Source organism: Chelonoidis abingdonii, chromosome 3, assembly GCF_003597395.2.
Source record: "Chelonoidis abingdonii isolate Lonesome George chromosome 3, CheloAbing_2.0, whole genome shotgun sequence".
In the NCBI taxonomy this organism is placed as follows: domain Eukaryota; kingdom Metazoa; phylum Chordata; order Testudines; family Testudinidae; genus Chelonoidis; species Chelonoidis abingdonii.
Window position 1 is genome coordinate 83691861 of NC_133771.1, and position 288358 is coordinate 83980218.

The window sequence follows — 288358 nt, forward strand, 5'->3', positions numbered from 1 at the left end:
GAAGTGTACTACAGCAAGGACAGACAGAATAATTTAGATAGTCATACAAGTTCCTAAACAAACATGTGTAGGTGTTTGTTTAGGAACAAATTTAGGTGTACTCTGACTCAGGACTCTCAATTCACTGAGCTTAGTTGAATTTGTATACGCAACAAGGTCAAGGATACTATTTTTAATTGTATCATTCCTTTTCTAACTTGTTAAATGGCCACAGCATTTAAAAAAATGGATAGAATAATTTATTTAACGTTTATCAAAAGTGTCATCATGTACAGTGAAAACTTTTGATATTACAAATATTTTTGCCTTTGATATTTTAACAATTTACTGTAGTTTAACATTTAGGTAAGTTACAATAATTGCTTCTTTATTACTGTAAAACATACCAGATAATAGCCCATATTGGCGATATCTAAATATTTTATTTTAAAAACCATTACAGTTTCTTTTCCAATTTGGATGGGGACTAATAACCCGTACAAAGCACATAGTTCTCTTGCAGAAATCTGAGTTATAGACAATAGGCTAGTTGGCATCTTTTCTTTAGTTCTTTCAGATCCGGGGAACACTGTGCATGAAGCCTATTGATACAGAATGAAGCAATCCAGATCTTTTATTTTCAAGTAGGGTGGATTACTTGCACTTGGGGAAGCTTGAATAAAATTCACATATGTTAAACATGATTAATACTGTGTTGGTCAAACAATGTAATGATTTGGATTTATTGCATTTTGCAAAGAAAACAGTAATGTGAAATCAAATGTCATTCCTGTTTGCACATTACAGATTTTAAACTGTTTTAAAAGAATCTACTAAGCAGTGACAGTGCATATTTTAAAAGCTGTTTTACCACTCCGTTAATGAATGCACCTGAACCTTGCAAACACAGTTCAGTTTAAAATTAAATTAGTTTGTATGTTGCATAACCATATGAGCTCCTCTTGGCAATCCTACAATTCGTGCATCAACAAATTAAGTGCATGCAGCATGGTTGGTTATTACCAAACCAAGAAGCAAACACTGAGATTTGGTTCATCACAATGCACCAATATGAAAGCCAGACTACAAAAGAGGAAAAATAGTTAGATACCAGTTCAAATGGATAAACGTGATAAAACATGGGATACCACTTTACCTATCCCATGTGTTCCAAAACATATTCCAGTATGGTAACAAGGATACTTTAGTGCAGTGGTCACCAATCGGTTGATCATGATTGACAGGTCAATCCAAGAGGTTCTCCCAGTCAATCGCGATCTCCAGTGGTGCAGTGTGGCTGCCGCTAAGCCAGACTCCCTGCCTACCCCAGCCCCATGCCGCTCCCAGAAGTGGCCAGTGCAGCCCCATGGGCAGGGGTCTCCCTCAGCGTGCTGCTCCGGCCTGCAAGCACTGCCCCCGCAGCTCCCATTGGCTGGGAGAGCTGCAGGGGTGGTGCTTGCAGAGAGGGCAGTGCATTCAGCCACATACCCCCAGCCCTCTCCCAGGGCATGCAGGGGCATGTCGGCCCCTTCTGGGAGCAGTGTGGGGCTGGGGTAGGCAGGGAGCCTGCCTTAGCCTCGCCACTGACCAGGAGGCACTGGAGATAAGTGCTTCCTGGCGGAAGGCTGCACTCCAGTCCTGAGCTGCCTCCCAGAGCCAGCACCCCTTGCTCCCTTCTGCACCCCAAACCCCCTCCTATACTCCAAACCCCAGCCCTGAACCCCTCCCAGAGCCATCACCCTGTACCCCCTCCTGCACCCCAACACTCTGTCCCAGCCCTGATCTCCCTCCTAGAGCTTGCACCCCTCACCACCTACTGCACCCCAACCCCCTGCCCCAGCCCAAATCCCCCTCCCACACTGTGAACCCCTTAGTCCCAGCCCAGAGCCCACACCCCCTCTCAAACCTCAACCCCCTATCCCAGCATGGTGAAAGTGAGTGAGGGTTGGGGAGAGTGAGCAATGGAGAGTTGAAGTGAGTGGGGCGGGGCCTCAAGGAAAGGGTGAGATAGAGCCTGGATTGCCCTTGGATTCAAAAAGTTATCTTGGGAGTAAAAAGGTTGGAGACCACTGCTTTAGTGGTTACTAAAATAATTTAATTTGACTTGGGCATTCAGGTTTGAAAATACATCTTTAATTTCTGCTCAACTGGGACAGGGGGTCAGGTTTTTTTGGACAAGTGTCATATGGACTATCACACAAGCAATGCCATACAGAAGCATGCACACCCAGAGAGAGAGATCATTTAGTATCACTGTCAAGTACGTTAATAGATTAATTTCTGCCTACCATTGTCAGAAGAGGCTTATAAATTTTTTATCCCAATACAATCAAACTACCAGGCTATTATTATTTATTATTTGTACTGTGGTAGCCTCTAGACACCATACACATTACAAAACAGTGGTCTCTGCCCCAAGAACTTACAATCTAAACAAATAGACTAAAATTAGTTTCAGCTAACAGTCCTTTTCTCCTACTCCAATAAACTTCCTGCTGATCAAATTTTATCTTAGAGATTTTCCTACAACAAAACTTGTAAGAGAAGGGAAAAACTTGCCTTCTCCCTCAAAATTAAAAATGTTGTATTATGCTTCCCTCTTTAATAGCATCTATCCTCCTTACTATTGGCACACACAACTCAGGTGATACTGCACGAGTCAGTGGCATACTTCATAAAGTATCTGCCTGAAGATTGTCTATACTACTTTCAGATCTGGCATCACACACAGTATGGTGTCATGCCTAGATAGCAACAACTCTACACAGCTGAAAGCCCTTTCTTTTGGTCACTAGTCATTTTCATAAGAACATGGCCATACTGGGTCAGAGCAAAGGTTCACTTAGCCCAGTATCCTGTCTTCCAACAGTGGTCAATACCAGGTGACCCAGAGGGAATGAACAGAACAGATAATCATCAAGTGATTCATCCCTTGTCACTCATGCCCAGCTTCTGGCAAACTAAGGCTAAGAACACCATCCCTGTCCATCCTGGCTAATAGCCATTGATGGACCTATCCTCCATGAACTTATCTAGTTCTTTTTTTGAACCTGTTATAGTCTTGGCCTTCACAACATCCTCTGGCAAGGAGTTCCACAGGTTGACTTGTGCATTGCATGGAACTTCCTTTTGTTTGTCTTAAACCTGCTGCCTATTCATTTAATTTGGTAACCCCTAGTTCTTGTGTTATGAGAAGAATAGGAAATAAGGAAGTGTTATTTACTCCTTCTCAGAACATGACTGGTGTGGAGAAAATGCTTGCTTATTTACTTTCTCCATACCAGTCATGATTTTATAGACCTCTATCATATTGCCCCTTAGTCGTCTCTTTTCCAAGCTGAAAAGTTCCAATCTTATTAATTGCTCCTCATATGGCAGCTGTTCCATTCCCCTAATCATTTTTGTTGCCCGTTTCTGAATCTTCCAATTCCAATATATCATTTTTGAAATGAGGTGACCATCATGGATTTATATAGAGGCAATATGATATTTTATTTCATATTATCTATCCCTTTCTTAATGATTCCCAACATTCTGTTCACTTTTTTGACTGCTGCATATGTTTCCCTTGGATGTATGCAGCTAAACTCCCATGAATCCACAGAATGGCAAGAAAACTAATTTCTGGAAGCCAGATTTCATCAATGACATCTTTATGACATTACCAGGTGGTTCTATGATTCAATATTATAAGAGAGCAACTAAATAAAATATTTGCCTAGAAAGTGATTGGCAGGTTAAATGTAAACAAAGCTTTAAGGAACAGCTGGTGGCTTGTGGAAGATTTTGTAAAACAGCTTCTTTAGAAAAAAGGCTCACGTTTTGTGTTACTCTCCCTTTGTTTCTTTGCAAAAAAGCAAATATAAAGACCAGGTCTTAATGTAAGAGCTGAATTGCTCTTGCTGTTTCTTACTCAATTAAGATATAATTCTTTAGTGGTGGCAAGGGAAGGTCAAATCAGTGAAGTCAATGGGACTACTTACCAGAGTAAAGGGAGAAGGATTTGGCTCCAGTTGGTTCTTGTGAAAAGATTATTACACAGAAAACCTATTCCTCTATGTGCTCCATGTGCAAAAGGAGTTCTACGCATGGAAAACTTGTAGGATCAGGTACAGAGATTATTTTCCAGCTGGGAAAATAAACTCTGAATTCTTACAAAACAAAGATTTTCGTTTTGCATGCATAGCTTTACTAATCAAGGAGGAAAGGTAGCTACAGAGCAAGTGTCATGCAAGCAATATTGTCTAAAGGGAACATTTTATGAGGCAGCACAAAGCTGTTCAACCTTTAAGTGTTCTCAAAACATTTCAGACAAAATTACTACATTTCACTACTGTACTACTTTTAAAGTGAAGCCTTTTACAGAGGAATGTAGATCTAATGTGGAAAGCACCTGTTCCAATGAAATCCGTTATTTCAACAATTAATATGGACTGTTTACATTTGTCCTTAGTTCCTAACAAAGCATTTCCCGCGGATAATGTTTAATATCTGTGATACCACAACTTGATTTTCCATTTGGAATGCGGTCCTCGTTCTGGATTCGTGTATCCCAGCCAATATTGCAAAGTTACTTTGTACCACGCCTAAAGACAGCCACAAACACAACACTACCGCTTCCCGTTCACAGGGGCTGCCACGAGCAGCCGACTGAGTGCCGGGAGGAGAAAGGACCTTCGGGGCCAGGACACCACCACGGGCGGGGTGCGGGTGCTGGGAGCGCGGAACCCGGCGGGGAGAAGAGCAGCGCTCCGCTCAGTCCGGCTCTCCGCGCGGCGGGACCCCGCAGCTGGCAGGGGGCTCGGGGCGGGCGGTGACCCCGGGAGCCGCAGCCGCCCCCGACACAGCCCCGCTCTGGCGGGCTCCGGGGGCAGCGAGCAGCTGAGGGTTATGGAGCTGGGCCCCCTGGGGCTCGGGGCCGCTGGGAGCGAAGGGCCGGGCGCGGGCTGCACCCAGCTGACCCGGCCCGGGCGCATGCTCCGGGAAGTTCTTGTCGCTTGGGAGCGCGCCTCCGGTCTGATTTCAGAAGCTACCTGGGACGCCCCAGAGCAGCTGCCCGGGGCGGGGGGGGTATCCGTGCGCCGGGAGGCTGCCCACCCAGCACCACTTCTGCCCTCTGCCCCTGCCGGGCGCTCAGGAAAAGTTCCCGGCTCAGGGCTGAGGCGCGGGACGTCTTGCCGCTTCCTCGGGCAGCGCGCCAGCGAGCTGCGCTTGACTACATAGGGCGGAGTCGCCAGGGGCTGCGGGGCGCAGCTCCGGCAGGCAGCGGGCGGCCGCAGCGCGCAGGCGCTGCCCGGCGGAGAGACCGACGGGCCGGCCACTGCCGCTCTCCGCAGCGGCCGGGGGACGAGCAGTGCTCGTCCCCTGCCCTCCAGCTGGCAGCAGGCCAGGCCTGAGCAGGCTCCTGCGCCTGGTGAGCTGGAGCGGAGCTGTGCTGCGGTTCTAACGGGAAGGGAAATGCTCCTTCTGTTCCGCCCTAGCGAGCGCTTGCAGGTCTTAATAGATGCGAGCCAGCCAGGAGATAGTAGATCCGTGGCCCCCAGCCGTGCTCCCCGGCGTTGACTTTTTTGCATTTGTCTTCTGCTGTGGACCAAAAAACAACCCCCTCCCCCCAGCAAATACAAGCCTGCAGCGAATGGAATGTGAGGAGCAAAGCTTCGTGTCCTGGGATCGTCCCAGGTTAGCTTAGGCTGGGTGCATGAGCTATACCTCATATGCCCCCATTGCGGCTGGTGCTGTATTAATGGAGAATAAGCAAGTCTTTAAAAATAAATAAATGTGACTGAATTTTTTTGTTAACATGAAGAGGCGCTTGTCCCCTTACTCACCTAGAGTAGAACCAATAGAAAACACAGGTATTTGCAGACCAAGGTATTACCACATCCGTGGAGCCGAATCTGCCCCCCAGTTACTAGGTATACCTTGGGATACATCAATAGTCTTACCTAGCCCCAGTATTCTATAATCAGGAGCTGGGTTCCCCAAGAAAATAATGAGATATTTTAAACTAATACATTTTATGGATTCTTCTGATTTGCCTACTGCTGTTGGACCACCTCGGGTTCACATTTTCAAGCTTTTCTCTGCATTCATGAGGGTGTTTTTCTTTTTAAAGAAAAGCTTAGATACGAACATAATTCCTGCAGGTGAGGCTTTAAGAAAAAGAGCAAATATCACAAGATTCAGGATAAAATCATGAGAATTAGCAATTGCATCACAGAGGTAGCTAAAATCAGATAATTAAAACAATGACAATACACATTGCCTACCATTTGTTAACTTCTCTATTTTCCCCTCGCCATTTTATGATTCTTCTTAATAGGTTAAGAGAACTGTAATAATACCTTATGTTCATCACACCATGCGAGGCTCATTGTTGTCTACCACTTCTTCTGTGGCACTATTGTGGAGGGAAGATAGTAGCCTCCCCTGGGGACAGAGTTCAGTTTCTTTTGGGAGCATCAGCAAGGAATTGCCCCTATTTAACAGCCAAAACCACAGTTCAGAATAAATAAGCAGTTAACTTTTATTGCCAAAATACAGAACAGAGGGAAGAAATAAAAACAATCTTTAGAAAATGTATACCTGTTATGGATTCGGGGCTAGATCCTGAACATCTTACCTTGGCAAACTCCTTATTCAGGCCCAATGTGAAAAGCACTTACAGACTACCCCTGAAGTGGAAGAGCCAGAATATTGCAGATTTTACTATGGTTTTGGCAGTTCAGAACTCTGTCATGTTTTTTCCTGACCTGACATAGCTGCAGCACTGCCAGCTGTGACAGATCGCTTCAGAGCCTGCTTAGCCAAAGAGCTCCTTTTATAAACTCCTCTATCTTAAAAGTGATGTAACGTGTCATCTATCTATCTCCTCACTGGACAATCTAGGTACTTATATGCAGCTTCTCTCACAGACTGCTGCTCAGGTGTTTAAAAACAGAACAACAATAGAACCAACTAGAATTGCATCTTCCTTTAAACCATTACCTTAGAAATGAATAGTTCTAGAGGACATAGTCTATCTAAACAAAAATCTAATTTCCTTCTGTTTTTCTAGTTACCCAGCATATATTGCTCTATGAAATGCATTATGAAAATTATACTTCATTACATGATTGTAATGTTTCTGTTTGTACCATCTTCAGTTGTGACACATCTGTTTATTCTAAAACAAGACAAGATCTAATGTATATCTCTTTTAGTATGTTAATTGCAAATTCTAGTGGCCACTTTGTGGAAATATAGTTTAGGGATTGACATAGACAGTCTTGTAATTCCAAGTTAATACATAAAAATTTCAGATATAAAATGCACAGTTCCAGTTGTTACAGAAGCCAACCCTCAGAGGTAATCAATTATTATTTTTTTGTCAAGGTCCAGATTTCTTGGTCAAGATATAGTCAAGGTCCAAACTCCAGAGAAAATAATAATGATAATACATAAATAAAAAGATTTCACAGCCCATTCAAAAGGGTCTGGCAGTCCGGATTTGGCCCATGGTCCACCTATTGACTACTCCGAACTAGAGTTTGAGCTATGCACATTTTAAACACTAAGTGTGGGAAGCCTCAGTTGTGATTTCCAGTGATATAATATTATAGTGGTCAGCTGTGAGGACTAAGGCCCAATTCTGCAAATTAAAATATACAGTCAAACTGCTGTGCCCACATGGAGTCCTGGTGAAAATGGATGCAGCAATCTACCTATGCATTTTAAATTGCAGAATTGGGACCTATTGCAACAACTTTCAGATCCACTTTCCATGGCTTCTCTCTCCATGTTTTTAGATATGAGCTCCAAATTTGTCAGGGAAGAAGACACATGCTTCCTCATTAATTTGTTCTCCTAATACTTGAAAAATAGACCATCAGAATGATTATCTCCAACAGCAGCCCTACCTTACATAGATCTAAAATGCTGTGGTCTGGCTACAGTCTACCCTTTTCAGGGAAAAACATACCTATCTAATAGGGTAATATGAAGTCTATTAACCTAAAATTTTAATGATAGAGGCCTTTACAGCATCTTTCTGAACACCCGCCTTTTAGGTGTTGTGAACACAACTTTCAGGTAATTTTTTTTTAAAAGTTTCAGCTATATTTTTGCAGTGTTTCCATTTCTGGACTCAATCCTGCGCTCCCTCTGAAGCCAATAGCACAACATAAATAGGAGGAGGATAGGCTTGGAAGGACTAGATTTTTATTATCAGTACACATCGATTTCACCACACACATACAATCCAACAAAAATATTTCCATCAATAATAGAAATTTACTGCTAGGCAAGATGGGAAAAATGCTGCTTGAGAACTTATTAGAGAGCTTGATTTAAGGATGTTTACTTTGTATATTGTGACATATGATGTTGACAATTTGTGTTTTACCAGTTGTAAAGCTTTAACTTTTTGAATCTGTACATCTGCTGTTGTTAAATAATTGTTGTCTGACTCCACCCACATAATTTCTCACAACTGAGAAAATGTAAATAGATAAAAATTTTAAAAATGCTTAAAAATAAACATCAATATTATCCCTCAAATTATAAAGAAAATACAAAATCGAATTCAGCCAAGCTTGCTTTTGTGCCTGGAAGATAAAAGAGTTGACTTCAGTGGGACTTCTCAAATCCTTAGAATGAAGAAGATATTTAAATGTTTTGTGCTGGAATAGGTCCAAAGTGAATCTATTGTGTTTATTGTCTTGCAGACACAAACTGAATTCAATGAGATGTCTCACATGCTTTAAGTTAAGCACGTGATTAAATGGTTTGCTGGTTCTGGGCCTAAGCTTCCTTAGCAAAATGTACGCTGAAGTAAAGCATCTGGGATCTTGACTGGAAAGTAGTTACCAAGCTCTATATTTGTCACTGTATGGTATAGCTAATCTCTCCGTTCTCCTCTTCACCCTAAGGATATGTCTATGCTACAGCTGTGTAGCAGTGCTGCTGTAGCGTAGACTCTTCCTACAGTGATGGAAAAGGTTTTTCTGTTGATGTAGATAATCACCGCCTCTCTGAGACATGGTTGCTAGGTCTACGGAAGAAGCCTTCTGTTGACCTAGTCATATTTACATGGGGAGTTAGGTCCACTTAATTGCGTTGCTCAGGGCACACCATTTTTCACATCGCTGATCAATATAGCTAGGTCAAGTTATAGGTATAGACTAGGCCTAAAGGCCTAAAGCAGCTTGGGTGAAATCCTGGCCCCGCAGAAGTCAGTGGTAAAGTTCCTATTGAATTCAGTTGAGCTAGGATTTCCCACAGACAGGGCGGTGCCAATGTTCCTCGGATGGGTGACCTGTGCGACATGCTGGTGATGACCCACACCTTCTGCCTCCTGATGGGCCCGGACCCAACAATGAGGAGCATCGCACGGGAGTCCGTAAGGGGTGTGGTCAGGAAACGCATCGCCAGGGCCCCCTCCGAGCGGGATGTTGCCACTTACCTCAGCGGCTCCCTGGAGGCTGAGTTCGGGAGAGAGGGGAGAGATCTATCCTCTCTCTGGACCCGCGCCCACAACTCCTCAAGACGCCTGAGTAAGAGGATCGGCTGCTACTGGAAGTGGTGCGAGGAACGCCGGGAGCTGGGAATACTGGTGCCACACGTAAAGACCCCGGACCACACCATTATCACCCCGACCGCCAGAGCCATGCTAGAAAGGTCCCTGAAAGACGCCATGCGCTACCACTATGCCGAGAACCTCAAGCAGAAGCCAGACCAGGGCAAGGTGTTTGAGGTGTCCAGCAAGTGGGATGCCAGTAACCACTTCCTCCCCGGGGGCAGCTTCACCAGGTTTGCAAACTGGCGGTTCATCCACCGGGCCCGACTCAACTGCGTTCCCCTCAACGGACCCATCTGCCACGGCAGCCGGGACAAGCACTGCAGGAAGTGCGGCTACGTGAACGAGACCCTGCCGCACGTTCTGTGTGGATGCAAGCAGCACTCCGTAGCCTGGCGGCACCGCCACAATGCCATCCAGAACCGACTAGTGAAAGCCATCCCACCTTCCCTGATCACCGTCGACTCCACCACCCCTTGGAACAGACAGCTGACTGCGACCCGACATCGTCGTGATGGACGCAGAAAAGAAGAAGGTCCTCCTGGTAGACGTCACGGTGCCTTTCGAAAACCGGTCACCTGCCTTCCACGAGGCCCAAGCACATAAGGAATCGAAGTATGCCTCACTGGCTTACCCTGAGAGCCCAGGGCTATGAAGTCCAGGTGCACGCCCTGATCGTGGGAGCCCTGGGCTCATGGCACCCTCGCATGAGCTGGTTCTGAGAGCATGTGGGGTCGGTCGACGCTTCACCCATCTCATGAGACAGCTCATGATGTCCAACGCCATCAGGTGGTCCAGAAACATTTATATTGAACACATCACCGGACACCGCCAATACCACACTGAGTAATTGAGACAGCCGACCAGGGAAATAACCCACTTCCTTCCCTGAGGAACCAAGGGACGCACCCCACCCATGTACTTATCCGCTTCACACATACTGACTTGGACCCCTTATTCATTCCATGGGGGGCGAACCCAAGCCCACTTATTCACTGACACTTAAAAAAAACCCTTGCACCCTAATCTGGGTCTATGTGGGTTATGCGATACGTATGTATTTTTTCGTCCTTGCAAACGGTATCTGTAACCCCCAATAACCCAAGCCTGACTCCAGATGTACAGTACCTTCCCTCTCAACCTGTGTATATTTCATTTCAAGCATTTACTGTAATAAAATTTTTAAATCTGACATACTCCCCTCTTTTCCTAGAAGTAGCACAAAATTCTAACATTTAATAAAAAAGTACTCCTTTCTGAGAGTGTGAAGTAGTATTCACTAGTTTTTTCTCAATCCTGATTTGTATATTAGGTCGTGAAAATTCTTAATTCTAGCAACACCATTTATTTGAGATTTCTACACTACTAAATCAGTGGTTATGTAGGCTTACATTTCCCATGATTATTCGTATTTTTCCTTGCATTGTTGTGATCTTTGTCTCACGTATACAAGGTTCAGATATAAGGATAGAGTTGAAGGTTTCTGATCACTGGTTCATATTCATTCCCAGTTGCTTTAAGGATGTTCCTGATCCATTATGTTTATTTTTCATTGGGCTAATAACAGATGGGATAGAGATGAAGAGAAGAGAACTTCTGAAGTTTCTATTTTTGTCTAATTAAAGTATCTACAAAGATCCAATCATTCATATAAATCAGTATAACTGATGTGGGGAATTGACCTTGGGAAATTAGATTAATTAATATATTGGTTGATGAATTCTTACTGGTGATTCTTAATGATTAATGGTTTACTCATTAATTAAAAATGCTCTTCATTATTGGAGAAAGGAGAAATTCTAATGCTTTTTGGTAACTTATCTGCGAGGTACTTTTTCTAATTGTTCTTGATCTCAAGCAATGACCAAGAAACCTAAATTCTTCCACAGCATGGATCATCCAGGCACAGTTAATGTACCATAATGCTGCCTATTTTAATCCACTCAGATCTATATCACATATTTTCTAGCCATTGAAATTTGGGACTGAGTTTACAAATATCCTTCTAAATTTAGTCTCAGTGCAGTACACTGGGATGCATGTGTATAAAAAGTGCACATTTGGTGGAATTAGTGTGGAAAAGGGCAATAGTCAGTACTGATTTACTAACAAAACCATTACTGCTTTCAAATAGTTTATCAGGGCATCACAAAATAGGGAGAGAAGACAGAAGATCTAGGTAAAGATTTTCAAAAGAGACCTGTCATTCTGTGAGCCTTAATTTTTGAGTCCCAAACTGAGACACCTGGTTTTCATAATGCATTGGGCATTTATTCACTGAAGCTCAAGCTCTTATGAGAGGTCCCAAGCTCAAAACCTGAGGACCTAAAAATCACATTTGAAAATCTTCGTCTTAGATCCCATCTTCCTGTAGGATAATTTCTCTCATGACTGATCCATATTAGAAATATGAGTACCTACAAGATGAGTGGGAAAATAACAGAATGGATATAAAATTGCATAATGAGGATATATTTTCCTTGTCTATCATGCTTTGAATCAGCCAGCTGAGTAATTAATCTCCTCTTGGATTCATTTCAAAAGTCTTGTATTTTTTATCTGCCTAAAATGATTCATTCTGAGATCAAATGAAATAAATACAAAAGCAAATTACAACAGGCGTTGTCCCATGCAACAGTCATGCAAAATATCAAGTACACATTTTTAACTGTAAAAATTTCATGCACTTGTAAAAAAGTGTACAAAGGAAAGTCAGATGAATGACATCAAGGGTCTAATTGTTGGTTCCAAACTGCTGCCTTTGCACAGTTCTGGCAACATAAAGCAGCAGTAATGCATTGCTGACAACCATCTACCCAGGAATTCCCATAGTGTAGGGGGATTCCTTACCTGGCATAGAGCCAGTACAGCAGCTATATTTTATCCTCCCCCTTCCCAACTGCTGGTGTAGTGGCATGACCTTGTGCTTTGGCAATTCCCAGCTGCAGGAACAACTCCTTGGCAGCCAAGAGTAAGTTGGAACTCCGTGGTATCAAAGACTTTTGTTAGAGCTAACAGAATCATCATGGACATATGAAAGTGAGGATTAGTATCAACTCATGAGACAAAACCCATCTATGACAGAGAAGGCATAAGGCTACATAAGAGAAGTAGAGACTCACCACCATGACTCATCTTACCAGGATCATGGAAATCTGATTACTCCATAAAATACCAAGGTTGTCTTGCTATCTCCTTCTCAACAGCCCTGCCTCCAAACTAAAAAGCAGTAATTAGGTGACATCATTATGGTCAAGAGATGGTTTCTTGAGCAAGCACCTAAACATTGCTCATTTAAGGGATACTGACATCCTATCTTCCCTTGGAGAAGAATTAGTTATTTCCTCATGATGGGGTCAATAACATAAGATTTGATTTAATTTTTTAGAAGGTAGTACCCCTGAGTTCCTCAGATTTATATCCACTAACTGGTTCCTCACAACTCTATTTCTCTTCCTTTACCACTGTCAAGTCGCTCCATTTCCTGTATCTCTGACATAATTTAGTGAGAGGTTATATTTTATTTTCTTAGAATATCTTGGATGTTCACTAAATCTTCAGTGCACATGCTTTTTTTCTTTTCTGCATTCTTTTGTCTTCTCTGTCAATAAAGATAACTTAAACAGCAAGAGAGACAGCTATGGTAACATAATAAAATATTTCTTTATAGGCTACAGATTTCCCTCCACCCCCTCTAATACTTCATTTTTTCAGGTCATCTGAAGAGGCCAATATGGAGGGAATATTAGTCACTTGGAATCCAAGTCTTTATAAATTTTTGAAAAGCCATATCAGAAGACTGACTTTTCCTAAAGAAAAAGCCAAAATTATTTAGCATTCAGTATAATTCAAGACAGAGGATTTATGACTCCATTTGTGTTATTAACTAAATTCTACTTTTTACTACAGACTAATAAAAGCAGGAAATAAAAAAATAAAATAAACAAAACCCAGGTCATATCTCAACATAATACAATTCTGTCGTTCATATATTGCACTACCAAAGAAACCAAAATTCAAATTATGGAGCAGTATTCATTCTCTGTTCCAGATCTAACAGGCTTAATTTACGCAAAAGTTTCATATGTCATTCAAAATGTTAAAGCTTAAAGTTCATTAATAGTTTTTCTCTTTTCTCCTGCAGGGACTTTCAGATGACCACTGTAGTATTTGTGTACTTTATAGGATCCTTAGCTGAAAATAAGGTGTAAAGCATTAGACAGTATTCTAGATAGGCTTTAACATTTAAAAGTGCCAGGGGTAGTACTTAGCCTCTGTCCAGGTGTAGTTCCAGATACAAGGTGCAGCAACTTGCTGGAGATGTAGGATGGAACCCTCTGCTTCTTAAATTTGGCTTGACTTAATTCTTCCTTCCTGGCCTATTCTCAGCTACTAGGTCCCAGACCCACAAAAGGATGTAGATGCCTAATTTCCACTTTTGAAAATCTCTTCTCAGCTGCCTAACTTTGGAGGCACCTAAAGCCCTTAGCACCTAAATGTTCACTGTAGAAGTCCCTTAGGCGCCTAAATTTCTGCCACTGGGCATGTGCACAATGCATCAGTGCAGCTACTTGAGTGCCTATCTTACACCCAAACCTGAATGGAATCCTCAAACCAGAAGATAGTCATTGCCTACCTAACGTGTCTGCAGAGGCTGATCTGGTAGGTGTTCTCAAAGCATGCCCAACTCCACACAAAACAGCTAGGGGAGATGGCTTCTCTTACAATCTTTAGCCCACTGGTTAGGGCACTAACCTAGAATGTAGGAGATCCCAGTTCAATCCTTCTCTCTGCCTGATAGAGAAAAGACATTTGGACATGGATTTCCTACCTCCAGGCTGAGCACAATAACCACTAGACTATGGGGTATGCTGATGAGTCATCTCTCTCTATCTTGCCTGTTGCAGTTCTTCCATGTGTATAAATATACAATGAGCTAGAGTGAGAGAATGACTCTACCTTGCCAGGTTTATCATATCCCTAGAGAAATTAAAGAAATGTATTCCAATAACTTTCTTATAATGTTCACAAGGCATCCCCTGCAAAGCCAAGTCTTGTCATCCTGTATTATCTGTCCTGGCTCTGATACTATTCAATATTTTCACTAATGACTTGGACAATGGAGTGTAGAGTACGCTTATACAATTTGCAGATGACATCAAATTGGGTGGGGTTGCAAGCACTTCAGAAGACAGGATTAGAATTCAAATCAACTTCAAGAAATTGGAGAATTGGTCTGAAATTAACACGATACGATTCAATAAAGACAAGTGCAAAATACTACAATTAGAAAGGAAAAATCACATGAATGAGTACAAAATGGGGAATAACTGACTAAGTAGTAGTTCTCCAGAAAAGGATCTGGGGGTGATAGTGGATCACAAATTGAATATGAGCCAACAATATGATTCAGTTGCAAAAAAAGCTTATATTCTCAAGTGAATTGACAGGAGTGTCTTACATAAGATATGGGAGGTCATTGTCCTGCTTTACCTGGCCCAGTGAGGTCTCAGCTAATACCAATTCTGAGCACCACACTTTAGGAAAGATGTGAACAAACAGAGGAGAGCTCAGAGGAGAGCATCAAAAATGATAAAGGTTTAGAAAAGACAACAAGGGGGGACCTAATAGCTGTCTTCAAATAGGTTAAGGGCTGTTACAAAGAGGACAGAGATCAATCATTCTCCATGTCCACTGAAGGTAGGACAATAAGTAATAGGTTTAATCTGCAGCAAGAGAAATTTAGGTTAGATGTTAGGAAAAACTTTCTAACTGTAAAGATAGTTAAGCTCTGGACTAGACTTCCAAGGGAGTTTGTAGAATCCCCATCACTGGAACATGCTACATCATCCCTGTCAGGTGTTTGTCCAGGTTTAGTTGGTGCTGCCACAGCATAGGGGGCTGCACTAGTGGACCTTTTGAGGTCCAGATTCCAGGTAGAGTGACTGGCACTGTTTGGGACAGAGCCACCGCTCCGCCCTGTCTTTGTCACCTCAGAGTGATCACTCAGGCTCCAATTCTGGTTCAGAGCAAAGTTCCCTGATGGTGGGGCAAGCCCCAGTACCAGAGGTGCCGGCTACATTATTGGTATCAAAACTGGCCTTGTGACCTCAGGCTCAATGTCTGGTGCTGTGGTACCCATGGAACCCGTGGGGCTTCACCCAGCCCTCCCAAGTCGCCCACTTGGTGTCCAGATCCTCAGAGAGACCAGCTGCCTCTCTTTCCCACCGTCCCCTGGTGTACAAAGCCTCAGAGACAAGGATCCTGAAGGTCCACAGGGAAGTAGGGTAGCAAGCCACTGGGCCACTGATGGTCACGGAGGACCCTATGGCACCAGCAACTTCCTTGTCGTTACCAGATGAGGCCATAATGGGGATCCCTCCCCCATTTCCTCAGGATGATGCTAAGGCACACCAGGAACTATTGAAGACGGTTGCCACCAACCTGAGTCTTCAGGCAGAGGAGTTAGAGGAGCCCTTGGAGACTCTCTTTGATTCCCTGTGCTCCATAGCACCGGCCAGGGTGGCTCTGCCCCTTCATGAAACGGTCTCAAAGATCACCAAGGCCCTGTGGCAAACTCCTTCCTCCTTGCCCCCCATCTTCAAGAGGGCTGAGCGCAAGTACTTTGTGCCATCCAAGGGCCATGAGTTTCTGTACACCTACCCTGCCCCAAATTTCCTAGTGGTAGAGGTGGTTAACCACAGGGAGCGAAAGGGTCAACCCAGAGCTACCCCTAAGAATAAAGATTCCAAGAGACTAGACTTGTTTGGGCATAATGTTTATTTGTCCTCTAGTCTCCAGTTGATGGTAGCCAACCATCAGACCATCCTGGGATGCTATGACTAACTTGTGGCAAGCCATGGCCAAGTTCGAGGGATCCCTTCCTGAGGCTTCTAGGAAGGAGTTCCGGGTGATCATGGAGGAGGGCAGGAGTGCGGCCAGGGCAACACTCCAGGCGTCATTGGATGCAGCAGACACCGTCGTCCAAACCACAGCCTCGGCTGTCGTTTTGCGGTGGACTTCCTGGCTACTCCTCTCCGGTTTGTCCACGGAGGCTCAGCAGTCAATGCAAGACCTCCCCTTCGATGGGCAAGCCCTGTTCGCAGAACAGACGGACAATAAGCTCCGTGGCCTCAAGGACTCCTGCACGACCCTGAAAATATTGGGCCTGTATGTTCCCGGCCCTGTCCACAAATGGTTTAAGCCTCAGCAGCCTCAGGGTCAGGAGAGTCACTCTTGCCAGGAGCATCCCCATAAGAAATCCAGAGGCTACAAGCGGCATTCTAGCCACCAGCCTTCATAGGCTTCTCAGTCCAGCTCAATCCACAATAAGCAGATGGGCAAGCATCCATTTTGAGGGTACTTGGTCTTTTATAAGGACAGCTTCCCAAGGTGGTGTCTACTTTCCACGTGAGCCAGGACATCATCTTCCTTCCGGTTTTCTGCCCTAAGCCCCATGAGACTTAGGAAGAGAGGTGCCGCCACGCTTTGGACATAAGAAGGGCCCTAGCTTTCTACATAGATCTGACAAAGCCTTTCTGTTGACTCAGCTTTTCATCCCTACAGTTGGTAGGATGAACGGCCTCCCAGTGTCCATGCAGAGGATTTCTAACTGGATCACATCTTGCTTTCGAACCTGCTACAAGTTAGCAGGAATCCCTCTGCTGCCGATCGTCAGAGCCCACTCCACCAGAACACAGGCATCTTCGGCGGCCTTCCTGGCACACTTCCCGATCCAAGACATCTGTCGAGCCATGACGTGGTCCTCTGTGCACACGTTCACAGCCTAATATGCCATCACTCAGCAGGCCAGGGAAAATGCTGGGTTCGGCCGAGTTGTGTTGCAATTTACACATCCATGAACTCCTACCCACCTCCAAGGGGTACTGCTTGGGAGTCACCTAATATGGAATGGACATGAACAAGCACTCAAAGAAGAAAAGACAGTTAACTTTGTCCATAACTGGTGTTCTTCGAGAGGCGTTGGTCAAGTCCATTCCACAACTCACCCTCCTTCCCCACTATCAGCATTTCCGGCAAGAAGGAACTGAGGGTGGGGGGAGCCAGCGGCCCCTTATATACCGCAGCATGTGCACACGACTTCAGGGAGTGCCAGAGCTAGATACTGCTGAGGGAAAAACTTCTGGCACTGGTGCATATGGCCAGCACACACATCTAAGTTGAATAGACATGAGCAACACATCTCAAAGAACACCAGTTAGAGGAAAAGGTTACTGTCTTTTCAGTATTCACAAACATTCAGTTATTAGTCTCTTTGAGTTGCGATGTTGGATTTTGTGTGTCAGACTCCTGGCTTGATTGGTAGTTATGAGTACAACAAGGTCTCCTGTCAATACAAGGCTCCCTGTTGCATTAATTGCATCCACCATGATTGCTGCCCTTACCATTTACTGCAGAGACTCCCAGTGTTTCCAGAACAGTTGCAGGTAACTGGGGCATTGTAATATTTAATTCAGAGGTATAAAAATAGGAGTGCAATCATATGAGTGTCTTCATTTTATTATGCTGCTAATTAATTATATAAAGAGTATATCAAAATAAATATTCTTGAAACTACTTCCTAATGAATCACTTAGACAGTATTCCTATTCAGTTGCGTCGTTCATTAATTATATTTTTTGCTTCCTTTCTGGAATACAGATGCTTTTCATTAAAGTAATCCAAAGACAGTAAGAAAGACAGACTCATTGTTATGATCTTTCATTCAGCTGTGATTTGATAGAGCTGGGATTGACAGCCTTTCAGAAGTGCTGTGCCGAGTCTTCATTTATTCACTCTGATTTAAGGTTTCGCATGCCAGTAATAGTTTTCACATTTTTAGAAGGTCTCTTTCTAGAAGTTTATAATATATAACTAAACTATAGTTGTATGTAAAGTAAATAAGGTTTTTAAAATGTTCAAGAAGCTTCATTTTAAATTAAATTAAAATCCAGAGCCCCGCAGACCAGTGGCCAGGACCCAGGCAGTGTGAGTGCCACTGAAAATCAGCTCATGTGCTGCCTTTGGCACACGTGCTATAGGTTGCCTACCCCTGTGACAGAGTATCCCTTTCAGCATTTCTGGAGTACATTTGAATGGCTGCAAGTGGCTATGATACAAATGAAAGTTGATGTTACCCTAAGTACAACTAGATGGAAGAAATTCTGTTATCCAGTTTCAGATTTATCAGAGCACAGTCATTAAATACTAATATTGTCTGGAGCACTATGATAAATGCACAGCAAGCCATGCCAGCCACAGGCAGTATCACAGGGGATCCTTTTTACTAGATTCTGGTGCAGGTAGGTGAATTATTCCAGAATATTAAACATGTCATTAGTTCTGAGCTTTAAGATATAGCTTTAAAAGTGGTCAGCATCACATTAAAAAAAATAATGGCCAGTTTCAGTGATTACAATTTAGTGTTTATGAAGTTCAGTGACTGCCACTGTTACAAGGCATCATCATCTGCAATCTTTCTATAGATGACACCATTTTTTGCAAGTCTCAATGACAATCATTTATTTGCACAATGAGATTCAGAGCATTCTTGGAGAGGTAGCAGAGTTGATGAAAGGCCATAAGCAAGGAGAATGCTATTGGCCAGGATTTTTAAAAGTGGCCAATAATTTTAGATGCCTCAAGTTACAGGGGTCCAAACTGAGACACCTTAGAGGGGCCTGATTTTCAGAAAGTGCTGAGCATCAACCCATTTTCTGACAGCAAGAAAAGCAGTTTGGGGCTTAAGTTAATGCAGGTATTTAAAGTTCAATATTTAAAGTTTCGTGGTCCGCATTGTTTTGTTGATTTTAGAGTGTCCTTCAGATTCAAAGAAAGGATCATCTTCAGAGCAAATGACCATTGTTACCAGGTGGCTCCTAAAACCCTTTTAAATTTTTCAAAAGTTGTTCCTTACCTCCTGAGAAATAAATGAGGAACCATATGTTATGCAATATGGAAGCATTATCCACAGTGCTCACCCTTAAAAACTTTTGCCATAGAGTAATAGGGATGCTTACTTCAATATTTGCAGTACCCCTTATGCTGCTGTAGGAAATACAGCTATTTCTTTAGTAATAACCTTATTTAGTGATATAATGCAACTGGTAAGCTTTTAAGAGTGACCACTGAATAACTGATCTAAAGGAGCAGAAGAATTTGATTTCTGTTATTTAGTCATGGTTGTAAAAAAGGTATCGTAATAACGATGAGTGAATCTCAAAAGGTTCATTGTTTGGGCGGTCAAGTAATCCAAGGGTTAGATTCTCAGTTGGTATAAATTGGCACAGCTCATTGACCTCAATGGAGGTGCAATGATTTACACCTTGAACACTCTGAAATAAATAATACTGATTAGTTTAGTATATTCCAGTTCGTAAAACCATGTAGAGGATCAGTTTAAAGCAACAGAAAAAGATGAGACATTATAGGAGAGTAGAGAGATCTGTAACATTCCAGCTATCTTAATGCCACCTTCTTAAAGAGTGTAGAGTTTAGTGAAAGTGGATGCAGTATGGTTTAAAAGAAAAAAAAATGTACACGATAGCACTAGTTTCCACCATGAAGCACAGCACCAATCTCCTGTGTATACTTCCTTTATTAAAAAAGTATATTATAATGAATATTCAGTAAAAAGTAATATAAAGAGGCATCCTGTCTGAAGAGTGAGATATGGCAAAAACAATAACAAAAATATCATAATGATTGTTTCCTGAGCATTAACATCTATGCCTGTTTTAACAAACACCAGAAAGAAGATACAAAATTTCCCCCTGAAGTCAATGGGAGTTTTGGATGACAAAAAAATTCACAGAGGGCTTGATCCAAAGCCCACTGAAATCAATGGGAGTCTTTTTCCCTTGAAATTTGACTTTTGCCTAGGGAGTGGGAAGGGCAAGAAATGTTTATAGACAAGGACATTTCTTTCACCTAGAATGTGGTCCTCTTTCTGAGCCATATCCAACACCTTCACAGAGGTGCATCTTCTCCTGAACTTAATCCGTAATGCACCTCTATGTGGCCCAATTCAAAGCCCATGAAAGTCAATGGACAGACTCCCATTGACTTTGGATTAGGCCCTACTTGAGAGGAGAATGAAGGTTGCCATTACCAGTACTAGCACCTGAAAATATATTTGTCTACAAACTTTTCTCCTCATGGTTCACTTCTTATTTTGTAGACAAGGTAGGTGGGGTAATTTGTCTCAACATGCAAAGGAGTCCTTTACACACAAGGTTATAACAGTGACTAATCTTCAGTTCATATTTGATTTGTGAATGAATGCTGGCAATTTGGTGGTACTCGCATTCAAGTAAGTACAGAATACAAAAGTTATTCTTTGTTCTTAGCTAGTGAACTTTGTGTTTGGTGTGGTGTCGCAATGGCTGCTATTTTACCTCTGAAATGCCTCTTTGTGGCTTGCCTAGAAATTAGGCATCAGAGTGCACCTCGTTTCTGAAAATGTCAGAAGGGATTCTCTCCAGCTTCCAGATGTCCTCTAGTCTACTTCCTCCTGCCACCTAACATTTTCTGCCCCTACCTGGTACTTCGATTCACTAACTTGCTGATTTCTACTTCATTTTGCTATTCATTATTGCAAATGCCTCTGATGAACAAATGTCTCAGAACAGCATGTACATAAGCAGCTTCTCTAGTATCAATAAAATAGCCAATTAATAATGGGGGTGGGAGGGAAAAATTATCAATAGAATAAGCCATAATGATATTTATATAAAGAATCAGATGACCAGGATAACAGATTTATGATGTTCCAGATACCTTAGGTTTGTTGTGATAATTGGGCCTACCAATTTACCCTGTTTGTGAATTCAACTGTAAAAAGTGTGTGTAAGTTCATAAGACATCACAGTAACCTATAACAGGGATCATCAACCTGTGTCATGCAGCTTTCCAGGGTAAGCACTGGGCTACTGTGCCTGCAGGTTTGGCTGATTGCAGCTCCCACTGGCCACGGTTAGCTGTCCCAGGCCAATGGGAGCTGCAGGAACCAGTGTGGGCCAAGGGATGTGCTGGCCACCACTCCCGCCACCCCCATAGGCCTGGGACAGCGAACCATGGCCAGTGAAAGTTGCGATGGGCCAAACCTGCGGACGCAGCAGGTAAACAAACCTGCCTGGCCTGCCATGGTACTTACCCTGGCAGGCTGCGTGCCAGAGGTTGCCAATCCCTGACCTATAACAACAAATGTTGATGGGAAAAGGACTGAAAGGGACACAATGACTGAATTAGTCCAGGCAAAAAGGCCTGCTGATGTAACTCAGGAGCTGTGGTAAGATCATGCCTGGTAAACAAGAAAAGCATGGAACCAGAAATCAGTGAACTAAAATTAGTGTGTCAGAAATTAAGTCCAATTGGTGGACAAATAATGAGATGGACTATTGCATCCATTATTCCCTTTGTGGGCCTTTAAAGAAAGACCCTGGGGAGAAATATGGACTAGGTGAGGGAGCTTCACCATCCTGGCTGCCACCCCCCACCATCTCCTGGGATGCAAGGTCTTCGCTGTCCTGATTCTGAGACATGTCGTGACCAGAATGGGCCAGACAGAAGGATCTAGATGACACTGTCACCTCCACTGGCCTCAGCTAAATCATCACCACCTTGGATGAAACAGGATTGGACTTAAACAACAGCAGCAGCAACAAGAGCTTTAGCCCATCTTAACTAACTTAACTGTCCTTTTGGGGAAAGAGAATCTTTGATGTCATCTACAGCTGTCGCAAAGGAGGTTTTCCTTCCAAAAATTCCCTGCAGCTAAATGGAAAGGAACAAGAGATGTTGTTAAAATGCAGGCCTTATTTATTACCTGGCATTTCAAATGCTTTAACTGTTTTTCCTTCCTTTCTTTATCTTTTTAAAAAAAGTTTACAGTGGATTTGTAATGGTGTGTTTACCATGGTTCTAAGCAGGCTGAGGTCTCTGTATACTGAACCCTGACTTTGTTTAACACTGTTTAATTTTGGACACTGCGTCATGTTAACACCTTTGCCCCATTTATTTCATCTTAATTAATACAACAGGTTATACATACACACACCAATGCTTAGAGAGAGATGAACAATAAACTATACCAAAGATTACTGGAACATCAAGAATATCAGTTATCCTGCCTGGCTCATTCTTTTTGACAAGTTAATTCATGTTAACATAGTCCTTTCCTTTGTTATGGGATTGACAAGGAGATTATCTTTCAACAGAACTGATTTCCCCCCCACACATTTAGTTGTTTACTTAAGAAAAAAAAAAGCTGAAATACTACTTTTAGGAACATTTTTCTGAGTTTGATGCATTGATTTATAGACTCAAAGATGTTTTTTATTTCTAGTCTTTTCTGGCATGAACATCATCATTTATGGCATGCATTTTTGCTAAAACCATTCATAGGAAAAATATCAGTGGCCAGATTCCAATGTCAGTTACATAGATTTAAGTAATTGGCCGAACCTGTGGACGCAGCAGGTAAACAAACCGGTCGTCCGCCAGGGTGCTTACCCTGGCGGTCCACATGCCAAACTTTGCCAATCCCTGCTTTAAAGGGATAAGACAAATGCTCTCTTTTCCATCAGACAGTTGGGCAACAAAAACATTATGATTAACAGCTGTTGTCAGCTCTGTTAACAATAAATCTTTTATGGGTCTGAGTGATTATTTAATGTATTTTAAGCATAATTTATTACCTATGGTGCCCTGTTCACCTCCCTCATCAAAATTAAAATTTGCTTTTCCTTCACAACATGCTGTAGCTGGAAGCAAATTTGCCCTACATAATTCTAGTCAGATTTTAATATACTTTAAGAGGAAGGTCATCTTGGGTTTTACTTACTCTCTCCCGCACATCCACTCCTCCAAAAAAACCAAAACACATCTGTCACATGGAAGAAATGGTGTACTCCATTTCACTACAGTTTCTGTTAGAGAATGTTAACTATCTCTTGCTGGCTCTTTCGTTTTGTGTTTTGTAAAATAAAGGCACACGCTGACTTTCATGCTGTTTCAGAGTTAATCAAAAATACCATAGACAGTGTAAAAAGAATTCTTTTGACCAATTGGTTAAACATAAGAAATTTCAGCAGAAGCCCTACCTTATAAATAGATTGATCCTTCCTAAATTTACATAAATTAAATGATATTCATTCAGTATATAGTTCTGCTTCTGTGACATGCCGGAGCTGCCCTGTGCCCGCTATACAGGGGAGCTGCCAGACGTGCTGACCAACCCCTGCCCCAGCGAATCCATGCTCCTGGACCCCCCAGAGGCCAATGACAGGACCGAGGTCGGGCCCGAGGGGGAGTGTGGAAGTAGCCCGGGGGCAGCCAACCCCAGCCTGGCTGCAGCACGACCAGAGCCTATGTCAGTGTGTTATGGCTAGGATTCCCACTGACTAAGCAGCGGATTGTCAGCTGCTGTTAGGGCCCTGGGCTGGGACACAGTGGAGTGGGAGGGTCTGTGCCCCCCCTTCCACCCAACTCCTGGGTGGCAGACTCCCCCTCTCCCTGGCCTGAGGAGACTGGAGCCTATTATTACTGCTCAGCTCTGCCTGAGGGCCTGAGCACCCTCACTCAGCATTTGTTGCCCCACCCTGACCTAGGGCCGGGGCTTAGAACTGTTGTTATGGCCCAGCCCTACCTGAGGGCCTGAGCCTTCTGCCTCAGTGGCTGTTGCTCCGCCCTGACCTAGGGCCTAGCTTATCTCTGTTGTTATGGCCCAGCTCTACCTGAGGGCATGAGCCTCCTGCCTCAGTGGCTGTTTCCCGCCCTGACCTAGGGCTGAGCTTATGACTGTTGTTACTGCTCAGCCCTGCCTGAGGGCCTGGGCCCCCTGACTCAGCAGTTGTTGCCTCACCTGAGCCAGGGTCAAACCAACCACATTTTCAGCTGGCTACCACAAGGGCTACCGAGGGAGACCTCTAGGCCGGACTAATTCCCCAGACCCATTGGCGTGTAGTGAGCTGGCATGGCTCCCCTCCACCCCGGAGAGGGTCGAGCCCCAGTGAACTCTTGTACACTTGGGCCCATGTTTCCTCTTGGTCAACAGGGGTTTCCAAACAGCATTGCTGGTTGTCTGATGAGGGGACCTAACAAAGATGTCAATGGCTGGAAATAGTCTGAGGCACATATTAGCAAAATATAGATTAAAAATTTAGGAACAGCTCTTCAAGGCACAGTTCTTCAAAGGTATTTAGGTACCCAACTCTTAACAATAGGAGTTAGGCATCTAAATACTTTGAGAATCTGGGTCCAAGTTGATTGCTGAAATTTGGCCAGCTCTAGTCATCCATTTTAGAGGAAAGGCTAGTCAGTCTCTTGCTAGATTCCTGCTAGGACTGCCTACCTTGCAAATTCCTTTTGCTATTTGGAAGGTACACAATACATTCACCTGATTGTGAATTAATTTCTGTCATTTGAAGGGCATGGGAGAAGAGGTGATATATTACAGAGCAAGCTGTTCATCACAAGAAATACACTTGCCCTTTAGATAAGTTTTGGTTGTCTTTCATAAAAAGAGAAAGAGCTACAATTCTTCCTTCAGGCGGGACAGAAATAAAGGATCTGAGTCAACAGTGTAAATAGGAGTAAATCCACTAAAGTCAATGGAGTAAAACTGACAAGGGAGAAAAATATGGCCTGAAGAGACCAGAACAGATTATGAAAAGTTTTGGGTTAACGTAGACCACATTTTAATACAGAACTTGTCTCTGGATCAGGTCTACTCCCCATTGGTGACTGCAGAACATCATTGTGGAAACTATAGCGATTGCTTACAAGGAAAAGTAGTATTAAGAAATTTTTCGTATAGTAGCTGACTTTTAATGCAGCTGAGCATCTGGAAGTAAGAGAGAGTGAGTGCCGCGTGATCAGCCAGCTCTTCGTGGACCACCAAAGGTCCATCAACCAGAGCATGACAATCTTTGGTCTATAAGAAATGTTTCAATGAAATGTTCTTTAGCGAGGTACCTACCACCCATGGATTCAAAGTAATTACAGATGGAAAAGAATTGTTAGGTAATTTAGGTCTGGCCTACACTACAGGTAGGTTGACATAAGGCAGCTTATGTTGACCTAACTCTGTAAGCATCTACCCTGCAACATTGCTTCTTCCATGTAAATCACCCATTACACGACATCATACCACCACCTCCACGAGAGGTGCAGTGCTTAGGTCAATGTAGTTAGGTGGATGAAGTGTTTATGTAGACACTGTTACTTGCATCGCTTGTTGGTTGTCAGCCCTGCTCGGGACTCACAGCTGGAGCCTTGCCACCAGAGCCCTGAGCTGACAGTCTTATGTGGGTTTCATAGCTCAAGCTGTCAGTCTCCCACCATGCCCACTGCCCCACTTAAGTCAGTGCAAGCGCTCCTAGCAAGGAGGAGCACCACCAGCAGAAGGAGGGTAGTGTGGACATGAAAAACAGCAGCAATTACTGCAGTGGCTGTAGATCAGTCCAATTTAGGTCAACTTAATTTTGCAATGTAGACAAGGTCTTAGTCCTCACCTTGCCAGTGAAATATTGTAAAGATGCAAATTGGAAGTCCAAAGGCATAAGGGCATGGCCTGAGAATGCACTGGTATCAATGTTAGCATTGACAGTGCAGTTAATTAAGTTGAGAGAAAAAATTCTAAGGCAGTTAGGCTAATTAGGTGGCAATTACCAAATGGGCCTGTATCAATAATAAGTGCCAGCAGAGCAAAGGATCTGCAAAGGTTTAAGCTATGTCTACACTGCAGACCTTACAGCGGCACAGTATACCGCTGCAACTGAACCACTATAAGGTGTCCTGCATGGCTGTTCTATGCTGGTGGGAAAGAGCTCTCCTGCCAGCAAAATTAAACCACCCCTAATGAGCAATGGTAGCTATGTTGGTAGAAGCATCTTCTAGAGACATAGCGCTGTCCTCACTGGCACTTTTGTCGGTGAAACTTATGTTGCTCGGAGATGTGGTTTTTTCACACCCCTCACAGGCAAAAGTTATAATGACAAAAGTACTAGTGTAGACATAGCCTTATATACTTGCAGTAACAAATGTTGGCATCAAAAGCTTCTCTCTGAACAAAAGAGAACTGGAAGAACTCAGGAGAATCCTTGATGGAGCCATACATCACCACCATAATAATACTTAGCACTTACATAGCTTTTTATATTCCAAGATCACAAAGCTCTGTACAAAAGAGGGTAAGTTTTATCTGTAATTTACAGTTAGCTTGTTAACTGTTTCCAACTTCTTGGAATAGTCTGTGTTAGAGATTCAAAATGAATCTAAATGCTGGTTTTTTAACTACCCCAGTGACTATACACATATATATTGATCCTATATAAGAGAGAGAAACTGAAGCATTGGGTGGTTATAGTGATAAAAAACTTATCAAGGGTGGAATATAATGTTTAAGGCAAAACTGGAGATGATACCTTTTGAAATATAGATTTACCTAAATGTAGATGGCATCAGTTATCCTTTGCTATGGCTTAAATTCGGCTCAAAATGTAGCACCAGCATTAAGAGGGACAGGCAACTTGAATGACTAAGTGAAAATATTTCCTCTGTTTTTACACTGTTTCTCACATTTGAGTTCCCCCTCACACTCTGAATATTCTTGGCCACCCCTTCAGAGCTCAAAGCTCAGTTCTACTCTGAAAAGTAACTATCAGTGCAAAAGATCTGCTCCCTCTTTGCATTTAGAGATGATGCTGATTAAAGTAGTATAGACCTATCCTTAGTTCCAGCACAGCCAACCACACCCTTAAGATGGCAATCTGAATTCTATCCCTTCCTTTGCATCATCAACAGAGCTGGTTTCTAAATTCCAGTGATTATACTGCAGCAAGAAAATTGAAACCTTTGAATGTTTTCATTAACCATGCAAACGTCCTATCAATTTTAAAAAAACAGGCCAAGCACTCAGCCTCAACTTCTTGTGATAATGAATTCCACACTTAATTATGTGTTGTATTAAACTAATTCCCTTTATCTGTTTTAAAATTCTTGCGTTTTACTTCATTGGATGCCCCCTTCTTGTATTATGAGACAACACAGATAGTAGTACCTGATTTACCTCCTCTAGACCCATTCATCGTCACATGCTCCCATCCATCTCTCCCCTCTGAATACAGTATTCCTAATCTCAGCTCTCTCCCCTCATCTGAAAATCTTTTCATTCATCCAATCATCTTTGTTACCAGTCTTTAAAGCTTTCCATTTCTGTTATAGATTTTTTTTGGATATTTGATGTACAGAACTGGTGACAGTATTCTGGAGGACTGTTTATTACAGATTTATATATCGACATAATATGTTCAGAATTCTCTCTCAATCCTTACATATCCCTACATTTTGTTTGCTTTTTTCACCACCATTAAGAATTGAGGAGATGTTTTACTTAGCTGCCCACAAATAACGCCACAGTCTTTCCCCCCTCCGAATGATGATGGCTGAGAACCCAACAGCTCACCTTCTTCCTTTTAATGTGCATTATCTTTCATTCGCTAATACTCAGTTTCATGTGCCACACTGCATAGATTTGCTATATGTCTTGAAGTTTTCTCTAGTCTTGAAGAAACTAGATAATACCCCCAGTATCTTTGTATCTTCTGAAAACTTTGTCACCTCACTGTTCACTCCTTTTTCAGATAATTGATGACTATATTTAATGCCCAGCATTCTGGAGGTCACCCCATCGTGCTATATTGAAAACTGTCCATTTATTCCTACTCTTAGCCAGCTGTCTCTTAGCCAGTTTATAATCCATGACAGACCACTTCCTCTCATCACTGCTTAGTTTCCTTAATAGCTTCTTGAGATGGACTTTGTCAGAGGGTTCTTGAAAGCTGAGGCATGCTGCTTCAGTGATTCTCCCTTTGTCAACAAAAGAGTAGCTAGGTCAAAGAATGCTAGTAGATTGGAGAGGCAAAATTTTCCTTTACAGAAGCTAAATAAATTTATCTGCACATATTCATCTAGCTGTTTTAAAATTATCTCTTTATCAACAAGTTTGTTTGGAATGATAATTAATGAACTAAGGCTCACTGGTCCATACTTCCCAGGATCTTCTATGGTTTGTATAAAGATCGATATGAAAGAGCAACAGAAGAGCTGTTGCATTATGTGAAAGTCTCAAATAGAGAGTCCTTTTGCCCTATACATTCTGCAGCATCAGAAGGACTCTGCTGAGGTTTCTCTATTAAGATCTGTCACAGGGTTTACTACTTGCTGTTATAGCACCTCCTTATGGTGGTGCTACAACATCCTTACATCTGGAGGTTGGCTCTCAACCAGTCTGACTCTCCCTCCTTTGTTTGCACACCATGGGGGGGGGGGTGTCTTTCTATCTCTGGACTCAGTTGCTCCCTCTTTGTGGCTTGGCCCTCTGGACAGATCACTACAATTTTCTCCTTTCAGGGTATCAAAGTCCCACTGGAAAATCTGTTTCCGGCAGTCCTCTGCTCCATTGCCTGGACTGTGCCACTTCCCCAGTGGCTGGTAGGGGAACCCAGGCTCACCCACTACTCTGGGTTCCAGCCCAGGGACCCTATGATTAGGAACCATGGTCTAAACAATCTCAGATCCTGTTGCTGTTTCCTCAGCCTCCTTCCTACTTTTCCTATCTTCTGGCCCCCTGGATTGCCACTAAAGCTTCCTCTGCTCCCCATGACTTCTTCACTCCCTCTCAGGTTTTTGCAAGAGTCTGTAGTCCAAGGCAGGATCCCAGGACTTACTCCCTGCTAGGATTCCTCCTTGTCTCTTGCCAACTCCCCTTCTCTCTCAGGAGTGACTTCAAAGATCTTCCCACAGCCCTCTTGCTCGCTACTTCCTGATTTTATACTAGCTCAGCCTGCCTCTGCCCAGCTGGGCTTCATCATCAATCAGAGTTTATTAGGCCTGACCTGACTCCAGGTGCAGCCTGTTGCAGGGTTAACCGGCCCTTTTTACATCCTCAGGTCTTGTGTGCGGGTAGACACCCAATCATAGGGTCTGATTCATAGCTCACTGAAGCTGCTTATTGACTTCAGTTAGGGCAATTTTATAGGGACAGTCCCAATATTCAAGGTTTTGTCTTATATAGGCGCCTATTACCCCCCACCTGCTGTCCCAATTTTTCACACTTGCGGTCTGGTCACCCTAACTTCAATAGGCTTTGGATCAACTACACAGTGGGTCAAGTTATCCTGTTTCAACAGTTGCCTGTTAATCAGCTTCCAACACCCAAAATCACTGGCTAGATAGAACCGTACAACATTTTTAGGGCACATGACTCCATCAGTCAATTGGATTGTATTTGACTATTAAACTTTATTAGCTATATACACTTTAAATGGGAAAAGGGAAATGTAAAAGCCAGGCCAATTAATTCTCTTTGCAGCTACAAAGAATGCGATAATGAAAACTACACAAAGCTTGTAGGAGGAGGATAACAAAGCAGTCTCTAGAGCTTATACATTTGAAACAATTATAATGACAAGTAACAGATGTAAAGGCTAAATCTCTGTTAGTTCCAAACTTATTAGCCCTATATCCTTTAAGCATGCAAAGGAAAAGGTAAAGTCATGTGAAGTGATTTTGCTTGCAGCTCCAGTTAATATGATAATGAAGGAGTATACACGGGATGGGAGCGTAAAGTAGTCTGTAGGGATGGCCTACACTAATGAAATAATGACAAAAATCCCATAGTAATGCCAGTTAAATCAGATAGTTCCAATTAGAGGAGTTAATCAAGCAGGCCAGGATGACATTCATAGAAGCAAAATGTGAGTATCTGGTAGTGCTGAATGGAAAATATGAGCATGGAATACCAGCTGGACATCTAAAGAGGAGACTCATCAAAACTTGTGAGACTCCTTAGTTGGGAAAGTCTCCCATTAAGATGATGACTGGTAGAGTTAACATCAAAGAGCTGAAAATACAATGCAAGTAAGGATAAGAACAGATGGAAAAACAGGAACTGTCACACTGGTACCAAGCATTCTCAATGAAAGAAATTCATCTCTGTGATGATGTACAATGTCTGGACATCACTTACAATTCAGAAATAGGACTCAAAAGGAGCATATTCCTTCATCCACAGTGAGCTGCTTTCCTTGAAGTGATTGCTATTAGCGATACATGGAGTGCTAAGTTGTGGTCTGCAACAGAGCAGAGACAGAATTGTGCAAAATACAAGTTTCCTTGCATTTGGGGTTGTATAAAAATCCTGCAGACCAAAGCTCCAGATCATGCAAGGTGTAGTCAAGGTTAAAACAGCAGGAGAGCCAAAGGATGAAAAATGACCAGAGGTAATGTTATTAGTACAACTGAGGAGTAGTAAATGAGGACTATTTGTGGAGCTAAAAGTAGCTAAAAAAAATAGGATGTAGTTGTCACATTTAATACAAGGAGAAAACTGCACTGCAGAGAGAGAGCAATGGGATAAGGCTCATGAGAGCATGAGACACAATCTCAGCTGAGGGCAGGAAAACACACATGACCTGACAGCATAGATGAAGGAACATGGTTGTAAATAGAGCTTTTGGGAAGGACAGTCCCTAGAAAAGAGCTATACAAATGGAGACAGAGACTGAATCTTCTGACTTGTTCCAGCATGCAAATTGCAGGGCACTGTGACAAGGACACATCTTTGAAGGTGGCCCATCTTCCTTCCCTTCCTTTCATGCCCTCATTCTTTGAGAAATACCATGGCCAACAAAAAGAAAATTTAACTCTTGACCTGATCAGTGCTGCACAGAATAGCTCTTCAGGGTATTTTCTGCAGATATGTTAGTAAGATTTCCCCCCACCTCCCACTGACTCTTTGTTTCTGTCACAGTGAAAGAGCTTTTCATGAATGCAAACAGCATTTACAGCACATTGCCTGCTAGAAATACAGGAGACATGACCTCACAAAAGGCTTGTACAGACTTCAAAGACTTGAATAATTACATTTGAACATAAGATGTCAGATTTTTACTCAGACAACTCTTTTTTGACATCTTCTTGTGGGGTAGGTGCATCTCATCATGGGGAGTTGGATTTTGAGGGTTATCCAAGTGGGTATTTGATAGCCCAAGTGGCCAGAGTCTATGTAGTGGCCCTGCAGCCCAGGGTAGAATGTCCCAATAGCCAGAGTCTGTAAGCTGTTCTTCTATGGCAAAGTCAGGGCGGGTGCAAGGATGTTTCATGCCCTAGGCGAAACTTCCCCCTTGGGCCCCCCCTGAGCCCTGTGGCAATTCTCCACTCCCCTCCTGCCCTAAGGCACCCCCCCCAGCAGCTCCCTATTTCCCTGAGCCCCCCCCACAGCAGGTCCCCCCAGCCCAGGGAGCCATGTGGCAGCTCCCCACCCCAGCTCACCTCTGCTCTGCCTCCTCCTCAAGCACACCATTGCTGCTCCACTTCTCTTGCCTCCAAGACTTGCAGTGCCAATCAGCTGTTTGGTGCCACAGGCCTGGGAGGGAGAGAAGCAGAGCAGGGTGGCGTGCTCGGGGGAGAAGCAGAGGTGAGCTGGGGTGGGGAGTTCCCCTGTGTGCCATCCCCTGCCACTTGTTGCGGGCAGCCCTCCCCGCACCCTCTTGCCCCAGCTCCCTCCGCCTAAATGGCAACGATGATCGGGGAGGCTGAAGAGTCAGCCACCACAGTCGCCGCCGAAGGACCCAAAATGCTGCCCCCCAAATGCTAGTGCCCTAGGTGACCGCCTAGGTTGCCTAATGGGTTGCACCAGCCCTGGGCAATGTTCACCCCTTCAGGTGTTAACTGCCTCTGGCAGCAGGACAGCTGAGTTAGGGGGACCTAGGCCCACCCCTCTCCATTGGGTCCTGACGCAGGGCCTTAGGGAACCAGTAATTCTATGATCAGTTTCAGTCACCCATAACTACAGTCCCACTCCCTGGGCTGCTTCCTTCTTTCCAATGCTGGTAGTCTAGTGGCGTCTGCTGTCTCTCCTTCATTGGAATCAGTGGTTGGTCTACTGGAGTCTCAGCCCAGGGAGTTTCTGTAGCCCAGAGCTCCAGTAGCTTCCCAGCAGGAGCCTGCAACACATCTGCTCTCATTAGTGGCCAGCCCAGACTGAGCTGAGCTACTCTCTTTTATCCTCTGGTTCTACTTGGAGCATGCCCAGCAGGGATGACAAGGTGTGGCTTCCTCTGCCACCACATGCAATTAACCCCTGCTGAACCGGTGTGGGTAGGTACATCCCATCAGACATTTCATGTCATTTTGCATAGAGGAGAAAACTCAGAAAAATTGACAAACACAGCAATAATTCTGAACAGAAAATAGACTTTAATGGGTATGTTTGCAAACATCAAACTTAAGGGTATCACATATGTGTTTAAATGTTTGCCGTGTTGTTGTAGCTGTGTTGTTCTCAGGATATTAGAGAGATAAGGTGGTCTGGGTAATATCTTTTATTGGCCCAATTTCTGTTGGTGAAAGAGACAAGCTTTTGAGCTTACACAGAGCTCTTCTTCAGGTCTGGGAAAGGTACCCAGAGTGTCACAGATAAATACAAGATGGAACAGATTGTTAAACAAAGAAGTTTTCACATGTTGAAAGACACCTTTGAGGTGAAGTGGACAGCTAACACCTAACCATCATAGAACACAGGAGGGTTGGTGGGTTACAGATTGTTGCAATGTAGCCACAAATCCAGTGTCTTTACTGAGACCATGATTTTTAGTGTGTACCAAAGTTATGAATTTATGCTCCCAGGCTCGTCTTTTGAAGATTTGTACAGGTTTCTTTTGAGGATCAGATATGGGATGACCTTTATGTGAAAGGTAGTCACTCATGGGTAATATGCTTTTATCATTTTTCTTCGTGAATTTGTTTGAGAGCATAGTGACTAGTTTCACCCACATAGTTGTATTTGATGCACTGGATTAGATTCACCACATGTTGTGATAGGCATGAGTTGGACCCACAGATCATAAAAGGTGTATTGAGGGACTATTGATCATTGTAGCGGTGGAGATATGTCTGCAGGTTTTGCATCTGTTGTTCTGGCAGGCAGCAATGCCATCATGAAAGAAAGAGAGAGAGAGATCACTATAGTAATTTGACAAGATACAGGCCTTCAGTTGAGGAAAAACAACTGGGAGCATAGTTCTTAAGGTGAAAATACATTGTCCTGGTTGCAAAGAACCCCATTTCCATCAACAGCAAAGAGCTATGTCAAGCTATGTGCTCTGGCATTCGTACAGAAAGCAAGTACCCTTCTATGAGCTGGTGCATTAGTCACTATAAAAGCTGGGACAATGACTGAGGTACTAACTGTACTAGTTTTATGCCTGCCAGCAGCAAGTGGGTATCTAGACTTGGCAACTGAGGCTGCAATGCCAAAAGCTCTTTTCTTTTGCACTCTACAGTAGGGTTGAGAATATACTTTTTTGCCAACTGTATCAACACATCCCAAAATTTTGAGTTTCATGAAACAAGCACACCTGGCATGTGCACCATACACCACACAACAATTTTCATTATACATGTGTCTTCCAGGCTACTTTCAGTTGTTTTTCCTTCTACCCATGTTTGATTAAATGAGATGCATGCAGGGTCATGTCTGCACTTTATGTTAGAAAATCTCAGTTAACCTTCCCAGATGGGTTAGCGGAGACAAAAAGCCTCTTGGCCAAAATCTGCTGTCAGTTACATCCCAATAACCCGACTGTAGCCATTAACTGTGGGCATAATTTGAATTTAAAGCCTCAGATAAATTCTATCTGAATAATATCCTAGCAGGGGACCTTTTAAATGATCCACTTCATCACGTCTCTCCTCCAGTCATCTGTTTTATCCCAAACTCCCAAACCAATAGCAAAGCAACATACAGATACAGCGCATTCTAAGGCCAGGTCTACACTGCGACTTTAAATCGGTTTAATGGCCGATATACCGATTTAACGCTGTACCCGTTCACACGACGTCGTCATTAATATCGAGTTAAACGGCTCCTTAAATCGATTCGGAACCCTCCAGACGAGAGGATAAGCGCAACATCGAACGTGATAACTCGGATTAGTTTCGTGTGGACGAAATCGACATTATTGCTTCCTAGAATATCCCACAGGCACCACTGACCGAACTGGTCCGCAACCGAACTCAGATGCGGATGCCGGTAAAACGGAAACCCGAGACTTAAGAAGGAACATTTCCTGCTCACGTGTCCAGCTCTGATCACACGGTGGCGATGCAGTCAAAATTCAAAGTTAGCTGCTGCATGAAACCTTACGGGAGAAATAGATCGATCGGCTGTACTGTGAGACAAATCTGTTTATAAGCTCCGTAAAGGAACAGAAATGCCACAGCGTTGAAAATAACTCCAGATAACACAGCGGTGCTGACAGACCGTAACGGAAACCAGAGACCAAACGGATCTCATACGGAGGGTAATGAGACTACAGCACCATCTCACAACAGCTCTGAAAACATTTGCATTCTTGGCTTGAACGCCCAAGTGTTGTACTAATACACGGTGTCTGCGTGTCACGAACACAGCTCGCAGTTCTCCCCCCCCCCCCCACACGGAAAGAGAAGTAAAAAAATAATTCTTGAGTATGTAATGTCACCCCTGTGACTAGAAATCTGCTGCAGAGAGAACGCGAGCTTGACAATGGTCAGATAACCGTTGTGATCTCAAGGGTCCATAGCTTGCTATGCGTTGCTCAATCTAACCCGCGGAAAAGGCACCAAGAAGGTGTCTGCTGCCTTCAGCAAAGGAGGTAGGCTTGTACCCAGTCACCACCCGGCATTTCGCCCCATCAGACACTGTGCTCCAACCCGGAATGGGAACATGGACAGCTTGAGAACAGCTACCCACAGTGCACCGCTCCTGAAATCGATGGTAGCTTTGGACCATGGACGCAAACAATCGATTTCGTGATCCCACTGTGGACGCGCTAAACCGATTTTATTAGATCTGTTTTGTAATATCGGTTTAAGCTAATTCGAAATAATCATGCAGTGTAGACGTACCCTCAGTTATGAGGCTTCAAAGCCAATAGTTAACCACCAAAGCTAGTACAATGGTTGGTCTGGGTACTTGGGATCAGCTACAGTTGACTGGCTACAATAGATCAGCTTATATAACAGTAGCCTCTGACAGCTAGGGGACAGCTCTTAGTTTCATGATCTGCATTTCTGGTCACAGAGGCACAAATCTCTAATTCTATTATCCCTTTATCCCCATCCTTGATCTTATATGCTTATGTTTGGCCAGTGACTACATTTTATGTATGTATATGGCTATGTACTGTTGCAAACAGATGCCTCGTTCAGGTACCAAATGTTCATTTTCTGGATCAAATAGGATTATGCTTCTCTCTTCAATCAAATTTATGGCACAACCTCCTTTGAAATGATCTAATCTAACTTGATAAATAAGGCAAAAGTAAATGTATTTTGGTATTAAAAACAAGTTCATTTAAAATGTGGTTTGTTTGTTTTTTCTGAATCTCTCTAAATGTGATGTGAACCATGTAACAATGGAATAATTCCCGTGTTCTCTCTACCACAGCAGAGCTGTGACTAGCATGCTAAAGAACAGGCTGCCTAAATCCTAATGAAAGGAACAACTATAAAAATTAACAAATACTGCCAGAAAAGTCTAATGAACTAGTTTCATCTCAGTGGAATTTCTGATTCATTGGTTAGAAACAACTTTGCTAACTTTGAAACAGAAAATTCTTATTCTAAGAAACCCCTCCCCCAATCTATTTTCTTTAGCAAATGCTAGAAGGACTCAGGAAGGCTGGAAAGCTCTACCATGCAGGAAGAATGGGCAGCAGGCCTAGGGCAGCAAACTGTTTAATGGCTGGGTAGTTGTGCGAATGATTGTCATCTGTGAGAGGAGTATGTTTTCCAGTTTGTCCTTGGCTGCCAAAGCTCTAGAAGTCTGTTCTGCAGGATAATCACACTGCAAATAAAAACCAATTCTCAAAAGTTGTATTTTAAGAGATGGACCAGAACATGAAGCTAAGGTATAGATCTGAACTTCAATGCTCAAGGAGATTTGAACCTCTTTAATTATTAACTCCCTATTTTAATTCCCCCTAGAAGCAAGCAGGGTGTTTGTCAAGGTTCCTTCCCCACTCTGAACTTTAGGGTACAGATGTGAGGACCTGCATGGACACTTCTAAGCTTAACTACTAGCTTAGATCTGGTATACTGCCACCACCCAGAATTCCAGTGTCTGGAGCACTCTCTGTCCCCCCAAAACTTTCCCCTCCCTGGGTTGCCTTTAGGGACGTCACCAATTCCCTGGTGAACACAGATCCAAATCCCTTGGATCTTAAAACAAGGAGAAATTAACCATCCCCCTCCTTTTCCCCCACCAATCCCTGGTGAGTCCAGATCCAATCCCCTTGGATCTTAAAACAAGGAAAAATCAATCAGGTTCTTAAAAAAGAAAGCTTTAATAAAGAAAGAAAAGATAAATCATCTCTGTAAAATCAGGATGGAAAATACTACAGGGTACTCAGGTTCATATAGCCCAGAGGAACCCCTCTAGCCTTAGTTCAAAGTTACAGCAGAGGTAAAATCCTCCTCAGCAAAAAAGGAACATTTACAAGTTGGGAAAACAAAAAAAGACTAACACGCCTTGCTGGCTATTACTTACAAGTTTGAAACATGAAAGACTGATTCAGAAGGTTTGGAGAGCCTGGATTGACGTCTGGTCCCTCTTTAGTCCAGAAGCGAACCACCCCCAAAACAAAGAGCACAAAACAAAAGATTCCCCCACCAAGATTTTAAAAGTATCTTGTCCCCTTATTGGTCCTCTGGTCAGGTGTCAGCCAGGTTTACTGAGCTTCTTAACCCTTTACAGGTAAAAGAGACATTAACCCTTAACTATCTGTTTATGACAGTGTTTATACATGTATGAAGTAACAATATATTTCCCAGATACCACACTGATTGCAAATGCTTATTTCCCCTTTTTTGTACTAAAAGGAAGGTTCTGCAGACTACCAGGTCAAGCTGGAGAGAGACTATCTGTTAAACAATATGGACAAGAAAGACACTGATTTACACCAGCTGAGGTTGTGGCTCATATCAGCAGCTACAATTTTATGCCCATTGCATTTTCATGGTTCTAGGTTGTTGCCTTCTCTATAGAGAAGAATCCAACCACAACAATATTTTCTGTAGGATACACATTTTTTAAAAAATTGCAAGGTGAATTTCATTTTTCAATATAACCCAGAAAAATTATAAATGTCAACATTCAATGTGTAAGTTATGTTGGCCAAGCTGTAGGCACATCTGGTGCTTTAACATTAATAGCCAATCTGGACTTCATTTCTAATCATATATAAACTTTAATGCAGTCAATCCCAGACCAGATTTCTCTCTTTGAGGATGTAGTTCTTTGCCCTGTGCCAGTACTTTGTAAGCATTATCACATTTTTGAGGTGACTGCAGCTCTGGCCACCCTTGTCTGCTCGAGAAATGTCCTCTCAGGTCATTCCTCTAGCCATCACTTTTCTCTCAGAAGGGACATGTGCCCACGCAGCTGTCTGCAGTTGCACTATGATTATCTAAGGAAGGTCTCACTAAAGATCAGTCCCTGCACTTTGTTTTCTCTCCAAAGGCCAGGATCAAGGAATGCCAGCAGTTCTGAAGGACCACACAGCTCTTTCAAAGCAGAGAACATTTATTTAAGGACAAAATTATACAGAGAAAACAAACAATAACATGATCTAAATGTTTCACCAATAGTTCCATTAGTCCTACAGAGACTTGGGCAAGTTCCAGTCTTTCCAATCCTTCTGAGGTTTGGATCCTTCCTTGGACAAAAAGTCACACTCATTTGTGGAATTGGTCAGTTCAAGCAGGTCCTTGAGACCCCATGTTCTTGTTTTATCTCCCGCCTCTCTCGGAAACCTAGCTTGAAGCAGTATATGCAAACAGTCCCAGGTTTACAGATCCTGGGATTGCAGTAATTACTCCCCACTGTTTATAGTTCCTGGAGGGACTGTGGTAACCCTCCCTCATGGTGCAGAATACAATCCTTTCCCACAAAAACAATACAGATAAACCATAAAATTAATACAATTGTCCCCAAAAGTATTGCACCTGGTTGCACTATCTGTCACAAGAATCAGATTCTGGTAAGAGAATTGTACTATTTAGACTGAAAGAAGCAGGAGACATTCTCTCTTCTTGTCACAACTCCAAGGATTTTTAAATAGTAAAATAATTGAACTCTTTATTCAACTTCTTTACCTGGAAGGAAAAAGAAAGCCAGCCCACACCACTGCACTTTGTCATTTGCTGTCAAAATGACAGGTTGCTGCCTCATGCTAGGAAGTAGCCTAAAAGCTTAATGAAGCAGAGAAATTCTTTATCTGTTAAGTATTCCCACCAGAATTTCTGAAAAATTGCATCAATTTGTGTTAAACTAAGGGATAAATTGCTAAGTTATTTTATAAACATGCTGTTGGTCCATGACTACTGGATGCCAAAGCTAGCAATATTTTTGGATACTTGCTGCAGTCCTGTGACACTTTGATTCCCACAGGGCTAGTGTTAGTGTCAGATGTTACAGAAAGTAGCATGGCATCATTGAAATGCAGTATATCTTGATAAAACCATTTGTCTGCTTCTGTAGTGAGGAGATTTTATAGGTTAGGCATAGGCATAGTCCTTCGCAGAGAAAAGAAAGCAGCTTTATGTGTGCATGAGAAAGATTATGTCACTAAATAAAAGAAACAATCACCTCTAATCCTTTTTGCCTTTGTGCTGGAGTGAGAAGATATTTCATTCAACTCAGTGTGTGGAATTTGTAGCATTGCCGTATTTCCCATTTTATAAGTGTTATAAGTATTTCCCCTGTGGTTTCTTTTGTGCGAGATGAGGCTGAATAGGATGTTCATTTTAGGGTCCTTATGACTGTGCACCCTAAAATATTGAAGAGGTTAGATAATACAGTGAATGACAGGGGTTAAACAGTTCTGAAATTGTTTCTTTTCATTGCTATCCTTTTAATAATTTTCCCTTTGTATATTTCGAAAACAATGCTGAGATATAATGTAGTCTAGTTTCTGATGATATTTTTGCTTCCAAACTACTGACATGGTCTTGTTAAGGTTACGCAGTGATTGTAGAGTTTAGTATTTCAGGTAGCACTGTCTGCAGGCTACAGAATTATAGACATTTAAATGATCCTTTTCTTTGTATGCATGATTTAAAAAAAAACAGCAAAAAAGCAACAGTTCAGTGTGGTAAGGACAAAGCCCTACCACTTCCTTGGGCATAGAAGACCCAATAAGCAGTGAAAGTGGTGCACCTGGAATCAGGTGGAATGAGTAGAACACATGCAGAGTGTCCACAGATCCTAGGTGCTTCCAAGCAGTACTCTACATGGCTTCCTGCTATGGGGGGCCATTGGGTCTGCAGCTATATGGACCTATTAGCTAAACTTCTCAAGGGTGCAGCAACTGTGGAAGTTACAATAACCTTCAAGCTGTAATAGTGGCCTTGTGGTGGCTCTGTTGCCAATAAGTAGCTTCAGAATTGTCCTTACTTTACAGATGAAGAGACTGAAACAAAGAGCAAGAGCATGAAGCAAGTTCTGTGTGGTTAAGAGGCTTTATACTGCTCACAGCAGTGTAGAGGGGTTGTGGGAGAGGGGAGAATCCATCTGATAAGTTCCCTCTCACCTTTTGGCTGAGCTGAACACAATTTTTAAACTTCAGCTTTACAGTTTACCCTTAACTTTCATATGAACAGCAAGGAAGAATGGGAAATAGGGCTTTAAGAACTAACTCATTTATCTGACTAGCACTCCTCTGGTATTTGTCTGATTGTGAGTAATTAACCCTGGTTCTACTATGGGACTTCAACCCAATATACCTTCTGTTTCAGATGCAAGAGTAACTCATCCAATATCAATACTTCTCAGAGGCAGACCCATTGTGGGTTGTCAACAAAAACAGAAGACTGGAAAAATATCCAACAGTAACAGAGGCAAAACAAGAATCCCTCTCTCCCCACCACAGAAACCAAGAACCCATCTCCAAAACAACAGGAAAGAAAGTATTTTGAGGAAAAAGTAGAGAGATGAAGACACTGGGAAGGACCGCTAAGAAAGCAGTGGCCTAGCCTAGCATACTTGTGGCATATCTCAATAATAATAATAATGGTTGGCTGAATGAAGAGACTGTGCGTAAGTATCAGGAGAAGCTGTGTCTATTAAACAATTTCAGAGCAGAAGAGCTTGGTAAGAGATGGGGCAGTTGCTTATCAGGATGGTTTCCAGCTGCAAATAGAAAATCCTACCCAAACAACTCAGAAAGCCCTCTGAAAACAGAGGTTGTCAGAAAGTGTCCACAATCAGGCTCTTCTGAAGTCAGTAGGTGCACCTGTGCCTAAAAATAAACAAATGAGCTCAAGAAACAGATGTTTTAAAGCTGTGGAGAGCTTTAAAAGCAGTCATCCTTACACAGACTTGAGCTTTCCTGCAGGAAAAGGAGGAGGTGGATTCAGTCAAGGGCCATGTTAAAGGAAATCCTGGTGCTGCAGAATAAATCCCAGTTGTCAGTAATACACCTGGTGCAGATCCTACTTGTATTTAGAATTTCTTTCATCTTCTCACACCCACAAGCCAACTCCCCTACTCCCTCAGTTTGCTATACCTGTATATTTGTGTTGTTGGGGAGCAAAGGGCACCTGTAAGTTGATATTTATACTGTGTAATGAAAAATTTAAATTAACTCCATTTAAAAAACAACTTAAAACCACTGAGATGCTATTTTAACTGCTTTATGTAATTTATTTTGTCTTCCTGTCTTCAAAAAAACCCAACACTTTTGACTTTTCTCACACAGAAACCAATTCTATCAATAACACGTTCTCACTGGAAAAGTGTCTAATTTATTATATCTATCCATTAGTTGTGAAGAATGTTAAAAAGGACAGAAATGCAGAAAGACAAATTTTAACTTTAAAAAAAAGATTGAAGTTGCACATGTTTAATAAAAATAATACAAACAAAGCAATATATTCAGTCTATGCAAATAAAACTTTACTTTAGTTGTTGCAAAGAACAAATTCCCTTTTTTAAAAGTAGCTTTTTGGTACAGATCAGGTTAACTTCCTCACTGCAGAAGAATTTATTTCATCCTCCAGAATCAGTAGGCACAAGCCAACCAGAAGAGCATATAAAGTTTGTCCATACAGAAATTAGCACTTCCACTTTAAAAACCAACCAACCTACCCACAGAGGGCCTGAGATCTTGTTTTAGTTTTATGTAGTTAGGGACGACTTGGTTCCAGGTCTGCTTAAGCCAAACCATCAACATTCAGGTTTAAATACTATACTATGATGAGAGCATAACTAGTACCTGATAAATCGCAGAGGTTCTCTCAATGTCTATGATTACTTCAAGAGAACAGATGCAGCATCTTTGTATTAAGCTGAATCTAAAGCAGCACTTCTAATCCACATACGGGTCCACAAAAGAACATCCACATTTGTTCTATACTGCTATATGGAGTCTATTCAGTCTACATAGCAAATGAAACTCTCAAATTCAGCCACTTCCAAAAGGCTGCAATACCAGTGTATTTCTAAAGATATGGCACTTCTTCCATATAGAATTGAGTGACTCACTAAGGGTTAACCCTACTGACCAAGGTTCTCTACAAGGGCTGGAAAAGTGGAGACTGAAAAATTCTCAGCAGAACAAAAAATAATCCCCATTCCCTCCACTGCCTCCCACCCCCACCAAAAAACCCAACCCAACCCAATCTGAGTGGTAATAGTGGGATACATAAACTTGAAGGAGACACACACACAGATATGCAGGAAGCTTTGGGCAGGAGAGACTAGCATGTTTTTATACACAGGGGTGTTCTGTTTAACAGTGGGACCTGCCAAAGGCAAAGGAAGGTAGCTGCAGTAGAAAGGGTGATGCCATGATTCTTAGAAGCTACGTGCAGCAGACTATACCTGGACTACAGAGAGAACTCTGCTCAAGCCCTAAGAACTCCTCAGAGTGGCAAGGAAACCGAGTCAGGAAAAATGCATAACAAGTGTGTTCATTATTTTGTCTAGATTTGTGTATTTCTCATGCTACCTAAGTAAAGAGTCTTACTCCTGAGGACATTCTGCACCAAAACATTAAAAGTTCTATGCCAAAAAAATAAAAATTCTGAGCACAGTATTTTGAAATTCTGCAAATTTTGTCAAATAAATGTGGAGGTGCCAGCATGGCATTGGGGAGCACAGGCCACTGGCTTCACAGAGGTGGGAGATCAGTGTGCAGCAGCCTCCCCCCGCCACCCGCCACGGACTCAGCAGTGAGGCTGCACCCACGCTGACATAGCTTAAAGACAGGTTCTGCCTCAGAAACACGCCAGGGCCCTGTCCCTCCATGCCAGATGCACCAGGTATGTGCAGGCAGGCTCAGCAAGGCAGGATCCAAGGTGGAGGATCTTAGTGTGTGTGGGGGATTCAGGTGTGGGTTGAGAGGGGTCTGTGTGGGGCAATCTGGGTGTGGGCGGCTCAGTACGGGATCCGGGTGCAGGGGCTTGTTGGGGGGTTGTGGCTGCAAAGGTAGTGAGACTCTGCAGAGGGGTCCAGGTGATGGTGGTTGGGACTCAGCAGGGAGGGGTTTGGGTGTGCGGGGATTGGAGCATGGCAGGAGGTTCTGGGTATGGGGAGCTGAGTGAGGGGTCAAGATGCTGGGGGGAGTGGGGCTCAGTGTGGTGGGGATCAAGCTGCAGTTGGCTGAGGTTTGGTAGGGGGGATCTGGGTGCAGATGGCTCATTGAGGTGGTCGAGGTACAGGGGGAGTGGGGCTTGTCAGTGTGGGGGTTCTGGGTGTGTAGGGGGGTGAGGATTGGTGGGAAGGTCTGGGTGTTAGGGAGTCTGGATGCATGGGGGTTGGGTGGAAAGGGGAGCAGCTCTCCATACAGTGATCCCTCCCCCTGCAGCTGTGGAGTGACGGGTTGCAGGAAGCGCAATGGGGGTGGGGGGTTGGGCAGGGGAGTTTGCAGGGTTTCCTACAGACGGGGAGAAATCTGGGGGTGGGTCTGACACGGCCCTGGGTGCCATGCAGTGATTTACTTCTCTGCTGGCTACCCTCGTCACTCAGAACTGCTGGGGAGGGTCGCATAACTGCTCTTGTGGCTTCCTTTTGCTTCCCTATCAGAAAGTCCTTTTTCTGCAGGTAAGCACAAAAATCTGCGAGAGACATAAATTCTGCATATGCATGGTGGTCCAGAATTCCCCCAAGAGTAAAAGAGTAATGCTATTTTAGAATCCTATGCAAAGTTAATGGGTCTGTTTGCTTTCACCATTGAATGACCATATGGAGCTAAACTGTAAACCCTGAATGCTCACATGGCTGGAGCTCTGGGAGAGTATGTATTTAAGCTACAGATGAGCATGAGGCATCAGCACTAGTCTGAAGGGCTGGGCAGTTGGACTGCAGGGTCTCATCTCTCATGAGGGAGTGCCAGACAAGAGAACCTTCACCCTGAGTATGCATAGGTACTGTACGCCAGTAGTAGTACCTGGATTCTGTTCAGACTCAGGACGGCTTAAAGACCACACAGTACCACACAGTGAGGTGGGCCCCAAACACAACAGTCTGGTGAGCGTCCAATTTGGGGGGAGCTCTATCAGGGCTCTGTGTGCAACACTGGTAATAGCCAGTCTGTTGTTCAGAAGTAGTTAAAGATGCAGGGAGCAATGAGACAACATTGTCAAGATTATCTGTGCAATTTGAAAAGAAAAGAGCAAAAATCTAGAGATAATCAAAGTTCTCCAGCTTGAGTTTCTATTACATGTGGAAATAAATTACCTGATACTAAGCTGGTGAAGTATTGGATAGCTAAAATAAACTGATTAAATTAAGCAACAGAAGTATGATGGACTGTAATACATTGTTACAGCAATATTTGACTTCAAATGACCCAACGTATTTGTACTTCAGCATTTTAATTGAAAAGATTTCGTAATAACCATAACATTCTTAAATAACAGATATTATTCTCCAAGTGTTTGTACAGGATCAGTACTTACATTTAATTACAGGTGAATTGGTTATGTTTATAGGTGCAAAATACATTAAAATTGATTGATATGAAATAAGCTCAACTACCACCAACTCGGGAATCTAAATCTTCACAACAGCAGTGCCAGCAATTCAGCTATCTATTCAAAGGTGCTATTTAAAACATATACCTGAACCTAGTAGAAAAGAAACCCCAGTAAATATTAAAAAGAAGGAAGCTTAAAAGACCAAAACTCCACAGCAGATTGGATCAATAAAATATTAAACTGCAGTTCTTAAATGTAAGTACTACACCAACTGGTTGGTTGTTTTCAAATAGTGTAAAAGCCCTTGATTTCTAATTGAGACAGTAATATGTACTCTACCTATTCAATCCAATCAAGATTTAGGCATCGTGCTATAAAGGCAAACATATCAGACACTTCTTCTATAACTTTAGCTGTTGGTTTTCCTGCTCCATGCCCAGACTTGGTATCAACATGAATGAAAAGTGGGTTGGCTTGTTTACGGCTTCGGCCCACCACGTACTGCAGAGTAGCAATAAATTTCAGTGAGTGCAAAGGGACCACACGATCATCATGGTCTGCCGTGAGAAGTAACGTGGAGGGATACTGGATTCCGTCCTCTTCTGGTATTTTGATATTATGAAGTGGAGAGTACCTGAAAAGAGGACACAAGGCTATTTAATATTCAAGCCATCAGAGTGGTGTCTGACAGCACTCAGAGTCAGTCCCCTATTTGTATAAAATCAATTTTATGTGATTTAGGTAGTGATTCTCTATCACTTGTGTGCTATTAAGGTAGAACAACGACCACTTATCTCTCTGTTTGAATATTCTGGCTCTCAGCCCTGTAGAAGCCCTTAGTAAACTCTTTCTATTTTGGAAGTAAACATGCAAACATTTTAGACAGACATCAGACTCATCAGCAACTGCAATAGTACTCGTGAAACTGGGAAGCCTAATAGGCTGGAGCATCCACTCCACATCCATTCCAGGTGCTTTGCTGCTGGGAATCAGCCAAGTACTGTGCAGAAGCAACTGACCTGTCCATAGGGATGGCTCCTGGCCTTTATGGATCCGGGAATGATTATCTCCAGGGAACAAGGAGTTAAAAGGCTGCGCCCCTCCAATCTTTGGACCCCTTTTCAGCCCCCATTTTCCTTCAGGGGACACTGTGCAGGAAACGGAGGGGAATGTGATGGGGTTTTCCTGCCTCTTTAACCAACCCCTTCGTGGGTAATTCTCTGAGCAAGGGATGGCCTGGCTTCCAATAATTTGTTTCACTCCCAGTGGGCACCATATAGCCCGAAACACTAACATACCATAAACTCTCTCAAGACTCCTTTTATATTAGAAATTAACATCACAGCAATACTAAAACACAGGGGATTATAATATAAGAACATAAGAACAGCCATACTGGATCAGACCTATGGTCCATCTAGCTCAGTATCCTGTCTTCCAACAGTGGCTGGTGCCAGAGGTTTCAGAGGGAGTGAACAGAACAGGGCACTTTATTGAGTGAACCCTGTCATCCAGTCACAGCTTCTAGCAGTCAGATGTTTAGGGAGAGACAAGAGCATGGGGTTGTGTCCCTGACCATCTTGCCTAACAGCCACTGATGGACCTATTCTCCATGAACTTATCTAGTTCTTTTATACTTTTGGCCTTCTCACAACATTCCATGGCAATGAGTTTCACAGGTTGACTGCACATTGTATGAAGTACGTCTTTATGTTTGTTTTAAACCTGCTGCCTACTAATTGGGTGAACTTTTTGTGTGTCATGAGAAGGGGTAGACAACACTGCCTTATTTACTTTCTCCACACCATTCATGATTTTATAGACCTCTATCACATCTCCCCTTAGTCATCTCTTTTCCAAACTGAACAGTCCCAGTCTTTTTAATTTCTCCTCATAGGAAAGCTGTTCCATACCCATAATAATTTTTGTTGCCGTTCCCTGTACTTTTTCCAATTCTAATAAATCTTTTTTGAGATGAGGCAACCAGAACTGCATTCAGTATTCAAGGTGTGAGCATACCAGGGATTTATATAGTGGCATTATGATATTTTATGTCTTATTAACTATCCCTTTCCTAATGGTTCCTAACATTGTTAGGACTACCCCTGAACACTGAGCAGATTTTTTCAGAGAACTATCCACAATGACTCCAAGATCTCTTTCTTATGCGGTAACAGCTAATTTAGACCTCATCATTTTATATGTATAGTTGGGGTAATGTTTTCCAATGTGCATTATTTTGCATTTATCAACACTGAATTTTATTTGTCATTTTGTTGCCCCTGGTGGGTGAGATAATATCTTTTATTGGTCCAACGTCTGTTGGTGAGAGAGACAAGCTTACAAGCTCTGTGAAAGCTTGTCTCTCTCACCAACAGAAGTTGGTTCAGTAAAAGATATTGCCTCACCCACTCCCTCTCTCTAATATCCTGGGACCAACACGGCTACAACTACACACTTTGTTACCTAGTGACCCAGTTTTGTGAGATCACAGTCTGCTTTGGACCTATTTGGCATACTTTTGTATTGTTTGCAAACTATGCCACCTCATTGCTTACCCCTTTTTCCAGATCATTTACAAATATGTCAAACAGCCCTGGTCCTAGTACAGATCCTGTGGGACCCTGCAGTTTACCTCTTTCCACTGTGAAAAATGATACTTTATTTCTACCCTTTCCTATCTTTCAACCAGTTATTGATCCACAAGAGGACCTTCCCTCTTATCCCATGACAGCTTACTTTGCTTTAAGAGCCTTTGGTGAGGGACCTTGACAAAGGCTTTCTGAAAGTTCAAGGACATTGTCTACGTTTACTGACCCCTCGCCCCCAAAGAATTATAATAGATTAGCAAGGCATGATTTTCCTTTACAAAAGCCATGTTGACTTTTCCCCAATATATCACGTTCATCTATGTGTCTGATAATTCTGTTCTTTACTATAGTTTCAACCAGTTTGCATGATACTGAAGTTAGGCTTCCTGGCCTGTAATATGGACCTCCCTTTGTAACGCATACTTCGTTTAGAGAGAAGAAAACCTTTAGAAGAGTTAGCTTCCTTATTTCAAAATGTTATTTTTATTTTTTCCTGTTTTTACTGATAACAAATACACAGGCCAACTGAGTTCATTTGGTATTTGTGCTTTAATTTTGTTTTAATTTCACATTAGTTAAACAAGCTTCAGATTACTTACTGAAGGAGTAAGTAACAGAGGCATACAAGTTATCTCATGATATCTGAAATTCCCTTATTTTTGTCTGGGTTTAGCAGCGCCTAACACAGCTTACTAGAAGGAATTTTTTCTCATAGAGTCACAGAACTAGATTTTGTATTGAGAAGTTAAATATTGGACAATAAAGAGCATTATATTTGTTTGAGGTATTTCTAGGATGCCCATAATGGTAGTTTCTAAGCACAATTACACAAAATTATCAAATATCTTGTTTTTTTGGTAAGAGATTACCAGTTGTTTGACAGTTGATTAGATTGCTCTGGATATAATATGATGGTACAGCAGATTAAGCTAGTTTGTCTGTCTTAAAAAATACTAACTTTTCAGATTAACATCAGATAAAATGGTTTCTAAAACACCTGTTTTGATTTTGAGAGGCCTACAATGGACATATGTACAACAGACTACACAGGAACCTTCTTACTATGTGTATTTCGCCCCCGCCCTGAGCAAATTTAAGATTCTCCTTCTCATTCTCTATACTTCAAATTTCATCATCTCTGAATTCGCAGTATATAAACAAGTTTTATTGCACACAAATGTTTGTATCATATCTACAGCAGATGTATTTTATGGGAAAAATCCTCTGACAAAATTCAAAATATGAACTTGGCAATTAACAAATTTTATCATGCACTATAATACTGTAAAAATGTCTTACCATTAATATCACCATATGAACGTTTATACTGTCTTGATAAAATGGAAATCAAGGGGCAATTGATTTACAATAGGCCTAATAGATCATAAAGTATTTTCACTTTGCATTAATTTTCTTTTGAACTCTATGATATTTTAAATAAATGCTTTAGCTCACAAATGAGAGTTAGATTATCTATTCAGTTACATTTAATGGGGCTATTATTTTAGTATCTAGACACTACATCTAAAGGGGCTATTATTTTAGTATCTAATATCTAGATTTAGTATTAAATCTTACATCGTAGTTTAATATTTGTGAGAAATCCTCATTCTTAGTCTTCACTGTTAAAGAAATGAAAATTCAGCATTAGAAGAGCAAGTGTTACAGAAGTACTTTTTAAATTATGTTACATATTGTAACAGACTCTTTATTATCCATTATCAATTTGCAGCACATTAAAAAAAAATACCTGGTCTGTGAAAATACAGAATTTTTTCAGGCTTCTGAGCAAGAAGTTAAAACCTGAATTAATTTCCTTTTGTGCCCCACTCCCAATCAATTTACACAAATAAACTCTATCTACATTCAAAATATAACTTAGAAAAGCAATCTGCTCTCCCATATAATTAAAATCAATCTTTGTTTAGCTGTTGGGCTGAGTGCCCTGTTCGGATAGCCTACCAGAAAAAGTAGTCATTATCTAAAAAAGCCAACTTTGCATGGTATGTAACCTTTGAAAATATGTTCCATTGGCTTTACAGAATTTTTCCAAAAAGCAGAAAGGTACAAACGTACTTTTTATAAAAGTGACTTAAAAGTTAATTTTGAACTTTCAGTGTCCAGTATATTTATCAACTTCCTGGACACCACTATCAGTTTCAGCAATGGATTATATACAGAGGATTATATACAAGAAACTCACGGATCCCCACACTGACCTCCACAGATCTATCAACCACTCTGGACACACCAAGAAAGCTGTTATCTACAGCCAGGCACTCAGATACCAGAATTTTCTCTGAAAAGAAAGTCCAGGCTACATACCTTAACACCGCCTTCACTAAACAAGGACACTCCACCAGAGAAGTAGCTCTGTTCCCTGACATGACCACCCAAATACCCCAGGAGAACCTGCTTCAACACAGAATCCCGCCCCCTGCCCCACTGACTGCACACCCCTGTCAGCTACCACTCTACACTAGAACCCATATGGGGGAACATCAAACAATTACAATCCACATTTGATGGGGACCAAATACCGAAAGAAAACTTTCCCAAATCCCCTCTTCTGGTCTTTAAATAACACCCGAACCTTTCCCAGCTCATCATCAGAAGGAAGCTCCCCAAACACCAGGACACACCCACCCAAAGCAGCACCGGACCCTGCCAGAACAACAGATGCAAAACCTATAGACTTATCTCCACTGCTATGATGATCAACACCCCCCACAACACACCTTTCAAGATCCCTAGGTCCTACACATGCCTATTACAATATGTGGTGTACCTCACCCAATGCACTAAATGCACCAATGACAACTATGTGGGTAAAACCAGACAACTACTAAGCTCTGGAATGAACTCATACAGAAAAAATGATGAAAGTCAAAAACATTCTATCACCCACGGGTGAACACTTTTCACAAAGCAATCATTCCATATCTGACCTCTCAGTCCTTGTCCTCAGAGGAAATCTGCAAAACACCCTCAAAAAGTCAAGCATGGGAATTTAGGGTGTTCCCCTACATGAGAATAAAAAACTCACGGCTAGCGTGGGTCAGCCCACTTGGGCTCACAGTGCTTGGACTCCAGGATTGAAAAACTACTGCGTAGACATTTGGGGACTTGGGCAGAAGCTCGAGCTCTAAGATCCTGTGAAGGTGGCGGGTCCCAGAGTTTGGGCTCCAGCCCAAGCCCGAACATCTACACAGCAGTGTTTAGCCCTGCAGCCTGAGCCCAAGTCAGCTGACCCAGGCCAGCCATGGCCATGACGTAGGGTTCTTATCCCTGTGTGGACATACCCTAAGAATAAGTCTACACTGCAATATAAGCCCAAGATTAGTAGAACATTAGATAGCAGACCTGGGTTTGTTAACCTAAGGCTTGAGCATCTATACTCATTTGAAATACCAAGTTAGAAATTGTTGAACTGTGGGTCCCAACCAGGGGCTGCAGTGTCTGCACTGCATTATGTGGGACCAAGTCCAACCATCCATATCCCAGACTTCCTTGCACTCTCCCAAAATGTGGCTGGCTCTAGTGTTTTGTTCATGGTGCAGTGTGGGAAAACTTGAGTGTCCACCAAACTTGATTGTCTAGAGGACACAGAAAGTCAGCCTGTGGGATTGTGGTCTACTTTGGCAGACTCCCAGAACACAAATCCAGTGGGACTACATCTACACTGGAAAGCAACAGGGTTTGAATCCCTGGTCCCAGTTTGACTTACACTCAGACTCTCCACCCCTGTGGGGTCTGGAGACCCTAGGTTCAAGCCCTGGGTTAGTGCGATTTGTACACAGGCAGAGGGGGTGTGGTAGGTTTGAGTGCGAGTTCAAACCCTGTGGACATACCCTCAAATTCATAACTTTGCTGGACACTAAAAATCAAGGACTTAACAGACACAATGGTTTTATGGCTCATTACCACAATTTGTAACACATCCTACTGCTTGCTAACCCTGTGTTGTCATACAACTAAGTGGTCACTGCTTACTTCATTTTAAGTGATCTCTTATAGCATGTGTGAACTCCTTATGCTTAACAGTCTGTTCCACTTTGTATTTAGTTTGGATACTCTGGGTACTGTCCCCAGATCTGAAGGAGAACTCAAAAGCTTCTCCCTTCCACCAACAGAAGTTGGCCAATAAAATGTATTATCTCACCTACTTTGTCTCTTTCATTTAATAAACTCATTTTGATCCATAGCATTACACAGTTCACATGGGTGAGGTAGAAATTAATTTGTACAATACTTAGTTATTGTTGACTGCCAACTGCCATTTAAAATAGTCAGACTTCACTCAGTAATTACCAGTCAGCTACAGCACAATATAACATTCACACCAGTCAGTTCAATAAAAACACCAAAAGGCACTTACTTGATGAGCCATTCAAATTGTTCTTTATAGTCAGAGCAGCCATAATCAGTTGTCCAGGCGTGACCAATGGTGTATTTGTGGAACTTAAGCATGTCCATTACTCCAACTTGAGCAATCACACAACCAAACAGGTCAGGGCGTTGATTAGCACAAGCAGCTTAAAAACAGCAAGACAATTCTATTAACACTGAAGTCTAAAGGAGAAATCAAGGGCAGTAATAAAAGGTACGGTCAACATAAATTTAGCTCAAAGTTAAATTTTGTGGTGTCAGCTTTTGTAAAACTCAAGGATGGGAATTTTACACATTTGGGAAAAATCCATTTAAAACGATTGTTTTAAAAAATAAATACCCCCATGCAGTGCTTGAAACACAACCATTGATTAAAAATGCCTGACAATAGCCACTGAAGTCATAGGGAAGATTTCCAATGGCTTTAATGGGTTTTGGTTTAGGTGCAAAGAATGTCAAGGGAAACTGACTTAAAAACACATGTGTAACTGAATTCACTAATTCTCATTGTCCAAACTGAGGCAAATGAACAGTGTAAACAAAGAATGGGGATTTAAAAACAGTCTAAGGGAGTTAGGTGCCCACATACCACTGAAATAGAGATGGTCACCTGTAAAGTTGCTCCTTTGTAAATTCCAGCCCAAAAGTGTAATTACTGACAAACTGGATTCAAAGAAGAAATTCACTTGAAACAATCAACAGTGTTATCAGTAACATAAGTAAAGATCTTGGTTTATTGAATTACAGCTTGGCACTCTCCAGTGTTCTGCTATCACTGTCAGGAAAAAGAAACTGAAAGCACACATCTGTGTTTATTGCTCTCCATGGGTGAAATGGCACCACAAAGCTCTTTTATTGCTACATGAACACAGAAGTTCCTTCATTTTTCATCTATATGCAAGCCAAAAAACTCTGATAAATAATCATTTCTGACTTACACCTGGTCTACACTTGAACTTTAGGCTGACATAGCTATAGCGCTCAGATGTGTGAAAAATCCACATCCCTGAGTGTTGTAGCTATGCCGACCTAACCCCTCATGGAGATGTACCTAGGCCGATGGAAAAATGCTTCTGTTGACCTAGCTACTATTACTTGGGGAGGTGGCATTCCCACAGCAGTGGGAAAAAAACCTTCCCTTGCTTTAGGCTGCACTTACACTACAGCAGGGGTAGGCAACCTATGGTACATGAGCTGATTTTCAGTGGCACTCACACTGCCCAGATTCTGGCCACCAGTCTGGTGGGGGGGCTCTGCATTTTAATTTAATTTTAAATGAAGCTTCTTAAACATTTAAAAAACCTTATTTACTTTACATACAACAATAGTTTAATTATATATTATAGATTTATAGAAAGAGACCTTCTAAAAAGGTTAAAATGTATTACTGGCATGCGAAACCTTAAATGAAGACTCGGCACACCACTTCTGTAAGGCTGCCGACTCCTGAACAACAGGGTTACGCTGGCACTGTAGCTATGATGCAATTGTCCCCATAGTGCAGAGATGGCCTCAGTTGTAATCGCAGAGGGAGGAGCTCATTTTTTATAGAATATTTGCATTTTGTTTCCTTATGCTTTCAATCTGCCTATTACTATAGGGCATTTTTAAAGAATAATGGCTGCCCCTTTTTAAGGACTGCACATGACTAATCACTAGAGCTAAAGCACACTGGTTTCTGACACTACAGCTTTCTCTACAGGCTTTTCCCTTTCCACAGAACCTTAAGAGTTTTTCGCTAACAAATTCCTGAATTGCAAGTACAGATGCCAAAGACCACAAAATCCCGTAACTGTTTATTAAAGCTAGTACAAGAGGTCAAACAGTACAGGGATCCTCCTTGTCTGAAGAGGCCTTTTTAGTCCACAGTTGTGCTGCCAACTAAGCCTTTGCCTCACACTATGATTCCATCGTGCAGGACAAGGAAATCTTGTTTTGCAGTTGAATGAGCCAGAAACTATGGCTTCAGCCTATTCAGAGTCACCTCTTAGTAATTAGACTAAAAGGGAACACTATTCTGGAGCGACGCCAACATTTTTTTCTTCAATGAATGCAAACTGAGGAAATAGGGCATTGGGCCCTTGCATCTGAGCTATTAGTAGCACATGATAGCTGATGTACAAGGACATGAATAGCTATTTTGAAATCCCTTGGGTAACAAGAGAGAAAAAATTCAGTTCTGCTTTGAAGAAAGAGCACAGGTAAGAATTTTAAAATAAAGGAGCAACAAAAACATAGCAGTTTGATTCTGCTGAAGGAGAGGAAAAACCCTTCTTGTTCCTTATGCATCGAAGAAATCAAACTGGAGAACTCTGATTATAGGCCTTTAAAGCTCTATTTTGATAGAATATAGTTTAAATGCTCACTAACGTTCAGTCAGGCATAAAACAAAGTAATATTTTCATAAGCAGTTAAACCACCAAATTCAAATAAAAACCAGAAAAGGTGGATGGCCAGTAAAATGTTAAACTGAGCTCTCAGTTAGGTGCTCAATGCACCTGTAAAATGGACTTTCTTGTGCTTGAACTGCAGAGAGATCAATGCCCAACAGCTCTTTGCCATGAACATCCCTTTCTATTTATGCTCTCATTTGCAATACTTTCTTTTTGCTAGAAGATATTGTGTAAGTTGAACGTAAAAGTCTAATTTTACTGTTGCTGAAACCGAAACATTAATTCTATATAAAAAAAAAAAACTTTAAATCCCTGTGTGTTTTTATTTCAGTAGCCTTAGGCTGGCAAACTGCAACATGCTCCTCTCAAAGTTATCCTCTCTCTCCCCCGCCCCAACTATTCCTTTGTCGTATCCCCATTTAGGGTGGGGGTAAAAAGTCCTTTCCCTTTGTTTCCTCTGATACCGAGGATGAGCGCAGAGTAAGGATTTATTTAGGGACAAATCTGGCTATGTGAGAATTTTTTCTTTGAGATGGACTTTCTATATTTAAGATCAAATTGTTTTGAGTAAAGATGAGTTAGAGAATTATACATTAATAAGGTGTACTTATAAATGGTGTGTTAGATTTATATTGTTTCTGAGAATCAAAATTTGCCCATTATTTATACTTATTTTTTCTTCTATGTATTTTTGTCAGAGACATTTGCTTTTTGTCATCTTTTCAACTCCTTACAATGAATATAGGGTCAAATGTTGCAGTTACTCATCTCTGCACAAAGTCCTTAAATGCAGCAGAATTGCCATGATATATGTGTGTGTACAACAAACCACAGAAAGGCAGAGTAGGAAACTTTGCAGTAATTCTCTCCATGGGCTTGCAGAATGTGGGTTTAGGTGCATGGCTAACTATGAGGATTTGGGGTAAACTATGCAGATCCAGTGGCGAACAGACCCATCTGTGGCTACTACCACGGAGAACTGCTAGTGAATCTTAATGAAGTTTCCCAAATTTATTTTTAATTAGAAATGTCATTAACAACTGGACTTAAAAAAAGAAGGAAAAATAAAAAGAATATTTGTTTGTGAACATCTCCCCTGGTTTCGCCACTAGCTCAGTTTCTGTTGCACATTCTGTGCAGGACAGGTTCCAACACAAGTGAAGAACATGCATTTGACTATGGGCAGCAATTGTCCATGTGGCTTTTAACAGTGGGCATTTTCCAAAGGATACAGAATGCCAATGTCCCATGCCACCAGAGACTGAAGTGGAACTGAATTACTTTATCTGCATTAACACAGTGACATGCCACCAATTTTTACACCCAAGGGCTCTTATAAGTTTTTCCCTGTGCTTAGCTTATGAAAAACCATTCGCGTGCTAGCATCCACATAACAGTAAATACACAAATAGTTCTTACCCACTAAGAGACCCCCATTTGAACCTCCATTAGTAGTCAGCTTCTTTGGAGATGTATATCCCTCTTTGATAAGATATTCTGCTGCACACTGGAAGTCATCAAAGCCATTTTGTTTGATTGCTAAGATACCACCTACCACACAAGGAAAACAAAACAGTTAGTTCTATAAAATGCATTTGACAGCACCTATTCAGAAAGAGGTGTATGCGGAAATGCTTAGGATGAATTCCAGCTTCATGAACATTTTAATAATTGATGCAGCTGAGACAGACCAAGGAAAGCGAAAAACTCTTCCAACACAAAAATTATAAGATGGTTCTGCCAATGACTCTAATGCTCTCAAAAATCTTGAATAATACATATCTATGCTGAGGATCGAACAGGTAATGCTCCTTACTACTGAGATTCCAGCTAAAAGCTTTGCACTGCCAATTTTACACAAAATGACCACACACAGTTCCACCTGAAGTATGTCTTAATGGAACTTAACAGAATTAAGCTCGCTTATGGCCTTTTAAGATGATAAAACGTCAAACTTACCGCTGTAAAAAATAAGCTATCACTAATGTTTGCTGGACATCAGATACATAACTGGTAATTTACTGGGTTTCATTATTATTATTTGTTTTCAAATCTGATGGCATACAGCTACGATAGAAATGTGACTTCAGAGTCAGATCTTAATTTGGCATTTCATTAAGATGGCTCAAATTTTGAAAAGCTACTGTCCTCTTATTAATCTACCATAGTGAAGCTACTGTAGTCTTTTTAGACAAAATTTTAAGAATGCTCATAATAAGTGGAAATAAATGTACAATTTTTTAAAAATTGGGGAACACAGAATTTTGTATGCAAGAGATATTCTAATTCTAATATCAAAACCCATATGGGAGGCAGTCTTGCTCTGCAACCTTTTCATATAAAATAAATAATTACCAAACTATGATATTCACAGAAGGATTCACAATTGACCAAAACTCCAATTTACATTTTCCCATTTAAGAAGTTCATTTGATATGAGGCTATAAATGGCTCCTGATCAAAGGCTGCATAAAGCTTTGCAAATGCATACCACCCCTACCTGACCTGGACTGTCCCGTTTTGGATAATTAAATACTAATTAAGAATTGTAATTAGGTGGGAATTGAGAGTTAAGTGCTGGTACCCTTACAGCAAAGGCTATGTTCGATCTTGTAAAGAGATTCTCGTGGGCAGACTTTACAGCTGTACAGATCCCTCTGCAGAACTGTATAACTTCTTAAAATGAAAAACTTCTTAAAAATACAGAAAACATAATTCATCCAACACAAAGACCACACAAGAGGTGTCCTGGGAATGTTGGATACTTTTATATTAATTAACTCCCAAAACTGCAACCGTGGAGGAGAAATAGAAGTTTAAGAGACATCCTGTGCTTTACTCAGAATACTGAATAATTCTGGTCTGGTCTAAGGTCAGGACCCTATCCATGAAGTTAAAGCTACTCAAACAGACATCTGTACTAGCTGTCTCTGAAATTAACAAAGAACAGATACAGAGCTAATTATGCAATTGAGATAACAGACTTGAGCTGAAATTAAATTAAACAGGAAATAGGGGGACTAAAGTAGTATTTTCATAGTAAGATAAAATCTCATTAAAAACCGATGGCCAAATTCAAATTACTGAAGGATACTTTGTCTTCAGCAATGACATCACGGATGCCTGAGCATATGCTATTTCATTTTATGAAACCATTACATCTTTAAGTCAATTACATGGAAACGTCCCAGACAGGTGTTACAGCAGAAAGAGATGAAAGAGCAATACTGAGCAAAATCACCTTACTCATAGGTTAACAACAGAAATAATATGCAAATATTGGTACAGTTAGATACATTTGGAAAGCAGATTCGAGATAAATAGTAGTATTCACAAATATTTGCATTGAATCCAGAAAGTTGATCTTGTTTTGTAAAAATGCTAATAATTTTCTTGGAAAACTTACACAGTGTGTTGTAAAATAAATTTTTACACTATGTTGTAAAATATTTTTAACTGGGATGCAACAAGCAAAACAATCTAACTGCAAAGATCAAATAATATGAGGGAGCTACAGGTGCAATAAATAAGTCTGATTGACAATAATTCTGACTTTCATAACTATCTGGGTACATAAAAAGAGTGAGAGAAGAAAGGCAGACAATTTTTGGGTATGTCCACTATGCATACTTAATCTGGGCTCTTATCAGAGTTTTAGCCTCAAGCTTGCTCCCATCCATACAGAAAAGCCTGTGACCTAGGTCTGGAGGTGCTTTAAACCCCACGCTAGCTTATCCAGACGGCAAAGTGGGCTCTCCAAGCTGCTCACTTTGTAGTGAGAACGGACTCATCACTCAAGTGCCTTCCCACATTCTCCCTTGAAGGGCAGACAAGTTCTCTCACAACTTGACACAACCGACTGGAAAAGAATCCTAGAACATCCTTGCACAAAGAACCAAGGGATATGACCCCAGGCACACGTGGGCAGGTGCACAAACTTTGAGGACATAGTAACACAAGAATGGCTTTGTTATAGGGACACTCACACCCACTTGAGTCTAAACCCAGAAGCCAAAAGATGGGTTAGACACAGCCTTTGTCAGTATTACTGCTAAAACCACTATTTGTTCTTGTACTCAGAATGCTTTACCTTTGTGCCAGGTCTCTCCATATTCACCACCTCCTCTGATGTTAGCCACAGCTAGAACACCACCCAGATGTCTCACAAAAATAAGTCTTGATACACTGAAGGAGAAAAACAGAAAGGTAGATTACTTTGGATTTCCTGCCCCCCAATGTCTACCTCTTCTCCCTCCTCATCCCAATCTTGTGTGTATGTTAGATGCAGGAGAGAGTCTGACATAATGTATGTGACAACATAAAGGGTTAAATCCTCCCTCTGTGCCAAGCCTGAGTAGCCAAACTTGTCTCAGTGGTGTTCCATGGGGATATTACTATGAGTCTATCTAAAGAAAGCAAAGCTACTCCAATCTTCTTCCTGTAGTCCTCCTCAAGAGCAGTGGCCAGCAGATCTATGTAACCATAGATCCACTGGTGATGCCTCTGTTCCTTGACAGTCTCCCAACTCTTCCTCCACTGTGTCTAGAGCCATCTGCAACTTCAGAGAAGCAACCTATTTGTTAACAAATGAACAAGAGCTAAAAGTTAAGGCCACCTTTTGGCCTGGTTTTGTTTAGGAACTGTAGAAGTCGTTGAAAAGGCATTAAATTTGTATTTAATATCATTTGCCTCTGACATTTACAAGGCTGTATTTGCAAAAGAGATCATGTTCTTACATCAAATATTTGTACCAGTGGTTATACATTTGAGTTCTTGACAAAACAAAACTGTTTTGTTTACTTACATAATTTTCAGTATAAAAACTTTCAAATCTAAATTTCAGTAGCTGACCTCACTGGTAATTTTCTGATGTTGGATAAAAGCTAATGTAATACAAAAATATCTCAATATTAAATTACTAAGATATTAGTGTCATTAATATCTTTTAAAAAGAGATTTAATTAAAAGTCACTTAAATCATATTTGACAATCAAAAAGGAAGCAGGAAGGGAAGCAGGCCTCCCACTAATTGAGGCAAAAGCTTAATGTAGCCAGAGCTCTACGTGGCAAACCAAGAGTACCAAGGACAAGAGTAAAACATGGGAATTAACCCCAACCAGATTTCCCTGCCAGGCAACTCCATACCTATATGAATCAGTCTTATTAACTCACATAAGAAAGAATTGGGTCTTTATGTCTTTAAGCCCTGATGCCACTTATGAGACTCATTCAGATATATTTCTGAAAAGTCATTTCCCATGCACTTGCTGTCAAATGCTTCCTAAAGAAGCACAATTATTCTTGTGAACTCACCTACCAAGTTGTTTTGTTAATCACAGAAAAGACTATAATACTACAGTGTGTCCATAAGTCTGTAGTTACAAAAAAAGTAACATTTTCATAGCTCTAAAAACAATTAACAACTGCTGGTGACTTCTCTTGCATAGTACGTACAGGGGTAAACTTTTCAGAGGAAAAAAAAGAAAAAAACTTATAGAAGGGGAATTGAGAAAAGGCTCCTGTAGTTTCATCAACCACCCAAAGGATAAATCCTCCAGAATACGCTTATTATCCATCCGAGGGCAATGTGAATTCTCTCTTTTGTTTCAAATCAATTTTCAAGGCTTAGGTCTCTGCGATGTCCTGGTCAGAGACTAGATTTTTATTCTAGACATATACTGTGTAAAGGGTCACAGTGCACTGTTTTTCCAAACTGTAGAGTGACTAATTTCTAGAGGTTGAGATAGTTAATAGGGAATAGCCTGACACTAGACTGCTCCAAGAGACTGTGGTTTTGCAATCAATTTTTGGTGGATTATAGTCACAGAAAGAACGCCCAGATTTTATTGTACTTCTTTTCATTCCTTGTATCCCAAACAAAATCAAAAGGGATGTCTTTATGTCCAAACCTACCTGACTGGTCACTTTGCATGCAAAAGCAACCTATCACAGGATATAGCTGATTGAGGATGGCATCACTAACTCAATATACATTATTCAGAGCTATTTAAAAAACTAAAACCAAAACCAAAACAAATCCCCTCCCCCCCACTTTCGAAGCAATTTCTGAATACTTCACTATCAGTGCCTTTTTTTGTACAACTCAAATCCAAACTGGGAATTCATCCCATGGCTAAAGTATACAAACACTGGAACTTTAACAGAGCAGTCATTGTGATTCAAATTTTCACTGATACATAGGCTCTTAAGTTATTTAGAAATTTTGAACATTTTACCCCACGTGCATAGAACAACTTCTCTGTAAGTGGATATTTATTAGGGGAAAGACTGTGCCTTTAGCCACAGACTATAGGAGGGGGATTGTAAAGAATTCTGCTTCAGGGAGGCAAAATGTTTCCAAGAAATTTTGGATGCACAGGCTCTGCATGTCTGAGATGATATTCTTTTGACAGATGCAACTTACTCTCTCTCCAGTGCAGTAGGCCAATGTGTTGGGAGAGACGAGGACAAAGCCATGGACTTGCCTTCTCCCCACCTCCTTTGGGGTTCTGTGTGCCATAGAGATCGTAGGTCAGAAGCAGCTCCTGTGCTTTGCAGGACAGAGTGGCTGCTATTTTGCCTGACCATTATGTGTGCTCTGAAAGGGGTCATTATGCCCTTCCTCCACACTATGCTCTTGCTTAAGACCTGACAGAATCTGGCCCTGTAACAGGAATGGCAATTTAGATTTATGGTTTACTTCACAATCAACGTTTCAGTATACACTAGAAACTGGTTCTACTGTACCTACAAAGGCACATACGGAGCAACAGGGTAAAACATGGCACCTTCTTCAGGATGGTGTGCAGAATCTGAGCTATTACTGGTGGGTTTTCAATAATATTTTCACAGAAGCTTTGCCAAGCCCACACTGAACGTCATCAATTTTACCATACCTTTTAGCTGCAGTGTTTCTACACAGACTATGAAAGCTGTATAATTGATGACAGTGCTACAGCCTGTATTCTACTAGAACTGGTTCTAAATCCAGCTGCTCAGTCCAGAGAGAGAGAGAAATAAGAAATGCATGCTTATATCCAAAAATAAAGTACTACTCTAACTGGGTTAATGACTTTGGTCTGCTGTTACTTATTTGTATTTACTTCTGGATCTATCGACCTAAACTCTTCCTATGCTGTTGTAGTTTCGTTAAAATGTAGTGAGCAGTAACCATAGTAACAGCTGCAGTTCCCTTTTTGGATACGATACGTTTAAAGAAGATTGCTAATAACATAATACAATGCCAACATACACAATATAGCTACTGCCCAAAGCACCAGGCCAAATAGCCAGGGCATCGCCCAACCAGGTGGCTTAATAAGCATTTTCTTGGTTGAAAATGCCAGGGGGCTAGGAGAGACCGATTGGAAGCTGTGTGTTGAAGGGAGCAAGCCTGCAAGAGTTGAGTGTGTGACTGAAGGGAAGCACAGAGACAGAGATTCTTGGGCACAGTTTGCTAGAGGGATCAGCTGACGTTGGTTTCTACTGCGATCAGGAAAAAGGAAATTCATGTAAATTTTTTATTAATAAACAAGATTGCATTAAGAATATCACTGAGTCTCATTATAATTTCTCATTCAAAGAGAAACAAACCTACAAGGCTAGCTCCTCAGGCTTAAAAGGCAATAATACAAAACACTAGCTGGGTGACATCTTACTTAACTGAACAAAGGGTAACGGTAAAAACAGAGACCCCAGGAAGAAAAGAAGAAACTGGAAAAACTTGAATTTGTGATAAGTTACAAGAACACTGAGATCAAATAAAAATCTTGAGTATTTATCTTAACAAAAAAATAAAACCTTTTTGTTTCTAGGTTATTCAGTGGAGACCAGAAATAATAAAAAAAAAGCTGAAAACAATGATGAATTTTTCATTGAATTTAGTTTTATTTCTGTATATATATCTTAGGCAAGGGCTATGTAGTACTACAATCTCCAACCTATTGTGTGCAAATGAACTGAATGTTATATACTTGTAGTGTAATTTCACTTTCTCAACCCAGCCTGTTTGTCTGTATGTCAGGACACAAAAGGTGGATAAGACAGACTGTAAACTCTCCTTTGTTATTGCCTGGATAAAAGACGGTTACTCACCTTTGTAACTGTTGTTCTTCGAGATGTGTTGCTCATATCCATTCCAGTTAGGTGTGCGCGCGCGCCGCGTGTACATTCGTCGGAGAAACTTTTACCCTAGCAACACTCGGTGGGCCGGCAGGTCGCCCCCTGGAGTGGCGCCACTATGGTGCCTGATATATACCCCTGCCAACCCAACCGCTCCTCAGTTCCTTCTTGCTGGCTACTCCGACAGTGGGGAAGGGGCGGATGTGGAATGGATATGGAGCAACACATCTCGAAGAACAACAGTTACAAAGTGAGTAACCGTCTTTTCTTCTTCGAGTGCTTGCTCATATCCATTCCAGTTAGGGGATTCCCAAGCCTTATGGAGGCGGTGGGTCGGAGTGAAAAATGGCGAATGTAAAACTGCGGAGCCAAGGCGCAGTATCTCTTGACTGTTGAACCAGAGCCTAATGCGAAGCAAGGGTATGGACCGAGGACCATGGAGCTGCGCGATAGATCTTGTGGTAGGTACACGATTAGCAAGGCGGCAGATGAAGCCTAAGCCCTGGTAGAACGCATGGTGATGTGGTTTGGGAAATGTGAGCCATCATAAACAAGTGCGGGTGCACGTTATCACCAAGATGAGATCCACTGAGAGGAAACAGGTAGGCCTTCCTTCGGACTGCTACTGCGACCGAGAGTTGGGGCGTGTTACAATGGTTGTCCACTCAACATAAGAGCGAGCGCTCTACAGATGTCCAGGGATGCAATTGTTGTCCCCGTCACGTTGAGTGTGGTAACATGAAGGGCCGAAACCACCTTAGAGGAAAGCCGCGGTATGACGTAACTGCCCCTTGTCTTTGTAAACATAAAGGTATGGCGGAACCACCATAAAGAGCCCTGAGCTCGAAGACTCGCTGGCCGATGTAATGGCTACGAGGAAAGCTGTCTTCCAAGACAGGTATAGCAGCGAGCAGGTCGCTAACGGGTCGAATGGGAGACATAAGTCTGTTAAACCCAGGTTGAGTCCCAGGTTGGGGCTGGCGGCGTACCATTCTCGCGGTAAGCGAACAGGTCCATATGTGGGGGAAAAAAACCACTTCTGGCCACAAATGCATCACATCAGGCAGGGCGACCACTCATGAGACAGGAAACCTGCTGAGTCGAATTGCCAAGAGAAAGGATGCTACCAATTTATCGAGTGGGCTATGCAAAAGTCCCAGAGATGGATGGACTCCTGACAAAAGAAGAGGACCATGTCCTCCCAGGTTGTCTATGTAGTACATGGCCATTGTGCTGGCTGTAAACACTGAGACGCTACGGCCTCGCAGCTGCTACTGAGACCCCTGGCACGCCAGGCAGACTGCTCTCATCTTTTGAACATTGATGTGGAACGCCAGCCCTTGAGAAGACTAAAGGCCTTAAGCTCGAAGGTTACTGAGGTGAGCACCTGAGCTGAGAGATGACGCCTCCATCGGCAGGGACAGTGAGGGGCTGGGGCGGATAGAGCGGCATCCCTGCCCACACCAGGGAGGGAGTTAGCCACCTTCTAGGGAGCCTAGGATGCTCAGGGAATGGGACTATGGTGACCATTGGGCCCCTATCCGGCGGTACGCCGATTTGAGCCAAACTTGGAGATGACAGAGGCAGAGCTTAGCGTGTTTGGTTACAAACTAGCAAGAATCCGTGGGACCCGGAGACCGAGACAAGTGGGAACCAGAGTGGATGTTTCCGCAGTGACCATCAGGCCTAGACATGTGAATAGGTCCTTGACGATGCCCACACGCTGAGTGACTTGGTGTCTTGGAGTCTCCTCAGATAAGCCAATCGCCCAGATACGGAAACGCATATCCGACGTCGGCGGAGGTGGTGGCGACTACGCCACACACTCGGTTAATGCCTGTGGGGCTGTAGCAAGGCCAAACAGCAGGACCGTAACTGGAAGTACCAATGGTTGGCTAGAAAGCGGAGGTATCTCCTGTGGGGAGGAAGATGGCAATGTGAAAGTACGCGTCCTTCATATTGAGGCGGCATACCAGCCTCCAGGATCTAAGGACAGGATAATGGTTCCGATGCATGCGGAACTTCAATCTTAACATAAACTGGTTGAGTCCTCGTAGGTGTAGGATAGGTCTGAGACCTCCGTATGAGTCGGGGATTAGGGAATAGTTGCCCCCTTCGTCCATCGGCGTCTGCACCTCTGTAAGAGGAATTATGCCCTAGGGAGTCCTGAGAGGACAGGGTTGGAACAAATGGAAGTGGTAGCCAAACTCCACCATGTGCAGGGGACCGCGAATGGAAGTTAACTGGACCACGCCAAGGAAGTAGGATGGTAAGCAGCTTGTGACCGGTACGCCGCCCTCGGGCGCACCTTTGAAAGTTCGTCTTTGTCCCGATCGTGATTGTGAGGGGCCTCGATCTGGCCCTCTAGGGTCCTGACGGTCGTCTGCGACCACCTCAGTCGCGCCGACTGCCAAAGCCCGATCTGTGGCTAGGCACAGATGTGGTGGGTGGCTGGGGATGGAAAGGCCTGCGTTAGGTCGTCGGCGTATGCATGCCGAGAGAGAGCTCATTAGGACCTTGTTGCCCTCCAGGCTTTGTAGCCTGGGGTTGATTTCACCGCAAAGAGGCCTTTATCAACAAATGGTAAGTTGTGAAAGGCCGGAGTTGAAACCGGAAGCCATGAGATGCTCCTCATGGTAACGAGGCCTGAGAGAAGCTCTAGCCGCCTTTTTCCCTTCCTCCAGAGGGCAGTGAACTCTTGGCCGGAGTCTTGATGGAGACTCCATAATATATCCCCCGTTATCCAGGTGTTATGATTATAGGGCTAAGCAGGGCTTATTGATTTGCCACGCAGGGCTATAAGAGCCTTACAGAATACACCGTGCGGCTGAGTAGGGTCATTCGCCTAGCCCCTTCGATTTTGGGGCTGGCGCCTGTTGGCCATGCCTTCCCTTTTTCTTGACCAACTGAATGATTAGTGCGCAGGGGAGGAGGACGGAAAGACCAGTAGTCGTACCCTCCATAGAGGATCGGCATTCGCCTGGATGGTCCGAATAAACGGGTAGGGCCCCTCTGCGGGGCAACCGGCGATAGAATGTCACTCCGGGTCCCCTACCTCCGGGACCTCCTGCCAGCTGGAGTCCGCATTGAGTGCTACCCTCCATAGGAGAGCCTGATGGCTCTCAGGTTGTTGTGGGCACACCAGAATCGCGGTTCTGAGCATAAGAGCTGTCCGCGTGGGAAGACACTGATGCGTGTCTGGATGGCCAAGGAGGTGCTGAAAGATCATGGGCACAGAGTCTGACTCTACCAGACCTTGCCCAACTTGGCACCTGGGACTGGTACTGCAAGGCGCACTGGTACCTGGAACGAGATCCGGACCTGCAATCAGAGACGCTGCTGGGAGTCGACCGAGATCTCGAGGTTGGGAGCGGCTACAGGAGTCACAGTGCCTTTAGCAGTGCTGGGAGCTGGAACGGTGCTGGATTATCGGTCGGTGAACGGGACACCGACCTGTGCGGCCGAGTGCGACCAGTGCCGAGGAGAGCAGCGTCGGGACTGCAAGTGGCGTCGGAAGCAGGAGTGCCGACGGAACTTGGACCGTCTGCGGGACCGTATCATGAACGGTGCCGCTCTGCTGCGCTGACAGAGGATGGTCGTATCAAGAGGCTTGCCAAGAGACTGCAGTAGCCGCATCGGTGGTGCCGGGCAGGTGTTGGTGCCGGGCGATCCGACTTAGGCTAGCTCTCTGGCTGCGGTGCAGTTGCATGGAAGCAGCAGGAGCAGGAGCTCAACCACGGCCCATGCCGGGGAGCAGGCAGGCACTGGATTCAAAGGCCCTGCGGACCGGAATCAACGGTGCCGGCGTCCTCAGTGTCTCTGCAGGTGTTGGTGCCTGCAATCCGATGTAAACGAGCTCTCTGGCTGCGGTGCAGTTGGCACAGAAGCAGCAGGAGCAGGAGCTCAACCACAGCGCATGCCGGGAGGCTGTCGGGCACTGGCAGGAGTCGTCGTGGTTTCTCAACCCATGCCGAGTCGACGTTGGTTCCGGTAATTGGCTGTGCGGCAGGGTCTGGTGCCGAGGAGGCGCTTCTGTCGCCGAGTAGCCAGCGCTCGGTGCAGAGGTGGAAAGAAAAGAAAGTGCCGTTCAATTTTGTTCTCGGCTTAAACGCCTTGCAAATGGGGCACTTAGCTGTGAAATACGATCCCCAAGGCACCGCATTGGCCTGCTAAATCCAGGGTTGTGAGTTCAGTCCTTGAGGGGCCATTTAGGGATTAGAGATTGGTCCTGCTTTGAGCAGGGGTTGGACTAGATGACCTCCTGAAGTCCCTTCCAACCGTAATAATCTATGAATTGTAAACAGGAGTCGTGTGGATCTCCTGTCAGCAACGCCGGAGGCGGCCAAGCATGGACTAAGAACCGGTGAGCCGGGCATGGGCTCGGCACGGCTGCGGGAGGGTACTCCCCGAACCCCCTAACTATGGTTAAACTAACTATCTAGCAAAAAAAAACACAAAAGTATAGATAAATATTATATATAAAAGGATTATAACTATATATCTAAATACACAATAACTATGAGTAGCTAGGGAAGCGGAGGTCAGCTAAGCTGCACTCCACTGTTCCAACGACCGACACGGGCGGTTAAGAAGGATGGAGACAAGGAAGGTAGGGAAGGAGAAAGAGGAAGGGGCAGGAAGTTGGGTCGCAGGGGTATATATCAGGCACCATAGTGGCGCCACTCCAGGGGGCGACCTGCCGGCCCACCGAGTGTTGCTAGGGTAAAAGTTTCTCCGACGAACATGCACGCGGCGCACGCACACCTAACTGGAATGGATATGAGCAAGCACTCGAAGAAGAACCCCTACTATAACAGGGCTCTGGTCCTTGACTGATGCTTTTAAGCACTACCACAATGTAAATAATAAATAATCTTGTGAGGTCTTGTGAATTGGATTCTCTGTGAATAATTAAAAGCAATATGATGTGTTTATCAATTTATTCTATAGGAAACACATACTCTGCATCACAAGCTGAAGTCAGTGATATATTTTTAATGGCGGAGGAAGGAGATATTTTCAGGGTGATACTCACCTAACACTATTCATCTTCATCATCTATCAATAACTACTTGTCCATATACAATCTGTAAGTGGCTTAGAACCTAAAACTGTTTTCTCTGCTTGACATGTGGCCACAGTTGTGGTCAGCAGAGGCACCTAAGCTGAATCTCCTCCATCAGTCTGACAGAGTGTATGGCTGGCATTCTCCATGGCCTTTGGAATTCACTACCTCCCCAACTCCGTAACAGTCAGATTTTTTTAATTTTCAGGTAGCACTATAAGGTCACTCCTTTATCCCTTGCCCATGAGAAGCTAGGTATTGGAAAGGGTTGGTAAGTAGTAATATAAGGTTCTAGTGTGAGACTGTGTGTGTGTTAGTTAATTTCTATTATATTAACATTGTCACTGGGTATTTTATATGATCTGGGGGAACTGATGGATCTATTTAATTAGTGTATTCTTAAAAGATTGTCAAAAAAGCCTAGAGCATATTACAGTGCATCACATCCTACTAGGAACTAATACATCACTGGTTGAACCTTCTTTACATAAATATTTTTTAAAAAACTATTTAGTGTATTTAATTCTGTTTTACACAAACCACCAGAAATTAAAAATGTAGCTTCTGGAAGACAGCTGAAAAGAGCATTCAGATAATTTCATGATACATTGTAAGAGTATGGTCCATTGTTACACAATGTATTTAATAAGAAGGACCAGAAAATTATAAATGCTATCTGAAAATATATAGTCACAATAACCATGAAAGAATGAGGTATGCAAAGGATTTCATGAGACTTGCCAACTTTAATGCAAGAAATATAGCACGTAGCAAATTGCTGTAGCTCTTAATACTGCATGTAAATTTAACAGGACAGATAAATAATAGATTATTTTTGTGACAAGATGCAAACCTACTGTCTGAAGAATCTTCTTTTATCCTGTACTTGCCATTTATTTATTTTTTCTAAGAAATTGTGTCTAGCAGAATTTGCTTTGTACTGAAAGCTGTAAAATAATCCCAGTGTCATATCTTGGCAAGCCTACAATAAGAGTTCACTTGTTGGTGAAGTAAACATTGCTTCCCTTTTAAAAGATTCTTAATGGGTCAAGCAGGCTGCTGTTTGTGACTCACGAACTACAGAATGGACTGGAAATCTTGTTTAAACTTACCACTTTTGATCTCTGATGCATTGATTTGCATGAAAAGAAACCCTCCTACACACTCCCTTTTATTCTCTGTTCTCCACATGTTGGTATTTGTATTACTGAGCAGAAAAAATATGTTCTAAGGTACCAGGTCAGCAAAACGCTTAAACACATACTTTATTTTAAGCCCATAAGCAATCCCATTGAGTGCAATGAGGAAAACACTGAGGAGTGAGTCCATATTCCAATGGTTAGGGTGCTAGCGTGGGACACAGGAGATTTGGGGTTTGACTCCCTGTTCTGCCACAGACTTCATGTGTGATCTCGAGCAAGTCACTTGCTCCTCAGGGAGTCAAATCCCAAGTCATTTGCTTCCCTCTGCAAAATGGGAATAATAGCACTTCCCTGTCTCATAGGAGTATGGAAAGAATAAATACATTGAAGATTGTGAGGTATGCTTAATAAGATTGGATTCCTAGCTGGGCCTCTTGCTCTCTTTTTTAAAATAAGATGGTTCATGCTAGGTTGAGATTTTCTTTATTATATTATTTATATTAATTCATTTATAACACATTCAAGTGAACAGCATTTCCTGCATGTTTTTAAAGATTCCAGAAATTAGCTAACGTCTCAGCCAAAAATAATGTACCAGAATTGTTTAAGGAAGCTATAGACAGTATTAGTGAAGGAGAATTTGTACCGGTAGCTTGTGCTGGCAGTTCTTGCCTTCCTACACAGAGAAGATCTTGCCATATTTTACTGAAAGGCTAGTATGTACTTTTACTATGTTACAGTGATCATATTTTATTTTTTGAATGAGAAGGAATGTTCCCATTGGCAAGCTTTTGGGACTATGTGCATCCACTTATGGCTTTAGCACTGGGAAAAGCTTTTTCAGTAGCTGGTACATCATTAGTTTAAAGGAAGTGAAGAGCTGCAAATGTTTTTAAGGAAAATACAGACTGGACACATCCTGTAATTCCCCCTCCTACCCTGCCCCCCTGATGATGAGCTAATTTGTTCTGTTTACAAAGGCATAAAAGAAAACATAGAACTGACATACTGAATCAGACCCAAAGTCCATCTAGCCCAGAAACCTGTCTTTAACACTGGCCAGCACCAGATACTTTAGAGGAAGGTGCTGGAACAGTAGCTGTCAAAAATGTCTTGCTTACCTGTAGCTTGGAGTAATAGATATGTTGAAACCCCCATAGCCATACAAGAAAGCAGGATGAGATCCATCCAATTTAATTCCCGTTTTGTGGACAATAAACATTGGGATCTTGGTACCATCTTTGCTGGGGTAGAAAACCTAGGATAACACAGAGGAAAGATGTTTGAAATACTGTTAGTGCTGGGAACTATTTGAGAACTCACAAGTAGTTATTTCTATGCTTTTATTTTATTATGATAGAAGTCTAGGAACTGTTGAACTGTAGCCTTTCCCCTGCAGTTTAATAGTTTGTCACTGAAAAAAAGAGAGGAAGGCCATTACTATCATCATCCACAAGGTCTGTCCCTAACTTGACTGACAGTTTTAAAAAATATGTACCAAAATAAGACCAAACACCTTATTAAGAGTATGATTCTGTTACCTTTATTCACCCTGAATAGTACTTACTCAAATGACTAATGGTCATACAAAACTTTATGAAAGGAATATACTAAGCTACACAGATAAAGAATAATACGAAAGAAATTACAAATTAAGATAAAATATATATTTTTAAAATACTAGAACTAGACATTCACACAAGAAGGAAAGCAGGGTAACAGAGGTAGGAGAAGGAAGCTTCAGCAGTTCCCCAAAAGATTGAGTAGGCAATTAGAGCTATCAGAAGCTGACAAATAATTCTTTTAAGAATTACATCTCAAAATTCCAGATACTGTTGCGGCACTAGTCGCAGGAGAAACTGATAAGCTTATGGTAAAAATTCAGTGATAGCCCACTAAGGACTAGGTCAGTACTAGATAACTGGAGATTTCATGACATCATATGAGTATTTAAACAAGGATCATAAAATAAAATAAAAATCCTGTATGGGATTGATCCTAGATTACTGAAGTCAACCAGAGTTTGGGACCTAAAAGCACAATTTTAACCATAAGAGGCAGACTGCAGCATTTAAAAATCCATGGTAACATATCTAGGAACATTTTTGTTTTATTTATTTTTATCGTGGATATTCCTGGTTTGGCCCACGGCTGTTCCATCATTAGCCACAACAGCATTATGACATTTGTATTAACAGCATTTTTCACCAATCAGAAGAAGTGTCACTTTTACACATTATATTTTAGGCAAGAGAGTGATCTTTGACCGGTGTAAGAGTTTCTTCGTACTAACGCTAAACACTTTTACAGTAATGAAATCACTGAGATGGAAAGAGACTACTGAACGTTTTTTAAATGTATAATCTAGTAAGGGGGACACATACACAGAGATTTCAAAAAAAGCATTTACATTTGATCTTAGAACTGGCTAACTTGCAAGGTTAAAAAAATTAATAGAAACTATTATAACAAATTCAAATTGGTTTGGGAATACAAACCAAAGAGTATTATTAAAGAAGCACAAATGTCAAGACTGTGGTGGGTGAAAGGGCTGAACTGGTGAAATAGGTGAGAAGTGACAAAATGGCCAGCATGCAAACCATTGTTTGCTTTGCACTGTACATACCTAACTATGAATAATAGAATGATGCTGTGTAGCCTGGTGGGAAAGAACGCAGCAGAAAATACAGCATAGAGGAACAAAACAAATCTAAAGTAATTTGACTAAGTAAGGCTAATGGACTAAAAATGGCTTATGCTATTCAGTGAAGAAAGAAAGAGCAGGAGGATATTAAATAATCGTGGATGTTACAATCTCATAAAATTTTAAATACAGAAGACAAACCAAGAAGAATTCTTAAGATGAATGAATAATGCACTGAAACTAAGGACAAGACATTTGGCAGAAATATAAAAATATTATAGCAATAGAAATAGCAATGGAAATAGTAAACTACATCCAGAAATGAAAGCCTCATCTCCAAAGGACTTGTCTACACTTACAGTAGTGCGGCAGCACCACTGGAGCACTTAGTAAAAACATTATCTGTGCTGACGGGAACTTGTCCCATTGGCACTCCACCTCCTCAAGAGGCGGTAGCTTTGTTGATGGGACAGGCCCTCCTTTGACATAGCACTGTTTATGCCAATGGTAAGGTCAGATTTTCCACATCACTGAGTGACGTAGTTATACCGACAAAGTTTGTAGTGTAGACCAGGGCTACGAAAGCTCCTGGGACTACACTGGGTCCAGGACTGAAGCCAGGTGCCCAGAGTCAGTTTATCCAATCCCATCTGGCTCATTTTATTCTGGGGGTGGGAATGGGAGAAAGAGGAGCTGAGTCAATCCTGCCTGAACTGCGCATTCGGGTGGAACTGTATTCTGCTCACAGAACTAGCCAAGCTCTCCAACAAGACACTCAAAGGTTTGAAGCAGAAGACACAGACCCTTCCTTTTGCCCCTGGGTTTTCTCAGCCTAACTCTTTCCCTTAAGCCTGCAGGGGCACCAGCTGCTGCAAACACCTCAAAAGGAAGCACAGCTGGGGGGACAATCATCCCTAAAATCAATGCAGCCCCAGGAAAGAGCTGAGGATCAGACAAACACACTAAAAAGCCGTTAGTCAGAAATTGGAAATTGTTTGGAATTTCCCTCAGTAAAGCTCTACAGCAGCGAGGCCTCGGTAAGCCGCCAGCTGTTGTGGAGGCAGAAAAGTCCTGGAGGGAAACTCAGGAGATGGGGCATTTCACTGCTATCATTGATTGTCACGTCCAAATCTTCCCCAAAGCTGCAAACAGGCTGAAGTACATTGTATTGGAGTTTTGGACAAGGATTTTGTGGCTACCACGATCCTGCTAAATCTGGGGGAAAGCTGGGGATATCTGATCCTTAAACTAATGGTGCTGATTCAACTCATAAGAGCACAGAAATTCTGTAGGAATGACCCCGGGCCCACAGGCCTGGATACCTTATTATTGAGGCATTTTGTTCTTGTCTGCAAGCTAGGCACACCCGGCTTCTTATCACAGGAACTTGGCTTTCCTCCATCCTCCCCTGTACTTTCACACAGACGGCCCCGTTTGCATCTGGCGGTGTTTTGTAACTTCCCCCCCTTGCAGTTTCTCACAGGACTGCCGTGTCTGCAGCTGGGGCTGTTTTTGCAGTTTGCTATGCTGTCGAGCTCGTGATGGAAGATTTTTGTAAGAAATCTTGATTTGTGCTGTGCAATTGCGCATGTGTATTCTTAGAGAATAAAGGAGGAAGGTGAACTCAGAAAAGCAGCTTTTTCTCCTCCTCAGTTACCCTGAAACTTGGTGTCAAGTTTTTCCTTCAAAATTCCAAGACAGTGGCTTTGTATTAAGCCATTCACTTCAGTGTGAATGAGCATTACAGCACATATCACATGGTAGCACACTATTCTGAAATCCACGAAATAGTGTACCTTATTTTCTGTTGTTAATGGCAAGCAGAGCCCTGTGTTTTTATTGCAAATGTGAAATAACATGAAATAAAACAAAAAACAATAATTAAAACAACATATGATGAAAAATTCACTCTGCAGCAGCAGCAGCAGCAGCTCCTGCCCCTCCAGGCAGGTCCTGGATCCCTGCTCTGGGCATTGCAACTTCATGCATGGAATTACAGTGCTACTCAGGTCTGGCCTTACCACCCCTCTGTCATGACGATGGGAGGGTGGTCACGCCAAATTTGAACAAGTGGCATTGTGACCTGACACATGGGGTTGCAGTGCCACTCAAGACCTGCCCCGTCCCATCCTGGAGGGCAGGGCCCGACCTGCCAGTGGAGGGGAGTTTGGAAAAAATGATATAACAAGAAATTAACAAAAAATAAAATGCAAAATTATAAAAAAATAAAAGTAATTTCATAGGTTTCTAGTAATAAATTGTACCAATCCCTTCCCTCCAGCTCCCCTAGCTTAGGGATTCAAAGGTTCTAAGCTGCTGTGTATCATAAACATTATGAGCTTTCCCAGCTCCTGTAAACTGGCTTTGAGCATATCTTTGTATCAGTTTGGCTTACTTACCTTTCAGATGTCAACTGTCTCCACAGACTGAGGAATAAGATCAAGCCCTCCACTATAACTTTGTGCTATTCATAACTGACAAGTTCTGTGCAGCTCCACATGTGACATTTTATGAAATCACTTAATGAGCTGAAGGGCACACAATCATAAATTTCAACTTATGAAGAACACACCTGCCCTAAGCATTGGTCAGGGGTAGGGCATGGAGTTGCAGAACACTTGGCAGGTATAGTTGCAGTTGTGGTATTGGTGTGCTGGTGTTTCTGGGCTCTGTCTGAAGGCTTCTGAGATTGCTGGAGTGGATGGGTGGCTAATATGCTGGGATGCTGTATGGGAGGTAGGTGAGGTTGTCTAGGGAGTAGTTGGGGGAGTTGACATGGCATTCTGGAGTGGACAACGGGGGCCAGTCTTGAGCACTCTCATCTTCTATCCTCACTAGCTGTGTGGCCTCTGCTGCTGCACCTGCTCTCAACTACTGCAGCAGCCTGCTCCTCCCATCCGTTCTTTCCCTGCTGTATTCCAGTATGGGGAACAGCATGAGGGAAACTCAAATACCTGCCCCATGTGATGTAGAAGAAAGGCAGAACTGCTGGCAAATGCTTGCTGCCTTCCCACCATTCAGCCACACACACGGGCATTCTGCTAAGATGTGGGAATGCATGACAGGGCAACTGTCATGGTATAATTCCCCACTCTGAACCTTAGCGTCCAAGAGATGGGGTACCAGCATAAATTCCTCTAAGCTTGATTACCATCTTAGAACCTGCAGCGCTGCCACCAACCAGGAATCCAGGCCGGAACCGGTCCCCCCAAAACCTTGCCGGGAAACCCCAAGACCCAGACCCCTGGATCAAACCACAGGGAAAGTATCCCTTTCCCCCACTGTTGCCTATCTCCCAGGCGTTCCCCGGAAGTCACGTGATTCAAACTCCTTGAATCACAAAAACAGAGAGGACATCACCTTCCTCCACCTCCTGGCTCCTTCCCTCTCCCAGACCTTCTGAGAGAGAAAGTATCTGACACAGAAAGAAATTCGCCTCTCTCCCTCCCTTCCTCTTCCTCTCACCCCACCATTCCCTGGAATCCAGATCCCGTCCTGGGGTCTCACACCAGATAAAAAACAAATCAGGTTCTTTAAACAAGAAAAACTTTAATTAAAGAGAGAAAAACATAAAAATTATCTTTAGTAAATTTAAAAAGAACTAGGTACAGGGGTTTTTTAGCTATAGGCAACTGGTGAATATCTCCCAGCCTAAAGTCATCAAGTACAAATTAAAATCCTTCAGCAAAAATACACATTGAACTCCTGGTCAGCAATAACAATTAAACTCCTTCCAGCCAAATGCACATTTGCAAATAAAGAAAACAAACATAAGCCTAACTCGCTTTATCTATCTAGTGCTTACTATTTGGAATCTATAAGAACCTGTATCAAGGAGATTGGAGAGAAACTGGTTGCACGTCTGGTCCCTCTGAGCCCCCAGAGTGAACAACCACCAAAAACTAACAGCACACACAGAAACTTCCCTCCCTTAAGATTTGAAAGTATCCTGTCTCCTGATTGGTTCTCTGGTCAGGTGACAGCCAGGCTTACTGAACTTGTTAACCCTTTATAGTCAAAGAGATATAAAGTACTTTTGTGCTATTAACTTTTCTTATTTGTTTATGACAGCAACCAAATCTGGGAATGTCATGCAAAATTTGCCACATTTGTCAGCCCTGGCTATTGTACTCCCCACCAGGGTAGAAGCTGACCATTGGGCACCATCCCCAACTTTGGAATTTTCTGACCAAAAAAAAAAAAAAATCAGGTTAAACTTGTTGGAAAAAATGATCATGAGAAGTTGGATGAGCCAGAACATTGGTAACAGGAGATAGAATCTTTTCAGCTTTTGGTGGCTGCTTCAAATCAAGTCTCAGCTTTGTAGAGATCACATGTTGCTTCCATTCAATTGCTGCTCAGTAGACTATATCGGGATTCTCAGTTTTTCGCAGTATGTACCAAATTTTAACAGATTTTCTTGAGGACCACTTCCCTTTCAATTGCATAGACTGTCTCCTCTTCCATTTCTGATTGCATATTATAGTGGCAACTACATACGTTGCTGACTTGTAAAAATAATATCAGGTAAGTATGTAATGTATTTCAGCTGTCTTTTAATGAAATTTAGCATCTAGAAACAAGGCGTACCAATACAGAGAACCAGCTGGCTCTATGAAGACCACCCATAACAGCTCTGACATACAAGCTGAAAATCACTGATCTTTAAGAACTGAGTCTAAGGATGTCTGCTCCAAAGCAGACAAGTGTCCGTATCACAAAAACTACCTTTCTGAGACTGCCAAAAGATGGTATGAATCTGAAAGCTGAACTCCATGCATTCTGTCTCACTCCTGTGATTTGTCTACACACTAACATATGCTAAGATAACATAGTTGGGTTTTAATTAACACCTTTTGTTATTTCAGTGCAAGCCTGCCTGTGGACACTCTTACTTAGCATTAAGTCTGTCCTATTTTGATTTAAATAAAAACCAAATTAAGCCAAATTGATGTAAGACATTCTTAATCCGAAACAAGAGCATCCACACAAAGACTTGCACCAAAACAACAAAAGGTGTGAACTAAAACTAATTATTTTGGTGTATTTTAGCTCCCAGAAGTGCCCCACTAGATTAGATTTGAGCCATGTTGGTGTGGTAATTTGCACTGTTTCCACCTATGCTGTATTTGTTCTATAAATGAATAGAAGATTTAAATCACCAGGAATGCAGTCAGGTTTGTTCTAACAAGCACATAGTGTTTTTAAAAGGATTTTTAATTTCCATTTTATTCATGATGATGCTTGTAATTAATCCACATTTCATTTAAACAGATTTGGATTAAAAAAACCTTCTTATGAGTGCCTCACCAGTTAGCAACTGCTTGTCCTAAACCTTTCAGTTAATGACAATTTAACTTAAGAAGTTATTCTTCATGCTAAGCTTTTTAGCATCATTATTTACAGCTTCTATTCTAATTAAAACTAAAAAGAATAAAAAACAAAATGACATTTGTTACACGGCTTCCTGTTTTCAAAGGAAAGTGAGACACTCTCATGTCTATGATACCACACTGAACACTAAACAGGAGTTATTTTTACAGCTATCCAACGAGCCCCAACAGAAATATGATCCTTTCCAACACATGGTATTTAGTAAGTATCTTTATCATGAGCACTAGCTGTAAAGTGAAATACAAAGCCTTCATGGCATTTCACTTAACCCCTTCCCACCAATTTTTGTTTCCTGAGGGGCTAAGCAAATACAAGTAATTTCACAAATGAAACAAACAAATAAAGCATACCTCCGGGAACTTTACCTCTGGGGAGTTTACAAAAGTTTTCTTTACATTAGTATTCCAGTTTATATCATATACCACTTTGTGAAATGTAGGGAGAAAGCTTTACATCATTTTTGCCCACCTTAAAACGGTTTCTAGCTATTGGCATGACCACAGGCGTCACCCATGAAACATGCACCAGCAATCACTAAAAAGTTATAAAGCTATCAAAAGGGTTTTGTTTTATTTTTTTGTTTTGTTAACATGCTTATTTAAAAAACTTCTAGGAATTAAAGTATTTCAGCGGAGATAAAAGTGCTTGGGCAGAGACCAGTACGGGAGGTTCAGGGAAAACACTTCCTAAAAACTTTATCGATTGACTCCAGTGGAGCTACACCAATTTCTACCAGCTGAGGATCTGGCCCTCCAAATCCTTCCACCAAATTACTGCTGTTGGTAGATCAGTTACTTTCCCTTGACTACAGGCTGCCAGTAATTTCCCTTCCCTCATTCTAAACCTGAGCTTTTCTAACAACTGTCTAAAGACTGGTTTAAGAGGGTTTTTTTTTTTTTATCATTATCATCAGTGAAGATTAAACACTCCTTTAAATGAAAAGACAACAAAGAAAAACAGCACGTCAAGGTGACACTGCTGTTCAGAATTTAGAAGTGTTTCACTCCAACTATCTTTGTTGAAATAATGATTACTCTCCTGTCCCTCCCCTCAAGATGAACGAACAGGGGGCGGGGAATCAATTCAGGAGACACTGAGATATGTGAAGCTATTTACGCTGCTTCAAATAGGCGATTTTCAACTGATTCAATCTCACCTTAAATTTGGTGCTCTCTCTGAAGTAACTGTCTATCAGTTTATTCATAGGACCAATAACGGGAAGTGCTTCTATCTGAGAGATTAAGGTAAACTGGAAAGGGCAAGCCCTACAGAGGGAAGAATGTTGAGCGATGGTGTTTCATGTCTAATTTTAGACTCTGACAGCTTTTACTGGAGAATGTTTATAAAAGGGTACTACTGGTTTCTGTTTTATCAGAGCTAGGAGAGATCCACTTGTGCTAGTTACAGTGTATTAGTAAAGTATATTAGCAATGGTTAATAATAGAGTGTAAGTCTGTTGCAGCTATAGTATACCAAAAAGGCAAATAAATAAAAAACTTCTGAAGAAAACACTGACAAGGCTTCAGTCAAATCTCCTTACATTATGAGATAAACTCACGTATGGCTAATTTATGGGGTAGAGGTAAGACTAAAAACAACCACTCTCAAAATTATAGCCCTGTAGCAAACAGTGCTATAGTGTTGAGAAAGCACTCCAATTATATACACTTTGTGCTGCTCTGGCAGTGTAAAGAAGCCTTCGAGTGGTTGTAGATGCATCTTCTACTGACATTAAGGACCCTTTATGCAGTTGGAGAAGTGCAAAGCGGTTTTAGTGTAAATGAGAGTCAGGACCCCTAACAGAAAGTCTTCTGCGTCATTTCTGAGTCATCCAAGAGTTAAAGAAACTCCAAATATTCATTTTTAAAGAAACTTGCATTCCAGAGATGGCTTTGTTTTAAAACTTAAAATCTTGCATAGTCATCAGCTGCAACGAAGAAGGTGACTTGGCTAAGTCTGTTTTTTATAATTTTTTCATTCTCCACCCTGGCTTCTCTAGAACTCCAATTATTCACACATCATTTTGTACCTTTTCTTACACTGTCCCTTATAGGGTGACTAGACAGCAAGTGTGAAAAATTGGGAGGGGGTGGGGGGGTAATAGGAGCCTCCATAAATTAACTCTCTGTCTGAAGACCACAGAGGTGTACAGCTTGAAATTTGTGGTATAATACTATATCCCAAATTACCATGATCAGGCACCAACAGAACCTTTAATAAAGCCTGCACAGTTTTTAAAAAACCCACACAAATATAATTGGAGGAATACAGTTATAGAAATTGAACACTTGGAGAAAATTTTCACACCATGGTGGCTACAGCTAGGGACCCAAATCTATACTTGGATGTTTAAATAAAAGTGACTTGATTTTCAGTGGTGCTGAGCTCAGACAGCTCCCAGTGACTTTAATGGGAAGTGCCAGTACACTAAGAACCTCTGAAACGCAGACCACAAGAGCCTAATTTTAAGTAGCCAAGTTTGAAATTTTAGCTTTAATCTTTTGACACATGGAGTGAAATCCTGGCCCCACTGAAGTTGGTGGTAAAACTCCCATTGACTTCCATGGAGCCAAAATTTCAGCTCTGGTTTCCAAGTTTTTAAAACCAAGTGTTAACACTGAGAAAACCACTCCACATTCTATTCTAGTCTAATTCTTATGTGGCCCTCATCACTGCGGTATCATGAATGCCCAAATTCTGGGCTGTGGCTGAGGAGTGCTTAGCACATCACAGGATGTCTCAACTAATATTGGGGCAATTCTGGCAGCAGTCCAGTCCTCAGGATAAATTTGTGTCAGGAGCCGATGGATCAAGTGGCCATTCTCACAGCCAGAAATGGACAGAGTATAATGAGACCTGCTCTCTCTCTATTTACACGTAAGTACCAGGCGGTGGGAAGAATGGTGGGGGAGAGCTGTTACAGTAGCTCCATGCTATTTGAGATTTCCTGCTATGCAGGAGGAATCCTACAGTGGCCTCGTACACTGGCTTTAAGACAACTTTGTGCTGGCAGATGGATGCAAAGCTGCCCTAACACAGGGCAGGACCTGAGCCAAAGTAACTTGGGCATAGTAAAAAATTCATATAGGTAAAAGCCTCAAAGACCACCTCTTACAGATAATTGCAAAATCACTACAGAAATAATCAAGAAGCTCTTCAGAAGAGATCATTTTACCACCCACCCATTGGGACTTGAAACAGTCTCATGCTGATGGAGGCTAAGTGCCAGAAGATAGTCATTTAGAAAAATCCCTTGTTAGTGAGCCCAGCAATCTAGCAGCAAATGGCTGCTGGGAAGCAGCTCACCAGGTGGTAGAAGGAATGGGGAGAAAGTAAGAAAAAAAATAAACCAAAGTTCAGAAATCCTGCAGGGAAGGCATAGAAAAAAATATTTTTGAATCATTCATTTACTTGGTTAAATGAAAGGTTTTGTTCCCTTTGCATAAATATCAAGTGTCAAAGGTATAAGTGGCACCAAATCAGTCCCTTTAAAGAGCCACTAGATAAAGGATGCTTTTAACAATCTGACAGAAAATTAAACCATTCTATAAAGGTTCTTCTACTGCCCTCATCATGGTGGTATCTGAGACCCTTCGAGTAATGCAACTAACACTTGTCATGTGTTGTTTGTTCTCTACCATCGTTTCCCCAGAGGGAAAATTGTGTGTGCAGTGTAGTGTTTTGTTGTCTTATTTTTGTTTTTGTTATAAATTAAAATGTACCCTCTGCTATGTGTTGATATTAGTGAAGGCAAGGTCAAAGAAGTAAGCCTTGCCTTTAGAACAAAAAGGGGCAAGTTATTTGAAGTTTCTAGCCCAAATGGAGATCACCGTGTCTTTCTTACATGATTTCTGTGTGTGTGTGCATATATATATATATATACACACACACACAAAGTGTAACACAATGTGAGCAAGCTACTATGAACAAACAAAAGTGTAATTAACAGTTGGTAGCCCAATTCCCTTAATTAAAACAAGGCCAGGATAGATAAAAATCAATGATTAAAAAAATGGATTTTTTAAATTTAAATCAGATTTTTTTGATTAAAATGCTTTTTGAGGAAAAAATTATCTAAAGCGCCCACCACTGGCCGCAGTTCAATGTTCCAGGCCAATGGGTGCTGAGCGATGTGCTGACCGCTGCTTCCTGCAACCCCCATTGCCCTGGAACAGCGAACCATGGTCAGTGGAAGCTGCGATTGGCCTAACCTGCGGACGCTGCAGGTAAACAAACTGGCCTGTCCCACCAGCGGATTACCTTGACAGGCTGTGTGCCAAAGATTGCCGATCCCTGGTCTAGAAGATACCATCAGAGATGCTTAGTTTTGCAGTTCTCAAACTGTGGATTTGTGTCTCCAGAGATAACATGCTTGTTAACAGCAAAAATGTTTTTAAATAAATAAATATATAGAGATGAGAAATAACAGACATCAATTCTATTGTCCCTCTGCAAATTTGTGTACACATGGTCAATCACTCACCTCTCTCGAAAAGTGAAAAGTGCAAAGTTTCAAAAAGTTCAATGAATAGAAGATTGTTGGAGATGGAAGAGATCCGGACAAGGAGAAGAAGTCTGGAGATAAATGTGAGATGGGAGGGATATATGCTTGCTTTGTTAAAATATTTTATGTTTGCTGTTGAAGAAAAAAATCCAGAATACTTAACGTTGTTGTTTTAGTTAAATAAAATAATTTAAATGTCTATCTGATGATGTTCTCCTCCTAATACAGCATGGCAAGAAAATCCCCCAAATATTAATGATTAACCTGTTTAATTGGATAGTTCACCTCCCAATGACTTCATAAATATCTGCTTCAGTTATCGTTGGCAAATGAAATAACCAATCATTCATTTTCTGATATAGCTGTAAAACTAATCTGAAAAGTTTTCAAAATAAATCAGTTTAAAAATGGGTGTACCTTCTAAAAATGAAACCTTCCATCTATCTCTGAGTTGTAAAGAATATCTATTAAGGTTATAACAACCAACAAGAATGCATTTTTATGTAGAAAACTATGATTACATGGAGTCTTCCTGACTAGTGATTTAAATCAAATCCACCCTGAACAAGGTTTTACTTCAATGAGGCGATTCCTCCAAGAGATTTACTATAATACTATACTGACAGATAAAAAGCCAAAAACACAACCACAATCACCTCCATGTAGAAAATGAGCTCAACTTATAATGATGTAGACAAGAATTCATCTTAGACAACACTGGTAACTCCTTTTTCACCTTCACTGTCCTCCTCTCAACACTCTCCAAGTGAGGTGATACAGCTAAACAACTGGCAACAGTAATGGATAGCATACTGAATGATGCGACAGGTGCTTTAAAAAATATTGAAACAAAGGAGAGGAGGTGGCTACAAGCCATCTGCAACCAAGCTAAAGACATGTTCCCACGAGACTCTGTTTGTACGAACTGGTGGCAAGTCTTGACTGGATTTTACTGCTCCTTTTGGCAAAGCGTACCAAGCCACCGCCTTTACACTGTAGTCTTTGTGACCGCCTCCTGTGTGCTTGGAAGTTGTCTAGAAATTTTTTGGGGTTTGTTAACCCCCAAAAACCAAGCACTTACTTTTAACCAAGCACTTACTTTTCTGGTTTTGAAGCAGACACTCAAATCTGGCAAACCCCTATTTCTTCCTTAATAAAGGCTGAGATTAGAGAACTTTAATATATACAATATTATTGTTGTTTATTTATAAGGCAGATTGTGGTAGTGGTTGTGTCCAGGCTTCACACCTTTAAAAAATCTTGGCAACGGGCACTACCATTTCTAAGTAAGAATTATGAGGTTCTTTGTCCTTACCTCTTTATAAGAAATGTGCAGCGATTTGCTAGTACATGCTTCAAAACCAGTTCCACAGATTTTACCCCAGTGCATGCAAATGCTTATACCAAAGATTTTGCCGATTTAAAAGCCTGTGATACCCTTCCATTTGAGGTTTTTCAATCAGGAACAACATTATGTCTTAGACTTGGGTTTGAGTTTAGGTTGCGTTTCCCTCAATCTACATAGGCAAAAATGGAAAAACTTAATTATCCCTGCTAATGGGTTAGATAAATTAAATCCCCCTCCCAAGTAACCCCCAGGGTGTTAGATTAGAAAAGGACTAAGGAGCAGGTACTTTGATTTCAACAGCATCTCCTGGTGAGCACCTGCTGTGTTAGAATGTTGCAGAGATGACACTTCATTGTTTATAAATCTGAAAACCATGGATGAACCTGAAGAAAAGTAACCCAATGAACAGTAGAAAGCAGAAAAGAATACTAAGAATGACTTCCTGTAACACTGCTGTAGCAATATTTAGGGAAAAAATGGCACTGGAGATACTCATAAAATAATACATCCTGGTAGCAATATCAGTTTATGGTCTGATTCACAGAAGGACAACATATTAGGACTTCTGGCTCTCTGGTCTGATAATATTAATGTCAAAAAGTACAGTGATCCAGAGCTGTAATACTTCTGAGGCTAGGGGAGAAACAAAAATAAAAAAAAATGGTAAAAAATTTAAAGTATGTCATGATGCTGTGGATATAATGGGTAGTCTACAGTGATCTCTTCTTGGGCCATCTGCAAACGTTTCAAAAAATCCCATCTTTTTCTAATTCCCAAAACTGTTAAATCACCAAAGAGAAAAAAATAATGATGGTAACTCAGTAGATCTCTGGGTAGTTTAGCTTCCAGAACTACGAGTTCTAATGGAGTTCAACAAACACTAAAGTGTAGAAGGGAAACCTGGGGAATATTTAAAGTGAAGCATTCCTTGATTTCAGGGGTCCTGGCCTTTTAGGGTATGTGTAGACATGGGGTAGGCAACCTATGGCACATGAGCTGATTTTCAGCGGCGTTCACACTGCCTGGGTCCTGGCCATAGTCCAGGGGGCTCTGCATTTTAATTTATTTTAAATGAAGCTTCTTAAACATTTTAAAAACCTTATTTACTTTACTTACAACAATAGTTTAGTCATATATTATAGACTTATAGAAAGAGATCTTCTAAAAAGTGCATTACTGGCAAGCGAAACCTTAAATTAGAGTGAATAAATGAAGACTCGGCACAGCATGTCTGAAAGGTTGCCGACCCCTGGTGTAGACTGTAATCAAAACCCTGCAGATCGCCCATGTGAGCTGACTCAGGCTCCAAGCTCGCAGCCTAGGGGCCTGTTTAAATGCAGCGCAGCTGTGCAGATACTGCCATTAAACAGCCTCTCAGCCCAAGCCCCACAAACCCAAGTCAGCTGACACAGGCCAGCCATGGGTTTTTAATTGCAGTCTAGACATATCCTTATGTCTGAAACTCCTTTATACTTAGAAATCTTCTCACATAAGCAATGACTCTTAATGAGGAATACCACTTTACATTAGTCTTTCCTACTGTCAACAGCTAATACTGTTTACCACACGCTGTCACCTTTGATGCTAGTTCATATATTAGCTGAAAAACAAACACATATTTTCTCCTATCCATGAGAACAGAAGTCCAGGACTATGGAGACCTTCTATTTCTTGCTATCATTCATCTTAGCAGTTCAAACACTGCTTGTTATGAATGTTAATGATACTTTCAACAGGCTTCCTCTACCCCATAAATTTCCATGAAAATCTCAAGGACAGAACAGAAATAATTAATCTAAGTAAAGATAATACACTCTAAATACCTATGGGTAATGTATTTACATGTTGACAGAATTAAGTTAACTCCTAAATGAAGATGCTAAGTAAAATATGTTTAATAAGATTGTCTACTGATGAATTTGTTTTGTGTTGAAGACAGCTAACTAACAAGCAAGGAAAAAAATTAAAAACAAACAACAAACCAAACCCAAACTCTTGTAATTAGTGATTGAACTGGATTTGGGGGTTGGGTGGGAAGAGATAACTGTGCTCTTTGATCATTTTTTGAATCAAACCATTTTTACAAAGGTGCAGACATACTCAGATACTATTTAAAAAAAAAAAAAAAGCTGATTTTTTTTTTGCCATGGCATGATATAGAAGTGATAAAATCTAATGAGAAGAAAGCCTATTCACAGAAGATTTCCAGCACAGTCCTTCTTAGGGTCAAGTAATTTGGATTCACTTGAATTTTTGGATGTTTATCCAAATGCAAAGTCCAAACTTTCTGAGGTTCACCTGTTGTGTCTTTTGACCAGTGAATGAGAATACGTAACTCAGTTCTAGTCTTTTCATGAGAAAAGGCTAGCCTGGATAACTTGCTACTGAATTAAATTGGTTTACCTCATCCTTTGCTGTTGTCATAAATTTGCTAACAAACTACCATTGTACTCATGTTATAAACTGAGGTTATTTTGTTTATTGCATCAAGAACATCAACAGGCTGTTGAGAAAAGGGCTTTGAACATTGTTTCATTTTCATATATGCTCCAAACCCCACCCCACAAAAACACTGAGGCTCTGAGAGTTTCCTCGAAATATGCCCATTTCCACTTTCAAGACTGTTTTACCACGGTATGAATTAATCATGTTAATTAAATTTGTTATACATCATATTATTTCACATGCATCTTTTTCTTAGCTCATATTACTATAAATAGCTAAAGATTAACCGCAACTACATCTTACGTAATAATATGCAATCATCCCCCCATTAATTCCTTTCCTTTGACTCATATTGCCCATTTGAAGGTACAGTTATGAAGTCTCAGTAAACTTCTTGGGGCCTCCATAATTAGGTTTGTATTATTAGCCATACTAGTTATTTTCAGTGCGTCTGTGTAAGGTTTTGGCAACACTGTGATCTGCAACTTCCCAGTAAGGTGCCATTGATCAGCCCCTAATTTCCTGCCGTCCAACATGATGATGAATTATTACAAAATAACAAATGGCTTGCCCATCAAAAAAAAAAAAAGTTTCTGGCCTTGAGCAAGTAGGTAAGTAGAACTTTTCCAGGATGACCAAACATAAATGAAGTTTAGTTGCATTTCATAGAAATATTTACAAGTGTACAAGTTATAAACTTCACTAATTATCCTATGGTTTTGACTCATTTACTGTAATCACTGTACAGTTACATTATTGCTAAAGCCACCAACTGAATTTCAGGGCTCTTGTACACGTTGGACCCCTACACAATTGTGACTTACTTTTTCATGGCCATCATGCATTTTTCCTATTTAGAAGCCTACAACTAAGGATATGATTTGATCATGGATGTCACAGATTCTGAGACTAACAGCTGTCTGTGACTTTCAGCCCCACCCCACAGCAGGGCACCAGCCCTGGTGTGATCATATCCTGATTTTGTACATTTTTACCACGACTGCCGCATGAATTTTGCCTAATTTTACTGTGATAAAATCGCATCGATACCTATGATTGAGTCAGGTACTGGAGTTATTCCAATTTTATCCCCTCTCAGCTGCTGTAATTATAATTACCTTAAACACCATTTTATCAGCTGCATGTCAGACCCCAATCATTTACTGATTACTACTGAAATGTGTGTTTAGAGGCCTTTAGAAGGTTTGTAGCTCTGCACCTGAAGCAAATTAATAAACCAAACCAACCACCTTTGAGCAATGTTTGTTCTGAAGGCTCTGGTAGGCTACTTGAATATCCTGCTATATCAGAAATTCTGTACACTACCATAGTGGTTTAAATTGGGTATGGTACTGTGGAGAAGCTTGCAATCCCTTCTGCCCATAATTATTAACAGAAGCCCTAGAGTGGGTGACTCAGAATCAAATATGGCAATGACATCAGCAACAGACAACTGCTAGAATACTGTGTCCAGTTCTGGTGTCCGACTGTTCTAGAAGGATGTTGATAAACTGGAGAGGGTTCAGAGAAGAGCCATGAGAATAATTAAAGGATTAGAAAGCCTGCCTCACAGTGATAGACTCAAAGAGCTCAATCTGTTTAGCTTAACAAAGAGAAGGTGACCAGTCTGTAAGTACCAACATGGGGAACAAGTATTTAATGATGGGCTATTCAATCTAGCAGAAGAAGTAACACCGCAATCCAATGGCTGGAAGCTGAAGCTAGACAAATTTAGACTGGGAATAAGGTGTATATTTTTAACAGGGAGAGTAATTAACTTCTAGAACAATTTACCAAGGATTGTGGTGGATTTTCTGTCACTGACAATTTTTAAATCAAGAGTGGATGTTTTTCTAACAGTTCTGCTCTAGGAATTATTTTGGGGAAGTTTTATGGCCTGTGCACGACAGAAGGTCAGAGTATAAATGGACACAAATCAGATACTAGGAATGGCAATATACAAAAACCTGTAGGAGAACACTTCAACCTCCCTGGCCACACTATAGCAGATCTTAAGGTGGCCATCCTGCAGCAAAAAAACTTCACAGCATTTCCTGCATGTTTTTAAAGATTCCAGAAATTAGCTAACGTCTCAGCCAAAAATAATGTACCAGAATTGTTTAAGGAAGNGCATATATATACCTGCCCCTGGAAATTTCCACTACACTCATCTGATAAAGTGGGTATTCACCCATGAAAGCTCATGCTCCAAAACTTCTGTTAGTCTATAAGGTGCCACAGGATTCTTTGCTGCTTTTAAAGGTCAGAGTAGATGATCATAATGGTCCCTTGTGGCCGTGGAATCTATGAACACCATTTTGATGCTGTCCTGAAGCAGTAAAGAAAGGGGAGAAATCTCAAACTTTTTGGAAGGGTCAGGAAAGAGAACAAGTGTTCCCCCCCTTTCCTCTTCTATTCTCACCAAAACCACCATCTGTTAAAGAGAGAAGATATCTAGAAATAGTTTTTATGCATTGGGGTAAAATGGCCAGAAATTGAGATATATGAAAGAAATCCAATGTGCAGTGAGAGAAGAAGATTCGGAAAGGAAACAGAAAAGTGCTTTCACTGGATTGGCAACCAAAGAAACCCTGAAATACTTATTTCTCCCTTAAAATTCTGGAATATACATTGGTCCCTTCTAACATCAACCAGGTTTAGAAACTGTTTACATTGAGTATTATTCAGCATTCAAGAGAGACTTCCATATAAATTACACAATAAATAGCATATGCCCATTAATGCAGGGAACTCATCATATTATGCAAGTTTGGGAAAAACACAAGAAATGTGAGATTCATTGCCAAACACAATTGCTGTTGCTCTCCAAATCAGATGTAATTTCAGAACCATAAGCTTTCTGAGTCTATTGCTGTAAGAGACATAATAGACTTTTCTGTGTATATTACTCTTCACTGATTCTTTGGGGACCCAACATTACTTAATACTATTCAGTAGATTTGTACAACACCTTTAATGTAGCACTAAAAAAAGTCGATAAACTCAGCATCAGCCTTCCAAAGAGGCTGGATGTGTCAAGAGATTGGTAATACAGTGCCTTTCCTTCTACAGCAGTGGTTTGAATTTGGCTCATGTCAATGATAACTGACAGCTGGAGCCATCTAAAGACCTTTTGCCAGCTGTGCAAAATAAGGCTGGAGAGCTCAGTCCTACAGAGGGATGTCACAAAATTGTTGTAGCAATTTAACCCACTGTTGGTAGGCTCAGCAGAGAAATGAATGGGCAGGGGGACTGACCAATTCCCACATTCATAAAAGTAATCCCTTCTTGAACAAATCTGGTATGCAAGCACAGGGAAGTTTTATATTTTGATTTGATTTATTGATCCAAATAAAATACAGAAAAATATGGACAGAAGAAACAGTAACATATTTTGCCAGTTATCAGTTATCTCTTTCGTTGCAAGAAATACTGATAGCAGTCCTGACCTTTCAGTCCTTACTTTAGTAAAACTCTCTGATTTCAATGGCAGTACAGAAGGACTGAAGAATCATCATAAGAACATAAGAACGGCCATACTGGGTCAGACCAAAGATTCATCTAGCCCAGTATCCTGTCTTCTGACAGTGGCCAATGCCAGGTGCTTCAAAAGGAATGAACTGAACAGGTAATCATCAAGTGATCAGTTCAGGAAAAACTGAAATGTTATTTTGTTTGTTTGCTTTGTTGTAACTGCTTATGTGCCTGATCATGCCCCACAGAAGACAATGGGAGCTCTATCATTAACTTCAGTGGGCAAAAGATTGAGCTCTATATTTGTGAAATGTTACTGCTCATCTAAATTATGTAAAGCACATCCAGATACTATTGTGATTGAATGTTAATGTTTTATATTAGAGATAATTGTTTTTATATTCATACTGAAATGTTATGCTATGCTGACTGTAGAACAGACTTTATAATAATTGGTTAGATTGCAATTTTACTTTTAAACACATTTTGAAGACTCGTTTTGCTAAATTAATACATAGGGAAGCAGCATAGTCTTGTAGTCAAAACAGTGAACTGGAGGTCAGGAGACCATGGCTCAATTCCTAGTTCAGCCACTGATCACTGTGATGTGTCACACAATCGATCAATGCTTTTGTTTCTCCATCTGTAAAATTAAGTTAATCATACTTCTGTACCTTTGGGAAGTACTTTGGGATCGTCAGAGAAAAGAATGAAAGTTGGGAGAAAATACCACTGAGAGAAGATGAAATTATTCCGTTTTGTGACCAAGGAAATTAAGTCAATTAGTAATGTGTTAATGGTTAAGTACTGGAGGAAAAAAAAAATCAAACTTAGGGATGAGTGTTTATGAGAAGGAAGGAAAAAGTCTTCACTAATTGCTTTAGAAAACTGACAAGAAGGAAACTCTTATTTTTGTAATGAAGATGTTTCTCATTTTAATCTGTCTCTATCCATAACCAACCCCCACACCATCCCACTGAAATACCTGGGTCTTAAATACACACTGCCTTTAAAAACAAGAGGGGGTGGGGGGTTCCAATGGCTAATGTTTCTTCCTGAGACCAAAACTGTATTCACCCATTTACTGTAAAACTATTTTTTTTGCCAGTAGTTATGCAGTTGTTTAAGATATTTGAGGATGTAAAAGCAATCCTTTAAACTCTTATTAAAATTGATTTAAGTGCTAGTTCCTAGTCACTCTTACATGTAGTAAATGATTCATGTATGCTAGGATCAATGGTTATGGATTAGAACAGATCTATATTATTGTAGCTCTCTGTTTTGGGAGGTTCTAAGCGAAACAAAGGCCCTTAAATTGGGATCGAATACACCATCTCAATAGTCCTCTTCATTAGCACTGGGAATAAAAAGTAAAGAGTAGTGTAAAGCAAAAAGTTTTAATAGTGAAAGTAAAGAAGGAGAATGTATTTCTCTTGGTCTTAGCTAGACTACTAAGCAGCTCTGTATCACCACCCCTTTGGACTGAAAAAAATGAATATTTACTGTAAGACCTTGTGTCTGAAGATTCTCCCGCCCCACTCTATAGTCGCCTCATTTCCCTGCATCTTAAACAGAAAGGAAACACTATAATTACGAGGCTGGGATTGGTGAACCCCATAGGCTATGTGTAGTCCAGGTGACTGGGAAATTAGTATTTTAATACTAGTTTCAGATGTAGGCATGGTGTGGTGCTGTGCAAACTCCCACTTATAGTTGTGTTATGCACACCTCAGTCCTGACCCACAGCATTACCACTATTCCATTTCCTATTAAGAAAACGCTGCCAATCATTTGTTTTCTGACACACACAGAGGTTAGGATGAGAGACTACCATAACCACCTTAATTTGGGACCTCAACCTGCATTTGAACTCTAGAGGTGAAAACTAGTGCAATAACCCTCTGTGCCATACACCAAACAAGAACAAGGTGATCTACCTACTAGTCCAGATATTTAGAGAGTGCCAACATCAACTAGGATTTCTACTGTTATTTATTCAAAGCATGTTACATGGAGCTGCTCTAACCCCTGACAATTATTACAAGGACATCCAGCTACCTCTCATCTAATTAGGTGTCTGGGATCCAAAGCCCAAGAAAAGTGTGAGATCACTAAACAAAATCCGCCATTTAGTTTTATGTATGCTTTTCTAGAAGTTTCTTTCTAGTTTTAAAATTCTTCATATTGAGGGAACCCCTCTTAAAAGGAAATCAGAGTGGCTACACTTTCACTTTTTAAAACACTTCTCTAGAGCTTAAAAAAATACAGCATTCTAAAATTGGAACAATGCATTTTGAGTTGCACTTCTCCACTGAGCTGCAATTAGAGAAAGCGATGGCAGATTAAAGTGGCATTTGCCATATTCCCATGTTAGCAGAGTAAGAAGTTACTACCCGTACTGAATTCAGAAGGCATGTAGCCAATAGTGCCAGAGTTGTCAAAATGAATTTGTTAATGTCCTCCAGAGCAGGACTGTTTGTTGTGTTGGTGCCAACAACACAATCACTGCCAAACTACAAGAAGAGATCAGAGCTGAATCCTTCTGCACTCTTCTTGGAATTCTAATGAAAACTCAAGCAACTAAAATAGCAACATTCCTTATGCATGCAACTGGATGGGGGCATGCTGCTGCCATACTGTGGCAGGCATTAAATAACTATCAATTTTTACACAAAACAAGGTTGGCTAAATGTTTTATCTTTCTGAATTGGGAAGCCAGGAGGATCTAACAATAGTAAAACTGAAGGAGACAGGAACAACTGACTTGTTTTGCCCTTTCTAATATTAAAATGTATGCCTTTACAATGAGATCGTGAGGAATCAAACACTCCAAGCATCCACAGAACCAATATGGCATAATAATACGGTATAATTCTTCAAAATTCATCACTCTTTACCCAGGCCTTTAAAAGCTCCAGCTTTAAAAGAGCTTTCATGTTAAGGAGAAGGGGGCGGGGGAAGAGGATGGAAAATAGTACAGAGTAATTTATTTACTGAAGAAAGAAAGAGGAGAGAGTGTTCTTTAATTTTGCTTTCTAACATGACGCTCATCTGAAGAATGTGCCTTTTGTCTGTTATACTGAGGGTGTTACATCTTAGCTGAGATGACAGAGCCATTGAAAGTTCTCTCTAAACACCAGGGAACCATTCATCTGTGCTAAGGAAAAGACAAGAAATAACAATAAGTCCTTCTTCACATCCACTTTAAAAAATTATAACTGAAGCTCATATTTTGCTAGGTAGATCTAAAAAGATAAGAACATCCACAGGACACCAACCAAGGTGGCCAGGGGCATAGGCAGGAATACAAATATGACTGCTTTTGAAGGGGTACTTTCTGTGCCCCTGCCACGGCCAGAAGAGCTCACTCGGTCTCCCCAGCCGTGTCCCTGGAGCTGGAGGAGTTCTGTGCCCACACTGATTACTGGGGCCCCCTTCTGCACACCCCTGAATAAGGGTGTTTTTAAAAATTTTAATGAGTAAATTTAATGTTAATAAATTAATATACTAATAGTAATGGCAAGATCCAGGAATAGTGTTGGCAGGTCTTGTGCACAAGTTTCTCCGACAACTCTGCCAATCAATCTCAATTTTGATTCATCTTCTTAGTTTTAAACTTCCCTGAAGCACCGATACCTACCTGTATGGTGTAGATAAATCTCTGAAGAACTGGAATGACAGTAAGCTCGTTGTCATTTGTTAACTACCCATAATTTGAACCTAGGTCTCCTCAGGTAGCACTATGAGTTATTTCATTGTTCAGCTACTCAGTTCCTATAAAGATAGGTTTTATAAAAGACACAGGATACAATTAATCCTGCTCTCCCTCCAGCTGGCCATTTACTGATACAATGTAAAAAATGGCAGCTGCTTTTAAATGAAACTAGGTTATACCATGAATTTCAGAGCTCTTTTACATAAACAAAGTACAACCCTTGCTAAGCACATATACTCTTTTGCAATCTTGAACTATTTAAAACACATTGGAAGATATTAAAAGAATGGCAAAGGGATCCAAACAACTTGTTTCGTGCTTACAATTTCAACACCTGCAATCTTGCATGCCAGCACAAAAGTAGGTTAATTCAGAGACAGGACAGCAGCCTGTTTATCAATGATTAAGTGTCACCATGAGATGTAACAAGAAGCACATATGAACTCAGTTGGCAAGTTCACAAAGATAAAATTCATGACCTTTAGTTCAAGAAGCATTTGAGTTATGATAAATTTTACTTATTAAGTTGCTCAGTTAAACAAAATTGTGCCAATGTTTCCCTTCATAAATCCATTACTCTCTACTACTCCCTATAAAATATCACATGATGAAATTATCTAGAGAATCAAAACTCCTTTCCACCTATCAGGAAACATTATTTAGTTAAAGATTAACAACACTATTTAATACATACTTTAATCAAAAGATACTAGGTACATTTTTGATATGTTGCATGGGGATTTAGCAGTGGGATTTTTTTTTTTAAAAAAGGTCATATAGAGTCTTGCACTAAAAATCCATGCAATACTGAAAATGTGCCCAAAAGAGCAGAGATTTGGCATTTTGACAATTTCAGTTCAGGTTAACACACACACGAGCACGCACACACACACAAACATTCATTTCTAATACTTTTGCTCAATTATGTGCAGAGACTACTACAGAACAACTCTCATTAAAGTTTCATATATGTTATGTAAATAAATCTAGGAAACCCCCAGATGTGTGTGCATTCATTCTGTTCATTCAAGCGGAACTGAATAAAAGTAGAAAGCTTTGTACATATTCCTTTCATCTGTATCTTATTAAGGAAGGACATCCCTCAGTGCAAAATCAAATTTGCCTTGGTCCAATAAGAAAAAAAAAAAGGAAAAAAAGGTAAGCTCTGTTTTCTCCCTTTCAGCACTCAGCAGTTTTGATATAAATCACAATAATGAAACTGAGGTTCTTATACAATGTTATTTATAGTGAAGTAGTTAATCCCAACCTGTGACTTTCCGCACAACTAATTTTTTCTTGTATCCATTTTCAGTTTATCGTTTTCAATTGCCTGAATTGTGGCCAGGGCTCTGGGGTGGTGCAGAAGCAAAGGGAGGAAAAAGGTTATCATTTAGATTCACACACATACACACGCAGACTTCTTGTGGGAGGAGAATGCAACCTTTGTGGAGCATCTACTCTCCTCCCCTCCCCCTCCCATGCAAGTGGGTGGGGAGCAGGCAAGGAATGGGGTGGAACCTTGGTTTAGCTCCGCAATATACCCAGTGGTGCAGCTCCATCCCCATCTTGGAGAGCATACAAAACTTGGGTTGCCCTAACACACCTTGCTCCCTTTCCTGGAGTAGAAGCAGAGCTGGGCTGGGTGGACAACTGTGATTTAGGCAGCTTTAGGGTCATTGCAGCAATACTTTGACACTAACACAGGGCTTATGGCAAAGCTGTGATTGAATTCAATGCAATTCAAGTATATAGGTGTCATTTTAAAGGAGCAATTTCAAATGAATTTGAGATTTAAATGTACAATAAACTGGCCGGATCAAAGGTATGAAATCTCTCTTCTCTGATGCTGGAGTCTCCTCAAATCTCAAATACAAGGAAGCGTACACAAAGAAGATGGTATAGGAAGTGGCATTTGTGTCTCAGGATATGGCACCTTTCCTTCCAACATAATATCCCATTGCAGAAGGGCACCACTGTTATCACAGGTGCTGTATTTGGGGTGTACAAGGTTCCAAGGACGGTCTCTCCACCCCACGAATCTGACGAAGTGGGTATTCACCCATGAAAGCTCATGCTCCAATACGTCTGTTAATCTATAAGGTGCTACAGGACTCTTTGCTGCTTTTCCCCACCCCATGTCATTAAGGATCCAAGGGCACTTATCAGAATTATAATGCTGTAGTAGTAATCGATGTGTTATAGCTATACTCATTGCTAATCAAATTCCAGCTGTAGGGAAAATGGATAGTTATTTTTCTTGCTTTAAAAACACATGAAGCATTGCTGAAAGTGAATCACTGTTATATCACTAAAGCAATGTAAAGATAGCAGCTTCTCAGTGGTGGGGAAAATAATCCCTTTCTATATACAAACAAAAAAACTGGGATCCTTCTGGATCAGAATAACTCTCTTATGGAATTTACTTTTAATCATCAGCCTAATTTAATAAATAACTGATTTATATGTAAAAGTGGCTTTTGATTCCACAATTGTTTCTCATATAAAACATTAGATTCGCCAGTAAAATACAATATTCCTAATTTACAGTAATTATTTCTAAACCTCTTTTTAATTATATATATTATATTGGTTTTTAATTCCATTATCATTATCTCACTGAACTTGATGGGGGCAGGGATAGCTCAGTGGTTTGAGCATTGACCTGCTAAACCCAGGGTTGTGAGTTCAATCCTTGAGGGGGCCACTTAGGGATCTGGGGCAAAAAATCAGTACTTGGTCCTGATAGTGAAGGCAGGGGGGTGGACTCAATGACCTTTCAAGGTCCCTTCCAGTTCTAGGAGATAGGTATATCTCCAATTATTATTAGTTATATAATCATGTTCTTTCTCAAAGAGAATGCTGTTTTCTTCCTTCAACTCCATATCCTCTGAAGTTTGTTATATACACATAAAATAAAATAGAGAAAGAAGAAGCAGCCTCCCTAATGAATTCAAGCCAAGAGATAAATGTTCGATGATTGCATCTTTGGCAAACTGGCCTTTGCAAAGCTTATCTTTCTATCTATGGAAGCAAGAGATGAATGAGGCTATTTGCAACAGACTTGTGTGTATATTAAATTGTGTTATGTAACCTATCACTTAAATCAGCACCTGTGCCAGATGACTGGAGGATAGCTAATGGAATGCTGTTTTTTTAAAAAGGCTCCAGAGGCAATCCTGGCAATTAACAGGCCACCAAGCCTAATTTCAGTACCAGGCAAACTGGCTGAAACTATAGTAAAGAACAGAATTATCTGGCACATAGATGAAAAAACAGTTACTAATCTTCTGCAACTGTTTTTCTTTAAGATATGTTGTTCACGTCCGTTCCATGTTAGGTGTGTGTACACCATGTGCACTGTTGCCAGAGATTTTTCCCTCAGTGGTACCTGTCAGCCAGCTCTAGTCCCCTCTGGAGCCATGACGCTCATGCGCAGGTATAAGGAGCACTACCAGCCACGCACCCTCTAAGGTCCTTCTTGCTGGACAACTCCGACAGAGAGGTAGGAAAGTGGGTCGTGGAAAGGATTTGAGCAACACATCTTGAAGAACAATAGTTATGGAAGGTTAGTAATCACTTCTTTGAGTGCTTGCTCATGTCCACATTTGGTGATTCACGAGCAGTACCTCAGGAGGTGGGCTCAGAGTTCATGAACATGCTGACTGCAACACTGCTCTTCTGAACCTGGCGTCACCTTGAGCCTGTTGGGTGATGGCACAGTGGGATGCAAAGGTATGCACCGATAACCAAATTGCAGCCCTGCAGATGTCTTGGATGGGCACTTGCACGAGGAATGTTGCTGAACAGGCCTGAGCTCTTGTTGAGTTAGTGGTTAGGATGGCTAGCGGTGGGACATTTGCCTGCTCACAGCAAGCTCAAATACAGGTGGTTATCCAGGACAAGATACTCTGGGCTGACACTGGGAGCCCTTTCAACCTTTTTGCTATTGCTACAAAGAGTTGCGTGGATTTGCAAAAGGGTTTAGTTCTCTCAATATAGAAGGTGAGGGCACATCTAACATCCAATGAGTGAAGCCACTGCTCTTCAGAGTTCCTGTGAAGCTTCGGAAAGAAGACTGGGAAGAAAATAGCCTGGTGGCTATGGAACTGAGACACCACTTTGACAGGAATGCTGGGTGGCGGTACAGCTGAACCTTGTACCGTGGTTCTGATGTAAGAACCCTGATTCAGAGACCTTTCTGACTGAGGTGATGGCCACCAGAAAAGTGATCTTCCAAGAGAGAGACAGTAGCAGGCATGGTGCTAGCGGTTTGAATGGAGGAGAACTAGGTTTAAATACCATGGAGGGGTTGGCTCACAGACCTGAGGGTAGAGTCTCTCCATATCCCTGAGAAATCAGACCGTCATCTCATGGGAGAATACTGACCCATCATTCACTGGGTGGAGGGTTGAGATTGCTGCTAAGTGCACCTTGATAGATGCAAAGGCCAGACCTTGCTGCTTCAGATGGAGCAAGTAGTCTAAGATAGCCTACAGGGAAGAACAAACCAGAGAGAGACCTTGTTGAGATGCCCATATCGAGAAGCGTTTCCATTTAGCCAGGCAGGTAGTCCTAGTGCAGTTTCCTATTACCTAGAAAGACCTGATGAACTTGCTCTGACCAGGCCTGCTCCTCCAGGTTCAGCCATCTAACATCTATGCTGTTAGGTGAAGGGAGGTGAGGTTTGGGTGGAGCAGCCAGCCGTGGTCTTGTGAGATCAGGTCTGAATGGAGTGGGAATGGAAGAGGGAATGCTACTGAAAGACCCAGCAGCATGCTAAACCAGCACTGATGTGGCCACACTGGGGCTATGAGAATAACTCTCACTTTGTCCTGCTTGATTTTCAGGAGGAACTTGTGAACAAGAGGGACCAGGAGAAAAGCATAGAGCAGGGGTCCTGACCAAGGGAGCAGAAAGGTGTCAGACAGGGAGCCCACAAAGCGAGCAAAACTGATGGCACTTCCTGTTCTGTGTGGTCGTGAACAGGTCTACCTGGGGGACCCCCACCTTTGAGGAATGAACCTGGCGATTTCCAGGTGAAGGGACCACCTTCGGGTGAAGGGAAAAGGATCTGCTGAGGTGATCTGCCAGTTCATTCTGTGCTCCTGGGAGATTTGTTGCCTCCAGGTGGATGGAGCATTTCATGCAGAATTTCCACAGACGGATGTCCTCCTGACACAGGTTAGAGGATCGAGCACCTCCCTGTTCGTTGAAACAGAACATGGCCATGGTATTGTCTGTGAGAACGTGCAGCATCTTGCCTGAGATCTGAGGGAGAAACACTTGGCAAGCTAAACATACAGCCCTGAATTCCCTGACCAATAGACCCTGAGTCCTGAGACAGTTGAGGTGGGCTCCCCAATCTACATCTGACGCATCCGAGACTAGGAAGACTGATGGTTGAGGGGCAATAAAGGGTACCCCCATCATTACTTACCCCATGTCCTTCCACCAGTCCAGAGAGGTGAGGACCAGGGTAGGAATAGTGAGCAGAGTCCAAGCAGTGTCTGTTTGGGGAGTAAAATGACACTAGCCACAGATTCAAGGGCCTGAGACGCAGCATTGCATACCGAACCATGTAAGTACATGTGGCCATGTGCTTCAGCAGCTTCAGGCAAACTCAGGCAGTCATAACTGGGTGTACCATAACCATGGATAACAGGTCTGACAGTCTGAAATTGGGCCTCCGGAAGGAAGGCTCTAGCCTGGGTCAAGCTGAGCACTACCCCAATAAATTCTGTTCTCTCAACTGGAACAAGAGCCGACTTTTCCTCATTTATCAACAGGCCCAATGCCTGGAAAGTGTCTAGATCATGCTGATGCTGTTCCACACATAAGTCTCTAATTGACCTTGGATCAGCAAGTCGTTGAGGTACAGGTAGATCTGGACGCCTTGTTGTCTGAGGAAGGGCTCCTACTACCGCCATACACTTTGTGAAAACCCAAGAGGCTGCAGAGAGGCTGAAGGGAAGAGTGATGAACTGGTAATTGCATTGATTCACAATAATTCTGGGAAATCTTCTGTAGTCACAAAAAACAGAAATGTGAAAGTATGCATCCTTTAAGTCAAGGGTGGTGTACCAGTCCCCTGAAGCCAGGGAGGGAATGATGGAGGCTAGGGAGACCACGCAGAACCTCAGTTCCTTGAGATATCTGTGGAGGCAACATAGATCCAGAATGGGGCAGAAGTCTCTCTTGGCCTTCAGGATTAGGAAATATCAAGAGTAGAACCCCTTCCCTCTCAAGTCTTGAGGAACCTCCACCATAGCACTGACGCATAGGAGGGATTTCTCCTCCTGGGCAAGGAGTTGCTCGTGAGAAGGGTCCCTAAAGAGGGACAGGGATGGGGTATGTGAGGGATGAATGGATAAAAACTGAAGGATATAGACAACTGTCATTGTATTTAGCACCCAATGGCCCTATATTATGCAGAACCATGCCTGGCTGAAAAGGGACAGATGGTCCAAAAAATAAAGAGGAGGCAGTGGATCTGAAGTGGGAACTAGTATAGCACGTTTGGGTGTACCTTTAAAAGGCCTGCTTGGGCCCGCCAGAGTACCTATCAGACTCTGGCTAGTAGGTTGAGGTGGATGGGAGCGGCTGATGCCGTTTATAACTTCTGCCTTCCCTTTTGTAGGACTCCTGTCGCGGAGAGGGCACTGAGAAATGAGGTGGCTGTTGGGGCCCAAAGTGCTCCCTGGAAGCAGATAGAGCATAGAGGCCCAGTGGTCAAAGGGTGGCTCTAGAGTCCTTCAGGCTGTGAAGTCTCGTGTCTTTCTGTTCCAAAAATAGTGAGGAGCCTTCAAAGGAGAGGTCCTGGATGGACTGTTGGACCTCGTGAGGAAGTCCCGAGGACTGGAGCCAAGAACATCACCTCATGGTGACAGTAGAGGCCACTGTCCTTGCTGCTGCGTTGGCTGCATTGAGAGTTACCTGGAGAGAGGTCCTGGCCACATTCTTACCCTCCTCTAAGAGGGCAGCAAATTCCTGCTTTGACTCTTGAGGCAGAGAGTCTTTGAAATTTGAGAGTCTCACAGATTGCAATTGCATCTCCCCAGCAAAGCTTGCTGGTTGGAGATACATAGTTGAAGGCTACCCAGTGAATAAACCTGGTAAGAGAAACAACGAGGAGTCCGATGGCACCTTAAAGACTAACAGATTTATTTGGGCATAAGCTTTTGTGGGTAAAAAACCCACTTCTTCAGATGCATAAATTACAGAAACAGACAAATATACTGGCACATGGAGAGAAGGGAGCTACCTTACAAGTGGAGAACCAGTGTTGACAAGGCCAATTCAGTCAGGGTGGTTGTGGTCCACTCCCAATAATTGATGAGGAGAAGGAATACCAAGAGAGGGAAATACTAAGGGAAAATTGCTTTTGTAGTGAGCCAGCCACTCCCAGTCCCTATTCAAGCCCAAATTAATGGTGTAAAGTTTGCAAATGAATTGTACTTCTGCAGTTTCTTTTTTAAGCCTGTTTTTGGAGATTTTTTGTTGAAGGATAGTTACCTTTACATCTGTTATTGAATGTCCAGGGAGACTGAAGTTTTCTCCTACTGGCTTTTGTAGGTTATCATTCCTGATGTCTGATTTGTGTCCATTTATTCTTTTACGTAGAGACTGTCCAGTCTGGCCAATGTACATGGCAGAGGGGCCTTGCTGGCACATGATGGCATATATCACATTAGTAGATGTGCAGGTGAATGAGCCCCTGATGGAGTGGCTGATGTGGTTGGGTCCAATGATGTTATTGCTAGAGTAGATATGGGGACAGAGTAGGCAACAGGGTTTGTTATAGGAGTTAGTTCCTGGGTAAGTGTTTCTGTGGTGTGGTGTGGAGTTGCTGGTGAGTATTTGCTTCAGGTTGGGGGGCTGTCTATGAGAGTAAGGGATCATTTTCCAGGATAGGTTATAGATTGTTGATGATGTGCTGGAGAGGTTTTAGCTGGGGCTGTACATGATGGCCAGTGGTGTTCTATTATTTTCCTTATTGGGCCTGTCCAGTAGTAGGTGACTTCTGGATACCCATCTCACTCTGTCAATCTGTTTCCTCATTTTCCTAGGTCCCTCAGCAGTCACAGGACAAGAGGGAAGGTCTTCTCATGGATCAGTAACTTGTTAAAAGATGGGAAACAAAGGATGGGAACAAATGGTCAGTTTTCACAGTGGAAAGAGGTAAACAGTGGATTCCACTAAGGATCTGTACTGAGACATGTGGTATTCAACATATTAATAAATGATCTGGAAAAGGAGATGAACAGCGACGCTGAAAAGTTTTCAGATGATACTAAATTATTTAAAATTGTTAAGTCCAAAGCTGACTGCAAAGAGTTATAAAGGAATCTCACAAAACTTGATGAATAAGCAATAAAATGGCAGATGAAATTTAATTTTGATAAGTGAAAAGTAACGCACATTAGAAAAAATAATCCCGACTATACATACAAAACAATGGGATCTAAATTAGCTGTTACCACTCCAGAAAGAGAACTTGGAGTCATTGCAGACAGTTCTCTAAAAACATCTGCTCAATGTGCGGCATCAGTCAAAAAAGCTAACAAAATGTTATGAATGATTAAGAAAAAGAGGTAATAAGACAGAAAAGATAATACTAGTGTAGAAATCCATGGTACGCCCACATCTTGAATACTGCATGCAGTTCTGGTCACCCCATCTCAGGAACGATATATTAGTATGGAAAAAGGACAGAGAAGGGCAACAAAACTGATTAGGGGTATGGAACAGCTTCCACATGAGGAAAGATTAAAAAGACTTGGACTGGTCAGCTTAAAAAAGGAGATAACTAATGTGGGGTGGTGGTGGGAGAGATGATAGAGATCTACAGAATCATGAATGGTATGGGAATGCAAGTAAGGAAATGTTTTTTATCCCTTCATGTAACACAAGAACTAGAATCACCTGATGAAATTAATAGGCAGCAGGTTTAAAACAAACATAAGGAAGTACTTCTTCACACAACACACAGTCAACCTGTGGAACTTATTGGCAGGGGATGTTGTGAAGGCCAAAAGAATAACCAGCTTCAAAAAAAAGAACCAGATAAGTTAATAGAAGATGGATTCATCAATAGCTTTTAGCCAAGATGGTCAGGGATGCAACCCCATGCTCTGGGTGTCCCTAAACCTCTGACTGCCAGAAGCTGGGACTGGACAACAGGGGATGGATCACTCGATAACTGCCCTGTTCTGTTCAGTCACTCTGAAGCATCTGGCACTGGCCACAGTCAGAGAGAGGTTACTGGTCTAGATGGACCATTAGTCTGACTTGGAATGGCCACTCTTATTTTGGAGCTTTAGGAATTAGCTTGTCAGAATCCAAATGTTGTACACATCTATTTATGATTTGTAATGTATTAATGCCTAGGACCCCATTGTGCTAGGTGCTGTACAAATAAAAACAAAATAGTTCCCGATCAAAAGAGTTTACATGGATGACTGTACTAAGTAAAGAGGAAGAACTGCACAGAATATGGAAAGCAATTACATCACTGAGACTGATGCAAAACATTACTGTACCTTTAAAATTCACATGAGAAGATGCATGCTTGTGTTTGCCTCTTAGTTACATGGCATGGCACATGCTAAACTTATCCAAAAAAGCCCATTAGTCCTGCCTCAAAACTCTACAACCTCTGATATTGAAAACTACACAGGAGTTGCTTGAAAGCGATCTTACTCTCATTTAAATGCAGCTTTTGTTAGCCTGCTTCGCAAGTGATTAAAACAAGGTAGAAAAATTCATGTTTTTGTTATTACCTGAACTGTCTGATAAACCGAAGGATCAAATCCTTTCACAGTCACCTCCCGGAAAACTCTTGGCTCCAGTTCTTCTTTTGTCAGATCACAGTGATAAATAATACCTGAAACAGAGGTCAAATTTGTCAATTAAGTGCACAGACATCATTAAAAAGACATTGGATTCAAAAACATGAAAGACTGTAACGATGGTAAAGTTACCCAGTAGCGTAAAGAAACAGCCTTGATACATTCTTACACTTAATAACTGACATGCACTTCTTCACTGAAGAATGCAGAGCCTTTCTATATGCAAAGAACAATTACTGCTGCCCATACTAAGCATTTGACGTTAGAATTCCCACAATCAAACTAAATAAAAGGAAAAAAAATTAAGCTGCTTTGCATTTAGTAAGAATGATAAACCCAACAGAATTCAGATAATGGAAAGATTGAGGAGTCTACTTGGAACCATGGTGGGTTAATACAGATTATACCAATGTAGTTGAACAGAATTTAGTCTAACACTTAGGGCCTGATCCTGCAAACACTTAAACGTGAATAATTTTACTCATTTGAGTATGCTCAATTAAATAAGTGGGACTACTCATATGAGTAAAATTAGTCACATGCTTAAGCACATGACCACGATGAAGCAGCTAGACTTAAACTCGTTTTTAAGGGTGTGATTGAGGCAGAGCCGCACTGCCTGAGGCAACGGAGACACTTCTCAGGGAAGCAGGCGGTCTTCTGGAACATTCATCGCCCAGTGACAGCATACCTGCTGAAATGCCCCTTTATGGGGAGCACCTCTCTATCCACTGCATATTTATGGAGTAGGCAGAGCCATGCACCCATTTCCTCTTTACCTAGCCCTTCCCATAGGGGAACATGGAGGAAAAGTCACTGTGCACCAGTGTAAGGGCCAGGCAGGATCTGGCTTTTAACCTGTAGTTTCCTTTTCTAGGATCCAATCCTGCAAATACTTAACCATGTGTTTAAACTCTCTGCCCCCATTCTGTTCTCTACAATTCCTGAGAAAGATACATTCTTCCCCAATGGTTTCCAAGGTGGTCAGCTCGTAGGAAAGGATAAGGACAGTCTTGTGACCAAGGAACTGGACTGCAATGCAAGCGATCAGGGTTCAATTCCCAAATTTCCTGTGTGGTCTTGGACAATCACTTTGTCTCTCTGTGCCTTTGTTCCTCAGATGTAAAATTGGGATTACAGTGCTTCTTCTCTCTCACTCTTTGTCTCGTCTAGTCATACTGTATGCTCATCAGGACAGAGTCTTAACATACGTCTGTACAGTTCCTACCACAATGGGGCCTCAGACTTGGTTGGGAATCCTAGTGTGATACAAATAAACATAATTTCAACAGCCAGCAGTCAATATCCTTAACATAGGCTTGCAGGACAGAGGATCATTCTGTCAAAATCTGGAAAAAAATTCAGGATCGGTGACAGACCTAGGATAGGGCTTTTTCTGATCAAGTGGACCACTGCCCTTTCAAATTTAGATAAATTAAGATTAAAGAGGAAAACACAGTGTGAGGGTGATGGAGTGAGAGAACAAGGTTTAGATTCTGTTTACTGGATTGTATGGAAGTACCAAAACTTACCACTTTTTTTTCCTAAAGATTTCTCCTCTCTAATAGGTACAATACCATCACCGCTGAGAGAAACATTCAGTGTCAGAGTATAAACAGCAGAGGCTGAGAGTGCAAATGTAGTAGAGAGCCAATAAATAGAACAAAAGTAAGGTCAGCTCAAATTGCCCGTCTATCGGTATACTGACTGACTTGACAACATTGCCAAAAATAAGATGCACATAGCCAGCCTGCAGATTCCCTTGTGCTCTCAACACGGTACATTAATACAAAGTGAGTTTGCATCTAACACACATTCAGTACCAGATCTCCTTACCTATCAGCAAAGAGGAAAAATACAAGACTTAGTTATATCAGCTGATTAAAGGACAGAAACCTATGATTTAAGTAGCAGTAAGAAAATCTAACTATTTTTTAACCCAAGTTGCTTCTCCTACCCTAAACATCATACTGTATTAATATGTAGTAGAAGTAGTAAAAAAGCAGGGACCATTTAAACAGCAGGGAGCTCAGAAAAGGAAAAGCAGTAAGAAATCTACCCCCTCCCTTAAATTATATAATTTTCTTACAAAACCCCAAACTAGCCATACTTCTCTCCTAGTCTCTCTGGCTATTATTATGAACAATTTTGCACCTACTTTGAACCCTTTCATTATACATTGGGACAAAAAGGCTGTTTATTTCACAAGGTAACTCCGGCATCTTGCAGAAATAACTGGGCAGATGGTTTTGCTTGAAAGAAGCTTACAGTCCTTTAGGGACTTTTGCTTTTATTAGCACTCACGATGAGCCATCCCATTCTGCACTCATCATTCTTCCCCATCTTATCCAGCAATTATTTAGTTTACATAGCTAAACCTTTATGCACAGCCTTGTTCTGCAGTCTGTTGAGGTAACTCAAGATTTTACTTGCATGATCTTTCTGGTTGAAGCTGGTGGGGTTTTTCCTTTCTGGCTCCACACTCAATTATCAACATTCACAACACTGCCACTCATGTTGAGAGCATATATTCAGACCAGTTCCAATCTGGATATATAGTCTTCCCTGCCTCTCTTTTTATACTTGAAACGGGGGGGGGGAACACAAACTTATTTTAAGAAAATATTTTATATTTTGTAGATTAATTTTCTTACTCTAGTGTAAAATGTAGGGAGAGTTTGGATGACAAAATGAAAAGGGTATTTTTCAGGGTATGAGGATTGGGGGAAGCACACTTAGAAAGTAATCCTATCCAAACAAGCCATGCTCCATCCCAGATATTTTGGGGGGTTTTTTAAAATGAAAAGGTCAGTGCATGACTTCCTCCCAGGCTAATGAACACCACTCCCTCCCAAAAAACTGCTTGCACATTTTCTTCTATTGTAGCACATGCATTGTCTGGGTTATACTTCATGGTTAAAATTTGGAATATATAGCAAGGACCACTTATAGAAAAAATATAGTTGAAGTTTGGAAGCTAAGACCTCCATGATCAGTTTTTAGCCAGTAAGTTTGCTTTAGAATGCATCAGTAATTTTCTAGGGACCTTGGTCCTCCCCCTTCCACCTATTTTACTAATCCAGGGATTAACTTCCGCTTGACTTTTGGGTAATCAAGAAAACTCACTAACAACAGAATGTGTGTGGCTGCATGATGTGTTTATATCACTCTGTGGACACTGTTAGATTAATTAGTTTGCATAGGGCCTGGTTTACTGAGCACTCATAGCTCCCTTTTCAGTCAATCAGAGTTATGTGCGCTCAATACCTCTAAAAGCCAGAACTCTAGACAGTGACTGGAGGGTCTCCGTAGCACAGTGGAGTGTAGGGCCTGTCACACACACAAACTGTTTTTGGAATAAGTTCTGTGTGTCCAACTGTAAACTGCCACTAGTGAGAGAGAATCAGAATGTCACTGGGTGCTCCAATGTATTACTTCAACAAGAACTGCAGAGCAGAAACTGGGATAAATGTAAAATGATGAATTTTAACAGTTTCTCCAGATCCCGCTACTTGATATTTTGTTATTCAGAAGAAAGAAGTTTGGATCAGTAGCACGTCATGGACCGTACAAAGCAGATAAATATTGCTTGCTCTTCTATATATGATGGGAAAGTATACCCTTGTTTTAGCATCAAACTGTTCATTTTCTGGGTTGCACTAATGACCTAATTTTCAGAGATGATGAGCACTTTGATGGAAGTTGTGAGTGCTTGATACCTTTTGGGGAAAAAAACCATCAGTCCATAGCTTTCACTTGAATTTAACTATAGAGCAGGCCCTTTCAGATTTGCTCTTGAAAGAAATACACCTTAATATTTCCCTACATTTAGCACAGATGATCTACGATACCTGTTATAAAATTATTGATGGCTGATTGAGGCAGTCGCTATGGAGAAGGCTAGATTTCATAGCTTAGTACCCCACTTTGAGAATAAGCCAAAAGGTATTATCTAGCCCACTTTTCGATGATCGTGCCGTTTTGCTCAAAGCACTTCGTACAGCCTCTAACCGGTGCTATGAAAGCAACACTAATTTCCTTCTTTAGGAGGACAGAATGAGCAAGAAGCTGCAGTCTTCCATAGAACTCTTTGTAATATTCAGTCATTTCTGAACCCAGATCTCCAACGTATTAACTCACTGTAGATCCAAGAGATCTAAAAGTCTTCTCCATTAATATATTTTAAATGCACAGTCCAAACAACTACACATTGTTTAGGGAAGAGCACCTTTTTCTAGGTCTCTAAAGATCAAACCAAAATTCAGTCTCATTATGTGTACAGTACCTCCTAAATTAAAGATTCATTGGGCAGGTCCCTGTAAAAGGGGTAACACCTGAGGAAATAAACAACCTTACCTGGAGATAAAAAGGACATAAACTGATAAAATATTTGTGTGTCCTTTTTTCGGCCACTATATCCCACAATGCTGCCGACTTCCAAAGGAAAAGTCTTGAGATGTGTGCCAGTGGCTAGATCATGAAGTTGTAGAACATTCTTCACATCATGCAGGTAACACAAAACCAGGAAGTTGGACCTAACACAAGCAACCCATTCTGTAAAAGGGGTAAAAGAAAAAAAGTAAAGTGAAATAAACTTCTGAAACTACTGTGGGAACAAAATAATTAAATATAACTAACCTTAAAAATAGCTTTAAAAACACACACAAAAACTCTTATGGCATATATCTGATTAAAATTCTGTAAGCTTCAAAAGTTTCCTTGCAGCTGTGAAAATGAACAGTTCTTCAAAATATCAGCAAAGTTACATATAAATATGAAAGACAAGATGCCAGGAAAGAGCTGTAATATTCATAAGACTTACATTCTCAGAACATACATTCTAACAAATACTTTTTCAAACCCCTTGCAATTAACGTACACAAACTAAAAGATGTTTCTGTATCAGTGTTTAATGGTTCATGTTGCTATTGTACGTCCAGTGTTTCAAAGCTATATTGACAAAATTTACAACGTTTTCTTCATAAAAGGGTAATCTTTCTGTCAAAAATATATCAGGGAAATTATTTATGGAAGCATACGACACTGAAAAATAAACCATAGCTTTTGTGCAAACAAAATTTATGAGAATGAAAAGGCGAACAGCCATGTACAGTACACTGCCATTTTTGTATCTTTTAAAGGATTCAGTAGACTATTCTTATGAATAAGAACTACTCCATTGTGATTAAAGATGCCTAATGGAATCCATGGAGTCCCAAGCTAGTGTTCTGAGAACACTAATGTTATGAAGTTAAGACAAAGATTATATACTTCTTTTTCAGATGATTAATACTTAATATTGATAAGTACTAAACCTTTAAGTATGAAGAGAAGCTATTTTGAAGTATACAGATTAAAGGACAAGAGCTAATTTTTAGTTAACGCTGTTACTTTAGTATTAGTTAAAATATATCAAGCAATGCCATTAGAAAAAGAAAAACCTAAGCATTTAGATGCAAATAAATAAATATTCACACATCTTCACACTTCATATAATCTTAAAATGTACAAGTATAAAATATTACATTGTAGATTGAAAAAAACCTCTCTCATAGAACTGGAAGGGACCCCTGCCCTCACTTGCAGGACCAAGTACTGATTTTGCCCTAGATCCCTGTTGGGGAAAAGAAGACCACCTCTGTACTTTGATCAGACAGCCTGAGGCACCTTTATTGAGTATACACCTGTGCACAAGTGGAGGTCAGCGTTCTCTCATGCAAGGGATGGGCTGGTCTCTTGATCATGTTTCTGCTCCAGCTTATATAGCTACAAACCGCAAATTAGCATATTTCATTAAATCATTTGTTATACCTTTTATGGTTCTATATTTCATAAACAATTAGGTAATTGCCTTTTTTGATACACAAACTCCTATAACCTCTTAAAAATGCAAGCGTACTGTGTTTCATTTCCGTATAGACAGTCCCCTGACAGTCAGGCGGCCTTGACTGTTCAGATACCCCTACTTGCGGTTTTTGTTTGGCAAGCTATGTGGGCCTATTTGGGGTCCTTGTGACCTGTGTCTAGTTCCCCAATTCCGGCCAGATGGCTTATATGCTGATAAATTGTCTTCTCTATCCTTATTAATATGTCGTTAGTACATGCATCTATTTTTATCAAATAGTGATTGAAGCAGACTGTCTGCATTTAGTCGGGTTGTTAGGAAACTTCCATTAGGCCTCCTGTTAATGCTAGTAGTTGTTAGGAGTAATAAGAGACTAGGGGCCTTTTTCCCTGACATCCCTGAGTAGCCCCCTCAAGGACTGAATTCACAATCCTGGGTTTAGCAGGCCAATGCTCAAACCACTGAGCTATACCCCACCCCCAAACTTTAACTCTACCCCTTCCAATGAGTCTAATCATGAACCAGAAATCCTCTTACAACCAACCAGCATACACCACCTACATTTCCAACCTTTAGCTACAAAACTTCACAAATCCTCACTGAACTACAATATGTAACTAACAGACCACACTGCAGTTCATTCACCTCTTATGGGGACATACACAGACTGCTTATATGTACCGGCTTTCAGATTGAAAATTCTCAGAGGCAAGGACCGTCATTTATCATGGTTGTACAGTGCATATAATAACGAGTACCAATCTGGCTGAGGCCTCTAGATATCATCAGAATATCAAAGTTAATTTCTGAGCAAGCATGTGTGTGTCAGTTTTTTAAAGCTAATATAAGGCCAGTACAGAGTTTAGGATTTCCCAGATAGGGAAGATAGCTGGGCAGGAACTGAATTTTCATCCCATGGAAAATTTTGCATTTCTGAAAGAATTTTCATTCTAAATTGGAACAAAATCAGAAATGCAAAATTTTCCACAGGATTGAAATTTTGAAACATTCAGTTTCAGAAGAACCTAAATGGAATTTTCTAAAATTTCTGGGCTAGTAACCATGTAGAATATTTTGCCTTAATTGAATCAGCATTTTCTGACAGAAAACTGGTCTGTTGGAAAATCTTCGACCAGCTCTGTCCGTGAGGTACCTGATTCTACCGTACCATACCCTATCCCGGGGAGCTTATGAGCTCTTTATGGTGCCAATTTTCCCACAACACATATTATCATGTAGCATTCACCTGGGTACTTGGATGCTGTGCCTTGGCTTACAGATTAGATGTTGCTTGGTGCACACCATTCTTAGTATGTACTAAAATGCCTGGGATTTCTCTCATGTCCTAGGCTTTAGATCCCTATTAACCACATAATAAGCCTTTCTTTATTAACCTACACATAAGGGAAAAATTCAGCTTATAGAAAACAGCTTCGCGTTAAGTAATTCTGTCATTTAGGAAAAGGGTTACTTAGCTGGCAACTAACTAAAACATTTTCACTTACTCACAGTTGTTCCTTTGCCAAGTCAACTTCCTCAACCAAATTTTGACAAAATAGATACAGAGGTAAAGGATAAGAAAGGAGATGAGGGGAAAATATAAAATAAGTTCTCCTTTCTCTTGTCAGGTGATAAGTGGATAACAATTCTTGTCTTCTTCAGGCTGTCACAGCCCAAAGGCCTCTGGCCTAAGATGGCGTCTGTATGGCCAATTGTCAGCCATCTAGGGGTCACACTAGTACTGTGTGCAACCTTAGAGGGCTGTGTGCAGATTCCCGCCTTTCTACCTGGTCACCTAGAGGTTAGGCTAGGGCCGTGTGCAGTCTCCTGCTCTTCTGCCCAGCAATCCAAGGGTCAGGTTAGTGCTGTGTGCATAACACCAGCGTGCCTTGTGCAAAGGGGCCCAGTCTGACTAATCGTAATGCAGTTCAAAGGGTCGGATTAGGGTTGTGTGCAAACCTATGCTAGTGTGCTGGGTGCAGCTTCGAGCAGCTTCCAGTGTGCCGTGTGCAAAATCTGCCCACGTAGGGGGCAACAGCTCGGAACCTGGAGGGTGGGGGAGCTAGGGACCTATCAAATTCCGCCAGGTGTAAAACAGTCCCTGGAATAAAACCATGCCTCAAGCCAGGGTCTGTAGGAGTATCCGTTAACTGACTGAAGGACCTGATCAACCCTTCAGTCCTCCGGATATAGCCGGCTCGTGTCGTGTGTTTTATTAATTTTATGGTTTTTCCACGGATTTATTATTTAGCAACGGTATTTTCTACGGATTTCTACGGATTGTTATGGATTGCTTATTTATTTCCACGGATTCGATATGCTTCTGGTGTCTGTTCTGCTGGTCAGCTGCGCCTGGAATACGGTACTCGCTCACTAACTGTCTGTGCTAACTGTCTGTGCTTTGCCTAACCTCTCCCTTGCTTTTTCCCTTATTTGGTATACCACTATATGTGCTGCTGTCTGTCATAAAGTTCTATGTATATGGTACCAAAACTGAGTTATTGTAAGAATTGCTATTAAGTTCAATTTAATGTCTATAATAATAATATTTGGTTAAGAGCGCCCACAATTCATTTAATTGGTGTATTCGTTTACCTTCAAGCAGTTGATTTTGATGTTAATAAATGTAAATAGTTTGTCCTAGGATTGTGTACAGTTTTCTCATACTCATAGTGCTGTTAGTAGGTTATGAAGTGTTCGGTCGAGTGTTTATGCATGTAAATAGCTTGTTTCTGTTAGTTGGTAGAAGCGCTCCTCCCCAGCCCAAGTTGTGTTTTTTCTACCAGTTAATAAAAGGCCACGTGGTGTTTAAGTTTCCATCTTGTCTGGTCTCGGTCTTTTTCCTCACTGGATCAAAAGAACTTTACCGAACCCACATTCGGGTTGGACACAGGCCAAAACTGTGGCTTCTTTCCCTGACAGGAAGAGAATCTGGTTCATTTAGGTCAGGTTGGAGGGCTGGATCACAGCCAAGGTCCAACTGTTGAACAAAGTTTTCTCCTGGCTCCTGGTTGCAAGAAACTGCAGAGATGCCATTAAATGAGCAGACAAAGGCTAGAGCTAGGATTGCCTAAGGGTATATTGTTACACCCAAGCAGCATCATGACCAATAGTTTTTGCTCCTACAGTAGAACCTCAGAGTTAAGAACACCAGAGTTACGAACTGACCAGTCAACCACACACTGCATTTGGAACTGGAAGTACACACTCAGACAGCAGCACAGACAAAAAAACAAATGCAAATACAATACTGTGTTAAATGTAAACTAGTAAAAAAAAAAAAAAAAAAAAAAAGGAAAGCAGCATTTTTCTTCTGCATATTATAGTTTCAAAGCTGTATTAAGTCAATGTTCAGTTATAAACTTTTGAAAGAACAGCCATAACTTTTTGTTTTGGAGTTATGAACATTTCATAGTTATGGACAACCTCCATTCCCAAGGTGTTTGTAACTCTAAGATTCTACTGAATAACTAAAAACAGAAAACAATGAAAATCAACACAGAAACAAGGCAAGCAAAACAAAACCGACTAAAATATGACAAAGACCAAAGACCCATCTTACAGGTTATCCTGGGTTTAAACTCTCTATCAGAATTCAGGGTTCTTTTTAAACCAACCAGAGCAAAGCTGAATACAGACTAAAAACATGTTTGCAGATCCAATTTTCAGAACAAAAGTTCCAAGATATGTTATGCTCTTCCTCATCATCATAATTTTAGATAAGGATAACAAACTCTCAGAATTGTAGGTCAAAACTAATTTGTCCATAACTGTTTCTTTTCCTTATATAGGTCAGATCTGTCCTTCCACTGCTGTGACACTCTGACTCCTGCTCACCTTTGAATCCTAATGACTGTACAGAGTCATCACCTTCCCCTCATCCTCTTTCCTGAAGGGCCAATGAAAATTTGACACTAGTTTAAATTTTTATAGTTATGTTATTTTAAACATTACATATGCAACTCAAGCGATTGACCCATTTTCTTCAGATTTTTTGGGGAAAAAATTCTGTTTTTTTTAACGTAAACCTGGCAACTTTCAGGCCAAACCCTTTATACTGGAATACTAACTGGTATTTTAATCATGGAGCCATGACCTGCTATGATAAGATACTGTAACAGATAAGTATGGCACTCTTTATAAAATAGTAGTTGCTATATAATCATTGCTATGGTGTGGAATAAATCTTATAAGTGAGGACAGATAATGAAATATAGTTTTACATTTTAATTTCTTACATCTTATTATGCATTTCAAGTTATAACATCATACCTAGCTCTAACTAAAATAAGAAATACTACATTATTATATAGCCACTTTTTATATGGTTCCTATGTACAATAGGCAGTTTGAATAAAACTGTAGAATTTGCAAGATGCCAAAGTTCAAATTGGTTTTAGTTTATTTTATAACTTTGGTTTATTAATAAAAATATTAACAAGAAAAAAGCATAGATGCAATAATGGCAATATTCTACTTCTGGCAACACAAGTAATTGTCAGACAGTACAAATATGGGCTGCAGAAGTGCAATTTGTGTTCCCAGTAGACAAAGTACTTCTATAACTAGAAAATTCTCAAATTTTACATTAAAAATGTTCTGCATCTTAAAGCTGTATTAACCTCAGAACTGGTTACAACCCGTAACGTGTATGAAAAAGTATTTATTTAGGTCTCCTCTTTATGAAAATACTTACTCCCCATCAAAAATATCAAGTGAAAGCTCTCCATTTTAAAATATAATTGTGACAATCACTGATTCCTCACTGATTAGTTGGCTACACAATGTAATTTGATGGATCCTTTCAATACAGGTTAAAATTAATTAAATGTTCACTTCCACTGTATTTCCCTTTCCTTAAAGATCACTTCAATTTTTCAGGGCAAAGGCATCTAGTTTCCACTGATACCTCTTACAAATACTGTGGAGCATGCTTTGAAGGTGGTGATATTAGCTCTTATCCACCCCTTCAGTATATTATGTGGTCATAAATAATCTCCACAAGGTGGAGAAAACAGATAACAAGAAGGAGGGGAGAGGAGAGGAGAGGGAAAGAGTATTTTCAAAAGTGCCTGAGGAGCACAAGTCCCATGGAAGGCCAACTGGACTTATACTCAAATGTATAGAGCGCTTCTGAAAGTCTCCCCAATAACATAGTTACAGAAAATAAACACTAGTATGGGCTATACAAGTACAGAAAGAAAGAAAAAATTAACCAGACTTAAAACAGTAAAGAGCCTACAATTAAGTGAAGTGCTAAATTATCAAACTAAAATAATGCTGAATTGTTAATAATAGCCATTTATCTATATAAAACCATGAACTGAATTTCTCTGTACTCTAATCCTGTTTTGAGAATTGGAGACACAAGACACTATTGTACTTTGTAGTCAAGCCCACAACCTCACCTCCTCTGCTGACACTGCAAGCACGTATCCAGAATGCTTTAATTGGTTTCTTTCCACCTCAAAGAAACATCTAGAGTCTTGACTGCATATACAGAAAGTTTCCTTTTTAATCAGTATGTAGCCATCATAATATTCTCTGGCACATATTTATTAACATTCACACAAATGTGTATGTTACAGCTAAAAGAAAAAGATAATGCCGGTTATGGACTTTTTAAACAAACCAGTACAAACCACATTTTATAACACTGGTGCAAATGGTCCTAGAACTGAATTTGCTGTTATGATACTGAATGCTGTTTTCCTTAGATGAAATTCTCCCGAAGTGCAAAGTTGTGTCTTCCACTTTGGGGGCGGGAATGGTTACGCAAGGTGAGGGAACTATTAGAAGTGAGCTGTAAGAGTGGATACATAGAGCCCAGAGGAGTTGTGTTGCAACTCTACATACTGCCTGTACATTGGGGTTTGTGTGGATTTTGTTACAACCAATTTACAAGGGGTTTTCAATACTGAGCTGTTTTTTTCTAGGCTTTGGAGAGAAGCTTAGAGTAGAATTTTAGTCATGAATAATGCCTGGGAGCTCAGAAATGTGTCAATCATTCCATTTTAGAAGAGATTGTCAGACCATATTTTTATAAATATGTGTTAATATTTTCCCCAAAAGAGAGTCCCTTTAGAACAATGGATTTCACTGAGGTCAAGGATAATTTTCCCTCCTAATAATTTTAATTTGGTTTATGGTACAGAATGTTGAATTCCTTCATGTCAAAAACCCATCCTGAAAACTTAAGGTATTGAAATTAGTGCTGACCTTTTATTTTTGCAGTGCTAGACATATCATGTAAAGCAATCCAACTGTACAGATGCATATTGACATTCTTATGCTGAATCACTGGTGGAGGAGAAGAGAGAACCAAAACGAAGACAAGATCCATGTGCAAATATTTCCTAAGAGGAAACATCAAACTCACTTCCTGAGCAAGCACATGTGTCAACCCCATTAATAAGGGATACATTTTGATGGAGCTTCAAAGCTCGAGTTCAAAGACAGCTGCTAGTGTGCAATTTTCCCTTCTTCTGCCATGTGAGTTAGTCCACATTTCAGATCAACAGTCATGTTTTTAGAACTCATAGAAAATAACACCTTCCCCCACTACAATAAACCTAGAATTATTTATGTGTAGGAAGACCTGCAAAGACAATATTAACAGTTTACAGAATAAAGCATTACTCACTGTAGATATATATTATAAATGGCCATATCTAACAAACACATAAAAAGGAGGCAAAGGACACCCTAAAATAAGATTAAAGGTGTTGAGAACATGACCTACGAAGGAAGGCTGAAAGAATTGGGTTTATTTAGTTTGGAAAAGAGAAGACTGAGAGGGGACATGATAGCAGTTTTCAGGTATCTAAAAGGGTGTCATCAGGAGGAGGGAGAAAACTTGTTCACCTAGCCTGTAATGATAGAATAGAAGCAATGGGCTTAAATTGCAGCAAGGGAGATTTAGGTTGACGTTAGGAAAAAGTTCCTAGCTGTCAGGGTGGTTGGACACTGGAATAAATTGGCCTAGGGAGGTTGCGGAATCTCCATCTCTGGAGATATTTAAGAGTAGGTTAGATAAATGTCTATCAGGGATGGTCTAGACAGTATTCGGTCCTGCCATGAGGGCAGGGGACTGGACTCGATGACCTCTCGAGGTCCCTTCCAGTCCTTGAATCTATGAATAAGATCCTAACATTTCAGGTCAGTTGCAACCCATATTGCCATACACGTGAGAGGAAAAATGTGCAAAGTTGTTCTGAAGCTGCAAACACTGGGGAACTAAGCCTCTCGAGAAACCCAGGGCTACTCCTTGGTCAATCATGACTGGTGCAGGTTTGCCATGGTATCTCTTGAGAAAAAAGCCAAGATGGACCTGTGGTAGCCCTGGTCATGAAAAGTCAGATAAAGATTTCAGTCAAAGATGTGCTTCTGGACTAGAACATCTCCTCCTGACTGTGATTCATGGACTGTCTCTTGGTCTGAGCATGCTCTGGTTGTGTGAGCAGCTCAGAGTTGTTGCTAGGAAACTCTGGGGCTAAGCCACACCCCCAGCTACTAAATGGTTTCTACTACAAGCTCACCAATCTGGTCCTTTGGGTAGCTGCCAATTCCCTGCTCCCTACTAACCTTCTGTGCAATTCACAGTGTATTTTCTTAAGGTTCTGAACAAAGTCTGTGCAACTGTTCCTCAAGAATATTCATGCATCCATTCACTCACCCACTTTCAATATGCATGCAGAACTCCCCAGCGTAAAAAATCATGGATATTTTTAAAGACAACACGAAAGTAATGGAATGCATAAGTCTCCTGATAGTTGGAAAAAACATATATAGTTACTACTCACAGAGATAACAATCCCTTCTCATCAGGATCAACTATTTTGTGATTCTGATTTCGAAGTTTGATTTTGTTCTCTGACCTAGTTTTGCTATAATCTTACTTTTATAGGAATATATTTGATTATAGAGTTTTTAGTTTTCAGATCTTGTCTCTCCATTGCAAGGCATTATATACTTAAAAGCATTGAACAAGCAAGCTCTGCAAGAATGTACAAACTTTTTTACACATTGCATTTAAGTTTTATATTGATTGGGAAATGCCCAGAGGTTTGGAAGGGTTCTTTATAGAGAATTTAAACAAAAAATGCAATTAGAAATCTGTGTTATACTAACAGCAAAATAATGACAGAAAGGTTATTTTAATACCAAACTTTGCCATAAAAAAAAAAGATGCCTACAGGGCAAGGCTTAAAACTGAGAAAAAAAAGTGATAAAATAAATAACATTTTTCACTTGTATATAACCTTCTACATGAGCAAATAAAAGTACTTTAAAATACTGAATTAAGTCTTACAAGACCTTGTGAGGTAGGGAAGTGTTGCTATTCTCATTTTGGAGAGGGGAAATTGAGGCACAAACATGTTAATTGAGTTGCTTAAGGTCACTTAAGTCTGTGACAACCAGGAACATAACTCATCTGCGTCCTAAGTCTTAAATGACTACATAAAAATAGCATCTTTTTACTCAATAGACTCATTCAATATTTCTATTCAGAGTCTGTCAGAGGTACAGGGTAGCTCAGAGGTGGGCAAACTTTTTGGCCCGAAAGCCACATATGGGTATAGAAATTGTATGGTGGGCCATGAATGCTCATGAAATTGGGGTTGGGGTGTGGGAGGGGTTGAGGGCTCTGGTTGGGGGTGTGGGTTCTGGGGTGGGGCTGGGAATGAAGGGTTTGGGGTGAAGAAGGGTGCTCTGGGCTGGGATCGAGGTATTCGGCGGGCGGGGGGGGATCAGGCCTGGGGCAGGGGGTTGTGGTGCAGGGCAGAGTAGCTCATGGCGGCAGGGTAGCTCAGGGTTGCAAGCTACAGGCAGGATTCCAGAAGCAGCGGCATGTCCACGCTCCAGCTCCTAAGCGGAGGCGCAGCCAGGTGACTCAGCTACATGCTGCCCAGTTCCGTAGGTGCTGTCCCTGCAGCTCCCGTTGGCCATGGTTCCCAGCCAATGGGAGCTGCAGAGGTGGTGCCTGGGCCGGGGGCAGTGTGCAGAACCCCCTGGCTGCCCCTACGCATAGCCCCAGATCTGCTCCCCAGCTGGAGCAGAGCAGCCCCAGACCCCACTCCCCAACGGGAGCTCGAAGGCTGGATTAAAATGGCTGGTGGGTCAGATCTGGCTCGCAGGCTGTAGTTTGCCCACCCCTGGACTCATTGCACCTCTGTCCCCTCTCTAGTTTCCCAGATTGTAGCCCCACAGGTATCAGGCCCCATGACTTTTACCTCTCTTTGAGGTGGAACCATGCAATTCTTCCACTTTTAGACCAGGTGCTGGGCTACAGTATCCTGTGTGCTGACTGTTTGCTCAGCAAGTCTGAGTGAATCTGGTCCTTCCCTTCAGGAATCTGCAACCAGTAGATTACAATGACCCAAAACACCCTTCTTAAAACAAAAGTATTGTTTATCTAATGATAGGAACAAAGCATACTTAAGAAAATAAGGCTTTTTAAAACAGCAAAAGGCCTGTCTTATCCCACTGCTTATCTTGCCCCAGACTCCTAACCTTTGGGGAGATGGGTCTTAGTCTCCCCCAGAATTTGTCTTTGTCTCACTTTTAACCATTTCAGGATGCTTTGAACTCCTCCTTCCCTCGAAGACTGAGTAACTCCGAGACAGACATGGTTGGCAGGCCTAGCAAGGGGTCAAACCAGGGCACCAATGTGAACAGTTCTTGCACAGTCTCAAGTGTTTGCTGTGAAGGGTATATCAGGAACCTCCCTTGCCTTTCTGAGGGCATTTTCTGACAGCCCGGCTATTGAATTAATTCGATATATGCATACAATAAACACAATACCAGGTCAAGATATAAATTTAGAAATCATTACAGCTAACTTCAGACTCAGAGTCCTATCTACTCACTTTAATGACTGTTCTTTATTCTTGGTATCCCTGCAAAACCAATATATCTATCTATGACTGAATGAACAGAGGGCTCTATTCTAGTTTGTGCATTACCAAAATAATTTTTTACTTAGTTTCAACCAGTTACACCTGAATAGGATTGCCAACTTTCTAATGGCTTGTAACCGGACCCCTGAGGCCCTGTCCCTTCTCCTGAGGTTCCACCCCTTTTCCATCTCCTCCCCCAAGGCCCTGCCCTGTCTCTGCTTCTTCCCCCAAGGTCCCATCCCTTCTCCACCTCTTCTCCCAAGACTCCACCTCTTCCCCCAAGGCTCCACCCCCATCAGTCACTCCTCTCCCCACCTTCATTCATTGCTTTCTGGATCATCTCAAGGAGTCTATCTGCAGGTAGGAGGTGGCCCCGACTGAGCCAGGGCTGGTGCGGGTTAATGACCTGGCACCTCCAATGACCCTGCAGTAGCCTGACTTTTGGTCTGGGTGCCATTTAGGGTTGCAAGGTCCCCTTTTGACTGGACTTTCCCATTGAAAACCTGGCACCTGGCAATCCTAAATGGTAGCTGGACACACAAGCCAAAAAATGGACTGTCCGGTTTAAAACACAGATGGGTGGCAATCCTACACCTGAAGCCAGCAGTATCACATAGATGTAACTGAGGGCCTAATCTGGCCTGTAGAATCTTTATTCGCAGTGAAGATGCACATGATGGAATGCATCTTGCTTTATTCTCACAGTGCATGGTGAATTTCTGCAAGGCCATCAGTAAAGGGGAGGAGCGAGAAACAAAACAATAAAACAATCACCACTGTTTCACCTGTAAACGAGCACAACTGATTCAGTATCACTGGCAAATAATAAAACATGGAGCCCTATGGAACTGTTTTTAAAGTAACTGTACCCTCTCTTTTGAGTTGCAGCGTATAACTACTTTGGAAGTTTACTAAAATCTGCTTCTTACAGCCTTTGCTTAGGGGCCAGTAATTGAGCCCCAGGCGAGCTACAAAAGGGAGGAATCCTCCTCCGCACATTGCAGAGGTAGAGTGAAGCCATTTCACAACTTGTGCGCTGGACTAAGGGTTGAAATACATTCCATGGCTTTATTGTCTACTCTCCTTTCCTCTGCTGCTGGTGAAATGCCAAAGGCCTAGGCAGCGTGACTCTTTCCTCCAACAATCCTCTGTGTGACAGGTGCAGGGAGGCCCTATGATCACAGATAAATTCAACAGGATTTTGACAAAAATCAAGAATATCGTCCTAGGAAAATAAACAATACCTTTGTCAAAAGGATAGCATGAAACTCCTGCAGTCAAGCATTTGGGGGAAAATTAGTGATATGTAGTGTCTAGAGAAGAAAAAAATGCATTTCAACCAGTGAAAATTAATATCTTTACCTTTCCCTCATGTCTCACTATACTATTGCCAGTCCCCAGCAGTAAAAATCTAGCATAACCTGCTTCACTGGCATATTCTCTCTTCCTATCTGTTCTTACAGCACTTATCATAATGGGGTCATGATCCTGCGTAGGGCCTTTGGGAGCTATCACAATATATTTGAATATATGCACTAAAAAAAAAAAACACTTTTTAGAGGTGGCCACACTGGTGGCAAGGGAACATTAATTCCTTACTCCCTCCCTCCCCCAATATAGAAGACACCAAACTGAAGGATGTATGGCCTTTAGGGGGAGAGGCAGCGTAGGGGTGGGGCCTTTGGGGAAGGGGTGAGGCCTCAGGGGTTCAGTTACCAGCCATCCTGAGGGAGATGATCTAAACTTCATACTGAACTCACCTTGCTGCTCTTAAACAAGCTCTGTAGTATGTAAGATCTCACATTGTTCCGAGATCCCTCTGATGAATGACCTCTGCACACTTAATACTGCCTTTGTTATCTTTTAAACTTGCACTTTAATATTAATTCATAAATATTTACCAAGGTTTATACTCTCTGAGAATTAAATCTAACACAACACAAATGCTTTCCAGTTGGGGGAGCATGGGTGGGAATGCATCTCATGGCAAATGCAGATGTCATGGGGCCCTTACTTAACAATTTTCATTTTTAAATGGTTGTCATTTGTTTTTTTCCCCTTTGTTCACTTATTAGAGTTCTAAATTTATCTTTACTTTGTGTGAAATGCCTACTCAGAATTAAGTAAACCTTGACGGCACTTACTGTTTGGGAGAGACTGACTCAAAATAAGAATGCAAATGAATAATTCTTTACGCTCTATGCTTTTAAACATCTGTCATATTTACAACCACATATTATCAGAATGCATTTGTTTTTTCAAAGTTTTATTGAAGTTGTAATGCAGGACTGGGTTGTCAAACACAAGTTAAAGCCCACAGCCAACTGTACCTGGAGGACTGGGTCAGTAAAGCAAATTAAATTCATTCATCTCTTGGTATGTGTATTTTTTTTTGTTAGTTAGGCTGTTAGCTGCACTACAAATGCAGTATGAAATATTACCTTACAGTCTGTGAGAAATTTTTGCCACTGGAGGACACTGGCAGAGTTTCATATTTATTAATCCTGACTCACAAAATCTATTTCCATTATAACGTGGTGGTTGTTTTTATGAAATTCAGACTACATTCATATCCAGAAAAGGAGAAGATCTGGCTAACAAGTAGATCATGGAAACGTAGCAGCATTTTGAGTTACAGATTTCCATATTCCATTCTAAGCAAGAAAAACATTTGTACCTTGAAGCATCAGTTGCTAAAATGTTTGTGAAGTGATTTCCAATACTGTTCATTATATCTGGGTACATAATCACTATTATATACAACCAAGCAGATCCCCTAGAACCTCTCAACGCTCATAATCAGAAGCAAGCTCCCCACAGACCAGGAGTCTGGACAAACCAATTCAAAGCAGCACCCTGACAGAACAACAGATGCAAAACTACATATCTCCACTGCCGCCCCACAACATACCTTTCAAGATCCATGGATCCCACACTTGCCTACCACAACATGTGGTGTACTTCATCCAGTGCACTAAATGCCCTGATAATAACTATCTGGGTGAAACTATGCAATACCTATGCTCTTGAATGAGCTCACATAGAAAAATGAAAAAAAAAAAGACAAAAACACTCTATCACCTATTACTTTTCACTAAGCAGTCACACTACATCTGACCTATCCACCCTCATCCTCAAAGGAAACCTGCACAACACTCTCAAAAGACAAGCCTGGAAACTTAAATTCATTACTCTTCTAGACACTAAAAATCATAGACTGAACAGAGACACTGGATTTATGGCGTATTACAATAATCTGTAACTCACTAAACCCCTCTTTATGTTCTATGGCTGCAGAGGTGTTAACAGGACACTCTGCCTTGAATGGTCCCTTACAATATGTGCTTACTACTTACGCTAAACAATCTGCTGTGGTGCTGTGAGTACTTTTCCCAGACCAGAGGAAGAGCTCTGTGTGGCTCTCACCAACAGAAGTTGGATCAATAAAAGATGTTGCCTCACCCACCTTGTCTCTCTAAGCAGCAAATGCTCATTTAACCTTTGAATTCTTATAGTCATAACTTTTGTAGGAGGTGTTTTATTACCATGTCATCTTTGCAACAAATTAAATCAAATTCACTTGGCTCTAAGGCTTTCACAGCAATAAATTATTAACTGCCTTCTGCTACAATTGTGTCTTTCCAAACAAAATTTTGGAAGGATTAAAGCAATATGACATAATGGCAGGCTGGCCTTTCTTCACTACAATAGCTTGCTCTTTAGGAATGAAGGATTCTAGTTTCATCAGCGGCAATCTAGTGTTAATTTCTTTTATTTAGAGCTATGTCTCAGGACTGTTACAAGCACTTATGGTTCCTTTGGCACAGAGGAATGCAGCCCTTTAATTTATAGGTACCATCACATTTTATCAAACTGTTTTAGATTATTTCATTTTAGTGTTGGCTTTAATATATATTTCATCCCCATTATCTAATGAAGCCACTCACCCATTGTAACAATTATTTTACATAGCTATCTCTATAAAGCTAAATCGGCTTAAATTCTCAGAGTATTTCTTGGAGCCTCCTACACTCCCAACATGCTAGAAAAACTCCAAGGAGATTGAAAATATTTACTGGAGCTCCGCTCTGGACATTGTATATTATTGTGTATTGCTGCTCTGCATGTAGGTATAGTGAAATTTTGATTATCCAGGCCACAGTCACCCAAAACTTTCAGTTATCTAAATTAAGTCCTAGTTCCATTTGAATAGTTAAGGTTGCCAAATATAATCCCTTAAAGATGTTTTTGATGCATTAAAATTATTATATGACTATACACACATACTCAATTTGACTTTGCTTATAGAATGGAAAAGCTGAAGCAGAAATCTACTGTGACATAACTCCTCGTGTGCTAAAACTAAAAAAATCAAGATAGAGAACAGGATTTTCATTTCAGAAAAGTATTAACAAAATTTATTAGTGCCAAGATCCATAGCATTTGGGCACTGTCAGACTTTTAGCTATATATTTAACTCAAAGCCATGTTTTACATTGCTGTTACCTATGACTTAAATACAACTTCAGAGATTGATGAACAGTTAACAGATGACCAGAATGGAAGATAATTTGTCACTTCTATCTATTATTTATTACACATATAGCACTGACAATGTACTCCGCCCGGCACAAGTAAAAGGTGAAGGAGTTCCCTACATCAAAGATCTTGCAATCTAAAATAGAGACAAGTAGTGGGGGCAAAAGACTTATCTGGCTTTAAGATTAAGCTTGATAAGTATATGGAGGGGATGTTATGATGGGATATTTTAATTTGGACAAAAGACTTATCTGGCTTTAAGATTAAGCTTGATAAGTATATGGAGGGGATGATATGATGGGATAGTTTAATTTGGGCAACTGATCTTGGATTATCAGCAGATAAGTCTGCTCAATGGTCTGTGAGGGGATGTTGGATGGGATGGGATCTGAGTTACTGCAGAGAATTCTTTCCTGGGTGCTGGCTGGTGAGTCTTGCCCACATGCTCAGGGTTTAGCTGATTGCCATATTTGGGGTCGGGAAGGAATTTTCCTCCAGGGCGGATTGGCAGAGGCCCTGGAGGTTTTTCGCCTTCCTCTGCAGCGTGGGGCATGGGTCGCTTGCTGGTGGATTCTCTGCAGCTTGAGGTCTTCAAACCACAATTTGGAGACTTCAATAACTCAGACATAGGTTAGGGGTTTGTTATAGAAGTGGATGGGTAGGGTTCTGTGGCCTGCTTTGTGCAGGAGGTCAGACTAGATGATCATATTGGCCCCTTCTGACCTATGAGTCTATGAGAGACCTAGAGGGCTCAATATTGAGTATGACCAAGCTGTGCTTGCCATCTTTGCAACCCCAAAACCTTAGGATAGCCAAAGGCCCATTTGACTTTGAGCATAACTTGGAAAAGCATAGTCCAGTCATGCTCCATTCCCCACTCCTCACTTCCCCCCAGTAATCCCTGTACCAGGAATAGAGATAGGAAACGGTGGTTTGGGGCTGGTTAAGGTGGTTCTATGCCAGTTAGGGATTCCTCATGTTGGGGGATTTCTCAGCTGTCAATTTAAAGCAGCTTTACAGCCCTTTTGTGGCACACAGAACCCAGGGTATGGCAAGGATGTGGGTCCAGAGACTGCTGGATATACTGGGAAATCCAAAGGAGGCAATCATCCATAGAGTTCTTAGAACATTCTTCTCATGAATTCACAGCTTCTGGGTGTCTTGGAAGAAGTGATCTAACAGTGTTTTGAAAGAGAAGAGAGCGGAGGCTGTGTTAGCTGGGATATAGCAGTCACTTTGTAAGTATACAGGACTCTTATTATTTCATCACCAATGTAAAAAGCTATACACAGGAACATTTCCACAAAATCAGTGAGGGGATTTGAACAAAAAACCTGGTAAAAAAAATGTGTAGTTTTCAAACAGTCATTATTATGCTAGTTAGGTATAATTACACAATGTACTGTAGGGAGCATAGAGCACCAAAATGTATTAAACTTTGAAACACTGGAACAAAGATGCATCAGGATAGGATTTTCTACAATATCTACAATTAATTCACACACATAAATACTAAAAAATTCCCACAATAAGTGCATTTTAAAAAAAAACTCCTGAGTTAGTGCAAAGTTTTGGAATTTATTGTACTGCATCTTTATTTTAATTCAAAATCAGAAGGTCCTGCTTTCACTTTTCCGTAAAAAACAAAATTCAAAAAATATCAAATACTCTAGCCACCTCTTTTATGCCATCAAATCTTGCCTTGCCTTTCAGCACTTCCAATTCCTTTCAGCTCAAGAACGACAGATCAAACCTGTGTCTCAAAGTCTGATCCCCTGGCTTATAGTGTACCGTACCACTGCTAGGCTAGCTCTTACTTTTGTCTGCTTACAGGGCCCCAGTTAACATATCTAAGTGCCTGACAAATGTTAAATCAATCTCCACAAGCCCCATGAAATGGGGATAAAATTAGTCTAATTTTATAGACAGTGAAATGAGGCACAAAGAAACAAGGAATTTGAGCAAGGTCACACAGGAAATCTGCGACAAAGGTAGGAACTGAACCTAGATCTCTCAAGTCTCAGTCTGATGCCTTAATCAACTCAAAAGAATCCCTATAACTGTAAATAGGAAAAAAAAAGGGGTCTAAAAGACAAGCCCTTTTCAATAACTAATGGACTGACTTGGAAAAAAACAAAACAGGACATCTTTCACTTGGTTTATATTCTTACCTAGAACGTCTCTTTCATGCTCAGGGACAAGCACTTTCCATTTGGATTCATCTGAATCACTGAAGTCAATATTGATTAATCGATAATTTGGAGCATGGAGATTTGTCTTGAAAGTGAACACTGTTCCCTCATTGGTGACATAGTCATACTCGGCATCAAAGTTGTCTATCAGCTTCACCCATTGAAGAATTCCTAAGAGCAAACAAATCATTCATATTAATTCCTTACTCTTTAAACAAGAAACATTTTATTTTAATACTTTACAATAAAGTTCTTCTGACTGCACAGTAGCTTCTTCCTCCTTCTACAATAATGACTGTATTAGTTATTCCTGCATATAAAATCACAAACAAGCCTTGAGTTGAATACTTAATGAATAGCAGCCGCGAACTTACCAATTCAGAAATGAAATTCCAATACATTGTTATTTTACAGCATTTGGTATTTACCCAAAGGAAGATCAGACATCCATATTCATTAAAAAGTAATTTTTAAGTTTGTGTGGCATGAAATCTTTGATTTTCCTAGGAACTTTTGAAAATGCTTCATTGGGTAAAATGAGGGCAGTTTGCTTTTAAATCTGAATTGGCTTGATTTTGTCACTTTATACCACAACCTTAGAATTGAATAAATTTGCGGATGGGAACAGACTGTATGACAGATTCCAATACTTTTCCTCTTACACTTTACTATGTTTATATAAGTTTATAGGACCCTAGAAAGAAAAGAAGGAAAGAATAAACCAGATATACAATACTTATGCTATGTCCAGAACCTAACCAATCAATTAAACTTCTTAGATGCAGCATCTGCCATACTGAAAATCAGGTTCCTTATTAAAGTAGAGGATACAAGATCACCACCAATTGCCTACTTGGGGATTCAAAAACATCCAAAAGAACTGAGGCTTGATTCTATGCTATCAAGGACAGAGACTGTCATAGTTTTAAAGGCCTGGACCATTGTGATCACGTACTCTGACCTCCTATTTGCAGAGGCCACAGAACTTCCCCAAAATAACTCCTAGAATATAACTTTTAGGGAAAAAAACCTAATACTGATCTACTATAGTCAGTGATGGAGAATCCACCACAGCCCTTGGCAAACTGTTCCAATAGTTAATTACTTTCACTGTTAAAAATTTACACCTTATTTATAGTCTGAATTTGTCTAGCTCAACTTCCAGCCACTGGATTGTGTTAGAATTTCTCAGCTAGACTGAAGAACCCATTATTAAATATTTTGTTCTGCATGTAGGTACTTGCAGACCTAGCCTTTAATTTTTTAAGCAAAATAGATAATCCGTATGTGTTGGTAAGTTGATATACAACAGGGATTGGCAACCTTTAGCACTCTGGCAGGCCGGGCCGGTTTGTTTTCCTGCCACATCTGCAGTTTCAACCGATCGTGGCTCCCACTGGCCATGGTTTGCCATTTCAGGCCAATAGGGGCGGTGGGAAGTGGTGGTCAGCATATCCCTTGGCCCGCGCAGCTTCCCACAGCCCCCATTGGCCTGGAAGAGCGAACCATAGCCAGTAGGAGCCATGATCGGCTGAACCTGTGGACACGGCAGGAAAACAAACTTACCCTGGCGTGCTGCGTGCCAAAAGTTGCCGATCCCTGATATACAATGTACTGGCTCCATAAAAGACTACATCAATTTATTTTTAAATCATCCCCCATTCAGTAATATGAACTGAAATAATGCAAGAAAAGTAGAGATTATAATTGAGCTTTAATTGCTGCAAGTAAAAAACCCCAAAACAATCACTAAGAGCTATTCGGTGGCTCAGGCCACTTTAACCCCATTAAATGTAACAAGTTAGTTTATCAGAGCCTTCTAATGCAACAACAAAGCTAACTTTTCTTAATTGCCATTTTGGTTTGAGAAATCTTTCTCCTCTTTACATGAAAGGTGATCTATGCACTAACTAAATCTGACTATATCACAGCAATACAAATTTTTTTTTTTATCATTTACTTTTAACTTGTACTAAATAATTTATAGTGAAATGAAGGCTGCTTGCGAATTGCATATTGGATCAGACCTGCTTCTATCCAATTCAGTGTTCTGTCTCTGACAGTGGCCAGCACCATGTGGAAAAATTCTGTCTCCAATGTAGTCAATGGGAGTTTTGACATTGACTTCAGTGGAGCCAACAGCTTACCCCAGATGCATAAAAGGATGGTTCAGGTATGATGATATGGGATAATCTGTGTTTTATTAAAGTTTTAAGATAATAGTTGAAGCTTGTTTTAAGGCTTGATGCCCGAGGTTTAATATCCCTTCGAAAATGTTTGTTATAATAGTTAATAACAATTCTATTCTTGCTATCCATACAAACGTACATTTTCTCTTTAAATCTTGGCCTCAGTTACATCTTGTAGCAAAGAGTTCCACAATCTAGTTACTACTAGTTTTGAATTTTCCATATTTCAGTTTTATCGAATGGGCACATTGTTCTTACCGGTATGAGATGCAGACAACAGAAGCTCCTGATATACCTTGTCTAGATCATTCACATTAGTTCATATGCTTTGTCACATTCCCCTTTATTAATTTCCTTTCTAAAATAAATAATCCAAGTCTTTTCTATCTCTTTATATGAACATTTTTCCATGCCCCTTACCTTTCCTTGCTCTACTCTGAACCCCCTTCAGTTCTGTAATATCCTTTCTGAGACTAAATTCATGAGGTTAATTTTTCCGTATTCTGTATTGTATTTTATTTTTAACTGCAGTTGTCAGTCTTTAAAATGTTTTTCAAAGTTACAGTATTAGTATAACACAGCCCTATAAAAAGGGTCAGCCACACTGTGCAAAGAGATGGTATTTTCTGATTACCATTTTGGACTGAGTGACTGCGCTCCAATGAGGGAATTGAAATTACTAGTGTAGGGTTATTGTAAATGTGTCCCTCTTTCTCTTCACAGAATCAAATCTCTTCGGATCATGCAGACCAGAGATACTGTGCAATCTGTAGCACAAGACAGGCAGAACATACTACAGTTTTTCAAGTGAGCAATTTGGAACCCTTTCATAGTGAAGTCTGCTTCTTCCTTAACTGAACATCCTCACTTAAATTTAAATATGGAAATTCAAAAATTGTTTCAGTACATTTTACTGCATTAAGTTCTCATTCACCAGCAAAGTGCTTAAGCCTATGAATAAGGACCTGTGAGCACCGTTTCACTGCACTATATCAGAGTTCACAACAAAGAGGCTTTACCATGTACCAGTATTATTATTATTATTTTGGGGGCAGGGGGGAGAGTGTCAACATAATTTTTCCCCACCATAATAAAGCATTTTATGTCGTGTCAGTACAAAAATCACAATTAAAGCAAAGCAGGAAACATACAAATTTGAATCTCGAGTGGCTGATGGACGTAACCGGGTACAGGATCTTTTGATGCCTACAGATGACAATGACGACTACTTGTACATCACTGAAGGTCTTGGTTTCATGTGAAACTCTCTGTCAGCAGCAGGATATTGAGGTTGACCAAATCGTCTGGAAACATTTTTTTTTAAACCAGCTATTAAAAATATCAAATGATACAAAAATGAATAAAAAACTAAAGTGACATTGAAAAATATCAATAATCTGAGATGCAAGTTTAAACGAAGTGGAGAAACTATTCTTGTTTAATCCAATAGTGTTTGTTAGAAACTGTCCAACCATACAAGATAACAATTCTAGCCCCAAAGAGTTTGCAGTCTAAGATGACAAAATACAAAGGGAGAAGGGGGAGAGGGATAACTATATGCAGTCAAAAGGTATTTAAAAAAATTAATGTAGATGAGATGGAGTAAGCAGTTACACATTTACATAGCATCCCTTTGAGAAAGTCGGTCTGAGAAATAACTATTGAAAACTGGCATTTTTGATGTACCAGTCAATCTTTCTTGTTCTATGTGGGGACCAATGAGTACTCAGTTATAAAGGCCACTCAAGCATGCATTTAGAGATAATTATTCTATTGGAGACTGTAACAGGGTGCTGGCTAAGAGAAACAAGTCAGGCCCGTTAGCCCTGTTCCAGAGGAAGAAGGGTATTAGTTGGTCTGGCTGAGGGGCCACGCCCTAATTACCAGAGTGGATCCATCTGCAGGCCTGGGTAGCCAACCTGCCCTACAAAGCTGGCTAAGAAACAGGAAGCAGTGGGGGGGACAGGAAAGGAGGAGTGTGGGCTCTGGATCCCTGCTGGCCAGGAAGCTAGTCGTCTCTCAGAGTGTTAGTCTCTGTAAATAGGTGGTGGGAACGGACACAAACAATAAAAGGACACGGGTGCTGCACTTCAGTTGGTCTCTGAGGGTACATCCAGACTACTCGCCGTATCGGGGATCGATATATTGCGTCTCATCTAGACGTGATATACCGATCCCCAAACGCGCTCCCTGTCGACTCCAGAACTCCATTGGAGCAAGCGGTGGTAGTGGAGTTGACGGGGGAGCCGCGGATGTTGATCCCGCACAGTGAGGATGGGAGATAAGTCAGAATAAGATATGTCGACTTCAGCTACGGTATTCCCATAGCTGAAGTTGCATATCTTACATCGACACCCCCCTCAGTGTAGACCAGGTCTGACTGCGTTTGTGGAGGGGCCAGGAGCAGGAACCGCTACAGAGAAATAGTGAGGGAGAAGCAAAGCACTTGACAGAGTTTACTGAATCCTTCTCACTGCTAGTCTTCGCATCAGAAAGTATAATGCTGAAGAGCTATATATGCCTGCACATATAAGTGTCTGAACTGAAAAGCTACACTATTACTATCTTCAGATTACTACATTACTGATAAGAACTACAGTTAGATTATTTTCTTCATTTGATTGAAACATCAATAAACCCAAAAGAACAGGAAATCAACAGCATACCAATAAAAAAGGGTAGGGACAAAACCACAACATATATGACAGAAATATTTTAAAGTTTAATAATTTTGTCCTTGTATTGAACCTAAAAGGAAAAAAAAAAAAATCACATCTGTGAAGTGTACAAATTCAGGCCTTAGTTCTGCTATGAACTCTGAACAGGCCACAACAGAGCAGAACATGTGTCTATCCAAGGCTCACTGAAAGTTCAGGGCTGTGTATTAAACAGGTAGAAAAACAGATTTGATCAAGATGCAATTATGATGGCAAGAATGGCTATAGAGGTCCCCCTCCACCCTCACCATGCTTATCTCATAGTAATGCCATCCACTTTGGGGGAGAGATGATGCATTGGGAGTGAGTCACTAGTCATCAGTTTGAGGAGGTTCAAAGCAATTTCCATTATACTCCACACTTCGTGAGAAGTCAGTACATCACATATTTTGTAGCAAGTATCTTCTCACACGTGCAAGCTGAAGAGACAGGGTTCATCCATCAGCTAACACTCTCATGGGAACAACATCAGAGGGACAGCAAATTTTATGAACAATGTAAAAAATATCAATTACCTTTTTATTTACTGTAGCACTCTGTTAACTGGTAAAGATACAGAGTTTAATCTCAGTAAAGTTATGTTCCATTTCAATTGTTGCCACTTATATTTTTGTGTAAGAATGATTGCTTCTCCACAAATCTGGAGTGCTGGGGACAGTCAGACTGCAAACTAGAATGCTTGGCTCAGCAAGACAGAATGAACATTTGCTGGATGGCTACAGCTGAACTCAGTATTGGGTGGTTTCACTAAAGTCTAAACAATTCTGTGTACATAAGACAGGCCAAATTATACTCAAGAATCACATTTAGAAACTTAAGTCTGTACCAAACTTTATTCCATTTTTCAATTCCCAAACTTTAATCAAATTTGATTTTTAAGCCTGGTGAAAGGCACTGGAAGTTATGAATATAAACACTGAAGTGTTACTTTCAAATCATAAGTGATACTTTCTTGCAGTACTCAAGCAATTAAGATGAATTCACCCATTTATGCAAGTTATTTGTACATTGGGGGTATATAAGAGTTACTTTCTGTTCATGTAATAGGTCTCACCCATTATGCCTCTCTTCTTTATCTAAAGTCCCCCTGTTCCCCCAGGAGCAAAAATCCCACCCATTGTCAGGAACTCAGTTGACTCATCTTGGTTGCCTGGCAACTAGCTGGGCCTAGTAAACTCTCACTAAGTGACTGTGGACAGAAGATCATCCAATAGATCATCACTTTAGGCTTTAGTGCTACATCACTTTAGGCTTGTAGCAACTGTAGCACAATGGCTGTTCAATGTGTTCCATGCTTACAGCTGTGTCAGACATGCTTCTTAAACCACCCTTTGCTTCAAACCATGCCTGCTCTTGCTCCAACCCTAGTCCCTATCTTCCTCTGAACTCCTGGCTCTCACCATTGGCTTGTTCCTTGACCCCTCCTCTGGTTCTGCTCTCTGATTCTTCTCAGACCACTAGGCAAGACTCCTGTTCCAACCACTAGGTTGCACCGCTTATACCTCAGTGTGCAACACCAATGTTTCCTTGTTTTTTAAAGACTAAACTTTGTAAGCCACTTCTAGTCATCATCTGAGATCTAGATATTCCTTCTGCATGTATGTCTTGCAGGAAAGCAATACTTACACTCCAAATAATTTAGAATTTTGTTAGTAGATTAAACATTTTTGTTTTACTGGAAAACAATTTAGAATTAACTTGTTCCCACATAAACAGGGAGGTGGAAAGACAGAAATTAAGAGCCACTCATTATCTCTGACATCTGGGCACCTTTTACCTCTAGATTTTCATTTTCTAAAAGTTGCATCATTCCTTGAATACTCATTTTACTAAGATTAGTGGTATACATAACCTTTAATATATTTCTTTAAACGATGCTTATGTTTAAAAGTTAACATATTTTATATAAATGAGAAAACTCTTTTGTCCTTGGAATGCCAATCTCTACTACTGAAGATTGGCGAAACAAGGTGGGTGAGGTAATATCTTTTATTCGACCAACTTCTGTTGGTGAAAGAGACAAGCTTTTGAGTTTACACAGAGCTCTTCTTCTGGTCTGAGAAACTTACTCAGGGCAAGTCTATATTACAAAAATAAATTGACTTCATTTACATTGGCGTACAACCACTGCAGTAATAAAATTGATTTTTCATGGCCACGCTATGCTCCTTCCATCGGTGGGGCACTACCACTGATTTAACGGACAGTGTGGGCCACTGTCGAGCACTGACAGTCCAGAGCCCCGCCACCCCTGGTTGACAGCCTGGAGCCCCAGCTGTTAGCACTGGGTGGTGAGACTCTGGGATGTCAGCCTGAGTGACAGGGCTCCGAGCTGAGGTGGAGTTATTAAATCAATGCAGTGGGTGACTCACCTTGGCAGAAGCAACACTGTAGTGTAGATGCTTACAGAGTTAGGTCGACATAAATTGCTTCGCCTCCAACTTCATTCATCCCCTAGTCCGGCTCTGCCTCCAGGCTCAGCTCCGCCCTCACTCTCCCTCCGCCTCTCAACCCAGCTCCGACCCCTGCCACAGGTCCACTCGGCCCCCAGCCCAGCTCCTACCCATCCCTAGTTCCACCCCCAGCTCTGCCTTCAACCCTAGCTCTGCTGCTGAAGCAGCCTTGGCTGTCCAGTAATGGAGGGGTGTGTGGACAGATTCCATTACCGGAAGGTAGAGGCGTGACTGAAAGAGTTTGAGCTCCAAGGGTGTAGAGAAGGCCTCAAAGCGTCACAGCTAAATATAAGGTGAAACAAATTGTTTAGCATAAGCAGTTAACACATATTTCTAGGGAAATTCAAAGTGGCCCGTTAATACCCCTCTAGTCACAGGAAGTGGGGCAGGGAGGTAGTTAGTGGGTTATAAATTGTTGTAATAAGCCATAAATGCAGTGTCTCTATTCAGTCCACGATTTTTAGTGTCATAACTTTGCCTGACATTAAAAATCATGGACTGAATAGACACACTGCATTTATGGCTTATTACAATAATCTATAACCTACTAATAACCTTAGTATTGTCTGCCATCCAAAACTGTCCTGGAGTCTCCAAGAATTAAAGAATAATCTTTAATTATAGATTATGTCATGTGAGGAAACCTCCAGGAATACATCCAACTAAAACTGGCAACCCTAACAACCCTCCACGGAGGGACAGCCAGAACCCCACTGCCCTGGGAGGCTGTCAGTGTCCCCCATGACAGTTAAAGTGGTGAAAGCACTCATGGTGCGGATGTGCATTGCTGACAAAAGGAGCTAGCACAGACATGTAAATCTGATTTAATTACTGTGGTGGCTGTGTGCTGACTTAACTTTAGTTGACTTAATTTTGTAGTGTAGACAGGGGCTGCTCCAGGCCCCAGCACACCGAACACGTGCTTGGGGGTGGCATGCTGCGGGGGGCGCTATGCTGGGATGGCGGCAGGCGGCTCCGGTGGACCTCCTGCAGGCGTGCCTGCGGGAGGTCCACCAAAGCCGTGGGTCCAACGGACCGTGGGATCAGCGGTGGGAGGTCCACCGGAGCCACCTGCCACCGTCCCGGCGGCCGGCATAGCGCCCCCCGCGGCATGCCGCCGTGGTTGGGGCGGCGAAATGTCTAGAGCCGCCCCTGAGTATAGACTTGCCCTGAGCAAGTTTCCCAGACCTGAAGAAGAGCTCTGTGTATGCTCAAAAGCTCATCTCTCTCACCAACAGAAGTCTGTCCAATAAAACATATTGCCTCACCCACTTTGTCTCTCTAATATCCTGATGGCTGTAACACTGCATACTAAGATTAGATTTAGCTGGCTAGCCACACCTGACAACCTCTTTCATTCCCTCTAAAACCTCAAGCATAGGATACACAAAGCCTTCCATTATAAAAAATAAATTTAATTGTATCATGAGATTTTATCTAGAATTCACCAATGTGATTTCATTTCTCTACCATTCAATTTTTCTCTTGTTCCCATCTCAGCAGCAGCAACTGCTACTGCTTTTCTCTAGCAAATAATCTGCTCACAGTTCCTGTTGGACTTTTATCATCTGTATCCTTCTCATCCTATCATAGAACAGATTGTATCTCATGTTGTTCTAGATATACAAGAGAACTGGCTTCCTCTACCTCTTGCAATGTGTTAAGGAATCCAGATTTGCCCTTGGATAGTGCACTCAGTTTAGCTGGACAGTGCAATCGTGCTTTTTTCTTTCCAATTCTTCATAATAACTGTATTCTTCTATGAGGTTTCCCTACTCCAACATCAAAAAAGTGCATTACATGGCTGTCCTTACAGGTACTGAACCCCTCACTCTGGTCTATCTCAGCGCTCTTGTTACAAAAAACTTTACTAAAATACCCCTTCACCCTGGAGCAGTTTTCCTAGGATATCCTCTATCTCACGGCCAGCATGCTTTTTTTTTGGGTGCAAATATTTTAGTAACAAGAAGATTAATGTGAACATATCGTTTCCTTTTCCCACTAGTAGCCCAAATCAACCATTTCTCTACAAAAACAACAAGGAGTCTGGTGGCACCTTAAAAACTAACAGATTTATTTGGGTATAAGCTTTTGTAGGTAAAAAAACACTTCTTTGGATGCATCTGAACAATTTGATACTGACAAGGAGCTATTTAGTCTTGCTACTAGACTGAAGTTTATACTTAGATTATAAAGTATAAATACTCAATCTCATTGGAAATTGCATAAATCAAGCTATGAAAAATTTCTTCAGATTTAAATCTTACTTCATATTGCTAAATCAAACTCCAGGTGAGCTCTGGATTTTTTTTTTTTTTTAATGTCTTTCCATACTTCTTAAGGTTCAAATTTCTTTTTTGCTGTTTGTCACAGAATTTGGATATATTGACCTTGTTTTAATATTTATTACTGAAAGATTTACCTGGAAATAATAAAGTGAAAAAATATCATTCACCTTTTCTCTATTTATTTTTCTTTTCATCCCCGTCTCATTTTCTTAATGATATCTAGTGATTTTGTACCTCTGTCATCTCTCTGCTATTATGTATCTCATTTTCATTTTGAATGTTTTGATTACTTTTTAGCCTATGTACCCTCTTCTGATTCATCCCTGTGAAGTTACTGAATCTAGTACTATTTGTGCATTTTTTTATGCAGCACGTCTAACCCCCCCGATACCAGCACACCTTTAAATCCTTTACTCAGATCTATCAGCTTATAATGCTGTGAAATCTCACCTTTGCTTCACCAATGACATCAGCCTGCTTGTCTGGTTCTGTCCCATGCACCTCCGAATTATCTCCCATGCACACCCCTCAAAAATTCATAAAGCTGTCACTTTTAAATCACACTTAAATCTACCTCTTGGTCTTTACTACATCCATCTGGCATTGGTTAGGCAAGTAGCTATGTCAGCTTTCCTACTAAGCCTTTATTTTATTTTTACCTCCTCCTTCTAACCCACCCCTACAGTTTCATCCACCTGTAAAGGCCTTCTTTTGAAGGTAGACTGTGAGCTCCTCAAGTCAGGGACTGCCTCTTTTGTAACTTGACTGTACAGTGACTAGCACAATGAGACCCTGATCCTTGATTTGTGTTCCTAGATCAGGAGTGAGCAAACTTTTTGGGGCCACATCGGGGAATAGAAATTGTACAGCGGGCCATGAATGCTCGCAAAATTGAGGTTGTGGTGCAGGACTGGGAGAGGGCTCTGGCTGGGGGTGTGGGATCTGGGGGATGAGAGGTTTAGGGTGCAGGAGGGTGCTCTGGGTTGAGATCGAGGGTTTGGAGAGCGAGACGGGGATCAGGGCTAGGACAGGGGGTTGGGGTATGGGGAGAAGCTCGGAGTGCAGGCTCTGAGCAACACTTACCTCAAGTGGCTCCCAGAAGCAGTGGCATGTCCCTTCTCCAGCTCCTAACATGGAGGCGCGGCCAGATGACTCTGCACGCTGCCCCGTCGACAGGGACCATCCCTGCAACTCCCATTGGAGCACCTGAGGAGGCCATTGGAGCACGTAGGAGCTGAATCTGGGTTAAGACCCGTGGTGTGGCCCTTGACCCTGCTCCCCAGCAGGAGCTCGTAGGCCGGCTTGATCCAGCCCGTGGGCCATAGTTTGCTCACCCCTGGCCTAGATGCTACCATAACACAAAAAATAATATTCAAATGTCAAATGATATCTTAACAAGGCAGATTAGTCACAGAGATGGCTGGGTAGAATTTTTATCTTAAGTTTTTACCCAATGTTGATTTTTCTTTGGAAGCAACAAGAGCCTGGATTTCTCTCTCTTCATGCAACAAAAAGCAATAAAACATGAATACACGCTCAAAAGAACAATCGGCACTGACAACTTAATAAAATGGAACAATGTCATTTCTAGTGAAAGGACAAATCAAAATCATCACCAGACAAGGAAACAAACAGGCATGCTTAGAAAAACACCATAGGATACAGGAAGGAGTACCAGGTTTGCTAATGCATAAGCGCATGACTGTTGTGTGTCCAGCTTATTCTGATAACCATCAGACATGCTTCCCGGTTTGCACAGGACAACAGCCAAATGAAAATGATTGATGGGATATGTTTTCTTCTTCTGCTGGTTCAACATATAAGCAGCCTCCAAAGTGCTGTCAGAATAAGCTTGATAAAACAGCCACTACAAAAAAAATCCCACAATAAGAACACACACATTTGTTTAAAACCAGAGCTTTAGAAATCTACTTGCTAATGGCCAGTGCACTAGGAAACTTTTTCAAGTTACAGCCATTAAGTCTTCAATTTCTGCAAAATGTATACTTTTATTTTAAAAACGCTGTTATGCTTGTGAAGAAAACCTTCCAAATATGAACCCCTAGTATTATCTTTCTGAGTCAACACATAGCTCCAGTGCCTCCACTGTTTAGATTTCCTAAAAAGCAGCAAAGTGAAATTAACAAGATTAGTCAATTTCATGATTGGTAAACCCTAGGTGTGAAATGGTCAAGAATTTTCACATTTTTATTCTCCTCCTCCTTTCTGAGAATAATGAGCAACAGAGGAGGAAACACAAGGGCAGAAGCCCCCGAAACAGGTTATGGAGATGTGTGCAAGTGAGACTCCTTGCTTTGCAGAGCAGGCCAGGGGCTCGGGAAGTGAAAAAGACTCACTCAGGAAGCTCTGTGGTCCACAGAGGAAGATCCTTGTTTTGTTGAACGGCCATGAGTGAGGATAGAAGAAGCAGTGTATCTTCAATTTAAGGAAATTCATATTGCCATTGAGTAAAGTAGGCAAGGTGAAGCCTGTAAGCAGGGTCCAAGGGCAGCTTAATAGTAGGAATCCCCGCATACTCCCAGAACTGGTGGGCTATGGGTAGGCTTCTCCGTGAGACAAATTCTTTATAAGAGACCATATATGTTAGCGCCCAGTAGATTTTCATTTTAACCATAAGATATCAATTAGCAAAATTAAGAGAGATCAGTTTACACACAGCATAAGGTAGAAAAACTGGGTTGGGGTGTGTGTGAGAACCACCTACAAATCTTACTACCTTTGACATTTCACACTAAAGCAAACGTTACGTTATGAAAGACATCTCTTTTCTTTTTCACCATATAAAAATGTTTTCCATTTTAACTAGTCTCCCTATTTTAAAGGGACTTATAAGAGAGTCGCTCTGAGACACCTCTCTAACGGGGTTTAGGTTCCCTTCCTATGTCCAGTTACCACTATAGAGTCAACCCACTTCAGGCCCCAGCCACCTAGTCCTTGCAGTGGGCCCCACCCCTGCGGGCCTTCTGACTTTGAGTTTGAACAAAATTTTTTCCCCACCCATAGAGACCAAGCCGTTGCTGGGGTCATCAAAAAGAGAAAAGGACAATGGCACCACCTTTCTTCAGGAGTGCCCGTGTAGCAACTTTACTGGAGTCCTTCCAGCCACCTAGCCAAATCAGTCTATCCCTGTCTTGCTGGAATCCTTGCAGAGCTGGTGGTGTCTCTCTCCAAGGTGGGGGATTCTTTCTGCTGCTTCAGAAGCTGCTCTCTTCTCAAGGTTTCCCCTTTGCTGACTGCAGCTTCCTCCTTTTAAAGTCCTCCTCCCTATCACACGATTGCCAGGAATGGAAGGGCAGAGCTACCTTAGCACACAGAGACCCCCTAGCCCCTTCTTTGTCCATGCGGGGTTTACACACCCTGTCACTGCCCTACTCTGTTTTTTATCAAGAAGTTCACGATTGCCCCGTTAAAAGTATTATACATACACAACATGCCAGAAATAAAAAACACTCTGCACAGTGTGAAGGTTACAAAAACTGAGCGTGAAAGGCATTGTAACTAACCTGGAAAGTTGAACAGATGCTCCCTTCAGTTTTCCAGTAGCCCAAAACTGGAAATGTTGTGTCATGTAAATTATGATTGCGGGAAAGACAAACCGACAACCGCTATTACAAAATGTCACGTTGCATATTAATTTAATTTTCCAGGTATTGACAAAAAGTTATGAATTTTCTTCAGTTAATATTCAAATATTTTGAGGATGCCAGGCTGTCTGTCACGCTATCTTAAAATTAGTGTTCTAGAAATGAGAGAACAGCTTCTGATCTTAAGTCTTCTGAGACATCTTTTAAATAACCAGCATATGTTTTATGAGTTAAACTACAGCATACTCTACCCTGCTAGATAGTAACATATAACACATGTGCTTTCCTTTTCAGAGTCAAATTCATTTTCTATCAGACATAGGATGAGTTAACTTCAACTAATCCACAGACAATTACACATCAAGAATCAATGAATGTACAAGACACAGCTGCCTTCTCTACAGCAGAACTAATAAAATGTCATGCTTGCCTAGTCTTTAATGACACCCTCATCTCTTCACTTAAAATTTACAGAAAGTGCATGTAACAGAATTCCAAAACTCATACTAAGCACAGTGTACATGAAATGTGGTGAGTAAAGATTACTCATGCAATTATGAAGTGGCAAATAACAGACAGAACACAGTTTAAATAACAGATTAACTTCTGTAAAAGCTAAATCAGAAAAGTTGCTCAGATGCTTCTATTACTTTATGTCTAGGTCTCTAGTGTCTAATGTAGAGCAGAGCTGATGTGTGTTCCAGAAGATGCTTTCCAGACGTAAACCCAGCATATCTGATTTAACAGCTATATTTTTAGACTTTGATTTAGTTGAGTAGACTACGTCAATATCTCTTGCAGCCGAAAAGTGGCTCACCAAAAATTAAGATATTAAAACAAAGAGAATAAAAACAGAGGAGAAATCTTGTGTAGTCTACAACTTCTAATAAATTATTATTCCCATTATTTGCAAAGTAACACTGCTAAGAGATAGATTGATATTTCAGCCAACCATCACACTGGGGCTACCAGTCTCAGCAGAAAGGCCAGTGATTGCATGGAATCTAATCGCTAGAGACAGTTCATGCAGTTAGAGCAGAGCCATTACTTGGAGAAACATATACTGCTAGGGCCTATGCTACGGCAATCTGGTCATGGAGAAAAAATTTCATTTGCCATTGCTGTCAATCAGCATATTTCACACACAAGATAAATTATAAGTTAAAAAGAAATTAACAAAAGATTTCCCCATCAACCTAACAATGGCATGGTAGTGCAAGTGACAGCTCAGGTAATAATATAGACCTATTTCTTCCGTGAAGCCTACAAAAACGTTAGCTGGTTAATAGTTGAGTAGGAGGACAGCTGGAAGTCATTTTGTTTATTGCAGACCTATATATTAGTAGTTCCAATGTGTGTATATCAACCACTACATTACTTTGCTTTATCCCCTTTCTCCACCTTCTGTCTATTACTTATCTTTCAGAAGGTAAGATCTTTGTGACCAGTGCTGTCTTATGTGTTTGCCTAGCAAACTATTGAGAGCTACCTCACTGTAAATAACTAAACCATAATAATAAAATGTTGTGAGAGAAAGGCACAGGGAGAGAAACAGGCAGAGGGACTGAGCACACCTCTTCATTGGAGCATTCGCTCACAGAAACGTAAACACTCTGATAAACCTCAACCCTAATGAAGGATTGAGAGCAGTTTACCAGAATTTGAATTTGTTTGGTTTTCTGTAAGTCATGTAAACTACAAGAGACATTTTCTGCTCAATAATCTGAAAACTAACATGACTTGTGGTGAGCTTTACAGCACACAATATCCTCACAGGTTTAAAAAGAGTGTCAACATAATTAAGTATCAGAGGGGTAGCCGTATTAATCTGGATCTGTAAAAGCAGCAAAGAGTCCTGTGGCAATCCTCCCTGATTGAACTAACCTCGTTATCTTTAGCCTGCTTCTTGCTTGCATATATATACCTGCCCCTGGAAATTTCCACTACATGCATCCGACGAAGTGGGTATTCACCCACAAAAGCTCATGCTCCAATACGTCTGTTAGTCTATAAGGTGCCACAGGACTCTTGGCTGCTTTAACATAATTAAGGAAAGATGACCACCAACAGGTAAAAGAAAGGTCTCTGTTAACATATTTAGAAACCATTTAGGGCTAGCAAACGACGACAGGACGCTTATGGAGAGGACTTTTAGACTGTAAGATCTCTGGGGCAAGGACTGTCTTTATATTTGTATCTTGCTCAGTACTCTGCACATTGTCAGCATTTAGTTGTGTGGTGGTGTGTTTAACAGAGTACTACTTCTACGGCTGTAGAAATGGCATGAATATGAAGCCTCAAGACCAACACCATTAGGAGAGTCAAAACATAGGGCTTAATCCTGCATCAGCTTCAACAGATCTACATGAATGGGTAAGTGTTGTAAAACAGACTCCCAAATGCAGTAGTTTCCAGGAGGAAGGATTGATTTCTACAAATCAGTCATGCAACCTGTAACAAATATGGTAATTTACTGCAACATCCTTGGGAGCCCTTATTGAAATAAGTTTAAGTATCTTTGATGTTCGCTGTATTGGTTTATGAATTATTGTGGGCTGGGATTGCATGTGGGAATCTTCAAAGGATTATATAGAACAATGTGCCAGATGAGCATGGACTTTTGAGACAAACAATGTTAAGTGGTTTGCCTGGGGAATGTGAAAGCAAATTCCCCCACTTCCAATTATGCAAAACCACAGCCTTTTTGGGTTGCACCCTGAGGAGGGGACCATTGTCTGCTCAGTACCTGTTCCTGCAGCCTCAAGTTCATAGGCCCAAGTTGTATATAGTAACTCCTCACTTAACCTTGTAGTTATGTTCTTGAAAAATGCTACTTTAAGTGAAATGATGTTAAGCAAATCCAATTTCCCCATAAGAATATTAATGTAAATAGGGTGGATTAGGTTCCAGGGAAAAATTTTTCGCCTCCACAGAAAAAAGGGACTTCATTTTTCATTCCTGCCTTTTCCCTTGCTTTCCCAGGCTGGGATTTTGGGAGTGGGAGATCGCTATACTTTGTCCTGAAAAATGGAAGCTAAATAATAATCAGAAGCTATATTTGCTTTATTTAGATTCTGAGGAACACAGATTTTTTGACTTTCCAGTTAACACAGAACTTTCAGAGAGTGGGAACACTAGAATAGATCTATCTTTTTCTTTTTTTTTTTTTCCAATTCCTAGTACATATTTTAAATAAGAAATATCCTATGTTTTAGGCATCTTTTCCATAATTTAAAAATACAGTCACACAAAGGAATAGTTGAGCTAGCACTTTACCTCATTCTAATAAATAGATATAGCATATTTACTGCATTACATGAAAAAAGTAAGTTACTTAGATTGCAAACTCAAACACTTCAAAGTTAGGAAATGTCAGATGTACAGATGCCAACGCAACCTCAATTCTGCCCTTTTGTATGTCTATTCTGTACAATGAATAAGGCATGGTCTTGTAAATAAAACACAGTATTGGACCATGTAATTAAAGACTATCCTAATGTATATGTACAAGAGAACAGAATTACAGTTTCATGGGCAGCCTAATTATGGCACTTCCTAACTTTCAAGTGCTGGAATGTGCAACCAAAATAACATTTTAATGGACATATTTTATCCATATTTTTTTTAAATGTGATTTCACAGTATTTTCTTAAAAGGAAAAACGTAAAAACAAATTCAGTTGTATATAATGATAATCACTGATATTATATCATGTATCATCAGCAGTATTTTAACCCTGAACCTTCACCACTGCAGCACTTGAGCCATAGGACCAACTATACTCACAGAAGCAAGAGAAAGTTATTCTGGAGCAGGGGGAGGGAGAGTGGGAGCTGGCACCCAGTACAAGGTTACTGGCACCATGTACTATATCCAGAGAGCAAAGAGGAGCCCAATTGGCTTTCTTCGTCAGCGCACTCCCAGGAGATGGCTGCCTCCTGCCTCCTATGTTGTCCGTAGGAGAAGGGGAGCCAGTCCTAGCTCCTTCCCCTTCTCCCACCTCACCACTATAGATGTTCCCAACACCGTGTTTTGCAATATGGACAGGGCTCTTCAGAATGTGTAGGTATTCATTTGGTATGCTGCCAAAATTTTCCTGACAAATCGCTATTTCCATTCTGTCACTTGCTTTCAATAAATTTAACTCTGCTAAACCTAAATGGAAAGGCTCTTCTGCACCCAGAAGGTTTTGCCCCTGCCAAATTTCAAAAGCCAGCTACAAACAAATGAAAGTGTTAGATCTTCTTAAAAAAAAAAAAAAAAAAGTCACTAGAATAGGTTATAATTAAATGTTAGGTCACCTAAATATGGGGGTTGCTACCAGTTCCCCCATAATATTCCAAAATTATTTGTGCTTGTTTGAGACGTGTTATGCATCAGACACAGGTGGATAAGTGTTGGGAGGGAAGAGGGGGAAAACAGTTCCCTTTACCTGGAAAAGGGAGAACTCTATTGGCAGTTTCATCTCATTGGAAGATCATTCTCATATTTCTGTCAATATCTGATAGCTTTTGTTCTCTTTCAATCTCCTTTAGCAATCAAATAACTAGTTTAGTCAATACCACCTGTCCATTACTCATATCTGTGTTTAAAAATATCTTAGCTAACTCCCCTGACTCCTCCCTGGCTATCTTCACGTTCCAGTAGCAGATCTGTACTGCTGGCAGAAGACCTTCTCCCTCCAAACTTCTACAGGGGCAAAGCAAGGCGGCAAGAATAGGTTAGCAGTCCTCCTCCCAATTCCAAAATCTAAAATTTTCCTTAGCTTTGCCATCTTGGAAAATCAGAACATATCCATAATATACAATGTGCAGGCTATTTACACATTTATACAAAATGCTCACTGGCAGCGACGTAGTGCTAAATTTTATAGTGCAGGAGTCTTGCAGAAATTAGCTCAAAATGGTAAACTTGTCACACATGAGATGGATTTTGAAGACTATCTTGTGTTTGACATCACCATAAGATACTCACATGACCGTCTCATAAACGAACTAGAGAAATATAGCGTAGACGATCCTACTATGAAGTGGGCGTAAAATTGGTTTGAAAAGCGTACTCAGAGAGTAATTATCAATTATTCATAATCAAGCTGGATGGGCATATCGAGTGCGGTCCTGCACGGATCTGTCATGGGTCCAGTTCTATTCAATATCTTCATAAATGATTTGGATAATGGCATAGAAAGTACACTTATAAAGTTTGCAGACGATACCAAGATGGGAAGGGTTGCAAATGCTTTGGAGGACAGAATTAGAATTCAAAATGATTTGATATACTGGAGAAATGGTCTGAAATAAACAGGATGAAATCAATAAGGGCAAATGCAAAGTACTACACTTAGGAAGGAACAATCAATTGCACAGCGGGAAATGACTGCCTAGGAAAGAGTACTGCAAAAAAGGAACTGGCAGCTATAGTGGATCACTAACTAAATATATGAGTCAACAATGTAACACTTGCCAAAAAAAAAAAAAAAAAAAAAAAAAAAAGCAAACAGCATTCTGGGATGTATTAGCAGGATTGTTGTAAGCAAGACATGAGGCGTAATTCTTCCACTTTAGTCAGCGCTGATAAGGCCTCAACTGGAGTATTGTATCCAGTTCTGGGCACCACATTTTGGGAAAGATGTGGACAATTTGGAGAAAGTCCAGAGGAGAGCAAAAAGATGATTGGATCTAGCAAATTTAATCTACAAGGAAAGACTGAAAAAATGGGTCTGTTTAGTCTGGAGGAAAAAAACTACATGGTAACAATCTTCAAGTACATAAAACATTATAGAAAAGAGGATGATAAATTGTTCTCCTTAACCACTGCGGACAGGACAAGACATAATGGACTCAAATTTCAGACAGGGAGATTTAGATTAGACATTAGCAAAAACTTCCTAACGTAAGGGTAGTTAAGGACTGAAACAAATGATCTACAGAGGCTGTGGAATCTCTGTCATTGGAGGTTTTTAAGAACAAGTTAGAGAAACACCTGTCAAGGATAGTCTAGGCTAGATAATACTTAATCCTGCCTCAGTGCATAGGACTGGACTAGACGACCTATCAAGGTCTCTTCCAGTCCAATAATTCTATGATTGTGTTACTCCAGTATCAAATTGGCGTAACTCTACTGGAACTAAATTAATGGCTGTAAAACGGGAGTGCTGAAATGAGGAATCAAGCCTCACATAGTTGTTCCTGAACCCACAGTTTTGCCCAGAGAAAAACTTGCAATTTGAGCATAAATGGCACTTGCTTGACCTTCATGAATCATGCGTGTGGACCTCAAATGCAACCAAATGTTTTCACAAATATATGTCTTGAAAATATAGTCACTGTGTAACAGAAACCAAACACAAGGATCCATATGGCATGGCAACCAACCAGCCATTAACTCCTCAGCATTTCTCAAAGATCATGATACCTTGTCCATCACTACGCAAGTCAGGTTCTTATGGTAGGTCTATTTCTATAACATAGAAACACTATTTTATATTAAAAACAGCCCTCACTAATATCTGTAACATCTTCTAATTACCTCTAAGGTACACAAACTACTTGGGTGGGGTTTCATCCTACCCCATATGGGGCAAAATTCACTGCTATGCTCCAGCCACTTTGGGCCACGCCATAAACTCAAATTAAGTGGCTGATCAGACCAGGCTGACAATGGTTTTTGATTGTCAAAATGTTGCGTAGGAGCTAGAGTGCCCCAGTGAATCTAGTCTAGTTAGGAGAAACACATTCTAACAGAGTAAAAAGAGATTAATTCTGATCAGGGACTGCTCCACATCCATGCCCCACTACCCTCCCTTAGCGTCTTCACCACCCACAGGGCTAGACATCTCGAACTCTGCAACTCTCTCCCCCCTCTAGAGCTCGGGACCACTGCAACCCTTCCCCAGGAGCTGCTCAGCTCAACCACAATGGGATCCAGGCACCTCCTGCACTCTCCTCACCCAGCCCATCTGAGCCCACTTCCACCCCCACCCCCACCCGGCCCCAAGGGTGGCAGTATCATGTATGGACAATGCCATTTTGCAGAGTGCATCATTCCACCCCCACCAGCATCAGTTTCCATGCAAAATAGCATCCTCTGTGCAGTGTGATCTCACACACACACACACCACGTGCGAGGTCACACTGGTGGGGGAAGGGACAACCGAGGGCCCATGTCCTGTAGTCTGGGCGTGAATCAGTGCTACCTTAATAACCCTTCTCAATTTCGAACACTATGGCTCTTACCTCAGTTCTTTAAGGTGAATAGATAGCATGATAAAGGTTTCACTACCAAAAATTTCCATCTTTAAACACCTTCACTGGCTTGCATGCCAGAGGCTTTGTTCTCTATCAACTGTATCCCTAATTTCCTTTTTTCAACTTCCTTCAATTTTCAAATTAACTGCCACTCCCTTTTTTATAATCTTGTACTATAAAACTTGTTACCCAGGAAACAGTTCCTTGTTTAACAAGGTCCTGTAACTAGTTTGCTTCTTTGAGATTTTCTCTTCCCAGAACTTTCCTGCATAGTCTCATGTCACCTATTTTCAAAACACAGCATTTTTGTCCTCATTTAGTTTTTATCAGTCCAGCTTTTGCTCTCTTAGGGCTTTATCCAAAGATCACTGAAAAGAAACACCCTCCTCCACAAATTTTCTTCAGTGGGCTTTGATTTGGGCTTTTAGCCTCCTCTAGCACATATAAGGTTCCTGATCAGCTATTTCTGATGTTCCGCTTTCTCTCTTGTAACCTTTAAGAACTGCCTCAGAGCTCTACAGCCATTAAATTCCCAACATACAGTACAACTTAAGAATGCCCCATATCCACCCACTATTTCTTAAGTCCTGCAGCCATTCAGAACACTGAATGGAGTGAAGCTGCAGAATAAACACACAAGAATGGAAATAGCCTAGTGGTAGCACTGCTCAGTCATTATATATCCACTCTACATCCCACTTGTTGGACTGTCAGATTCAGAAGTTTTCATTACTATGCCCTTGTCTACACTGGTTGCAGCGGCATGTAGCGTAGGTGTAGCCACATTCTGCAATAAAAAGCAGGCTGCATCCACACTGTGGTGCATGCTGTAGTGAAAGACAGATGTAGGGAGGCAGCAGGGAAAGGCTCTGGCAGCCTTTCCCTGTTGACTCCCCACTGTCAGAGCCTTTCCCTGTTGCTGGAGTCTTTCACTGCAGTCAGGAAAGGCTCCAACAGCAGGACACTACACTGCTAAAAATAGCATTCGGGGGGGGGGGGGGCACTGCTTGGATATGTAGAGAGCCATGTAAGGTATATACCACTAAGGTTCTGTCAACTCCTTATTCACCTAAGAGGGCCTCATTATTTACACCAGTGCCAGGAGGTGTGTAGCATCTGTACTCTACATGCTGCCGTAAATGTAGACATGTTGGGGTTCTCCTGAGACCTCTTCCACTCAGCTCCCAAAGAACTCAGTTTGACTCCAAGTTTGTCCCTCAAGTTCCTTTTATTTGGCATACAGCAAAGCTATGCTGAGTTGATCAGACTCAAGCATAGGGCATACCACACATCCGAAGTTACAATGGAAAACTTATCTGTATATACAATTTTACTAGCACCAATAACACATGCACTCTTCACTATACATTGCATCACACACTTCATGATTGGCTTGGTTACTTTTCAGGAACCAATTTGTGAACAGCAAGTGTTGTTCCAAGTGTATCTTGTCCACTGATCCTAATACCAAGATGTTCTTGCTTATCTTAGCTAGCACAGACATCCTGACTCAACACACTGCTTATAAAAGTCCCTTTTTACAACTCAACCTTGCAGTCACCTTCCTAACCATGCCCACTAAGAAATGAGGTCTTATTTATGTCAGGTTACAAATGTACAGTCAGGCCTACAAGTTGTGTGAATGGTCAGAACTAATTTAAGCTCTGAGCTCACCTTTGTCTAAGATACTGTTAATTGCAGTGCAAGTTACACTGTTACTGTTTTCAGGAGCAGATGATCACAGTAAACATTTTAATAGCTCATTAAGGAGCTTTGTGGAAACCTGTGACTGGTCAGTTGTTGGAAATAAATATTACTGACATCCGTTCATTTTTGACTTTATGATTGAAAGTGACATCTTATTTCCAACCCCTGTAATTAAATTATAATTCAGAGAATATAGTAGTGCCAAAAGGCACCAATCAAATTATGCTAGGCACTGTACAAACACATAATAGTAGACAGCCCCTACCTAAAGGGTTTACAATCTAAGCAGACAAGAGCCAAATGAGAGAGGAGGATTATATCCCCATATTATAGATGGGAGAACTGAGACAAAGCTATTAAATGATATGCCCAAATTCATACAGAAAGTCTGCAGCAGTGCCTGAGAATTAAATCCAGATCTCCTGCCCCTCCATCCAGTCCAATAGAGTCTTTTAAACACAAGACCATTCTTCTTCTTTAAAGACAAAGCACCTTTCCAAAGAAATAATGAAAAATCTTTCTCCTTATTAATCATTTTTATTTTGTAGCTGTGTGTGGTATTTTCTGTCAGCATTTAAATATAAGTGCTTCTAATATGGACGGACTCAAAGAAAAGACACTTGGAATTATTACATTTTTTGTCAGTCACCAAAGCTAGCAAAACAATCATGAAATGACACAGCTACAGAGAATATCCGATTCAATTTTTTAAACTGTACACCTCTACCCCGATATAACGCGACCTGATATAACACGAATTTGGATAACGTGGTCACACAGCGCTCGGGGGGGGGCAGGGCTGCACACTCCGTTGGATCAAAGCAAGTTCGATATAACACGGTTTCACCTATAATGCGGTAAGATTTTTTGGCTCCTGAGGACAGCGTTATATCGGGGTAGAGGTGTATTTTAATTTCTCAATTTTTGGCAAACCATCATGGTACCAAAGAAGGCAACAATGGAGCATCACAATTCTTCAAGCAAACAAAAAGTGCACCCAAACCTTATTCCATTATAAGACAATCAACTTAGAAACCATAAGCAAACTAAGGATAGCACACTATAGGGTTTGTACTGGCTTTGCCTCCTCCGGCATCCACACACTGTAGTGTGACACAGGGTGATATTCCAACATTTATCCAGGTGCCTGCTTTTCAAACTCTGTCTGCTGTGCCTATAAAGTAGGCATGTGTATACTAGTACATACTGAGAGAAAGAAAACTGCTCATCCGTGTAACTCTTTCCTTTCTTAGCAAATACAGCCTTAACGTACAAATGACATATTATAGCCATTGCTGTTATACTAACACTTCCATTATGATCTCTGTTTCCAGAGATTCCATTTCGTGACTGTACTTGCCCTCATAGTAAGATAAGTTTCACTTAAATTTCTGAGGCAAGTTCCTCACCCTTTGTTCCAGACCCTTTTCAATAGGTAAATAAACCAGAGCAGCTTAAAGAGGCTGCAGTTGGGGGAGGATTCCCCTGGCACTGTAGATGACAGCAGCAAAACTAACACCCAAAGATGCATCACAAGACCGGGTGTGTGGCAAATGGTGGGGTAGGTCCACAATACACACAGTGTTATGGAGATTCCTAGAGATCCCACAGTCCAGGGAGGCTGCCATGACACAGACAGGCCCCTAGGACTTTCTCAGTTATGCCAGGAACCTCTGCAGTCTAGGACTGGGAGGGCACAAAGGTAGCTCAATGCCACATTATCCCCTCCTGTGGGAAGGAAGTTCTATGCTGGGCCTTTTATTTAGAAATAGTGGAAAGCACCAAAGTGCATTAAACTTACTGGAGCTTGTACCCCTTATTGGCAGACACAGCATAAGGTACCGGGCATAGCTGCAAGTTGCCCTTATGGCTTTTAGGGGTGTAGTGGGGGGGGTAGGGGAAGGAAAGGCAAAGCAAGATAGTTACTCAAATCTATAATTTTTAACATATGAAAATTGACCACCATTAATCACAGCTTGTCTGTGGAATCTTATATAAAAGCTGTTCATATTTATTAATTTCATTCAGGAAAGTTATTAAATTAAGAGCGTCCAATTACTCTGGTAATTGGAGTTTTGTCAGTTCTGAAGATCATCATTGATTAAAGAGGCGCATTGTGAAAATGTATCACATTATTTATTGAAGAGGCTAAACAGATCATATTTTCTTTTTTTCCTCCTTTACTGCCCCCTACCATCTGCTGTTTTTCAATTTGAATTGTTCACCTCCTCTAAAATAAAAAACAACAATATTTTGGGATTGACAAAACCAAATCCTAATTAAAAATCCTTAATACAGGTTAAATATAGAGAAAGCTGGTCATTGTGCTCTTCTTCAGCAACGAGAATATAATTACTGGATTTTTAATTGTTTGAATAAATCAGTCAGGTAGAGAAGGAAATAAATGCTAATAAAAATCTGCAACTCTATACACTGTGCAAAACGGAGTCCTCTATATTGATGAGATCCAATTTGGTTAATACTGATTTAAGACAATATGTCACAAAAAACTAATAATTATTTCAGAGCTCAGGAAAAGAAAAAATAGCTATTTTCACACTCATTTCTTCTTCATTCCAAGGAACTGTTGATGGCATTTTTGTGCAGTGGCTAAGAGAAATGTCTTTATATGGTATTGCGATGGGTGCACTCGTTTTGTACTGGATTGGAAGGGGTTAACCCTACATTGTGGGCTGAGGAAGCCACACCTCCTTAACTCTACTGAGCATGCTCTAAATGTGCCAGTATAAAAGTGAGCAGTTCAGGTCAGTTGGGGCTGACTGCCGAAGAGGAAGGATGCATACTGCAGGCTCCAGCCAAGGATCAGCTGAAGCCAGAGGCCAGGGGAGCCAGGGATGATGCAACCCAGGCAGACATCAGGCTATTCACAGAGGCCCTGCAGTGTCCAGAGTTGCCAGGGACAGCGCAGCCTGGGGAACCCAGAACCAGCCAAGATGCCCAGACTGCAGCAGTGAGAAACATGGTAAGAAGCAGCCCAAGGGAAACAAATAGTGGCCTGGCTGGTGAACCAGAGTATTGAGTCAGCGTGTTTTGGTTGGACCCCACCCTACTGACTTAGTGATATGCGCTCCTGCCACTACCAGGGCTCTGGGCTGGGGCCTGATGGAGAGGGAGGTCCCGAGCTGCCACTACCCTCCTTTCTAGGTGTGGTGGCCCCCTCCCCCAACTACGGCCACTGGGCTGTACTTCCCTGCAAATGGAGGTGAATCCATTGATTGGGGCCCCTGGGCTGTAATGCCCTGCAAATGGGGTGAATCCATGGACTGATCGCTAGCCCTTACTGCTCTGCAAACTGATGCAGTTCTAACTGACTTCAGCCACGAGGCCCTACTGTCCTGCTAAGAAGGGCTAACCTATTGACTTTGGCCCCTGTGCCCCCTGCCCTGAGGAGCAGATACAGTGACTTTGATCCCCAGGTCTTGTGGCCCAACTGAACAGTGCCAATACACTGACTTTGACCATTAGACCTCATTGACTCGCTAACAGAGGTGAATATATTGACTCCAGTTACAGAGACATAGATGCAGCTGACTTACACCCTGCACCTACATCCTAGAGGAGATGGAGTGCACTAGCCCCGCACTAGATGAGGTCCCCCCAATCCTGTCACAGGTATAAATTGAACAAAAAAAAGGACCACTGATTACATCCTTTTTGGGAAACTCGGATTTTTTTTCAAGAAGCTACATTCTCCAAGTTGACATTCATATTTGGCTTATTTAAGGCTCCCGCAGATCTTAGGCTCAGAGCTATCTGGGGAAAAAAGACTGAGTTGTTTGTTTGTACAATGCCTTTACAATTAGATCCCTGACAGGGTTCTTGAGGTACTAACGCAGGGATCAGCAACCTTTGGCTCTCAGCCCACCAGGGTAAGCCCCCTGACAGGTCAGGATGGGTTTTTTACCTGCCATGTCCACAGGTTCGTAATGAGGGGCCTGCCACACCACTTCCCGCAGCCCCCATTGGCCTGGAGCGGCAAACCATGGCCAGTGGGAGCTGCGATCGGCTGAATCTGCGAACGCGGCAGGTAAACAAACCACCCAAGCCCGCCAGCGGATTTCCCTGATGTGCCGCGTGCCAAAGGTTGTCGATCCCTGTACTATCGTACCAGAAATGAAGAAGAATCAGTGCAATCTCTACTTTTACATATTATTCCTAATTTTATTAATTAAGATAGCCTTGGATACTTCACCTACCCAGCCAATCACACTGGAATAGATACTGAATGGTGATATAATAAGCAAGCAGTTACAAAGGAGTTGCAAATGGCATGCTTCACTGTAATAAAATTGTGCATGCAAGAAATTAGCCATGCATATTTTTGAGATACTACTTTGAAGGAAACTGAACTATAACATGATTTGTTATAAACCCTACAAGAAAATGATTACAATATTTGAAATATATTAAATATGAAGAAATGAGTTAAACAAACCTGCAATCACCACAGACTAATGTTCTGTAGATAAGCATACTGAATCCATGTCTCATTTGTATTTGTGGTTGTATTTGTTGTTTCTACCCCCAGCTCCCAGATTTTCTGCAGGATTTTCCCTTGCAGAGTTGTCTCACAGCTTTAGAAAAAAAAAACAATGCTGCAGAGAGAAGACATGCCTTGAATTTACCCCTACCTCAACTTCCACTTAAGCAGCCATGCCTGCTCCACCCAGATGGCAGCATGTCACCTTTCGCCAGGTTTTTTGGCCATTTCAGTTGCCAATAATAGGAAGGCAAAGGAATATTTTCATCAGAGATGTTTAAGGAACTGAGAATGGCCGTCACAGCATCTGTGAATTTTTTGTTTTATTCACAAAATAAGTATTCTTTTTTACCTCACTGTGGCATCCCAAAAAAATCTGTAATGGGAAACTCTTTTCCAAAATCATTTCAGTTTACAATGAATCAACACAATAAAAAAATCAGTGCCTATAGGTTATCTTCTCTGAATCATACATTTTGGAAAGATTTCTCAAGTTAGGTCCTAATGAACGCTAAGCTTTGCCACCTTGTGAAGAGAAGATTTCTCCGTAACTGTGGGGACTTACCTATGACACATCTTACCAAAGTGTCTGTACAAACTACAATCCATGATTTTATCACTCAGGCCTCAAATTCTAACATGCAGACTAAACTTCATGATATTTCTTCACAACTATTGGTGAAGAACTCAGGACATGGAGGCTGCATTTATCATCAAGTCCAAAGAAACAGTGACAGTACTACAATTAGCTCTAGAAAGCGCTCAGTATACCAACAGAAAAACAAACCCACTGGTGATGATCATATCTCCTGACTACCGGAACATCTACTGCTGAAACAAAATTGTCACACATGGCACAAGAATGTGAGTATGTTCTGTCATAGGAAAGGGAGGAAAAGTCAGCATAATTGTTCACCACATTAGACACCACTGTGAATAAAAAATTAAGGTAACTTTCATTATATTTAAAACAGGTTTTGCAGACATTAATCATAGATTAGAATTAGTTCTTGGTATTTCTGTAGTGTGCCATAAAAGCAAAGACAGAAAATTCTTTATCTCACAGCTTGACATATTGTATTTCAATGCACTTTAGCACTTGATTTCTTTAGTTTCAAATAATTATTCTTTACCACATGGCATAACTTCTAGATTCTCAACTCTAACAAGTTATTTAGAAAGCAAATATTCAAAGAAGAGTTAAAAGTCTATGTAAACATTTGCAACTAAGTCTGCAGACTATAAAATATCAAAGTAGTACATACAAGGTTGTAAACAATAAAGTAATCTATAAACTTGTTTAATATGAATTACTTTGGGAATCATATCTTACTCATACCTTAAAGCTATTTACATAATCTTATATTCACTACAGGCTGACATCTACCAATACTCCTTTTCAGAGCCTTGCTGTTCAGTATTCCAACTTGAAGGGTATAGATAAAAAGGTGAAATTCTGTCCCCATTGAAGTCAGTGGAAGTTTTGTAATCTACTTCAATGAGGTCAGAATTTCATTCATTGTTTATTCTAAAATTTAGTTTTAGTTACACAAAGAAAAATCCCCAAAGATTATGGAGGTCACTTGAAATAATATTCTCTAACCTTTCTACCCCACAAAAAATCCTCCTAGATTTTTCTGTTACACTTTTGTCTTTGGGGCTGGGAATGCTGTTAGAATGATTTAACATTCTGAATATTAAGTCTAAAGACATTTCTGAAACTTAAGATTTTATAAACAGATGAGAAGCACAAAGATTGCAAAAGAATTGGAGGATCTGCTGGATCACCAGGGTTTAAAGAGAGAAATTGAAGAAGATAAGAATGCTGCTGAGAAGCTAACTTTTTTTCCCCCCCTTCAATCAATCAGTCTTCACCACCACGCATGTTGGGGAAGATATTTACCTCTGATCTGTTTTGTTTTTTTTTTCCCCTCAGAGACTGAGGTGCCAGAAAGATATTCTGGAGCAAGGATAATTTAAAAAGCAATAAGTCAACTAACCCAGATGGTTTACATCCAAGAGTCCTGAAGGAGCTTAAGTATGAAGTGACTGAGGAGATAAAAATATGCAAATTATCTCATTAAAACAGCCACGGATTCAGAGGACAGCAAATGTTGAGTGTGTTTATTTTTTTAATATAAAATTTCAAACTTTATTAAAGCAAAGTTAAAATAAAGTAAAACATTAATATACTACATTGTACATTACTTACTCAGGGATCAGGATAATATTCAAAGAAGCAGGCTAGAGATTCTGCTTAGCTGGCTGGGGAGTCCCCCTCCTCCGAATGTTGTATATTTTTGATATATAGATACTTTAATAAATATAGGCTCGATCCTGCTGGCATTGAAAGTGTAGCTCTATTACTACTCAGAGTGGAAAAGCACTACATTCAACAAGTGCAGGAACATGCCTTACACTCATACAATATTAGGGTTTTGCTAAGACATGTGCTTGCACTTTAAAGTGTTCAACCCCTTCGGGGATAACAGAATCTGTTAGTCCAAGTCTAACACAACATCAAAACAAGAGAGTCCCTGGTCCTGCTGGGGTCAGACTTCAGCCTTCTTCCTTATAGGTGGGCTCCCACTGTCTAACCACAAGCTCCTGGGCTCCAATTAAACAACCATCTGGGTCAGGTCTCCCTTCCTTCCAAAGGCATCTGGCAGGCTGTGGTCTTCTGCCAATTCCTTCCTCAAGCCTGGCTTCTTGCCACACATTGGAGCAGCCCATCTGTTCTCCTCCTCAGCCTTCAACTGCTGGGCTTTCCTCCTTTGGTCCTATACCCACCCTGCCCTAGTGGGGTAGGGTGAGACTAACTGAACAGAGCTAACTGGCCCAAGGCATGCTGGCCCTTTAAAGGGGCAGACTGTCCTTCTATAATGACCAGTTGCCACCCACTTCTCTATCTAACCTTTATCACCTGCTTAATTGTGTGTACACATCACAGCAGAGGGAGCTCCTGGCGAGGAATTTCAATGAGAATGCAGCAGTAGTAGCCTTGCTGGTCAGCTCAAGTAGAGCATACTACAGGGCACAAGCAGCAGTGATGAAGTGGAAGGATTGAAGGAGCAATACAATTAGAGACAAGGTTGCATAAGAAGGGAATGAGATGCAAAGCTATGCAGAGTCTTCAAAGAAAGAACAAAAAATGCTAAGGGTATGTCTACACTGGCAGAGTTACAGTGCTGCTCAGAGAGCGCTGAAGGGAAACTGCTGTTTTGTGTTCACACTGTCAACTGCCTGCACAATAGCGTGTTCACACTTGCGGCACCTGCAGTGGTATTCAGAGCGGTGCACTCTGGGCAGCTATCCCACAGAGCATCTCTTCCTCTTCTGCTGCTAAGAGTTGTGGGGAGTGGGAGTCGCGGGGCATCCTGGCTCCTGTCCCTGTGCCCCGTGATGCATTGCTTCGCATCCCAGCAATCCCTGTGCTTTCATCCACCTTTGGCACCGTATTTCAACAGTTTGTGTACTGCACGCCCAGCCTCTTCGGTCTATAGGAATGGATCCTGAACTGTTGACCAGTATGCTGCTCGCTCGGACTAACACATCACAAGTGACAGTGGAGTTATTCCTTAAACTACAAAGGCAAGAGGAGTGCGACATTGATCTTGCCACACATAGTAGCTACAATATGAGATAGATTGTGACATTCATGGAGGTGCTAACCATAGTGGAATGCCGCTTTTGGGCTCGGGAAACAAGCACTGAATGGTGGGATCACATCATGATGCACATCTGGGATGATGAACAACAGCTGCAGAACTTTCAGATGAGAAAAGCCACATTCATGAGACTGGGTGATGAGCTCGCCCCAACCTTGCAGTACAAGGACACGAGAATGAGAGCTGCCCTGCCACTGGAGAAGCGTATGGCAATTGCACTGTGGAAGCTGGCTACTCCAGACTGCTACTGATCAATCGCTAACTAGTTTGGAGTGGGAAACTCGACCGTTAGACTCACATTCATGGAAGCATGCAGGGCTATTAATCACATCCTGCTCCAAAAGACCGTGACTCTGGGCAACGTGCATGATAGTGTGGATGGCTTTGCACAAATGGGTTTGCCTAACTGTGGAGGGGCAACAGATGGCACACATATTCCAATTCTGGCACTAGACCACTTAGCCACGGAGTACATTAATCAAGGGGTATTTCTCAATGGTTCTCCAGGGGCTCATGGATGTTACATGGACATTAACGCAGGCTGGTCTGGAAAGGTGTATGATGCATGCATCTTTCAGAACACTGGCCTGTTCAGGAAGCTGCAAGCAGGGACTTTCTTTCCAGACCAGAAGATCACCGTAGGGAAAATCTAAATGCCCATTGTGATCCTGGGATATCCCGCCTGCCCCTTAATGCCATGGCTTATGAAGCCATACATGGGACACCTTGACAGCAGCAAAGACTGGTTCAACAACAAGCTGAGCAAGTACAGAATTACTGTTGAGTGTCCTTTAGGCCACTTAAAGGCCCACTGGCACTGCCTATATGGGAAGCTGGACCTGGCCGATGACAATATTCCTATGCTTACAGCCATGTGCTGTATGCTCCATAATATTTGTGAAGGGAAGAGTGAAAGCTTCACCAGGGCTGGACCGCAGAGGCTCAGCACCTCAAGGCTAAATTTGAACAGCCAGAGACCAGGGCTATTAGAGGGGCACAGTGTGGGGCCATAAGTATCGGGGATGTCTTGAGGCAACAACTTGAAGCTGTGTGCAGCAATGGTCCCCCCTTCCACTCTCTCGTGATGACAGAGTGTTGGACAAGAAACAAAGCAGCTCTGCCAAAGAACCTGCAGCAGTGGGTTCCCTAGTATCTCCATGAGAGTTTCCTGGAGACCCATTAGCCATATTTCTGTAAAGTGAGGGAGTCAATCAACAGCCTATTCCGTCGCTCATCAGACTAGGCACGTGGTGGTATGTGCATCATACATACACAAGCCTGTTTTCTGCAACCCTCCTTCCCCCAAGAACTTGCTTCAGTGATTCCAAAAATCAAAGCCACTTACCAGGGGCCTCCTCTCCTGTTTGCGCTTCGCCAAGCTCCGACAGCTGTGACTGGCTAGCCTCCTCTGGATAAAAAAAGAGGTCCTTGCTGGATGCATCTCTGACCTCTGCCTCTGGGTCCCCTTCCCCCTCCACATCCTCATCCAAGACTTCCTCCTCCTGACTCGGTCCACTCTCGACTGGCACACAAGCTACCAAAGTATCCACAGTGGCTTCGCAGAGGAGATCGAGTCTCTACCAAGTATTGTGTGCGGCTCTTTGTAGAACCGGTAGCTTGTGGGCAAAGCACCAGAGCAACGGTTTGCCTCCCACGCCTTGTGGTAGGCGTTCTGCAGCTCCTTCACTTTGACCCTGCACTGCAATGTGTCCCGGTCATGGCCCCTGTCATGCATCGTGAAATCTGTCCATAGGTATCATAATTCCTATGGCTGGAGTGCAGCTGGGACTGGACAGCTTCCTCTCCCCAAATGCTGATGACGTCCAGCAGCTCGGCATTAGTCCAAATGGGGGATCACCTGGTGTGTGGAGCAGGACTGGCCACCTGAAAAGATGTGCTGAGACCACTGCATGTATCACCGAGCAAACAGGAAGGGGACTTTCAAAATTCCAAAGGAATTTACAAGATGGGAATGACGGCTGGTCACGTGACGGCAGGGCAGTAGAGTTCAAACCGATGACCCCCCCAGAGAGGCAAGAACAGGCATTGTGGGACACCTCCCGGAGGCCAATCTCAGTGCTGTAATCAACCAGAGTGTCTACACTGACACTGCAGTGCTGTACCCCAGCCTCTCATTGGGGTGGGTTTTTTAAATAGCGCTGCAACTGCGCATTAAGAGGCTTGGAAGTGTGTACACCTCGGGAGTTATAATGCAGAAAGCTGCTTTACTGCAAAGAAACTTGCCAGTGTAGACAGGACCTTAGATTTGATAAGGAGAAACAGAAGCCAGCATGGTGATTAAAAGAGTGAGGTGATATGGTCAGAATAAACAGCAAGAGGGATGATCAGGACTCAAAAGAGTATTCCCAAAGTTGGTACAGAGCTCACTACTGCTTCATATCATGTATTGCAGCACTAATCCATGGGAATAGTAGCATTTTCAAATCCTGCCCCTCCCCAGAAATTAACATGAAAGGAACGGAGGTCCCTACAACATTGTGGTAGTCAGGTTCATGCAGGTGTAGTGAGAATAGGGCACACTGAGAATGCACAATTACTGTGACCCCCATTAACAAATGATACTTCTATTATTCTAGAAGTTCTCATTTATTAGTTTTTAAATTGTTATTCCTATATCTTGTAACTTAGTCAAGCAAAGCAGGATTATATATATTATTGCTAGCACGCAAGCTTGTGTTCAACCTGACTTAAGGAAGAGGCTATAAAAAGGTTAAACTTCAGAATATACTAACTTTTACTTCACACTGAGTTATACACGAGACTAATATTTTGTCATGGATATTTTTAGTAAAAGTCACAGACAGGTCATGGGCAAAAAAGAAAAATTCATGGGAAGCCTTGATCTGTCCCTGACTTTTACTAAAAATATACCTGACAAAATAGGGATCTGCTGATCCCCACACCACTTGAATTGGGGCACCTGCGCAGGGGCTAGGAGCTGCTTGTAGCAGCTGGGCAGGAGGAGGCAGGGTACCCCTTCCACCTGCAGCTCTGGGGGTCCCACACTGCCCATGGGGGATAGAAGCTGTGGATGCACCCACCTCCCATATCCACTGGGAACTGTGGGGTACCCCGTCAGCAGGGGTTGGGAACTATGGGGTTCCCCGCCGGGGGCTCGGGGACTCCCCCTTCGCCTGCAGCAGCTGAGGACTCAGGGATTCCCCTGCCCACGGGTCCTCTCCTGGCAGAGGCTTGGGGATTCGCCCATGGCTGCCAGGAGCCCAGGAGTTCCTCTGCATGCTGGGAGCTCGGGGGTTTCCCTGTCTGTGGGTTCTCAGCTGGCTGGGGCTCAGGGATTCCCTCAGAGGGTCCCCCAATCGCAGCCAGGGGCTCAGGGGTCCTCTGCTGGTAGTGGCTCAGGGATTCCCCCACTGCCTGCAACAGCTTGGAACTCTGGGGGCTGCCAGAGGTGCTGGAGGTACCCTGCAGCTCCTTGACCCCGCTGGAGATGGGGGACCTGGCAGCTCCCGACCACCGCAGACTAAAGTCACAGAGGTCACTGAAAGTCACAGATTCCGTTACTTCCATGACTAAATCATGGCCTCAGCTATACATAATACAAATTTCATTAGCCCATGTGGTCTTCTGAGATGCCATAACAGTACTCTCTCTAAGGCTGTGTGTTATATTCATTTGTGGCGGGAGGAATGATGTGGGGGAGAAGAAGAAAGGTGTGTTGTATGTCTTCAGCTTCTCTAGCTCAAATGACAAACTATATGGTTATCTATTTAGCAGAGTATCTCTGTAGTCTGTCTCCATTATCCCCAACACTTTCATTTTCAGAGTCTTTTACATTGTCTTTATGTTTCTAAAGAACCTTTCTGTGCTGTTGCACTTTGTTTTCATTGGGCCTCCTATCCTATAGTTAACACAATTATAAGAGCTCATTAAACAGTTACTAAGCTGTCCAAAACAGTATTACAAGGGCACATTGACAGCAGTTATAAAGCGTTGCTTGCGGAAAGAGTGTCCACGTTTTAAAGGAGCATTCCTCTTGGAAAGGAGCTGTTAAGAATTAACTACGCCATATACCTTAGCATTATTTAAGCACAAGCATATGAAGTATCCAAAGTGAAACAATTCCAGCAGTACTCAAAGTTCAAATGATTTAATTTTGTTTACCAGCTAAGCTGAACAACATGTGTGTCAATTAAGGGATGTCTCAGGAATCATATAGCATAGTAATGGCAATGACTGAGGAACCAAAACCAAAATCCATCCCATGCTCCACTGTTTCTAAACTGTACCAATCGCCACAATATCCCTTTAGTACTCTGTTTACATGCATGAATGCAATTTTCCAACATTTGATGTGGCAGCTGTTGTAGATTTTATTCAGTCTATCTGTAAATTTCTATTTCAACACAACAAGAATCCAGCAGAGCAAAGATGTGCCTGTTATGCTCTGACCAGAGAGCATATTATGAGGAGATTTCTCTAGCTAATGCTCTGGAAGTATCAAAAATACTGGACAATAAACTACCAACATGGAGATATGAGACTTTACAGCTACACACACAACAGGCATAAAAAGCACAGGGAAGGACTGTGCCCTTTTTTAAACCTAATTTGTGTGGCTAGAAAGTAAAATAAATAAGTCGGCTATTACATAAACAATAACTATGTTAATCCATCTATAATGTATGATAACTATTCCTTAGAACAGCAATGCATACAACTATATTCAAAAGTTCTGATGAAGTAACAATTACTAAAATTAACTTTGGAGATGAAATAATACTACAAAGTAAAATGTTTGACACTATACCTACAGGTCTAAAGAATTAAAATATTTCACTCTTTTACTGATAATGTACAAAGAAAATCTAAGTTATACTCAAGTCAGGCACTTTTGAAAATGAACATGACAGTTTGAGTTTAAAGGCATCACAGAATTCTGGCATGGAGAAACATTCCAATTGTTTTTAAACATTGGAAAAAAAGTTAGTCTGTATAACCAAATCATATGCATGAATGTATGTTTAATGTTTATCATCCTTTTAGATATATACATCAAAAATGGGATGTATACATGATGGCTGTCCTTGATGTTAAACACAAGAAGTTGAATGTTAGCTATGTATCTTTTTATAGAGAGGATATGGAAAAAAGAAGGGAAGGATGAAAGAAAGCAAGAAAAACTTACCCGTTATACCATTTGATTCCTTTTGTAGATCACAGTACCACAGCCTGTTCACTGGATCACATCCCTCTCGTATGGATAAGACGACATACTGACCATCATCAGATACCTGTAAGAAAGTACATAAAGTTAGGACAACACATTATTTTGAGAGATACTTCTAAATAGGAAAATCAGTGACATGTACATTTAAGATATTCAAGACAATTATTTAAGAAGGAACACAATTTTCCTGTTAAACTTTACTACGAAGTAAGACCAGCACATAAAATTCACAATTAAAATATGGTGGAGTTTTTTGTTTGTTTGTTTTTTTACTGAAAGGGAAGGCTGTTTAATATGTGCTATTTGAACAAAAGTAGATACTTCTGTTGTGTCTTCATTTTCTACTGACGGTATAGGATCAAGTAGCTTTATACTGGTTATAGAACATCCAAACTACAGCAGAGTCATAGTGGAAAAGAAAGAATGCTTGACTTATTTTTATTAATGTCTAGCCATTACTATCCTTGGTAGTATTCACTCATTTACACTCTCCTCTCTACACCTCACTTTTTCATAGTCATCTGTGCTAATACACCATCAGGGTTAGCTTCCCAAACATAATAAAAATGGGAGGCCAACTACTGATCTTATTAAAAAAATTAAAAGGCAAGTCTGCAGATACTAAGTTCAGTTTCTAGCAGGCTTTAAATATTAAAACATGGAACCATATTTCCTAAGTATAAGATCTGCACTTTTCATCGAATATATAATCTTGGACTTTAAACAAACACGTTTTAGTGCTCTTCAAAGACACTTGTTTGATGGCACTGGAGGCAGATGCTCTTCACGAAGCTACAGAATATATACATCATAGTCAGTGAGGGCTTTCTCATACTGCTCCACCAGCTTGCTTGAAACTCAACCTACAGAGGAAATGAGAACTTTAGATAAGAATAACAAAAAAAATGTAGAAAGGCAGCAGAGGGAAGAATGAGGATCAGGACAAATCTGATATTTCTGTTGCTTGGCAGGCTAATGTTCACGTCTGGATGGAAGTGAAAGAAGATTTATATATTTAGTATATATGAATGTATTAGAAATGCAAGTATGTGTACACACATTTGTGTGTGTGTGTGTGTGTGCGCACACACATACATACATACACACACAAAAGAAGCTATGGATCCTTGAAGAAGTGGGTTTTGAAAATGGACTTAGGAAGGAGACAGTGAAGGCAAGGTAGATATGGTCCACAAGGAGTTCTAGGAATAGTGCGAAGGATAAAAGCAGGCAGGGAGGTGATCATGAGTAAAGGTCACAGGGACTCAGTATGAGCAGTATGTGCTGAGCAAAGAGAGGATGGTGAGGAAGAATTTAAAGGAGATAAGAGCAGAAAGAAAGACAAGAGCTAGGTATAAAGAACGTAAGAATGGCATGCTGGGTCAGACCAATGGTTCATCTAGCCCAGTATCCTGTCTTCTGACAGTGGACAGTGCCAGATGCTTCAGAGGGAATGGGGAGAAGATGGCAATTATAAACTGAGCCATATCCTGTTGTTTTTTCTTGTACCAAATTATACTTTTGGCCTTCACAACATTCTCTGGCAATGAGTTCCACAGGCTGACTGTGCATTGTGTGAAATAGTACTTCCTTTTGTTTGTTTTAAACTTGCTGCCTATTAATTTCATTTGGTGACCCAATTCTTGTGTTATCGAAAGAGGCAAATAACACTTCCCTATTCACTTTCTCCACACCATTCAAGATTTTGCTAAACCCAGGGTTGTGAGTTCAATCCTCAAGGGGGCCACTCAGGGATCTGGGGCAAAACCAGTACTTGGTCCTGCTAGTGAAGGCAGGGGGCTGGACTTGATGACCTTTCAAAGTCCCTTCCAGTTCTATGAGATAGGTATATCTCATATATTATATTATTATATTATAGACCTCTATCATGTCCCCCCTTAGTTTCCAAGCTAAACAGTCCCACTCTTTTTAATCTCTCCTAGTATGGAAGTAGTTCCACACACATTATCATTTCTGTTGCCTCTCTCTGTACCTTTTCCAATTATAATATACATATTTTTGAGATGGGGTGACAAGAGCTGCATGCAATATTCAAGACATGGGCAACCCACAGATTTTTATAGTGGCATTACATTTTTTGTCTTATTACCTATCCCTTTGCTACTGGTTCCTAATTTCGTTAGCTTTTTTGACTGCCACTGCACATTGAGTAGATGTTTTCAGATAACTATCCACGATAACTCCAAGATCTCTTTTTTTGAGTAGTAACAGCTAATTTAAAACCTATCACTTTGTATGTATAGTTGGGATTTTTTCCAATATGCATTACTGTGCATTTATCAACAATGAATTTCATCTGCCATTTTGTTGCCCAGTGATCCAGTTTTGTGAGATCCCTCCATAACTCTGCAGTCTGCTTTGTATTTTGAGTAATTTTGCATACTCTGCAAACTTTACCACCTCACTGTTCACCCCTTTTTCCAAATCATTTATTAATATGTTGAACAGACTGGTCCCAGTACAGATCCTTGGACCCTGCAATTTACCTCTCTCCACTGTGAAAACTGTGTATTTCTAACCTTGGTTTCTTATCTCTTATACAGTTACTGAGTCATGAGAGGACCTTCCTTCTTATCCCATGACAGCCTACTTTGCTTAAGAGATTTTGGTGAGGGACTGTGCCAAAGGCTTTCTGAAAATCCAAGTACATTATATCCACTTGATCACCCTTATCCACATGCTTGATGACTCCCTCAAAGAATTCTAACAGATTCGTGAGGCATGATTTTCCTATATAAAAGCCACGTTAACTCTTCCCACCATACCATGATCATCTATATGTCTGATAATTCTGTTCTTTGCTATGGTTTCAACCAATTTGCCACCTACTGAAGTTAGGTTTACTGGCCTAAAATTGTCAAGACTGCCTCTGGAGCCTTTTAAAAAAAAAAAAAAAATCAGTATTACATTACCTAACCTCTAGTCACTTGGTACAGAGGCCGATTTAAGAAGGAAAAGCTTGAATTGTAATAAGATAATGAATCAGCAAAGATATTTTAAAAAGGGCTGAACATAGTCATAACCTTAGGATAGAGAGAAGATTATCCCTGTTTAGAAGTTATTGGGGGGAAAGGTCCATCAAGAGCAACCTTCTGCGTTTAGAATTAGCAACATAACCCGTCAGCTAGAAAGAACCTCTGTGAAGTTGATTCTGGATACAGAGAGAAGCGGCAGGAGAAACAAGAGGCATGTGCCTCTATGATACCAGCAGGTCTGCTTATTGTGCTGATCCTTCCTCTGGGCATCCCATCCCAAACAGTATACAAGCATCAGAGGGGTAACTGTGTTAGTTTGTATCCACAAAAAAGGAGTCCAGTGGCACCTTAAAGACTAACATATTTATTTGGACATAAGCTTTTGTGGGTAAAAAACTCATTTCTTCAGATGCATCATACGAACATGTCTCTCCACCTATAAACATGCAGATGTTCTGCATTAGCAAGTGTACAGCTGCCATCTCAGCCAACACTGGGGATTAAACAGATGACCTCCAGAACTAAAAGCATGAGAGTCTTCAAAGCTTGTGCAAAAAAGGCAGGTTCCCAAGATCAGGACAGATCCTCTATGGATTAGTGAGACACACCATATATACACCTTTCCCCCCAGCTGGTATATATAAAGCAAAATGTGTGACATATTACTGAAATGTGTATTTGGCAATTCATACAATGTACATATTATCATACAAATTTCAGTGCAAAACCTGCACTGAAGAGGTCTTTTCACTGTGAGACTCACATTCAACCACGCCATCCCCTCGGAGCAGCAGCAGGGTTTGAACCCCTTGATTTTTAGATTCCTACTTTTGACTAACAGGAATAATTGCTATTCACTAAGCAGAGCAGAGACTGGAGCCTCTTCCTGGACACACACTTTTCTAGTGGGTTGCACAGCTATTTACTAGTCAGCAGCAGACGATGAGTGACCAGGAACCCTAGATTCTATCACTGACTTTCGGAGACGAGTGTAGTTTATAATGGTTACAGACAATACACGATGAACCAAACTGATTGAATCACTCTGAAAGACAGACAGTGTGAGGCAGTGGGTAAGACTGGTGTTTGTCACATTGGAGCAGGGGTTCTCAGACTGGGGGTCGGGATCCCTCAGGAGGTCACAAGGTTATTACATGGGGGGTCACAAGCTGTCAGCCTCCATCCCAAACCCCGCTTTGCCTCCAGCATTTATAATGGTGTTAAATATATTAAAACATGTTTTTAATTTATAAGGGGGGAGTCGCACTCAGAGGCCTGCTGTGTGAAAGAGATCACCGATACAAAAGTTTGAGAACCCCTGCATTAGAGACCTGCATTCAGTGCCTGCCATGATGTTGCATAAGCTCTCTGCCAAATGAGAATAATAAAATAAAATACTACTACTACTAATAATAATAAAAAAAAAGCAGGTAGAGGGGGGAGAAATGTTCAGCAGCTGTTACCTAACTGTCTTCTAGGAGGGCGTTCATGGCCTTAGTTAACAATGGTAGAATGAATAGCGTTCGAATTTAAACAGAACTCAGAAGCGAGATTTGGGCTCCTTTTCCAGCTCAGGGAACTTTGCTTTAGGCTGTCGGGATAATTAGTGAAGGGTTGTACGTGTATTTTTATCATCTCCGGAAGTGAGTGACATCACATGAATCATGGCAGATTTGCCCTCATATTAAAATCCAACTCATTCAAGTTGACACAAAGTTTTCCAGGATGGCTAAAATGTTATAAGAAACGAAGTCACTCACAGTAGAAATTTTTAAAAACTCTTATTCTACTAATTCATTTTTCATCAAACCAACAGGAAAAACTCAAGTAGACCTCAAAGTTTACATTCTCTGTTTTAGTTTTTGCCATTTCAATGAGATTTACACAAAATAAAGTTTTGAAGCTTCTGTTAAAACTGAACTATGTTACAACCTTATGGAACAACAGCTGCATCATAATATCCAGCTGAGGCTTTGTGGTATGCAGATACTCAATTCTTCTCCAACACCTGCTGCTCTAATGGGAAAGCATAACTGAAGCCACTAATAAGTCCCCTTTCCTACGCAGGCTTCTCATAGGTGTCCTGTTTCCTGGTAACTGGTGCTAAAGGCATGGTAACATGTACCAATGTAGTAAGAGAAAAAATTATTTATTAACTTGATCAGTGGGAAGAAAAAAAAAAAGTATATTTAGTCCTTTGCCTAAAACTTTTGTGGTGGAAAGTAATCAATTTAAAGTTTTCCTGTTTAAGTGAGCCGTTGTGCATTTTTAGTCTTCCAAAATCCTGGAGTTGGAAGTCACATTAGAAACCGATTGTGATGGTCTACACTATTATGTTTACCGTTTTTACAAGATTATGATAAATTTTGTGCCGTCTGCCTTGTGAGGTATCAGTTGAAATGTCAATCTTCTAAATATTATTGTCCTGGTAAGATATGCTTATCGACATTGTATTTGAAGTTATAAGATTCTACTATGCATCACTGCTATAACCTGCTCCAAGTTTAAGAAAAGTAGGTCTAAACTAGTTTCTCAGAAACAAAAGGACAGAACAACATCCAGCCAGGTCTTAATGGACTATTACCTAATTAAACATTCCTTGGAAGGAAGAAGGGTGTGAGCAAGGACTTCATATATTGATAAAGACACAGTAGGCAGAGGTGGGGTGGAGGTGTAAACAGATTGCCTGTTGCCTGAACCCCAGCTAGAGGTAATTCTCAAAGACGGGAAAGTGATATAAGAATGAGAGGCAGTTGCCTCCAAATCACCTCTCCCTCCCCACATCTCTGCTCAGGTCAGCTACAAAGGTCTCAAAAGACAAATAAAGCATCACTGAACTAGGGAAGGGGTGGTCCTAGCTGGAAGGCTTTTCAGACAATTCAGACTGCTGTTAACATATGGTAAGATAAAACCTTTTTGCTTTAAGTTCACTTAGCCTGTTAAGCTGGGTATTAGCTTGCATTTTACTCTTATTTCTTTTGTAATCGATCCTGACTTTTATGCATCACTACTTGTAATCACTGAAAAATCTTATCTTATTGTTTTATTTTAACAAGTGCATTTGGATTAAAAAGTGCGTGGGAAACTCCATTTGAGATAACAACGCTAGTGCATATCATTTTCCACTGATAGAAATGATGGGATTTTATATGAGCTTGCATTGTTCGGTAGTGTACTGTACTGTGTAGTACAAGACATTTCTGGGGGACAAGATTGGGACTAGGAATCTGCTGGTGTTCTTCTGCAGTGTAATTTACGAGTGGTTAGCTAGTAGCACTCAACACTGTGCAGCTGAGAGCAAGTTACAGCTGGAGGCTGAATGTTAACTGGCCAGGAGGGGCTGTTCACCAGTAAAGCAATGTAAAAGACATTCCAGGTTGGAGAACTGAGGAGACACAGCTATCCAGCAGTCCAGATTGTACCATGGGGTATGTCACACTGATGCATAAGGATGTAGCAAAATGTGTACAGGAAGTATCTGATATCTAAAGCAGTGGTTCTCAAACTCCCCATCTCCCCCCCACCTCCGAGGACCACTTCAAAATTGCTGATGGTCTCAGCAGACCACTGAATGATCTTTCCAAATATTGTTTGTACCGTTAGCTAACTATTGTAAAGCGCTTTCAATAAAAGTGCTACATATATACATATATATATATATACACATTATCATAAGCCTTTCTCCCAAATCTGGACCTTAGCGTCCAAAATCTGGGTGCTTAGCATGAACCTCCAAGCTTAATTACCAGCTTGGATCTTATCTCGCTGCCACCAACCAGGAATCAGTGCCTGGTACACTTGAGCCCCCCAAAACCTTCCCTGGGGAACCCCCAAGACTCAGATGCTTTGAGTCTCCAACAAAGGGAAATAAACCACTTCCCTTCCTCCTCCCTCTCTCACCCAGACTTTCCTCTCTGGGCTAACCTGAGAGTATTGATGCAATCTCTTTACATCACAATACCAAGAAGCATGTCTCCTTTATTCCACAAAGAGACAAACCCCAAATACAAGGAAACAGAGATGATCCTATCTCTTCCCCCTCCCACCAACTCCCTGGTGCTGCAGAGCTTACCCTCCGTAGATCTAACACAAAGAGAATTCCCTCCCCTTGTTCCTTAACCTACCCAGAGAGAAAAACTCAAACAAGTCTTACAAAGAAAACTTTATATAAAAAAAAGAAAGAAAAAGACATAAGAATATAAACTCTGCATCAAGATGACAATACAGGGCTATTGCTTATAAGAAAATATGAATAAACAGTCTGATTCAAAAAGATATCCAATTTGAAACATTCCAGCAAGTTACACACATGTAAATACACCCAAAACAACATAAAAGCCTATATTGTTTTTCTACCTGTACTTACAAGTTGGAAACAGAAGATTAGACGATAGAAAGAACCTTCTCAAAGCTGAGAGACAGACAAAAGACTCCGACCCAAGACAAAGACGACCCGCAAAATTCCCTCCCTTAAGCTTTTAAAAAAAAATTCGGTTTCCTGATTGGTCCTCTTGTCAGGTGTTTGGTTCTCTTTGTTAACTCTTTACAGGTAAAAGAAACATTAACCCTTAGCTATCTGTTTATGACATACATATATTATATATATATAAAAACCTAACTTTTTTGTTCTACAAATAAAAGCACACATATTTTAATATCAGTAGTCTTACCTTTCTAGTGCAATCGATGTGCCCACTCTCTCCCACCGTGGCAGCCCCCGAGCTGGGGTTGAGAAGGAGGGGAGTCTCTCCCCCAATGCAGCAGCTCCCGAGCTGGGGTTGGGAAGGAGGGAGGTCTCTCCCTCACCACAGCAGCCACAGAGCTGAGGGTGGTAAGGAGGGACGTCTCTCACTGACAGCCGTAGCCCTGGAGCTGGGGAAAGTCGCCTCTTTCTCTGGCCACCGCAGCCCTGCACATCCCAAGTTCCCCCCACTCCCTCTTCTCACTCCACTACCCCCTCCCACCTATCCCCTATTCCCTCCCAAGGCCACCACCTCACCTTACATGTGTGCTTTCTCCAGGGTCCAGGCACCTAAATAGTGGAGCCATGCCTGCACAGCTACACTAATTAGGTGGGTGGCCCTTCATTCTCTTGTGTGCAGCCGCCCAGGCACACACCTTAGAGAGAACTATCCGTGAACCACCTGAATGGAGCTTGCAGACCATTGGTGGTCTGCAGACAACGATTTGAGAACCTCTGATCTAAAGCAAACTTTGCTCTGTAGTTATGAAATGTGATTCTTAGTGACAGAAGAGTTTCATGCGGCCCTACATTTCTTGGTTAAATATGTTATTCCTTTCTTAGATATAAGGATTGTTAATATTTGCAACTGATGCTACACAATAAGTTTAAGAATACCTAAATCCTACTCTAACAAGTTGTAATACCTTTGGTGATAGAAGGGGAGAGGGACAGCAATAGCTCAGTGGCTTGAGCATTGGCCTGCTAAACCCAGGGTTGTGAGCTCACTCCTTAAGGGTGATCATTTAGGGATCTGGGGCAAGATCAGTACTTGGCCCTGCCAGTAAAGGCAGGGGGCTGGACCTGATGACCTTTCAGGGTCTCTTCCAGCTCTATGAGATAGGTAACATGCTTTAATTTTGCATTAACATCAGTACACTGAAACAGATGAATTAATTCAAGCTGTCCTTATTCACAGCAGGTAAATTCATCTGTTTCAAGTCAAAGTTACATAGAGAGATGGAAATCAAAATTAACTGTTGCAGAGAGACGCATGTTTAAGGTATAACAGACACGTGCACTGCAGTCAGCTGAAAATTATACACTTGATTACTGTTCATATTTTACATATTTAATTTTTTCTTTAATGAATATAAACTAGTTTGCTTATTATTTTGCTTTAATCTTTTCAGAGAATCATAAAGGTGTTAATATAACTACCGTATATTTAAATTATAATATTTTGACTCAGTAATATTATGCTTTGCAATTCTTCAATCATGACCCAGCATACTTTTTTAAGTTATATTGTGAGTTAATGCTTAAGAGAAAAACTTGTTTGCACCACATTTTTTTTTTTTTTTTAAAAATAGGGTAATTTAGGACCTCTGATAACAGCAGATTTGAGTTTTCCTTCAGCATTTCCCAGATGAACTAGTGAAGAGCTGATAGCAGTTTATGTTTAATTTGAGGCAGGAACTCCCAAAGCATATTGCTGGTGGGATGCCAATTAGGTCTGTCTGCATCACTCTAATTGTTGTTACATCAGTGAGTTCTGTAACCCAAAGGAATTTAACAGCAACAGGACAAGGCAGTGTTGGCTGCAGCATACTAAAATGTAAACAAATGTTATACTGGAGAAGTAGACATCCATTTCTCTAAATGCCATTGGCCAATTTGTGCTGTAAACAGACTGGGTGTTGTTTCCAAAAGGGGGCGGGGGGGGAAATGAAGTCGTATTCTCCCCATCCACATTTGGATTCTCTTCAGGTAGCCATATCTTGTCAAAGAGACCAATTAGTAACACTCACTGATAGCCCACAAAGTTTAAGTTTCACACTAGGATCTGGGTTCAAATCCTATGCTGAAACACAAGTAAATATGGCTGTCACTAACACATGACACTGCACTGTCAATATCTAACTCAATATTTGTGAAGGGCCTGTTGAAGGAACCCCTGGGTGAAAGTTAGGCTTAATTTACGAGAGAGAGATACTAGAATTAAGGTGGAAAATTCATGAGGGTTAAATTAAATGAGCAATTTCTGTCTGGACTGAACAGATGTGACTTCCTTTCTTCTGCATTCACAACCACTAGGGTAACCATATTCCCCAAAGGGCCTAGTTGGTCCTTCGAGTGTGTGTGTCCCCGCACCTGAGCCTGGAATGCTTCCTCCCACCTACCCATGAGGCTCAGGTTGCTGGAACCCTGCCCTACCCCACAAGAGGCTGGGGTTGCAGGAATCTTACCTGCCACCCCTGAAAGAGGTTGTCACTGTTCACTGCAATCCTGCTTGCCACGCCCTTGAGAGCCCTGCCTCTTCCCCCTGCAAGGGGCTGGCATCTCCATTCGCACTCCCACACACACGCAAAATTCCTCTGCACCCCACCTTTCGACAAAAGTAGACATTTGTTCTGTTTGCTCTTGCCAATTGATCAAGTCGGCAGAACAAAGGGACAAATACCCACTTCTGCCATAAAAGTCAGGATGGCCAGGACACTGCTTAAAAAAGGGACTGTTCTGGCCAAAACTGGACATATGGTCACCCTAACAATCACTATTTATATTATGGGATTCTTCACTGCTGCAAGACTTCCAGATGACAATGCCAGCCTTCTTCACTGCTACAGATCTCACAATTATCCATGTTTATCTCACCTCCAGGTGGCTTTATTGTAACATGCTCTATTTGGGGTTAGCACTGAAGACCTACTGGGAAGTTTCAGATAGGGCAGAAGCACTCTGCCTGGCTGCTAAGCACAGCAAGCCAACATGAGTTCTGCATAGGCTTTCCATTCATTCCTGGGTGGAATCCAAGATGTCCATAGCTATCTATGGAGCCCTGAATTGCACAAGAGCTCTCTTCTAGTTTATTTCCTAGACTGCCTCTCACATGATACCCCATCATGGTAGCTACTACCAGCAAGGAATGGCCTTACATCTACACAGTGGAACACCTAGGGGCAAACAGCAGACCATTCTTGGTGTAAGGCCAAACTCTAGAATTCATTTGTATTTGTAGTTTGCTGAAGCCATAGCCCAAGACTGCCGGTATAAAAGGATGTACAAATTTACCTCTGTTATGCTGGCACATGGACGATAATTGTTCCAAAACTAATATTACTCTCTGTGGTCCATACGTTTGTTTAGATAGTTAGGCACACACTCAAATCGTGGTCTCAACAGCCGCATAAATAGTAGCATACATGAACATTTGCCAAGAACTTTTCATATGTTGAACTTGTTTATGACAGAATTTAATGCTAAAAAACTGCTGGATTGAAAGCCTCTATGGATAAAATGGGTAGAGCACAGGCAGCAGTGCAAACGTCCCCATATTACTCCAGCAGTGTACCTCAATCTTGTTTGCAAGTACCTCTTTGCCAATATGCCAGATTGGAACTTTTTTTGGGGGGGGGGGAAAGGGGGAAGAGAGCGGGAATACACTTCTGAACTAGGAAATGAACAAAGCAATTAGTTAAATGACATTCTAGACAAAGCATTCGTCAGAGTTATACAGTACACAACACTGAGGCCCAGGAAGTAGACAAAGTTAGTCTGACAAGTTCTATTTCATTTGGCCCTTCAAAGTACTGGACCCTTTCTGTAACCATTACATTTTTGATGGCTGAGTTTTTCCATTTTCTAACTTAGGGTTTGGTGGATTTCTGTTTTGTTTTTTTTCTGTTCACATTAACTTTGTTTCTTGGAAATATATTACCTATTTAGGAAGATACATGGGATTACCCATGAAATACACAGATGAATTAATATCTAAGAAGGAAAAAAAACCAAACATTTGAACTCAAAACTTTCAGTATCAGTCAAATATATTCTCCAGCAGGCTACACATTATTAGGTAGAGAAAAAGATTAATTCCTTTGTTATATTAGTAATCCGAAGGAGCAGATGGACTTTTATGAATTCAATACATGTAGACAGCAGTTATAGTCTATTATATTCACTGCCAAAAGAATTTAATCAAAAAAACTTTATGTAAGGGCCACAGAGTTCAATCTAGGTGTATTGCTTAGAGAATACTAAGATTTTCATACATTTTAACATATTTACACACACACACACACATACACACACACGGAGACTGCAGGATTTACACAGATTCTAAGACTAGGAGGGACTATTGTGATCTTGTAGTCTGACTTTCTGCATAACACAGGCCATAGAACTTCCCCAAAATTATTACTGATGGGGCTGGAATATACATCTTTTAGAAAATCATCCAATTTTGTGTTTTAAATTACCAGTGATTGAGAATTTCATACTTTTTGGCTTTATGTATTTCTCCACAACTATAACATCTATAAAAATAATTTTAATCTGAAAGGAAAAAATGTAAAGTAGATTGGTAGTGCCCAAGATTTCATCAACAGTACAACCAATGCTTTTAAAATCACTTTGCTAGTCACTGCAGCAACACTCCAGATGGATGCATTCTTACTTTGTCTTTATTTCACAAAGGACAGTGTTTCGAGTCTGCAATATTGTATCAAGCAACTAGGTATTTTACTCCTATACAAGCCAGCAAGCCTATTTATCCTTCTGCATCTTGTCCTATTGTACTACTGCAAGGGAAAAGTAATCAGTTCAGAAATTATTTTGCCTGACAAGCTATGAAAAAAAAAATATTTCAATGCAGAAAACTTCAGGGATTGGAGAACACATTGGTGTTTGAGGGAAGATAAATTCACTTTGCCTATAACTCCAAACATTTTTAATGCTGTTATAATTCCCACCCTGAAGTCATTAAGAAACCCTGATCATTATTTTTCACTAACTGCTGCTCTTCCTCAAACACTAGTGTTCTTTGCACACCAAAGCGGATAATGGCCATTATCACATAACGCATTCCTAATGAAACAGAACAAACTCAGCAAAGCCCTCAAGTGGAGCCAAGTGGCTGAGTTAGGAACTGTACTCACTGTTCCCATAAACCAGGTGGAGGAAGGTTAGACCACCTGGAGAAGGAAGAGTTGGTGGCAACAGAGATCCAGCTGTACCATGCATGGTACCAAAACCCAGGGGCACAGAAACCAGAGTGACGTCAACAGCAACAGTGAGCTATTTTCCAACACTATTACCAAACGAAAGGTTGCAGGCACGAAGGAGGGAGGATTGCTGCTGAACTGACAAGCAGAAAGGACAAAGCAAAACTACTGTATTTCTCCTTTTAAATGACATCAGTACTGTTTTGTACTACATGTTATACTTTATGCAACAGTGTAAGACCTATCAGGAGTGAGGTTCTATAGCAATGGTCTAGTACATTCTTGAAACGAACGCTTGGCTAAAATTGGTTAATGTAATTAAATCAATGACCTCATAAGTATTTGTATTATCATAGCACCTAGGACCCCTCCGTCCCAGTCATTAGGGTTGCCAGGCAGCCGGATTTCATCCAGTTAGCAGCTCAGTGGGGCTAAAGTAGGCTCCCTGCCTGCCCTGACTCCATGCGGCTCTTGGAAGTAGCCAGCATGTCCAGCTACTAGGTGCAGGGGCAGCCACGGGGGCGCTCTGTGCTGCTCCCGCAGGGAACTGGGAACCATGGCCAATGGGAGTTGTGGGGGCAGCGCCTGCAGCCATGGGCAGAGCGCAGAGACCCCTGATGCATCTGCCTAGGAGCCGGACATGCCAGCCGCTTCTGGGAGCCGCCTGAGGTAAGTGCTGCCCAGCCGAAACCTGCACCCCAAACTGACTCCCTCACCCACACCTCCACCCAGAGTTCTAACCTTGCAAACACTGGCATGTGCCTGTGGCACTTTCTTCCTGTTTGCCTTTGAGTACACTGCAAGTTGTTTAAACCCCGAATAGTTGAGGACGTGGCCTTGAGAGCCATCTCTTATTCTATATCCACCTAGGTGGATCTCACTGTTAAAACACCCCAGAAACATTGGTGGAGCCCTCCCAGGCTGTGTGTAACTTATTTCCCACCAGCCCACAGAGTTCTCTCACCTACTCCTACCTCAAGTTCAGTTCCACCACTGGTAGCAACAATGGGAAGTCTTAGGAAATAATTGTTCTTCAACTCTACCAGCTGTGAAAGGCTTTACAAAAAACTTACTGTTTAACTTTGAAAATATGAATCTGGATGCAATAGGGATATATGCTGTAGGAGTTTGTAAAAATACACCATAATACACGAACATCAGTATTAATTAAGACCAGGGCCGGCTCCAGGGGTTTCGCCACCCCAAGCAGCCAAAAAAAAAAAAAAAGCCGCAATCGCAATCGCGATCTGCGGCAATTCAGCGGCAGGTCCTTTGCGGCAAGCAGGAGTGAGGGACCCTCCACCAAATTGCCGCCAAAAACCTGAAAGTGCCGCCCTGCTCCTGACTGGCCGCTCCAAACACCTGCTTGATAAGCTGGTGCCTGGAACTGGCCCTGATTAAGACAACCCATCTGTTGTTCTTTTAAAGATATCCTACAACACCATTCATTTCAGAAATCTTCATTCCACACTGCCCTCTACTGGGAAGTTAGTCAAACTGATTTTCTCCCCTTCCCATCTTAAATTCAATACAAAAATATTCTGGAGTACTGAAGAGACTTGATGCCATCATCTTTATATTTATAGCTGGATTATTTTTAACACACACAGACTGGAAATAAACTAAATTGTTTCTATCAATCAATCTTTCAAAGCAATCTTTCAATAATACCATTTGCAGCATCAGCAATTATGTTTAGATCAAACAGCTATTGTATCAGACACACATGCAAGCCCCAGAGTTGAATGAGTAATGAATCAGGGAATTCAGGTTTTTTTACTGCATTTTGTCTCTCAAAGGTATTAAACTGACCAAATTTCTTCTACTTTGCTTTCCCCAAGTCAGTGACCTATTTTCATTTTTCTCCTTTGAAAAAAATACACCTAATCAGGTCTATATCTTCCACAGAGAATTTTTAAAGTACAGCGGATTTACTCTGTCATCCCAAGGATTTCCTTTTCAAATGTATCACATCTCCAAATAAAAGGGCAATTCCCCCGCCTGTGAGTCAGCCTTGCAAACTCAGCCTTGGTTACAAGAATCAAAAGGAGTTCTTTCCATCTCAGGTATCACCAGCAGCAAGCAAGGTTCTATAGGCCAGATTAAGGTTTTCAATTACATTTGGTATACCCCATGGCCTTATTTGAGTTTGCACTGCTATAACTGTATAAAATGAAAGAGAATTCAGCTCTCCCAGCCCTGCAAGGTCAATACAGCTAAGTGCTATGTAAACTTTTTGTCACTTAAGGAAGTAGATAAGACTCTGGATATACACAACAAATCTTTTTAATAAAAAGATGCTCAATTGCAGATGGTTACATTTCATAGGATGTCAGCACCTTAAGAGAAAATAAGCAGTCAAAGATATTTAAAGAGAACAGCAAAGCCAAAAAACATTTTAATTAACAACAGATGCCTTGGGTGTACAAAGTCTCTTGAATTTTTCCAATTAACTTTGTATCATCCATTTTTCTCACACACACCTTTAAAAGTTTGTCAGACAAGATTCAGACAAGTCTTACAAACAAGTTCATATAAAGAGAAATTCCGATCTACCTTCCCATCGATCACACACAGCAATTTCCCTTTTATCATGAAGAGACTTTGGGAAAACACTACAATTAAAGTAACAATAAAACAATTTTATTGAAGATACTAAAACTGATGGGCAAGCTCCACACAACCCCCCCTCCCCTACCATAAGAGTCCTCATTTTTTATGAGCTTGTTTTTTTCCCCTATCTAATACATTCAGGTGCAAAGTATTTCACAACAGGAGCCCAGGGCACTCCTACAATTTACAACAGTTTAAGCATCTTTGTTAGATTAGTACATAGCTATTTGTCTCTTCAGTAAAATCAAGTAGGCTACGCTCAAATCAAAAAACCAAACAAACTCCATTAGGTCCTCTCACTCCCTTCCTGAGATCAGAATTTCAGGTGGATTATTCTTCCTAGATCCCAGGGAAGCAGCACTAATTCATTATCCAGAAACTTATCTTCACAGCAGCAACCCCTCTCAACATCTGCAGGCCCTAAGCGATCTGGCAGCTTCCCTACACTCTTCATATTAGTTTTCATTCTGTACAAAGATAAATTCTTGCTACAAAACATTAGAAAGGTGGTTTGCTCATTCAGCATAAGAGCACCATACTGTGTGTCAGTATCACATACAAAATGTCACAGAAGGCAAATTTTACTAGAAAAAAGCCCACATCTTTTATTAATGTAAATCTTCCTCAAGCTCCCTGTCTTGGTGGTGAAACCACTGGGTACAGAACTGACATGGACATGGCCTTCAGAGGCCAAAGGTGTGATGGCAACTCTGCGCCTGGCATGGCAGACGCTTTGCCTTTCACTTTGAAGATTCTACGAGTTCTCCTCACACTCAGCTCCACATTTCTGACATCGAGACATGTTTGCCATGCTTCTTCCACTTGAATAGGAAAAGCCTCTCCTGCAGCCTCTGTTCCCCTCCATTAACTGACAAAAGATCATTCAACAGGTTCTTACAATGAGTTTGGAGACAAGATTTCACTCAAGAGAGCACACCACCACCTCTTATATTATTGTCCTAGTTAGCATAAAGAGATCCCCTAGGTTTTGTACATATCAGAACACAGTGCCCAAAAGGAAAATGAATTAGCTTTCACAACAACATGTGTACTCTAACAATGCGCGTCACCAGTGTGAATCAGTGGGTTCATCACTATGAGACATCTGTCACCAACAGACTGTGAGGAATCAGTTTATTTACAAGAGTGAGAAAATAAGGACAACAGTTTTCAAGTTATATCCCTTTCTTATCAATTTAACTCCACAAACTTTCTAGTTTTTACTATACGATTGATTTGCAGTGACAGATTAAAGTTTATAGTATGTGACCTAGTGAATAACTACTTCATGGATGGACTGCATGGCCTAAGACAAGGGTTCTCAACCTTTTTCTTTCTGAGGCCCCAAACATGTTATAAAAATGACATAGTCCACCTGTGCCACAATAACTGGTTTTCTGTATCTAAAAGCCAGGGCCGGTGTTAAGGGGTAGTAAGCAGGGCAGTGGCCCAGTGCCCCATGCCACAGGGAGTACCATGAAGCTATGTTGCTTGGGCTTTTGCTTCAGCCCCAGGTGGCGGGGCTCAGGGCCTCACACTTCACCACCATGCAGTGGGAATTCAGCTTTCTGCCCTGAGCCCTGGCAAGTCTAACACTGGCCCTGCTTGGCAGACCCCCTGAAACCTGCTCATGCCCCTCCCCCAGGGGCCCCTAGGCTCCTGGTTGAGAAACCATTTGCTTAAGAGGTCTTTGCCGTCTCTAGATTTTATGATTCATAAGTGCTCTAATTTATTAAAAAAAAAAAAAACCACACACACACAAACCAAAACCATCCTGCTTCATGGAAGTTTTTCTCCCCAAGGAATTTCACAAATGAAGGATCTAAATCTGGATCACTGCCTTTTTCTTAAATGGATTTTTAAAATTCTTTGATAGAAACTATTTGTCTTCCAACAGTTCCAGCTTTTCTTTTGACAGTGACTTGTGTGGCAAACTCAGGACAGTTGGCTACCAGGAGAGGGGTAGTAATTGGTCCCGGAAGGCTTAGCCTAGAGGAATCAGGTTCAACTGGGACAGGAGTTAGGAGGGAACTGATCAGGTTCAGCTGACTCCAACTGCTGGTGACCTTTTTAAAAACCTCCCTGGCAGGGAAGCAGGGGGGGAATGGAAGAGAGAAGTAGAGTAGCTGCCAGCAAGTAGGGGCAGCTAAACTCTGAAACTCTCCTTGGAAGGCCGCTTGCATTCTCCCCAGAAGGAGAGGAAACTAGAACAAGGGGCTGGCTGAGAGGGGAACAGCCAGACCCTGTGAGATTGGGAAGGGTTTTTTTTTTTTCTTTTACCAAGCCTGTGTCTCCAGGGCAAAAAGGGACTGAGCTACCAAACGGAGAGGCAGGTACTTTGCCACACTTGCAATTAAAAAAAAATATATTTAACTACTGGAGTTCTATGTGCTGAATACACCAAACAGGACAAAAGCAGTATTATTCATCACGAAGGAGATAAAAATAAAAATAATAAAAAGATCATAAATAGCAGTAGAGCAGAGTGGTTAAGCACAGTAGCTGGAGTAGATCTGAAAATTCCAAGAGAATATCAACTATTAAGAAGATCAGTTCTATGATTATCTGAATGATTACGATGATCACCGATTCTGTAAGCAAATTTATATGCAGGGGAGGAGTTACTCTGTGGCCAATACGTTGCTATTTTCAACCCACTGAAGCCTGTGGCTCTTTAATAAATTATTATAGGTGAGACTGGCAGTGCAGTCTAATATTAAGATTGCCCAACGCATCACACTAAAAGGATGCTTTTAAAACTTTGCCAGAGTTTAACCGTTTGGACTGATTTTCCATGCCTGTCATCTGTCGCATGCTGGATTGTTTTGGAAAATTTCAGTTAAAATGTTTCAGTCGTTTCAGAGGAGACTAGGGGATGGGGAACATGGAAGTGTTTTTTTATCCTTTGGAGTAAGAACTTGAAATTTGGCAGGGGTGACCTTTGTGCCAGGGATATGCTTTTTTTTTTTTTAAACCACCCCCATTAAACACTATCCATATTTGACATTTTAAAAAAAGGTGTAAGTTTACACATGCTTATCAGAGACTTCACTCCTGGTATGAGCAGGGTTTTCCCACTTTCAGCTCTGGGTTGCTGTAGGCCCTGCTGGTGACAAGTCTGGTCACCTAAAGTGAGAGCATGGGAACCTGTCTCCCCAGTGCTCTCAAATGATTTCCCCTACTCCTGATTGGAATGCAGAAGGGATAAGAGCTGGACTAAGGGGTGGGGAATGGAACAATGGGACTGGATGGATAGAGAAAATAAACTTGTTGGGCAAGGAAACTAAGGCTACATCTTCACTACAGACGGGATCAAGTATCAGAGGGGTAGCCGTGTTAGTCTGGATCTGTAAAAGCAGCAAAGAGTCCTGTGGCACCTTATAGACTAACAGACATATTGGTGCATGAGCTTTCGTGGGTGAATACCCATTTCGTTGACACTCTGAGATCGAGCCACTGGCGGTTAATTTAGCAGGTCTAGTGAAGACCCGCCAAATAGACAGCAGATAGCTTTCCAGTCGACCCCTGTACTCTACCCCCAACAAGAAGAGTAAGGTAAATCAATGGAGAATTTCTCCTGTCGACCCCCCGCAGCGTAGACCCTGCGGCAACTTGACCTAAGGTACGTCGACTTCAGCTACATTATTCGCGTAGCTGGAGTTACATATCATAGGCCAACTTACTACGGTAGCCTGAGCCAGGGAGGGAAACGAGGCCGGGGGAGTGGGAGAGGAGGAGAAGAAGAGAGACTGAGATCGCATCCATCCACCCAGGGGCAGGAACTACTGGTTGGACAGTAAGATAGATAAGAAACCTGAGGAGTGAAGCCTCGGACTGGCTACGTGAGGAGAATGGGAGCTGGAGTGGGGAAGAGACAGGACTGGGACATGGACAGGTTAGAGTCAAGTTTGGGGAGCTAGAAGAAGAATCTGTGCCTACTAGAGCATACTCCCCACCAGAGCATGGAATGAAGCCCAAGAATCCCAAGTCTCATCACTACTCTACAGTCAGCAAATATCTGAAATCCACTGGCAGAGTTCCATCCCCCTTGGGTGTTGGTCCACACAGAGGACGACAACTTACTACTGCTATCAGCTATTCCGTTAGTTCATGTGGCAGAAGTCTGTTTAGTTGGTCTCAAGTTTCCAACCCTGCTGATGACCTATGTGGGTGTCAATATGCTGCCTCATGAAGGCACTTGTTTTTTCAGTGTGCCTTAAAAAATTAAAACAAAAACAAAAAAGCCCCCCTCCACACAACCCAGGAAGTTACACACAGAATTGTTAAAAGAACATTTAACAATTGTTAAGGATTGCAAAGGATTGCCAAGTTAAGCACTCAAAAGTTAACTTTAATTCTGGCAGCTCCTACCTACGAAACCTTAATTCAGGCACCTTTTGAATATGCATTATGATTAAGGCTACGATTTAGTCACAGAGGTCACGGAAGTTACAGAATCCGTGACTTCCAGTGACCTCCATGACTTCAGCCTGCAGTGGTTAGAAACTGGGGGGAAACCCCGGCCACTGCAGGCAGCAGAGGACCCCTGCAGCTCCTGGCTCCCACAGGCAGTGGGGGACCCCCGCAGCTCCTGGCCCCCGTGCAGCTGCCACACTTCAGACAGTGTGGGGACCCATAAATCCCCATTTTGTCGGGTATATTTTTAGTAAAAGTCATGGACAAAAAAGAAAAAAAGTCACGAAGTCGTGACCTGTCCATGACTTTTACTAAAAATATCCATGACAAAATCTTAGCCTTAATTATGACAGTGTCTTTAACTACTTAATCATGTGTAATTTTTTCCACAAAAACCCTGCATCCTATGGTACATGGAATGAGGCTGCTCACTAAATGAGCAGCTATTCAATGTTTTGTTTTATCTTTATTATTCAGTGTGTGGCCCTCTGCTTATTTGGTTCACATTATTCAAATCCCACCCTGAAGACAATGATTAATTTCCTTGCAGGCTTTTCTTAAGTACTCATTACTATAGCACTTGAGTGCTGCACAAACAGTAATCTAGCTTCACATGGCAGCTATGAGATGAAGGGTATTATTATCCCCATTTTATAGATGGGAATTGAGACACTGAGATCAAGGGCAAAAGTATTAACTAATTGTGTACCCAACTTAAGACATCTAGGACCTGATTTCTCAGAGTATTTAACATTATATATTACATATACTTAATATTCAAATCACAGATTTCGTTGACTTCATTTGCAGCTGTGAGTGCTCAGCACCTCTGCAAGTCAGACCTCCTGGTCTCATGTCAGGCTCCAGACAATGAGGCAGTCACAATTAGTGATCACCTGTAAAAATCGTGACTTACATGACCTGTCCAGCATCACATAGAAATTCCGTGGCAAGTGAAGGATAAAATCCAATTCTCCAGGAGAGCATTCACCTGCTTTATCCCTGAAACCCTCTCTTCTTTTCCTGAACATACTCTGCCTCATTTGCAATGCACCTTCCAACTTCCACAACAAATGAGCCAGGGGGCCTATAGACAGTCTCCTTCACTACACTACCCTGCTTCACCCTCAGAGCTTGTCCAGACTTTGTGCTGAATGATGCAGGATCCCAAGGGAAAAAAAAAATAGTATGTGATCATGAAATTAAAGTCTGTATCATAATGCTGATGCACAGAACGACCAAATTAAAATTGTATAGTAGTTTTAATTCTGGCACTTCCTAACTTTTGAGCCTTTGACTTTGCAACCTTAATAATGGTCTCAACATAGATTTTTTTGTTTGTAATAAATATTACAGTTTGGCTTAATCAAAGAGGCTGAACATGCATAAAGATAAACAAAGTGTGCAATTTACCTCAGCTCCACCCATCCATTTTGGCTCATCAGGAAATTCGGCACATAAAACATCTTTTGACTGGTCAGTCCCAAGGACGTGGTAAAACAGCTTCTGATGCACATTAGTGGAGGTCTCAGTGCCTGGTATAATTCAGAAGGGAATTATTTCATTTTCAAAGACAATTTTTATTAACACCATAAACTTTTTGCAAGTTTCTCTGCCTCTGTACACACACTTGTGGTGAAAGGAGTTATTCAAAGATTGCTGCCTGATATGGGTCAGCAGCCATTCATATTCTCACTACACAAGAAAGAAGTGGGTGTATTTGGGGGAGAAGCAAGTATGACAAATATTGCTAATTTCAGGACTCGTTTCACGCTCCATTTTCTGGAAGCCATCAGAAACTGCAAACATTATTCAAGGAGTCTAAAATATCTGAATAGGTTTTGGCATCATGTAACATGAGATGCCATTTATAGTCATCCTTTTTAATAAATATACAGTAACTAAGAAAGACAACATTGGTATCGCCAGGATACTATCAGTTAGTGTTCATATAATAATACTTGCTGAAGGTCAAGAAGTGATATTTTAAGGCTTTGCATGAAGTGCTAGATAAAGTTTGAGATAGGAAAATAAGAATCTATGCCATTAGATTTTGTTTAATCAAATCAAGGTAAAAAAAGAATATTGGCCCAATAATTTTTGGACATGTAACATTTAGGCTGCATTTCCTGTTTTTTTTCTCATTAACCATTTGTTTGTTTTAAATGTTCAGGAGTGACAGACAGATGCAGTTTAGTCAGTAAATCAATCCTTACCAAATACTTCTAGATTTACACTACAGCACTGCTATGTGATCTTTTAACTTCTGAACTTAGAGCATTATTTCAATGCAAAAAGGAAAGGCCAGGTACCAAATTTGGAAGTTTGTCCAAATTATAGTTCAAGAGCAACTGAATGTGTAAAAATAAGAGAAAGACTTGTCCCAAGCACTTTTTGTTAAGCATACTGGGAGCAAGATCTTCAAAAACCTCACCGTGGAAAGAAGGATGAGTATACTGTTTACACAAAAGAAGACAAGAAAGGAGAGACAGGAAAAAAAAAAACACTTATAAAGGAAAATAATGTATATAGACTAAGGCCCTGATCATTCAAAGACTTACACACCTTTACCACGATGATCAGGGAATGCATGTATACGTTAAGTCTTTTCAGGACTGGAGAGTGCAGTGTATAGTACTTGAAGTAGCAGCAATCTCAGAGGGGAGTGAGTATCAAGCAGTCAGCCAATCAATATTCTACACATTTCTCAACTGCCTAAGGAAATTTCTGGGGCAACTTGCCATGGATGTGGTTAAACAGTGCTCATGTAAAACAATTTTCTAGCCACTATTACATCCATCAACTCCACCAGAGAGGTCCTTTGGGGCCATCTGCCTGTCCCAAGTCAGGATAAAGGAGGAGGGTTGGGAGTGGGGCTAGCAACTTCACCTCGTAAAAAAAAATCAACCTGCTACAGAAACGCCAACAATAGAGGCAACAGAGACTTTTACCCTGGAAAAAGAAGGGTCTTCAACTCGAAGATGTATGACGCTGGGTGGTGAAAGCCGTGAGGAAGCCACTAAGCCGATTACCCTTCTTGCAACCAGGAGGATTACCATAGGCACATGGAACGTGAGGACCATGTACGAGTCAGGAAAGATGGCGCAGGTTGCAGCAGAGATGAGGAGCAACAACCTGACCCTATTAGGCATCAGCGAGGACAAGATGGACACACAGCTGGACAGAACGACTGTGCAAGCGGAAAAGAGGCCATCCAAGAAATATCTGGCGACACGACCTTCAGGCTGATAGCAAAAAAATGGGCTATACCTGGAACCAGCTAGAGCAAATGGCCCAGGATAGAGGACTCTGGAGATCTGTGGTTGGCGGCCCATACCCCGATTGGGGTGACGGGCATGAGTGAGTGAGTGATTACATCCATCTCTTGAAAAAAGGGGTTACTTTTCTCCATTGATTCAAGGCATACTTACCATCACTTTTCCCATCTTGTTTTGGATAGCTGTTGTAGAACATGCCTTTTCCATCATGAGTCCAAGCCATGCAACTGAATTTAACCCTTTCCAGCATATCTGGAAGCTCTTCAGGACCATCCACTTTCATAAACTTGATAGTTACCCAGTCTGAGCCACTGGAACTCAGACCGTAAGCAAAGTATTCACCATCTTCACTGAATGCATAACCTACAGATAAAGCCAAACAAATAGCTGGGTCACTATTTGGCTGCACAACTTTCTACCACTTGCCACAAACAGACAGACAGAAGCATGGCACCAGTTTAAAGTTGAAAAGCATTTAAAAAAATAACTTTCACTTTTGAACAAACGTTTAGGGCACTCTTTTTTTTGTTTTAAACTACTTTAGTAGGTTGTGGCTCCCTCCGTCAGCAACTAGTAGTAAATGTACTAGCAGCACCAGCGATCTTTGGTTGCTGGCCATCTCTCATCTATTGCACATCTTTAGGTTGGAAGCATCTTACCATCTTCCAACATGAAGTGGTGACAAGTTATTTATACACATATGTAGTAACTAGAAGGAGTGCTGTCTAGTGGTTATCCCAAAAGACAGAGAGGCAGGACTCTTAATTTCTACTCCCAGAGCTGCCACCAATGGAACTATTTAGTGTTTCTGTCACTTCCAATCCATTGTTTAGAGTAAACCGCGGCTGAAGTGAGGAGGCATTGCACTTTACTGGTGGGCTCTGCAGCGTTCAAGTTGTTCTCTCCTAAAAACCTGTCTGTAATTAAATTGGGAAGGGGCACATACATCTTTAAACACTGTTTTTCCAAATGCAGCTGTCATGGTACAATTCCCCACTCTGAACCTTAGAGTCCAAAAGATGCAGCTTAGAACCTGTAGCGCTGCCACCAACCAGGAATTCCAGTGCCTGGTACACTCTGGTCCCCCCAAAACCTTGCCGGGGACCCCCAAGACCCAGACCCTCTGGATCTTAACACAAGGAAAGTAAACCCTTTCCCCACCGTTGCCTCTCCCAGGCTTCCCCTCCCTGGGTTACCCTGGAAGATCACTGTGATTCAAACTCCTTGAATCACAAAACAGAGAGGAAATTCACCTTCCTCCCTCCTTCTCTTTCCCCCTCCCAGACTCTCCTGAGAGAGAAAGTAATCCTGACACAGAGAGAAATTAGCCTCTCTCTCCCCCTTCCCTCCTTTCTCCCCACCAATTCCCTGGTGAATCCAGACCCAGTCCCCTGGGGTCTCACACCAGAATAAAAAAACAATCAGGTTCTTAAACAAGAAACTTTTAATTAAAGAGAGAAAAACAGTAAAAATTATCTTTGTAAATTTAAAATGAATAGGTACAGGGTTTTTTAGCTATAGGCACTGGGAATACCCTCCCAGCCTAAGTATTCAAGTACAAATTAAAATCCTTTCAGCAAAAATACAAATTTGAACTCCTTCCAGCCAAATACACAATTAAACTCCTTCCAGCCAAATGCACATTTGCAAAAAAGAAAACAAACATAAGCCTAACTCGCTTTATCTATCTAGTACTACTATTTTGAACTATAAGAGCCTGTATCAGGGAGATTGGAGAGAAACCTGGTTGCATGTCTGGTCCCTCTGAGCCCCCAGAGTGAACAACAACCAAAAACTAACAGCACACACAGAAACTTCCCTCCCTCAAGATTTGAAAGTATCCTGTCTCCTGATTGGTTCTCTGGTCAGGTGACAGCCAGGCTTACTGAACTTGTTAACCCTTTACAGTCAAAGAGATATAAAGTACTTCTGTGCTATTAACTTTTCTTATCTGTTTATGAAAAGCTCGTCTCTTTCACCAACGAATTTGTTCCAAAAAAAAAAAAAGATACTTGAACATTCTGGGTGAAGTAGTATTAGCTAACGACAGAAAAGGTCAACGTAATTAGCAGGATCACCCACTTACTCCCAGAAGATCTCATCAGCACTGGTTGGTAATTCTGGGGATTCATGAAGGGATCTTTAGTACATCAACTGTCCAAACACATGGTATTCACTTTTCTGAAGTCCTGGAGATTCAGAAGTTCACAGCTCACTGACTGAGAGTTTAGCTTAGCATATCATCCTTTTTACACAAAGAAAGAACTGGTATGTGACAAATGCTGAGGACACTCTACTAACAACTATCTGAACTATGAGCCTTTTCCTCAATTGCCTGTGGATACTGGGGGAGAGTGGGGGGGGGGCAGGCTTATAATTAATGAATTTAAGGACAAACATCCTCAAAGGAAGTGATTGCCATTCTAGAGAGAGTCATTTCAAGTTAGACTCTGCAAAGCAATAGAAAATATAGAGAAACATACTGGAAAAATTGTGCATCACCAGATGGACGGGATTATATGACCTAACAGAATTAGTTGGAAAGACTCGAGATTTATGTAGTTCTATCTGAATCATGGGAGGAAAACAAGATTCTGCAACATCTTTCAGGAGGCCTTAGATGGATGTTGGCCCAGACATTGAGGGACAAATTCAGTCTGGTTATAAACAGCTCACTCTACTGAAGAGAATGGATTACACCAGGCCTGAATTTGGCCTGGTGTTTCCTCGTTAGCCATATAATACAAATTAAATTAGCTTTAAGCTTTATTTATTTTTTTTAAAAAGCTTTCCTTCACACCCTGTGCGCACACACACACCACCCCTCTACCTACCTTTATAGCTCATGAGGCTACGTCATTCAATAAGAAAAAAGGTGTTAACTCCCTTGAGGCAGAACAGAAGAGCTGCCATGCGAGCCAGACTATCATCAACATTGTGCAGTATCCTGTCTCCAAACAGAGCTTCAGGGGGAGTATACAGAACAGGGCAATTATGGAATGATCCACATCAGTCTTCCACTCCCTGCTAGTCAAAAGCTGAGCATAGTTTGGATCATTCATCATCTTGGCTAACAGTCACTGATGGACTTATCCTCCATGAATGTATCTAGGTCTTTTTTGAAACTAGCTTATACTTTTGGCCATATGTCATGACAATGAGTTCCACAGGTTAGTTGTGCTTTGTGAGAGAAGGACATTCTCGTTTGAATTAAACCTGCTGCCTCTTACTTTAATCAGGTAACTCCTAGTTTTTGTATTGTATGAAAAGGTAAACAGGGTGAACAACAAAGTGTTATTTACTTTTTCCACACCGCTTACAATTTTATAGACCTGTATCATATCCCCCCTTAGTTGTCTCTTTTCTAAGTTGACCTGTCCTAATCTTTTTAGTCCCTCCTCATGTGGAAACTTTCCTTACCTGTGATCATCTTTTTTGCCTTTCGCTGAATCTTTTCCAGTTCCACTGTAATGTTTTTGAGATGGGGCAACCAGAACTGGACACAGTATTCAAGGCATAGGTACTCCATGGATTTCTATATTGGCATTAAAATTTTTTGGTCTTAGTTCCTATTCCTCTTCTAATGGTTCCAAACATACTGTTAGCCTTTTAGACCGCTGCGATGCATTTAGCTGATGTTTTCAGAGAACTATCCATGGTAACTCCAAGACCACGTTTCTGGGTGATAACAGCTAATTTAGAATCTATTATATATGTATAGTTGGGATTATTTTTTCCCCATGTGCATTATTTTGCACTTATCTATGTTGAATTACACCTGACATTGTTGCTCTGTTACCAAGTTTTGTGAGATCCCTCTGTCACTCCTCATAGCCTGCTTTGGACTTATCTTGAATAATTTTGTATCATCTGCAAACTTCACCACTTCACTGTTCATGCCCTTTTGTAGATAATTAATGAGCATAGTGAACAGTACAGGTCCAACTACAGATCCTTGGAGGACTCTTCATCCCTCTCCATTGTGAAAACTGACCATTTATTCCTACCCCTTGTCTCCTATCTTGCAACCAGTTATTGATCTACAAAGGGACCTTCACTCTTAGGCTACTTTGGATATGTCTACACTTTAAACAAACACCTGCAGCTGGTCCATGTCAGCTGACTTGTGCTCATGCTATGGGGCTATTTAATTGCAGTGTAGTGTTCAGACTCTGTCTCAAGGACCTCATGAGGGAAAGGGTTCCAGAGCCCAGGCCCAAGCATCTCTACACTGCAATTAAACGGCCCCATAGCCCAAGTCCCAGGAGCCCAAGTCAGCTGACAAAGGTCAGTTGCCAGCCTTTAATCACAGTGCAGACATGCCCTCAGTTTGCTCAGAGGGACCTTGTCAAAGTCTTTTGGAAAATCCAAGTACACCAAATCAACTGGATCACTGTTATCCACACAGAATTATAGAAACGTAGGACTGGAAGGGACCTCAATAGATCATCTAGTCCAGTCCCCTGCACTGAGGTAGGACTTAGTATTACCAAAACTATCCCTGACAAGTGTTTGTCTAATCTGTTCTTAAAAACCTCCCATGTCAGAGATTCCACACACTCCCTATGTAATTTGTTCCAGTGCTCAACTACCCTTACACTTACAAAGTTTTAACCTAAATGTCCCTTGCTCCAATTTAAGCTTATTATTTCTTATCCTGTCCTCAGTGGATAAGGAAAACAATTTATCACCCTCCAATTTCTAACATTTTACATATTTGAACACTCATGTTTCCCCTCAGTTTTTTCCAGTGTAAAACCCAATTTTTTCCTCGTAGGTCATGTTTGCAAGACCTTTAATCATTTTTGTTGCTCTCCTCTGGATTTTCTCCAAATTGTCCACATCTTTCCCAAAGTCTGGTGCCCAGAACTGAACACAGTACTCCAGTTGAGGCCTTTTCAGTGTTGAGTAGAGAAGAAGAATTATTTCTCATGTCTTGCTTACGACACTCCTCCTAATACAGGGTTTCTCAAACAAGGGTCGGCGCTTCTGTAGGGAAAGCGCCTGGCGGACCAGGCCGGTGTGTTTACCTGCTCCATCTGCAGGTCCGGACGATCGCGGCTCTCACTGGCTGCAGATCATGGCTCCCGGTCCATGGGAGCTGCTGGAAGTGGCGCGGGTCAAGGGATGTACTGGCTGCAGCTTCCAGCAACTCCCATTGCCCCTGTGCTAATACATCCCAGAACAGTATTACATTGTTAACGCATATTTAGGATAGTGATCCACTATAGCCACCAGATCCTTTTCTGCAGTACTCTTTCCTAGGCAGTCATTTCCCATTGTGTACTTATGTAACTGATTGTTCCTTCCTAAGTGGAGTACTTTGCATTTGCACTTATTGATTTGATCCTATTTATTTCAGATCATTTCTCCAGTTTGTCAAGATCATTTTGAATTCTAATCCTGTCCTCCAAAGCTCTTGCAACTCCTCCCAGCTTGGTATTGTCCACAAAACTTCATACGTATACTTTTTAACACTATCCAAATAATTTATGAAGATATTGAATAGAACTAGACTCAGGACAGATTACTGTGGGATCCCACTCAATATGCCCTTACCATTGGTTCACTGTTAACTTCTCTCTGAGTACAGTTTTCTAACCAGTTGTGTGCCCACCTTATAACAGGTTTCTCTAAGCTATATTGCCATTCTTTGCTTATGAGAGGGTCATGTGAGACAGTATCAAAAGCCTTACTGAAGTCTAGGTATACCACATCCCCCGCTTCTCCCTTATCCACAAGGCTTGTTGAACTGTCAAAGAAAGATACAAGGTTGTAATCTTGTTGGTTCCCTCCAGGAATTCTAATGGATCAATGAGGCATGACTTCCCTTTACAAAAGTACTGGTGCCCAGTACTTAATTTGGGCTCACCTGCATGTAATTGCCAGGATTGCCACTTTTTAAAAGACAGCATTACATTCGCTAACTTCCAGTCATCTGGTACAGAGGCTGATTTCAGTGATAGGTTATACACTACTGTTACTAGTTCTGTACTGTTATACTTTAATTCTTTCAGAACTCTTGGGTGAATACCATCTGGTCCTGGTGACTTACTACAGTTCACTGATCAACTTGTTCTAAAATTTTTCTGTTGACACATCAAGTTGGACAGTACTTCAGATTTTGTCGCTACCAAAGAACAGCTCTAATGTGGGTATATACCCCACATCTTCTACAGTGAAGACCGATGCAAAGAATTAATTTAGCTTCTCTGCAGTGGCCTTGTCTTTGAGTGCTCCCTTAGCACCTCTGTCATCTAGTGGTCCCACTCCTGTTTAGCAGGCTTCCTGCTTCTGAGGGTATGTCTACACTACAAGATTATTCCGATTTTACATAAACCGGTTTTGTAAAACAGATTGTATGAAGTCAAGTGCACGTGGCCACACTAAGCACATTAATTCAGCGGTGTGCGTCCATGTACCGAGGCTAGCATCGATTTCTGAAGCATTGCGCTGTGGGTAGCTATCCTGTAGCTATCCCATACTTCCCGCAGTCTCTCTCGCTCATTGGAATTCTGGGTTGAGATCCCAATGCAAAAACAGTGTCGCAGGTGATTCTGGGTAAATGGCGTCACTCAATCCTTCTTCCGTGCAAGCAATGGCAGACAATCATTTCACACCTTTTTTCCCTGGATTGCCCTGGCAGACGCCATAGCATGGCACCCTGGAGCCCGTTTTGCCTTTTGTCACTGTCACTGTATGTGTACTGGATGCTGCTGACAGAGGCGGTACTGCAGTGCTACACAGCAGCATTCATTTGCCTTTGTAAGGTAGCAGAGACAGTTACCATCCCTATTGCACCGTCTGCCATGCCATTGTAAATTGGCGATGAGATGACGGTTATCAGTTGCTCTGTACCATCTGCTGCTGTCATGGGTGCTCCTGGCTGGCCTCACTGAGGTCAGTCGGGGGCGCATGGACAAAAATGGGAATGACTCCCTGGGTCATTCCCTTCTTTATGTTTTGTCTAAAAATAGAGTCAGTCTGCCTAGAATATGGGGCAAGTGTACTAGAGAACCAGTGTATCAGAGAGAGCACAGCCGCTCAGTGTCAGATCCCGCAGAAATGATGAGCTGCATGCCATTTCTAGGGGGTGCCCCTGCAACACCCCACCTGTTGCTTCCCTCCTCCCCCAACCCTCCTGGGCTACCATTGCAGTGTCCCCATTTGTGTGATGAAGTAATAAAGAATGCAGGAATAAGAAACACTGACTTTTAGTGAGATAAAATGAGGGGGAGGCAGCCTCCAGCTGCTATGATAGTCCAGGCAGGACATTAAAAGGTGCGGGGGAGAGGAGCAGCCAATCCCGCTGCTATGATAGTCCAGGCAGTACAGAATCTTTTCTTTAGACATGAAGGGGGGGGGGCTGATGGAGCTCAGCCCCCAGTTGCTATGATGAAGACGGTTACCAGCCGTTCTGTACCATCTGCCGGGAATGACCGGGAGTCATTCCTATTTTTACCCAGGCGCCCCCGGGCGACCTCACCTGAGGCCAGCCAGGAGCACTCACGGATGATGACAAGGACGGCTATCAGTCCTTTGCACTGTACCGTCTGCCACTGGGAAGGGAGAGGAGAGGATGCTGCTGTTCAGTGCTGCAGCACCGCGTCTACCAGCAGCATGCAGTAGAGACATACGGTGACATTGAAAAAAGTCAAGAAACGATTTTTTTCCCTTTTCTTTCATGGGGGGGAGGGGGGGTAAATTGACGAGATATACCCTGAACCACCCAGACAATGTGTTTGACCCTACAGGCATTGGGAGCTCAGCCAAGAATGCAAATGCTTTTCGGAGACTGCGGGGACTGTGGGATAGCTGGAGTCCTCAGTCCCCCTCCCTCCCTCCATGAGCGTTCCATTTGATTCTTTGGCTTTCCGTTACGCTTGTCACACAGCACTGTGCTGAGTGTGCTGTGGCCTCTGTATCATAGCCTGGAGATTTTTTTCAAATGCTTTGGCATTTCGTCTTCTGTAACGGAGCTCTGATAGAACAGATTTGTCTCCCCATACAGTGATCAGATCCAGTATCTCCCGTACGCCATGCTGGAGCTCTTTTTGGATTTGAGACTGCATCGCCACCCAGGCTGATCAGAGCTCCACGCTAGGCAAACAGAAAATGCAATTCAAAAGTTTGCGGGGCTTTTCCTGTCTACCTGGCCAGTGCATCCGAGTTCAGATTGCTTTCCAGAGCGGTCACAATGATGTACTGTGGGATACCACCCAGAGGCCAATACCATTGATTTGCGGCCACACTAACCTTAATCCGACATGGCAATACCGATTTAAGCACTACTCCTCTCGTCGGAGAGGAGTACAGAAATCGGTTTAAAGAGCCTTTTAAATTGATATAAAGGGCCTCGTTGTGTGGACGGGTGCAGGGTTAAATCGGTTTAAGGCTGCTAAATTCGGTTTAAACACGTAGTGTAGACCAGGCCTAATGTACTTTTAAAAAAAAAGTTACTGTTTCGGCATTTTTAGCAAGTTGCTTCTCAAATACTTTCTTGGCCTCCCTTAATATATTTTTTTTAAGTTTACTTGTCATTGTCTATGTTCCTTCCTATTTTCCTCATTAGGATTTGACTTCCATATTTTAAAGGATGCCTTTTTGCCTCTATCATCCTCCACTGTTTAGCCACAGTGGCATTCTTTTGACCCTCCTACTGTCTTTTTTGATTTGGGGTATACTTTTAGTCTGAGCCTGTTATAGTGTTTTTAAGTTGTCTCCATATTGGCTGCAGGCATTTTACCTTTGTGACTGCTCTTTTTAATTTCCATCTAACTAGCATCCTTATTCTTGGGTAGTTCCCCTTTTTAAAAGTTAAATGTTACTGTGGTGGGGGTTTTGATATTTTCACCTCCTACAAGGATGTTAAATTTAATTACATTATGGTCACTATTGCCAAACAGTTCAGCCTACAGAGGCAGCTTGTACATTTCACATGAGTTAGTAGGTTAAGGTAAGCCCTAAGCTTCCTCACACACGCTAACTCAACCTGCTAACTCATGTGAAAACTACATACTGCCTGGTTTTCACTAGGATTCTGCCTCAAGTTAGAAATATTCCTTGCTTGTTCAAGGTAGCTGACCTGTGCAGGGATGTAGCATGAGGCAGACATGACAGTGCCACAGGTACAGCTTAATTAATAAACAAAAACTTTTGTAAAAGATAGATCAGCATCTTTAACTGGACTCTGTACTGGATAGTCAATCAGTGGAGAGGCAAAGCACTACTCTGGAGAACTCCCACTCTGCCTTGCCCAATAATTACCATTTCTAGCATAAAGCTGGACAAATACTTTGAACTGACATTTGAAAGAAATTACACTAGAAAAAGTGCTGAGGCACCTGAAAATTAGAGGTGTCCATCACACAAACGCATATGAAGATTATAAAACAATCCAGAAAGCCAAAAGCCTGTGCTGAGAGAAAGAGGAAAGATTACCCAAGTGACATTAGATATTCTTACACATAATCATTAGGAAATCTTTGAAATAATGAGAATTCCTCACATTCATCTTTCTATCTTTTGCTTTTTTATTTTGAGTAGACAAAACCCCTATCAGACACCATAGCTTTCCCCACAAAAATACTTATGAACATTATGTTTTGATGTAAACAAACAAACAAAAAAACCCTAACTTCTACAGTTTTGTAGCCTCAAAATAATCCCAATTTCTGTTTTTTTAAAAACTCCTGCCTCACTGACCTCGTAAAGCCACAGTGCCATCATCAGAAAGCTTATTTGGATCAAGAAATATTTTGGCATCAGCATCCAAGGATTCTTGCACATATAATACTCGCTGGTTCTGCAGTCCAGTATTGTAAAAGTGAAAAAACCTGGAAAACACAAACTGAGTGAGCAAAAAAGGAATTCTATTTTTATTTTCCAGCTCAGCTAGAAAAAGAAAAAGAAAAAAAGAAAAAGGAGGAGGAGGTGGTATGAAAGACTGGGAAGAAGCCATAAAAGACAAACAGAAGCCATACAGTAGTAACATCTTTACAACAGAGTATCCAAATGCTTCTGGAATAAAGGGATGTAGAATTCATCTAAGGCACCTTCTACCAAAAAAAAACAAAAACAAAAAAACAAAAAACAAAAAAAAACCACCACACACACACACTATACAATAGAGGATGAAGTAACTTCCACACTACAACATGACACTGAATAGTTTGACAATCTTGAAATCTTAGCAAGTTTGGGAAGTTTCATAGGACTGTACCTTAGAAAACCTTTGCACTCAATATTACTATTTCAAAGTTTCCTTCCATCCTGATACTTATCAGCCACCAGATACAGTAAGTTTTTTATTTAAAACTGCATTTGAAACTGTTTCCCTGCATTTCCTTGCTAAGGTCTAGCACAGCAATAAGTGTCAGAAGATAGGTTTCAGAGCAGCCGTGTAAGTCTGTATCGGCAAAAAGAACAGGAGTACTTGCAGCACCTTAGAGATGAACAAATTTATTTGAGCATAAGTTTTCGTGGGCTACAGCCCACTTCATCAGATGCATAGAAAGGAACATATAGTAAGAAAATATATATACCTACAGAGAACATGAAAAAGTGGAAGTAGCCATACCAACTGTAAGAGGCTAATTAATTAAGATGAGCTATTATCAGCAGGAGAAAAAAAATCTTTTGCAGTGATAATCAAGATGGCGCATTTTAGACAGTTGACAAAAAGGTGTGAAGACACTTTAATATTAATATGGAACTAGATACCATTAAACTTGGGTTTGAATAGAGATGGGAGTGGCTGGGTCATTACACACATTGAATCTATTTCCCCATGACAAGAAGGTGTGAGGATACTTAGCATGGGGAAACAGATTCAATGTGTGTAATGACCCAGCCACTCCCATCTCTATTCAAACCCAAGTTTAATGGTATCTAGTTTCATATTAATATTAAGTGTTCTCATACCTTCTTGTCAACTGTCTAAAATGCGCCATCTTGACTATCACCACAAAAGATCTTTTTGTTTTTTTTAAAGTTAGTTTCACTTCTGTGTTGCCAAGTATTTTCACTTCCTAGTTTATTAAATTAGTGTGACTGGACCACTGTTTCCCAGAACATTTTTTGTGCTCCCTCAGCTTTTTAAAGAGTATTTGTAATAGCCAGGGCCAGTTCCAGGCACCAGAAGAGTATGAACATGCCAGTGGCGGCACATGCTAAGGGGCAGCATTCTGGACAATCTTGGGGCAGCACAGTCCAGACTTTTTTAAAAAAAACAAAACAAAAACAAAAAAAACACGCTTTGGTAGTCCAAGTAGCTTTTTTTTTTTTTTTGGCTTGGGAGGCAAAAACGGTAGAGCTGGCCCTGGTAATAGCTGCTGTTTCAGAGATGATTAGTTGCAGCTGCTATTTCTTATCTTATAGTTGAAATGTGATTTATGAATTTCTAAATATTATAACCATAAGAAGTTTATAGGCCTTATTTCAAATGAATAAGATGTACATGAGAAAACCTTTTTTATATCATGTAATTTCTAGATCTGGTTAAATACAATTAAAAGTGATACAAGCACAATTTTTTGAAGTTAGTCTCTCACATGAGCTTGATCATTATTAATGGATAGTGATTACATATTTCAGATAGGGATGCTATTGGAAGAGCTACAGCTCCTCTCCCTGGCTTTGTGTAGCAAAACCACTTTCTGAGTAGTCCTCTTTTCCCAATCTCTGATGCAGCATGAAGGGGGGAATAGCGGAATTCCCTGCACCTGTGGATAGTTGTGGGAAAGCATCAAAACCTATTGGTTGACTGAAAAAAGGCTCAACTGAAAGACAGAAAGGGCTCTTTATGATTTTTACAATTAAAAAGAGACATTACAAATATGGCTACCACATCCCTTCTTTGCTCTTTTTGCTGGAGAACTGCTGCATGTCTCTGTAGTGATGTCATAGGACAAGGTAACCCAAGCTGCAACTCCATCTCTGCAGTTGAGGAAAGCCCAAAAATCAGCATCCCCCTTTCTACCCTCGCCTAGTTAAAAGGAACAAAAGCTGCAATTTAAATTGGCAAATTGTCAGTAACTAAAATTTTTAAATGAGTACCCTTATATTCCCATTTCCTTTTTTTAAATCCTTGTTAAACAGTATGACTTTCTGCTTCTCTGTTGATATTTAAGGGTTTTTTGAGCAAAAGAATATCCACAGAAAGATAATGAAAATGACTACATAAAGTCCTGTCAATTGCACAAAGTAAAAATAGCAAAATTTCCTCCAGTACCTCTGACCTTTCCAGTTTAGTAATCCTAGGTATTTACTTCTAACCAGGGCTTAGAATTCAGCTTTATGATCTAAAAAGCGTCCAACAGCTTCTTTACATACCTTTTTCCTTTCTTGAAGTGGCAACTGTATTTGGGATAGTCATAGAGCTCAGTCATTCGTTCTTTGAATAACCCTCTGACAGGACACTGCTCAAGAAAGGGCACCGTAAGCTTATTCTGGGCCTCCACAAAAGCCTGAAGGTAAAAAATAATGCACAGCTGAGTCAAACATACCTATACGTCGTACAAGAAATACTATCTATCTTCTGACATAAGTCGCACAGAAAGAATTGCTCTATGTATTTGATGTGTAGAGTCACCCATGAAGAGTCTCAACGCCTACCTCCATAATATCATGATAAAGTGATAGAAAATAAAGTATTCAAGATAAAATAGCAGATCTCAATCTAGACTCTCAGATGCATACTTGCGTAATTAAAATTACAACCACCAAAACCTAGATTTCCTCCTATCCCCCAAAAAGAAGCATTTAAGAAAGCTTCTCATATTTGTCCAAGAGGCTTGGGTAAAAATCAGATTATAGTGTATATCTAAATAGTGCTAGCTTCACTTGCATCACAAGAAGCATACAGAGCTGCTGTACAGCGCGCCTCCAGTACTCTACAACTACTAAAATTGGAACATTCATAAGGAAAAATAAAGTGTATTTCATCCCACTAAGGATAGTATTTATATGGCAGTGTATAACTGGCAGACATACATAACACTTTGAGATGTGTCAATCCATCACATCTCACAAGCTATATAGAATTGGTCTGGACAGTAAACCCAGGAAAGCCCAGGGTAGAAACAGGAATTGGTTTTGTAACTTCTTCCTTCTCAGAATGCACTGAACCAAATCCTCATGACAGCAGGTGAGATTCACACGTGAAGAGGACTCAAATGGTGCATAAAGGTATATTCTGAGCTGGGTCTCTGTTCTTGAGAGACATATAATCAAATTCCTGATCACTTGTGGACATTAAAATTTCAGTGTCACAAAAGGGTAGCAATGTCAACCCCGGTCTCAAGGCCAAATCCCACTCAATTATCTTTTGCCTACCCAAGTTCCTTCTGCAATTTCAATTAGAAAAGATATTCTTCTATTTCACATCCTAAAATTGTTAAGTAGGGTGTCTGGGAGCTGTTAAATAGGTGCTGTATTTTATCCCCGAGTTGAGTTCTTTTCAGCAGCAGATGAAATGAGCCCTTTATAGCTTACATAGCAGTCTAAAATTCTTTACAATTCTTCAGAAAGCAAGGTGCGATACAAACAAAAGGATCCTAGTGGTCCTTGTACCTTGAGTACTCATTTACCTCTTGTGCAATGGAGTAAAAAGTACCATTCAAACCCTGAATATGCGAGAGGACCTCACATAAGGCCCTGGTCTGCTAGTACAGGCACTAACCAAATCTAGCCAGGAGCATTAATTTAGGAGCTATAAATGCCCAACAAAAAATAAATAAATTCAGGGAAAACAAATTGATTATTTCAATGACGCCATCATGAGAATGTAGATAGCAAACACACTGGCTACTCATTTAATTAAATTAATGTTTGCAAAACACTAAGATTCTCAGATCAAAGGGATAATGTAAGTGTGCAAATTATTATAAATAGCCACACACTTATTCCATTTGCTATCCTGAATTGTACTGGTATATCACACACAGGTTAAACACTTTAGGACTTTTGTTATGCTCTATAGAGTGTGTCAAACAGCGTAATACTTATATATTACCTGTTCGGCTCACTGTCAGATCAGACCAGTGGTTCTCAAATTTATTTGATCTGCGCCCTCCTTCTTTGTGTCTGTAGTAGTTCACCATCCATCCCTCCCGCCACACAACTACATATACTGATAAAAGCAGCAGAGGCACTTCACTTGAATCAATTTCGACTTCTGTGTTTTTCACTTGAGTTTGGCTCATTCATGCAACAGAAAAAAACCATAATCCATTCTAATAAGAGCAAAAGCAAAACTGTGATTGTGCTACAGGCTTACAATTAATTGCACACATCATGTTGTAGAAAACAGATTAAGGTATAGATGGCAAAGACTTTGTATAATACTATGCAAGCGTAGGAGAAATCCATCAAAAACATATAGTGCCATCTGAAGACCTGATATGTCTGGAGCAGCGGTCCCCAACTTTTTTGCGTGGCGAGCGCTGGATAACTAGCCGCCGAGAAGCGTGGTCGCCCAACAAGCAGCCGCCGAAAATCAGTGACATTTCGGCAGCAGCGCTTCTTGATGACGCTGCTTCTCGGCGGCTACGCTTGCTGGCTTTGCCGCTTCTCGATGGCATTTTGGCCGTGATGCTTCCTGGCATTGCTGCTTCTCGACGGCATTTCGGCGGCTGCTTGTTCAGGCGCACATAGATGCCCTGGCGGGTGCCTTGGCACCCACAAGCACCGCACTGGGGACCCTTGGTCTGGAGGAATCAACTTTGCCAGTTATTTGTTGCTGTGGAATAAAATGTGTGCAGTGAGGTTTTCTCTCTCTAAAGCTTCTCATGCCCCTTGTGACGGTACCTCCCATAAGGCTTTTGGAAATATGCTCAGAATGTGTTTTATGCTACATATATCATGTAACACATCTCAAAGGTTATGGTCTACTGAATGTATTAATCCTATTTGTATGCATGTATCATTTTCGTATTCGAAGTTATGAATGTTAGCTGTATACTGGCTTGATTTCTAAATAACCTTAGTAGAGCATTTGGTCAGTTCCTGGAGAAACTAATGTTGAAATTAAGTACCTAATCAAGAAACACTTAAAGGACAATGGATCTTGGAATGTTCCAATCCACATAAGAAGTCTACTTGAGAATGTTCAAGGTAGCATGTAAACAATGGATGCTGCCTGAAAAAACTGAATCACGCATGGACACCTGACTTCCCCAGCTGACTCCTAAACTCCATCTTGGAGCTGGACTTTGCATAGGAGTGAGGAGGGGGTCTCTACCCACAAGAGAAACTCTATTTAAACCCCTGGGAGACCCCTCCATGTTGTCTGCAGCTGGCTAAAGAAAGAGCATCTCCACCCCCCAGGATACTTGGAAGAAACTGGAACAAAGGGCAGGGACTGCAAGGGGTGTGAGTGATTATTCAACCCAGGCTAAAAGGAGATTAGTCTGTAAAAGGGAGCATTCTGAAACTGGTGAGAATCTTATCTGTATTCAGTTTGATTAGACATAGATTTGCACATTTTATTTTATTTTGCTTGGTGACTTACTTTGTTCTGTCTGTTACTACTTGGAATCACTTAAATCCTAGTTTCTGTATTTAATAAAATCATTTTTTAATAATTAACTCAGAGTATGTATTAATACCTGGGGGAGCAAACAACTGTGCATATCTTTATACCAGTGTTATAGAGGGCGAACAATTTATGAGTTTATCCTCTATAAGCTTTATACAGGGTAAAACAGATTTAATTGGGTTTAGACCCCATTGGGAGTTGGGCATCTGAGTGTTAAAGACAAGCACACTTCTGTGATCTGCTTTCAGGTAAACCTGCAGCTTTGAGGCAAGTAATTCAGACCCTGGGTCTTTGTTGGAGCAGAAGGGGTTGTCTGGCTCAGCTGGGGTCCCACGCTGGCCAGGAAAGCCGGGGTAGAAGTAGTCTTGGCACATCAGGTGGCAGCTCCCAAGAGGGTTTCTGTGATCCAACCCATCACACCCTCAGCCTCTCCTCATAAGTCATGTGCTCCAGCCCCCTAATCATTTTTGTTGCCTAAAATGTAGACTTGAAGGGATTATCGGAAGTGTGTAAATTAATTTGTTTTTCCAAAGCTGCAAAGTCTGATCGCAAATCTCAATCCAATTACTTGTTCCAGCACATGCTTTATTGCTGTTGTCACAGCTTCTATATAAATGGACTGGGAAATGGAGTATAACAAAGGAATAAGTATCAGGGGGTAGCCATGTTTTTGTGGACACAGACTAACAATGAGGAGTCCAGTGGCACCAGAAAGAATAACATGGAGTGAAAACTGCATATATAGGCATAAATAATATATGCTTGTATCTGCAATTTTCACTCCACGCATCTGAAGAAGTGGGGTTTTTTAGCCACAAAAGCTTATGCCCAAAAAAATTTGTTACTCTTTATGGTGCCACCAGACTCATCATTTTTAAAGGAGTAAGTACTATTTCTCCCTGGCCCCACTATTCAGCAATTCTATATGGTTTCCTTTATTATGGTTATTTCATGTCCTGCATGCACTATCTAAATATGGGGGCTGGAGAGGAAAGGACCTTCCTTCCTTGGATAGGATATTCTTCTGTCCCATTTTGTGGTAGTTCTGTTACTAGCAGAGTAAATATTGAGGCATTCCACAGCAAGAATAAATCAAAGTTATATGTCTGCTCATACACCCTGGGGCATTCAGCAGCTAATGCTGAAGGCTAGGTCTTTGAAGACAGCCAACCAACAGGAGAAACCTCTTGCAATTCACCTTCAAAGATAACACCCACTAGGATAAGCTTAGTATTCAGCTTATTTCCTAAGGGTATTGGTCTAAAAATCACAGTATTGCTATAGCAAATGCATGATTACTTTTGCCTCTTTGCCAAGCAGTAGCAGATGTCAGCCCTTGCTGATTAGTTTCGTGTCAGAGGTGAAATCAGTGACATTGGCTTAACATATTACTACTATAATATGTTTACTTATGAAGTGTACATGAGTCCTGGTTTCTTGAACAGAGATGGTCATGAATTGCTCACAGGCAAGTCCCTCTTGCAAACCTCAGATATGGCACCACTGCCTCATCACCAAGCAGCAGCCGCCTCTGAATTGCATCTCAGTGCTCAGAGGATACTGTTCCTTGTTTCTTCCTGGAAACACCATTGACAGTCCACCCGCACCCCCTGTTCAGAGCTCCTCCTCTAGGATGAAATGGCCACAATGAGACAGCCTGGGCATCAACCCTCTTCATGCAGCTGCCTTACCAAGGAACCTCAGAAAAGGTTCAACTGCCCAAATAAAGGGTGAGTCATTTAGTATAATCTCCCTGACCCAAAAAGTCATTGGGTAAAAGTTTCATGCATGTTATGAATGGATGTATAAGCACTCAGGATCATCTTAGCACATCATTACGCTTTTGCTAAATTCAACCACAGCTATGTCTGTGTTCACAAGAACGTAATTCAATATCTGATGTAGATGTCAATATTTTAATCATGACTGCATTTTAAATGGTGACTGCTTCGGTCACACTGGTGGGAGAGAATATCAGAGTTTTCAGTTTTAGCTTGGAATTTCTTTACTCTTGTGAATTTAAAGTAGGCTCTTCACATAATTTGACCTCAGTATTTTGCAGCCAATCTGCATTAGCAATAATAGCCTGATAGCACCAAGGTGGAGAGTTCAAACACATTATCTTTTAAATCGGTACATAACAGTGTAAAAAGAAGACAGAAGATTATCCATGGAGTTGATTGGATGAAATGTTAGGTGCCTCCCCTCAGTAAGGATAAGCATGCCTGACTCAAGGATAATTTGAAAATCATATAGAAAAAAGAGAAGGTATTCTAGGATTCAGATCAGTCTAGCTACACGTGGTAGCATTTCTAAGTAACATACAAAGGCACAACAGGATTGGAGAATGGAGGTACGGAGGGGGGAAGTACGATTGTTTAAAAAACAAACAAAAAAACAAACCCAACTATTTTTAGAGGTCACCTATATATACCCATTAGCACAGGGGTCTGCAAACCTTTCAGAAGTGGTGTGCCGAAAAGCCAAAAACAGGGGGGTTCCCCCGCGTGCCCCCCGCCCAAGAGAACCTTTCAGATAGTGGTGTGCCCGACGTCCTCTAATTTATTCACTCTAAATTTAAGGTTTCTGGCAATGGCCAGTAATACATTTTAATGTCTTTTAGATCGGTCACTTTCTAGCAAGTGTCTTTCTATGTCTATAATATATAACTAAACTATTGTTGCATGTAAAATAAATAAGGTTTTTGAAATGTTTAAGAAGCTTAATTTAAAATTAAATTAAAATGCAGAGCTCCCCAGACTGGTGGCCAGGACCTGGGCAGCGAGAGTGCCACTGAAAATCAGCTCACGTGCCGTCTTTGGCATGCATGCCATAGGTTGCCTACCCCCGCATTAGCACCTACTTAGATAACAGAGGGTCCTTTTGGAGAAGAGACTGATTTTGATCTTGTTTGTTTAAAGTTAACGTTAGGTTCTTGCCCCACCTTACCCTCAACTCAAGATTCCCTCTTTCCTTCCTGTTTCTAGGAAGGACACTATGCCACCCTCCACTGGGGTTGCTCACTCCAGCAAAAGCAGGGGAGGCACCATCAGCTGCAGGCAACACTGACTCTATGGAGACAAATGACACAGGCTGCTCCTTCAAAGCAAAGGCAGAAGACATAAAAGAGATCTATGGGGTCAGCTGAATAAGATTTTATACCCTTCCTCCCCAAGATACCTGGGGGACTGGGAGTGTTGAGAAGCATGCTCAGCCCACAAAGAAATGGAAAGCCTTTGGGCGAAGGAGAGGGATGGGCAAAGGTCTCAATGTGGGAGACCTTAGGGCTGCACTGAAGCCAGTCCTTATTACTCCTTGAAGCACCCTGGGTAGTCCAAACTTCTTACACCCTCAATCCCTGCTTATTTGTTCTGCTGCTGGAAGCGTGGCTGTCCCTACTCTTCCGCTCTACCCCTTTTGATGAGGAGGAAGACAGGAGTGTCAAATTCCCTGCTCCCCGCAGGAGAGAGAAAGCAGACCCATGTCCTCTTCCCTCTGCTGCAGAGAAAGAGGCCAGTGAGGAAAGTAGGTAGACAACTACAAGAGGCTCCGCAGCAGCAGCTTAGCACTCAGGGCCAACATTTCAGCTCTTTCCAGGGTATGACTACTCTGCAACGTAAGCCCAAGGTTAGTGGGAGTCAAGTCGACTGACCAATGTTAGGTAAACCTGGGCTTGAGCATCTACATTGCATCTTAACCCTACATAAAAAGACTATTCTCACCTGTGCTTGAACCTAGGGCTCTGGTGTTCACACTGTAGTACAAGATCCAAGTTGAAATAACCATATTTTGGATTTCCTAGCCACTCTCCCCCCATCCTGAATGTGGCCACCATGGCCCTAGGACCGTGGTGCATTGTGCAGAAAACTTTACTGCATGTTACCAGGAAGCAACTCGCTTTGCAAAAGGCTTGATCGGTTCGCTCTCCATTGCAAACCCAGGAGGCTCTCCCAACAGTGTGCTTGCAGATCAGTGATCAGAAGTTAATGGTTTAATGCTGACCTGAGCTGCTCTGCCCTTTGGGTGGGATGGCTTCCATTTACAACAGAGTGATTGCAGATTGTTGGGATAGAGAGACTAAGGAAGTCCAGCTGACTCCCAGGACCTGAGTCAAGCGAGGCTGTGTTTATACTGCAAAGCAATAGGGCTCAGACCCTGGGTGCTGACTTAAGTCAAGCTTGGATCCTCCAGCCTTGCAGGGTCCTGGGACCTTGAGCCCTGGGTTACTGCAACTGCAGTGTAGACAGAATTTTTTTTGGGGGGGGGGGGGGAAAGAGGGGAGGAGGAAGATGTCAGGCTGCTACTCAAAGCAAGTAATATAGTTCCTACAGCATCCGATAGTGAAATGGAATACTCTACCATATCCATCTTATTTAATAAATCTATCAGAATTCTCCAAGCCCTCTTGCATTTTAAACTCTCATCATTACTAACTCCAGTGATGATATATTTCATCGAGGCCTTATCCAAAGCCCAATGGAGTCAATTGAAAGACTACAGTGGACTTTACTGGATGTTGGCTTAGGCCCTAAAACATTTGTGGTAGGAGCATAATACACTGATTTGGTCTTTTTTAGTCAGTTATTTCTATAAAGTTAACAATTACTACTGATGCTTCTAGTACATTTCCAGCCATTATTCTTCAACCACCTTCTGCTTTATTAAATTTTTTTGTGAATACATATATAATATACTAGACATAATCTCACTAGCGGGCTTCTACCCTCCAGGATCTATTAACTTTTAAATCAAGGCACTGATCTCCATTTTCTATTTGACAGTACACACCAGTGCTTTAAATGGTGCAACCCTAAAATTATATTTGTGACAGACACGGCAATTTCCTGAAACATCCTGGACAAACTGTATTGAACACAAGAATGGCTATACTGGGGCCATCTAGCCCATTATCCTCTCCCTGACAGTAGCCAGCGCCAGATGCTTCAGAGGGGATGAAGAGAACAAGGCAATTTTGAGTGATCCACCCTCTACCATCCAGTCCCAGCTTCTGGCAACTGGAGGTTTTGGGATGCCCACAGCATGGGGTTGCATCCCTGACTGTCTTGGCTAATAGTCATTGAGGGAGTTATCTTCCGCGTATATCTAATTCTTTTCTGAACCAAGTTATACTTTTGGCCTTCACAACATACTCTGCCAACACTTCCAAAATGTGTGAAAAAGTGTTTGTTTATACCTGCTACCTACTGATTTCATCATATGACCACTAGATATTGTGTTATGTGAAGGGGTAAATAATAGTTCCCTCATTTCGTCCATACCATTCATGATTTTATAGACTTCTCTCTCTTTTTTAAGATGAACAGTCCCAGTCTTTTTAATCTCTCCTTGTATGGAAGCTGCTCCATACCCTTAATCATTTTTGTTGTCCTTTACTGTAGTTTTTTCAGTTCTAATATGTCCTTTTTGAGATGAGGTTAACAGACTGCATGAGTATTCAAGGTGCTGGTATACCATGGATTTACGTAGTGACAATTTGACTTTTTCTGTCCCTATTTCCTATCCCTTTCTTAATGGTTCCTAACATCGTTAGCTTTTTTGACTGCCACTGCACTCTGAGCGGGTGCATTCAGAGAGCTATCTACAATGACCACAGATCTTTTTCATGGTAACAGCTAATTTAGACCCCATCATTTTGGATGTACGGTTGGGATTATTTTTTCAAACAGGCATTACGGTGCACTAAACACTGAATTCACCCGCTTTGTTGTTGCCCAGTTACCCAGTTGTGAGAGCCCTTTGTAATTCTTCACAGTCAGCTTTGGCCCTATCTGTATTGAATAATTTAATATCTGTAAATTTTTCCACCATACTGTTCATCCACTTTTCCAGATCATTTATGAATATATTGAACACCACAGCTCTCAGTACAGATGGTTGGGGAAGCACCCTATTTACCCCTCTCAACTGTGAAAGCCAACCATTTATTCCTACCTTTTGTTTCCTATCTTTTAAGCACTTAGTGACCCATGAGAGGACCTTCCCTCTTATCCCATGACAGCTTACTTTATTTAAGAGCCTTTGGTGAGGGATCTTGTCAAAGTTTTTTGAAAGTTCAAGTACCCTATATCCACTGGATCACCCGGGTCCACGTTTTTGTTGACTCTCTTAAAGAATTCTAAAATATTGATGAAACATTATTTCCCTTTACAAAAACAGTGTTGTCTCTTTCCCAATATATCATTTTCATCTATGTCTTTCACAATTTTGTTCTTTAATATAGTTTCAAACAAACAATTTGCCTGGTACTGAAGTTAGGCTTACTGGCCTGTAATTGCCAGGATTGCCTCCAGAACCTTAATTAAAAATAGGTGTTATATTAGCTACCATCCAGTCATCTGGTAGAGAGGGTGATTTAAGCAATAGGTTATATACCACAATTAGTAGTTCTGCAATTTAATGTTTGAGTTCCTTCAGAACTTTTAGGTGAATACTGTCTGGTGATTTATTACTGTTTAATTTATCAATTTGTTCAAAATCTTCCTCTCTTGACACGTGGGACAGTTCTTCAATTCTACCACCTAAAAAGAATGTATTGGGTGTGCAGATCTCCCCCATACCATCTGCAGTGAAGGCATTGAAACATGAGGCAAAGAATTCATTTAGCTTCTCCGTAATGGCTTTTCTTCCTTGAGTGCTCCTTTAGCACCTCTATCAGACAGTGGCCTCATTGACTATTTGGCAGGTTTCCTGCTTCTGATGTACTTTTCAAAAAAAAAAAATGTTGTTAATTCAATAAGGTTTAATTTAATTTGGTAAGGCTTAACTTAATTCAAGTAGAAGTATAAAAAGGCAGGCCATGAAAGAATTTGAAGAGCAGCTAGTTAAAGACACAAAAATTATGCATTTTAGGAGTTCATATTATAAATACAAATATTTATGTATTATTGTGGGACTGTACGTAACATCTCTAGGAGGCAGATATGACTAATGCAAAAGCTGGGAAGCATTATGAGCTTCAAAGGGCTATTTTAGAACCATGGGACACAGAAGAAGGAACTCTGGGGATAAACAAATTTTAGTGGGATACCTAGAGAAATACCTGGGAGGCGGGAATGCAAATTCCCCACTTCTGGGCCCAACCTATTCAAGCTACATCTTGAGGAAAATGCACTGTCTGACAGATTACCTATTCACGGTTTCTAAGGATAAAAGACCCAAACTATTTAAGAAAAAAAATTCACAGATTCATGGGCATACTTGTTCTGAGCTAACAGCTCCTGTGAACTTGTGACCGCACAAAAAAATCCCTGGTGCTGTTTAAAGGACAGTACATCTGACAAAGCCCTTACATAGATTTTGGATGATCTGGTAAGCTTATTAGCATGCCTGTAGATTTTTTTTATTATTTTAAAATATTTTCTTGGTAATGCTTTTATCTTAAGAACAAGTGTGCTTACTTAGGAAAAGCTGTGTTGTAACTTAAATCTATAGGTAATTACGCTGTTTACAGCCTCTGAGAAGAAAAGCAAAGCGGGCCTGCTAAAGCAGTTTGACTTGCTGGGGAATTCAGTGTAGGCAGGGAATTGCGCAGTCTGGAATAATCCTGGTCATAAGGGAAAGAGACATGTCTTCATCCAAGACAGATGACAGCTGGAAGCCTGAGAGCATATGCCTTGTTGGCCCATGGGGGGGGGGTGGGGGGCGGCGGGGGGAGGGGAAATAATGGTGCAGTTGCCCTGAACTGTGACAACAGTCACCTTAAAAGAAAAAAAGTTAATAGCCATTTCAGACACTACTTCTGTCCCATCCTCCCCGAGTTCCTATGACTATTTCTTATTTTTAATCAAATAGTTTTCTCGCTCCTGGTGCTGCATGAAAGATCTACTCTAATATGAGAGCCTGGCTACTTTTGGACCAATCCTGAAAACATGTATACACATGTGTAACCTTATTCACAAGACTAATCCCAAGATCAAGGGCTATCTTGGTTACATGGGGGTAAACAAAGAAACTTTACACAAAGTGCTGTCAAATACACAAACTAAAGAAAAGAGAACCTTCTTCCTCTCTTTTGACTATATTAATTTAGAAGTTAGAACATTCTGAAACAGAAACCTGAGTTCGGTAACCTTAGTATTCAGGAATCATCTGTCGATGTGGGGCAAGAGTGCTGGAACAAGTTTTATAGTGGGGGTGCTGAAAGCAGAAAGCATTATTTTGTTATTACTACTGCTGCACCCCCAGCACTCCGATGTGGGCTGCATTATAAATAAGATGTGAACTATCCAAATTGTTTAATATCCTTATCTCTACATTAATAAAGTCACAAGATGTAGAGTCTTAATACCACTGTTTCATTGATATCAAAGAGTATTGTTACTGCTGACATCTCCCCGCGTTACAAAGTTACCAATATTTTGCAGGCCTACAAAGAGAGGAGGGTCAAAACATCCAATTGCATAGATAAAAAGTTACCTTTGTTTGTTCACTATCAGGGTCTTCCAACCAGCAATACGGGTCGCATATTTTACACCCATGGTAATCGTGTACCTGAATTTAAGAGAGAGACATTTCTTTAACAAAACACAAAAGCAAACTTTGTTTGTTTTGAAATTAGCAGATGACCCACATCAAGATGAAGGCTCTCTGGAACAGAAGAGCTGGAATAGAAAAAGCACCACTCAAGTAACCACCCCAGTAATTCCTGGCTCCAAAATGAGCAAGTCAATATTCTATGGCCAGGAGAATGGTGGCCAAGTCAGTGCAGTAACAATGAAAGAAAAAGTCGGATGATTATCTGGGGTTATACTCACTGCTGGAAGATACATATAAATCCTATACTCTTTTCATATGGGAAACCAAACCAAATAACCATCATTTAGCATCCTCTTCATCGTCTTGCTCAGCAATCTGAAGATACAATTAAGACGGCCACAAGACCAATGTTTAAGGGGAATTGTGACTCTTTGTTTCACTAGTAACCTTTACAGTCACTCAGTAATTAAAGTTTCCAATTATTTAAGAGTAAGTATGTTTGACTGTAGTTGTCCTAACAGTATTCATGAGGCCAAGGAAAATTATTTAAGTAGTGGTTTGTCTACATGACAACTTACTGTATGGCAAGCCAGGGTGTGAATCTAGTTCAGACATTTCAGGTTTTATAAATCCATTCAGCTTAAAAAGTAGGAAGTCAAGCTGAACTTTTTGCCAGTATCAACTAAGGCTCCAATTCTGCAAACACTTCTTCTCATGAGTGATGTTAAACATGTACCTAAGTATTACAGGATTAGGGTCTAAAGTAGTGCCTTATGTGGGACAGGACGGGGGGAAACACCAACCAGTTCTAATAGAACCTACATGGTTATTTTTAATGAATATCAGTTTCACCATTTGAACACAGAGGTGTTTAGTGTTAGAAATATATATTCTGAATGTTGATGCACAGAAAGCAAAGTGAGAGTCTTACAGGTGCATTATCATATAAGAAGAAAAACTTTCTGATTTTCTGCATCTTTCAACATTTAGATTAAGGCCTTAATTTTCCAAGAGAGATTAGAGATTTTGGAGGCCTCAGTTTTTGGATGCTAAACTTGAGAACCCTCAAAAGGGCCTGATTTTTGGACACACTGAGCACCAGCACTATAGGAGCAAGGGCATTTTAAGAAGTCTCAAACTGGTAATCCAAAAACCTGCAAAACACTAGTCACTTTTGGAAAATTTAAATCTATAGTTTCTTCTACATAAATTATATATGTAAATTTTTTAAAAGTTGCCATAAATTTAAGATTTAGTTTCGCTTTTATTTCTTATACCCAAACAATGACATTACTCTTTGGGGAAAACTCCACAAGCGATTCCTTTCTTTATCTGTCCTATGATTATACTAACACAGGGACTGGTAACCTTTGGTATGCGATCCGGTTTGTTTACCTGCCACGTCCACAGGTTGGGCACATCTCTCGGCCCGCGCCGCTTCCTGCCACCCCCATTGACTTGGGACGGCAAACCGCGGCCAATGGGAGCCACGACTGGCCAAACCTGCAGACGCTGCAGGTAAACAAACCGGCTCGGCCGGGTGCTTACCCTGGCAGGCTGTGTGCCTGAGGTTGCTGATCCCTGTACTAACAAAACACTGTTACCCTCTGTACTCCTGGGAGAATTCTGCACCAAAAAAAATTAAAAATTCTGTGCACAATATTTCCATAAAATTCTACATATTTATCGAAATAACTAGGGCTGTTGATTAATCGCAGTTAACTCACAGGATTAACTCAAAAAAGTTAATTGTGATAATTGCATTGTTAAACAAAATACCAATTGAAATTTATTAAATACTTTGGATGTTTTTCTACATTTTCAAATATATTGATTTCTATTACAACGCGGAATACAAAGCGTACAGTGCTCACTTTAATTATTTTTATAACAAATATTTGCACTGTAAAAATGATATACAAAAGAAATAGCATTTTTCAGTTCACCTCATACAAGTACTGAAGTGCAATCTCTTTCATGAAAGTGTAACTTACAAATGCTGATTTTTTTTTCTGTGTTACATAACTGCACTAAAAAAAAAAAAAAAAAAAGGTAAAACTTAGAGCCTACAAGTCCACTCAGTCATACTTCTTTTCTGTCAATTGCTAAGAAACAAGTTTGTTTACACTGAGAGGAGATACTGCTGCCTGCTTCTCACTCTCAAGTGACATTGTAAATAAGAACAGGCATTCACATGATCTTTTGTGCCAGCGTTGCAGGTATTTACAAGCCAGATTATGCTACATTGCGTATAGCCCTTCATGCTTCAGCCCATTCCAGAGGACATGCTTCTATGCTAATGTTTGTTAAAAAAATAATGCATTAGATTTGTGACGACCCTTGGGGAAAACTACATCCAGCTCCATGGTTTACCCACATTCTGCCATATAGTCAGGGCGGTGTAACCATTTAGGCCAACTAGGCGATTGCCTAGGGCTGAAGATTTGGGGGCAAAAAGTGTGCCCCCCAAAATTTTTTTAAATGGTTGCAGCGGCTTGCTGTTGGAGGGCTGAGCTGCGGCAGCAGAGCTGCCTGCCGCCGGCACCCAGGTGTCCCCTGGTCGGGCGCTGCCAGTCAGCGCGCCCCCCAGGCTCAGGGAGCCGCGCCGCGGCCCGGGCAGCCAGGGCGCCCCTGCCCCGGGCTCAGGGAGCCGCCGCCACGGCCCGGCAGCCCGGGCCCTCCCCCCGGGGTCAGGGAGCCGCGCTCCGGTGGACCTGCCGCAGCATGCTGCGGCAGCTCCGCTGGAGTGCGAGACCCGTGCAGGGCGGTGAAATGTCCGGTGCTAGGGCGCCAGAACCTAGCGCCGGTCCTGCGATATGTGCATGTTTATAGCAGCCTTGGAGATGACCCATCACATGTTCATTTTAAGACACTTCACTGAAGATTGACAAAACCAAGAGAGGTACTAAGTGAGATTTCTAAAGATAACTACAGCACTTGACCAAGTCTAAGAATCTGAAGCCCTGCCCAAATCTGAGAGGGAACAGGTGTGGAAATACTTTCAGGAGTCTTAAAAGAGCAACACTCAGATGAGAAATACAGAACCCGACCATCAAAAGAAAATCAACCCTCTGCTGGTGGTATTGACTCAGGTTATGTCTTACACTTACCAGCGGCAAGTTGACCCTATGCCATGCATCTCCAGCTAACGTGATAACATAGCTGACTGACATACTTATGTCGAGTTACTGCAGGGTTTACACAGCGCGGGAAGGGGAGGGTGTCAACAGGACTTACCTTCTCTCTCATTGGGGGGGTAGAGTACAGGGGTCGACTGTGAGAGTGATCTGCTGTCAGTTTGGTGGGTCTTCACTAGGCCACTAAATTGCCACTGGTGGATCAATCTCAGAGCGTCGATCCAGGCTGTAACATAGATATAGCCTCTGATGATGAAAATGAACATGCGTCCTGTAGAATGATAAATGAATGTTTTTAATTGTTCACTTTATTAATGTAACTCTGTTCACCATTCACTACACTTGCCTGCATTGTAACTCTGTCACTGTTTGCCATATTGTAATTCAAACCCCATTTTAAAACGCTCACATCCATTTTGTAAAAGCTCCTCAACCTTCATTTTTTTGCAAACCCTGCTGTAATCTGTAGTAGTAGTTTCAGGTGTGTGAGCTAGCATGTATGGATGATAAAATCAACTTCCAGCCCAGCCTGTCCTGATGAGTGAAGTTCAACTACCAACGCTGAAACCTAGACAACAGTGAAACAAAGTAAAAATCATCCACCCTAAAAAGAAAGGAAAAAGAACAAAGAAGACGATCAAAGCCAGTTCAAGGCTGAAAGTCACGCCTGCAATTGACGGGTGATCAATCCAAACCAAAGGCACGTGACACACAAGCCCTTGACTTTGAATCAACTAAAAGCCTGTAAAAAAGAAGGGTGAGAGACTTTGGATAACATTCTGCTGCCAACATGGAGACTATGGGTAACATTCTGCTGCCAACATGGAGCCAGCCATCTGCTGATTAATTTAACAACAGCAGAATGAAGCAACTTCCATGAACTAACACAGGGAAAAATCCCTATAAAGCTGGACTCTGAAGACTGAGGACTTTGAGTCTATGGTTCTGCTGCCAGCCTCCAGGAGCATCAGATGCACCTGACTCGGACTCGGCTCCACTCTTGTGTACAGAGTACTTGGCCAGTATTCTGTCACAAGCAACTTTAGGCTGGTAACTATAATATCTATACAGAACTTGTATGAATGATTGTGTGAATGGATGTATGTGTGTGTATGTGTGTATATATATATATATATATATATATATATATAATCATAGGAATAAGTAGCCAAACAACATTGTTTGCTGTTATCTTATTTTATTATGGTATTTACAATAAATGTGACAAATGTCCCCTTTAACAAGATCCTGCGAGTTTTTATTGGTATAACAGTCGGTCTGCACTGCTTTGGACTGTTATTGAGCAGAAACTGTCATCAGCATGGACGCATGTCCTCTGGAATGATGGTTGACGATGAAGGACATATGAATCATCAGCACACCTGCCACATAAATATCTTGTGACACCAGCTACAATGGTGCCATGAGAATGCCTGTTCTCACTTTCAGGTGACATTGTAAACAAGAAGCGGGCAGCATTATCTCCTGCAAATTGTAACCAAACTTGTTTGTCTGACAACTGGCTGAATGAAGTAGGACTGAGCGGACTTGTAGGTTCTAAAGTTTTACATTATTTTATTTTTGAATTCAGTTATTTTTTATACATAATTCTACATTCGTAAGTTACACTTTCATGATAAAGAGATTGCACTACAGTACTTGTATGAGGTGAATTGAAAAATACTATTTATTTTGTTTTCTGCAGTGTAAATATTTGTAATAAAAATAAATATAAAGTGAGCAAGGCACACTTTGTATTCTGTGTTGTACTGAAATCAATATATTTGAAAATGTAGAAAACATCCAAAAATATTTAAATAAATGGTATTCTATTATTGTTTAATAGAAAGATTAACTACAATTACATTTTTTTAAAATCGCTTGACAGCCCTAGAAATAACGCAATATAATCACACTCCTGTTGTCAGCCCTAGCAGCACAGGGGAACATTAATCTGCACAATTGTGCAGTGGTACAGAATTCCAGCAGGAGTACCTCTTTAGGTCTATAATACTAATACAAAACGTAAGTACCGTTTACTGGACAAAGATTATACTTTTATTTATCAAGGGTAAGAAATCCAAAGCATTACTGCCTGCTTAGGTGGAAAAAAAATGATGAGGGTTATGAGAAAACATTTTCAAGATTGGGATGAAGCTCACAGTTCAGAACTGTTAAGTACACATTGCTCACAAGATCTACCTTTCACTGACACCTGTGCTACAAACTACACCACAACATACAATACAGACAGTGACTAGGATCAAAAATAATAAGCACAATTTTATAACATCATGTTAACAAAGTTTCCTGAACTAAAACAAAAACAAAGAAAAGACCCTTGTCCAGAGCTCAAAGCAAGCACTGCTAACTAGCACGTCAGGCAGGTCACTTAGCCTCTCACTGAAGGGAGAGCCTCAGTATCTGCATCTGTAAAATGGGGCTGTTAATACTCTCCCAACTGACAGGGTGCGGAGGGGACATTCCGGTTTACAAATAATTTGGGGCTCCCCCACTGGAAGGCCCTACCCGAGTGGCCGAAAACACAGCGCGCTGCCCCCCACCTCACCCCAAGGGTATGCCACTGCCTCAGCCTGAGCCCCGCTGAGTTCCGCTCCGCGGGGCAACAGCAGCAGAGGCAGCCCCGGCCCGACCTTGTCAGAGCCGGGGCCGGTCGGGGGAAGGGTCCCACGTGCCAGGCAGCTGCTCGGAAGCAACCCCGGGGGGTGCCGCCCGCCCACTGCGGATCAAGGCGGCGGGGAGCGGGAGGAAGGGCGGCGGGGTCGGGGCTGCACTCACCGCAGTCTCGTCGCGATAGGCCTCCGGGTACTGGAAGCTCTGCATGGTGCCGGGCGGGAGCGACTGCCGCGGCGCTGGCTCTGCAGGCGGAGACAAGCGTGGAGCCGCGGCCAGCTGGAGCCGGCAGCCAAGCCCCGCCCCATGACAAGAAGCGGCTGCGCCGGCACCGCTGCGCGCAGCCAAGAGGGCTGAGTGTGCCGGGGAGCCGACAGCGCACCGAGCACAACGCCCTCTGCAGGGAAGAGACTGCAGCGGATCCCGGCCGCCGCGGCTCGCTAGGGGGGCTACGGGGACATTGCCCGCTTGGTGGCGCTGTAGCATCCTGGTGCGTGGGGGCGGGGGCAGTGCACAGAGTGAGGCCGGAGGGGGAGAGGGGTGTGCGTCCACCGCAGAGAGCGGGAAGCGAGAACCCTAGTGGGCACGTGCTGCCCAGCTCCCCAGAGTGCCAGCAGGGAGCAGGCCCTGTACAGCAGACTATGCAGGGAGGGGAGGAGAAAAACACTGACCACTTCTTTCCCATCCAGCATGTGGGGGAGGGGAGTGGAGCTGCACCTGGACCAAGCACCTGAGGGCTTGTCTCCACATGAGCTGTTCTAGAATAGCTCACAAGTGTGGACACCAAACCTGGAATAACCCTGGTTTGTTTGTTTGTTTCCAAATTAGGCCTGGTCTACACTACGTGTTTAAACCGAATTTAGCAGCATTAAACCAATTTAACCCTGCACCCATCCACACAACGAGGCCCTTTATATCGATATAAAGGGCTCTTTAAACTGGTTTCTGTACTCCTCCCTGACAAGAGGAGTAGTGCTGAAATCAGTATTGCCATGTTGGATTAAGGTTAGTGGGGCCGCAAATTGAAGGTATTGGCATCCAGGCAGTATCCCACAGTGCACCATTCTGACCGCTCTGGAAAGCAATCTGAACTCGGATGCACTGGCCAGGGAGACAGGAAAAGCCCTGCGAACTTTTGAATTACATTTCCTCTTTGCCCAGCGTGTCGCTCTGATCAGCACGGGTGGCGATGCAGTCCCAAATCCAAAAAAAGCTCCAGCATGGACCATATGGGAGATACTGGATCTGATCGCTGCATGAGTAGACAAATCTGTTCTATCAGAGCTCTGTTACAGAAGACAAAATGACAACGCATTTGAAAAAATCTCAGGCTGAATGACAGAGCGCACAGCAGCAGTCTTGTACAAGTTGTAACGAAAGCGCAAAAATCAAAGGACTTCATGAGGAGGGGAGGGGACTGGAGGATCCAGTTCCCACAGTCCCGCAGTCGAAAGATTGCATTCTTGGCTGAGCTCCCAATGCTGAAGGGTCAAACCATTTTTTCCGGGTGTTTCAGGGTAAAGTGTCATTTACACCGCTTCCCCCACACCAAGACAAGGCGCAAAAAAAGTTTCTTCCTTTTTTCAATGTACACTATGTCTACTGCATGCTGCTGGTAGACGGGGTGCTGCAGAGGCTGACACCAGCATCCCTTCCGTGGCAGATGGTACAATACTGCTATCCATTGTCATCAATCAGCCCATGAGCGCTCGGCTGCCCTGGTGAGGTTGGCCAGGTGCACCTGGGTAAGAAATGACACTCCGGTCATCCCGCAGATGGTACAGAACCGGCTGGTAACGTCTTCATCATAGCAACTGGAGGCTGGCTCCATCAACCCCCCCCCACACACACACACACTTTCATGTCTAAAGAAAGGTTCTGTACTGCCTGGACTATCGAGCAGCGGGATGCTGGGCTTCTCCCCTCGCACCCTTAAATGTCCTGCCTGGACTATCATAGTAGAGCTGGAGGCTTCCTCCCCCTCATTTTATCTCACTAAAAAGTCAGTGTTTCTAATTCTGCATTCTTTATTACTTCAACACAAGTGGGGGACACTGCCACGGTAGCCAGGAAGGCTGGTGGAGGAGGAAGCAACGGGTGGGTTGTTGAGGGTATCCCTAATGACATCCAGCTCATCATTTCTGCAGGATCTCTGGGGCTCTGACACGGAGTGGCTGTGTCTTCTGGTTCTCTAGTACTTCTGCCCCATATTCTAGGCAGATTGACTCTATTTTTAGACATATATAAAGAAGGAATGACCCAGGAGTCATTCCATTTTTTCACCGCCGACAGCCGACCTCAGCGAGGCCAGCCAGGAGCACCCATGACAACACCAGACATTACAAAACGACTGATAACCGTCATCTCATCACCAATTTACAATGGCATGGCAGACAGTGCAATAGGGATGGTAACTGTTTCTGCTACCTTGCAAAGGCAAATGAATGCTGCTGTATAGCACTGCAGTACCACGTCTGTCAGCAGCATCCAGTACACATACGGTGACAGTGACAAAAGGAAAATGGGCTCCAGGGTTGCCATGCTATGGCGTCTGCCAGGGCAATCCAGGGAAAAAGGGCGCAAAATGATTGTCTGCTGCTGCTTTCACGGAGGAAGGATTGAGTGACGACATTTACCCAGAATCACTCGCGACACTGTTTTTGCATTGGGATCTCAACCCAGAATTCAGATGGGCGGGGGAGACTGCTGGAACTATGGGATAGCTACGGGATAGCTACCCACAGTGCAACACTCCGGAAATCGACGCTAACCTCAGTACATGGACGCACATGGCTGAATTAATGTGCTTAGTGTGACCGCGTGCACTCAACTTTATACAATCTGTTTTACAAAACCGGTTTATGTAAAATCAGAATAATCCCATAGTGTAGACATACCCTTAGTTTGAGCCATTTGGAAGTCGATAGAACTAAACCAGAACAAGGCACTGGTATTCCAGAATAGGAGAGTCCACATATGGAGTTATGAAAGCTGGCCCCCTTTAAATTCACACCCTACCTTATTCAGGAATAACTTCAATGTGTAGACAAGTCCTCAGTCTGATACACAAGGTGGAGCAATCTGGTAGAAAACCCAAGACTGTGACCCTTCCCATTCCCAGCTGCTGGGCATGGCAGAAGTGCTGGACTTCTCATCAGGCCACTGTCTTTGAACTTTGCTTATGTGTCTCCCAACACTCTATTTTCTTAAGTAGTAACCAGTTGGTTTAATCCTGCAGTTAGTGGACATCTGGTAACATTTTCAAGCCCTGAACTATTAAGACAGTGGGCCCAATTCCCTTCTCAGCCACCTGAGTCTTACCTTCAATTGTCCCAACCATTTTACCGGAGTGACTTCTGATCTGCATCAGTGTAAGTGGGAGGAGAAGCAGATCCAAAGTAGAAAGAGATGCTTTACAAATCACCATCAGCTGGATTCTCACACCATGGTAGGCAAGGTCAAACACAAAGCATGCTTTGATTTCTGGCCATGGTATTGCTATTGATTGTGAATTACCAGTGTTAGCCCCATGCACAACCAAGGTTCTGCTGAGCAGATGTCTAAGTTGTCCAAGGTAACAGAAGTCCAACTGTAATATAAAATTGTAAAAACCAGCAACAGTTGGAAACTAATAACTGGTACAAGCAGAATTAAGTTAAAAAAACAGTGATAAGTGGCTCCTGTCACTGGTTGACAGGACAATGAGCTGAAAGACTCTAGAAGTTGGAGGCAATGTTTATAGTAGAAATCACTTATATGTGTTTTGACTGGTTAATTTTAATGAGATGAGGTTGCCACCTATTCTGGACACTGTTTAACTGGTAGGAGGCACCAAAAGGGGGCATGGCAACAGGTGGACTGGAGGGAGAAAGCTTTGCCAAGATGGCTGCTATCACACAAGAGATCCACTTCCTGGACACTTGTATTAACAAGTGATGGTCACACAAACACCACCCTATACTGGAATCCTACTGATCACTATACTTACCTACATGCCTCCAGCTTTCATCCAGACCATATCACACAATCCATTGTCTACAGCCAAGCTCGAAGATACAACCACATTTGCTACAATCCCTCAGGCAGAGACAAACACCTACAGGATCTCTATCAAGAGTTCTTAAAATTACAATACCAACCTGCTGAAGTGAAGAAACAGATTGACAAAGCCAGAAGAATACCCAGAAATCACCTACTCCAGGCCCAACAATGAAAGTAACAGAATGCCACTAGCTGTCACCTGTAGCTCCCAACTAACACCTCTCCAATGCATCATCAAGGATCTACAACCTATCCTGAAGGGCATGCACTCACTTTCACAGAATATCAGGATTGGAAGGGACCTCAGAAGGTCATCTAGTCTAACCCCCTGCTCAAAGCAGGGCCAATCCCCAGACAGATTTTTGCCCCAGATCCCTAAATGGGCCCTTCAAGGATTGAACTCACAACTCTATGTTTAATGCAGGCTAATGCTCAAACCACTGAGCTATTGGCTCCCCTGCAACAGGCCAGTCCTTGCTTACAGATAGCCCCCAACCTGAAGCAAATACTCACCAGAAACCACATAACAAAAACACTAACCCAGGAACCTATCCTTGCAACAAAGCCCGTTGCCAACTCTGTCCACATATCTATTCAAGGACACCATCACAGGACCTAATCACATCAGCCACACCATCAGAGGCTCATTAACCTGCACATCTTCCAATGTGATATATGCCTCTTGTGCCAGCAATGCCCCTCTGCCATGTATATTGGCCAAACCAGACAGTCTCTATACAAAAGAATAAATGGACTCAAATCAGATGTCAAGAATTATAACATTCAAAAACCAGTCGGAGAACACTTCAACCTCCCTGGTCGCTCAATTACAGACCTAAAAGTTGCAATTCTTCAACAAAATGGGCCTTCATTGTTCTAATCCTGAAAGATGTTCTGAACACATTGGGCCACAGAAAGGAAACCAAATGACATCATCACCTCCACCAGCTTTAGCTAAATCTTGAACAACACTTGGATTGCCAGACTTGGGTTCCTTTGGTCATTCTTCTCTTTGTGAGTTATTTTCCTTCTCCACTTTATTTCTTCTCTGTTCTATCTTTCTCATTTTGTCTTCTAATAGCCCTCTTCTGTGTTAGCCACCAAGAAAACCTCACCCTTTGCTATTGTGCTGTGAGCACTTGACCAAAAAGACAACTAAAAGCAATGCCTTAAATGCAGAGCTGGCTCCAGGCACCAGCGAAGGAAGCAGGTGCCTAGGGCAGGCAATAGAAAGGTGCAGCACTCCATCCATTATTGGAGCAGCACATCCGGGTCTGTGGAAGCAATTCAGAGGCAGGTCCTTCACTCCCTCTCTTCCTTTTCGGTGGCACTTCGGTGGCAGCTCAGTCGGGTTTTCCTTTATTTTCATTTTTTTTCTTTGCCGCTTGGGGCGGCAAAAAAGCTGGAGCCAGCCGTGCTTAAACAGCCTATAGCAGGGATCAGCAACCTCTGGCACACCGCCCACCAGGGTAAGCACCCTGGTGGGCCGGACGGTTTGTTTACCTGCCACGTCAAGGTTTGGCCTATCGCAGCTCCCAGTGGCCGTGGTTTGCTGCTCCAGGCCAATGGGGGCTGCGGGAAGCGGCATGGGCCAAGGGATGTGCTGGCTGCTGCTTCCCACAGCTCCCATTGGCCTGGAGTGGCAAACCTTGGCCAGTGGGAGCCACGATCGGATGAACCTGTGGATGCGGCAGGTAAACAAACCTGCCCAGGCCACTAGGGTGCTTACCCTGGCAAGCCATGTGCCAAAGGTTGCCGATCTCTGGCCTGTAGTTTGCCAGTTGTCAGAGTCAGGCTGATTAAGACGATGCACTGAGCCTGTGATTCTATGGTAGTGAGGTTACTTTTAAAAGTCAGCATCAGAGACAGAAGCTAAAACTTCTCTGCTGTTTGGTCTTTTTCATGTGTTTGTCTTGTTTTGTCTTAAAGAAAACAGGATCAGAGTTCAGCAACTATGGCAACAATAGTTCTATGCTATCTAAAAGAAGAGTGCGTTCTCTGCTGATTCGCTTCTTCTTGTGGCCCTGCAAATACCAGAGGATTGTGTGTCCTGTGCTTTCAATGCTTATGACAACAGTGCACAGCAATGTCCAGGTTTCTGTTAGAAATGGTGGACAGTAAGGAGGGCTTTATAGGATTTTTATGAAAATGATGGGACAGATGACATTATGGGACAGAGAAAATTGCATGCTGTGAAGTTGATGTCTTGTTCTCAGTCATCCTGCGCAACTTGTTTCTGCCCCACCATGCATTGCCAAAACTTCCCAAAAGACAGTTTGCTGGACAGTGGTGGGTTACACACTAGGATCCCTACTCATGGTGTGCCACATTGTGCATCAACACAAGAACTCCTGGGAAGAATGAGCAGAGCAGATGCAAGGAGCCAAATATGCATGCGCACAGACTGTACACTAACTGCATATGCTTTATGGCACTCACAGCATCAGCCACAGTGAGTGCGGCACCGGAGAAATGGAATTGAGGAGGGAATTGCTTGGTTGAATGAAACTTTAGCTGCCGTAGTCAGCTGGGCAGTTGCACACAAAAATGGAGAGCTGCTAGGTGTGCTCGCCAAGCTGGGCAATCAGAAAAAGGTATTTCAAAAATCCACAGGGCTTTAAAGGAGAGAGGGGGCTTCTAGTCTCCATGACCCCCTGGGCAGTGTGGCGCTCACAACTGTAATGACAGTAGTCAGTGTTGGGCCTTGCAGATCAGCTGCTGGAGGACTGTTAGGGTTGAAATAGGTAATGCAATGTCTACACTAGCTTTGAGTCGACTTCAGTATGTTGACCATGGCTCAACGCTACTGGGGAGTAAGCAGAGGGGTGGCTTTACTGCATCACTGTAACTGGACACTTAAATCAATGGGAGACAAATTTAAGTGTAGACACATGTCCCAACTAGGTGGACACAAGTTGGCTTACATGGACCTAACTTTGTAGTGTAGATCAGGCCTCAGATTGTAGCAGTAAATAAGGGTGTTGCCTAGTGGATAGATTTAGGAGATGTGGGTTTTATTCCCTTCTGTTTCCCCTGGACGATAAGGAAGCTGACTACCTTTGTAAAGTGCTTTGAGATCTACTGACAAAATATGATATAGAAGAGCTAGTATTATTATTATTTTCTGTTGGGCCTGAAACCCCTTTATCAACACAACAGTTCCTGCAAGATGGTTCCTGAATTTTTAAATGGAAGGCAATACTCTATGTTAGTGGGTGAAGGAAGGTTATTTTCCTTTACTTCAAAAAAGGTTTTTAACCGCTGAAGGTCAAACACTGCATGTGGTTTATACTCTCTACTGCACTCCCATATTAGTACTAGTTTGTTCATTTCAAAAACATATTTTGGTTCATTGTGTTCTTTTAATTTCTAGCTATCATACAGTCATTAGCTACATTCTTTCAACTTACTCAGCATATCCACACTGACTCACTTCCAGTAGTATTGTGACTCAGTAGGAAATGACCGCATTGCTTCTGTAAAGAAAGATGTGAAAAATAATCCTGTGAAATTCAGTTTTTACCTTCCCTTTTCACCTTTTCCCCACCCCATTTGATCATTATGACTTAATAACTTGAAACTTTTCTCTCCTCAAGCCAGATGTCAACTTCCTACCCTCACTCCTGCTTTCCTCAACTTTTGTGTTTTTTCCTTATGGCAAAACACACATCCTGCTCTTCAGATATTTACCAACAGGTGGCAGCAAAACCTCAATCTTTCACATTCTCACAGATACTGTACCAGCTAAATGAAACGTTTCTTTTCTGTATCAGGGTTTGCTGAATGATTTGAAACTCATCTAATAATATCAGGAAAATGTTGTTTGGGGGAAATATGCCTCTGAAAATATACACTATAGTGGGTAAATTTTTCAAAAATGCCTAAATGAGTTATGAGCTCAAATCCTATTGTTTTTCAATGAGACTTAAGCTCCTAAATCATGTTTACCCACTATATACATTTTCGATTTTATTAGTATTTAAATAATTTATGGATAATTGATAGCTTGCATGGCTGTAGAGATGAAATATGAAATTCATATCTCTATATATGTCTTTAGTATTGTATAATACAACAGCATATTAAATAAATATTATTTGGTACACAACTCCCCAATAATATCAATTGTTTAAAAATGGAAGTAATTGCTAAAATAATGTTTAGTTCTTTTCACTTTAACTTGCTAGTTGTTTAGACTCAGAAATTACTGAAGTTCTATGAGCAAAATATTTTTCTAAAACTCTCAGAAAGAAATTATCCAGTCAAATGATTCAAACACATTTTTATTTTGTAATACATTAAATTAAAAAGAAATGTTTCTCTTCAAAAAAAGTGCTCATACATAGTAATTGCTACACTGGATCAGACTCATGGTCCATCTAATCTCTGTGTCTGACAGTGGTCAGCACTATATGCTTCCAAGGAAGGTGGGAAAAGCCTCAAAGTAAGCACAAGTAGGATAAACTGTCCCTCAGAAAAATCTGCTCCTAAAGCAGAAGACTGGCTTAACCCTTGAATGATGAGGTTTTATATCTTTTCCAAAACTTGATTTTTAGTATTTAATATAATTATTTTGGATAGTTTTGTTGTCCATATAGATAAAACGTGGAACTTCTGTCACCCTGTGAAGTGCTTATGGTTTGTCTACATACAGAAGTTGTCCTAGTTTAACTTAAACTGGTTAAAAAACAATTTCATTAAACTGGCTAAAACTTGTTGGCATCTTATATCAATTTAGTTTACACACAGGTACAAGCGAAAGCAATATGAACTAAGTTTAAATTGATATAAAAATAGCCACACAAAAAGTTGTACCAGTTTAACTAAATTGGTTTAGAAACCAATACTTTTAGTTAAAGTGGTGAAACTTTTTGTGTAGACAAGGTCTAACCTGTTCCCTTTCTTTTGCAATGAAATATAGGATATTCTTTCAACAATAGTCTAGGGCCTGATCTGGCAAGAAACTTACAACTAGATATTCATAAGTGGCCTCTAATTTTGGTCGTTCAATTTTTAACTGCCTAACTCTACTAGACTTGGGCACTGAAAAATACAGGTCCCAAAAACTAGACCCCATTTATGAAAAATTGGGCCTCAGTGCCTCTGAGGAGATGCTGAACACTCTCAGATCCCACTGAAAAAATCAGCATGGTTGAGCACAATCGTTACTTCTCATAAAAAGCCCAGCACTTTGCTGGACTGGTCCCTCAATATATGTATGCCATTAGATCAATTATACTTCCTGCAGCATTTCTGGAAACTTATCCCACTTTAATACAAAGCAGTACTTTTTTAAACTTCTAAATAGTTTAATTCAGCTATGACACCATGAACAAAATACAAATTTTCTGCTCTTCTAAAGAAAATTATTGCAGAGCGGCTGGAACTGTTTATATTATGTTTCTCTGTAGTGTCTTACGCTGCATCTGGGCCTGACACATAGCCAGCAATGGGAGTCTTTTCATTGACTTAAATGGTGTTTGAATCACACCCTAGCTCAGCAAAAATCACTCTGTAAAAACAAGAATATGTCTGTAAACAATAAATTGCTCTTTTCTATAGAAATATATACAGAACAAAAATATTAAAGGGAGTACAGATGTGTGTTTATTTTTACATATGTTTGCTATTATTTTTGCTTTATTCTTTTTGTTGTACACTGCAAAAATACTTTATATACAAATTTCTATCTTCAAACATCAATATCTACAAAAATAACCTTTTTATGGAATATGATCATACTATGAATAGCTTTTAAATGTGCAGTCCTTGGAAATGTAGATAAGTGTGAATGGGAGGAGAGTGTTCTTTTCAATCTTCAAAAGCTAACAATAAACATTTACTTGTTTTGGATGAAATCCAGGAAGTTTTGCCATTGAGTTCAATGGGGCCAGAATTTCAACCCTAATCTTAGCAGGCAACATAGAAGTCAACTTTCTTTTCACAAACTGTGACTTGTTGACAGAATCTGGAATATACTAAATATAGGAAAATTGATATATTTTCCTGGGAAAGAAAAACAATTTTCTTTCTTTGCTTTGTCCTGTTTACAAGAGTTCTCAGCATGAAAGATCTTTTTCAGGAAGTCATTGTCTAATTTTGTATGTTGCATATATACACACTTTGCTTGCATTTATCAAACTCTTAGAAATGGATAAAAGTTTTCTATTATATACAAACATTTTGACAACACCCCATTCTACCACCACATGCTTGGTTTTGCATTATAATTTCACACAATGCCACAGATTTCTGTAGGAAAAGTAGAGACTTTTGAGTAAAAAACGCCAGAAAAGCCACCCAAGCTCAACTTGTATGAGTGTCAACTGAATGTCTCTGAGAAGAACGTCTTAACATAAAAACCGCCAAAAACCAAACCAACCAACTAAACTAATAAAAAACCCAACCCAACCCCAACCCAGCACAGTTCAGAGATTGTTTAATCACTACAGCTGATATGCTACATCAAGCAATGTGCTAGGATTTTGCATGTTAAATTGCTCTACCCACTTTTTAAAACAATTTATTTTAAATATTATCATTGACATTTCATAAAGGAGAAAATGATAAGAAGGAAACAAGAATTTCTGTTCCAAAATAAATATTTGAGTATGTATATTAAGAAAAACAAGGTAACCACAGAATAAAAATAGTGCATTCATGAAGAATTCAAAATTGATTTTTATAGGTTTGGATAATTTCTGTAGTGTTTGATTCTCTTCTAAATGAACATAATCTAAACACAATTTGTAATTAAATTAGAAATGTCCAATATTTTCATAACTGAACTTGACATTAATTATATTAATAATTATTAGTTTGTTATTATTTATTATTGCAGTGCCCACAAGTCAGGGCCAGCCTTGGGCTAACTTGTATTTTGGCAGCCCCGGCCCCTGCTGCCTACCCAGATTCATCCCCATCCCCTCTGTCCCCCATTCCCTCCCTAGATTTCCTACCTCTCTCATGGCCCCCAGGCCCTGCTGCCTCCCAACCCATTGCCCCAAGCTCCCTTCCACAGCCTTGCACTCCAGGCCAGCCTGCTTTTAGCCACTTGACCATGGTGCCTTTGGTGTGGCTAGATAGGAAAGGCCGTATTTTAGAGACGTTATGAAAAAAGAATCTTCACAGTTTAGACATAGCCTTGATGTGGGCCTCTGAGTTGAAGATGCTAACCAGGTTATGGGCCTGAGTCACAGGCCGGATGGTGGTGTTGTACATGGTGTTTAAGAAAGGAGGTAGTGAGGAGTGCTTGGGGTGAAGATTAAAAACTCTGTTTTAGCCACATGGAGCTTGAGCTGATGGCTAGACGTGCACAAGGAGATGATGTGAGAGAGACAGAGTGAGATTTTAATTTGAACAGAAGCAGGGGCAACCCCAGGCACCAGCTCAGCAAGTGCGTGCTTGGTGCAGCAAGCTGCAACGGGCGGCAGGTACGCTGAAGGCAGAGGACTGGCAGATCACCCACAGAAATCCTGCCGAATCCACATGACCAGCCGACCGCCCGCAGACATGCCACTGAAGGCCGCCTGACTGCCATGCTTGGACAGAAGGAGACAGCTTGGAACAGAGAGATAGATCTGTGAGTCATCAGTAGTAAGATCATAGCTGAATTTATGATTGCAGATCGGATTACCCTGAGATTACCCCCAATATAAGGTGTAGAGAGAGACAGGAAAAGGACCAAGAGGGATCTCCCAGAGAAAGTTGGAGAGGGCATGGAGACATTATTTTCCTATTCTAAAGTGCCATTCATTGTTAATAAAAGCTCATTAATTTCAAATGGTTAGCATTTAAACTAATTAAATCCCCACATGATTTGCTTCTGAAGGCACAGTAAACTTGCTGAAATCCAATGCCACTTATGCATTTTTTTAAAGCAGACAATTGGTAGTGTTTCCCTTACTATGGGGCTGTGGAATTTCTCCTCCACAAAAATTGCAGCATGTGTTGGATACTAGAACAGTCCAATCGTTTTTAAATTTTAAAATGTTAATGTTATTTTCACAATTTTTAAATATGTTTATTTATTTATTTATTTTTACTATCTTCACAGCTGGTGGAAATAATTTTGGAGGAAAATTTTGCATTTCAACCAAATTTTTATTTTTTTTTATAGATAGATAGATAGATAGATAGATAGGTAGATAGATTATTAGCTTTATTAGGTGATTTTCAACTGGCAGTTGTGACACTGCACTCCATAAAGTGGAAGCTCTTTTTGTCATTGATGGAAAGGAATTCCTCAACATTGTCAAAAGAAGAATGACACAGTTCAAGGCTCCTCAGACTGGATTGTGCCCATTTGCAGAAATACCCATGACAGAGTTCAGGCGGAGGAGAACTCCACAAGAGGAATTCCACAGAATTTCACCCAAATCATTGAGGGAGAAAGTGCCACCCTTAAACCCTGAGCATCCCAAAGGGAACGTCAGAAGGCATAGAGCAATCAGTGCTTCTCTACTAGCTTTGAGAATTCAACAACCCTGTCTGTTCCCTGGCAGCGCAGCTACAGTGGAAACTGATAACAGGATCCATGACAAATATTTTATAGTAAATAAAATTACTTTGAAGCAGAATTTGAGGTTTTGATTCTTCACTCTGAGCCAGTTGTGATTCAGAGCCGTCCATCCCCCTTTCCCTCTGCCCAAGTTAGGGCTGAACAGGGACACTCCAATTTACAACACTTAAATAAAGGTCCTTCAGCAGGAAAGTTAACTGGTATCAAAAGTTTCTCTGAGGTATAAAGGAATTTGTTTAGCCTTGAAAACACTAGCACTTTCCATACTATCAGTTCACTATGGCTTAATAAAATGTGTATATGTCTAAAACATCCAGAAGGGCTAGAGGAGCATTTTCAAGATAATCCCATTTAAAAAAATTATCCTTTGAAGTAGAACAAATAACAGCTGGGTTATTAGAACTGAAATATTTTTTAAAATCCAATTTTCTTTTTAACCATTTACATGGTTTACCTTTTCCATTTTGTTCAGCTTTGACAGTGAAATTAGACTGCTCTGTTTCAGTTTCTGTACTTCTACTGTAATCTTGAGTTTTGATTTCTATACTTTTTGGGAAGGTTTAAAACTAAAAAAAATGTTTTATTGAAATAAATTTTGAAAATCAATAATTACATCCTAACAAATTCTTTGTTCTTTCTTTCTTTCTTTAGTCTGAATTTCAGAGCTAAACTATTTGGGAGTTTTCTTATAAGAGATACATTCTGGAGTAGTTAGATTGCTCCCTCCCTCAAAAAGTATTAGGATATAAAATCCTATAATTTCACATACTCCAAAATTTTGGCATCAGATTTGAATGGAGCCTAATCAACAGCCTGAAACAATTGGTGCTTCCCAAAGACTATCAGAGCTGGAGGGCAGAGAAAAGGAAATCATGGGCTACCTTCTCAGATGATGTACATCAGCGTAGTTCAGTTGAGGAGCTGGTCCTGAGTATTTGAATTGGTTTTTTATTTGTCAATGTTACTACTTAATCAGAACCTATATTTTTCCATTTTATAATCTGAGAGCACTGATATCAAATTTTCCATCTGTGCAACACTCAGTTTCTTTATGACAATCCAGTGCATCATCATCATCATTAATGCCATGTTAAATGAGATATTGTCATACCAGCAGAAAGACACATAAAAAAGAAACAAGAACAGAAGATAGTGAAGTATGGAGAACTCCACCACAAAGTGGAATGATTATGGAAAACTAGAACAAAAGCAAGCTCAGTGATTATTGGACCACTTGGTGTGACTCATGAGGGTGTATGAGCAGCTCAAGAACACATTTGGCATGCCAAACATCGTGATCAATGACCTCCAAAAGACATTGCTCTTAGGCACTGCAAGAATTTTAAGGAGCAAGTACAGTTGAGCACCTAAAATGTAGGAATTCTGCGGAGGGTTTAACAAAACTCCTGATTACCCAACTCATAGGAGACGGTGATCCAGATTTATTAGTGACTCATAAGGATAAATTTTAGACAGCTTTTCCCTTTTTATGCTTAAAGATCTTGTATGTAGTGAAGGCTATTTTTTAATTAAATTATCCCCATACTGTAATACTGAGGGATAATAATAATAATAACGATAATAATAATAATAATAATAATAATAATAATATAATAATAAATAATAAATATATCTCATTTTCATATTTAAAGGAAACATGCAAGTACTGTACATTGTGGGCTATATCTCCTACTTTTCCAGGGGTATGGTCTTGATTATCTAGCAGGTCTTGTCCATCTTTACTTATTATGATGTTGCTAATGCTGTAGACATCCTTTCACTGAATTCATTCATTACTTCTCTTCAAATTTTTCATTTTTTCTTATCAAAAACTTCAAGAAATGATAAAATCTTTTAGGGGAATTTTTTCCAGTCACCTGAGTTTTTTGTCCTATTACCAAGTTTCCAAACATCAATTTTCACTGTTTAATTAAATATGCATACTGAAAGGCAAGAGATGTTCAGAGTTAGGATACGTTTGCTAACGTTATTTGTGCCCTTGCTGTTGTGAATTTCACAATATTTACTAAGGCATAAAGTGTAATAGTTGTTACCACACCAAGCCAGACTTGCAAAATATCTTGATTTGTTTAAAGATAAGCATGTTATCTAAACCTCATTAGCAATAAAGAGATTCTATAAAGAAATGTACCTTTCTCTTGTGTAATGTTACCTGGATTTTCTTTTTCTCTGGTCAGATGACTGCATTGAATTTCACGTACAATGATGTTACCACAAACACAACTGTGACTTATGTGAGGAGATACATTTTCATCAAGCTCCTGATAATTGTATGGAGGGCTGTTTTGAATGAATTGAGACGAAGGTTACTGCATGTTTAGGGCTTCTGCAGAGGATTGGCGGACTGAGTTTGAATTTGTCAAGCTCAGCCAATGCACATCTGGGCACCAAGCAGTGAGGAGAGGTAATAGGGTTGGTTTAAGTCTCCACTTTCTGGCAAAGTTTCATAAAGTTCAGTACCCATGCCCTTACTTCCACTTAAGAAAGCAAACTGGTCGTCTAACTTCAGGATAATGCACCTAACAAACTAATTCCTGGAGGATGCTGAAAATAAACATAGAGAGATCCCTTCTTCCCGGCAACGCAAATGAACTGGCAATACCGCTTTTCCAAGGGAAAATAAACAGAATTGGTCCATTTGTTCCAAGCATATATCAAGAGAATATTGCCTTCTTTTGCTGGTAAAGTGCACATCTTCATTGACTGGGTTAAATAACGCCTCTCCTCTCAGAGGGCTCAAGCTCTTGTGGGGCTGCCTGGTGGGCATGTCAGGCAGTACACTGTGGGCAAGTCATTAAAATGGAACAGATTGCTTCTCCCAGTGTGCCATTCCAACTCTACAGGCCAGTGTTAAGTGGAGTTGAGGCTCTGCCTCTTCTCCCCTCTTTCTCAGTAATTTGGTCCTTTGTGGGAACAAGGATGAGCAGTCCCTGATCAGAAGGACTGGTATTATGATCATTCCTTGTTCTAGGCCATATAAAGGAGGATTCTGTGGCCTCCTATTCCCATGCAACCACACAAGAGACTATCACAGTCTGGCCCTGAATGCATGGATAGTAAACAGACACACATCTATGCAGAGACTACATGCACAGATACCACAGTGATGAAGGTAGCAAAACACTCTCCAGTGCTTTTCTCCCCTGAGCCATGGTTTTCCCTCCCACCCACTTGGAACATGCCTTCATCACAAAATTAACTCAAGTGATTGGCACCTGGATCTGAGCACCCACATTCACCTAGCTTAGGTGTGAGCAACCACACTCAAGTTATTGTGTTGTGTTTCACCTATGTGCAGCATTAGGACTTTTGGGAGCATATCACATGGTTCTTTGTGCTGCAGTAAACTGGGTCACTGTATGATTCTTTCCCAGTGAATTGTGGGATAACTTGTCTGTCTTTCTTAGCACTTGGAGCGAATTGTGGGAAGCTAGCCCACTTAGCTTAGACTGCAAGCACTGCCAGACTTTGGTGAGAAGGTTTTGTGTATGAACAGGAGGTGGGTTAGAGGCAACACCTGGTAAGAGCCTCAGCTAACTCTGCAGGGAAGACATACCCTTGGAAAGGTGTGCATTACTTGTACTACTAATCTTGTGGAGTCTTTCTGCTCACTGAAGTGCAAGCACCAAATATCTGTCTATCTGGACGTTTGTACTGCAGCCACTATCAAGGTATCATGTGCCTGACCCCTCCATAGAGATACAAAGGAAGATCACTCTCAATGCACTCTGTTCTCTTTCCCCGCCCAAATGCTTTACACACCTGGCCCTGCACATTCAGCATTTCCTTCAGATACAGTGTGAAGATCTCATTCTTGGTTTGCTTTACTGCCTTATCATGAACTTAGGAGTCAGTGTTATGCAAAGTTAAAATCTGTTGAAAGCAAGGGTATTTGACCCTGACCACAGCCTTTAGCAAACAATTGAGACATTCTATGTGTGGTTAAAACAACTATCTCCTAAATTTGACAGCAAACCCAAGAATCAAACTGAATGTTTTAATTAGGGATATAAATAAGAATCAGAGCAAACCACTGCCCAAGGGATGAGCCAAAACATTTTTAAGGTTCAGTGAAAGTTTAATAATCTCTATAGTTTTTGAATCAGGATCTATCCGGGGCATATTAGGAGTTGGGAACACAGCATCACTTTGAAACTTTGTGTGTGTGTGTGAGGGATGCGAACGTTCTCAGTTTGGGTGTCCATTTGTGCACAGTTTTGCTGTGTGCATGTTTTGTGTTGAGGTAGAATACTATTACCATCTTCACAGAAAGGATAATTCTTACCCAATTCCAGGGTGCTTTTGTGGAACTCCAGGGTGCTTTTGTGGAACTCTAATGGTTCAGCACCAATGGTGGGGTGAACCCAGTGTTGTTGATACCTGTATGCCTTAGAACTTCAAGTGCCTGTTACATAATTTGAAAGGAAAAAAGAATGGGCTAAATTTAAGCTTGGTGTTGAAGTCAGTGCTGGGCCAGATCCTCAGCACATGAAATCAGAATAGCTCCATTTAAGACAATGGAGTTATGCAAATATGTATCAATTTAGGATCTGGACCAATGAGCTATACCAGAGATAGACCTGTTCCAATGCATTCAGTTCTAACAAGACAACATGACAACCTGAACAGCTCCATTTCTGTTTACCGCCTAGTAAAAGCTGATATGTTTTCAGCAGACCAATAACTTGTCAAGATTTAATAAATAAATAACTACTTGCTTGACAGATTTTGTCAATAACCTACAAAATATTTTATATTATATGATCCTTCATAAACTAACTGAATTTAGAGCTATATTTTCAGGGTTTAATAATTCCATATACTATAAATATACATATATAATTGTTTGTGGTTTTATTATTTATAAAATATTCCAAATTCATTTCTCTATGTTAATAACTACATCTGTCTGGGTATTATTGCATAATAAATCACACTGTATCAGGTCAATTATTGACAATAACTAATTTTTGTTAAAGCTAATATGCACGAAGCCAACACAGTGAATGGAAATTTTATGAGATCATGGAAGGCGACCGTATCTGCACAGTTTCCCAGGTGATGTAGAATTATGAAGAGTTCATTTCTTGGGGTTTGTAGATTGACTGTTACTTATTAACTAGTGACCAACTGATAACTCTATGGACAGAGTCCATTTTTTCTATAGAATATAGCCTCATTTGTCCAGTGCATGAGGTTTTATGGCCTGCTTCAAAATGTATGTACATCATGTTGTTTTTGCAAATTACTTCTCATGCAGAAATTATAGAAAGCAAACAAAATCTTTGCCTTTCCAAAGGACAAAACAAGTTGTCTGAGGAATGGATTCTCAAGTAATTAAAAGGAAAGTTTACACGAGGGCTAAAAGTGTTTTCAACAATGGCTCAGGGGAGCCTGATGCTGTGCTACTATTGATAGCAGTTGTTCAAATCTTACTATGAGAAAGAGGATTTAGAGACACAATCCTAGCTACCTAGCTAATCTTAGGGTTTTATCTGACTGACTAACACTGAAGTATCTGAGTGTGAGCTATATGAAATCAATAGCAGTAGTGAAGTCCCTAGAGGACTTCATGGAGTCTCTGTCACTTCTCCCATTATGGGGTCAGAGCTCTTCTTAGATTAGTTTGTTCATTTGGTTTGGTTTGGTTAGTAGGGGTTTAGTGGTTGAAGGGAGTTATCAGCATTCTGAAGGCCACATGTCCACTACAGACCCTATGGCAGTCTAGGGTATATCAGTGTAACCCCCGACTGTAGATGCAGCATATGCCAACAGAAAGAGTTCTTCTGTCGGCATATTAACACCACCTCCTTGAATGATGTTAGCTAAGCCAGCATAAGCACATTTTTATTGACCTAACTGCATCTACATTGAGGGCTTTTTTCCAGCATTTCTGTGTTGGCTAGGGGTGTGTGATTTTTTCACACTCCTAGCTAACATAGCTATGTCAGCAAAACTTTGTAGTATAGACAAGGAACATTATTCTTATGATGGAAAGACTTTTACAAAGAGGATAAATCCTTCATTTGAAATTTTATACAGAGTTCTTTTATGATAATCTCTAGCTACTGAAGTCAAAAGAACATATGATGTTTCTTGCAAAGGACAAAGAATAACTTCAATATATCTTGGCACCATTTGCTCTCAGGATAGGGTCTACTGTCCAGTACTGTATACGAGCTATAGCTCAGTACATATGGCTGTTGTACTAGCAAAATTTTACTCCATAGCTTTGTAAAGTACTTTGTGATCCCTACTACTTAAATCTGCTGATGGAAAAATGCATTGCCCATTAACAAGTGCTTAATTTGATTTGTTCACTGGCAGCTTTAATAAATATGTTCACTGAAAAAAACTTAAAATATTTTATAGTATATGCCTTGAGATATAATATAGAGTTCATTATCTCTTTTGTGCTATCTTTCTGTAAATAGCCATTCCATCAAGAAGTGTAAACTGGAACATCTGAAATGATGAACACAGAAAAGTTGATGCTGAAGGGTATATTCTAGAGCTCATTGACATTTTTTGATGGAACACACAGTTTTCCATTGCCAATGAAGTTTTGTCAAAATCAAAACATTTCAAAGGAATGTGTAGATTTCAAAGATTTTTTTCAGAAAAATGTCTTAACGTATCATTTTGACTTTATCATTTTGTTTCAGCTTTAGTGTTTCAATTAATTTAGTTTAGACTTTTATATTATATTAAAATATCAATGTTATTGTATTACATGTGTATATTATGTTTAATATTATATTTTATTTTAAATTTTATATTATGGTATAATATTTTGATATCAAAATGAAATGCTCCAATGTTTCCAAATCAATTTTTTTTTAAAAAATTGCATTCTGTGAGAAATTTCGAAGTTTAGACTTTTCTTTCCAATTAAAATGAAATCAAATGTCAAAATGTCAGAATTTACTGCAGAATGAAAACTCTGCTTCTTTGACCAACTCTAGTAGTTTTCACAGAATTTATTTTTTAATAGTTTAAAAGTTTTTTGAAAGGTATTTGGAAAATGCTGGCTTTTTTTACTGACATGAGGCATTCAACTTCTTGTTTGATCTTGTACAAAGTCTCTTTGGGTATTTTAATCCATTATTCAGTTGAAGCAAAACAATTATGCATTTATTTCTTTAAAGAAAATTTACTTATTAGAGGAGGCAAAATTTTTCTTTTTGTTTTGTTGTTGCTGTTTTGGAGATGTTCATCAGAAAGTTCAGAAAACAAATGGTGTCCCGACCCTTAATAAATGGGTACTGAGAACTCCAGCCCACTAGGGGTTTGGCATCTTCAGTAATGCTTGAACTATCTTGTCTCCACTGAGTTCCCTTTCAACAATGAGCTCTATGCCTGGCTGCTGTTTTGGGAAGTTGTCTTTGTATATTTTACAGTGGTGTCCCTAAAATAATACAAAAATGATCATTGTATGATATATTTGATGGGAAATAAATACCAGAGTAGTCTTTTTCATATTATTTTACTACAATTTCATACAGCAGCTCCTACTGTCTCCAGCTTCACTGTCTTTAGATTGTAACATTAAGTTTTGAGCTGAAATAAGCTTCTACCACCAATGCAAAAGATCTTTCTGAAAAAACAACAACAACTAGGGCCTGATCCAAAGCCCGTTCAAGCCAATGGGTGTCTTTTCATGGACTTCAATAGACTGATACACATAAGGTGCATCACAGCCACATGTAACAAAGAAATATGTACATTTTGCTTTCAGTTTTCATAGGGAGGTGTGTCTCCTTTTCTTAACGGCAATTTCAACTGACTTTAATAGGCTTTGAATCAGGTCTATAACTAGTGCCACGGAAACAAAATATTTGGCCAGCTACGGTGTTTGCAAAATTTCTCTCTTTGTCTGCGCTGGCTACTGACTGCACTTGTAAATTCTCCTGTCACTTACCCTACTAACTAGTTCCCCCTCCATTTTATGTTAGATAGTTGAGTGTTGCTTAGATTTGTGAAGTATACGCCTATTTAATGAGCTATGACATTTGCTGTTAAATCTAAATATTGTACAGTGTGCCTGTATACTATAGTAATTGTGCCACATAAATGCTTATGCTAGTAAGGTGCTAAATCCTCAAGTCCTTACTCGCATTGTATTCAGTCACTTACTCAGGCAAAATTTCTATTGGTCCAAATCCTGAGTGGTGCAGATCACCATCAATAAGGGTTTTGCGTAAGTAAGAATTGAGTAAAAAGTGGGTAAAAATTTTAGGATTTGGTTTAACAAACGGAATCTTTGCTTAGAAATTCCTCTTGAATAAAATATAAAGTTGTTCTGTTTCTGAATTTTTGTTCTTCTCAATGAGCAGGCTTAATCCAATGGTACAGAAATAGATGGATCTTTAGGAGTAAAGATCAATTTTTATTCAAGGATCCTGTCTGTTAATTTCTTTTGAGCTATTTGTATGGCTGCACTGTCTCCTCTATGCTGGTACCCCCTTAATATCCCTTTGTTGCCTACCTTTGAAAACATTTAAAACAAACAAGACCCTTTCTCTTCCCATAGACAATACAAGTAATATTAATGGTTATCTATCTGTGATAAGCAAAGCAGTCTCATTTTACATGACTTGAAAGGGTCATCTGTATTGTCAAGCCCAATTAACTTGTCTTACTCTCACAAAACGGGGGGTAACTAAAAGGCCATTCCTCTCCACATACCTCAGAAAGCAGTTCCGGTATGGCAGGCTGATCAAAGAATACTGAAGTCTTCAAAACAACAAATAGAATGCACACCTTTATTTAGTACACAGGAATTTGCATTGTACTTTCTTGGCATGATACCTGCAGGTATGTATATTCACTGGAAATAATTGCATAAAAGGTTGAACAATTTCTAACTACCAGTTTTACCTTGTATTTGTTCCATGATTTAAAGGAAGAAAATTCAGTAAAATATTGGGCAAACTTGGATTTCAATCAAGTTTCTTTAGTGGCTTACCTAGTTTACAATAAAATTTCTGCAGAGGTCTTGTTCCTACAAAACCTAAATTAGGAATTTTTATCTTGTGCTGTTTGAAGGCCCCAGGACTGAGCTGCTTAAATCAGGACTGTCTCACAAAATTCAGGATGAGTGGTAAGTCTGAGTGAACCCTTTATATTAACTTTCCATGCCACTATGTGCTGCAATGCCCCTCAGCTCCCATAATGTGAATAGGGTCAAACCAGAATAGTATTTGGGCAGGAGATATCCATGAAACACACAAATGCTGTAGAAAGTGATGTTTATGATTTAGCAGGCAGGAATGTCCCCACTATTCTTATGGCAGTACCATGCTCCTGGGACGTTACATCATGCAGATGAAATGCAGTTGATCATTTGAGCCATTAAGGATTTCATAACACATGTCACAACAGAGTTGTTAAATGTGGTGACATACTCAGATACAAAACTGAAGTATTATATTGTCACCATAAATTTATTCCTCCTACAATTAGATATTTTTCACTTCCTGCTGTTAACTATTTGCTGAGTTTCATCACAGAGCGGTGGCATGACAGTAACATTAAGTGATCCCTGTGTATTGTTTGTACTTCAGATGTCTTTCTAATGAATTTTGGGATCCTTTGAGAGGAATGTGTTATATAAATGTAAGTTTTTCATATTAATAATAAAGAATGGGCTGAACTTAGTTTTCTTTTAGTGATAATATGAAAACTTTTATATTCACCAATGATTTTATGCCTTTTCCTTTCTATTTTGCTTGTTTTCCATAGAAAGCTAGTCAGAAAATATTTTCCCCCTTCTGTGGGAAATTTTAATTTTTCAATAAAAAATTGAAAACCAAATACTTTAAGCCAAAATCAAAGCATTTAAGTTTGGAAGTACCCTAATCTTCTTTTTTAAAAGATAGTGAAAAAGAGAGAGAGAGAGAGAGAGAATCTTTTTCCAGTGGAAAAAAAGAAAATAAAACGGTCAGAGAAAGGGTTCCTCCTACACATTTTCTGTGACTTTTTATTTATTTTAATGTTTTTCTAGGGGGAAAAATGTAAAAAGTAAAAGAATGTCTTTTAAAAAGGTTTTAAAATATTTTCTCACTGAAACAAAAGAAAAAATGTGGAACATTTCAAATTTTTTCATTTTGAAATTTTTAGTCTTTTATTTTTAAGAAATCAAATCCTTCGATGAAACATTTTGGTTTTTTTTCCACAATGCCCCTTTTTTCCCCTCATAATTTTGTTTGGATTAATTTTTTTTGACCATCTCTAATCTGCAGAAAAGCACAGTCTGCTTGACTAGCTGAGGTATTTATGAGTGGATTAAATACGACACACAGTGGAAAGTGAGCCTTTTTTTAACTGTTGGGAGAATTAGGTGCAATACAGTGTATGAGTGTTTCAGAGGAATATTGAAGATGGGACCAACTCTGTCATTGTTAGAGACTGACAGCTGCTGTAACATGAATCTAGTTAAAGGTCAGTGGCCATGCTCTATAGTCTACTCTGTGCCTATCAGTGCCATCTCTTGAAATAACAGTTACTTCCAGGACTCCTTCATCTTCTTCACTCTCTGACCCCTGCTTCCCCCCTCCCCTTCAGGTCTCCATTCCCTCTCTGGCACATATCCTTCAGCAGCACTCTCTTTTCTTTTCTTGCACTTTTCCTGCTGTCATCACACGGATCTCTATGTGTTTTATTGTACTATGTTCCCCTAACCTTGCTCAAAGTTTATCACTGTCTTCCGTGATCATTTACATTCTCCTTTAAAAAAGGGAGGGGAGTTTAATTTTAAAAAAATCTAAATAAGAGTGCCAAGAAGAAGAGCTTCAGAGTCCTACGAAAAAACTTTCACAGTTGTAGTAATTCAGTTAGAGGGGTAAATGCAAACATGTGCCTTTAACCAAATAATTTCATTTCTCAATGTCAGACTCTAGCTTTGTGAATTTCCTGAAGAATCTATTTATGACCCACTCCCTTGAAACTTGGAAGTTGTTCACTTAACAAAAGCTTCCATATTACTCTGCCAAGATAGTTACCAAAATAGACCTGTCGCATTGTTGTTTTTGAGGATTCATGACCCTTCATTCATCTCTCATACTGGGACTTTTGTTTGAAGCCATTTTGTTGTCACTGTGGCACAAAAAGTTAAGAGGAGTGTTCAAAATAATTAAGTAGCAGAAGCAGCTCTTTACATTTGGAATGCAAATAATTCTTGAAGTTCCTATATAGAAATTACAGCATGCAATTTCAGATGGGACTGTGTTTACTCCTTACCTCCAGGTTTAGGAAACACCGTTTGTGCCAAGGAATTTGACAAACCTGTAAATCTAACTTCTTTAAAGCATGATAATTTATAAAAGCCAATTGCAGTGTGCCTTTAGGGCCAAAATCCTCAGCAATGTTACTTCCATGCTTAGAGCTCTTAGGAGCTGTTAGGAGATGATGATATGAGAACAGGCAATGCCATCCTAGCCAGGACCAAAGCTCTAGCCCAGATCACTGCCAGATAGAGGGATGAAAAGGCCTGTGCAGCTCACAGAAAACAGTCTTGCCTGAAAGGTCTAAAACTGAATTGTCATCCATAGAGAGGACAGTCCTGTAAGGCTGAGGATTTAAAATCCCTCTCTCTTGCAGTAACCAAAGCAGAAAAGTGCCCCTTTCCCTCTCTCTCCCCAGTAAGGCCACTACTCTCCTCACAGAGATATGGCGAGGAAGGATTGAGCATGTTGGTAGTGACCAGTCTGTAAAGAGGGAAGAAATCTGTCAATATTTAATCAATAAGTCATTTCCTAGAAATGGGTCACATTCTGGATAGTTTATGATGGCCCAAAGAATATTTCAAACTTGAAATAACAGAACGAGCAAACATGGAAGATATAATAAGGATGAGAAGATTACGTCACAGTTTAAATAGGATGAAGTGGTGTAGAAAATTACACAGATATTATAATTAAATTCCCCCAGTGTTCAACAGAATCTCAAAATAAATTATATTACAAGTAAAGAAGACAGTGAAGGCCCTGATCCTAGATTTCTCATATATCCAAGACTTCTACTGAGTCCAAGGAATATGGTATCAGGCCTTAACTTGCATGGTAAGTTAGCTATTATTTGAAAGTTGTTTTTAAAATTGTCACAGTTTGCTGCTAATGGACTTTCAGGCTTTTTGTAACAGTTGTTGATTGATACAAAGAGCATGCAAGCAGGTACACATAAGCAGGGATCTCATTGTGTAACTCCAAAAATTATTATTAGAGTTCGAAACGTGAAACCCCTGCACGCTTCAGTGAGGACAGAGCCCAAGCTACACATAGTCACTAACATGCAGAAAGGTGTTATTTAAAATGAGTTATTTACAGAACTTTTACACTATAAACAAGTGCACTTAGAGACACTTAATATAAAGTGTGACTGTCTGCTAAGGATCTGTTCACTTAACATTCATGGAGTCCTGAGTGGCTTGCAAGTCAATTAAACAGTGATGAAGCAGAGTTAAATGTTTCCTATTGAGAAATGTCACAAGATTCTTTCTGCTTCATTTCGTTGTGTCATTTGATGCACTAAAAAGCATTCAAGTTACACAGCACCACCTTTAATATCATAACACAGTGCAATGTAACGTGTTGAGCCATGTGCAAGCAGGACTTAACTCATCAGAAATGTAAACAATATTCCAGTGCAAATACTTGCTCCCAGGTAAGTGAGGAGATGCCATATTTTTGCTTTAAGGGTAAACTGAAATACAGCAAATATCTTGATAAATGGATTTTCCCTCATGCTTGAAGAGTGCAGACAAATCTAAACAGCAGCACACAGGCTCATGCAATTTAACACCCAGTAGCTGTCCCTTCCCTCATGATTAAAATGTCTGGCAACAAGCATTGGCAGGGTCTTCCTAAGGTTAGGTTTCCTCTTGTTTTGTATGAATGGAAATGTTAGCAAACTCTGTCACTCAAGTCTAGTTAATGTATCACTTCTGTTCTTTAGGAGACTCTCCGAAGCTTACTGGAATTTAAAGAATCCTTAAATGATCATGTATAAGCTAATGCTTACCATTTTAAAAACCTCTGCTGATACAGTAAAGCATAGAAATGCTACACACATTACATATCAAGGGACATGAGGTACAAAATGTGCAATTTGTGTCTATTTTAAATTCTTTCTGTGCAAAACTCAACAGGATATTTTCATTATTACTAGTCATGACTAAGTGATGCCTTTAAGTACAATTACTGCACTGGGGATAGGGGCCTACCTAATGGTCAGAGAGATCACATGTTCTGGCTTTAAATATGATGTCCTAGGAACTTCTTTTCGAACACCTAAAAGATCCAGTTTTTCATTTAATCAATCTAAATGCTTGTTGTTGCTTTCTGATAACAGAAATATGTTTGTTCAAAGCATAGTTGAACAGAAGTTGCTTTGAACAAACAGTCCTGGAGAACAGTGGTTCTTAACCAGGGATCCAGGGCTCCCTGGGGTGCCGCAGGCAGGTTTCAGGGATACACCTAGCAGGGCCAGTGTTAGACTTGCTGTGGCCCAGGCAGAAATCCATAGCTCCATTGCATGGAGATGAAGCTGCAGCATGAGCAAGTTGAGGTAGGGGCTTGCGGTGCGGGGCCTCAGGCAATTGCCCTGCTTGCTAATGCCAGCCCTGGCTTTAATATGAAGAAAAGCAGTTGTTGTGGCACAGGTGGGCTGTGGAGTTTTTATAGTAGGTTGAGGGAGCCTCAGAAAAAAGTTGAGAGCCCCTGCTGTAGAATAAGTCGTCAATGTGATGAACAGTGTTTGAAGCGCTGAGAAAAGCTGAATGAGTGTATGTAGACACTATCAGAGCTGTTCTATTGCTCCATGTTGAATATTAACAGCACTGGTTTCATGATAACCTAATTCAGAACATTAAATTGATGGAGAATAAAATCCTTGGTTCTGAGAAATATACCATGTTAGTGTTGAGTCAGAGGCTAGCAGTAGAAACACCAGCACAGACTGAAAAAAGTGTCTTTTGAATAAGTCTTTTGTGACCCTGAAGTGTCCTGGTTTCTACTTGGAAAATAAAGCTTGTAGCTGAAGCATCTGAATGGAGGTAGCTAGTTTGCCTGTCTGGCACAGAGCCTGTGGGAAAATGGTGGTGTATCTATGCTGCAAAGAAAAACATGTGCAGTTGAGTGTCGCTGTCAGAGCCTGAGTCAGTTGACTCGGGCTCACGGGGCTCTGGCTGCGGGGATAAAAATAACAGTGTAGATGTTCAGGCTTGAGCTGGAGCCTGGACTCTGAATACTGGAAAAGGGAAAAGGTCTTGGAGCCCAGGCTCCAGCCCAAGCAGGAAGGTTTTCACTGCTGTTTTTAGCCCTACAGCCCAAGTCAACTGACCACAGCTCTGAGATTCCGAGCTTTAGGTTTTGTTTTGCAATGTAGACATACCCCAGAACATCATGAGCCTCAGAACTCACTACATTTCCTTTAGAAAGTAATAGCATATTTTCTCCATTCCTGTTGCCAGATGCTGAGGTGAGCACAGCAGATTCAAGGCTGTGGCCATGACCCCAACCTAACTGGCTGTGCCTTTTCTGGGGATAGAACACTATTGGACAGACTATGTCACCTTCCCATTGGATCAAGTAGAGCTAGCAGCATTGGGTACATGGTGCAGAGGAGGGGGAGATTTCCTTTTTCACACTCTTGCCACCGCTCACAGGAAGACTCTCCATTTGATCCTAATTTTTGTGCATGCGTGTGTCTGTGTATATATATTTCTAACTGTATGGCTTTAAAATACTTTCTAAATTTATATATATAAGCATTTAGAAAGCAATAAAATTTGAATAGAGAAAACATTGTTTAAAATGCCTGAATGTTTCAGTTTAATTGCTGGGTTTAGTAATGAAATAGGAGAACAATAGCTAAAAGGAGAAGTACCTACAGAAAATCAGAGATCAGGGTTTCCTGTATTTGTTCTTGTCACTCTGGTGTATGTGAGAGGAGTCATTAAGGTTATGAATCATGACAGTTATTCTTGACAGTAAAATTACGTTTTTGTCAGCAAAATGGCTGATTTTTCAACAAAGTGGAAAATAAAGAACAGTGAGAGTTGGTTATATCATCTAGCAACTGAAATTCAGGAAATGGAAACTTGAAATTATCTTAAATATATCTTCATTAGTTCCCCCTCCCTCTTTCTTTCATCCTTACATTGACTATCCAATGAGTAGAGTATGGGGGAGAAGGATCAAGTTAAAGCCTCATCTAGGATGCCATTTTGTAAAGGACCCAGGTCTGCATACATAAAACCACAAGGGCTATTACTGGTGATATAATCTAAGACCTTCATCATCCAGGAGCTGATCCAAAGCCCACTGATATCAATGGGAAATTTTCTACTGATGTCAGTGGGTGTTGGATCAGTCCTCAAAAGCACAGTCCCTATAATTTCAGCTAAAGGAGTAACTAGCTTAACTTCACAAAAGCAGCAGGCTCTTATTGTCAGTGCAGGCCAGCTACTAGAGAGAAACACTAAGCCAGTACATTAAAACGTTAAAAGATATGACAGAAATAGAAAAGAGAGAGAAACAGAGAAAATCTTGATATTAGAACTTTCACCATTTTAGCTGCTTTCCTTTGTATCAAAGGAGAGCAGCTAGAATTGGGAAAGCACTAATATCAGGATTACTGAGAAGCCAGTCTTAAATGCTTTCAGAATGAGCAGAACTGGATCAAATCTCCTTGAAGCAAACTGAATTCAAAATGGAACAAAGAAGATGGAGGTGCTGAGCTCTTCCCAAAGACAGAAGCAAGAGAACATTTAAGGGGACACTATCGGGTATTAGGCCCCGCATTTAAGTATTATAAAATACTAATATTTGTAGAATATTTCAGGATCTTTTTAAAAAAAGAGTTAATTGAAAAGAGATTTTGCTTGTATTAAAAATAAGAAAAGTAAATAGACTACAGTGTTTGTAACCAAGGTATGGCAACATTTGTATCCTTGAGCAGAATCACAAAATGAAATTGGTCAGTCTAGACTCATTGTCTAAGTGAAATGCATAAAACAAGCAAATGGTGTAAGTGATGAACAGTGCATTTGAATTTTTATAATAGCGTAAGTGGGCATTATAAATAGTAACATGGGCAAAAACAGTTCTTTTTAAATTTGTTACCCTGAAGTTTCACTTAAAGCTAACGAAGGGCAGAAAGTTAGGTGGTGCCATGTGTGTGCAATAAACATACATTACAGACTAAACTAACAGGGTCAACAATAGAAGGAGAAATTAATATCGTTCTAAAAATGAGCTAAACAAGAGGAAACAATTACTGGGCAGTTATTTGGAGGAAGCAAGCACTGGGCGGTTCAATTGTTAACACAATGAAAGAGAAAGACATAGTGGTCATTCTGGATCCTTCTCAGTCTGGGTATTCCTAAATTGTCTAGTGTTGCTTCCAGTGTTGGAATGATGCCATACACAAATCCTGATGGTTCACTAATGAGCCTCAGCACTTTTCATGATGATGCGATAGAAAATAAATGGGCTCTTCTAGCTTGTGCATCTGAACACTGGTTGTATTTGATCCTATGTCTATACATTGAAATGCATTTGGTTAGAAAAGTAGCTATGTTTTTTATGTTGAGAATGCATGATTGCCTAAATGAACCTAATTTTTTGTATCAGCCTCCAAAACTCATAGCATCATAGAATTGTGGGACTGGAAGGGACCTCGAGTGGTCATCTAATCCACTCAAGACACTGCACTCAAGACAGGACTAAGTATTATTTAAAACATCCCTGAGAAGTGTTTGTCTAACCCACTCTTGAAAATCTTCAACAATGGAGATTCCACAACCTCCCTAGGCAATTTATTCCAGTACTTAACCACCCTGACAGTTAGGTAGTTTGTCCTAATGTCCAACCTAAACCTCTCTTACTGCCATTTAAGCCCATTGTTTCTTGTCCTATCCTCAGAGGTTAAAGAGAAAAAATTTTCTCCCTCCTCCTTGTAACAACCATTTAGGTACTTGAAAACTGTTATGTTCCCCTTCATTCTTCTCTTCTCCAGGCTAAACAAACCCAGTGTTTTCAATCTTCTCTCATAGGTCATGTTTTCTATACCTTTAATCATTTTTGTTGTTCTTCTTTGAACTTTCTCCAATTTGTCCACATCTTTCCTAAACGGTGGTGCCCAGAACAGGCACAATACTCCAGTTGAAGCCTAATCAACGTGGAGTAGAGCGGAGGAATTACTTCTCATGTCTTGCTTACCACACTCCTGCTAATACATTCCAGAATGAGGTTTGGGTTTTTTTGCAACAGTGTTACACTGTTGAATCATATTTAGCTTGTGATCTAGCATTATCTTTCTGGGTACTGAAGTTAAGTTGACTAGTCCGTAATTCCAGAGGTGGCCCTTATTCCTCTTTATTATCGATTAGCACTATATTTTCTCTTTTCCTGTCCTCTAAAATTTCTCCCATCTTTCGTGACTTTTTGAAGATATTCACGGATGGCTCCTTAGTCAGCTTCTTGAGTATTCTAGGATATATTTCATCAGACCTTGGCAACTTGCAGACATATAACATTTCTAAGTAATTTTTAACTTGTTCTTTCTCCATTTTAGCCTCAGATCCTCTCATTGTCACTGACATTCACTGTGTTAGATATCTGATCACTACTGAAAGAAAAAAATATTTAGCACTTCTGCCATTTCCATATTTTCTGTTATTGTTGTTTTTCCCTCATTGAGGAAGTGGCCTACCCTGTCCTTGGTCTTCATCTCAGGACATTTGGTGATGACACAGCTGTGGGTGTATGTAATGGCTTTGAGTGGTTCTTCCCAGTCAGCCTCGGAGGGAGGCCACTCTGCCTCCTATGACACCTAGCTATCGATCTAGCTATCAATTGGCAGGGCATTAGAAAGGTATGGCAACTGTTAATGGTCAAGGGCCCTGGCCCCTTGGAGCTAGGCTGAGTAACCAGCAGTCTGTCACCCAAGCTGCCTCACTTGGGTAGATGGCAAACACAGTCAGGCTCTAGCCTTCTGGGCAGGGCAGAGCAATTAGCAGTCTAGCCCAGCTTCCTAGTTTGGGCAGACAGCACACACACACAGGCCTTCCAGCCTCAGGTGGATAGGCCACCCCCCAAGGGTGGGTTTGGCAGCAGGATGAAGCGGGACCCAGGCCCACCCTACTCCACCAGGTCCCAGCCTAGAGCACTAGCAGTAGTAAGTGATCCTGCCACTGGGTCGGCAAAGATCCCACTGCAACACGCTAACTCAACTCCCAGTATCTCAACCAGACTAATGTCTGGTTTTGCTGGGCTACTTCCTACCCTAGTCCGGTAAGGGTACTCACCAGATGGCAGTCCCAGCAGTTCCTCTGGATATTTGGCTGACAGCAATCTCAGCAGTTCGTCCCCACCATCAGTCTCTCCCACCGGTCTGGGCGCTGAACAACTCAGTCCCCGGTCCAGGGTTCAGCAGCAAGGCAGGGGCATCTGCCTCCTTCCTGGATCTCATCCAACTGAGATGGAGGCCCTACTTCTTACACTTCCTGTCCTGCCTCTCTGCCTCCAGCATGGGTCGTGGGGCTGGCCTGACTCTGCTCACTAGAGGGGTGGAAAGTGGTTCCTCCCATCAGCATTGGAATGAGGCCACTCTGCCTCACTACAGTGCTCCTGAAGCCACTGCCAATGATGTTGTAGTCATAGAAGTTATGCTGAATAGGAGAAGAATAGAGAAGGATGGTCTTTGATAAATGCATTGGAATGGGATTCAGGAGATCAGGCTTACATTTCTGGCTCTGCCACAGATTTCCTTTGTATCCCTGGAGAATTCACTTAATCTCTGTGCCTCAGTTTCCCAGCTATAAAATGGAGGTTAATACTACTTCCTTTCTTCCATCCTTTGTCGCTCCCCCAAAATCTTGCAATCTAAATACATAAAACAGTCTCATACTATGTGTATGTACTAAGTCTAGCACAGGGAGACCTCATGTTGGGACCTCTACAATAAAGAGACTGGGCAGGCCTCAAAAAACCCACTTCTTGAATTCACAAGCTCTCCTTTTGTCAAGTGTCACTTAAACTAGTGATCTATATAACATTAGTGATTTTAAAAATAATTTATTTTCAAATGCCAGAGAAACAGAAGAAGAGATTGCAGGTGGATCAGGGCTGTCTAGTTATGCACAATGGAATATTTTTAAACACATTTCATTTGCTGAAATCCTCAGATACATTGGGAAATGGAAGAAAACAAAAGTCCAAGTGGTGAATTGTGAACACATCAGATATTAAAATATAACAATAAGAAAAGAGAGAGTACCACAGACTTTTCTGTCTTCATGAAAGGTTCTGGTATGTAAATGCATTTCAACGACTTTTATTTTAAAACAACAAGAATGAGGTGATTTCAAACAGCCAGTGAGAAGGAATTTCTGAAGGCATTGCACACGGCTCTTCATCTCAGGTTTTACCAGTTGAGGTATGGTGGCATTTTTTGGTTAGAAAGCTATAGAGAGCATAAACATGTCATCAGCAAGAAACCATATGGTTATTCCTTTTCCCTCCAAACATCTTAATTGGATTGGTGAGAGACTGAAAAAACCTTGCCCAATGAGCATGATTTCTGTTTTAAAATAACATAAAAGGTGTACTGCTTATGAGCCAAGGAAGATGCCAATTAAAATGAACATTAGTAATTATATTTGAAGACAAAAACAATATATAAAAGTTAAGTGGAAGTAATAAAAGTAGAATATTATCCCATTAGGAGTGCTTCTGCTACTGCACCCACTGTGCTGTCATTGCAATGCAGCCCATTGTAATTAGTGGTTTGTTAGGGAATACTTGGTACATGCAGCAACAGAATACAGGGGTTCTGCGTGGAGATGTGAGGGGCTGGAAAAATCCCTGAAACGTTCAGGAAAAAAACTGTTTTTTTTCTTTCCCTCTGAGGCCTGGTATGGAAAAGTTGGAAATTTGGAGGGAAAATTGAACAGAAATATTTATGTGAAATATTTCCTCTCAGAATATACAATGAAAGAATTTTTAGAGTAATATTTAAACTGATATTACTATGCTACACTTCAGTCCTTCAAAATGCTTTCTAATAACTAATAAGTATTTCAAATGATGTTCATTTATTTCAAAATGTACAATAATAAGCAAGGACAATTCCTATATATTGTAGGTCTATATGCTTTATATATCTATGTAACCTTCTGGGGCATCTTAGTACAGCCCCCACCAGTAGAGAGAGCTAGAGAACAGGTGTGTGAGTACAGGGGCCCTTTCTTGTGGATTGCTGGCTGCCTGTTTTGAGTGACTTCTGTCCTGGAAGTGGAGTTTGGTGTGGAGACAATGTGAGCAGGAGGGGAGAAGCAGCTGCTATCCTGAAGCTGCTGTCCTCCTGCCTAGCCCTGGTGAGCAGCCTACTCACCCCTTAGCTGTCATCTCACCTCATCAGGCTGGAATGGATCTTGTCTCTGAATCCTTACCCTGAAATCCACAGGAGAAACCAACCGCACCCAGCATGGAGGAGCTCTTATTACTTTTTTCTTCTGCCTCAGCAAAAATAGACATATGGAAGCATTTCCACACTGAAAGTCATTCATACCCAAAAGAACCTCTATTTTCCAAATAGTACCAAATGAAATCTGCATTTCCAAATGCTACCAGGATGACCAAACACATTGTATGTATGAAACGTCCTGCAGACATAGTAAATCCTTTCTGAGTGGAAATGAAGGTCAAGAAGAAGAGTATAAAGTAAATGACTCTGACAATGGTTGCACATGCGATAAATATTTTCGATCCAGAGGTCCTTCTGTTTCTGTGACATCACCATCTGGAAGTGTACTCTCAAGTTCAGCTCTTCAATCGTCAGGAAAATGGGCATCTCAACCAACTATATCCAAAATACCACCAACAGTAACTTCATTTATAGACAGAATGACACCTGAACATCAATACAAACTTGACCAAGCGCTCAAGAGCAATATTCACCTCCAGCACTCCATTACCAGTCACTGAAAATAGTTCTTGGAATACAGCATTTAAACTATTAAGAACATCATATCAGTTACCCAGCAGACGTTCTTCAAGCAAGCCTCTTCTGCAGTATGAATGCACAGTGCAAACTGTGCAAGAAAAATATCAATGAATCACTTTGTCTGGCAGTACTTACAGATGGTTGAATACGTGTACAGAGGGAAGAAATCGTAAACTTTGTGATAACAATACCTTTACCAGTTTAATACAAGAGCTTTAAAACAGGAGAGAACAGACATACTGCAGAGTATATTAGTAGTGAAATATGTGAAGTACTAGAGAAGATTGGAAATGGGAAAGTGTTTGCTATGCTGACTCATAATGCCACTAATATGAAAGCAGTATGGGTATCATAGTGGACAAATATCCATATATTACAACCATGGCCGAAAGTTGCTTCTTAATGATTTCATGAAATGGGGCACACTGGAAAAAATCTGTAAAAGAGCAAAAGAAGCAGGGCTTAAATTCTTACAGAACATCAAGTATCAGAGGGGTAGCCGTGTTAGTCTGGATCCGTAAAAGCAGCAGAGAATCCTGTGGCACCTTATAGACTAACAGACGTTTTGGAGCGTGAGCTTTCGTGGTGAATACCCACTTTGTCAGACACAGGAGTGGGTATTCACCCACGAAAGCTCACGCTCCAAAATGTCTGTTAGTCTATAAGGTGCCACAGGATTCTCTGCTGCTTTTACAGAACATCCATTCTCAACCCGTGGCCCATGGGCCACATGCACAGGAGCGGTGCGAGTGTTTTTGGCGCCCTAGGTGCAGGGCCGGCTCGTCGGTCCCGCGGCTCCGGTGGACCTCCCGCAGGCGTCCCTGCTGACGGTCCGCTGGTCCCACGGCTCTGGTAGACCTGCCGCAGGCATGCCTGCGGATGCTCCACCGGAGCCGCGGGACTAGAGGACCGTCCGCAGACACGCCTGCGGGAGGTCCACCGGAGCAGTCTGACGCCCTCCCAAATGCTGGCACCATAGGTGACCGCCTAGGTCGCCTAAATGGAAGCGCCGGCCCTGCACATGTGGCCCAATTAGCACATAGATGTAGCCCAGAACAGCTGTGTACTAAAGGCCATAGGTCTGGGCCCTGCTGCCCTGCTGGCTGCCACCTGGCCTGCACAGTGGGCTCGGGGTGCAGGCTACTGGCTGCCACTTGGCCTCACACTCTAGGCTCTGGGCTGTGGGTTCCAGGCTGCCGCCCAGCCCCGCACAACAAGGTTGGGGTGCGGACTCTGGACTGTCGCATGGGCTCGCACAGCAGGGTCAGGCTGTGGACTCTGGGCTGCTGCTCAGCCCCACACAGCAGAATTGGGGCCTGGGCTGGCAGCTGCTGCCCAGTCCCATGCAGCAGGGTTGGGCTGCGGACTCTGGACTCTCTGCAGCCAGGTTGGAGTCTGGGGTTATGGGGTCCAGGACTGGGGCAGGGTCTGGCTGCTCCCTAGCCCTGCACAGTGGGGTTGGGAGTCCCATGCAGCAGGGACTGGGATTGGGGTCCCTGCCACCTGCCCCATGCCCTGCTCCTCACCCAACTCCCCACTCCTCACCCCACTCTGTGGAGAGGTCTCTGGGCAGAGGGCACTGTGCATAGCGGTTTGTGGGGAGAGTTAGGTGTGGGGGGCATTGTGGTTCTCAATGTGTGGCCCAGGTAACACTTTGTTAAATAGTTGAGATCCACCGTTATAGAATATTTCCCAGTGCCCCCTCAGACCCTCCTTAGCTCCAACATGCTATGAGAACTCCAGGGGGTTCATTGGAATTCCGCTCTGGACAGTTGTCTCTGAATTTTAGCCCTGAAAAGTTCTAAAATATGTGAAAAACTATTCATATTGAAGACATAATATTTAAGAAGTCGGAAGAAAAGCATGGCAAGAATAAAATGGTAACACTGAAACTTTCTAGCAAAACAAGATAGGGAAGTGTGGTGATGTCCTTTGAAAGTCTATTGAAAAACCAAGTAGATTTTCAGGAAACAGTGATATTTAAAGATATTGAAGTAGTTAGAAGTGTATGATACATTGTAGTTGATCAGGAGATCTTCTGGGTTCACCTGCAGAACTCTCTGAAGATTCTACAGCCATTGCTTCTGCAGTCACTGCATCTAAACCAGACAAAGTACTTTTGTCAGACATTCTTCAGCTTATGGGCAAGTCAACTGTTTTTGAGACTCTAAGTGCATCTCCACTCACAAGTCAGGAAGGAGTAAAAGTGAAGGAGTTTATTCAAAGATGGGAAGATTTTTGCTGCAAACCTCTTAGAGCTAAGGTTCAGAGGTAGTAATGTTAAGGCTTGTCTTCACTACCATGCTAAATCAGCACTGCTGCCATTGATTTAGCAGGTCTGGTGAAGATGAGCTAAGTCTATGGGAGAGCACTCTCCCATCCACTTCAGTACTCCACCTCAATGAGAGACGGAAACTATGTTGACAGGGGAGCAGACACTGGTTTAAGTCTATGTAAATTACATCGACTTAAGTTACGTAACTTACATAACTTAACTAATTGTAACTTAGATCGACTTACAGAATTAATATAGACGAGGCCTTAGAAATGATAAGATTGTTATAGCATTTAACTGGATTACTAAACAAGTCACATACTTAGAACCAAATGTTGAAAAGTGCTTTCAAATGTTGCAGAATACAGAACCTCTTCAGGTATTTGGTCCAAGAGAACAATCTGAGAATCTGCTTTTTCTACAACATAATGGCAAAGTCTTTGTTCAAAACAGCCTTTGACTCCTCTTGCTTCTCATCTGCTTCAGACTCCTCCAGTTTCTGTAGTATGAGAAAGAAACAGCCTCCTCTTCCCAAATGCTGATGAGGTCCAGCAGCTCTGCATTGCTTCAAGTGGGGGATTGCCTGGTGCACAGAGCAGGCATGGTCACCTGGAAAGATGTGCTGAGACCACTGTAGGCATCACCGAGCAAACAGGAAGGTGACTTTCAAAATTCCCAAGGAATTTAAGAGGGGTCTCATGGTTGGTCATTTGAGGGCAGGGTAGTAGAGTTCAAACTGATGACCAGAGAGGCGAGAACAGACATTGTGGGACACCTCCTGGAGGCCAGTCGCAGCACTGTAATCAACCAGTGGTGTAGCCCCAGAGCAGAAAGTTGTGCACCTCTAGTCGGGATGGTTTTTTTTACAGCGCTGCAACTGCTCAGTTTCTGTGCACTAAGTAGTTTGGCAGTGTACACACCTCTGGAGTTACAGTGCAGAAAGCTGCTTTTCTGCGCAGAAACTTGCCAGTGTAGACAAGGCCTTAGATTGTAAGCTCTTCAGAACAGGGGCTGTCTATTCTTCTATGTTTCTACATTATTCTAGCACAAGTTCTCATTCTCTGTTGTCCTGTAGACATGACCACAGTAAACATATTTTGTAACAATGATAGGCTTTGAAGAGCAATCAGCAATGAGGTGTGCTATAGAGGGTATAAATATACTGTACTGCATATTTTTTTTACTCTTTATATTTTTTCTTTCCTCCTCCTTGCTCCTTTTTCATTGTTTTGCTGAATTCGTTTGTCTCTCTTCCCACTCTCTGACCCATTTTTTAATCTTACATAGTCTAGCACCTCTCTCCTCTTCTCTGCCACTCTTGCAGCCTCACCAAAGAAGAATGCAAACTGAATAACCATTCAAGTTTGGCTACACTTGCAGCCGTATAGCGCTTTGAAGTGCGAGTGTGGTCGCGGCTGCAGGTACTCCACCTCCCCCGTGTGGATTAGCTTACAGCACTGGGAGACATGCTTCCAGCGCTGGGGCAGTGTTTACACTGGCGCTTTGCAGTGCTGTAACTTGCTGCACTCAGAGGTGTGTTTTTTCACACCCCTGAGCGAGAAAGTTGCAGCGCTGTAAAGTGCCAGTGTAGCCAAGGCCTCAGCTGAACTTTAAAACCCCTGACGGTCAAGTGGGTTTGAAATTAGGCAAAACAATTTCACCCCTCTCTTGCCTCAGTCCCTGACAAACTGCTTGCTGCAGCTTTAAGGTTAATGTTCAGAAGGATGTGCTGCCGCATGTTTCCCTTTCATAAGGGAAATTCTGGAATGTGGCTGTGCATCAAAACACTTGTTGAAACATGGTCTGTTAAAAGGACACCCTAAATACTGCATAGTTGTCTCATATATATTATATTTCCACTCCACTCCCTCTGTAGTAAACACAAGAGAATGGCAGGATGTGTCTTGTGGATTGCTTAAGTAATTTTGTTAGGGCAGAGTAGGGTAGATGATGATCCAGCTATGCTGCTTTGCCTGAGCTGAGGATCTGGCCTGAAGGGTCTAAATTAGTTTTGTTCACTGAATTTTCAAGGGGTAAATTTATACTTATTTTCAAGTGTTACTTTTATGGGTGTTATTCCTTAAAGCTAACACAGTCATTTTCTCTTTCTGAATATATATACACATAGATCCACATCTATTCATACACACACACACATACTCACCCACCCACCTGCACAGTCATTTTATTTTCCTTACAAATCACTTCATTTAGGCTTATCAGAGTGACATTTAAAAAACAAAGGCCAAATATTTATCTTATTTATTCTAGTACAATTCAATTTAAATCATTATAACTGAGCACAGAGTTGGTGCCTTTAGATATGATTTCAGAAGGGCAGCATTTTATTGTGCAAGGCAATATTCTTTCTCCCGCGTTCAGAAAGTGCTGCTGCTGAAAGCATTAACAAGAACCTCTTGTGTTCCTGCTCCAGGTGAATGAGGAGCATTGACAATGGATTATCTAGTTACAATCTTTCTTATTACCAGTTGGTGTCACTATGCCACTGATACAGAATTGTTCTGCCCTCCAAAACAGAAAGTAAACTGAGGGGAGGAGCACAGAGAGTTCAAACAAAGGCAAATAAGTTGTTTGATGTGAAAAGAATATCTGGTATTTATTGTTGATTCTGTTTTCATTTCTGTACAATGGAACACACTCATAGCTATGACAACAGTGGTACTAGGCTATTCCTTTCACAGGAAGACATTCAACTTATTTCTCAAAAGTGAGCTAACAGAGTGAAACTGAAGATGTTAAAATATGAGGGGGAAAAAAAATTGCTTGGATTCAATTCAATCTGACCTTTATGGGCATAAATGGAATTCTCCATGTGCTGCAATTAGTGAAAACTGACAGACATTTTGCATTATTTGGTTGAGCTGTGATTTGATTCACACTGAGAACATTCTGTTTTTCTAAAGCCCTAAGGGCCTGACCTAAAGCTCACTGAAGTCAATGGAAAGTCCCACCAACTTCAATAGGCTTTGGATCAGGCCCTTAGATCCTGGCAGCCCTGGGAAAATGCAGTAAATGTAAATAGTTAAAGTACTGTATGTTGGGTATCAGAAACAGACTTTGTTTTCACTGACATATTAGAAAACAAAATCATTTAAATTATGATATTTAGAAGGAATTAAACACTGAAGAGCAAAATAAAAATCTGGGATAAAAAAAGTGACGTCCTGAGAACCATATGCCTAATAAATAATGGCTAATACATACAGTCTTTCCAGAGCCCCATAATGGAAATTTCAAATTCAGAGAAAGACATTTCCAGAACCCTCCCTCCTAAGTTTGGATAACATTTTATTTTGTAATGCTAAATATCATGGAGCTGTTCCTTACTTATGTGATCCAGTAGAGTTTATTTAATGCCCTGAAAAAAGTTACCCAGATACTTGATGGGGAATGGGATGATTTTGAAGAAACATATTCAGTGCAAAACCCAATGCATTTCAAAGACTCAACAATGGACAAATAGCACACCTAATCTGCTTAATGGCTTCATCTAGGGCTTGTCTACAAACAGAAGTTGCACCAATTTAACTAAAGGGCTCCAGTTCAGAGCTCCAAAGTTTGGGGTGAAAGGTGGCCATGTTAACGTTCACTTTCTCTTATTTAATTTATCATTTACATTAAAATGGTAGTTCAGATTTAGCTGTTTTACTGTTGCAGAATCTCTGGCCATCAGCAATCAACTAAACATGAAATTTAAACCTGCCAAATGAATAAGTTGATTGTTCTGCATCAGACCCTTAATGAGTATATTTGAAAGGAAAATAAAAAATCTGCTCAAATAGTGTAATACTGCATGCCAAATCCAATAATTAGCACAAAACCTTCTGTGAAACACCATGTTAAATAAATAAATCTGCTCTGCAACAATTTAAGTCAATGTTTCAGCTGAGTTAACCCAAGGTATCTGTAAGGAATAACCCTATTGAAATGAGGGATTTGTTCTACATCGAGGCAATGCATTTAACAGGTCTCAGTTGTACTGGAATAGAAAATTGCATATTCTTAAAAACTGCCAGTTACAGCCTTGCAGCCTGTGTTACATATTTAATTTTCAGATGAACCTTCAGACTGTAAATTCACATATCATTTCCCTTCACACTGGAAACTGAACTTTAAGTTTGTCTCTCTGTTTAAACCTTTCAAACTCATCGGTGACTGATTAGATAACCCTAATACAAAGCACATTTCAAAGAGGTTTTTTCCTTTTACTTAAAGAGTGAAGTCTGTTTAAGAAATCTCCATTATTTGCTAAATTTTTCATATGTCAAAATGAGGGAAGAGAATAAAGAAAATGGCATGAAGTATGTTATTCTTTATTCTTTTCTCTACCCCTCAGCTTCCTGCACATCCATCTCCACAGCACATAGCACATTGACAGAAATAATGGTAATGTTTAGCTTAATACCCCAATCAAAAAAAGCCTGAACCTGTCTGTGATTCACTTCACTCACCTCAATGGTTCCAAAGAGGGACATTTCAAAATTCCCTTGAGATCAGCATTTCAATGGAAGCTACCGTTTATTTTACCCCTAAAGAATGATAATGCTACCAAACAAAAACATATGTTTTTCAAACTGGGAATGCAAGATGAGGAAAAGGCCCTCCAAGCACTCAGGGAAACAACACCTATTCCTTCACCTAAGGCTGTTTGTCAGAAAGGATTTCCTCTTTTGTTTTTATTCCTCTTAATTCTACTTTTCTTTATATATACCCCTGAGACACTCTCAGCTTTTTCATAGCTCAACTTTAAACCTTTCAATTGTTGAATAAGCTTACTCCACCCAAACAACAATTTTCATAGGACTCACTAAAAGAGTGACATGTAAATTAAACTTTACAACTTCACACTGTTTAGTTGCTGTAACTGGAAACTGCATTCTTCAGACTGTCATAATCTCCAACTACCTATACCAGATATGATGACCCATACTTCCAATTTCCAGTCTCCAGAGATGTGTTTACCTTTCTTTCCAAGCAAAGTGATTGGCCACATCATCCCTGGCTAAAACATCAAACCTAATTTAACAAAATAAAGTTTCACACTTGGGTTTGCACTAATGTTTACAATTAGGGGCAGCAACAAGTGTCAGTGTTTTTGAAGGCCCCCTCCATAGTGGTTATATAGTTGGCTGCTAGATTTTGGCTAGGTTGAACACTTTAGCGGATCAAATCTGGGTTCCATTGGAGTTAGAATTAGGACAACAGAAAATGTGATAAACTATTTGTTCCATCTGGTTGACCATGATTCTGTCAAGGGCATTGAATGTATTTGGGCTTAGGGGCAGTCTGTGTTCAATCATTGTTGAGGAAGGTATTTGGGGAGTTGCGATTGATACGCAATGCCTTTTCTAACATAGATGTATCCATAACATTGTGAAACTTAGTGCTGTTACACTTGGATCATCTGTTTTTCAGAACAGGATTTCAATGGTCAATTAGTCACTGGATAACAGGGTAAATACCTGCCTAGATGTTGGAGCTCACTGAGATGCGTCATCAAATACAATAACGTTTGGCAGCCACTGCTCCCTTTCTAATGTTGTGAAAGCCCTAGTTACACTGCTAAACCTCAGAGCACTTCTAGAATTACATCAGCCTTGATTCCAATAGTTCAAGAAAAAGCTCTGCAATGGGAGGTCAGAAAAAGAGATGTCCCTAATACTTTAAGGATTCAGCCATTCCTTGTTCTAGAATCTGAGTTTTAATTCTCTGACAGAATTATGCCAAATCTAAAATATGTGAAACATTATGGTTCACAGTTGTTTTCAAAAATGTCATTTAGGGAAAAGTTTCAGAGTGGTAGCCGTGTTCATCTGGATCAGCAAAAATAATGAGGCGTCCTTGTGGCATCTTAGAGACTAACAAATTTATTTGGGCATAAACTTTTGTGGCAAACCCACTTCATCAGATGCATGGAGTGGAAAATACAGTAGCAGGTATATATATACATAGTACATGAAAAGACGGGGCGTCAGTCTAATGAGACAATTCAATTAACAGTAGAATACCAAGGGAGATAATAATAAATAATAATAAAATAATCAATCAATAAATAAATAATAATAATAATGAGAAGAACAACAACAACATTTTGGTGTCAGTTCAAAAGCAGTTGACTTAGGCATGTTGAGTACCTGTTGACTACCGCTGACTTAGGCATTCTTTGAAAGCCTACCAGCCCATGACCAACACAGTCCAACCCTGCTTAGTGTTTGGTATTTGACAAATTCATTCATAGAGCAAGCAGGTTACACCTGAAGACCTGGATTATGAGGCAGGTTGCAGAAAAGGATAATGTGGTTAGATAATTTTTGTTTGTGCGGTTTTAATATATAAGTTACCCAAATATATTTATTGAATACAACATGCCAAAATGTATATTTTCTTATATTTCAGTTTTTAAAAAATGAGAGGGGGTGCTCCTTACTGGCAATGGTAGAAAATTTTTACAAATTAAAGCAGATGATCTTGATGGCTGCATTTTGGATGGATGGAAGTAGGCCAAGATGTGTGAAAGGTCAAAGAGGAGGTTGTTGCAATAACTGAGGTGGGAAATAGCCTGGGCCTGCACCAGGATATTCACAATGAAAATGGAGAGGAATAGATGGATTTTGGAAATACTGTACAGGATAAATTGGCTGGACTTTACAGCTGCATCAAAGGCAGGGGGAAGGAGACAAATCAAGGATTCCATCAAGGCTGTGGGCCTGAGGGGTAGAAAGGATGGCAAAAATGGTTACTTTTACCCTTTCTACCTTTTTTTCTGTTTTGCCACTGAAAAAAAGAAGGAAATAAAAAAAAGGGGAGGGAAAGAATAGTGTGGGGGGGTTATTGAAAAAGAATCACTAAATTTCCACAAAATAGTATGACAAAAAACCCCAACTTATTTTCCCCAGAATTTTTCACAAAACATGCTTAATATTTTTTACCAGTTCTTCTGGACAATAAATTAGGCATGAGTTTGCAAGGCAGTGTGGATCCAGCTGAGGCCAACTCCATTATAGGCTGTTTACACCGAAACATCACACAAAAATATTCACTTTTTATATGTGCATAGGTACCTCATTGCCAGAAAGTTCTTGATACATTGGAATGAGTTCAGAGAACAAGGAAAATTGTTATGAGTCTGGATGGATTGATATATGAGAGAAGGCTAAAAAAGTTAAATGTGTATAGTTTAGCTACTAAAGGAGGAAAGCTTTTGATGCTTCACTACAAATATTTGAAAGTGTAATCATTAAGGAGGAAGAATTATTTCAGGTAGTGCAAGGTAAAACTAGAAATAATGGAATGAGATTATAAGGGACAAATTAAGCTGAATATCACAGAAAATTTCCCAACAGTGAGATCTATTAAGCTGTGGCATAGTCATCCAAGAGAAGTGATGAAAAGCCCATACCTTAGGACATGTAGAATTAGATCTGACCAAACACTAGTAAGTAGGGACAATCCTGCATCATCAGGGAGTTGTGCCATATGACCTAACAGATTTTCTTCCATCTTTTAATTCTTGGAGGTGTGGGGTGCATTTTTGTATTTCATTTCCAATCTCAGTGAGTGACAATGCTGGAACACAGAGCACACAGATGGGCTAGAAATAGGTGAAAACAAAGACAGGAAATGAAATAGGGATCTTTTCTTAAATAGTGGTGTGGCAACCTCAGATAAGCAGGAAGACCAACGGCATTAACAATTACAACATATATTAAGGAATTATAGCTAAGTTATTACGCAAGACCATAGTACATACTTAAAGCTCATCTAAGATCATCTGGTTCTGTTTCAGTCAGTCCCTGCATAGAGGTTAGACCATGGTGAACCACCAGATCTTATCTGAGAACAAGGAGTGAAAAGAATATCAGCAATAGGAAAAAAATAACAAAAAGGAGTAGTCCTCTAAGAACTGTTCCTTAATGTCATTATTCTCAGTCAGTATATATGGATGCTTAAGTATGAGCCACTTTTCATTGCCTTGGGTTGGGCTGGGCTGGAGCTGTTTTGCAGATTCACAAGAGTGCAAGTGCTATGGCTGAGCTCTGGGTGCTAGGTTCTTATTTATAATCAGGTCCCTTTTTGCTCCTCATCTTAGAATAAAGGGGCCTTCAAATGAGTGCGTACGTAAATGACCCAGAACAGTGCAAAGGGACCTTACTGTAATTTGTAAATAAAAATCAGGCCCCCTTTGTTTCATCTGTCTGCCATGTCTTCTCCTTTAGCCTATAAACATTCTGGGGCATGAACTGTCATTCACGATATTCTTGTACAGTTTTTAGCACCACGGGGTCCTGATCTGGTTGGCTTCTCGATGCTACTGCAACATACATTTTAAATAAATATTAATTATGTAAAGCTGTTTCATGGGTTGCTCTTAAGATCAGAGGCAACTGCAACAGGTGACATGGAATCTCTACAACTAAGATTGCACAACCTGGAGATTTTACTCAGTAACGACAAGGACCTTATAGAAAAGTCCTACATAATTTGGGGGCTTGAATGGGATTCTTTCTATTAACTTCAATGGGCTTTGCATCATGCCCAAACTGATGATAACTTTAAAATAGGCTGTAGCAAGAATATAATTATCTATTAAATTCAACAGAATGATTTAAAAAAAACTATATCAAAGTTGTCATTCTCTGTTAAATGCTAAATATTCTAAATAATTTCTATTGTTAGCATCCCCACTAAATGCTACAGACTTCTCCTTCATGGGACACTGTAGTGTCTGGTGGTTAGCGCAAACCACTGGGAACCTGAAGAGTTCTAGACTCTAATCCCACCTAAACCACTGACTCACTGTGTGACTGGCCAAGTCACTTGACCTCCTTGTGCCTCAGCCCACCAAGCCTGAAATCTGGGTAAGATGTGGAAGTGAAAAAGAAACCAGATGTTGAACTAAATTGGCCTGAGTCAATACATCACAAATGAATGGTGAATTTCTCTTTTTGTGGATTAGAGTGCACTTATTTGATGCTCTAGTCAGAAATCACGTGGCTATCCCAGAGCAACAAAAATACAGAAAAATCCTGGCTGGTTAATCAAACTCTAGGTAGACACTCTATTTAGATGAATAGCATCCTTGTTTCAATTCTCATGGTTGCTGGTAAACCGAGGTGCTAGTTTTATAGCAAACTCATTCTGCTTTAAACTTTCTGTTTTCACTGTTGCTTCCTATGGCGTCTTGTTAAGCATAATTGTAGTTGATCCTGTGACACCAGGATATAAGGGGAATGCATTCATTTTAGTTCCTTTGTGCTTTGATATATTATTTTTAAAGCTCTCCCTCTATTCTTCCTTTGTAGCATTAGATGTGTCAAACATGCCCTGACTGATTTAGCTTTGTCTGTCTGTCTAGTCAATGAGGACTGGAAAATTTACACTCACACAGAAACACTGAGTTAATAATGATGAGGTGCTGAAAAAGTTCTGGACCACATCCAAAAGTCTGAGTTTCTAAAAACAAGACCCAAAGCAAAAACTACAGGCTCTGATACAGATCTCAGAAAAATACAAAATTCAGATTCACTTTTTTAACTTTAGAAGGGTTTTCTTCTAGATTTCAAAGGAAATGTTATTGTTATACACATGAACCTTCAACAATTTAAGGATATAATCCTGTCATTCTTAATCAGACTTGACTCAGTCATTTCAAAGGCACTTTTGCCTGAGTATGAATGGCAGGATATGACGTGAATTTATGATCATGGAGTATGCTGCTGTGTCCTATTTGCAATTTTTTTTCAAGTTGAACTTTATGGGCACAATCCTAGCTTCATTAAAGCCAACTGGAGGTTTGCCACTGACTTCAGTGGAGCCAGGATATCACCCTGTTTGGTTTATATTAGAAGAACAAATTGTAATATCTATGAGAATAAGATCTTTAGAGGGAGATGTGGAAATAACATAAAAATAATCCCAAACCATTAAACTCATTAATAAACTAAATAATTTCCAGTGAGCCCAAGAGTCAAAGATGTGTGACTTAATAGTGATGTGACAAAAAACCCAGGGGTTGGTAGAAAAAATCGTGATATGCAATGACACTGAGTTCTGACAAGGAGATTATTTATGGCTGTTGTGTTAGTCCTGTTATCCTCACAAACACACTTTTTGAAATTAACTGCCTTGATATGAGGTGAAGGATAGGACAGGTTAATATAACAGCTTTTCTCCACAGCTAGGCCATTTATAAAGTATGATCTATAAAAAAGCGGATGTCATAAAAAGAGAGATTTGATACCATTGCCATGGTATTAGCTCCCTTGCTACCCTTAAGTTCCAGAGACTTAATGGTCCTCAATGAAATGGTAATTAAACAACCTATTTTGCAAATGATTCTGTGGACATCTCAATCTATTAAACAATTACCAGGAAACTTTAGGTGACCATCACTAAGATCTGTGTTTTCCTGATTATTTAAGCAACAGTCAATGCCCCGAATAATTGTTCAAAATCCAAAATGTGTTTAGCAATTCTTGTGCAGATTTTCTTTGCTTAACCTATTGGAAAATGATGGTTCAGCTACTTTCAGATTTATCAGCCCATAAACCTAGCCTTGTCATGCCAGTCTGCAAACTGGTGCAAGTAAACAATCCTAATATGTGGGCTCTTGGAGGTTATGTAAAAAAACCCGCTTGAGTAGAGAACTTTTTGCAGGATTGGAGCCAAATTCATTGATGACTTATCTTCATGCTTGCTAGTCTGCAAGCAAGACTCCTAGCTTTTTAACAAAATATGCAATTGATCATGGTTTTGTATATGTAGGTATTGTAAAAACAGGGTAAATCTCAACAGATGCAGCTGCACTGGAAAATTCATAAACATTTTCCTGTACTGGTGCAACTCAACTAGCAGTATCAACAGCGGGAGTTGTATGCGTATGGATGAGTGTTTGCGTATATGGCTGTGTATGGGACTGCACACGAGTATGTGTATGAGTGCTTAGTGTGTGTGCATGCTATATGTCAACGGTTTTGGCAAGCAAAATGATATTTTCTACCTATTCTTATTTCTCCATTGTGTATGCTTTTGTTTGTTTCAGTTTTATGTGTTCTACCATCACTCATTTGAAAGGGTAGCTGTGGATCTTAAACTATGGCATTTATGTGTGAGATGTAGTAAATTGTGAAGTTAGATGGAGATTTTCAGAATGGAAAAAAAAAAGCTGTTTCTCTAACAAAATCCAATGCTCCATATGCTATCTTACAGGTGTCCCTTTATGTTCTTGAGCTCTTGTGTAGTTAATGGCTCTATTATTTGCATATGCACTGACAAATATTCTTTACTTGGGTATATCGTCATGTCCTGCACTGACCACAAATGGAACTGTTACACTGATGCCAGCTATTTGTTCATCATGCTGGTGGGATAAGGCCTTTTCTACAGCCAGTTCATTGCTCCTATTCAGGACATTTATTTCCTACTAAACTAATTTTCCAAAATGTGATATATTTTTTCCACAAGACAAACTATTTTTATTGTCCTATTTCATTTTTACTATCTATAAACCCTATTTAATAGAGTCCAATGCAAAAACAATAACAACAATTCAATATGTCTCAACAAAGGCCTTTGCTTTCTACCATAAATTACCTTTGTCTAAATTCCTTGGCATAGAGAATCTAACACTTGTTTTTACCAGGGCATAATTTCAGTCCTATTCCGTTTTGTAGTTCTATAGCAACAGCACTAGTTGGCACTCAACACAAACATTAAAAAACACATCCTTTGTCAGGTGGATTTGGATGTCACTTCTGTGGAAAACTTGGTTCAGTCACATTAATAGGACCATTGGAATGATCTTTCTTAGTTTTATAGCTAAAACTGTTGTAAATACTTCATATAATATTTCTTGATAAATATTTATCACTTCTGTAATGCCTTTCATTTGAGGATCTCAAAACACTATGCAAACATTAATTAATCAACACCACTAGGTGCTGGGTAAATATATACAGCCACAGTTTTACAGATGGAGGAACTGAAGTGCTCTCTGAGACAGGGACTGTCTTTTTGCTCTATATTTGTGCTAGGATAATACAAATTACAACAATGACAGATAAATTAAGTAACTTGCTCATGGTCACAGAGTAAACCTGTGGCAGAGGAGCCAGATATGTCAATTTCCAGGCCTTTGCCTTCATTATTAAGGCCCAAGTTTAGCAAAATACTTAAGCATGTGTTTAACTTTAGGCATGTACGTAGTCCCATTGATTTCAAAGGGACTATTCATAAGCTTAAAGTTACACTAAAGTTACACTTGCAAAATTGAGATCTAAATCAGACAGCCTTTAAAATGTGTTCTGACATGGTTTTATCAACATGTCATTTGTCTGTAGGTTCAGCTAACTGGTTTTGCCAACTGTGGAGAAAACAATTTTAAAAAAATAAAATGAATCTATATTCTTTAAGATTTAGGACAAAGAATTTCACTCCTAATACTGAATCTTCATATCTTAAAATGTAACACCTGGTGCTAAAGAACAATATTCTCTTAAATGAAGTACCCATTCTCAGATCAGATAGGAAATCTGCCTTAAAGACTGACCCTCCCACACCCACTACACTCTCCATCTTTGTATCCACCACATTCCCTTTCATGGTCACAAATATTCAAGCCGTGGTACTAATTTGCTTTCATATCAGTTTTGTTCCAGATTTGTTTATTCTGCCCCCTCCTCGCAACCCATGTTCCTCTGGTAAATCTGACAAACAATGCCTTTTTATTGCTACAGGCAGAAAGTCCAATGCAATACAATGGGAGGCATGACTTGGCTGGGTTGCAAAGTGCAGGTGTTCGGAGTATTGTGGTCATCCAAACCAGATGCGGAGGAGATGAAGCACCTGTTTCCCTTCTTTGCAGTACTGGGGAATACAACATTATGCAGGCTACAGAATGAAGCCTGAAATTAATAATGCTGCTGCATTTTTTCCTTAAAAAGGGAACAAAGATGTACCACGTACAACTTTTACAAACATTCCTGCAAGCAGGCACTCACACATACACACTCAGACACCCATGCGGGGCTGCATAAGCTTCTTTCAGTGGAGCAGAAAGGAATCAGAGACTTAGCTGTAACTTCACCTCTCTCTGCATTGTATCATGCAGCAGGACAAGGCTGATAAAGGAACAAGAGGCGATTATTTTTTATTTCTTTGTTATCTGTCAGACTTAATCCATAGCCTCTTGGATTTATCTACATTTTATTCACATTTCTACAGATTCTACAAATATTTATTTCAAAGGCAGAAATTCAGTTAATATTTTCTGTTCATCAGATAAGGCTCAATTCTGTTGCCATTGAAGCGAGTGGAAAAATTCCCATTGACTTAAATGGGAGCAGGATCCTGTCCACAGTATCTAATAACAATGAAATGTACTTGAAGCCCACAGGGAGAGGAGTCAAAATTGTGATCCTTGGGGTCAAATTCTGCTGACCTTCCTCACTCTGATTGTTCCATTGAGTTAAATGGCATTGTACATGTAGGTAAGGAGAGCAGTAATTGGCTTTTGGTTTGAACACTGTGAGCTGCTAAGTCCAGGTGACTTTCAAATAGTAAAGAAGTTATTTAGACAATTCTAGCTCAGCACCTACAGAACTTGGTCACAATACTAGTGTGACAGGGCAGCCGGACCTATTCTGGAAGGAAGCCAAGCAGGCATGTGCTTGGAATCAACTGACCCAGCTGAACAGCAATTAATGATTGGGCCTGATTCCTCTCTGGAAGACATAAAGGAGGGCCCTGCTCCTTGAGGGGCAGGGGGACCAGGAGACAGTTGAGAGTACATTCTTGAAACAGATGATTGGCAAGAAGACAAGCAGACCTGGTGGACCTCTGCCCTGAGGTGGGGAGTTCCAGACCTTTAGATAGCCAGAGGGCCCCACAATCTCAGCCAAGAACAGGGTATTGCTTTTATTATTGTTCTAGGTTTCCTTTTCTTTTGGAGACTAAACAGAACCCTGAGGGAAGGGGCTATAAATGGAACTGGCTGTGGCTGATCGGTTGTTCCAGTCTAGTGATCAGATCCACCAGTTTACCACTGAACAAGAAAATGAGCGATCTCATTCTATGGACAGTCCTGTTAATTAAAAATGATTGCAGTAGCCATGTTTTTCATGAGGAAATGGTAAACACAGAACAGGATTTTAAAAAATAACTGCTTTTAAATTGTGAAAAATATTGACTTTGACATTTTCTAGTCTCTGAAAAAAATACTGAAGGGCCTTTTGGGCTCAAAACTAAGTTTTGTAAAAAAAAAAATTGCCCAAGACTCCAAATTTGGAAAAGTTTTATAGAATCATAGAAATGTAGGGCTGGAAGGGACCTCAAGAGGTCATCAAGTTCAGTCCTCCATGCTGAGGCAGGACCAAGTAACATATAGACAATCCTTGGCAGGTGTTTTGTCTTAAAAACTTCCAACAAGAGGGACACAACTTCCCTTAGAAGCCTATTCCAGAGCTTAACTGCCCTTATAGTTAGAAAGTTTTCTTAATATCTAACCCAAATCTCCCTTGTGCAGCCTGATCTGATTACTTCTTATCCTATTTTCAGCTGGCATGGAGAACAATTGATCACCATCTTCATAACAGGTCTTAACATATTTGAAGACTTTTATCAGATCTCTCTCCAGTCTTCTTGTGTCAAAACTAAACATGCCCAGTTTTTGGACAGTTACAGGAAATAATAATTTTGAGTAAAACTTTCAAAAGTAACTATGCTAAGTGCAGCAAAGAGTCCTGTGGCACCTTATAGACTAACAGACGTATTGGAGCATAAGCTTTCTTGGGTGAATACCCACTTCGTCGGATGTATGTGCTCATGCTCCAATACGTCTGTTAGTCTATAAGGTGCCACAGAACTCTTTGCTGCTTTTACAGATCCAGACTAACACGGCTACCCCTCTGATACTATGCTAAGTGCCTGAGTCACTTTTGAAAATGGGACTTAGCCTAAATTCCTTACGAGCCTATCCTTACATTAGCACTTTTGCCAGCAAAACACATCCCTGGCCAGCATAAGTTTTACTGACAAAAGTGCCGGTACAGACAGTGCTATGTTGGTGGGAGAAGCTCTCCTGATGACATAGTGACCCCTGCTCACTGGGGGTGGTTTAATTATGCTGACTGGAGAACTCTCTCCTGTTGGCATAGAGTGGCTACATGGGAGACCTAATGATAGCACAGCTGCAGTGGTACAGACATGCTGCTGTAAGATCTGTAGTATAGACATAGTCTTAGACACTTTTGAAAATTTTTCCCCTTTCCTCCTCATCTCTTTCTCACTCACAGGCACACAGGTGAAATAGGTAACCAACTGCTCCTGCTGGAAGCAAGGAATGGCCCTGCAGTTCAGTTAAGGGAAGTTTTCACAGCTTAGAGCTGATGCTTATGCACCATAGGGGGTCTCACTGTTGACTCTGGTAGCACACAGGCCACAGAAACACTGTGGCCCAAATTCAGTACTTTTGTAAGGTGGCACAACTCCATTGAATCATTAGATTTGTGCTCACTTACAGCATGACCGAAATTGATTTAGTGAGTTTATCTGTCAAATGAGGGACCCAATTATGGACTGACACAGTTAAAGTCAATGGGAGTCTTTCTGTTGTCTTTGTCCTGACCTTACAATTCACTCTACATGGATGCCTTTAATGGAAGTTAGATTATTAGGCCCATAAGAGACTAGGGCTGAGATCTTCAATGGTATTTAGATGCCTAACATCCAAAACAATGGGCTTTATATGCCAAAGTACCTTTGAGGACCTGGACCTAAATCCACTCTGGTGTTTGTCCACCAGTTGGTAGTTCACTCTCCAGAACCAATAGATGCTTTTTTTGGCCACACAGTGATATAATGCATTCCATTTACTAAGAGAGCTTCCCTTTAGGAGTTCCTGAGCAGGCCCTCAGTTTGGCTCCTGACTTTGCTGGTATTACTGCACAGCAAAATCAAGTTTGACCTAAGAACAGCAGTTTTCAGCAAATACATTTTAATGGTGTTAATGAACCAGAACTATTTTTGGGGGGGGGTGTCAGAAAACGGAAGTGTGCCAACCTGTTTAATGTTTCTGAAAAAATCTAAAAGGATAAAGAAATGTTACATAGATGCCCATTTAAAACTGGAATCTCATTAGAAGAGGAAGAAGGAAAATCCACAAATTATGACAGAGGGAAGAGAATGGCAAGGGGAAGGGACAGGCATAAGTTGTAGATGTGTACATACAAGATTGGTTGTCTTTATTGGAGTTTATACTTTCATTGTCTAATTAAACTAGTTGAGCAGGGGGAGATTAAAATGTACGATAAACAGGGCATCTTTTATGTGATACTATTGGAACGGAGTTTACTTATCTGCAGAAATCTTTCTTTTCGTACTCCTTAATTTGTCCTTGAAGTCCTGTATCTAATCATTAGTTGAGCAACCAGTAATTCTCCCCCAACCCCACCACCCTTTTTTATGATCAACTTTAATCTTTTGACTCAGTGAAAAACATGTTTCCCCTATCATAACTAGTTTAACAAAAATTCTCTTTCAAGTTTAGATTACTCAGATACAATGGCTTTCCTGCAGCTTCGTGCTGGAGAAAGGAATTTACATTAGGGAAAAAAGAGATTTATGATAGCATTGTATTTCCATTTGAATATGGAGAGTTAATAACATGCATATGGTTTTTTATTATTATTATTTTAAGGTTTAAGCTGTGCCATAGGCAAAAAGGAAACCTGGAAACTGTGGGACGGGCAGGGCTCAATGAATAACTTAATCTGGGTTTCATTCACAAACAGCAGCTCACACACAGGGAAAGGGCTGGTATGTTTTGCCAAATCGGAACTGGAGTAAGTGCCAGGATTTCCTGATTTGTTTACATTTCTCAAAAAACTTTTTTTTCCCCTGGACTAAGACAGAATTAGACTTCCTTTTCCACTTTTGGCCCTTTCCAAACTATTCTTGCCTGACATATTCTCTCCTTTTCCCTGTATTCTCCTTTGTTTCAGTCTCAGCTGGGCTCCTTTGTTTTGCAAAAACAGAAAGGCAATGAAAGATGTCAGTCTATGATAATAATGATAATGTGGTCAGGTTTGCATGACAGCAACACAATGCTTTGGGCTTTTCCAAAACACTTGGATCCACCACTCTTCTTGCAATTGATCCCAGAGGAGAGAGTGTGATATATCCAGTGCTGTATCCTAAAACCAAGATGCCATAGTGTTGCAGAGTAAAATCAATATGAAAGCAGCTCGCATAAACCTTGTTGATGAGACCTGTCACTGTGTTAATAAGAAATCAGAAAGGACTAGTCATGGAACTGAAACACTTTTTCATCAACTGACAGAGCTTTTCAAGGTTCTCAAGGTTTTATTTTCCCTACTACTAATTTTTCACTTTCACTAACTTTATTGTACTTTACCCATTGCCTACAGCCTCAGTGCTATAGCTGCAGAAACTTGTTTTGAAGTGCTGTGTTCATTTGTTTCTATCCTTTTGATCATCTCACAGAAAGAAAACAATGTAGCGGTGGATTTAGGCCATTGTTTTTCTAACAACAAGCGAAAGCCAGTCTGTAATCAGTGGTTAATGCAAATGTGCAAAAGGGCTGGGGGGGAGGGGGTGTCTTTAAAGCTGGTAAGAGCCATGAGAGAGAGCCAGAGGGGCTTAGACATTTTACTGATTGACAGTTGCTTGATTCCCTGTCCCAGTCATTAGACACAGTTATCCTATTATATTATTATTATATATTATTGTTTGTAATGCAATGGTGCCTAGAGGCTCCAATCAAGATGGTGGCCCCTTTGTGCACATGCAGTGAGAGGCCATCCCCAACTTGATGGCCTCACAATCAAAATAGACAAGGCAGATGAAGGGTTGGATGAAGGATATAATATACAAACAGAGAGGATACAATATACAAGCAGAGTGATCAGTCTCATGGGTGGAAGCGGCCATGTTACTGCATTTCTGCATTTTAAAAATTCTTTTAGTTTTATTATCATTTTAAAATGTTATTGTCCAGCTATTGACATAGCTCCACTGAGGTCAATACAATGATGCTGATTTACACCAGCTGATTAATGGGAATAGACTGTGGGGAATGAAATGACGGGAGAAGTTTAGTTAACAGGAATATGGGAACAGGAAAAGGAAGGGCAATTAGAAGAGCAATTATTCAGGAGTCAAGAGGAAGGGTAAGGGGAAAAGATAGAGGAAAAGGAAGAAGAGAAGGATGAAGAGGATCATGGGAGGGGAAGAGTGAAGACGCTGCCGAGAAAGTGTGAAAAAGGGGGGCAGAAAAAGATTGAAATAAACAGGCCTGTAACGTTGCAATTCCTGCACCATATTTTTAAAAAATTGCATCCTGAAATATAGAATAGAAAGGACATGAATGGTTGTTTGGGATGTGCCCCTGGAGAGGGCTTAACTGAACATGTGTGAAACATATAATAAATGTTTGCTTATGATTCGGTGTAGTATTGCTATCTAAATTTAATGGTTGGGAATTAATACTGTGCTATTTAAGCTTATGTCCATTTGAAACATTTTGAATTGTATTTATTTCAAAATATGTATTTTTCATATTTCAATTGTGGTATGCTACGTAATTGCCTAAAAGTACCTATTTTTAGCACTTCATCTGATATGAACCAAAAACCATTGTGCCACAGGGGAAAAAAGATGAACAGATGTGTGAACTGGAACTGAGGTGATAATAAAATCAAAAATTATTTTGAGAAATGATGGGAAATAATTCAGGACACTCAGATATTAACTGCATATATTCCAGCTCCTTTCTTGTTAGAAAATCTGCAGAGATATGACAAAGAATCAAATCCTGATAACTTACTTGCAGAAACAAAGCAAATTGATTTGAATGCGATTACTCATGTGAGTAAGGAGAGCAGGAATTGGCCTAATGTTAATGTGCAGCATTTACTAGAAGTTAACACCTACCATTTCTGCTTCATCAGTTGTCTGAGCCTGTAGTTTCATTATTAGGTTTTGATGACACAGTTTTAGATTTTCAGTTACAACTTGCATGATAACGGCCAGTACTCTACATCTGACCAGTTACTGCTGTTTAGCACTATAAAGAAACATTATTTTTCCAGGCGAGGTGTGCGTGTGTGTGTGTGAGGGGGAAGTTGTGTGTCTGTATTACTCTCTTAAATACAATATGATTCATTGCTTGTGTCAGCCAGAGTTTGCTTCCCACTGACAAAACAACAGGAGAGGAGACTTATTTTAAACAAACACTTCTGCTTTTTTGCATTACTGATAACTAATACTGATGAAACCACAAACCTGAATAGCACAGAGGCTTCACCAAAAGTTAGTCATGCGTCATTTGGAATAACTCACTACTTGATGGTAATTGACATTCAGTTTAGACATTCATTTTCCTCTCTGTGGTTCTAAATAAAATTCATGTTCAAAGATGCAATATCTATCTTTCTATCTATGCATTTTATTAGTGTACAAGACTTATCACCATCACATCTAAGCACTGAAAACTTTAGGACACGGTTTCACAGAACAATAGCCTAACATTAAAAGGTGAAGCCGACATTTAGATTCCTGAACAAGTGACCTGATTTTCGAAAGTGCTCAACACTGCTGCCTCTGTTGACTTCAGCTGACATCACTTCCACCAGTAAGTGCAATATCATAACACTGTCACTTTATTAAACTGCATAAAAATGACTTAAAATGGCCCCATCTCACCTCTTTGCATCTGCAAGTGGAGGGGTGCAGAAACCTACAGATCTAGGCTGGCAAGTGGAGCTTTCAGACACTTTTTAATTCTTCATCCTAGACCCTCACTGGTGATCTTCAGACCACTCTGTGTAGCCAGGCACACTTTGAACCTAATCTTTGGAATAAATGTGGAGAGCGAAAACATCATTAACCAGGCATGAGTCTGGATGGCCACTTCATTGCAAGAAATTGTCAGGACTCTCCTTGTCTCCAGGAACAGGGCCGGCTCCAGCTTTTTTGCCACCCCAAACTGCAGGGAAAAAAAAAGCATCTGCGATTGGCGGCACTTCGGCAGCAGCTACCACTACCACTTCATTCTTCGGCGGCAATTTGGCAGCAGGTCCTTCCCTCCAAGACGACTGAGGGACCCGCTGCCAAATTGCCACTGAAGAGCCACACGTGCCCCTTTCTGTTGGCTGCCCCAAGCACCTGCTTGCTGAGCTGGTGCCTGGAGCTGGCCCTGTCCAGGAAGATCCCAAATGCTCACAGATTTAAAGATTGAAAAAAACATATTCCATGACAGTCATAACTGGCCAACAGAATAAGGAGATGCAGAGCTGGTAAGTCTTTACAACAAAGTGGATGCCACCACCATGGCTCCCAAACAGCCCTTTCCTTCTAGTGGTGCACACAGGCCTCCACGGTTCTCATATAACGTACATCAAATGGAGAGAGAGGGAAACTGAAACTAGAGCACAAGTGGCAGAAAACTGAGGCTGAGGTCAACAGTCGGAAACACAATGAACAAGCCTGTTCCAAGGCCATGTACAGATCTTTTTCTCCTCCTCCATAGCAGATGTGCAGAAGGTGAGCTGCTGCTTTCTGCAACACTTATAGCACTTTCTCAAGGCTGCTGCTCTCAAGTTAAATTAAACTGAGTTGCAATAATTAAGTTCCTTGCAAAAGTTTGGACATATTATTTTGCATCGCTTTAATTTGCCTGAATTATAGAAAATCCAATCTGATTTACCAATTAAAATTTGTGATTAGGGGAATTTTAGGAGAGAAGTTACAATAAACAATTTCCACAGTGTATGAGCAAAATACTGCTGTCAGATCTGCTGCATATTGTGGATGCGAATTGTCTCCAGTGTTCTATGTCCCTTACATAAATAGACTCCAAGTAGTGAAGAAAATCATGGGTTTTTTTTTATATTTTCCATGTTGGAAACTTCTGACAACTGAAGATATTTTTGTATTAAATAAGCATGGACTTACAGACCATCATACTTTAATGGGATAGTGCAATAATTCTTGAGCAGAGTTGGGGACTCCTAGGGTGGGACGCAGCAGTGGTGTGTATATGTGTGTGCGTGTGTGTTTTTTTCAAGTTTTCAGATAGAGATCAGTCCAAACCAAGGCTAGGCATTCAAGAAACTGCTTAAATTTGGAATTAGCCCCCACATTTGAAAGCTCAGCCTATTTTTATTCCCCACATACATTAAGGTAGAGGAAATATGTCTCACTCAGAAGAATCCCCAAGTTCCTCAAGGGGACAGAAGCATGCCTTCCTGGTAGAGCTGTAAGAAACAGAACTATCATTTTTCACTTTACAAAAGTCACCCTTCTCCAACAGTGTTGTCAGCTCTTGCATGTTCAATTCACAGTCTTACAATATTTGAGGTTTTTCTTAAAGCACCAACTTCTGGAACCAACAGAACCTTAACAGCTCAAAATCTCATCTCTCTCTCTTTCAAAAATCAATTTCTACCCCGATGGGATATGTTTACACTGTGGCTTAGAGTAAGCTTCCCAATCTGGGTCAACAGACTCCTGCTACCAGGGCTTCCGCTAACATATTGAACGGTTGTGTGGATGGCATGTGCAGGAGCCCCACTGTGGATGTTGCCACACTGGCAGAGGCTTGGACTAAGCACCCAAGCTCAGACTCACCTGAACCCCCTGGATCTGATCTCAAGTGTCTAGCCCCAGACTCTACTGGCGCTGCAATGACCACACAGCTATTTTTAGGGTGCTAGCACGAGTCTGTCTCCCTGGGCCGGGGAACTCACTTCCAGTTGCTGCGTAGACATACCTATGATTGCAGAGAACAGCTTGAAAACAGGAATCAATGTATCCTAAAGGCTCAGATACCAGAAAGGAAATAAAAATAAACAAAAAATCTGTTGTTTTTTTTTTTAACCTCATGATTTGGGGGGTTCCGACTCCTGATTTTTGAATGCTTCGGTTTGACAATACTGCCCAACATATACAAATGTACACACTCTCCAGGACTGTCCTGAGATTTGTGAGAGCTGCTCCCTTCCATGTTCCCTTCCTACCCCAGGAAACACAGCATCCAAGTGAAGCCAATAATATGCATATACTACCCCATTTTGTTACAAAACTGTGTCCGTCTTCAAGGCTTGCTCTTTGTATCCTACTGTGAGCAACAATTTTAAGGCACGTTTCAGGTTCTGTTCTCAGCTGACCTCTTCCCTTCAAAGATAAAATCATCAATTACTTATGCTGGTCAAAAGAAGTTGTTGAGTTAGACATACATGTGGGTGTCAAATTAGTCCCTGAAAGCAGTTAACTACCAAGATAAGCATGTCTCTTCTGAGAAACGATTTTTTCAATTGATTTTACAGTGATATTAATGATGAACTAATTTATTTCAAGCATTATATCCGCGATCATTAATTCTATCACATTAAAATAAAGATTTGCTCCAAAAATATATTATGGCCCCAAACAAAAATAAGTACCCCATAAAGGGTAAGAAAAGGAATATGGCAGCAAAGAGATGTCATACAATATGTTCTCTGCTTTTTTGTTGTTGTTAGGAACTACATAAAACCAGATGTGCGCAGGAGAGAAGCATTCCCCGATATAACAATGAGTAATAAAGAGTAACTCACAATCATAGGATGCATGACACAATAATGAATTGTATATTACATGCTTAGAGAACACAATCAAAACTGTCCATTTCTTCCAGTGGAAGTTCACAGGCAGATTTGGGACATAAGGAAAATTCCACTTCAGGTTTTTCATGCAATTTTCCTGTTTTCATGCAGTCATTGTGAATAAGAAAAAGTACGGATGTTAGGATCACTCTCTCTCTCTGCATCTACAGTGATAACTATTAAAAAAAAACATTCATTCAATTATCACTGATTTATTTTTTACTTCCTACAGTTATAATTACCTGTGCTTTGATTCCATTAGATCACAAGTAAGCCTCGTACTCATGAGAATATGTGGCTGTTCCTTTAAATCTGTAGCCAGAAACCAGACAGGATGGGAATGGGGGAAGATTCTAGGCAGAACCTCTACAGTGAAACAGAAAGAGAGAGAGAATTAACTATAGCGGTAATATTGTTCTCCTTATTTTAATACATGACCTTAAATGGTACTAGAAATAATTGCTGTTTCTGTGATTCTTTGCTGTTGTCATATGACGGCATTTGGGATGCTACTCTGCTGCAAATGCTTTCAGATGAAACACAAAACCAACACCCTGACCATCTGTGATCATTAAACATCTCATAGCAGCTTTTGTAAGGTAGGGGTGTTAACCTTTGTGTGCTCAGAAAATGCCAACTAAAGTAGTTGCATTTTGCCTGCTTAAACTCTTACTGTGGTGTCTTAGGGTATGCCTACACTGCAATTAGACACCCACGGCTGGAGCCTAGGCTCTAGGGACTTGTGAGGCGGGAGGGTCTCAAAGCTTAGGCTGCAGCCTGAGCCCAAAACTCTACACCACAATTCAATAACCCCACAACACAAGACCGAGTCAGCTGCCACGGGCCAGCCATGAGTTTTTAATTGCAGTGTAGAAATACCCTATGATAACCAGGTCTCTAACAATATAGGGCTTTATGGATAATAATTAATATCTTGAATTCAACCTGGAAACTTACTGGCAGTTAGTGCAAATCTCACAGCACTGGTGTAATGTGCTCCTAATATGAAACTCCATTTCAGTGTAGCCCCATTCTGCTCTAGCAACATGTTGCTCCAGGTAAAGCACATTGTAGCAATCCAGTCTTGAGGTGACAAAGGCCTGGAAAACTGTGGAAAGCACAGATGCCACCTTCCTGGGGTGCTCAACTCCTGCTCCACCCCAGATCACACCCCACTCCACCCCTTCCCCAAAGTTGCTGCTTCACCTCTGCCTGCCCCCACCCCACCTCTTCCCGCCCAGTTCCACCCCGTCTCCTGAGCATGCCCCATCCCTGCTCCTCTCTCTCCCCCTAGCGCCTCCTGCATGCCAGGGAACACCTGATCAGGGTGGGCAGGAGAGGCTGGGAGGGAAGGAGAGGACTTGATCAGCAGGGTCACCAGCAGTCAGGAGGTATTGGTATGGGGAGAGGGAGGAGCTGGCTGCTAAGGTGTGCTCCAGCTCCGGAGCACCCACTGAGTCAGTACCTAAAGCAGCAAGGTCTGTATCAGACAGAAAAGGTCATACTCTTCTTGTCTGCTGCAGGGAAAAGAAAGAGCTTTTAGCCAGGACTGGATATACAGCAATAGTCCAGAATCTACTAGTACCCCTCAATTTTGCACCTGTGTTACAAATAGTGGATACAGTCTTTCATGGAAGGCTGCCAATATAATCTTTACCAGCTTTTCAGCTTGCATTAGCTCCTTACCTAGAGAGATAGCAAGCTGTAATTCAGTCATCCAAGCCACTGGCTTATTTGTTCCACTGCGTCACCATGCCAGATGTATAGAAAAGTAGAGTCAGATGTTATCCCCATAATGAACACATTACAGTCCTTCTCTCCTTTTATTCTCTTAAACTCACATTGAACAGGAGAGGTGATACCTGTGTTACCTTGCATGAGAATGACTAAGGGGCAAAGTTACAGTTGCTCAGTTATCCCCTCAGGATCAGGACATGAGCCGCTCAAGACTGACTCCAGCCCCCGGTGCTATGGTCCACGGATATATTAACAAAACATTGTGACCATTGGTATCAAAGGCAGGGGACCAATTTAAATGAACTTGCATAGACGCTATAGAATCATAGAAGATTAGGGTTCGAAGACACCTCAGGAGGTCATCTAGTCCAATCCCCTGCTCAAAGCAGGACCAACACCAACTAAATCAACCCAGCCAGGGCTTTGTCAAGCTGGGCCTTAAAAGGATGGAGATTCCACCACCTCCCTAGGTAAGCCATTGCAGTTCTATCATTATCCATTGCTAGGTCAAGATCAAGGACTGAGGCCCTCATTGTAGGTTTTGTCCAATAAGCAGGGTTTTAAGCTAACTCACCGAGATCAAGGAAACTAAGGACTCAGGACACTGCCAGAGCTGCACTTCATAACCTTCCCAGTGACCTTTCCCAGCAGTGGAGATCAGAAACAGGCAGATAAGACAGAAAGATTGTCAGTAGAACCAGCTGAAGTGGTTTTTGTTTGTTTGTTTGTTTGTTTGTTTTAATAGCTTTTCAACTGACATAAAAATTTTCATGGAAAGTTTTCATTCCAGACAAAATTTTCCAGTTTGTTGAGGAAAAGCTGAAAAATTACAATTTACATGCCCTCTCACTTCTCTTCTCATCTCTCACTTTGATTTCTTGAGCACAGGTTTCACAATAGCATCTTTAACAAAAATTGACATCTGCCTCCCTGTAGGTAAAATTGATAATTACCACCAACAATGGATGACTCAAAGCATCCTGGCACCTCCAGGACTCCAGTGGCAGCCCTGGGCAAGAGTCAGTCCAAAAGAACTCAGCATTCATACTCCTGTTTTGTTTTTAAGGTCAAAGACAACTCAGGCAGGATGACAGTGACTTCAATTTAATTTGGATACTTTGTCAAACAGTTGCCATATTCCTCTCCAGCAATGGCTAGATTTCAGCAATGTTTGATATGACCCCTGTATGATCTCTTTCAGCCTCACAGGGTTTGGGGAGCCTAATATAAACACATTAGGATTAGAAATGGGCAACATTTTTGGACAAATATTTTATTTGCCAAAAAATGCAGTTTTGGGTCTGAATTTTGTCTGTTTCTAATGTAGACTATTCCCTTCTGATGAAGCAGCATAGTTCTGTTAATTGATAATATGCTGCAGAAAGATCTCAAGATGCACTTGTTTAAATTCTACCACAAAGCTTAAGAGTAGGATTTCTCTGCCTCGAAAGAGTTCATGCTTTCTTTGGAAAACACACCATGATGACAGATCCCCTAGATATACCATAAATTAGGTAAATCATAGAATCATAGAACTGGAGGGGACCTCAAAAGGTCATCTAGTCCCCTGCATTCGTGTCAGGACTAATTATTTAGACCATTTTTGACAAGTGTTTGTCCAACCTGCTCTTAAAAATCTCCAATGATGGAGATTCCACAACCTCCCTAGGCAATTTACTCCAGGGCTTAAACACCCTGATTGTTAAGAAGTTTTTCCTAATGTCCAACCTAAACCTCCCTTGCTGTGATTTAAGCCCATTGCTTCTTGGCCTATCCTCAGAGATTAAGAAGAACAATTTTTCTCCCTCCTTCTTGTAACAAAGGTTGGTTTGACATGATTTGTTTTTGACAAATCCATGCAGACTGTTACTTATCACCTTATTATCTTTTAGATGTTTGCAAATTGATTGCTTAATTATTTGCTCCATTATCTTTCCGGGTACAGAAGTTGAGCTGATTGGTCTGTAATTTCCTGGGTTATCCTTATTTCCATTTTTATAGATGGGCACTATATTTGCCCTTTTCCAGTCTTCTGGAATCCTTCTCATCTTCCATGACTTCTCAAAGATAATCCCTAATGGCTCAGATATCTCCTCAGTCAGTTCCCTGAGTATTCTAGGCTGCATTTCATCAGGTCCTGGTGACTTTGAAGACATCTAAATTGTCCAAGTAATTTTTAACTTGTTCGTTCCCTATTTTAGCCTCTTCTGTCTGTAGCTCATTTTCACTGGCATTCACTACGTTAGAAGTCCAGTCACCACCAACCTTCTTGGTGAAAATTGAAACAAAGAAGCCATTATGCCCACTGCCATTTCCACATTTTCTGTTATTATTTTGCCCCCTTCATTGAGTAATGGGCCTACCTTGTCCTTGATCTTCTCTTGCTTCTAATGTATTTGTAGAATGTTTTCTTGTTACCCTTTATGTCTCTGGCTAGTTTGATCTTGTTTCGTGCCTTGGTCTCTCTAATTTTGTCCCTACATACTTGTATTATTTGTTTATATTCATCCTTTGTAATTTGACCTAGTTTCCACTTTTTGTAGGACTCTCTTTTGATTTTTAGATCTTTGAAGATCCCCTGGTTAAGTCAGAGTGGTCTCTTGCCATACTTCCTATCTTTCCTACGCAGTGGGATAGTTTCCTCTTATGCACTTAATAATATCTCTTTGAAAAAACTCCCAACTGTCTTCTATTGCTTTTCCCTTTAGATCCCTTCAGGGGATCTTATCTACCAGCTCCCTGAGGTTGCTAAAGTCTGCCATCTTGAAATCTATTGTCTTTATTTTGCTGTTCTCCCTCCAACCATTCCTTAGAAACATGGTGTCATAAACATAAGCTAAGGGTGGCATAAAATCCCTCCTGGGTAGCTGTACTGAATCTTTACCTGTAAGGGGTAAGAAGCTCAAATAGCCTAGTTGGCACCTGACCAAAAGGGCCAATGAGGAAAGAAGATACTTTCAAAGCTGGGGTAGGGGGATAGGGTTTGTTTGTGCTTTCTTTGTTTGTTCCCTTTCTGGATGGAGAGAGAGACCAAGCAGGTAAACCATCTCCTGAAAACATACCTGAAATGATACATCTAAAAGTATAGAAATTGTAAGTAAAGGCAAGGAAATGCAATAGATTATCTTTTGTTTTAGTTTGTGACTTTTCCCTGTGCTGAGAGGTAGTTTATTCCTGTTTTTTAGAACTGTGAAGCTAAGTCCTGAGGAGTCCTCTGTGTTTTAAATCTTTTTATAACCCTGTAAAGTTACCTTCCATCCTGATTTTACAGAGGTGCTTCTTTTACTTTTTTTTTTATAATAAAGTTCTTCTTTTAAGAACCTGATTGATTTTAGTGTCCGAAAGATAGAGGGTCTGGTCTGTGCCTATATTAAAGGCAATTGGTTGGTATATTATTCACAAGCCTCCCCAGGAAAGGGGATGAAGGTTTTGGGGGGATATTTGGGGGAAATAGGGACTCCAAGTGGTCCTTTTCCTGAATTTTTGTCTAAATCACTCGGTGGTGGCAGCGATACAATCCAAGGACAAGGAAAGGATTTGTGCCTTGGGGAAGTTTTTAACCTAAGCTGATAGAAATAAGCTTAGGGGGGTTTTCATGTGTGTCCCCACATCTGTACCCCAGAGTTCAAAGTGTGGAGGGAACCCTGACATATGAACTCTATCCTTTCATGGTCACTTTCACCCAAGCTGCCTTCCACTTTCAAATTCTCAACTAGTTCCTCCCTATTTCTCAAAATCAAATCTAGAACAACCTCTCCCTTGGTAGCTCTCTCCACCTTCTGAATTAAAAAATTGTCTTTAATACATTCCAAGAATTTACTGGATAATCTGTGCCCTGTTGTGTTATTTTCCCAACAGATGTCTGGGTAATTGAAGTCCTCCTATCACCACCAAGTCCTGTGCTTTGGATGATTTTGTTAGCTGTTTAAAAAAAGCCTCATCCACCTCTTCTTTCTGGTTAGGTTGTCTGTAGTAGACCCCTACCATGACATCACCCTTGTTTTTACCCGCTTTATCCTTACCCAGAGACTTTTAACAAGTCTATCTCCTATTTCTGTCTCAAGCTCAGTCCAAATGTATACATTTTTAATATATAAGGCAACATCTCTTCCCTTTTTTCCCTGCTGGTCTTTCCTGAGCAAGCTGTACCACTCTGTACCAATATTCTAGTCACATGTATTATCCCACCAGGTCTCTGTGATGCCAGCTATGTCATAGTTGTGTTTATTTACTAGCATTTAGAGTTCTTCCTGCTTATTCCCCATACTTCTCCCATTACTATATAGACATCTAAGATACTGATTTGATTTCTGTCTTGTCTCTCCTTTATCCCTGCTATAACAGCCCATTCTCCCCACAAATTCCAAACCTTCTCCCGGCTCTACATATTTTTGACTTACTTATGGGATTTGGTCACCTGCCTCCTTCGAACCTAGTTTAAAGCCCTCCTCACTAGGTTGGCCAGTCTGTATCCAAATGTGCTCTTCCCTTTCCTCGATAGTGGACCCCATCTCTGCTTAGCAGTCCTTCTTCCTGGAACAGCATACCATGGTCAAGGAAGCCGAAGTCCTCTTGGTGACACCATCTTCACAGCCAGACATTCCTCCAGGATGCATCTGTCTCTGCCTGGCCCCCTACCCTTTACCGGAGGGATTGAAGAGAACACCACCTGCACTCCAAACTCCTTCACCCTTACTGTAGTCACTTCTGATCTGCTGAGGGTCATACCTTGCAGTATCATTAGTGCCCACATGGATGAGTAGCATGGGGTAGTAGTCAGAGGGGCAGATGATCTGTAATGTCTCAGATACAGGCCCCAGACAGGCAGCATGCCTCCTAGGATGCCATGTCAGGGTGACAGATGGGTGCCTCCTTCCCCCTCAGAAGAAAGTCACCAACCACCACTACCCTACATTTCCTCCTGGGAGGGGTGGCTGTGATCCTCCCAGCCTTTGGGGTACATGGCTTATCCTCCTCTACTTTTGGGGGTGATTCCTTATCGCTCGTTGCCAAGGCAACATATCAGTTTTCCATCACCATTGTGGGTGGGTTGGGAGTAGGGGTGGAGCACTGTCTGCTGCTAGAAGTACCCAGCTGCCAGTGTCCTCCTTGTGACAGAGCCATATACTCCCCTGTTGCTGTGACAGCAATCCTCTGTAGCTGGATAGCTTCCTTAGCCTTGGATGTTTTCATGTGAATACTCTCGAGGAATTCCTCATGGGCACAGATGCTTCTCAGCCTAGCCACCTCCTCCTGTAGCTCTCCCACCTGCTTCCTGAGAGATTCTACCAGCAGGCACCGTTCACACTGGATGGTCCCCCCAGCCTGGCTTTCTGAGAGTGGGAAATGCAGGCCACAGTCTCTGCAAATCCACACCTGGATCTGGGTAAAGGCACCCATGGTTAGGTTCTCTGTCTGGATACAGGTGCAAGTGGAGAAGACAAGAGCAGAGTTGGCACTGGCAGTGTGGCTCTTCCTAACAATAGTGATTATATTACAACTCCCTCTCAAACTCCCCTGTTTGCGGTCTCCTGTTTGCTAGCTCCTCTTGGTCACTAAGCCTCTGGCTTTTAAGGCCTTCTCTCCTAGGTCAGCCCTACCTCCTTGTTAATCACACAGAGGGAGTGTGATCACGCGGCTGAGTGAGGCTGATCAAAGATGATCAAGGATGATCCAGGAAACAAAGACTCAAACAGTCCCCAGACACACTACCCTAAGGGCTTGGCTACACTGGATAGTTGCAGCGCTGGTGATGGGGTTACAGCGCTGCAACTCACTCTGTGTACACACTTGGAAAGCCCAGCCAGCGCTTTTATTGGCTTCCAGGGTATTAGGAGGTATCCCAGCATACCTTTTCGGCCACTCTGCTCATCGTTTCACACTCCACTGCCCTGGGCTCAGGTGACCTGCCCTTTAAATGCCCCAGGAATTTTAAAAATCTCCTTCCTGTTTGCTCAGCCAGGTGTGGAGTGCAATCAATCAATCAATCACTGACCATCCGCTCCATGCCCAAACGAAGCCCCAGCATTGGCAATGGCGAGCTCCAGGACCTCATCAGTGTTTGGGTGAGGAAGCTGTGCAGTCACAGCTGCGCTCCAGCCGTAGAAATTATGATATCTATGGGCAGATATCAAAGTCCATGCTGGAAAGGGCCATGGACCGTGACCGGTGCAGTGCAGGGTTAAAGTAAAGGAGCTGCGGAGTGCCTATTGCAAAGCCCATGGGAAACCAGCGCTCAGGTGCTGCCCCACGACCTGCCGTTTTACAACAAGCTGATCGATACTGGGTCTGACCCCACTGCAAATCCGGAGACCACAATGGACAGTTCAGAGCCGGGAGAGGAGGTGGTGAGGGTGTGGAGGAACCTGAGAGTGAGGTTACTGGGTGGTGGGAGACACCCCGCGAGTCCCAGAGGCATGCAGCCAGGAGCTCTTCTCAAGCCAAGAGAAAGCAAGCCAGTCGCAGCAGCTGGAATTGTTGGTGAAGAAGCAGCAGAGGATCGTGTTCCCGGTAAGCAGCTTTATTTAAGTAGGGAAAATGTTTGTGAGAGGAGGAGGGGGGGTATGGCTGCCTGCATGCATGCATGCCTAGATGTGGAATAGCCCATTGATTTGATCTATCATTGTCGCGTAATCGGCCTCTGAATCTCTTCAAAAGGTCGCCAGAGTGTGGGCTTGCTTGCGCAAGTTTATAGGGAGAGCTACTGTGGTCCTGTTCCCAGTCAGACTAACGCGTCCACGCCACTGTGCCCGTGAGGGGTGGGACCATTGCTGCACACAGGCAAGCTGCATAGGGACCAGGGTGAATCACATTGCAGTGAAACCCTCCCGCTCTTCCCAGTGTAGCGGAGCAGGATATATCTGGAAGGAATAAATCCTGTGGAAAAGTAGGGATACTGTTCAGTGCACTGTTCCCCCAGCTGCTCTCTTGCTTCCCCAATGCACAGGAACCCCATTGAGCCCTTACAGGCTGCTCCCTTCCCAGGGAGTCACAGCAGAAACACTGATTCCAGGAGTAACTGCTGTGGCAATGTGGGATGGTGTTTCCAGTGCACTGTCCCCCAGCTGCTCTCTGCTTTCCCCCAATGCACTCAGGAACCCCATTGAGCTCTTATCAGGCTGCTCCCCTTTCTAGGGAGCCGCAGCAGAAACATTGATTCATTAATGACCAGTCCCATACTCACCATGCTTCATATGCTGTGCCTCTCTGTATAGTTAGCTATGTGTAATGATGCTACAAAGAGTCTACAAACTCCTGTGATTATAAACAATACAGCCTCTGTAATAAATGTTTTATTTGTTGTTCTTTTTTAAGTGTCCTGAATCCTACAGCACAAGTAGTACAGATATGAGACTACATAACTTGAGATGTGACAAAGGAGAACCAAAGAAATTTGTGAAAGCAGTGATGAATCAGTATGCAGAGACAGTTAAAAGAGTGCAGGACTGGAGAGAAGAAATGCACCAGTGGAGGAAAACGGAAAGCAGAAAAAGGAAATTGCACAACAGGAGAAAGGAACTGGCTAAGAAGAAAGCACAAAGCACTGATAAGCCTCCTGGTGCGCCAAATGGACTGTATGCGGTCACTGGTAGCCATACAGGCAGACCAATCCCGTGCTAACCCACCCCCATCCCAAAGCTCTCTCCCTTTTGCCCCAGTGTTTGCTCAAAACCCCCTTCTCCAGTATCTGCTTCTTACCACCCCCCGCTGCCCCCCACACCTGTACGTTCACCTACCAGCCCTGAACTATGCCCTTACCCTCTGCACTCAACCCCATCACCATGCAGCATAGTATTCTGAAGTCAGCAGGCATTGCACAGCACTCCAGCAGGACATTTCAAACCTCTGACTGTACAGTTCAGCACCCTACTCCCCCTGCCCTTTATGTACTGTATTTTGAATAAAGATTTCTGGCTTTTTAAAAACAGTTTTTATTATTGCAGAAAGAGAAACCTACTGTACCCCAAGGGAAAAATCATTGTAACCACTGCAGCTTAACCCCAGTACAAAGGCACCAAACCATTACTGTTGGTTTCAGCCTCAGATGCTCCCTCAAGGCATCCCTAATCCTTTGAAGCCCTGTGCTGGGCCCTCTAGTTATAGCCCTGCTCTCTGACTGTGGCAAATTCAGCCCCAGGCGTTGAACCTCGGAGGTCATCTACCTCGTCACGAATTTCACCCTTCCGCTTCACCCAAAGATTATGAGATCAGCACGCCGGATATTAACCGCAGGGATGGCTGCTTTGCCGCCCAAGGTCTAGCTTCCCATAAAGACACCTCCAGCGTCCTTTTAATAAGCGCCGAAAGCACCACTCCAAGTCATTCTGCACTGCGCTCAGCCTGTAGTTGAACTGGTCCTTGCTCCCTGTCAAGCTTCCCTGTGTACGGTTCATGAACCAAGGCAATTAAGCGGGTAACGGGGTCTCCAAGATCACAATCGGCATTTTATCCCCTACTGTGATCTTCCGCGCCTGCAGCTTCCTGAACAGGCCATGTTCTGAAAGATCGTGCATTGCAATCTTTCCAGGCCAGCCTGTGTAAATGTCAGGTGAAAACGCCCACGGTGATCCACAAGCGCCTGGAGAAAACCATAGAGAAAATACCCTTCTGATTAATGTACTCATATGCCTGATGGCGGTGGGGCCAGAATAGATATTGCATCCCATCTATCGCCCCTCCACAGTTAGGGAACCCATTTGTGCAAACCATCCACAATGTCCTGCACGTTCCCCAGAGTAACGGTTCTTCTTAGCAGGATGCGATTAATGGCCCTGCAAACTTGCATCACCACTATTCCAACGGTCAACTTTCCCACTCCAAACTGGTTCGCGACCGATCGGTAGCTGTCTGGAGTTGCCATCTTCCAGACTGCAATAGCCACCCGCTTCTCCACCAGCAGGGCAACTCTCAATCTCGTGTCCTTGCACTGCAGGGTGGGGGCAAGCTCAGCACACAGTCCCATGAAAGTGGCTTTTCTCATCCGAAAGTTCTGCGGCCACTGCTTGTGCGACCAGACTTGCAGGACGATGTGATCCCACCACTCAGTGCTTGTTTCCCGAGCCCAAAGGCAGCATTCCATGGTGCTGAGCACATCCGTTACTGCCACAAGCAATTTAGTGTCACACGCGTCAGGCGAATCTATATCATCGTCGTCTGACTCCTCACTGTCATTGTCACTTTGGAGCTAAAGGAATAGCTCATCTGCCAAATGTGATGTGCTGGCGACATTCATCAGCAAAGTTCGCAGCAGCTTGGGATCCATTTCTTACAGAAACTGCACTGCAGACTCAAAATGGCAACACGGGGTGTTGGGACAGGAAGCAGAATGACCCGCACCCTTCCGTCCCCTTCCCACAACTCACAGCGCCAAAATGGGACGAGGTGCTCTGTGGGATAGCTGCCCAAATGCACCACTCCCAACAGCGCTGCAACTGCTGCAAATGTGGCCATGCTCCAGCGCTGGTAGCTGTGAGTGTGGCCACACTGCAGCGCTGTTCCTACACAGCTGTACGACCACAGCTGTAACTCCCAGTGCTGCATATTTCCAAGTGTAGCCAAGCCCTCACTGACCCTGTAACTGAAATAACTGAAAATAACTGAAACTGAAATAACCTGAAAGAGAAAGAAAAACACAAACAGCTAAGCAAACTCACTCACCCCAAAGTTAGTACTTACACCTTGTTTGTTCACCAGAAGGATCTCCTTCTACCTCCTCAAGTTCCTCTGTTTGCAGTCCCCTGTTCATTAGCTCAGCCAGAAGAAATGCAGAAGTCAAGTACCTGCATTTTGATACTTAGGCTAAGAGCCTCACCTTCACTCAAGCCCTTTTGTAACAGGTAAAAGGAGCAAAGTAGTGTAAAGGAGCCCTGAAAGCTCCAGCCCCACACAAGGGAGGACTCCCCAGCTGCAGGCACAAGGCCATCAGAAGGCCTGCGCTCTAGCTCCGGCATAGGGGAGCATGCCAAGGGTGGGGCTGAGGACAGGAGGGGCTTGTTGGTGGCAGTGTTACAGCACACAGCGCTGTGGAGATTCCACACAGCACTGAGGCCCATAGGGTAGCTCAGAGAGGCTGCCATAACTTAGACAGGCCCCTGGCCCTCTCCAGCTCTCAGAGCAGCCCAGGACTGGGAGTTCACAAAAGTGGCTTAAAGCCACCATAACCTCACTTCCCCCTAGTCTGGATGTTCTCATCTCCCCTTGACTGCAGTATAGCTTCCATGAGAGATGATTTACTTTGTATGGGCCAGAAAGAATAACAGTTCACAGCACAAATATGAAACGATTTGTTAATGGTATTCTTACTATTTCAGAGCTTCTTTTTGATTATCTTGAATTCATAAGTGCATGTGGAGGTGTAATGATTAACAATCAACTTGTTTTTGTTACCAAAATGACTGTAAAGCTATTCTGCCTAGACACTTATAGATAACTGATATAAGATAAACTACTATAGTCAGCCTACTCACTGTCTAGCACCAATAGTGCTTCCTGAAATACTTGGCTAGATACCGCTATATGGTTTTATGCACAGGAAAAAATACTTACATGTTGTCATACAAATCAAACATCTTTAACAACCTATGTGAAACCTGGGTGAAATCTAGCAAGGTGCAGACTCTGCACAACTAAAACACACCATTTGTTCCCTTATGCCTGGTTGTAATCTAATTTTGTTTTACAGGGGACGGCATCTGTATTGTAGTAGAAACAAATTTTGAAGTAATGCCCTCCTGCAGATTTAGGGGGCTGGTACATGTGTATTACTTTACAGACTTTTTCTTCCAAATGTTAGCCAAAAATAAATGTTTCTAACTCTTGAAACACTCTCTTCAAGAAATTGAGGTCAGAGCAAAATGAACTATGCAACTGAAGCCCAGTACTCGTATACAATGTGATGTGCTGCAAACATATCAGTGTTTTCCAGAATGAGAGACAAGCTGCTTTCTGTTTTTAATAGCTGGACAAATGTTTAATAAACAACTGCATTAAAAGCAAAGTAACAATTGCCAACACAAAGCATCAAAAAGTCACAAAACCACATAGCTTGGTCATCTTTATGTCTTGGCCCCCTAAATCAACCACTGAACAAACACTAGGGGCTCATTAGGGTCTGGTCCAAAGCCCATTGAAATACTCCCATTGACTTGGTGGGCTCTGGATCAAGAGTTAAACAGAAAAGCAATGTCTCTTTAACTTCACTTCATTGCAGTGAGAGACTGCAAGCCTATAGTCTATAACCTAGAAAACTCATGCCCCACTTCTGTGGTTCCTTTGTATGCCACATCTAATGAGAAGGAATCCAAAAGTTTGACTGTCACAACCCCCCTTCTACCTCCCCACCACATACACAAACCCTGCTTCTCCTCCCTTCTCTGACTCTTGTTTCTATGCTTTTCATAATGTCTCTTATAAGTCCCATTTCAAACTGCTCTGGGCAGGCACACTCTGACACCTATGCAGAGCCTCTGCAAAGTCAGTGGGGCTCCTGCACATAGCTCATTGCAAGAGACAAGCCATGAGAGAGGGAGATTTTGTACAAATGAAATCCCTGTAAGTGGAAGTTTACAACAGCTAAAGTTACATTTTGCTCCTGACAATGCACTGCCTCCATAGGTGACTTTCCTTCCCTTCACTGTTAAGAAATATCTAAGTCCACTTGAGCCCGAGCACAATATCCACTGAAATCACTGTGAGTCTCTCCACTGACTTCAATAGATGCAGAATCAGGTCCTAAAAAGTAGGTTCTCCTGAATATATGGGTGCATGAATATATATAAACAAAAACAAAAGCTTTGTCCCACTTCCCCTCCCCTCCCCAGTCCACAACCTCGAAAGCATGTAAATAAGAAGCGAAGGGAAGAGTCTCGGTATTCCTTGTCACCCTCACATTGCCTCCAATGCTGCTGCTAACGGTCACAATCACTTCCTTCTCTGACACACACTGAGAAGCCATGCATACACTGACTTCATCCAACACACTCTGTCATGCAGAAGCTTTCACGTACTCTCTTGTATCAATAGATCAGTACATTGGACTGTTGTGCTGTCCATTCTGTTGGAAAGCTATTTTGGTTTTAGCATTTCTGTTAAGGTTTTGTGGTATCCCACTGGGAGACAATGCTGCAACATGATGCTGTTTTATCTTGAGAAAGATATAAAAGTCATTTTTCTAATGGATATAAAACAACAAACAGCATTGTTTATATCAGTGAGGTAGGTCCTTATTTGTATCCTCTGAATATTTAAATGATTACTCTTGTTATGCTTTTCTTCTTAAATTGTCATTAGAAGTCAAAGGCTGTTATCATTTAGAGAATATGCTCATAGGAAGAATAAAGAAATAATATCCCGATAATGATTTTGGAGGTAAAGATAATAGCATGTGACAGGCTTATGATCACCACTCCCATGCTCTAAAAGTTGGGGAATAGCTTCTTACAATTAACTGGTATCATGATTTGCATTTGTGATGCTTCCCAGGGTTATGAGCCACCTCACTGCCAACTGCTCTTAATGCGAGGAAGACTTGTCTGCCTGCTGGGGTCAGCGGCCCAACTCCACCAGCCATGGCCACTATCAGCACTCCCCGCTCAGCCTATACAGACTCTGCTGTCCTTCTGCTGGTTAGTGATACACACACTCCAACCCTTGAGCCCTCTAAGCGTCCCTGTGGAGTGTCCAGTCCCTGTTCATTCACAGAATTACAGTTACTCTGTTCCCCAAGCAGCAGTATACCTCAGCTTACTAGTTGCATCTCAGCATTACTGCTCTGCCTAACTTACGGCACCTGGTATTTGTTTTCACTATAAACAAATCTAACAAAGAACAGAGATTCAAGTAATAGCAAGTAGGTAGAAGTATTGGAAATAATTGGTTAGAGCTAAAACAAAATCATAATATGCCTTCTGGAGTCTAGACTTTACTAACAAGACACTATCTTGTTTTATCATAAGGATTATCCCACCTGAAATTTTTCTCCCAGCAATTAACAGGCCAGCTGTGGCCTTCAATTCATAAGACAGAGCAGCTGGCAACTTGTCCCCTCGTTGCAGGATACTAGGTGTCTCTCTGCATTTTCCTCATATCAAAGAATTTTTCAAGTATCTTAGTCATAAACAGGACACTCTCTTGCTGTGTACTCCTTCCTGTGGATTTTGTGATCTTTTGTTGATTTTGCCATCATGGTTAGCTGGTAGCTCTGGATGCAAATTGACTTACAAGTTGTAAGACACACAATACATTTTGATCAGCCAGGGAGAGAGAAGCATCTCCCATTCCCTGCCTGAACAGAACTTGTTTATCACCTTCACGTGACCTTACTTCACTTCAGTACCATACGTACATAGTTTTCAATATAGATACCTAACTTCTTAAATATCATCCACCCATACATCTCACAGTGATTAGGATGACCAGTGCATTACTGGCTGTTGGTAGAGAGTTTACATGCCACCCTTTGGTGCACTATCATGCAGACATCATACTCAGGGGATCTCTGTAAATTCTTGTGCTCCCTTTATGCCTTCTGCCAGTGGGCACCAAGGGTTCCCTGGATCACAGTGTTACTGTAACATCTAGAGGCCTCAGCTGACAATGGAGTTATATAGTGGTAGCTGCTGTACAAATCCATAATAAAAGACTGTCTTTGCCCCCAGAAGCTAACAATCTAAACAGGCAAGACAAACAAAAGGCAGAAGAAAGGAAACATTATGGTACCCATTTTACAGCCCCACAGAAAGGTCATATGCCATAGTTAAAGTCGCAAGAGATGATTGTGGCAGAGCTGAATCCAGCTGAAAAACTGAAGTAGATTTGATGTTACAAAATCTTGTTGGTCAGATTTTGGTTATAAAACCCCACCGAAAGGAGGAGTGGTTCAGATTTACAATCAATTTTGTCTGAAACTCCATGTCTTGCATGTTTGGATAAATGCTTTTGTCCAATTTCTCCTACTCAAAGAAATGGGAGCACTGTGGGTCAGTATCCTGTGCAGTGAGACAATTGTAGGCCCTGACACAATTTCTTTTAATAACTTACAGCATTTTTCTTAATAGGTTTGGTCTCTTTGAGGTTCTCCAACTCTGATTCACTGGTTTCCTGTAGATTCACTACACCTTCTCTGGTTTTCCTGTGTACAACATGTTGTTACACACACTTGGTGCTGAGAATTAGCTTAAAATAGTTCTGTGCCATAATTACCAACTTCAGACTTCTGAGTCTATAGGGAGATGTCCATGACAAAACAAAACAACAACAGAGAGGAAAAACTACCAGGTTCTTCCCTATTGGGACAGTCCAGATGTTATTTACAGCATTGTTTATGAAGCATTTTCTTTGCCTTGCTGGCTCTGATCCACACACGCTGTCAGTTTTGAACATACACGTCCTGTCACATGTTGACTGTGTGCCCTGACTAGTAAACATGTAGGAATGCAATTTATAAAGACAGGCTAGAGAAGCAATTAATAAAAAATTACAAACAAGAGAAAGGAAATGATGCAGGAAGATGAGCTAAATCTGGTCAGATTACAGGACTCCAAGGTGGCTGCATTACACGTCATTTGCACTGTAGCCATTAGTAAGTGTCAATATAGTATGTGCTGTCTGGCACTCATGAAATTTTATCATTATTAGGTAACAGTATTGCTCAGATGGACTTGTTACTACAGAATCCCATGGGTGTGCAATCTTTAAATGGTGATTGAGAACATTATCACATTTGGCATTTATTCACACTATGCAGCAGAAGATTATAAAACTAGTTCTTGTCCTATAAAGTTGAGAAGAAAAAAGTTTCCAGAAATGTTTCATTCAGAATGTTTAAGAAAAGGGTGATATCTGATATTCATTGTGTTTTCTTGTTAAAGCAAAATAATGTCACAACAGATAATTTAACAAGAAGAACCTAAGAAACTCTTAATAGCACAACAACTCTGTCTGTTACCTGAACTGAACCTAGTCAAGCCTGTAGATTGTAAATGCTTTAGGGCTGGGATTTTGAGTATATTTACATAAGAAAAGCCATACCGGGTCAGACCAAAGGTCCATCTAGCCTATTATCTGTCTACCAACAGTGGCCAATGCCAGATGCCCCAGAGGGAGTGAAGCTAACAGGCAATGATCAAGTGATCTCTCTCCTGCCATCCATCTCCATCCTCTGATGAACAGAGGCTAGGGACACCATTCTTTTCCCTTCCTGGCTAATAGCCATTTATGGACTTAGCCACCATGAATTTATCCAGTTCCCTTTTAAACATTGTTATAGTCCCAGCCTTCACAACCTCCTCAGGTAAGGAGTTCCCCAAGTTGACTGTGCGCTGTGTGAAGAAGAACTTACTTTTATTTGTTTTAAACCTGCTACTTATTAATTTCATTTGGTGACCCCTAGTTCTTGTATTATGGTGTAGCGAGGAGGCCTCACTCCCCATCCTGCCTGAGAGGGACAAGCCAGAACAGGCACAGCAGGGGGCGGTGCCACCACCTGTCTCCGCCCCCCAGAAATCAAGGGGCGGGACAGGAAGTATAAAAGCACGGCCCCGGCACTCAGTTGGAGGGAGGCTGCTGGAGACGACAGATGCTACTGCC

General features: G+C 41.4%; 1 protein-coding gene across 1 annotated transcript; it reads right to left on the reverse strand.

Moving 5' to 3' along the window:
- Nucleotides 1–44441: 44441 nt before the first annotated feature.
- Nucleotides 44442–212766, reverse strand: PREP (prolyl endopeptidase). The gene is made up of 15 exons (XM_032783579.1): nucleotides 212653–212766; nucleotides 206657–206731; nucleotides 195016–195149; nucleotides 192388–192518; nucleotides 182836–183045; nucleotides 180818–180939; nucleotides 159651–159756; nucleotides 124088–124279; nucleotides 105990–106187; nucleotides 101565–101668; nucleotides 69383–69519; nucleotides 58024–58118; nucleotides 55353–55484; nucleotides 51530–51686; nucleotides 44442–45194 (listed from the first exon to the last, which is right to left on the reverse strand). Exons 1-15 carry the CDS (start codon nucleotides 212695–212697, stop codon nucleotides 44900–44902), a joined length of 2133 nt encoding a protein of 710 aa, XP_032639470.1. The 5' UTR covers nucleotides 212698–212766; the 3' UTR covers nucleotides 44442–44899.
- Nucleotides 212767–288358: the final 75592 nt, after the last annotated feature.

Bases quoted from the DNA above. Each gene is read 5' to 3' on its own strand.
- PREP (XM_032783579.1), bottom strand. From the start codon at position 212,697: ATGCAGAGCTTCCAGTACCCGGAGGCCTATCGCGACGAGACTGCG. The intron at 183,046-192,387 runs GTCAGTGAGGCA...CTTTATCTGTAG, and splicing joins TGGCACTGTGGCTTTACGAG to GTTATGCATTCAGTGAAGAT. The intron at 180,940-182,835 runs GTAAGTATGCCT...GAATTATACCAG, and splicing joins ACAAGATGGGAAAAGTGATG to GCACTGAGACCTCCACTAAT.